The sequence below is a fragment of the Balearica regulorum genome, chromosome 5, assembly GCF_011004875.1.
Source record: "Balearica regulorum gibbericeps isolate bBalReg1 chromosome 5, bBalReg1.pri, whole genome shotgun sequence".
Classification (NCBI taxonomy): Eukaryota; Metazoa; Chordata; class Aves; order Gruiformes; family Gruidae; genus Balearica; species Balearica regulorum.
Window position 1 is genome coordinate 20,017,754 of NC_046188.1, and position 288,358 is coordinate 20,306,111.

Below are 288,358 nucleotides of genomic sequence, written 5' to 3' on the forward strand. Positions count from 1 at the left end.
GGGCCGCTGGCAGCTCTATCGGCTTTCTTTTTGGGAAGGTGCAGCTGCTCCCGTTCCCTGCTCTCTTCGCTCCCATACCTATGGGACAGCTAGTTAGTGCCGAGTACGGCGGCGAACACAGATGAACCACAGCTGAAGCCTACGTGTGGTGGGAACAAAGAAATATCCTGTAAATACAGAAACGCTACGCAGTACTGAGAGCTCAGGTAGAGGCGTTTAAGGACGTATTTTAAAATGCTACTCATCTTTCCCACATAAACCAAACATGGATTGTTTTAGTAGGCCTCTTCTGATTTATCCATATTTTACTTTCACGTGCAACTGGGCTTAAATGCGTTCTTTAAACAAAAAAATATTAAACCAAAGAAATACTGTACTTTAGAGAAATCTTCCTAACCAAGCGGCATCAGTTGCTGCCTCTTTCATTTCTTTGTTAATGAAACCTTGTTCACCAGTTCTTGGTTCTGTTCCCAGATGCCCACAACGTGTGAGATGATGGAGATAAAGCCGTTGGTTCTGGTTGACTCCAGGTGCAATGGAGACAGGTATCTGCAGGGGGCAATCTAATCAGACATGAGCTGAGTTTCCCTTTGGTGCCTCCTTGCCTTAGGCCTCCAAGTATAGCTATGGAGAGTCAGGGAAGGTGAATGTAAGGAGTATGTACGAGTAGAAATAAATCAGTAATGTTCTGGATTTTTATCCCATAATAAATTGTTACAAAATAAGGAAATAATTGACTTAAAGTAAACTTGATGTAAAAAAAATTCCAAGGTAGGAGGGGTATTTAGTTTCAGTCCTCTGCAGGATTATAAGCCCTTTTTGGGGGAGGAAAAAGAAGATTTTCATGTATTATCCTCCAATTACTCATTCATTAGCTTTGGCCGTTACACTTTCCCCCCCCCCACTCTTGCCACAGGAGCCCTTAACCCAACTCCCCCCTCTTGACCCCCAAATAAATACAAAGGACAAAGCATTACGTTACTGAAAATAAATTTTCTCTCAACTTAGTTGCAAATTCTTGAGACTGGGGGGGGGGGAACTTTCCACCCCCAGCAGGTAAAAAAATAGGGTATTTATTTATTCTTCCCAAGAATCAAAGCAGTTAAATACCTTTTTCCAGCACATCACTTAAAAAATCTGAATAGGTGATGTTGAGCTATGGGGCTGTAAATGGTACTTCCAGAACTCTGTGGTTTTTGTTTTTTGAGGTTTTTTTCAAACACCAGTCACACCAGGACATGCTCTATGCTGTATTCTTTGGGAATTTAATACATAGACTTTCTCAAGAAGCTCCACGCATGAACACAGGCACAAATTGCATGAAAAAAAAAAATGGTTTTCTGTACGTTTGTGAAATGTCAGTGCTGTTGGGTAGTACTTTTCACATTTGTGGTCTATTTTTCCTTCACTTGCTACTACTTACCATTGTGTTGTGTTTTTACATGCAAAATAGCTTCTTTTTTTTAAAAGCAGTATCTGGTAATTATAAGCTTTGTTTATGCTTTTTAGTTCAGTTACAGGTATACAGCACATTATATTAAGTAATGGAAAAGCTGCATTACTAAATTGTGAAGAAAGTTAATGCATTTTTAATGTAAAATTTCACACAAGAATACACTCAAGACCACAATGATCGCTTAAAATGATGTAACAATGTAAGTAAATGCATTAGAATTTTTCCCTTTAAAAATACGCTCACTTTTAGCTTTGTGGCTTGGTTTATTCACTTTCTTTTTTTAGCAGAGAGAAAGCAGCAGCTTGCCTTACGCTGAACGTTGTCCAGTAGGTTATACAACATCAAAGCTGTTGAAATTCAGCGATGGATGTAGCATGAGGTTTCTGCTGCCCTTAAAACTATCTCCTCATATCCCACTGAAAAGGGAAATAGCTTTGTGGTGGCAGCTATTTCTGCAATGGGCAGCTAATGAAGGCACTGGAAAACTCTACAGAAAAATAATGTAATTTGGAGTCTTTCATCGGGAAATCCATTTCTGCATTGCTCTGTACAATGCAGGAGCCCATCCTCTCCTCTGCCACTCCCCTGTCAGGTCACCTTAGGGAAATATTTTACTGTAGTTCTTTAAGCTTAAAATCCAGTTGTCTGTTCAGATTTGTTGTGTTTCATTATGGAGTGTCTCAGATAATCCCTCTTGCTTTAACAAAAAAAAAAAAAAAAAAAAAAGGTATTTTACACTAGTCCAAAGGTATGGTCATGTATTACTGTAATAAGGATCATGGGTTTAAGTGTACTCCATTTTGGTTTCCACCATGAACATCTAATCCCTGTAACAATGTTGTATGTTTATTTAAAATATATCTATATATATATAAAAATCACATGTCAGATTTTTGCATTAAGATTTTTTTAAATTTGAATATGAACTTTGAGTACTTTATTTCAGAAAAAAACCAAACTTTCCTGGAGTGTTGAGTTCTTCAAACTTAAGACTATATTTGTCAAATCTAAGTTTCAAATATGTAGCTACCATTGTTTTCTGATATTGAATGTAAATATTTGTAAAAAGAAATTCTTTTTGTATATTTTTGTGAAAATGTAGTTCCCCAAAAGATATGAACAATTTAATAAAAAAGTGCGCGTTTATGTTACTGCTTACCACTTTTCATCATTAGAATACCACTTAACCATATTTATGGCCACCTCCTGGGACTGTTTTTTGCAACATTGGTCAGAGGAACTTTCTCAAGTGAGGTAATTACAACATATGCCCAGTAGTCAGGTGTCGGGGAAGAAAAAAGGATTCTTCAGAATGTGATTCAGAGAGGTACCTTCTCGCTTCCTGGTATAAATGGAGACATCCAACCCCCTTTATCTGCAAGTGAAGTGGCATTTAATTTCACAGGCTTTTTAAACAAGAGGCAGTATCATTAATTAATTGTTCTTGGTTTCAAAGTGGTTTTATTCCCTTGCCTTTTGTTTTCCCCATTTGAGAAAGGACCAGGAGTGAAATGGCTGTTATGTGGAAAAGACACCCGAAAGACAAACCAACCATTTACCTCTCCTTCTCCCCGGGAGCGGGGGAAGAGCTCGGTCACTCTTTGTGGGGCCATCAGCTCCCTCATACGCGTTGTACCAACCCTTTCCCGAACAGAATGTAGTTCTAGTATGAGCCGAGTACGGGAATGGGCTTTGAGCCCTTCCTGATGATATACTTACTACTTCAACATGCCTCATCTTAAGCAGGAAACATTACCCAAACAGAACACAGAATGTGCTTTGAAAGTTTTTAATGGAATTCAAAGTAAAACTTCTTACACAGACATTTTCTTCTTAAAGTGTAAAAAAAATGTAAAATTCCTCAAACTTACAAACTTGGAAAATTAGAGACATTTCAAGTATGCAATCAACCTCATTTTATGAAAACAATGTATATTAAAAGTTCAAAATGCATGAATTTTTCTAACACCCTGTGCCCCAGGTGGTTAATCTCCCTTTCTGCTACTGTCCAAAGGAGGTAAAAGCTCAGTCCCAAGGTGGATCATAATCATTCACTGAGGGGAAAGAAAAAAAAAAAAAACAGTTCACATCAGTAACAATCCCGCAACAATGATTTGAGAAGTGATTTGCATCCTGACCCTGTAATGATTGAGACCTTTGCAGGTGAGAGCAGTTGGAGTAAAAGGCTCACGTGACTCGAGTATCTTTAAGACAGGCTGTGACTGCAGCTGTGGAAAGTTTGGTACTGGTTTATGAAATGAGGGACAGACAGCAGGGAGCCAGAAACTCTGAGAAACATCTGAACATTTTGGGGAAGACAAGATAGATCAAACACCAGTAAAGCAGAGCTGATGGTGGATTTTCAGCTTTATTCAAATAAAACTCAGTAAACACAACATGGCCAGGTCAGGACTCCAGTGACTCTGCCATGTCCTACCTGCAGGGCAGTTGCGTTTCAGCATTGCATCACATTAACTAATGTTTATGCTAGTCAAACCAGACAGTGTAGAGTTCTCTTTATAAGAAACAACAAGCATCTCTTCATACATTATCAATAACAGGCCTATAACATGTATCTGTTCATACAACCTTCATTGGTCATCACACATGCATTACTCCTGTGACTAAAATTACATTGGTGACATAAGTAAGTCACAACATACACTCTGAAGCTAATCAAGAAACATAAAATAAGACTAAAAAGAAAAAAAAGTCTGTCACCTGGTTTGAGTTCGAGTCCATTTCAAGGCATGGCGCGGAGGTACAGCCACAGTTGGATGGTAGAAAGTGCAGTCTGGTCGTGTACACTGGGTGTTAAATCTACAATGCTAAAACCAAAAGCGTTTCAGAAGAGGCCACTGGAAGGAGGCTGGCTGAACTCCTGAACAAGCAAATCTCAAATGTGTTACATGCAGATGTGTTTTACTGTGTGACACAGCTGACAGGTAATTGACTTGACAGCATAGACTAGTGCAATCAGTTCAACCCACTGACAGATGGAAATCCTTTTTCAAAAGTGCTAATTTTTAATTAGATGTCCCAAAACTGCCACTGTGCTGACAGGGGAAGCACCTTTGCTTTTAAGAGTTTACTGAGTTCAGTTTCAACTGACCTGCGTGTACAAGTTGGAGCAGGATGCAGCATTATCTGAGCGCTGGGAGAAATGCCAGAGAGTCACCTGGCTGATGATATCTGGGGGCAGGGTCCTGGGGACCCACGTGTTTCAGCACTGGTAGGGCTTGGAAAAAGCACTAAACCTACTGGCCTAAGAATATGCAGGGACACAATTCCATAGAATACAAGTACCTGAGTTACCCTAAAGTATATTAACGTCATTTATATAGTACAAGAGTTTGTAACTGGGCACTCTTTAAAGTTTTGTATATTGCAGCACATCTGAAGGAAGAGTCAAGAGTCTGAAATGCGTTCCCATGTAGGCTACAAGATGTCCTCTTCCGCTGCCCCTAGCTTCCTGCCTGGGCAGAGTTCTGACAAGTGCTATGGCTGCCTGCCAGTCTGAACCTCCTCGGAAGCATGTGGTAGAAAGATTAGTTAAAAATATAATTTTCCAAATTCTTTAAGTCACTGTTTTTGCATATTCTGTTTCTGAGTTACAATGTGAAAAGTGACAGCAAAAAGTGTGAAATGCTGGTGACACTTCCTGACCCAAAGTAACATAGTTCAAGTATCTTTCTAGAAAGGAAGGAAAGAAGTAGGAGATAATTCTTACTTTTGGGTGGTAAAATGGGCATTCCATTTTCTTACAAGCAGGAAAAAACTTGCACAGCGGACTACTGGAGGATATAGACGGTGTGGGAAGTGGTGCTGATAGCAGAAAAGAACAGAACAGGAAGTGAGCCTGGATCAGAATAAACTGCTTTTTTAATACAGTTCCACACAAACTTAAATAGATCAGTCCTTCCGCAAGAAATTACATTTTGTAATACACCAAAGTTCTGCAAGAAATATGGGAAGCAGATCACAATGCACTAAGTGGATCTCATCCTGGGGTAGAATGAGACTATCAGGTAATCAGTCATTAGTCTTGGTCCTTCACCATTTCAGGACATGGTGAAGGACCATGGTCACGGCAATGCTTCCAACACGTTATGCAGAGAAATTCAAACGTTACATTTAGACAGCAGCAAGCCTGTTGGAGCTTAAGCTGACTGGACTGAGAAGCGCAGGCAGTGCACTTTCTGGGAATACAGAGGAGTTGCTGGAAGTGATACAGGAGATAAGCACATTGCGCTCTGCCTTCCCACAAAGTAACAGAACTGCATCCTACTAGGACTAAGGGCTAAACCACTTCCAAAAGAGCATGGCTTCATGGAGTACAGCCCCTCCACCTTGGCACCGTTCATAGGCTCAGGAATACCAACCCGTAATCCAAATGCAGCTACTGCCTTCACTGGGTAACCTCATCCCTGAAAGTCATCTCATCATTACATAAACTCCTACAGTGGCATTAAAGAAAAAATAACGTTCATACAAAGACAGAAACCTCTGTTTTCAGTTTGTGTCACAAGCTCTTGGTAGAACACATATCCAATTTAAGAAACAAATTGAGTAAAACTGCAACGCTGGCTAATCCCTTCAGAAGAAGGGACTGCTTCTGCAAGTCACCACTTTGGCCTTGCACAGACTTCACAGGGACTCTCACATGCAGGGATTTTTCTGCTAACAGTTTTTGCGGTAACACTAGATTGTTATTCTTTATCTAGCATTAAAAGTGGAGAGAAAATTAATTCAAATCAAGCAAAAAAATTATTTTTTCACCACTGTCAGCTTCTGCTTCCAAAAATACTGTTTTCCCTTCAGCACTTTCATTTAAAGCTCAGAAAACAAGAGGTGCTCACCTGGTTTAGGAGGTGGATGGGGGGTTCGTCGGCTGGCATGAGTGTAAGGACAGTCTGGCTTAGTGCACTTTGCATCATATTTACAGTTTGGATGGATGAACAAGCATTTATCAGCAAATTTGCAGTTAGGAAAAACTCTGAGGGAAAAGAAATTGAGTCATAAGCCTGTACTTGGAGCAAAATTCCCAGCTGTTGTGCACAAAAGCCAGAATATCACAGAAAGCCACAACTACAACAGGACTTGTGCATGTGTGTTAGTTACTTCCAAAGCAGGGCACGCGGGTGTAGTGCACTACCCGTACACAAACAGATCTGCGCTCATTTTCCCTGTGGATACTCCACCAGCAGTAAATAACTGAACTACCTCACACTCAGTGGAGTTTAGTAGCAGGCTACTTGCTGTGAGCAAAGACACATTACTCTAAGTGTGCAGTGTGGAGTAGCAAAGGCACTGCCAATTCACAGAGGGGCAGAGAATTCTCTAAGTAACACGGTTCATTCACTGAAGAGAAAGTGAATTTAGTTATGTTGGATTTTAAAAGAAAATTCAATGTCTGAGTAAATGAAGCTACCCAATCTGGTAACGTTTATATGAAAACAGAAATTGTTCTTCTAGACTGTTGCTGTGTGTGGCAGAGAAGTCAAAGGCCCAGTGCACATTCAAGAGTTAGTCTTTGCTTTCAAATAAAAAAAAAAGCCCAAACAACCCACTGCGTTACTATGTAATGGTACCCTAACATGTTCAAAAGCATTCTGACAGCTAGCAGAAGAGTGCCTGTTGTTTTAAGAAGACACCAATTCCCACATCTCTAAGCAACACAAAAAACCCAGCCTGTATGCCAAACTAAGCGTTCTTCTGCGTGAGCACAGCTGTGACCCTACTTACTAAAACATCACTGTATTCTGACACTTGGTAGATGGGAAGAAAACAGAAGAAATTAGAATGGGATAATCCAGCTCCAATCCTACCCCAACAGACTTACACTGCCTTGGAACATCGACTAACACAGAAGGGAAATTTATAGCACCAAAATAAAAATAACAGGTCAAGTGGATGAGCTTTGCACTACTCACTTGCAAGGTAGCGTGGGGTGATGGTACACACACTCATCCCCGTTTTTACAGGCAGGCCAGTACTTGCAGCGCTCAAGCACCTTCTCCTGTTTTTGCAGCACATTTAACTGTTCCGTATCCACTAGGAAGGAAAGAAAAAAGAAAAAGAAAAAAAAAAAAAGCTGGGACCTTTATGATTGTATATGCAATCTGATGTACATAACAGAGCAGAATTGAAATTCGCAGTATTTCCAATTCTCCATCTCCTTTTAACCCAAGTCTTGATAAGCCTCTATTAATAAAAAAAAAGTCATGACAGTAAAAATTTATACACAATCATATCTGAAGAAAATTTCCAAAACTACAAAGTGAAAGAAGTCATATTATTGGACTGACAGCTGCTTTTTGGTGATAAAAGATCAAACTTGCACATTTACAAGCAAAATAATTTTCTTTTACAGCTCAATTTGGATTTGTGAAGTCAAACAGGCTAGATCTTGATGAGACAAAGATTCTTCAACTGAACCTTAGTTATGACTGTTCTGCTGAGCCATGTGTTAATAACAGCTATGCTTACCTTCTCCAAGGTATTTTTTGGCTCTAGAAAATTATTTCAAGAGATAAAGTAAAATACCAGTATCTGCACTAATCAGATAGGATTTATTAGTATGGGGACACACACTGAAAAAGAACCACTGTCACATAATTTTCTCGGACAGATAACCACATTCACTTCAGTTACCTGAACCCAGACTCCACTCCAAAAAGTATTTTAAGAAATTCCAAGCTGAAACATTCAATACCTTCACTACTCTTATAGGAACCTGGGACTTTGACTTTTTCCTATTCATGTGTAAAATCTCGTTCTGTAAATTCAGGCAATTAAGCCTATATCTTCATTGTTGTCTTATTTTCCCAAAACTGCCTAAACCTTTGGCTTTTCAAAACTTTCCAGGGCTGCTAGACTTACCTCTCTGATCTTACTAGTGACACACTTGCTCCAGCTTCATGCCATCCTCAGCCTCATTTATGCCTTCTCCTTGCAATGCACCGAAGGCAAACGATGCTATCCTATTGTAAAATCACGTGGCTCGTACAGATCACTTCCACACTGATCTGATTCTGTGTGAACTATAATCACACCCGCGCTCTTCTGCCTGACATAGCTAATCAAATTGGAATCCCAGAGATACAACTGTATCAGCAACACTCTCCTATAGCAAGTAACTTTAGTAAAAGCACAGATTTGCAAGGGTAGTGCTCGTACATACATTTCACTGTGCTAGTAACAACGTGCCAATGGATGTGTAACATTCCTTTCTTCTGTAAGACTGCCTGATTTGCACAGTAGTTCTGCAGCCAGCGGGACTGAAAGGACACGGACTTAAAAGATCTTTTGCTTCCCCCCACCATGGTTCTCCCATAATTGCATTACACATTTACAGTGGGATCCATGAAATTTAAGAGTTCTCTGTAGAGCATCAAATACTATGCTTTATTTAGTGACCTTAAGGCAAAAAATCCAAGCATGACCTTAAGGCAAGTATTCAACAGGTCTATGACAAAACAATATCCTCTATATTTTCCATCACCATGTCAGCATTCTAAACAATTCAAAGATATGCTTCAGCAACCAATTCCCCATGTAATTCAAAAGGTATCCTGAATATACAAACCATCACGTAAAATCATAAACTGTTTAAGTTCTACTTTCATAGACTCTAGCAAGTTGACTCTACCGGAAAAAAAAAAACCCAAACCAAAACAAAAAAAACCACAAAACCCCCCAATTTTCCCAATAGTGAGATGTGTGGAAAATTACCTACGTGCTATACTGCTCTAGTTTACCAAGATAAAGGCTTCTAAAAATATGGCCCTACTGAACTACCACTTTTCATTTGCCTAAAGAATGCTCCAATTTGAAGAATAAATGCCATTGCTTTGCTTTCTTAACAGTGATATATCCAAGAGTTCTATCCACAGTCAAACCACCACATTAATATTAGATCCTGTTGGTAAGCATAATTACCATCACAGCTCTCTAGCTGCCTCGTTACAATTTGCATCTGCTGTGCTCGAAGGCCTTTTAATCCTTTGCCGGCACCCATATTTTGGGTAACTGGCTTTAAGCCTTCAGTTAGACACATGTCTTCCTCCTCTTGATCAGAAAGGTATCCTGGTGGACTGGGCACACCATCCAGTGTCACGATGAACTTGGGACTAGCAGGTTTCTCTGGCTGTGCAAGTTGGTCTCTATCAAACAAAGACATTAGTAAAAGTAGGTTTTCTGACTTGAGAGGTTTGAGTAAAAGTGAGCGGCACTAGTAACTGAAAGTACTACAAAGCTAATCTATGGAGAGTCACACAGTAACCAACCTTCTCTTAATACTACTAATAATGCACTCCAATTAACAGTTTGCCTTCTAGTCTCCCTGAAGCACTAATAAGAAATACAGGTTTCAATGCCATACAGCTGAGAATTTGACAGGTACATTTCAGTTTGTTGCATTCTGCTCAACAGATAAGATCTGAAAACTCATTTACAGACACAGTTAAATAAAGTGATTAATCTTTTGAGGAATTTACAGTTTTGAGAGAAAAAGAGTGAGGGTAAATACCATTCTTGGAATCACAAACCTTTTAACACACAAACAGGTGTCTCCTCAAAAATACTGAACGGTGCACTATGAAACAGTGCGTGCAAAAGTTTTTAGGACTAGGAAGAGAGAACTGAGATACTGACACTAAGAACTTTGATGCTCAGCCTGATCGAAAGATCAGTCTAGCCTAGTATCCTGTACCTGACAGCAGTCAACGTGGGTAAAAGAGGGAGTTCAAAAACAGGGGATGCATACGTTTCTCCAATCTTCCATTGTCCTACCCATTTCACCCGAAGGACTTCCTGAATGGCATGTGATCCTAAATATTTGGAAATACACTATGGAGTTCTCATCTTTGACAAACAGTGATGGTATAAACTTTGCTTCTCTATGAAATTAGGCTAAATGCAACTATAGTGTAGAATGCCTTTAAAAGGCGAGAAAAACTACACATCAAAAACATCACTAGCCAGAACTTTAAAGTCCAAGCAGTCAGAAACTGACCTATTCACACGCAAAAATTTACTGCTCTCCTGTAGCACAGTCACAGTTTTTCAACTCTGACACTGCGAGGTTATCCTTTGGGTTTGTTTGTTCATTGTTGGTTTTAATTACCACAGGGTGTTTAAAAGCCACTCATGGAAAGGAAACTTTTTAAACTGTTTCTCAAACCAGGCAGCGCACAGTGATGAAGTACGTAACATTGTTTCCGAGTTCATTTTTAACTCTAACAGGTAGAGATACATAAAACTGTTTGGTAGCAGGAACTATCAAGGCCTTTAACAAGTTCGGAAAAATTACTGTGCACTGGCCATTGTTCCTGTGGAGGCAGTGACAAAAACATCCACAACCCATCATTTGAAGCTGACGTGAACTTTAAATTTCTCTTGGCCAAACTCCCAGTAAGGAGCCTTAAATGACTTGCCCCACATGCACCTGTTTGTTGGCTTATGGGTACTGAGCTACCTGCATGCAGAATGTGCTCTTTTGCCTTCAGCACTGAAAGCTCAGGATTCACCATACTCGATACTGCGTTACAAGACATTTAAGAAATGTACTCTTGGGGTGAAACAGGTATAAAGTAAAGGGAATTTAGGAAAATTACTACTTAACTAAGATTGCAGAAATCAGAACAGCTATGATAGAAAGAGCACTACTTTTCAGTTCCTTCTTCTTTCTTGCGATCAAAACCATGCTCAAGGTTACAGTTGACCCTGGGAATTATTTCCATTTAGAAGGATTTCTGGAGTTTTTTTGTCCCTGCTTTTTCCCTCTGCTATTCAACGTCAGTCCATTTTCCATGATTTCACGAGATCCTGAATGGACTGAAAAAGCACAAGTATGACTAAATGATTCTATCTAAACCCAAACAGCATTCTCACTAGTAACAGTCCTAAAAGAAATAGCTTTTACCGTGTCTGTATCAGACGTCCTGAGAGTACTCGTATTGCTTCTGTGGCCCTCTTTCCCAATTGCTGATTCTGTGGCACTATTTCCTCAGATAACTTGGGCTTCTTCAGGATAAATGACCTAGTATCTGTGTGGACCATAGATTCTGCATCACAGTAATCTGAATTGGGAGAAAAATTACATGGAAGAGAAAAATAAGGTTGTAGTTGTACTCTTTGGGCATATTTTTTAGTATCAGTTTACATGGCCAATAAGCTAATTTTATTTTGGTTTAATTTCTTACTAGTAGCCTCCGAAAACATTTTTACTTCCTTGCTAATTCCACAGAAGTGGCTCAACAGGAGCCATAGACCACATTAGGCCAGACCAGGAAACTTTGTCATTGGAATGGCTGTGCTGAAACAGCACTGAAGGGGCTCCTCACGCACCTAAAATCTCTCAGGCTTTGAACATCTACTGATGTAACGCTTTTATTCCTTAGAGATTTAGAAACCAGAAAATATTAGAAATCAGTATAATTAATTGAAAAGGAATAAAACAATAAAAGATCACAAGCCTTAACCTTGAGTCACTTCCAAGGTATCTTCAATCACAGGATCAACCTGGAGCCGAGAAGAAAGCTCCTTTTGTTCAGCTCCTAAAAAAACAGTAATTAGGAGCATATTTTACTGCACGTCAAAATGAAACTATAAAGAAGCATAGTCTAATTCCTTTGATTAAAAAAAACCCCAAAACATAACAAAACCCTCCAGACTTCTAACAAAAAAAAGCCATTCTCATTGTTGTGAACTCTTTTCTCATTGTTTCAGAAACAGTAACAAGCTTTCTCCAGCCAGATGGCACAGCAAAATCCAAATACTGAAAGACTCCAATCTTTGTCATAATCCTTGCTCAGTACAACTAGGTCTGTGGGCATGGCAACTTATAAAAGCCAAGTTCTTCCTCCACATTTGTAAATTCACTATTCAAAGAACACACACAGAGGAAAGCAGCTAACTACAAGGGACTACTTTATGGTCTTCCTAAAAGAGGTGAAACAAATCCGAGTAGCACTGTTCTACATTTGACTTATGGTTTGAAAAAAAATTATTTTGCTTTCTGTAGGTTTCCTAAGCAAGCTGTCATTTCCATTTCAATGGCAAAAGAGGAAGAATATTTAGCATAAATATTTTCTGTACGTTAATTCAAAGACTGATAAAGCTTCTTCTTACATACTTTACAGATACAATGTCAACTATTTTATGTTGGCAGAAAGAATCCAAATACATCTATATGAGAAATATAAGACTGAAAGATTTTTTTTTTAGTAACGAATGTTTACCATTCCTTAACAATGACTGTGAGCTGATGTAACAAAGATCTTACTCAAACCAAATTTCACTCAACAATCTAAGTATCTAAACACTCAGCAAGCGTAAACTAACTGCTTCTTACAGAAGTGTTTTTCCATCGCCTTACTTCTATGAGTCCTTGCAATCAACACACACACATATTTCTGTCTTCGTAACAAAATCATGCTGAAAAGATATTTTGATTGCCTTTAAATGTTATACATTTTCCTTCAGGAGTTTCTAACTGAAGTAAAAACAAAGTTTACTGTTCACACAGTTATCCTGGTATCAGCTGTCCTGTAATAGCAAATATTTACACCAAAAAGATAAAACAGAATTATTTGTGTGGTAACGATAGTCAGAAAGAGTATTTTGATACTTCATATGCTGCAAAAGTATTTCAAATGTAGAGTTTCTTAATTCTCTCACATAAGCTTTGTGACAGAATTACTCCTACAAGATATTAAGGGAAAAAATGCTAAGGATGGGGAAAAGAGAAGTTATGCCAATACAAATGGATACACTTGCTTATTGCATTTGCTTATGAAAAATTATTCTTCAGTGATATGCCAGAATGCTGTACCACCCTTTGCTTACCGATTAATTCCTCTTAGGTTATCTCTGTGTGTGTGTATGTATAGATATACGTATCTATCTTACAGCCACGCTTTAGAAAGCTTCTTGGTTTTCATGGCATTTCTATATGCAACTTTTAACACTGACTTAAAAATTAAAAGCATTTCTTTTCTCTGCTCAGCCTGTTGTAAAATGGCATTCCCTGGTAGAAATTTTTAAAGAATATTATCAGGTGACCTTGAATTCCTTCAGCTGACTGCTCCTTTGGCTCTTCTGCTTGAAGCTGAGAACTCAGAGCAGGCAGTCTGTTTTGCACATGGATTACTTCCAACTGAGATTCTTCTGGGCTAATTCGAGTTCTTGGTGCAACTGGAACAGTCTGTTTCTGTGGAACTTTAAATAAACAATGGTAAATCATTTACATACAACCCAATCACACAACAGTACTATTTTTACATATGGTGCTAACACAAGTCTAATAAATTCCTACACATACACACAAAAAAAAATCCCAAGCATCTGTCTCCACAAAAAGCCTCTTTAGCCACCTGTAAAACTCTTAGTGTGAAAGCACATTCGTGCATGTGTACAGAGCACTCGGAGTGGCATCTACTTGTAAGACAAAACAGCATGAGAACAATTAGAGTGACATCAGCAAAGTATTCACTCATCCACTTCTACACATAATTAATTTGATACTTTCTTATGTTACTGAAATCACTTTTCATTCCATCTTTCATATAAACAATCATGGATTACCAATGTGTGCTTTTCATACGGTGTCAGCTACCCTACGCTGAGGTGCTCGTAAATAGAATATAAAACTCAATGACAGTACAATCATAGAATTGTTTGGGTTGGAAAACACCCTTAAGATCATCAAGTCCAACTGCTATCCTAGCACTGCCAAGTTCACCACTGAACCATGTCCCTAAGCACCACATCCACACGTCTTTTAAGTACCTCCAGGGATGGTGAGTCAACCACTTCCCCGGGCAGCCTGTTCCAGTGCTTGACAACCCTTTCTCGGTGAAGAAATTGTTCCTAATACCCAATCTAAACCTCCCCTGACACAACTTGAGGCCATTTCCTCTTGTCCTATCACTTGTTACTCAGGAGAAGAGACCAACGGCCACCTCGCTACAACCTCCTTTCAGGTAGTTGTAGGCCTCCTTTCTGGTAGTTGTAGCATGGAATTTGGGGGTAGCAGGATGACAGGTTGACTTCTTGACTTTGCTTCTGCTAAGACCATCAGAACTGGTTTGTGAAAAGCTAAGCATATTCTTCCTTTGGCTGAATATCACATCAGCACTCAATTTCTGACACATACAACGACGACGTACCACTCAGTACACAAATGATTTATCATTTGTGATCTTACTGTTTTACCTATGTATTCCAACTTAGCTTATTTTCATATTCCATTCAAAATACTTAAAAAAACCCAAACCATGAACTATTACCTCTGACACAGAAGAACCTGCATGATACTTCAGATAGAATTCACAAATCACCTCTGTATTAAACCACAAAGCAATGCTTTTTGGTCTCTCCACTGAAATATTCTCACGTTGGTAAGTCAATCTACAAGATTACCGCTACCAAAAATCAGTAGTTTAAATTAATTTTAAGGTGTTCTGGCTATGTTCTATTTCCTGCCATATTGCTACATACGCAGGAAAGAGCTTCCTGCATCACCTCAAAGTACTGTTCCCTGTGTTGCTGCCTTTTCCACCATAAGCACTCCTTCCTTGATAACTGACACCAGAAGTTAGGAGCATCAGTGCTCCTACCTCTTTTCTTAACAAGCTGCTCATTCTGCTTACCATCTAGAACGAAGATAAGCTCTTAATGCTTGGTAGGCACTTACATTATTTGCTATTAATGAAGAAACAAAATTTTCTTTTAGAAGTTCATTTACTGTATGAAATATATTTTCTAAGTAGTCAAGCAATTCAATAGTTTACCAGAACTATTCTTAGTTAAATTTTCTTCAGTTCTAAGCTTGGCAACACTCTTTATTCATCATCCATAGAATTTAGTCTGTTTTAAAACCAGCTCACTCTATAGCCCACTTCTAACACGCAGAGACATCTCCTCCAATTCAAGAGCCTTTGAACACAGAGAACTCCATACGTATCTCACGCCTTTAGATCTACTTATTAGCACCTGTGCAACCTTGAAAATACAAGTAATGACAAGAAAACAGGGAAGAAGTCCACAGAGGCCATTTTGTAAATATGTTAATGTGGAAGGAAGATAGGTCTTTCTTACAGGTAGCTTGCAGGTTTTGAGAGAGTGAGCAAGCAAGCAAGAGATTTTGGATAGCTTTCAGTCTTGCTCCAGACGACATAAAAGTCTTGCTTTTGGTAGTTTAGTGAACACTCCCTCCCTGGCAATGTGCAATGCTTCCAGCTGACAACACTAAGTTTATTAACACCCGATGAAATGAAAGCATATGAGCTAATAGCTGGATTTACCCTTCTTCAACAGAAGTCTCTCCTAGCTAGGAGAACTGAAGGCCTACACACAGGCTCAGTTGCTGTATCAACTGCAACTCAATACTTAAAACCACTGAACTAAAATTGCAGCCTCGCTGTTTAAAGACAATATATGCTGATACACGAATCGGTATGTTGCTTGTTATTTTGCACTTCTATTACCTATATCCAGTGCATTTTGATTTTTTGCTCTTTGGCTTTTTTTCTCATCCCCTCTCAGAAGGAAGGAGGAGAGTGCAGAAAGGGAAAAAAGATCAACCAAATAGCTCAAACCACCTGCCTAATTCTGAACACCTTCCCCTTGGCAACCACCAACTTCAGAATACTTCTGGCACTTCCATTTTGTATCTATACACTTTACAGACTTACTATCTTGTTTAATACATTAACTCTTTCCTCCCTTGTTTATGGTTTCAGAATTCATCTCTGAAGATTAATGGAAAGTTCACTGACATGCTATTTAACATTCTGTTTTATCTCTCAGTGCTATCTTTAGCTTGAATTTCTAAAACAGGGCTTGGAAATATTACAGCTTAGCACAAACAAAAATAATGCTAATTACCAGTGGAATAATTGGTTGTTTTTGTAACCGATTCCTGTGCTTCAGAGATTGCTTTCAGTATTAAATTCTTATTGGCCTGTTTTGAAGGTGGCAATGAAGGTCTAAGGAAGATAAAAAAAATAATTGTACATGAATTGCAGCATCAACTGTATCTATGTTAAACACAGATATTTCAACAGATTAACACAGTTATGCACAATACTAATAGAAATCATCATCTGAAATAACTTTATCCATATTTGTTTTCAGCTTGTTAATCTATTCTGTGAATGGATGGGGATCCACAAAATGCTCTCAAAAATGGAAGCCAGAGACATGATTTCACCTCTCAGCTTAAGCTCCTGTAAAACCATGCTGCATCTGAAAGGCACAAACTCTGTCATTCATTTCCTCCCGCCTCTGCCCCTCACATGCATGTTGCTACGTTTGTGCTGGCACTAGTAATCATGGAGCTGCACCAGAGAGTAAGATCCAGCTGAAAACTGGCTATCAAAAACATATCAGCTTTTACAAAAAGTTTTCTGTTTGCTTTTGAACACCAACAATGAGGAATGTTGATGTGCTCTGGCACTGAAGATAAATTCAATAAATCTTATGCAAGCTAGCACTGTAGATCAGTAGAACCATCTCTTCCCTAGTTTAAATGTTCTTCCTCTTATTGTTGAAAATGAGATACAAAGCTTTGATGTACTTTGACTGACACCTGACATTCAGACAGGAAGCAGAAAAAAAGGAAAAACCTCTCAAGTCTTTTGAAAAGTTAAAATCATCTTAAAGAACAAGTGATAATTGGCTTGAAAATTATTCCTGAAATAAAAACAAAGTAATTGAAACTCCTGGAAAATTATTTTACCACATTAAATACTTTGCCTGAAACACGTCAAACATTAATATTCTTTTGCCAGTAAACTTTTCCCAAAATAGTGTAAAAATTCACGTTCTGTTGCAGCTTACGCACAATAATAAAAACAGGTTATAAAATCAGAGGAAAAAGGATGGTATAAACATACATCTCATCCACAGAGTTGTGAGATAGTACAAAAAAATATTAAAATGGCTTACTTAATTTTGTCTGTCAATTTTCAAAACTGTAAATGGTTTTCCCCAACTTCCACTTTCAAAGTTTTTGTTCATTAAATTCATTCTGGGAACCACACAGAATCACTGAGATCTTAAGTACCTTCTTTCTGGCTTTGCAGGTACAGACACACTGCTGGAGATGCTTCCTGTTCGCGATCCATAGTCTTCCTCCTCCTCCTCGTCTTCCCCATCATTACAGAATTTTTTCACTTTGACTACTGAGCTTACAACAGGCAACCGTCTCTTCCTGGAGCTTTCTTCCTACAACAAACAGAGAAGCCAAAACAATTCATTTAGCATAGAACATGTATTAATAAGCCAGCAAAGAAAATATTGCATTTCTACCTATAGCCAGAAGATGGAGAACTTCCATTCAAGTTGCACGGGTCTAGGACTACTGTACTGTCGGCAGAGACAAGTGACAGCACTAGAGAATATGAAAATGAGACATATTTACACTGAAACACCTCATTAAAAATGTAACTTTAAATAACATTCAGAAAAGGAGAAGAAAAAAGTCTTAAGTACAATTTATCCAACATCTACAGAAAAAGCAGGGTTTTCCAAAGAAATTAGAATCATAGAATCATTTAGGTTGGAAAAGACCTTTAAGATCACTGAGTCCAATCATTAACCTAGCACTGCCAACTCCACCACTAAACCATGTCCCTAAGCACCACATTTACGTGTTTTTTGAATACCTCCAAGGACGGTGACTCTACCACCTCTCTGGCCAGCCTGTTCCAATGCCTGACCACTCTTTCAGTGAAGAATTTTTTTCCTAATATCCAATCTAAACCTCCCCTGCCACAACTTGAGGCCACTTCCTCTCGTCCTATCACCTGTTACTTGGGAGAAGAGACTGACACCCACCTCGCTAAATTAATTCATCCTACCCTTCAAGATGCACCTGTCTGACAGAGAAAAGTGCAATCAGTATGAATGACTTTCTCTTCTGTACCAACTCTAACCTCAGATTAGTGCAAGGATTAATTTCTAGCAAACTAACATATTCCAAAGGACACCAATTAGTCCAACTCAACATAGCATGAAGACATACAAGCTAATTAACTCTGAGATGCAGCAACCTGTCATGTGATGATGTTAAACTATGCAATCTCTTTTTATCATTGGACCCAAAGAATGAAATCCCAAACCTACTGGTATCAGTGACAGAAGTCTTTTGATTTCTCCACAGTCCAGATTTTACTGGAAGTGTACATAGTAATTTAGGTTCCTAGGCAGTGTAAAATATTGCAATAGTTTGGATCGTACTAACCTCACTGCCTACTTTATCGGCACTAAGTTTGGAGGTGGGTCTGTAACTGTCTGCTAAGCTGCCAAATGCTTCTGGATTGCACAGCTGGCCTGATTCCAAAGACCTGCAGCTTTGCGTGTCTAACTGCCGGCTCCCCTGTAAGTTGCCCTGTTGTGACAATCTGTGCACATGTACACTGCCATCTGCACTCCTGCTAGCTGGTGGTCGGTAGATTTCAGCGGAAGGACGAGAACCATAAGTTACAGTTACAATAGGTTTCTTCCGTGACAAAGGATTCTCCTGCACGAAGTTCAGGTCTTCATCTATTAGATCATCTGGTTCAGGTTTAATGTCAATTACAGCTTCAGAAGGTGACAGTTCCCTCAAAGGCTTGACTGTAGATGTTAAGCGGGATGCAGAACCATCTTCACAAGACTGCCTGATAAAATAAAAAATTGCCAACTATTAACTCATCTGCAAATAAAGCTCTAGAAAAAGAGAACTGTCTTTTAAACAAAGCCAGCAGAGAAGAATCATTTAGATGTTATTGTTTATAAAAATCTAACACACTGATCACTACTTTTAGTTTGGTTAATTAATGTAAGCCCATCTGTTGCTTAAAGAAATGGAACTGAATTCCTGACTTAATGTGGTTTTTTTATGCAACAAATTGTGGCAATGCTTTACTCTTCAAAACTACTTTGATCTTTCCAAGTATCTGTGCTCTTCAGAACAGCTACTACAGTCACACAACTACTAATGTCTGAACGTGTGTTAAAAAGTAACCAGAAGCTTTACCGTGAAGCAGTGTTCCTTTGCTCCTGTGAGCTAGTTGAAACTCTTGAATCATTTCTTTCAGTCCGAGTGCTGGAAACTGTAAGAGGTGGCAAGACATCCTCACGCCTCCTCTCATCACTCACACATGAAGTGCTTTTGCTCGAAGGAAGGTTGCTCTCAAAGATAGTGGATTCTGAAGATTTTACACTAGTTGGCTCTGTGGAGACAAGTACCTTTCATTTTTCTATCAAAGCACAGCAATACAGATTTTGCAGTAAATGTGGCTAAGAAACTGCAAACAAGATGTTGCACTGATCTGAAAACACAAAAAGCTGAAAGCTTTTCAGCTGAAAACATCAGCAAGAAACACCGAGAAATAAATTCTGGACTCAGAAATACATTATTTATCTCAAAATAACAAGCAATTTTCTAAAAAGCTAGGACCCAAAAGACTTGAAATAAATTGAAAATTAACAAAACCGTCAGCTAAGATCTTTTCTGAAACTCATTAGACAAGCAACACTACACAGAAAAGATAAACCTACTTTCACTCAAAATTAATTTTCTTACTTACCAGTAGTCACAGATCGCAGCTTATCCAAAACACCATGGAGCCTGAAATAGATGGGGGACAGGGAAGGTAGCAAAAGGGAAAAAGGAGAATAGAACTTTAACTTACATTCAGAATAATCATCTTTTAGAAACCAACTGCCTTTAGCCCCCCATAACAAGCATCTCATTTATCTAAGATTCACCTTCCATCAACTGACATATGTTTAACCTCAAAAGGGAGGCTTTAAGTATCTTGCCTCCAGTGATTCTTCCTACAGGCAGGTAGGGTATTCATCACATCATCTACTTTTGGCATTTATTTGGTTTACATAATTGAAGCCAGTACATTTCCACTCATTACATTTCCACTCTTTCACTACAATCAATGGTGTGAGTTAAGTGTCTTCAACAGGAGTGATTCAAAAAACCTAAGTTAGAAGCCTAAAGTATAGTTGAAAAATTTATTTCATATATGAAACTTTAATTACACAGCAGAATTAAACATAATTCTAAATACAAACCTAAACAATATACAACTCACAGTACCTAACATACTCAGGATTCTTCCAGCATGCTTTGCATATACCAACAATATTCTCTGAGACATGTCGGTGAGCAAAAACATTTCAGCAAAGTACCAAATTTGCTATTTGCCTGTGAAAAAGGCACCAAGCTGAAGCAATATCAAAAGGCTATAAAATAATAAGGCTGTATAAAAATAAACACACATTACAGTGAGAAGAAAGAAAGAAAAGAAAAAAAAAAGGAAAATCCCAACACTTCAATGCGTATCCTACTTGGAATTCAAACCTGATCATGGCCATCTCCATAATTTTGACTGAGTACTAGAAAGGAATTAAGGAACAAAAACATACTGAAAATTGGGAAAAGTAAGACTGCATGTGAGAATAAGGGAGGCTTATACCCACCTCTTCGTGAGTTTTCACTAGAGCACTCTTAAAAGTTTCGTCAACCTAGCTCTGCTGTTGCGTATCAGTTTTCACACTGACCTCTGGATAACTGTGACCTGACACTTGGTTCAGAGTAAGAAGTGTTGGCCAACCAGCAGGACTGCCAGGTCTGCCACAGAGCTGCTGTGAAACATTTGCCAGATAACCCCAAATTACCAGCTCGAGACAAACCAAGGAAGATGGACCTTGTTGAGTATTGTATTTAGCCAAAGACCCAATGTTTAAATCTGTAAACATTCTGGGTTGCCTTTAGAAGAAATAAAAGCATATAAAACTCCCAACAACAATGCTATTTAACTTTTTTTCACCAGTCCTATTATAGCTTATTGTATAGGTTTCACCTTGTCTTCTTTTCAATCATTCTTTTAACCAATACCTACTTTGTTACCTGATAAAGCATTCTGACAATGAATTTGTATTTATAAGCAAATGTGGATACTGAATTGAGATTACGAGACTCATTACATTTGGAATTTAAGTAGGTGCCAAAACCTGCAGGAGCTATAATATCTACATATAGCTGATATCCAATTCTAAATATAGATATATAAAAAAAATAAATCTTGATTTCTCTTCCCTCCTGAAATTTGCTTTCTCTACATTATCTTTTCAATAAGGTTTTAGTTTCATTTACAAAGCCATAGAAGTTTTATGCCATGTATTATTGTGTTATTTTTACTGTATATCGGGATTCCATCAAAATCCTAGTACTGAAGTTACCCTCATCAACTTGTAAACCTCACTAATTTGTCTAACTGATTCCCAAAGCTACTATGAGAAAGACAACTGCATGACTTGCTGACACAGTGAAATCCAAAAGTTTTGCCTAGACAGGCCACGAGAGGGAACAAAGAACATAAATGCTGTGAAGTTTTAAAAAAAAGAGGTGCATGTTTATTGCACTCATTTCTTATATTTGTTACAAATGCCTGGAAAAAAAATGAAAACTTTGAAAGCAAACTCAAATTACATCCATACAAGTAACACTGTCACATGGAAATCCATTGGTTTAAAAAGCTAATTGTAATTTAAAGAGTGAATTGTAATAGCTAGAACTAATTTTCACTTTTTGTCAATGTTTATGGTTTCATAACATACCCAACTTCTAAAATGTTTCTCTCTGCTATTTAACAGCATAAAAGCTCCTAACCAAATAAAGGGGAACTTAACTAATCACATAGAAGAAATACTGGAAGTGAATGTAACCAGTCAGTATGAAAATTTCAAAGTATGCAAACTGAAAAATGTAGTATTTCTCTAATCTATACAAAACAAAATAATGTTCCTTAAAACTATATTAGGTTAGAGACTCAGGAACAAGATTAACTTGAAAAAATACACACCTCTGAAAACAAGAAAGTTCTCTGGAGTGAAATATCTGTTTGGATACTCTGAAACATGGACTTAATTAAAGGTTTATACTGTAAACCAAATTCGGTATTAGAAAATGCATGAGACATATAATGGCTATGGTTTTCATGCAGCATAGCATAAACTAATCCACACTGTCGGGAGTTTAGAAAAGGGTTCATCTGTTGCTAATTGTCCTGTTCACAATAATTCCGGGGTTTTGGTTTTGTTTTGTAGAGCTGGGTGGTGGTAATAAATAAACAGCCTGAGAGGTGGGAATACCTAAGCATTTGGTGCTAAGCCTTGTCAAAGACGATATACAGAATTAGATCCACTGCTCATCTGTCCTGATATAGTAATTCCCATGCACAACAGCAATGTGAAGCACTATTAGCATAAAAGCAAAGAAGTTCGTCTTTGAAAAACTATTTTACATCTACCTATAGTGAATAACACTCTCATGATCACAGTGGGCTTTGCAAGAATAATTTTTTTTTAAGTCAAAGTATGGCCCTCACCTGAGTATTTCAGACTTCATTCAAAAATTTGAGTGGACTTAGGAGCAAACAAAGAATATAAGCCCTCCAGTCCTTTGCCACTGAATTATCACTGCAACAGCCTAACTGTTGCCAGACTAAAAATAACTTACTTATTAGACCTGCAAAGTAAAAGTTTTGATTAATGTAAATTACACAATAGGAAGAAAAGTAACTTCTTAAATTCTCAGGTTTCACTTATAGAAAGCAGTCCTGATTACCGGCAAGAAGTGTGACAAGTAGCTTACAAACATACCAGACAGTAAACCTGACAGTATTGTTTCCAAGGAAAAGGGAAAGGTCTTCTGTCATCTGCTCCTGACTCTTCTTATTGGCCACCATAACCATAATATAATCAGGGAGCTCTTCATCTAATAGAAAGAGAAATATGTTGTTTTAAAGTATAATAAATCACAAAAGACATCACAAACATCCTTAAACATGTAACCAGAATTTTTTTTCCAGTTTTACTACAAAAACTCTGCAGGCAGAGGATCAGGTAAGCAAATTAACAAGACTTCCATTTCCTCTGAGGTTCAACACCAGTTTCATCTATGAGTGAGAAATAAAAGATTGTCAACTTCACAAGAGCATAAGCTGAAGGTAAGATTGAAGTATTTAAAAATACTTGAGTAAGCAATCAAGGGCATGCTTACTCATCAGAATGGATAGGAAAGTGCTCAGAATCTGACATTAACACATTAAGGGTTGGGGGAGTCTGGTACTCAGCTTTTTACTTCAGCCTAGCTCTGGTCTATTCTGAAGGACTGAACAGCGCATTTGTTGCTCAAGGGCACTAGCTATGCTTCTTGAGCACATATTTCAATATAGTTTAATCAAGCACCTCATGCTCTCCAATACCACTCCATGACATGAACATAATAACAGTAAGTGAAGATAGTTGGGAAATCCACTTCAAGTTGTGAATTTGAACCAAGCCACTAATATAGCTGTACTCATTTCATCAAGTCTGTACACAACATTAAAAAAACCTCAAAAATGAAGACTCTTAAATAGAAATAAAAATACAAATCAAAGGAATTGGCTTTCTTCTATGTCTCTCTATGCACCCTGTAAATAATTCACCTGTACCCTAGACTACAGAAATAACATTCATACATTGCACCTGCACTCCACTACTGCTATTCAAGTGTTCCAACATAACACATTCCCAGCCTAAACCCTACCTTTTTTTTTTTTTTTCTGGGGGTGGGGGTGTTAGGGTTTTTTTAATGTAAACTACAAGTTGCACAAGATGGATGGATACCCAGATCTAGGAACTTTGGATGGATACCCAGATCTAGGAACTTTGGATGAATTTTATTTTTTACCCAAGCTACTTTTAAAACTGATCAGTTCCTCAGGTGGTTCAACATATGATAAAGAAGATACTTTAAGTATAGGTCAAAACATAAGTTAGCACAATTACCTGTAACAGTATGATAGGAGGAGGAAGGAGAGGAGGAAGGAGAGGAGGAAGGAGAGGAGGAAGGAGAGGAGGAAGGAGAGGAGGAAGGAGAGGAGGAAGGAGAGGAGGAAGGAGAGGAGGAAGGAGAGGAGGAAGGAGAGGAGGAAGGAGAGGAGGAAGGAGAGGAGGAAGGAGAGGAGGAAGGAGAGGAGGAAGGAGAGGAGGAAGGAGAGGAGGAAGGAGAGGAGGAAGGAGAGGAGGAAGGAGAGGAGGAAGGAGAGGAGGAAGGAGAGGAGGAAGGAGAGGAGGAAGGAGAGGAGGAAGGAGAGGAGGAAGGAGAGGAGGAAGGAGAGGAAAACACTGCTCTCAGTGACTGCGTTGGCTTATGCCAACTTAAATTGTATCAAAACTACAGCCTTTTGAAAATTTTGATAGTTGATGAATATTTAACTATCTTTATTTTGCTTCACAGATAAGAATTTTTCCTTTTTAAGTTCTACACAACAAATAAGTTTCAACATGTCTTGTTGTAGACAACTTTTTGAAAGAAAAGAACTAGCAGTTACAGAAAGAAATAAAAGCATGGTTCTTGCTCACAGAGGCTAGAATGAGGGAGAACCAATTTTTACCAGATACCTAAAAGAAGAAATAGAGAGTTTTTGAAAAACATTACTTGAAAAGTTGTCCAAAATTCTCTAATTAAGAAAAGAAACCTGAAAAATTACATAAATTTGGAAGCAGTGGTTTAAAAACAAAAAAGAAGCCAAGGGAAGTCAGACTTGGTGATAAAGAATAGAAAGTTATTTAAAGAAGTTCAGAAGCTGACTAAGAAGAGAATGCAGACATTGTATGCTGATCTTGGGAACTGCCTTCTAAACACAAGGAACAGAAAGAAAAGAAAACCAGAGAAAAAATAATCAGCCATAGTTGGAATCAAAGATTACTAGTATTCTACCAGCATCTTAGTATTAGAGATAAGAAAGTTGCTTGTGGGGTTTTTTTCAGAAATGCAGGAAAAAGCAGCCAAAGAATTAAGGACTGAGAAACTGAAACCTGGAATGTCAGTAAAAAGCCAAAAGAAGTTACTGAAAAAGACAACTTTTCAGGTAGTGAAAAAAGACAACCTGACAATGAAAAAATTCTAAACACGGTTCCTTGGTACCTGCTGAGTGCAGAACATCAGCTCGTAGGTAACTCCCTTCTACAGAGTCAATACATTTTGATTTCATAAATACACTGTCCCCCTTTAAATAGGAAATAAAATGAATTCAGGATCAAACTACAAACTTTGAACTTGGTCCTGCGACTCATGGGATCTCTGAACTATGCTCTCAATTCCTTTCCTTCACCTGAAATCCAAGAAGTATCACACACAAGAACAAGGCAGTTGCAGGACTAAGGTATTCTTTTTCCCACAGAACACTGTGTTAAGTTACCAATTTTTACTGCTGTAAAAAACATCTGCTCTTAAGTGCAGTATCCATTTCATCCTGGATTCAGGAAAAAAAAAACAAAACCAAAACCACAGACGTTCACATTGCTCATATGTCCCTCCTCACAATCCAAAATAAAATCTCACAAGACCTCTAAGATTCAGTTACATATGTTTCATCAACATTAGCTTAATGTAGCTCTTGTTTCCCCCCTTACATTTTGCAGATTTGTCCTACATAATGTTTCCAACATGGCCTCTCCACCTCCTAAAACAGTCAACCTATTTCTTACAGTAATATCCTTCCTCCTAATTTTGACAAATGCCTCACCCTGAATTCAAAAGGCTGTTAAAAAGATGCCTAAAAGACTGACTCCATCTCAGAGTGGTCACAGGTAACTGCTGTTATGTTTGCACAGATCTCCCTTTATAGAATGTTTCTCCTTCTGCTTCAAAGAAACTTCCTTAAATATTCACAAACATACTGTTTGTTTGTTTTTCTTTCAAATCCCTTGTCACCATTTCTCCTTGAAAGTGGAGACTGTTATTAGTTCTTCATACATTGGTGTCCACATACTGCCTCCTCTTACGCTTAGACTATAAATTTCATGCTTAAGGCTTCTGTATGCTGTAACACAAGTAATAATAAATAAATATGCTGTTTCATTAACTAGCTGGTTGTTTCCTATCTAACAACAATGAACCTAAACAAGATTGCTAAACACATGATAAAACTTACCAACATAAGCCCCCAGCTCCTGCAACTTTCCTTTTATAGCACCCTAAAAAATAATGAAATAGCATTTAAGGGATGGAGCAACAAAGTATTTCTAACTGCAAAATGGTGGGAGGCTTAGCAAAGTTTTTCTCATTAATTGTTTGAACATGTTGGTTTAACATGTTACTTTTCCTATTCTTCACTACTCGTGATGTAAATGTTGTAACAGTGAGGGATGGACAGTAGAATAGCAAGAACTGCCAGGAATTTCACACTCTGCCATATTTCCTATATATCAGTTCCTGGTGCTGCCAGACAACCTCCAAGTCCCAGACGTCCTTTTTTAAGCAGAGACCATCCGGGCTCATAAGGTGCAAAGAAAACGAATCCCGAGTGGTTTGATAAAAAGGTTATTCCCTGCTCAGCAAGAAAAAAAACCCCCAAACCAAAAACAACCCCACAACAACAAAAAAAAACACCTGCTCGGACTTTCAAACTGTGATTGCTGTGCGGGAGCAGCTGACAAGACCTGACGGTAACGGGGCTTACACCATAACGCCCGGCTACGGCTGCTCCCTCTCCCGGGTAGCCCCCGGTTCCGGGCCTGCGTCCCAGGCGGGCTGCTGCAGGGCGAGAACTCCAGCTCCGCGGGAGAGATGGCAGCTGCTCTCCGGGTACGGTAGGACCTCGACTCCGCTTCCCAAAACAACGACTCTCCTGCTCGTGCCCCTCCCCGGGGAGCCCCGAGGCCGAAACCGCCCGCCGCCGGGAGCTCCCGGTAAGGCCGGCCTGGCTGAGGGTTCACCCCGCCGCTTCCTTCCGCCGGGGGAAGGGGGCTCGGCGGTGCAGGGCCCGCAGCGCCTCCGCGTCTGAGGGGAGGCCGGAGAGAGCTCGGCGCGACCCTGGCGCCGCAGCTATCGGCCGGGCCTGCCCCCCACACGCGGGGTCAGGCCTCTGCCGCGGATGGAGAGGGAGCGACCCGGCTGCTTCTCTCTCACCCGGATCTTGCGGCTGATCTCGGTGCCGATCTCCATGGTCGCGCCGCCCCGGTCCTGGCCCTTCCCGTCGCGCCGTGCCGTATTCTCTCCCCTCCCACCGCGGCCTCCCGGCTCCGCTCCCGCCGCAGGCCGCGCCGGCTGTGGAGCGCCGCGCCGCAGAGTGGGTGGCCTCCGCCTGCGGCGCCCCCTGCCGGGCCGCGGCGATGCCTCCACCTCGCCGCCTCGCTCCGCCGGTCTCGCGGCAGGGGTCCCCACAGCGGGGCGGTGAGAGCGCGCCGGGGGTGCGCTCGGATAGCCCGTGGCAGACGAGTAGGCACTCACGTAGAGGTAAAAGGTGCCTGGTCTCACTGGGACGCCTGTCAGCAACCCCCGTTGTCTCCCCGCGTCGCTCCTTGCCCCTTTCCCAGCAGCTGCCCCAGCCAGCTCCTTGGCGCTCGAGGTGCACACCAAGCTCTGCCTCTTTCACGCAATGCTCCATGTGCCTGTAAGCACCTGGCTCCGCGGCTGGCGTGGGCCCGAGGGCGGCCCGGTGGGTCGGCGTGCCCCTGAAGCGATGACGGCGGGCAGAAGGGGGACAGGTAGCCCCGGGTGGGAGGCCGGCGGGCAGGGAGTCCCGACTGCCCCGGGCCGTCCGTCACCACAAACCGCCGCTGAGCCCGTGGCCGCGGCCTGCCTTGCTCGGCAAGCAGCAGGCAGCCACCGCACGCTCGGGAGTCTGGCCCTAGAATAAAGAAAATAGATGTAACAGATGTCTCTTTAGCATATTTCTGAATAGTTGCATGTCAGAGGGCCTACTCTTAATTACTCGAATGTCACATTCACCTTTTTTATAAGTTGCCTCTTTCTTCATTCCTGGTTTGTATGAACCTAGTTTATAAAGTCCTGCCACATGGTTTAGGATAAATATGAATACCATAAGATTAACTACAAGGTTATTTTAATATTAATGCTCTTTCTTAAAAAGTACTCAAATTGAGGATTCAAATTTCTGTTTGTTAAAAAACCTATATTATGGTCTGGGAACACACAAAGTATCAAAGCAACTTTTAATGCCATACTACAGCTATATTATAAAAGTATTTTACTATTGAATTTTAGTTTTGTGACCCCACGTGAGGCTGATGATAAGCCTTAAAATAACGTTTGGTTTGGGGTTTTTTTGTCATCTTAGGAAGAGGTTGCGGCATCTACTAGCCTTACTGCGACAAGGAACCAGTTGCAGAGGGAGGAAGAACTATGTTGAAGTTAGGTTTGAGCCATACCATTTATCTTTTGCACCAGTGTCCCAGCTTAACTTCACTGATTTACTGAGTAGTACAATTATAGAATGCCCAGCCTACAGATAAATGGTCTTTTACAAGTAATGCCACTGGGTAAAATAAACTCCAGCCATTGTAGTTAACAGCTGTATTAATCTTTTTCTGCATCACTGCTCTTAATATAAACCAAACATCCTACAGAGATAGCCTAGACTAATTATTGCTAATGATCTGAGCTGTTTGCCTGATTATACTTACAATATACTGGTGTTACAGTGAGATACAAGTGACAGATTAGTTTAATTACAACATTCCATTTTAACCTTCAAGAGACACGTTTTGCTCTTACTTTAGTATTGGAACAAGAAAAATAATTATTGAAGGACAGAAATAGGAATTGAGTTTACTTCATAACTAATGGATTTCCATTAGAAAGAAATATTGTGTTTAAAAAGAAAAAAAAAAGATGCATCCTTTGTGAATAACAGCAGGAGCTCATTGCTTCAAGTTCAGCACTGCATTATGTGTAGGAAAACTGCCTGTTTTTTCTAATAGGAAAATTCTATAACCTTAATTAGTTACTTAGTAGAACACAATTCAACATTTTACAGTACTTTTTAAGTAAAAATGAATCTTGCAAACATGAGATTTCAGGCTTCAAGCATGTAATAGGCATATTGTATGCTCATTTTTCTAGCACCCTCCATTCTCTCTACTACCATCCAGAAATATGTAGTGAGGCATAAAGACCCAGGTATTGCTTACTTTTTCACAAATAAGAAATGGAATGATGAAAAACCAAGGAGGCTTCAGACACAGACCCCCAAAAATATAAGTGGTGAATAAAGTGAATTTGTTCAGAGAACAGCTTTAAGAGTCACATGTAGTATTCTGACTTTTCAGTTCATGAAGCCACTATTTTGCATGGCTAGTGAGTAAATAAAGATATTTTTCCACATGACTTCTTCATTGTTTCAGCATCCTGAGAATGCCCCTTTAACTAGTAGTTTCTGGATTACCCTGCCTGTGTGTTGATCACAAATGGAAAAATCTCCAGGACAATGAGGAGTGTGTACACACATACCACTTTTCTGCCTGGAGGGCGACTGATTCTGCTTCCTGTTTGTCTCACTTCCAACCTTCTGTCCCATCATTAGTCAATGCAAAGACCTGATGCCGGACAGAGTTCCCAGAATCTGAACAAGGTGAATACTTGCGTCAGCCTTCACCCTGTTGGCTGATACACTCAACTGCAATCATTTGGAGCAGGATGGGAAAAAAAAAAAAAATAAAAACTGTTCCAGAAGGGAAGATATCAATAAGAACAAAGTAGGTTTATCCCTGTTCCACTATGAGCAGGCAGTATCCAACCCAATGGCAGAAACTTTTTTCTGTACTTACAGAACAAGGGCTGCAACATTCAGCTGTGGGATATTAGTCTTTTCCTCCTTCAACAAGAGAGTAAAGAGTACAGCAAAAGACGTGAGTGTTTCTACACATGCATGTCATTAGTGTTGATCACATCCATGGAAGTGTTTAAGACCAGGCTTTGGGCAACGTGGTCTAGTGGAGGGTGTCCCTGCCCACAGCAGGGGGGTTGGAACTAGATGATCTTTAAGGTCCCTTCCAACCCAAACCATTCTATGATTCTGTGATCAGGGGTTAAAGAGGAGAAGCAGAACTGTGTAGCACCCTGAGGGAATCACTCTATGTCTTATTGATGTGTCTTTATCACTGTTCACCACATGTTCGTGGACACCTTTGTCTCTTTGTCCTATTTATTAGAGTTGATAGTGGAGCAAAGCAGGTAATGGAGAGCCGATGAGGCAAAAAATGAGATAGGGCAAAATGGAGAAAGTGCAGAAAATCACAAAGTTAGGACACAAACTGGGATTACAGGAAGCAGAAGAAAAAATTTAATTCAGGAGTAAGTTTGAGCTTCAAAAAGAGAAAACATAAGCTGCAGAGGAGCATATTGACAATGTCCTACTTGTCTCTTTCAAGATGATGAATAAAACATAAATGCATAAAAAACATAACATAAATGCAAAGAGAGAAAATCCAGTAAGGACTAACTATGGACAGTAAGAAAACTGTAATAAATGCAACTTGTAGGCAGGAAATAGATGTGATCAAGATTTAGAATAGGAAATGTGACAGATAAGAGAACTGAGAGCTTGTTTCCAGTATGAATTGTTTAGAAATAGGAAGGGTTGCCTCTATTACCCTGAATTTTCATTGCTTGGATTTGTCAGGCAGTGTATTGGTCAGTTTTCTCCGGCAAGTAACCATAGTTCTGGCCTGTAGCAGATACCCTTAGAAAAGGCTATCCGCTTAGTTTAGTTCAAAGTTAGTTTATTTTACTCAATATAAAATTCCCCTGAATGAGTTCTTTCCTTGGCTTATGGACTGCTCATCATACCTATGGCTGAAGTATGGGAGAGGGCGTGGGAGAAGACATACTCCCCTGATTAGAGGAAAACTTGTTGTGTCTAAGAGAAATAACTCACAAGAATTCATCATAGTACAAAATTACCTGCATATTTCAGCTGGGATTAGTGTCCTCCTGAGTAACGTGCTATTTGCATAGCAGATCTGCAGGTTAGACCTGCTCAGACAGTAGCGTGTTTGTGCGTTTTACATTACCAAAACACTTTCTAAGTTTTACTGTCGTGAGTCAGCGTTCACACACTCACTTTACCTTTTTCCTCATCCCTGACCTGTTTCAAGTTTGTATATACTTTTGCCTTGCTCATGCAATGTGAAGAGCCATAAAATTCCAAATTGCATACAACAATTGCTGATTTGACACATGCATACACAGAGGTCTCCATGTATTTGTGGGACTGGAGCGCAGCCCCTTATATGATGTTTGCATTGGTTAAACACTATTAATATTACTTAATTGAGATGTATTTAATGCTTGCTAGGGCAGTTGTTATTAAGGGCATAATTTCTACTGACACTTTGGGAGTTTTAAGTCCAAGGAAGGGCTGAAAGATCAGTCTTTAATCTGCATTTTCTTGCTGTGTATATAGCCAACAGCTGAAGCTTTTCAAGGACTTTTGTTTTTAGCTGCAGACATAAATGTCTGTGCATAGGTCATTTGGTATGGCAGATATGGATTAAACCTTGAAAATATTTCCAAGCTGCGTGAAAATAAGACCAACAAATTTTTTTGGCAAGAGATTTGCCTTAATCGGAAAGGCTTAAAATAAATGATCATATGATTAAAAAAAGCAAGGATTGCCTGCTATTTGTTGTAACCCCTATTTCTGTAATGCCCCTGTAGCCAGAGAAGCAGCTGTTCATTGCTGACATTCTCCCTGCCAGGCATTCCAACTCTCTGAGGTAATGGGCTACAAGCATACGGGCCTTCGCTTTAATTCTTTCAGCGTATCCTTCCGCATGGATAGAGCAAGGGGAACGCCTCCAGGAAAAGAAATTAAATGCACACACACAGAGGCACACAGGGATGGGTGATTTGAAAAATATTCCTGAGAACGCAATTTGCGCTCATACAGCGCAGCGTCACATGAAAGAGACTGTCTGAAGGGCTGGCTGGCACCGGTTTATTTTGTTGTAATATTTTCTTCCACCCCCAGCTCTTTACCAGTGGAATGATATCCAGAGCAAGTTTTTTGAGACAGGAAGTGAGGAATGTTTTCACTATGAGTGATCTGAGAAGAAGGTGGGTTAGCCGAGATAGCAGCTGTTTCGGACAAGAGGAACACAGTAAGTCAGTTCCCGAGGAATATCGATGAGATGGCTCCGGGAGAAAAAGTCTTGGAGTGCTGTGGGGTTTTTTTGGCTACACATATGTGAAAGAAGACTCGGTGTCTTTGGATCACTGCAAAAGGTAAGGGGAAAACAGCAGGCACAGTAAAAAAAATAGTGAGTGGTCTTCTCTGCTGTGTACTGTAAGACTGAGGAGTTTAAAGCATTTACTTTTGAAAAGAAAAGGCTGTAGAACTGCGCTGCCGGATGTAGGGGAGGTTTGGGATATGCACTTACTGCTGCTCTTTCTGTCCAAGAGTCATGTCAAAGATTAACTGGTAAAACAAGGGGTGGGTGGAGTATTCTGGATTTTTGTTTGCTCCCCAAATATTTCTGAAAAAAAAAAAAATCATTTGAAATAATAGGAACCCTTTTTCAATATCATGTATTGCAGTTTTATTTTGCACGCTGTCATTCATGCAGGCTGTTTAAAAAATCTTTGTAAAGTAAAATGCTAATTATCGAGGGGGGAGTGGGAGGTGTGGGTAAAGGAGAAAGATACCACAGTGTTCGATAATTGTGTGTCAGTCACGGCCATGTTGCTGAAAATCTAATATAACATTTTTGAAACTACATGTTTGTGTTGAAATATAAATGTACAAAGTTTGGCCATTAAAGACATTTTTAGCTGTTGCGTGAAAATTCCAGGCTTGCTAAATAAAGGCTTGTTATTGTAGAGGTTGTCAATTGGATTTGTAACTCCTGGTGGTATGCAGTTCCTTTTTGCTGAAGTAGCTTTATAACAATGCAGATGTGTCCAAATTTAAAGTAATGCAGAAGGCAAATAGGAGAGCACTTAGCATTGTAGAATGCACAGCTGCTGAATAAAAACAGCACGGCAGTGTTTTTTCAAGAAGTACACATGGCTAGCAGTAGAAGCTACTGAATGATACCTCAGTGTTATTCATCAAACTTGCCATTATTCTACAATGCTAATTTATTATATGACAGGAATTTTTTTTTTTTTTTAGTTGGTCTTCTGTGACATGGACTGGAAGTTAGTCACTTAAGTTTTCCTTGCTATAAATGTGTTTCAGAAGTAATGAAGATTACGTCAGACGTACCGAGTTAAAATGAAATCGTTTAGGGTAAATGCTTAGTAGAGCAATAAATGCAAACAACAGATCATAACCTGAAGAGTGCTCCTGGCATGTTCTGAAAATTCTGCTCTAAAGTTCCTTCCCATGCTTGCATTGGTACCTGTCTGCATAGTGAAATAACTGAAAGTCTGAGATTGCCTCACATTGCATTAGATGGTCTGGGAATTTCACCTGTCAGGTCAGCCTCTTATTAGTGATTTTTATTTTTTTTCTCCCATGCCCTTAGATTACTTTTCTAACCACCTGATGGGGGCGTAGAAATCTGAATGTTTTTTCATTTTGGTAGTACACAATAACTGCGATTAAAACAGCACTGCACTTCTGACTGCAGCTTTCAGAAAGATAAGTTGTTTTTTCTCATTGCTGTAACACCGAAGAAAGTGCGTAACTGTGCACAGAATGTATTGGAAAACAGGCCCTGGGGACGTGAGCTGAGGTCACTCAGCCAAAAGTTTCTCTGCCAGGAATAAACCCAGTGCAAAATTCTGCTGGCAGTGGGCAGGAAACTAAAAGCTTCTATCTGTAAGAGCATTCCCTGCATGCTGCTCTGGGGAGGCAGGATTTGGAGGATCAAAGTGCAGACCGAGTAATGAAGTGAGGAGTCCCCGCATATCCCTAAATTTTTCAGGGAAACCTGTTGCTATCAGTTGTTATTTATTCTGCAGCTGCACCCAAAACCAAATTAGTGCTTGGGTCAGATTTTATTGATTCAGTTAAGATTTTAGGTGGTTATCTGTTGAGGATGGGGATTGTGTAGGACGGTAGAATTGCTTCCAGATTATTAGAAATGTGGTCGTGAAATATGCTTATGGTCATTCTTTGGAGTAGGATTGCCAGGACGTTACTGAGGAAAAATGCCGGACTGCCTCCTCTTTCTCCCTATTTTAGGCCTTTAGTGTCTCTTCAGCTCTCTCTCTTCTTTGCCGTGCTGCTTGCAAGGGACTAGGGAGTCTGATAGGAGATTTTCAACCTAAAGAGGAGTTTGTGGTTGTGTTGAATAACATTAACTTTCAAGGTGGGTATTTAAATGTACAAATAGTATGTGCCTATCTATTTGTTGATAGCTATACATTTGACTTTAAAAACAGGTGCACTAGGAAGACTACTTCTTCTGATTCCCTCACTCCAAACAAACGGATATCTTCACGTTATTCCTGTCTGATAATGCTAAGAATCTTCAGAAATCACATTATGTCTTTTAAAATGTGCTACTAATACATACCAGCTTGGAAAAAAAAAAAAAATAGGTGGTTGTTTTCTTTTTCCTTTCAGGCGGTGCGGCGCTGCCACGGGAGGTCCCCAGGCAGAGCTGCCCACGCCAACAGCAGCTAACAATGAGAGGAAGAAGCGTAGCTTTCCCTCGGGGCGGCCCGGCCCGGAACGGCCCTCAGGCAGGGCACGGCACGGCACGGCACGGCCCTCAGGCAGCAGGCAGGGCACGGCCCGCGGGCTGCGGGCAGCGCGGGCCGGGGCGCGGCTGCCTGCTCGGCGCGGGCAGGGTAACGGCCGCCAGTCGCAGGGCGCTTGCTCCGGCCCGCTGCCCGGCCGCACGCCAGCTCGCCGGCCCCGTCCCGGCGGGGGTACCATCGCCCCCAGCCCTGCAGCGCTGTGAGGGAGGCGGTACAGCCCCCGCCAGAGGCGATGGTGGCTTTATCTCGAGGGCGCGAAGCGCTTTCGCTTCAGTGGTAGCCGCAGCACCCAGCCGCGCTGTAGCGCCTGCTCTCAATACCCGTACTTGTGTAAACACCCCCTCACCCCCGTATTTACAGAACGTTTTTATTTTGCATGTCCCACTGAAAACCAGCGCTAGTAAAAGTGACACCTTTATTAGGGCAGGGTGCATACGGTAGGAAAACAGTTGGAAGAGAAGGGCGAAGTTTGTATGTTGTGGACTTGACAGGAGAGGAGGCGTGAAGGTGTTTGCAAAAGGTGGGGAAATGGGTGGCTACCTTTAGGCTGGGAATAAGTGTGTTTTTCAAGGAAAAATTAGAAAATAAATGGTTCTCAGAATTTGCATATGGTTTTGGTGAGGCAGAGCATAACCTGAAACATACAGCAGTTTAGCATACGAAATAATGGTACAGCTAGGAAAATTAGAGGAATTGGATCTTAATTGTCTGGTAGGAAATGGCTAAGGTGTGAGCTTTAATGCCTCTCTTCCTGCCTTTGTGGGTTTTTTTCCTTAATCGTTTATGGGGCTTGGTTTTGTGTTTAATCCAACAGATAGCGGCTGCATGCCGCTCTGAAAAATAAGCCAGATGATTGCTGGATTTGCTCTTAAAGAAAATGGCTGTGTTCAGTATTCGAAATACCGTAGGCAACTCGGACTTCATAGAGATATTTCATTTAAATACTGATTAAATTTAGAAATACTTATTTTAAGAGATTGCAGCCACATTTGATTAAGACTCATTATTCGCTTGCGAGTTTTAAAAAAAAACAAAAACAACTTGCCAAAGACCAGTGTCGTCTGTGGAAAAACCAGAAACTCTGGTGCTTATTTCATTATTTGAATGCATAACAGCTCTGCATTTTGGAAAAGTAGACTGATTATTTAGATTTAGAAAAAAATATCCATGTTATTTTTCCCATGTTACCATTCCCTTTTCGGTCAAAGTACTTCTGATTCTTGTATTTATTCTCTTTCTTTTTTGCTCCTTACTAGGATTCCAGTGGATGCCCCTTCTACTTATCTGTTGGTGGAAAACTTCCTTGTCTTTAATGGATACTGCTGCTGCTGGTTGATCTCTGGAGACTTTACAGCTCCTCACCTTTTGAGAGCAGATAACTACTTGTCCCCTCTCAAGGTCCCGGTGGTAATAGCTTATTATCAGTAACCATCTGTGGGGGGAAAAAGAAGATGCCTCTACCTTTTGGGTTAAAATTGAAACGAACTCGACGTTACACAGTATCCAGCAAGAGTTGCTTGGTGGCTCGTATCCAGCTGCTCAACAATGAATTTGTGGAGTTCACGCTGTCGGTGGAAAGCACGGGCCAGGAAAGTCTGGAAGCAGTGGCCCAGAGGCTTGAATTGCGGGAGGTAAGCAAACTGTGGAGGGAAGGTGTGATTTTTGTCTCTGGTGCTAGATGATGCGGTGAATCCTTAGCATTTGGGGCAATCAGTTTATTTACTGGAGCAGCTACCCTGTGTTCCCCATGTTTCTTCACCTTCTGGTCTTGATGGGGACTTGGGTTGCTCCAAAACAGTTGCAAAACTTACCTTACAGAGCTAGGGGATGCCTGAGGGGAGGACATGTGGGAAGTGGCAGTGAATGGAAGCTTAGAGCGATAAACAAAGCGACTGTTTTGTTTGTTGTTTTTTTTAAACCTGACAATGCTGAAAATGCTGTTTAAAAAAACCCCACAAAGCAGCAAAAAAAATTTTCTGCCTAAGCGACATGGTTAAGAATTACTGCAAGACTTGAGACAACCTTTAGCTAAGGATATGAAAGAGAGCGTTGTTTGTGTGCATGTATTTTTTTCTGATGGATTAGTGCCATGGAAAGAACCTAAAGAACAAAATGTGATAAGTATACCAGTGACCAACTATTTGTATTGCTTGCTTAAATACCACAAACATTTTTGCAGACACTGTCTTGGAGCAAGCCTATAGTCATTTAGATCGAGTACTGACCTCATGAGGAAACATGGTTTGCACTAGTTGAATATGTATATATCTGTGTAACCTACCTTTTTCCCAAAAAATTCCTTACTTGATATTTTGAAGGATCCTCTTGCAACTGAAATTTATTCTTATCCCACACATTTAGTGGTTATTCACACATCTCCTATATTGAGTGATTTACTTCTGAAATGCTGTGCTGTGAAATGTTGTTTACAGAAATCTACATAGATTACCATCATACGAACCAATGTAATGGTTTTATAATTTTGTTGAACACAGGTGGATTTGACTGCAATAGTTGAATGCTCTCGATCCCGTGTAAACTGACACTTCCCACTACAGCCTCAAAAGGTTTAGTTCATTTTGTAGTCATTAAACTGTGATAGCATGTGCGCTTGTGGAGGGCAGAAGAGAGAAAACTTGTAATAAAAGTTTAGTGTTGCTACCATTGTTCTGAAAAAGATGCTTTTGCTCTGTTATGTGGTCTGCTATATAATGGTGTTTCGCATACGGGATTCAAATACAGGAGGAAAACCTTAGGCTTAGGTAACCAAAATAAGAGTAATCATGAAAATAATTATTGTCTAATAACTATAATTTTTTGAAATGTTATGTTTTCATTGTCAAGCAATGGCAACTGCTAATAACTTTGCTTAAATAATGAGCAAATAAATTTAGGACTCAATCCTGCAAACATTTATTACTGTACAGAGCATACATTAGTGTAGGATTTCTGTAAGTTTTTTTTTTTTTTCTGTTTGGATAATAATAAATAAATAGATGTAAATCCATTAATCTCTAAGTGTTTGTTTACTGTGGTTGTCCCAGTATGCATTCTTGTAGATTCTCCAAGTATTTTTTTTAGTGTGCAGGTATTTTGGAAAAGTGCAATTCTGTGCAACAGTGTGACTTTTTTTTATCTTGCTCCTTCTAGCAAAGGGAGAATCTAACTACTGTCATAGCCTTAGTGTTTACTTAAACACATCAGATATCATATATCTGTTATTGTTGTGTGAATGGAGTTTGTCAGTTTTATCTATCCGCTTTCAGATGTCACTGCCAAGTCAATAGAAGGTAAAGAATTTTAACTATATTTGGTTTGCAAAATGCAAAGGCTTTGTCTCTCTGATGATGACTGCTAGCTTTAATTGAACTAGTCACAGAGCATTGGAGATTTTTATCAGCTATTCTTCATTATCTCTTTCTTTGGAGCTACTCCTAAAAATCTGTTTATAAAAAAAAATAAATTATGGCAATTCCCTCAATTAAGAGTCATATATCAGACTAAGGGAGTTGACAGTACACTATTGAACTCTGAGCAGATTCCTTCAGTCATGCATTCTTGCATGGATTATTTTGGCAGCAAAATGTGTTACAATAAAAGGGAATGGAAAATAGGGATATAAATTACTTTCCAGAGCTTGCATTCAAAAAAATGGTTTTCTGCCTTTAAATAGTCAGATTTGCCAAGCAGATACTGGTTCATTCCTGACCACTTGCTTAGTAGAAATTTTTCAGAAAGAAAAATTTGCTCAGCACTTTGCTCAAATCTGCGAAAACACCATTAGTCCTTCATACTGTAAAATACTAAGTACTTTCTATAAGATGTTGCATATTGTTAATGTACTAAGCACCCTTAAAGCATGAATGTGAATTCAAAGTGTTAAACATGAAAGTATGACTGTTTATTTGAATACTGAGACTTAATGCAGTTATAAAACCAGAGGCATCAGTTTTGGGTTACTGTATATGGGCTACACAGTTACGACATACGGTTCCCATGCACCTTCAAAACAGTTTATTGCAGGAGGTGTGAGGGGAATCTCTACCTTTTTACACATTGAATGGTAAAATCTGTAAATATCTTTCTCTCTGGTGTAGTCTGCAGTTACTGAATTTGGACGGTGAGTTGAACGGCTTATTTTTAATGCTGTGCTATCTTTTTAAGATATTTGTTTTAACATATCTTTATGTAAATGAATAGTCTTCAAATTATGCTTTATGTGGCTAAACACTGGTTTTCTTTTGATTTTCCAGTTAGTACTTCTCAATTTCCAAGTTGTATACTAGTATGGACACATAGTTAGGGTTTAGGAAGTCTTAAGTGTGTTGACAATTTTATTTCTTTACTGAATAGTAGACTTTACAAAAAACTGAAATAAATGCATTAAACTAAGAGTATTCTGGTATTCCCAGAATGTGACTCATCAGCAACAGGTATGTAATCCAGCTCTCTCAAACTGAGGAACTGGGGAAAGAAGCCAAAGGGAATAGGGAACATAAGTTACTCTTTGTAGTGCAGTCTGTCTTTTATCCTGTGAGAGAACTAGAACCAAACTTGATTTATGCCAAAAGCTGTATTTGTTGCGGAAAACCATTCTGGAATTACGAGTTTTGAAAAACTGCTGAGAGCTCTGATTGTTAACTACCTTAAAAAGCATCTGCAACACTGCTTATCTTGCATCTGGGGCATGAGTATACAAATTAAATACTCGAAAATATAGAAATGTGTTTTTTTAATGTTAATACAGCTAGATATCTATAGGATGTTTGGCAGGAGATGTTACAACTGATTTACCTCTCTTGCTGGATCTTCTTTTATTTCTGTTTTCTAATAACGCTTCTAAACCAGATCAAAGGGGCAAATTTCGCTACTGTGTACAAGCAGAGTCGGGCTTAACTGCAGATATGTGGTAGAGATTTGAGCCCAAGTACAAGAACTAATGGCAGGGAGCTTTTGTGGAGGGTTATGTGTTGTGCATATGCAAGTTCCTGTGTTTGTTTTGGACGTGAATAGGAAAGAAGGAATCAAGGTTATCCGGATCCTGAATAACACTGAAGTTCTGAAACAGTGCTTCAGAAATGCTTGAACTGCGCTGTAAAACTTTGCTATGAATTCTAAGATACCAGCTCTTGTTTGGAGAAAACACAAAAACCCCCTTTAAATCAGTGTGGTGGTTTCTTTAATGTGTGTTTTGCATACGTAAAGACTGTTTTTAAAATAAGATCAAGTGCAACCGTAAGTATTTTTACATGTGTATGTATCAGTAAACATACTGACTGGCAAATAAAAGTTGGGCCATGTCATGACAGAGGGGCCTTACGTTTATGCCTTGTATCAAAGTCTGACAGAATTTCAGCTAATGATTGGAGAAATAAGAGGAGAAGCAGTGCTCATAGTTGAACTGCTATGGTTACCTCTCTGAACCAAATTTTCCTTAAAATTAGGAAAGGAGAAATTGTCATGGAGGAATGTCTATAAAAATGCAGACCTTCAGTGTGTAATCTAATTAATTTGAAAGCTGCTACTTTACTGAAAACCAAACTTGACTCCATCTAAGACATATATTAATTGTAAATGTGCTGTAATTGTAATTTAGGAACCAAGATAAATTGAAGGACAGAGCAGTCAGCCAAAAATCAGTAATGGCCTCAATGCAATTGTTGTAGTTCTTCCTTTTTGTGAAGGAAAAAAGCTATACGTTCAGGTATAGGATTTGCAATCAGTCTTATTACACTGGGCAGTGCAATATTAAGCTTTTTCCATGAAAGCAATAGTAGCAATTAGGAAGCCTTGCCCCTAATTTCTTTAGCTTTTTTATAAAGTTAGGTCAGAATTTGAATACACCACTCGTATGTTTTCACTGTCACAATGTCTGTGAATTACTGTACAGTTTTATAGTAACTTTGACAGAAGAGGTTTTTTTTACTTCTGAAGCAAAGACGTTAGTTTATTGTTTAGTATTTTTAGACTGTTTTGAAATTTTGCTTTTCGCTGTTGTAAAGCTATCAGAATTTAAGCCTCTTATGAATGGGAACATGATATTCCTTCTAATGGCAGTGCTGTGTAAGGTGTGAGTCAAAAGCAGATATGTGAGTCCATATTTCTTGGAGCCTTGGACAGTGGTGAGGAAAAAGTAACATGATCTAAAAAAAAAAAAAGGTATGTTTCTACATTTCTTTGTCATGTTGATAACTGACCTGTTTCTGCAAGAGGTTAAAATATATCTTTGATAGAAAATCTTCTATGCACTATGAAGATATTTATCTTTAGCTTGTAAATTAACCAGTTTACCTTTGTCTAATGTACTGATGAGTAGAATCTGCCTTGCCTGTCAGAAGACCATTTGTTCAAGATACTTGAAGGGTGTAAAACACAGTATATTGTGATTCGTGCAATGCTTTAATTTGAATAAAGTAGAATATGTCAGATTACCTTGCAAAGCATTGATTTTTGTTTGTTTATTTCTTATCGCTGCTGTTTTGCTTTAAGCTATAGTTGGCAATTGCTTTGTTTAAATAACATGTGTGAAACCCATATTGGAGTAGTTTGGAGAAAATAATTGTGTGAGTGTTGGAAAAAAAGTTTTCCATTATGAAAGAACTATGACTTAAGACTGACTTCTGTCTGTGTTCATATAGCTACCCTGCTAAATACTTCTTCCTGCAGCTATGGTTGAAGATCTTGTCAGTACTAGAACAACAAAAATAGTATAAGCAAAAGTACCCTAAAGTAGGTAGCTTCAAGATGGGGAAAAAGGAGGGATTTTTATGAGGCTAGCCAGCGGTCCTCCTTTTTCTGCGAGAAGAATTGGTCGTGCTAGTATGTAGAGGAGTGCAAGTTTCCACTCAGTGGCTGGTACGTGGCAAGACACACAGGGTTTTTTCGCCACCATTTCCAGGAAGTCTTGGATCTTGTACACTGGCCAGTCCAGGCTGTTCCAAATCCTTTCTTCCCTAGAGATTGGGGAGATTTGTGGAGGAGGTTGTCTGCTGTGATAAGAGTGGAGTTTCTGGAGAATTTTCACAGCCTCGTCTCCTTCCGTAGTTCTTAACATTGGGCGTAGGGTAAAGATTTCACTTGGTATCTGACAGTTGTGCATAGTACAAGATTATTGACCCAGTTCTCCCGCATGCAGTTTATTTAAACTGTGATATCCTGATGGCAGGAGCTGTTTTGTATCCAAGCATATAATAAAGCTAGACGCAGTGGAGCCCATGGACTAACTGGGGTTTTGTAAGTCTGACTGCGGTGCTTATCCTTCAGTAATAAGAAGGTGTTTTCAGCACTCTGTTCACGGAAGTCTTATGACTTATTTTTTTTGTATGCACCAGTGTAAAAGAGGAAAAGCCTGAAAATGTATTTTGCTTGCATTCTTCTGTAAACTCTGTTGTTGTTTTCATTTTTTTTTTTTTAATTTCTTGCCTCACATGTTAGGGTGGCAATTCCTCAGGTCACTGTACCCTTGAGGCAGGTAGCAGATTGCATTAACTAGAAGGCCCTGTATTAACAATTAGAAAACAATTCTTTTTTCAAGCCTGTTTGTAACCTGTGAGTTATTCTGTAAGACTTATAATATAGGATATGGAAATTAGTTGGGAAATATAGAATTAAATATACGAGTTCGAAGTAAACTTTGAACACCGCTATGCCTCAAGGGAATGTGTGATAAAGTCTGTCTTCCCTGCTTCCATCCACAAAAAGTGGTTGGTTTTTTTTTCCTTTAGTCTGAGGTTTTATAGAGAATGATTTTTTTTCTTTTCCCCTTTTTTTTTTTTTTTTAAAGATGGCAGTAATAGTGTTGTGTCAAAATCCTAGGGAACATAATTTTTTCTTTATATTATATTGCCAAAAAATGAAAGGCACAGTCAAGTTTGGGGATAATAAGTGCTGTTAAGCTCAAGTGAGAAGATTACACACATTTGATTTCTGGCATATACATTTGTCATTTGACTTTCTTTTCTAGATAGTTTAAACTGTGACCAAAACAGACCCTGAGATTCTATAGTAAAACATTTTTTTTATACCCTAATCAGCATAACTGATATATATATAAATGATGTTTAGATTAGAACCAAAGTGGCTATTAGTGATGAGGCTGATCTGTGTTAAGGAACGTAAAATTAAATGCAGCAGTTAGTTGTAGCTAACTAATATCAGGCAGTTGGTACAGGGAAGAAGGACTATCTCCCTGATTCCATTTCAAATTATAAAACAGATAAGGAACAGCAAAGTATGCTCAATAGATGTGGAAACTGATGAGAATTTTAAGATTTAAAGCTCAGGCTTTTTGTAAAAGATAACACTTTTTAAAAAAAAAAAAAAGTTGTTATTTAATTTAGATGCAAGAATTTCTCAGTAAGCTGTTTCTCTTTGTCAGCACCAATTCTATAATGACATAGAATCACCTAATAGTTGGAGTTGGAAGGGACCTCTGAGGGTTGCGTGATCCTACCCTCTGAAAGGCCAGCTTGGATCAGGGGGCTCAGGGATTGCCTGGGTGAGTTTGAGTGCCTCCAAGGATAGAGATTTGACACCTTTTTGGGCTACTTGTTCCAGTGTTTGGCTAGTCCTGTTGTGAAATTTTTTTCCTGATCTAATTGGAATTTCCCATGTTGCAGCTTGTGCCCAGTGCTTCTCATACTTTTCAGTGAGCACTTCCAAGAAGAATCTCTGTCTTCTCTATACCCCACTCTTAGGCAATTGAAGCCCACAATAAAATTTTAATTTAGTCTGGTAAGCCCTGCTTCTCTCACTCTCATCATACATCATGGCAGAAGATCTAATACAGTCATCTACAGTAATGGAGTTTTGTGTCGGTCATACATGACAAAGCTCCTCTGCTTAGCTTGGGAAGTCTGGTTAACTTCATAGAGGAAGTTACTCCACTCCCACCAACTTGTGAGTTGTAATACTGTGTTGGGTTTTTGGTACTTTTGCAGTTCTGATAACTCTTGAGCTTTTATGCAAAAAAATGCTTACTATTCCTGTCCGTAGTGACAGAAAGCAGCTAGGGAGAAAGTGACAATGCACAAATTATATATTCTTTTTATTTATATTTGATTTTCTTCAAAGGGGTTGGGTCATGAATAAGTCACTAAAATAAATGAACCTCAAAGTAGTGTTAATCTTAACAGCTTAATATATTTTAAGAATTATCTCATGACTTTCTTTTTAGAATTGGGTGTTGTCTTGAGCTGCTAATAATAAAATGTTTTAGCAATGAATAAAAATGGATTCTATTTTAATCAGTGCGAATATTCCAGGGTGCATAAGCTCGTCTGAAAACTCACAGGATCAAATTCTGCCCTTGAAGTCAAGTGACAGGTTTGCATACAAGTCAGAAGACAGGCTTTGATCCATAATGTTTTGCTTGGCTTTCATTTTATTTTCGATAGTCCAGGTTGGAGGAATTTGTAAGGGAAAATACTGTGGCAGAAGAATCTTGTTTAAAGATATGCTGGATTCCAGAGAATATTTTAAGATGTGGAAACATTTTTTTTAGTCTATTGTGCCACTACTTGGTTCTGTGTATAGGCAAGAAAAAGTGGTCAGTGTTTTAAAGAAACAGACAAGTGCAAGTGACCATCATGCCTTAAAAATAGGCTATACGGGGCTTGAAACAGTGGTGGTGGTAACAGAAGTTTGTGCTCTTTCTCTCCTGACTTTTCTGTTACACATCTATACCTCTTTGAGGCTTAAATGTACTAAGGCTTCAGATCAAAGCTATTCAAACAGTTACTTAGAAACTTTTGCATACATTTTTAGTTGGTTTCCAAAAATGTTTGTGTGGTATCTTTTACAGAAGTCTTTCAACTTTGTTGGTGTGCTTCTGTGGTTCTGTAGCTGTTACCCGTAGGTTTCAGGCTCTGCCTTGGCCTCTGCTCTCACCCAGATGGTTGTGGTTTGACGTTTCAGGTCACACTCAACCCAGGGCTGATGTGGTTGACCTGTTGGGCAGGTGGGCTGAGCCAGCACAGTAGGTTTGCTTTTTTGAAGTCTTTCTAGCAAGTGAGATCAAGTAGCTCATGGCATGTAGTTCAACTTTAACTGTTATTTTTATTTTTTGGTCTTTTAGTTTACTTACCATCTTGCATTATATATACATTACATTTATGACACTCGGAAGTTACCGAATGTCAGCATCACAGCCTGCCTTTGGCTCCTGTGACTGTGCACGTAGTATTGAGTCTTGTAATGAAAGAGAAATGCAACTTTTTACATGCATTCCTTTCCTCATTCAGTCTGCAGGAAGAATTGAGGAGGAGTCATTCGGTACATTTTATCCTTTGCAGTGTGTGACGTTGCAGCGGACATAGTATTTCTTTCTCAATGGAGTTTGTGTGGTACTACTGTTACAACTCCTAACATCTTATGGAATCTTAAGATACTGTCTTCTCAATATCCTTGTGGGGTGGTGGAGGTTACCACTCATTATATCTTATGGTTGGGGGATCGAAGCACAGAAATAAATACAAATGTTCTCTGAGGTATCAGCAAACTTTGCATGCCTGGACTGAGAAATTTAGAAAACAGTGTCGTTTATATTATTTGTATTCAGAGCCATATTCCTTTTGTCCTCTTGCAACTGGAAGTATCTATGACTTCTTAAATTTGACTCATGGTTTTCAGAATTCAGAAGTGAAGAGCACACAGTGTCCACCTGTGAAAAAATTGGTTTGTAGGATGTGGTTTACAAGAGAACTGTTTCTGATGTGGGAATACAGTCTGTTCCTCTATGGTGATTTTTAAACCTTCCCAACCATGAAAATATTTTGTATAGATGGGCATTCTGCCTTTTCTCCGGATATTTTCCACTATACTGAAAAACTGCTTTTTTCTTCTATGAGCAGTTCTAATTCAATTTAATTTTTGCATTATAGCCTGATTTTTTATCAAATAGGACCAGAGTTGTCTTAGAATTTGCAGAAGGGATCTTAATTAACATTAAATGGGCAGACTTCATCCTAACATTTTTTTTTATCTTCTGAATACTGATTTTACAATTACATGGTAACAGTAATGTTAATTTAGAGGATTTTTTTTTTTTTAAACATTGGGGGAAAAAACGCCGCCAAAACGTACCAATGATCACTTAAAACTGTGTTGATGCTAATTTAGAGAGGGGCAAAGTAGGATGTTTTGCCACTGTGCAATGTCAAAGGAATATTATGCCTTAGAATTGGCTCTGATTTTCCAGAGAAAATGCTTTTATTAGTTAGTGACCTGTGCTGATACGGAGCATTGACTTCAATGCTGTGCTTTAAGTTTGGGTTGTAGCATACCTGCCTATGCGATGGTTGTGACATGCATGCATTGTCAGCCTGTCAGAGCTGTCAGGGGTAGCCAGAATCCCGTGAGGGTAGACTCTTCATACTGCTTAGACTACAAGAAGATGTATGTGTATGAATTTTCAGACATGTATATAGGCAAGTTTTCATACGAAAGTACTAAAGTGGCCTTTCTCTACTACCAGCTGTTGCTCCCCAATGAATTTCAGATCTGTGCTCCAAAGTGTCAAAATGCTAGAGCTTCTGAGAAAACGTCGGTAAATACTTTGTTTGCTAGGTAGACAATTTTTCCAAGTCTAATTCACAAAAATTATTGATGTAAAAAAATCATTATGGTGAATTGTCCTTGGTTTTATAAAACTTCATCCTTAATAGCTTTATGTTGTATAAGTAAAAAAATCTGAAACTATATAAAGAAAAGTGTTGGATTAAAGATGTTGATATTTCTACCATTTCTATGTATAATAATGTATATGTGGCAAGGACTTGGAGAATTTCTGTGTAAATGCCTGCAGATGTAATTGGTAATTCATAGCATTCCTTTATCTCCCTCCCTCAATTAATAACCTTGTAATTTTGATTTCTAGTTTTGCTATGATAATGACATGAATACTTTCCAGTCCACGTCTGTTTGCTGGTCCAGAACTGAATGAAATAAGTACTGTAGGAGCAGATTTTAATCAGTTTAAACATAGTGGAGAAATTTAAATTTGAATGAGTGGCTCTGCAGTGTGGATTTAGAACTATACTGTGGCATGATAGAAAAGTATTCTGTCCAAACTCCTTCTCAGAGGAGATCTAATCAAAGTTAGATTGTGTTGCTCAAGACATTGTCCAGTGGAATTTTGCCATTCCAGGGATGGACATCCCTCAGCCTCTTGAGGCAATCTGTTCCAGTGCATACTGGATTTTGTGTTTTGGCTTGGTCAAGAGTTGCCTGCTCAGGCAAGGTAGCTTGCTGCTGTACCTGGTCATTTGCTTGCTCATGGGATGAGCCATACATGTACTTTAAGGAGCATTGACCGACCAGCTGTCCTGTGCTCGGTTGTCCTTCAGCATCCCATGTGAGCCTGCCTGCCAGTTACCCAGAGAATCCATACTGTCCTGGTTTTGGCTGGGATAGAGCTAATTTTCTTCCTAGCAGCTGATACAGTGCTGTGTTTTGGATTTAGGATGAGAATAATGGTGATAACACACTGATATTTTAGTCATTGCCAAGCAGTCAAGGACTTTTCAGCTTCTCATACCAGCCTGCCAACGAGAAGGCGAGGGGTGCCCAAGAAGCTGGGAGGGGACACAGCCAGGACAGCTGACCCCAACTGGCCAAAGGGATATTCCATACCATATGACGTCGTGCTCTATATATAACTGGTGGAGTTGGTCAGGAGACCATGTGGCTCAGGAACTAGCTGAGCATCATTTCCATCACTTGTTTCGGATATTCTATTATTATTGTTGTTGTTGTTGTTGTTATTATTGTCGTCATCATCATCTTCCTTTTCTGTCCTATTAAACTGTCTTTATCTCAACCCATGAGTTTTACCTTTTGCTTTTTGATTCTCTCCCCCATCTCACTGGGGGCAGGGATTAAGCAAGCAGCTGTGTGGTTCTTTTAGCTGCCGGCTGGGTTAAACCACAACACATACTTTGTTCTCCTGCTGTCCAGTGTAATTTTCTGTTTGTCTGCCTCACTTCTCTTAGTTTTCCTGTCACACATAAATGCTTACTACTAACATCTGTGAGTTGCCCCAACAGGGTCAGGGACTGTTTGCAAATAAAGAGTAAGTTTGGTAATGTTTTAGGTGGGGGACCTTATGTACGTGGATTGCTTATCTGGAAGTAATGTCTGCTTTTTGCTATTAAATATCTCTTCAGTTCTCTAAGTTTTCAATAACCCATAGGCTTAGTCAGTGTTCTAAAACTTTTATTTGGAAGTAACAAGACTTTCATACAGCATATTTTATCTAATATTGCAGTATTAACTTTTTTTCATCATTGAAATGCTTCTTTTTCAGATTACATATTTCAGTCTGTGGTATTATAATAAGCAGAATCAGCGCAGATGGGTAGATTTGGACAAGCCTCTGAAAAAGCAGCTGGACAAATATGCCTTGGAGCCAACTGTGTATTTTGGAGTAGTGTTCTATGTGCCTACTGTTTCTCAGCTTCAGCAGGAGATTACCAGGTAAACTTCAAACATGTGTCTATAATTTTGCTTTCAGCATTCTGAAATGTATGGTTTATTTAAAAATTGTCTGCTCTCCCTCCCCCTGCCCCAATAGAAATGGAAATTATTACTTTAGGCAGAATGTATGTTCAAACTGTGTATTTATTTCCCTTTCAAATATTTAAAACATGATAAACTAAGCAAACAACTAACTTTTTGGTGATCTTAGGAATCTGTTCAAACCTGTTTTCAGTAATAGGCATACCCACATGGTCAGACTTTTAACTGTTTTAGTCCCTTCATATTTGTCTCGTTTTGTTTTGTTTTGAAGAGACATATGTTGCTTTTGGGGACATCCATCCTGCACAAAGCACATGCAGATTTTATTGAGCTATACTTTCCTTTATTTTGCTTTCATTACTTTCTGTACTTTCAGTACAGTACATTGGCAAACTACAGGCTAAGCTTCAGCTTGGGAGGGTTTCTTTTGTGTATCACTGGGCAATGAAGATGGACATTAGCTTTGATATCATATATCCATTTCTACTGTGAATCTGGGGAACATCACATAAGTAGTGCAGACTGCAGGGGGAAAGTAACATTGAGTGTGTGTACTGGCTAGTTATTCCTATGGGCCTATACATGTAGTGTCTTAATTCTATAGTTATTCTGATTTAATGGTTATTTTTAACAGGCAAATGGTACAAAACCAGTAACTGAATTACAAACATATTTTGTTATTTCAGAAATATGTGCTTGCATTAATTAACCTGTTTAAGCTGGTAACTTCAAGTTGGCCCTGCTTTGAGTGGGGAGTTGAACCAGATGATCACTCAGAGGTCCTTTCCAGTTTGATTTGTTCTGTGGTTACATGAAACTGTCTTTATATACTCTGGTGCTAAAATACCTTGCCAGAGACCTTTCCCACTAATTTAGCCGTGAAAGCTTTTGGGGGAGATAACCCTCTTGGTTCAGACACTGGTGCTGTAATGTGTTGCTCAATGCCTGGCAGCTTTAGTTTTTGTTTTATGTGTAATTTCTGTAAAATTATTCTCTTTCTGAAAAGTTTTGGGCTTTTTCTCAGCAATTTTACTGGCTTAAATATTCATTCTAGTAGTCAGTCTTTTTTCTTCTTTTTTTTTTTTAATAAATCTTTGGTTCAGATTCTGTGCTTGTTGGTGTACTAGGATTAGAGTAAGATAAACTAAATGTCATGATAAAGATAAATGTCATGATGATGCATTGAATAGCTAAATTGCCTGAAAAAAACTTGAATATTCTTCTCTGGCATCTATTTGAAGAACATGATGTTTATGCTGGAGCTTTAACAGCAATTTTGCAGTGTGCTGCCATGTAGGAGGCAGGAATTTATGTGCCAACCTTATTCTCAAGTCCTAGAGTATGGTACTTGGTTTGATGTACAATAGTGAGAGTCTGGATTATTTTCAGAAATCTGTGGATTTTTTTTCATGCTTTTTCAATATAAATGAGATTGAGCGTGTTTAAACAAATCATATGTTTGATGTATACCAGGAAATGTAAATGTCATAGACAAAAGAGATGGTATTTGTACTATCACAAGGTAGCGTCAAGATTCTTTGTCTGCATGTTTACTTTTAATAGCAGTTCTGTGGAAAGAGCTTACGTTCTACTGCTTGAAGTTTTATTTCCCCAAATGCCTTGTCATGCAGTGGCTTTTTCCTTTTGTTTTTGTTTGGTTTTTTTTAAGGCCTGGGTTTAGTCCCAGCTATTCTTGTGTGTATTGGATAAGATGTTATCTGCTGCCATATGGCATACTGCTTTTTTTGTATTAGGATCCAGAAGAATCTAAACAATATTTATAACATGTCACTGTATTTATCAGACTGTTAAATAGTGAGGGCAGAGAGCCATCCTTTAGCCTGATGAAAATTTGTGTGGAGTTTACCTGACCTTTCTAATCACTGAATGAATTGCAGCACATGCTTCCATGTTCTCAGTATTAAAGCCTTCACAAGAATTAACATACAATATGAGGAAGTTAAGAAGCTTTTAAAGCTAGAATTATAGAAGACAAATGTCCTTTTTGGCAAAGTCTGTGTAGCTATAATGGCATTTTCAATTTTTGAGGTGTTTTGGGCTCAAGATAGGGTGTTCATGGGTGGCTGAAGGGGGCAGAAGAATTCAAGAATATAGTGGTTCAGACTGTGGACAAATGGTACAGCTGATAGTGGTTGCATGTCCAAGAGATGACCCAGGAAAAGGACAGATTAGAGGAAAAAAAATGGTGCCTTGAAAGTGAGAACAAAACGTGCTTAGAAGTTGTAATGCAGAAATGTAAGTCACTATTGTGATTGAAGGGATGTGCAATGTTACATCTATGCAGCAATACAGCAGCAATGTACTGAACATTGTAAAGAGGAGATAATAAGAATATTAAGGAAGGAAGAGGTAAAAAAAAATGAGAGTATGGGAGTAGGTAGAAATTGTGGAGATTCTTTGTTTTAAGAAGTAGCAGTCTGATTCTGCAGTGATACGTGAAAGCTAAGGGAGGAGTTGACAAAGACCATGAAATTGTGGGTCCAAATAATGAGGAAGGCTACCCTCCGCACAAACTGGGGAAGGCAGAGAGGGGTAGGAAACCCAGGCATATTCATCTGCACACTCTTTAAATTAAGAAGCCCATGTTAGCTTTTTCTTTTTTTCCCATGTAGGTATCAGTATTATTTGCAATTAAAGAAAGATATCTTGGAGGGCAACATTCCTTGCACACTGGAACAAGCAATACATCTGGCTGGTTTAGCTGTTCAGGGTAAGTAAGGCAGTTGTGCCAATTAGCTAATGTTGAATTAGAAACTTTGGTGATATATTTTCTATTTATCACTCAAAGACCCAATTCAGTAAGTTATGAAAGGCTTGATCCTTAGACCTTTGCCATATGGGTTGAGGAAGGGGAACAGTGGGATCAGGGGCCCCAAACTTACTGGTATTTCTGTGCAGTCCTCAGAGGTGTACCAGGGTGTCAGCAGCTGGGTTTGAATTAGACATCAGAGTTCCATTGGGGGCAAAGGCTTTAGGCTTCTGCTTGCATTGACAGACCTTTCATCAGTTTCTGTTAATGAAGACTCTTTATTTTGACATGCTAACAAGAGAAGGAGATGTTTTTTAATAAATAAACAACTTTGAATGTACAGTAGTACTTGTATCTCCACTTTTTCTCCCAGGTATCCTAACACCTAAGATTATTTCAAGTTAGTATGCAAGACTGTTTACAATTCCCATGTTCAAATCGCTCCTGAAGACCCATTTCTGTGATACCTACATGAAAATGGCTGCTTTATTTTTCCTAAGTGGGGTCAGATGGGATAGAGTATACACCAGAGAGCCACCAGTCCTGAGTCTGTCTGCACTGATCTTGTCTGGTGTTCCCGGCTAACATGCTTGTTCGATCTTAAATCTCTCAGAATAAAAGTTTTTAATGGCAAAAGCTTTGTTTAGTGTGGTTGTATGTCGCTTCACAGTGAATGCCACTCGAGTATATCTAACTGCAATTGTAAATCTGCCAAAATTGAAAGGAACTTAAAATCATTGGGAATACATACAACTTAAATTTTTTTTTGTCTTTTTTTTAATTGTGTATTCTGGTAGTATCACATTAAATATGTTGATTATATTTTTTGAAAATGTGGTTACCAGTGGAGTAGGGTGAATTATATTAGTGCCTTGTTTATATAACAGTGAATCTGTTTAATCCAAGCCAGGATTTAATGGTCTTCAACTGACAAAATCTTGCTTTGGTATTTTTGTATCTTTGGACAGTGTAAATGTCTCTCTGCTCAGTGAGTTGTTTATAGAAATCTTTCAATATAATCCTCTTTCCAGATGGAAAATATTTATCCTTTTAGCTTTCACATTCCTTTTTCAGTCTTGTATAAGAGAGAAACTGTATGTGTTGATAACACAGTGAAAAAAACAACTCAGAAAAAATGCAGGTTCTAAATTAATGTGCTCAGATGACTGAAGTAGCTTATACCAGGTAGGTTAGTTAATTTTAGCTGGTGAACAAACAGAAGCAGTTGTTTGCTGTTTCGAGTGAACTGGTTTCAAGAATGATCTGTATTTGAAATAATTACAATAGGCTAATTCTAAACACTGCTTTATCTCAAGTGCTGTGTTGGTGTAGCGTGTCACAGGTTCTCCCCTTTCATCATAAATAACTTGCATCTTAATTGTTAGTGCTTAATACAAATTTGGTTCCTAAATGTCTCTAAAATTATACTATTCTGGATGAGAGTCTGTGGTAATGTAAATAGGATCTGTATACTTGGGGATTGTGTTTATATTTTTGGGAGAGCCATTCCATACAGACTGCTGTTCCACAGTTTCTCCTGTAAGAGCAGTATATAACTTTTCCAATTTTAGACTGTTTTATTTCTCTTCTTTGAAATGCTGGCTAGTTTTTTCCTGGAATCAGAAAAAGAGGCAAATTCCTTGGGATGCCTTTTGGCATGATGTAAAATCAAAATGGTTGTTAAAATCAAACCTGTTATCAAGTCCTTTCTGAGCATGCCCCGGAGTCTGGGAAGGCTTCTAGGTCCCAATTCCTGCATGTTGGGTGCAGGGAGCTGTAGAAGGCCTGAGAGCAGAAGGGTGCTCCAGCTGCTCTGCGCAGTGTTTGGGTCCCGCTGCAGGTGAGAGCAGTGTACCAGCGCTGTACTGCAAGTAATTGAGTATTTGACAGGAACGAGTAAAGAAGATGGAGCCAAACTTTTCTCAGGCAATGGGCACAAACTGAAATACAGGAGATTTCGTCTCAACATAATAAAAGTTTTCTGCTGTGAGAGTGATGAGACACTGGAACACATTACCCAGAGAAGTTGTAAAGTCTCCATCCTCTGTATTCAAAACTTGACTGGAGAAGGCTCGGAGACAATCCGCTGTAGCTGACCCTGCTTAGAGCTAGATCTCTAGAAGCCCCTTCCAACCTCAACCATTCTGTGATTTAAAAACCAAACAAATAAAACCCCAAGGAACTAAGGAACTTGGAGCAACAGTCCGATTGTTTTATCATTTCTTCTCCTTTCCTGTCCACAAGGAATGTTACCAGTTTTTCTGAACAAGATAAAAAGATGGGATGTGTTTTTACTTTTCATAAACATTACTGGTTAGTTTGTTCCATTGTTTTACTTTCAGATCATAGTTCAATAGGATGGAGATTTGCTACTTGGAGATCCTGCTGCAATTAATCGGGTATTGAATCATTTTGTTACAAATGTTTGAATCCAAGAAATTTTTTATTTTTTAGCTGATTTTGGAGACTATGATCAGTATGAATCTCAGGAGTTTCTACAAAGATTTGCTTTGTTTCCAGTGGTAAGTACTTACTTTAAATTGATAAATTTAAATTCTTAAATTGATAAATTAAATTTAAATCTTTCTTTAGATTGGTAAATGCAAATAATTATTAAAGACTCCATGATCCATCTAGCTTACTGCTCCCTAGATTGTCAAGTTCAGTAAAGGTTTTCTTTGACATTGGAGTAAGATATGATACCTTATATTACATAGAAGCAAAGATGTTGCAAGATCTTTTCAATTTTATTGTATGTTACACTGAAAAGAAGGTTGAGATGGAGGTGGGAAAGAGAGTAAAACCACTTCAAAACAGTCTTTGTGCTTTTTGGTTTTGGTTGTGTGCATATTATGACATCTAAGCTCCAAAACTAGAGAGGAGGGTTGATTCACCTGAGTAAAGAAACTAACCATTTAATTTTGTAGAATTTTTTTGTATTTCATTCTATAAATGCTATCTTACCTTAAGGGTTGGCTACAAGAAGAAAAAATATTGGAAGAAGCGACACAGAAAGTTGCCTTGCTACATCAGAAGTACAGGTAACATTTCTAAAACTCTTATTGCTTAATTTTGATGTGATTGCTTCAGTAGCTCAGGAACTTGGGATTCTCAGAAGACAGTTGGACTAATTTCACATCCCATTTAAATGAATTTTTCACTTATCTGCATTGAAGTTACAAGAATTTTGCTGAATAAAAGCAAAAAGAGAACAGAATGACCGTTAAACTGAATGAGAAGATTATGCTTGAAAATTAAGAATACAGGACACAATTACATAGTGTGATTTCACCTGTATCATGTTTCTGAAACTTGTTTATATGAAATTGTGACCCAAGTAAGGATGTTTCTTGATAAACAACATTGGCAGATACTGAGGGCAGTAGAAATGTAGAGACAGTCGCTGTGGCAGAATGATTATGATCTTAAGGTAGCTAAGATGCAGTAGTCCAAGACAAAGGAAAGTTAAGTTCTCTGTTGTCATTTCATTAGTGAAAAATGTTTGTGACTATGTGAGTAATACTTATTATTTTTTCCTGTATTCTTTTAAAACAAGTTTGAAAGTTTAAAATCCATTTCTCTTTGAAATGCTTTTGTAACAAGATTGCATGGTTAGGGTTCAGCAGAAAAAACTTAATCTGCATGACATTAGGGAAAAGTGAAGAAACAGAGATTGGTGATTGAAAAAGTATTGAGACACATAAGAATGAACATGACAGGATTTTGCAGGTAGAAAATAATGTCTTTTATGAGATCAACTGTGGCAGGTAGGGAAACACAAGCTTTTAATCCCTGTGACACTACTGCAAGTCTGTGAGAAAACTTTGCCAGTTGGTGCAATTAAAAATGTTACCTACAGATCTTGTCCTTCTCATGTTTTCAAACCATTACAGGTAAAACTCTGTCAGCATTTAGAAAATGAGATTGAAATTCCTGAAATGTGAAGCATCAAACTTCATATTGGTCCTAAACATGTATACTACAATAAGAGAAAGTCAGGTCTTAAACATGCATGCCAGAGTAGTCATTCTGATAAAGTAAGAAAATATGGTGACAGTGATGGATTTGAAGAAGAATGCGAATGACAGACAGTTATCACAGAGATGATAATTTTATCTGATCTTTGTTACCATTTACCCCTAGAGATGCCTGAAAGAAAGAAGTTACTAGAATCAAAGTGTAAAGGCTGAGACAAATACATCAGCCATCGGTACGGATGAAAACAGCATGATTTGGTGGTTGCCTGGATGTCTTGGGGGGATGCTTTTCAAGCTTTGACAGTGTCAGTCAGAGTAAAACAAAGGTGATCTTTTTTCTTATTGACAGTACTAGTTGATCATTGTTTTCATTTGTAGAGGCCTTACTCCTCCTGACGCAGAAATGTTATATATGCAAGAAGTAGAGAGAATGGAAGGCTACGGTGAAGAGACCTATCCTGCAAAGGTAAACAGAGCTTTGATCTTTATCTCAGTTGCTTTTTTTCCTTATGTAAAAAGGGATACTTCCTGCCAAAAATAAATAAAAACCAAAACCTGCACCACCCCTTTTCTCCCCCAGAATTGTAAAAGTATTTGCTTCTCATGTAACTTTGCTTTCAAAGACTTTTTTCTGTATTTGCATAATTTTTTGCAACTTCTTACAGGACAGCCAAGGAAGTGACATATTCATTGGAGCATGTCTTGATGGTATCTTTGTGAAACACAAAAATGGTCGTCCTCCTGTTGTATTTAGGTTAGTATTGTTCTTTGTTAAAGTATCTTTGTGCACTTCGCATTTTACGTGTGTTCCTCACTAGCATGAATGACTCTTAGATGTGTACTTACTCATTTGATAAACTTGAACATAGTCTTGTAGTTGTCACCCTATGTGAATACTGAAGTCCATGAGAATTTTTCAACATATTGACTGCAGGACGAATCTCTTTAACCATAGAATCATAGAATGGTTTGGGTTGGAAGGGACCTTAAAGATGATCTAGTTCCAACCCCCCTGCTGCGGGCAGGGACACCCTCCACTAGACCACGTTGCCCAAAGCCTCATTTAAGCCACATTAATTCTAAGAGATGAACATTTAATATGCATTACATTGCAAAGCACATATTGAGTCAAAGGATATGTGTTCTGCACATAGAACATCTTAAGTCCCGAGATGAGCACATCAATTTACTTAGAAATATTCAATTGTAAAATTATCCAGGATTTCCTTTCATATATTAGATATAAAAGAAATAGAGGAGAGTCACATGATAACATTTGTTTAATTATTTTGGATTTATACATTGTTTTAGTTTATCATTTAATGTTCCTATGGTTAAATTGTAGACAGAGGTGTGTCTGCAACTTGCCTAACAGTTAAAATTCAGTCATCTTGTGAAATGGCCTGGATCCCACTGACTTCAAGAGGGGTTGCTTGCACATCTTTGGACAGAATTTGGAATAATTTAAAAAAATACATATCGAGATTTTTTTTTTGTAATGAATCTTAGTAATTTTTAATTATCTCTACAGCAAGAAAGGCTTGTTCAGATAGATTGATATACTTTTTATTTGTCCTCTGTTTTTTATGCATATTCTTGGTGGTGATTCTGTTCTTCAGTAACATTTTCTGTGGTTTGAAAATCAGAGCTTGCCAGTCATGTTCCATGCCTTTTGTCTGCAGGTGGCATGATATTGCCAACATGTCGCACAACAAATCCTTTTTCGCATTAGAGCTGGCAAACAAAGAAGAGACAATCCAGTTCCAAACTGTGAGTAGTTTTTTACTGTTATTTTTTCACTAAGGCATCAGTAAATAAAAACACAAATTAAGACTGCTAATTTAACTCAAAGGATTAAAACCTACTTTTTATATATTTAGCAACTTTAAACTTCATGAGTGAGTCAAAAGTAATAATACTGTCTCTGGCTAGCTTTCTACAGGAAGACATTAAAAATCTAACCTTTAATGTTGAGTACATTGACAGGTTTGGTTCAGGTGGTCATAAACATTTTCATCCATTCCAGTAAAATTTCTAACTTTTTTTTTTACTTTTAAATATAAAGATAAACATGATCTCAAGAGCTTTGCTGGAATGGCCCACGGCATTCCTTGCAGAATTAATTTTATGTAGCATCTACCAGTTGCCTTTGTCAAGAAGGCAGCTGTTGACAATCTTATGGCATGATATATATATATACTGTAAATTGTCTTAGTGTTATAGCTGATAAGAGTGTCATCGACAAAAGACTTCTACTTTCAACTTTCTAATAAAATTGTTAGGCCCGCAAAGTATAGTTTTAGGGAAAAAACCTGGTGACAATAATGAAGTTATATAAAACCAAAATTGGTCAGTGCTAATTTAATCTTAAAAATTTCAGTGGCTTGTCTGAAAGCAGGTATGCCTGTTTGGCCTAATATGCAAATTTTGGTTTTGTTTTTTTGGCAGGAAGATATGGAAACAGCAAAATATGTGTGGAGGATGTGTGTGGCTAGACACAAATTTTACAGACTAAATAAATGCAGCCTGTAAGTAGAATACATTAGCAAAACTCTTGGTGCCCTTGAAGCTTCCACTGGGAAGTGAAATCTTCTATGACCTCAGTAATATATTTACTGTACCTTTTAGATGGTAGTAATTAATGACTTGGTGTTTTTTTCTTAATCTTTTTTGAGAAAATACTTATTGCCAGTTTCTCAAACATGTTCTGCTTTATAACAGAGGACAGTATTAAACACTGAAATCTTACCAAAAGTAATAGTGTTTGGCCCCTGCTGCTGGACAGATTTTAGTGCTTTGGGGGCTACTATTGCTAGAATGTTTGTGAGCTGCTGGAATCGTTGGGATTTTGGCCTGGGTTTGGGTGAACTGCTCTGAAAGGACACTCTAGAGGCTTTTAAAAGGGCGGGAAGTGTATGTGAAGCACTCCTGAAATGTGCTGGATTGACAGCTGGGAGGTATGTGGTCCTTTGGATATCCATGGAATCCGTATAGCTCAAGTAGCACCAGTGCAAAGTAAATTTAATACAATTCATCAAATTAAATTTAAATGGGCTAGTCTCCAACTTGTAAATCAAGGGCTGGAATTTGAGTTACTCCACTGGTACAGAACTTTCCTTCAGTTAAGTTACTTCAGCCAAAGAATAGAGAACTAGACCCAGTGAATTGTGTGTCATAAAAAAAGCGTGATCCCCAAATGTTCCATTCCTCTTATTTGTACACAAGATAGCAGCTATGGAGGGTTTGGTCCAAAATTTACTGAGGCCAGTGGAAAGATAATGGAATATTTTGTACCACAGATGACTCGCTACTGTGTTTAATGCTAAATTATTTTAGAAGAGTAAAATTAATTTGGAATAGGGTAGAACTCATACCTCATACTCAAACCTGGCTGCCTTTTGAGAGAGTAAGAAATATTGGTAGAAGTAACGCATTTGTGGGACTTGTGCATTACTATCTGAATAATGTCAGTTCTATAGTTCTGTATTGAATGTCAGTCTCTAGGATTACTTATTTTAATCCTTTCACCACAACATGGTTTTATTAATAGGTAAAGTCCTCAAAGAAACCTTTCTGATTATCTCTGTTCTAAGATTCCCTGTCATCTGGTTCTGCTGCTGAAAGCTGTCTTATGCATGCCTGTATTAAGTTCATGGGTTTTTTTCTTTATCTGTACCTACCTTGTCTTTAGAGACTCCCTGGACTCTCCACCTGAGGAGGGCACTCAGAAATCTTCCCTCATTCTTTCCCTTCCACGCTTTCCAATCCTTTCTCGTCCTTCACTTCCCAAAGGGTGAGCTGAAAAATCATCTTTCTTTCTAAAATCTGACAGTTCCTGCATTTGTATTATTCTGCTGTCTTTTGACTTCTGTCTTGCTGCAAGATGCAGAGTACAGATGCAGTGTAAAGTAGGGAAAAGGGAACTTAAGGTTTCTAAACCTTACATCCTGGAGGCAATCCAACAAATCATGAAAATTTATTACCGTTGGCTTGAATGTTAGAATATACACATGTTCATGCAGTATAGTCATGCTTTCCAGTTCCTGTAACATCTGTAATGTTATATTCTGTAAACAATTTTATTTCTGGTCTTGTAGAACAGGTAACTTACAGTATGAGATTTTAGATGGGGTTCAAAGTTGGAACTAGTCCCCAGTTAATCTGATGCTTTTTCTGCCCTGCTGCAGTGCTTCAGGGACATCTTTTAATGCTTCATAGAAAAGAGGCAAAGAAATAACTGAGGTATTTTGATCCGGGGTTTGTGATTCTGCCATACTGTCTGCAATGGTGGTTTATGCACAGAGCTCTTTCCTTTTGAGACTGTTGGGGAGGACTATTTTACACAGGGCCTGGCTCCAAGAAAGTAGAGTGACTTTTAACTGAACTTGGGAGCACTTTCCAAGGTTTGAAGTAGGTCTTGGTGGTATTAAGAATCATTTCTCACCATAAAATTTCTTCTGTAGACAAACCCAGCCCGTTACAGTAAACCCTGTTAGAAGGCGGTCTTCGTCCAGGATGTCTATGGTAAGGAGAACAAATAGTTTTATATTTGCATTTTTTGTAGAATCGTAGAATGGTTTAGGTTGGAAGGGACCTTAAAGATCATCTAGTTCCAACCCCCCTGCCATGGGCAGGGACACCCTCCACTAGACCAGATTGCCCAAAGCCCCATCCAACCTGGCCTTGAACACTTCCAGGGAGGGGAAGTTTTTATAGATTTCAATTAACTTTGAATCAGATATTAGCTCCCTGCAGTGAAATAAAATGAGCAGTGAGAAAGATGAGTCTGGTATGTGAGGAACTGTTTCTCGCTTGTAGAAAAAGCTGATACGTAATATCTGAATAATGGAATTAAAATAATTGCAATGAAAAATATTTTAAACACTTCTGTTTTTAGTTTGATTGCTCTATCTCTTGGAGACTCATCTAAGAGTCTTTCCTAGATGTCAGATGGCAAGATACAGTCTTGGGTTGGTGGTGTGTGGTTTTGTTTCTTTTTTTTAAACTATTTTTTGTATGACCTCACAGGAGAAACTTATATTGCAGATTTAGAGAAATGGTTTAAGACTAAGGCTTTGTGTGTGTGTATTATATGTTATATATTATACATATACTATTCTACATTATGAATTAAAAAATCTTCAAGACTTATTTTTAAAATAAATCATGAGGTTTTAACTAACAATAAGATACTTGCTATCTTAGCCCAAGCCTCAGCCCTATATGATGCCTCCACCACCTCAACTGCATTACAATGGTCATTACACAGAACCATATGCATCCTCCCAAGGTAAGTTCATTAAATCCGAGGCCACACTACACAACTTTAGAAGTTAAAAGCTGTAATTTGCATTTATAGCTACTTTAGCTAGAGCTGAATAAATTCATAAACATGGGATAGGTTTGTACTACAACACATTGAAGTGCTTGCTGCTACTCTAGGCATATAGACTAATTGAAAAAGAATCATAGAATCGTTTAGATTGGAAAAGACCTTTAAGATCGAGTCCAACCACTAACCTAGCACTGCCAAGTCCACCACTAAACCATGTCCCTAAGCACTGCATCTACACATCTTTTAAATACCTCCAGGGATGGTGACTCAACCACTTCCCTGGGCAGCCTGTTCCAATGCCTGACAACCCTTTTGGTGAAGAAATTCCTAATATCCAATCTAAACCTCCCCCAGCACAACTTCAGGCCATTTCCTCTTGTCCTATCGCTTGTCACTTGGGAGAAGAGACCGACACCCACCTGGCTACAACCTCCTTTCAGGTAGAGAGTGATAAAGTCTCCTCTCAGCCTTCTTTTTTTCCAGGCTACACAACCCCAGTTCCCTCAGCCTCTCCTTCTCCGTATCCTCCCCTATGGGATATGAGCACAGTTAGTTATGATAGCATATACAGCAACTATCGACTGTGGTCCCTTGTGAGTTTAAGCTGACCATCATTTTTTTGGTTCATGTACCAAACTGGTACATTAGGGCACTGTGAGATCCTTGGCAATATTGATCATAATAGCTTCAAAAAGTAACTGAGTCCCCAGACAATTCGGACAATTAAAAAAATTTTAAAAATTATTAAACGCAGGATGCAGGAGGAGAGAAGTTTCCCTCAGAGTTCACTAGACTACAAGGTGGTGCGGAATTCAAAGGCTAAGGAACTCTGCAAGTTATGGAATTGGTATACATTGGATTGAAAAAAGGAAAGAAAAAACCCCCAGCAAACCCTAATTAGAATTCTCAAGAAATGCACACTCCTAATCTAAGCAGTTTAGTGTGGAGTCATGGCTACTTTCTTTCCTTTTTTTTTTTTTTGATTGTTACACATTGTGTCTTTAACAAAAATGCTGCCCTGAAGGGCTTAATCTAATCTTTTGCAACGTTGCCTCAGTTTTGATAGGGACCTTCCAGTCGTACGAGTCAGCTGGATTAAAAAAATAACAGCTCCCTGGCAAGGGAATAAGCACATTTTCTATTTAAATAGTTACAGAAGTATTCATGAAAGTACAGGTATATAAATTAAGAATGTAGCTGAATTCTTCCCAATGTAGTGTTGGAATTGTTGCTGGATACTTGCTTCTGCACATGTCCTATTTTTGATCAATTTGTTCACAAACAAAAGAATTTTAGATTGTCAGCAAATTCATTAACATAAGTGTGGCAGTTACTTTGGTGAACCTGAAAAGTTAAATGGTGAAAGGCATCTAAAGCAATGACTGAATTGCTCTCTTCTGGAGCTTGGCAAATTGTACATTCAATGAAGTAATGGTTAAATTATTAAATGTATATTGGATGTATAAACTAATAGATAATTTTCTTTACCCATCAGAGTGGGTATATGTTAATGAGCAAACAATATATGGTGGTGGTTTAAACTGTCTCCAAAATTTCTGGAGAAAAGTTAATTTATTTTTTTTAATTTTTTTTTTTTAATTGAAAAGTCTTGTGGTACTATATCTACTTATGTCTGGGGGGAGGAGAAGAGTGAGGGGTTTTTTGTTTGGTTGTTGTGCAGGTGTTTTTAGTTTTTTCGTGCATTTTTTGTTTGTTTTTCTTTCATGTGGTTTAAACTGATATCATTAGGTTAGTGCAAACCCTGGTGTAGATGTTCTCTCTTTCAATAGGTGTGGTTTAAGATTGGTATGGATGTTGTTTAACTTGGACTGAAACTTAGCAAACCTATCCTAAACAGAAGAAAGTCATTCTTAAACTGAGACAATGTTTTCCAGTAGGAATTTGCATCATCTAAGTGAATGTAATAGGTTATTCTGGTATACATACCTTAGGTAGCAACAGCAACAATCCCATTTCAATACATAGCTAAGAATAACTGAGATTTTGCAAATCTCAAACATTGGTTAGCTGCGTCTTAATAGAGGATATATTTGTTTGATATCTTGAACATAAAGATTGTTCTTAAACTTTACTTTCAGATAACCTCTTTGTGAGCAGTCAGAATGGATACTACTGTCACTCTCAGACTAGCTTGGATAGAGCCCCTCATGACTACAGTGGTCGGATCCGCAATGGTAGTGTCTATAGTGCACATAGCACAAACTCCTTGAACAATCCACAACATTACTTGCAGCCGTCCCCCATGTCCTCTAACCCAAGCATTACTGGAAGCGATGTCCTCAGAACTGATTATGTCCCATCACATAGACACAGTGCACTAATACCACCTTCTTACCGTCCCACGCCAGACTATGAAACTGTGATGAGACAGCTCAACAGGGGAATGGTGCACACAGATAGGCAGAGTCATTCAATGAGAAATCTTAACATCGGCAATTCATATGCTTACAGCAGGCCTGATGCCTTAGTTTACAGTCAACCTGAAATACGAGAACATGCTCACTTCACTTCCCCACAATCTAACCATTATCCATTTAACCTGAACTACAGTTTTCATAGCCAATCCCCCTATCCCTATCCTGCCGAAAAGCGCCCAGTGGTTGGGGCAGTCAGTGTGCCTGAGTTGACAAATGTGCAGCTCCAAGCTCAGGACTATCCAGCACCAAATATAATGAAGACCCAAGTCTATCGACCGCCTCCCCCATACCCGTACCCAAGACCTGCAAATAGTACTCCAGACCTTTCACGACATATCTACATTAGCAGCAGCAATCCAGATCTTATCACAAGGCGAGTGCACCATTCTGTCCAGACATTTCAGGAAGACAGTCTGCCCGTAGCACATTCTCTTCAGGAAGTCAGTGAACCTCTAACATCGGCACGCCGTGCTCAGCTGCAGAAAAGGAACAGTATTGAAATAGCAGGCTTGACTCCCAGCTTTGAAGGAATAAGAATTAAAGAGAGGACCATGTCAGCTTCTGCAGCAGATGTGGCTCTTCCAAGAGTTATCTCAGAAGGGTCACAGCCCAACATTCTGATGGAGAGAACAAAGCAGAAAGAAAGTGAACAAGAAGAAAGTGTGAACTGTGATCATAAGAAAACCCTTTCAGATGCCACTATGCTGATACACAGTAGTGAGGAAGAAGAAGAATTTGAAGAAGAAAACAAGGCTAGTACAAGTCTTTCTCCTCTCCCTGAAGATCAAACCCAACTTTCATCCATTATGGGTGGTTATTCTCATGATTCAGTATTGAACTACCCTTATAGCTCTGTTGCTTCATCTGCTGGCCCCTTGCATATTCTTGAGCCTAAATTACATATTACAGAGACGGAAAAGAGAATGAAAGATATGAGCCCCATTCATTTACTAGTAGAAAGCCAGGTACAGAGAAGAGGGGAAGGACTGCTTACTCCGTCTATGTCGGAATCTGATCTTACAACATCAGGGAGATACAGAGTAAGGAAAGATTCCATAAAGAAGAGACCTGTGTCCGATCTTTTGTCTGGGAAGAAGAATATTGTGGAAGGCCTTCCCCCGCTAGGTGTAAGTGGATACTATTCCTCTTGTTTCGCATTGTTCTGTAGCGGGAGTTTTGTGGGGTTTTTTTGTTTGAGGTTCGGGGGTTTTTTTAATCAACCTGAGATGCTTTTAAAACATGTGAATTAAAAGCTACCTTAAGCTTGACCTTTATTTATCTGTTTTTTCCCTGAGTAACTTTGCCTAGCTATCTTTTATCCCCTTCTCTGCCATGTCTGAGTTCTGTTTGTATAGTCCTCCCACACAAATCCAGCTGTGCAGCCTCCATCCATCTGATGATATACCTAACCTGGCTAGCAGCTGTAGAATGAGCTAATTTAAAGTCAGTTCTAGATCCCAAATTCTGCCTTACCTATCCTTATCTGGAACAGAAGCAACTCTTTCCATTCCACTACCAACTTTCTAATCTTCCTCTCACTGAAAATCAGATGTAGCTGAATGTTTACTTTTTTTGATTCATTTGCTTTCTTCTTCTGACCTAAGAGGGGGCCCTGATGCATTAGGCAATGAATTCTTTCCTTGCATTCTCTTCTTTCCTCCATCCCTTCCCCTTTTCATATCCTTTCCTTTTTGCCTTCTCTTCAAGCTGTTTTTATCCCACTAAAGGTATTTCTTGCTTGCCATGTCTCTTTCTCCTGCTCCAATCTTATGAAGCCGTAAATAGTGAACAACTACAAGTTTCACCTTCCCTGTAATTCCCACCTCATAGAAACATCAAGGTCTGTGTGGGACTGTACAATTTCACTGGTATTCCTTACCACTTGTTTTATACTTTTGTTCAGTTTTGTGTAGTCTGTGGCATGTTTCAGGTGCTAATGGAGGAAAACCATTTTTATTATTATTTTAAAATTGATTGTTGTTAATTTTGCCTTCCTGAGTTAGTGTCAGATTTCTGCACAAATTGGACTGCAGTGGAACTACCATACAACTTCTACTGCTGTAGTGACTGTTACAGATGATGCTGCAAAAGCTAACGTATGCACAAGCTATGTATTTAAATAGTTACTGCTCTCACATTTTTTTGTCTGTCAGACTTGCTGTAGATGGAGCTGAACACAATGAAGTGAACCTTCATCAGCTTCAATTCGTTTTATAGTTGTGTATGTTTTTCTAAATCTCCTTCCTACTGTTTATTTATGTGGATATAGGAAAGAAAGGTGATACTTTTCTCCTTGTGTTCACATTTAGTCACTTTGTATTTTTTGGACAACAAAATACATTTTCAGACACTGATGTGTCTACCAAAATCACGCTCTGCCTTTTCCTTCTGATAGCTATGTAAATGTTCAAGTCAACCTTTGAAATGAAATTGATATTAAAATTTTTTCACTGGGAGTGTTCAATAAAATACTTGCTAGTTCAGTAACATTTAAGAGTGCCATTGCATAACAGAGAATGATACCTTTCTGTATTTAGTATTGAGATGAATATCCTGATACGAAAGCTGACCCCTACCAGTGTTTGTACATTTTGCTTTTCAATGAACTCTTACTGTTGTGTTTGTGTTCACTTCACTTTTAAATGTGGTCTCATCCTCTTAGCTTTGTCTTCCTATTCCTTACTACCATTTAGCTTTTAAAAGCATTGATTATCATTCAGGCAGCATATACGCTCACATTTTTAGTGTATTTTTGTTAACAACCAAACTTACCAACTGCAGGAATTAGGAAGTTTTCTCTTACACTTTTTTAAAAAATAATTTGAATTCATTTTCGTAAAAATCCCCCTCTGGTATTTTTCTCAAATAATGAATAGTAACTTCAATAATTTAGATTCATGGCCTGGTTCAGAGTTCAGATCTGTCTGAAGTTCTATGTTTATGTTTTGTATGTGCGGTTTGTTGCAAACTTAGTCAAACATTTAACTATATCCAAATATCTGAAAGGTATATGCTCATTGTTATGCCCGCTTGTAGGGAAGAAAAGTGCCTGCAAGCTGAATAGTCTAGCAAGGAAAAATTTTTATGTATTTTTGGGGCTGGAAAATTATTTCAGTTCTGTCCAAGAATGTTAATTATCCAGAATTGTCACCTCACACCCTCAGTTGTGAGCTTTGTAGGGAGCCGTATTTGTCATTCTTGTGCAGTTTCATTAACCTGTCTGGAATGAAGACAGACTAGTGTTGTGTCCTTGGAGGAATGTAGTCCCACCACCCTAATCTCTCACTGCAGTGCTTAACAAAAAAAAAAAAAAAAAAAAAGGTCAGAGCTGTTTGCAGAAGGAGTAGAAGGGGTCAAAGAAGTATCCTTCGCTTAATTGAACTCAGCTGGTTTCTGCTTTATAGCTTCATCAGATATGTAAGAATATTCACAAGTTTTAGCTTTTCTTTTGCAGGGTATGAAAAAGAACAAAAATGATGCAAAAAAAATAGGGCCTCTAAAGCTAGCTGCCCTAAATGGACTAGCTTTGACTAGAATGCCCCTGCCAGATGAGGGAAAGGAAGAATCAACAAGAGCAACAAATGACGAACGGGTACGTTGCAGTTTTTTAATGCTTTTACACCAGTTCTCTTTTACACCAATGATTTTTCAAAATGAAATGCATATGAATGGTGCTTTGTGTTGACTTTAAAACGCTTCAAAGAAATTCATACTGAGAACAGAAACAAAATGAAGAGTGAGACTTCTGATTAATAAGTCATTGCTAGAAATATTGGTTGTAAGACAAAATTTTTTTAAGAATTAAGATGACAGTGCTTCAGATTATAGTTTACCCTTTGAACATATAGGATACATTTTTGTGCCAAGTCTTTCTGTTTTCTTTCTTAATTTTGGGGTTTTCCAGACTGAAAACATGAAAATTAAAATTCTGAGTGTGACATTGAACTTAGTTGTAATTATTAGTAATTCATACAATTTTTACAATAAATTTTGTAGTTAAATTGCATCCCCAGGGTACAGCTTGTGCAGATTGTACTTATCTGTTTTCCTGAGATGGATCCCTGAAAATATAGATGGGACTTGTGTGATCTACAGAAATTTTAAGTTCAGTAAAAGATCTCAGATAACTGAGAGGGCATCAGGTTCTAGAATTTGAAGATCATTCTTTGAGAAATATAAGACTCCTCATCTGCTTGTGTCAGGGGAAACAACATCAGTAAATGTACTTCAGGCTGCCTCGTATATCATTAAATAGCTGCGGGAAAGTGAAATACAGTCAATATCCAGCCTGTGAAGGGCTACATAGAACAGTGCTGTCATCACATCTGACCAGGGAGCAACTAGATACACCAAGGTCTACGGTGATTATTGTACGTTCTGCAAATGGTGGTCTCTTTAGAATCCGGTTCTGAGCATGGTTGGGCATCCTCAGCTGCAGACCCCTCTAGCTCAATTTGGTGACAGTCACTGGGCAGTGATCAGAACCTGAAGGAACAGTTGTGCTCTCACCAACTGCAGTTTTAAGGAACAGGCCAAGAGAATGAATTGCAAGTCACACAGTAGAAATTCAGTCTTTGAGTTTGAAAGCTTGGAGTGAGATCCATGGGAAGGAGATTTGTCTGTTACATTTCAACACAGTTGAAGTTCTTTTTGAACTATATATACACTCCTTAAAGGTGCTAAGGGACAAAAATTAAGATTGTGTTATTGACATACAGTTCTACATTTAGTACCTGTGTTGGTTATTTCTTCTTATTTACAGCCATCATCTCTTCCTCGATTGACCTTTATTGAATTCAGCCACATTATTATTCAGCTAGCTCTGTCCAAAGTGTTGAGGTAAAAGAAGAATCCATAAAGTCAAGTTGTGAAAAAGACATGTCACTATACTTTATCTTCAGGCAGTCATGTAGAGGCAGAATAGATACCATGAAATGGGAGTAATTCCTAAAACAGTTGAGAAGATACAGTGCAAAGCAGACATGTGACATGAAAGGAAGTCCAGACTGCAGGTATTTTGGAAGATGACTTTAAAGTTAATTCAACGCCTGTTTCATTGCTCAGCTTCGTGTTATTATCAGTTTAAATGAGGGAATTTAGCCTAAAGATAATAAAGGAGTTTGTACAGTTGATGTATTGATGTGCAAATTGCATATCATCAAGGTTTTACACTTTCCTCTGCATTACAGATATTTGATATAAGACACTTTTCTGACCCGATGTTATGGAGCAGTTGCTGTAAGAGGCTGAGGAGTGTGAAATAGATGAAATTTTCTGGCTGAAATCGTACATATTATTCCTCTAATTATTGTTGGCAAAGAGATGCTGAAATTCCAGAAGTGTCTTATGATTTAGAAAGAACTTGGTTTCGAAAGAATAATTTGGGGGGGGGTGGGGTGGGTGAGGGGGAAAGAGCAGCTTATTAAATAACACAGATTGAATTATACTAGTAGAAAAAATTGTGGGCTTATACCCCAGCTGCTGCAAGAGCTTCTAAGAAGAGTTTTCTCCTGTATGCAAAGTTTAGTATCTTCAGTCTAAGAAAATGTGAAATATTGGCAGTAAATTATTAGCTCATTGACTGAGGCAACTGTTTTGTTTTACATTTTTAGAGTTTTTCTCCATTCAAATGACAAAATTGACAATTTTTTTTTTTATTACAAAGGTAAAAGAGACCTTTTCAAATGTAACATGCTATATTGAGCAGGAGGATTAATGAGTATTTCTTGTTCAAAGGTATTTGAGGTGGTTTGTAGTATAGCATAGCTATCTGTTTTGGCCAAATATTTATTTGCCCGACTGGGTTGTCTTTATGGAAACTATGAACTAATTTTTCTTTCACCAGTGGTATCCACAGTCTTTGTGACCTAATGAGGTATATCAGGCTTCTTAGTTTCCAGCTGAACAAAACTCCTGCTGGTTAGGGTTGCTTCTAATGTATTTTGGTATGTTTGTGAAAACATTAATAGCTGGAAAAGCATTGAAAAAGTATGTAGGAGAGGAAAATACATACATTTTATCCTTCATGAATTCTTTGTTAAAATAGACTCACCTTAGAACGTGACTTTGTATGGTTATCTGTGTTCTGTCTTTCAGTGTAAAGTTCTGGAACAACGGTTAGAGCAGGGGATGGTATTTACTGAATATGAGCGCATTCAGAAAAAAAGACTTATAGATGGTGAGTGCTCAATAGCTCGGCTTCCTGAAAATGCTGAAAGAAACCGGTTCCAGGACGTCCTTCCTTATGATAATACCAGAGTAGAGCTAGTCCCAACCAAAGAAAATAACACGGGTTACATCAATGCATCTCATATCAAGGTGAGAGAAATACTGTTGGAGAAATATTTTCCTGTTCATGTGGTAACTAAAAATGGATTTGGCTATCAGTTTTGGTTTGGTCAGATGAGTGAGAATCCCTCCATGTCTCTCCCTCTCTCCTTTCTTCTGCAGAGATTTCTTTGGGGAAAGGAGGAACCTATTTTTCCTCATTACCTAGAATAATGGAGGGTTAATTATTGGGGAGGTCCTTAGCATTTCAGTTCTGTATTGATCTACTGTCTTCTCTCTCTGTCTCATCTCTCTGTGGGTTGGTGCTAACATAAGGCATGTCCATTCTTCCCAGAGTTACAAAGGCAAATAGTTTTATAACAAACTGAGATCTTTTGCAATGATTATGATATTTTTGAACTGCAGTGACAATCCTATTATTTTTTTCTCTTCTGTACTCTCTGACTAGATCCACAACAGGCAGTAAGCTAGCTCCTAGCTTAAGCTTTTTTTGGGTGGTTAGAGGAACAGATGGAGCCAGGGAGAAATCGTCTCTTTTATAAACGTCAGTCGCTCCCTTTCCCCAGCCTTAGCTCTTTAAACTCTGTTTAAAAAAGTTAAGAAGTTGCAGGGTGACTTCAGGAACCTTCAAGGCATTTCGTTCATTTTCAATGCACTTACCTACTTAAAGTGCAACTACAATTGGCTTCATGCTTTCTCTGAAAAGACTTGAGATCATTACAGCAGGAGTTGTAGCTGTGTTGCTGTCTTTTTAAAATAAATCTGTTTGTACACTGACATGGTACCATAGTTTCTATACTTCAACTCGTTCACACGTGTTGAGTAACTCTTATGACCCTTCTCAAACAAGATAATATCTTTTGAGGAACCATCAGCTAATTCTGACTTTTTAGTGCATATAATAGCATTTACAGCACCAGGGTATGAAAGCTTCTCTAAACCTGAATTGGCTAGAATACCTTAAATTCACAAAAGAGAAATACTATTTTATTTACTCACTTTTACATTATCATTATAATATAAAGTACATTTATTTAGCTACGTGCTTATACAATTTTAAACATTGTGTCTCTTCTACATCTAATGTGACAAGATGCGGCTAAAAAATGGAAGGCAGATATAACTCAATGGGCTCCTACTTTTGCAGTGCTGTTGTCTTTTTTCAGTTTGTGCATCTTCAAATGGCTGAATTAAGAATTGGGGAAAGGGAATTTTCAATAATTACTAATATAATGCCTGTCTTTTTACAGATCTCTGTTGGTGGCATAGAGTGGGATTACATTGCTACACAGGGCCCTTTGCAGAATACATGTCAGGATTTCTGGCAGATGATCTGGGAACAGGGGATTGCCATCATAGCTATGGTGACGGCAGAGGAAGTGAGTATAAACTGAGTCAGGTTTCTCCCAGAAATTCTGCAATGATTTTGTTATGATCTCTTAGAGGAAGCGGATATTTGCTCCAACAAGAAGACCAATCAAAGATAAATTTCTGTTGACCCCTTTGCAATTCTGTCTTGCTTTCCTTGGCAGAAAGACGTAAATTTCTGCCAGAAAGTTAGTTTACTCGGTGAGAAACCATCACACTGTAGTAGTACTTAACAGAGGAGAGATACAGTTGTTACAGGAGCCTTAGTTGTATGAGTGTTCTTACATTCCTTGTTAAGCAATTGTTTCACTTTTAAGGAAAGTGGGCGAGAAAAAAGCTTCAGATACTGGCCACGACTTGGTTCAAGACACAACACTGTAACATATGGAAGATTTAAGATTACCACACGATTCCGTACTGACTCAGGCTGCTATGCAACTACTGGTTTGAAGATTAAACATCTTCTCACAGGACAGGAGAGAACAGTTTGGCATCTGCAGTATACTGACTGGCCAGAGCATGGCTGTCCAGAGGATTTAAAGGGATTTCTCTGTGAGTCGTATTTAATAGCTTTGGGGTATTTAGTTTGTTTTGGGGTTGTTTTTTGTTGGGTTTTTTTCAATACCTCCTAAAATGGCTGCTATACATGAATTAGCTTTGATAAGCACGCCAAGCATTCTGCTGTAAAAGGTTTCTTCACACCAGCAAGAGGTACTGAATTATATTTTTGGCAGGAATATACCTGCCAGTTTGTTAAAGTGACTGTTTATGTCTAAAGCCAAATATGTGATTTACTAAATGTTCATATAGATTAAAACATAATTGCATCACATACTACACATTTGAGTATGTTCCAGCAGTAGCAAGACGGCCACGAGCCGCCTTTGGTGGGGAATAGGGAAACAAGGCAAGGAAGGTTTGATGATCTTTATAGTTCTGTATTGCTTTGGTTGGGATATGACTTGTGATTTACACCGTGTGTCATTTTTCTGTGGGATGTCATTTGTTTAATTACTACTTTTCTGGTGGTCATACAGTGTAATAACATGGCTTATGTGGCTTCATCTCCTAAACTGATTATTCTTATCTTGTTGAACTTAATAGCATACTTGGAAGAGATACAGTCAGTGCGGCGCCATACGAACAGCACCGCGGATCCTAAAAACACTAATCCTCCTGTACTGGTACATTGCAGTGCAGGCGTAGGACGGACAGGAGTGGTCATACTGTCAGAGATCATGATCGCTTGCTTGGAACACAACGAGGTGATCTCTTTTTCTTTCTCGTGCTTTAAATAACGTTAGGTAGTGGAAGAGTAAATAACCTGTTTAATAAATATTTTATGGCTGTTCATCTGAGCTTTCCCAAAATATGGCCTTTGGAAGAGCCCTTACAACTCTGATTGAAAGAGCTCTTGGCAATTCAACAGAAGTTAATAATCTTCTAGAGTTGCTCACTACATGCTGGGTACTGGAATGCTAATTTGGATTCTTGAGTCCGTAAGATGTTGAGTCACTGAGTGGAACAAGGTATGCCCTAGGCTACTAAGCATATTTCAGGATTCTGCCCTGACTTTACCACTTTTTACTTCATGCCTTAGTTTTAATGAATAATATTCAAGAACATGCTTTGTAGCCAGTGTCTCTGCTTGTTATTAAATATTTTGTTCCTAAGTTTAGTGCATTTGCAGTATCAGTCTCGGCGCAGGACAAAGCAGTAGTTTAATAGAACAAAACCTAGTCCTATCAGCTTTTAGCCAGAAGTGGACAGCTGTAAAGTGTTTATTAATGATATAATATTCCAGCTGAGACTCAACAAACTGTTTTGTTGTGCATCCTTGTCCTAACACTGTGCAGACTTTTAGACGCTGTGCAGCCATTAGGTTTGTGAAGACCCTTACCCCATGAGATAGGCAAATTTAATATTAAGCATATTTCACAAATGAGGAGGTAGGCATGGTTAGTGGTGTAGTGCAGTCCATACCTGGGCAATGAATTGTCAGAGTTGAAATTAGAGCAGCTGATTCAGTCCTTAGGTCACTGGTACTGCTCTGAACCTCCTGCTGAGAAAGTGCAAGCCAGTCTCCTTGCTCACCAGTCAGTTGTAATGGTTTGTTCTTTTCCTCCAGATGCTGGACATCCCAAGAGTGCTGGACATGTTGAGGCAGCAGAGAATGATGATGGTGCAGACTCTTTCGCAGTACACTTTCGTCTATGGAGTTCTCATTCAGTTTCTCAAAAGTTCTAGACTTATATAATCCCTGCCATTTCCTAAGGGACATGGCAAAAGTTTACATAAAGAAAATTGCAGTTGTCTAGGCAGACCTGCTCTCACTGGTGGTTTCTTCATATGATGAATCACACAGTTAACTTTTAGGGCTGGTATATGACTGTTAAATGCAAGTCAGTGTAACAGTCCCTGCAAAGCAGGGTCTTTGCCGGACTAATTTCTTCCCATGTTCAGCTGCGGTCATATTAGGGAATGATTTTACTTGTGCTGGGCTGTAGCACTTGCATACATTCTTTAGAATGGTGTTACTCTGGGCAAAATAAGTATCTTATGGAATGGACGTACATGGCACAATTTTACTAACATTATGTTTTAAAACATAATTGTTAACAGTGCGAAAGATAAAATCTGTAGATGCAAGTGAGGTGAGAAACCTGGTCCCTGGGAATGTCAAGGTCTTATGCAGTTTCATTCTGCTTTCAATTTTATATTTAGAACAATACATCTATATTTTTTAAAATGAACTTTTGGTTTCCTCTGGTTTACTCAGCAAAATTTGCAGCTCTTAGATATTTTAAGCTGTTGCTTTAAGGACAGTTATTTTTATAGTCATAATTTTTTAATTAAAAAACCCCCAAAACACCACAACCCAAAACTTTTTAAACAGCATAATGTTTTCTGAGGACAAGACTGACAACATTTGAACTAACTTTTCAAAAATCATGCAAAAAGTACTAGGGGAAGCAATTAGTAGTTAGTTGTAGTGCCGTGTAATAGAACTGATAAGTGAAAGTTGATGTTAAATGTTGATAACTTCCATTTGAGCAGAGGTATGTTTACCTACTGAGTTGTGGGCAACAAGCAGGGGAAAAATATTCTAATTATCTACAAGGTTATTGGAAACAAATGTATGAGAGAAAGTAGATATTCAGTATTATTCATATATTTAGAGGACAGTTTGATTTTACTGGCTGAAATCAAAGTGGATGCAAACGTTTTAAGCACTTTTTTTGCTCTGTTATTTATGTAGTTAAACATAGAAACTATAATCATGCATTGTTTCATATGGTAATATACCATTACTAACCTGTTATTTTAGGAAGAGCCTTTTAGATTGATGAAGTGAGAGAACCAAAATTGGAGGAAGAAGGTGCATAGTGGTGAAGCGGAAATGATCGTATGAAACATAATGGAGGAGGTGTGGCAGCTATGATTGCTGGTTTACACAGTGCAAAGATGACCATTAAAAATGTTTATGTTCCCAGTCAAGAGAGCCTTTAAAGCACTGGAATTTTCTGTAGAATCCTCCAGATTATTTTGTCAGTACTAGAACAGATCTTGCTTTGCTCTTGCAAAGAATATCCACAGAAGCCGTTTGAGAACACCTGCAGAACATAAGAGCTCTTAGAGGTAACACTGGAGATGTGGGTATCTTAGTAGCTGTGTAGGTGGCTGAGTCAATGGCTATGGCACGGACCTGAAGATGAGTCGTACCTTTGGTAGTTCCCATTTTGTCCCATGAGTCTGGTCTGATGGTGGTATCCCTAAATAATCCCCTGTCTGTGGTTTTCAGATGGGGACAGTGTGGTTTTACCTGCCTTTTCAAGTGTTTTGAGATGCTGAGTTGAAAATTCCTACTCAGATGTGAGCTATTAGTTTGTAGATATCTGGTTTAATTTCTAAAAAAACCAGTCTGCAGGCATGTTTAAGTGTCTGTTTCCCTTGATACCTGCTTAGTGAAATGAAATGAGACTGAAAGTCATTTTTATCACTGGTGAAATTATGTTATTTTTCTGAGCCGTAACAAGGGTTTAGAAACAATTATGAATAATTAAAACCCCTTCAAAACAGTAATTGTTTCCCAAAACATTAATTAATAATAAGAAATAGATTGCCTCAATTTCCTCTGTAATAAGCTACTTCCACAAAGAAAAACACACAGTCCAAATGACCTTGTGCTAATATGTCATTCTATACAAAATAGCTTACTTTAAAGTACACTATATTATTCTAGTGCATTTGGTCTGCTTTCAGGCAGTCTGAATTGTTCTACTTTCAGTAAAAGTAAGATTGAATATTTCACATGGAGGAAAAAATATTCTTTTTGTAACTATAAAATGTCTAGGAAGAATTAATTGCTAAATGTAAAGCTGGAAGTCCAGAGGAAACCAATTACTGAAGACTGATTCTTTATATATAAATCTTGCAAACAAACCAATTTGACATACCTGTGTCAACAGAAGTATTGAAAGACACAAACATAGTTAGCTATTTGTATCATGCTGTATTTTAAAAACATTGCTACTTTTTGCCAGAGTTCACTTATATCTTCAGAAATATTTTTGAATGGGAAAGTATACTCTAAAATGTAGCTTGTACCATTTCCATTTCTCAAGTTTGGACAGTGATCTTCATAACCTGATACATGCTGCTTTTAGTGAAATTATATACAACCACAACTTCAAGCAAAAATTTTTAGCTGTTCAGCATTTACTGGAACAGAGTATCAGCTGTGAGGCATTAAAATGGCTTTAAATTGAAGACAGGTAGATTTAGGTTGGATATAAGGAAGAAATTTTTTATGATGAAGGTGGTGAGGCACTGGCACAGGTTGCCTAGAGAAGCTGTGGATGCCCCCTCCCTGGAAGTGTTCAAGGCCAGGTTGGATGAGGCTTTGGGCAACCTGGTCTAATGGAGGGTGTCCAAGCCCATGGCAGGGGATTGGAACTAGATGATCTTTGAGGTCCCTTCCAACCCAAACCAGTCTATGATTCTGTGAAAAGGAGCAGTTAAACAAAGCAATTTATTCCAAAACTTAGCGGGTTATCTGAGGTGGGTGAGGAAATGTCTCTATTTTGCCATGCTTTTCTGTTTTGCTGAAAGAAGTTGTGTTCACTTTTAGAGGCGGTTGCTCTCTAACCTGGTAGTCACTGTCTTGATTTATTTTTTTAAGCATAACACTGCTACCTCCTCCACTTCAGCTTTCAGTTCTGTCCACCAGCAGTCTGTTTTTGCATTAATAGACTTGACCATAATAGACTTGACTTTATGTGAGTTTTCCTACTGAAGACAGCAGGATTACTTTGGTATGTAAACATACTGCTCCAAGTGAGCACTGAAAATGAGCAGTTTCTCTTCTAAGATACCAAATGAAAATAGACTTCACAACCTCCAGTAAGAAAATTAATTTTAAAACCATTGTTTAGATTTTCAGTTAACTTTTAAATTAAAATTCAGTTTTTAGCACTTTGTTCTGAGCCTTGAAAAGGGATACTTTTTTTACCTGTAGTTACGCTGGGTGCTTTGTGAAGTGTTGGACGTTATAAGAACATCTACTGTGCAAATCCAGTCACAATGTCAGAGGTGGATTTATTTGTCAAAAGCTTAAAACTTCCACTACAAGGCTGTCCATTTTGCCAAATGTGCTTCTGTTTTTATGGGGATGAAACCAGATTATTATGCAAGATCTGAGCTTACTTTTTCAGAAAGAAAAGTTGTCTGAAGACATTCTTGCAGTAAACGGCAAAGATGATGCTGATCTCTAGGGATGTCAGAGCTCTCAGGGATAAATAAAGGTGCTATATACTGTGAAGAGACAGATTTGACTGTCTTTTGTGGGCTAGGTGGAAAATGCTTTTTAGGATCAAATTGTATGAATATTGAGGAGAAGAACCCACAAATTGTAGCGAGGGCTTTCTGGATGTTCAATTTCTTTCTTGGTTGCTCTGATGAGAGGGATTTTTTTGGTTGGTGAATCTTTGCAGTCTTGGGCTAGCAGCTCTTCTCCAAGAACGTAAGTCAGAGCCCTGTTCCTTGCAAAGATGTCACTGACGTAGCAGGCTTAGCTGTAGGCTGCAAATCGCTCCTCGCCCCGTTCTGTGAGGATGAAGCTCTCTGGTACACAGGGAAGTTTTGCACAGCTCGTCTGCAGCCTGCACAGCAGTGCTCTCCTTTTTCTGCTGTCCTGTGAAGAGCAGGAAAAGTTTCATGCCTTAGTATTGCTCTCAGTGTGATACCTTTTGCACGAGTGAACGGTAAAAACTACAAGTGTAGGGTGCTATGGTTTCTGTCTAGAAATACATTTAATTCAAAGCAGGTGAGCAAGGCAGAGTTCCTATAATTTCTGTGGATGAAAAGCTGCTCTAAGTTATCATCAACATTTAGAAAACAAAGTAAAATAATGACAAGTAAAAGTAAAATGAATATGTACTAAAATGGAAAAAAATCGTGGCATTTTGAGAAATGTATTTTTGGTTCCTCTCATAATCCTGTTTATCTTTTTTTTTTTTTTTTAAATGGATGACATTTGGAGCAATTTTCTCCAAAAATAGCTTCTTAAATTTAATAACTAAGACTACCTGAGGCTGCTGCTACATTTTTCTTGTTGGAGCAGCTGTTAAAGTCAAGTGGCTCATATATTTCAATGGCCTCTGGACCAAACTTGGGAACTGCAGGGTCATTTATCATACAAGCTAGCTGCGTAATGAGACCTCAGTTTTAATATCAGTAGCATTACTAATACTCTGAACTTAAAATAGTGAACTCATTACTATGTTTCAATAGTTAGCTGAAATTATTAATTTAAAAGAAACAACCCTTCAATTGCTAAGAACTCTGTGCTTCAGATTTCAAGGTTTGGGGTGGTTTTTTTTTTCAATATTGCAAAGCCAGAGTCCAGTCCTGCAAGATGCAAAATTCCCGCAATTCTTCCTGATCTTGTAGGAATTAAAACAGGCTTATTGCCAATGAAAGCTTGAGCCCTTAAAGCATGAATACTCACGTGTCTGCTTTAAATTTAAATACAGATTACAAGAATTAACCAAAAGAATGCATCAGGAATGTGCATGCATGAAGCTACAGCATTCAAAGGAAAAGTAGCTGAGATATAGTTAGGAAGAAATTCTCTTGTGAAAAGAGAAAATGTTGGAAGTAGAGAGTGAGGATTTGAGGAATGCTGAAGGCATTTGGAGGAGGATTTGGAACATTGCGTATTCGCAGTAGAGCTGCTAGAAGGGTTTGATTCATATGGTATGTATTTCATGGCATGGTAGGGTAAGTGAATATGTAGTCATAGGTGTTATTTTTACTGGCTTTTTAAAATGTAATTTTTGAAACTCCAAATATTTTTTCAGAGGCTCTGTTATTTTTACATATCTTCCTTTCCAAATGTATTTAATCCAATCTGTCAGCTCAGTTTCTGTTTACCTATTGAAGGTCAGATTTTTCAAACCATGGTCTATGGTTTTACACATGCAAACTGCAGGGGGAATAGGCATACATGCAATTTTGCAGTGATAATTTCTGATCGGTGCAGGTTAGAAGATTTGAAAGTCTAAACACTTTATGAAGGCAGCCAGGTGTTCACAATAGGTGTGAATTGTACCAGGTTAAGGCTGGGCTGAAAATCAGGCCCTTGAAATGCGGAATTTAACATGTGCTTAGAAATTATGTTGCAGTACAATGATATTAAAACTTCAGAGAATCTCTAATATTGGGCTAAGGTATGGGGAAAAGCTTAAACTTTTAACAGCTGTTGCAAAGATGTCTGTAAAAAAAATAAAAAATTCTTAGTAAGATCCTGCTGGGGACCAGCTAACTTGGTGCGTTCTCTTGGCATCACATAGGCTACTTTAAGGTCTTCAGGGGCTGAGAAAAGAAGGAGTTGTTAACTTAAATGAGCATTTCAAAAAACAGTTGCTAAATGGCCTTTGGTTCTATTCTTTGCTGTCTTCCACATGATGCTGTGTTCAGCAGTGAAGAATAACCTCCAGTGTAGTTGTTCTTTGGAAGTCCATTCTTCACTCTAATTGGGGAACGAAGATAGAAATCAAATGCAAAGAACCTAATAAATAGAGTTTACAACAGATCCAGCCTGTGGCAAATTAGAGAGCAAGTCTGTAGATACTGTAACGTTATTTTGGTTCAGATACGTGGCAATCAAAACTACCAAATTATTAATTCTATGAGCACAGTTTCAGAAGGTGCCTAACCTTTATAAAGGGAATTTAAATGCTGTTTTTCCATTTGGAAATATTTAGGTAAAATTAGGAGAGTTTTAAAATACTCTAAAGACTTTGCAATTGCCATTAATTTTTAGAACGGTAGGAAACTCAAAGGGGAAAACCCGTGTAAAATCCTCCAGTCTGTCACCTTGCTAATCCTGGATAATTCTGACAGACAAGGTGTATATGCTTTTTACAAAGATACTTTCTTAAATTGCTTTGAAATACCCAACATACTTGTCCTCTTTATGGCTGATCTGTGGGGACTTGGAAGGAAATTTTAGAGGCTTGACCTGGCAAATCACTAAGTATGTACACTCCTGTACATTGCTGAAATCTCTTCATTCGGTTAAAGGACATGGGTGTTTGAAGTCCTTTCAGCAGTTTTGTAGGATTGAGTCCTTAACGTCAGAGGAATGCAGGATCTGGCTCCATTTTGTTCCATTTTCATTTGAGCCAGTATGCAAGGACTTAAATGGGACTTTGTTTAAACAGTAGCAAACATGAAGTATTACTTTCTAGTACGAAGCTAGTGGTTAACATGTCTATTTTTGCTGTCTTGCCACCAATATTGTAAAAATGTATAATCAAAACAGCTTTAATTCTTGTAAAACTGAAATTGGTTTGTAAAACAATGTACAAATTGTGTTTCATAGAAAAGCTTGTATTTCTGAATGTAATATATGTGAAATGAATATATTATAGTCTATTTTTGCCATGGAAATAAATATTTGAAGCAACTATGAGTTTTTGTTGTTCTATTACTGAAAGAAAAATCAGTGAACTTAGTTTGAATGTGTAGTTCTAGGTTGGTACTTGACCTTCTGTACACAAAGTTGCTATCCCTCTTCTGAAGCGCTGCAAGTACTGTCCTGCATCTCAGTACGAAGATAAAACTTGTACTGTCAAATACTAATAGTTGTTATCTTTTTGGCAGGAAAGTCTTGCGCCTGCTCCTGCTACCCTATAATTACAGTTTATAATGTTTTGCATTTTCTAAAGCTATATTTAGTATTGAACATTGAATTTCCCTGTAACCTTTAAGTGGAGGAGGGATAAAAGTGTTTTGAAAGTTGAAATACCTTTTCCCAAAGCATGTGAGAAAGTTGATTGTATACTTGGTATCATTGAAGCTGCTACCAATAATTAACACTGAATTTTTTCTTCATTTTGTAGTTGACAGTCAAAAAGGGAGGTGGTACAGAAGGCTCGCTGTATTAACTGGTGCAACACAAGACCACATAATGTCATGATAAACTAATTGCAGGCTGGACATTGCAGTTTCAGACTGGACAACTGCACTTCCCATGTCTTGGCTAAACACCTAATGCACTGCCCACTTAACTATATTAGAAACAACCAGGCTTTTAATTAAAATTTGTCTTCCAGGTATGCTCGATTTGATGGCATTAGTTGAGGTAAGATGGTAACATACCAGTTATCTACGTACTTGTCTGATCAGTTCCCAAATCCTGGGGAATGTTCTGTGAAATGGTCAATATAGGCAAAGCTCTCTTATTTGACATGAATTCAAAATCAGAAAAGTGTGACTTCTCAGGGTCCTAGACGCATGGTTAAAACACCCAGCAGTTCTGATCAGACTGACTTAGACTGGTTTTAGACCTGAGGCAAAGGTCTCTACAGAAACCTAAATTTCCCCTAAATGCAAATTGCTCTAAACTGTAGCTGTTATTTTCCAGCCGCTGTAAAATCCCCAGTAGAGCCTCTGGTGCCAGAGCTGGCTCACAGGGAAGCATCTTGACTCTTGGATTTGGCACAGCCGGCCAGCAGCTTTCTTGGGCAAGAGCGACAGGACTTGGTACAAGAGAAACTTAGTGGAGCTGATGAGAGAAGTTCCTAGCCTAGTGCCTTGACTAGGGGAGCTGAAGTAGCTCTTATTCTGCTCTTAGGGCTGTTTAAATCTGGAATGGCTGCAGACAGATTACGTGAAACTCAGCAATGCTAGGTACCCAGCTGGAAGCTTTACAGGTGACAGTTGCTCTGTTTAGGATCTGATGGGGTTTTATTACATCTGTTCCTTTTCCCTGAGGGGGTCAATGACAGCATATAAATGTGTGTTCTCTCTCCACTATTTTTATGAGCATCCCCTGGAAGGCTGGACTCTGCATGAAGACAGAAGCTGCCCTGTACCACAGAAACGTTGCCAGTTTACCTCCTGCAGCCTGGAGGAGGCTACTTGTGGAGGATCACAATTTGTGAGTATGGTGGGAATGTCGCTTATGTAAGTACTGACAGGAGTATGATGTTGCAGGAGAGTTGAGGTTGAATGAGGACTGGGTGATGAGTGAATGCTCCTCTGCTCTGAACTAGGCAAGTTATTTCGTATTGCTGTGTATCCCACTGGCTCAGTCTGGCTCTTGGGCAAGTTGCACCTTCTGCCATCAGCACTTGTGTTTGAGTGATGGCAGTTCTGTGGCTCCAGTGGAACATAATGGTTAGGGAAATGGTGGTTCTGATACTTCATAGACTCATAGAATCACAGAATGGTTTGGGTTGGAAGGGACCTCAAAGATCATCTAGTTCCACTCCCCTGCCATGGGCAGGGACACCCTCCATTAGACCATGTTGCCCAAAGCCCCATCCAACCTGGCCTTGAACACTTCCAGGGAGGGGGCATCCACAGCTTCTCTGGGCAACCTGTTCCAGTGCCTCACCACCCTCACAGTAAAGAGTTTCTTTCTAACATCTAATCTAAATCGACCCTCCTTCAGCTTAAACCCATTACCCCTTGTCCTGTCACTACACTCCCTGATAAATAGTCCTTCTCCATCTTTCCCGTAGGCCCCTTCAGGTACTGGAAGGCCACGATTAGATCTCCCCAGAGAGAGAGCTAGTTCTGTTGTTACTAAAATTGCTTTAAACTAGCCTCATTAATTTAAAGAAAAAAACAAGCGTAAGTAGGGTACGGGTGAACCTGGGACTATTTTACCACAAAACTTCTTTGTCTTTCAGAGGTGCGCAGGGTTGACGGCATGTTGTAACATTTGACTTCATGGCATTCTTTGGGAATTTTGCTGAAGCGAGGACTTCAGGGCCCATGTGTGTTCTTGGGCTCTCTGCTTGCAAAAAGGCACAACATAGATGCAGGAACTAGAAGGGGTAGAGCTTAGAAAAAATCTGTCCCATTTGTGATCAATCACCACATCTCCCAGACTGATCTGCATGACAATCTTTCAGATGGGCACCTATGTTTAAACCAAACACCTGGCATCCCCAACATACCAAACCAATATTATTTGCTGCTCTGCTTATTCTATGGATTTATAATATCTGCTGTAATAAACAAAACAACCGGAAAAGACTTGGAGGGCTTGCAGATGAGGCTCAGATTATTATTATTATTATTATTAGCCATTTCTAAAATGACAATCATGCGCCTTACTTAAATTTAGAAGGACATCAAATCCTTCCACGAACAGCCCCCGAATTATCATACCCAGAGGCGAATGAAGAATTTTCACTGGTGTTAAGTACCTCTGAAGAAAGCCTCTGTCAATCCTGGCTAATACTGATAATCAGTGATTTGAAAGAACTGCATACTTTGTGTATGCATGTGTGTATCTGATTTCTTCTGTCTACATGCTGTGCTATTCATGACTGATTGAAGCTGAAAATGTCTTTCCATTGACAAAACCTTTAGCAAAAGACTTCAGGAAATTAGCGGATAGTTTGGTTTTAGTTTGATAATGTGGAAGTTACTATTTTAGCAGATTTATCAGGGATTATTGAGTTTCCTGCACCATAGCAGTATATAAGTAAATTCATTTGTTCTGAAGTGACTGTCTCTGAGCCTCCACAAATAGCAAGTGCTCACTCGATATTTCAAAAATTTGAGTTGTCTCCTGAAGACCAGGAGCTGTAGGTCTCCATCACTTTAAATTCCATCAGTTGCCAAATGTTTACTGCTCTTCCTGGATTAGGAGAAGCAATTTAATTTGAAATTATAAATCTTAGGGAATTGTGCTGCCCCAGTTTTCCTGTTTAAGCCATCCTTTCACTGACATGCTAAAAATAGGACATTATTTTTATTTCTCGTGGTCTTGAAAGCTATCTTGCAGAAGTAGGCCAGCTATGATAACCAGTAAATATCATTAGATTTTCTTTGGGGGTGACTTCTGGCTTGAAAAAGACAAGTATATAGACAAGAATCAAGTCTATCAAAACTCGGGGTTCAGTTCCTGACAGCGGGTCGAGAAGGATTAAGAAGAAAATCACATGCAACACAGCGGCTCAACCAGACTGAGACAGCTGGCCTGCTGATCGCACTTGTTATGGTGAAATTTTCCCCTGGGACACTGGGCCCAAGGACTTGTTCCTTCCAGGGTGCTGGTAGGTGATTCTTTATTCCTCTGTCCTGCTGGATGATTCTTTCAGCCTTACGTGAAAATGATCCCTACCGCCTTCTGTCACCCACTGTGGCTCTTGCTAGAGTGCATGGGTTCCTGTAGCGATTCCCTGTCCAAACGAGGATATCTGTTTTCTCCTTCATAAGGAGAAGGGGAAACTGCATTATGTTAGTAGTCAGGATCAAAATGTAATTAGGAAAGAGGAGGAAAGTGCAGTTGTTCACCAAAAATAGAAACAAATGTATAGTATCATAGAATCATAGCATCATAGCATGGTTTGTGTTGGAAGGGACCTTAAAGACCATCTGGTTCCAACCCCCCTGCCATGGGCAGGGACACCCTCCACTAGACCAGGTTGCCCAAAGCCCCATCCAACCTGGCCTTGAACACTTCCAGGGAGGGGGCATCCACAGCTTCTCTGGGCAACCTGTTCCAGTGCCTCACCACCCTCACAGTAAAGAGTTTCTTTCTAACATCTAATCTAAATCGACCCTCCTTCAGCTTAAAACCATTACCCTTTGTCCTATCCCTACATGCCCTTGTAAACAGTCCCTGTCCAGCTTTCCAGACAGGCCCCTTCAGGTACTGGAAGGCCGCAATAAGGTCTCCCTGGAGCCTTCTCTTCTCCAGGCTGAACAACCCCAACTGTCTCAGCCTGTCTTCATAGGAGAGGTGCTCCAGTCCTCTGATCTTCTTCCATCCGTAGATGGTTGATGAAGGATTTGTCTTCTTCCCAAGTTCCTCTTAGGTTTTAGAGATCAGAAGGAGCTGTTCCACAGCCAGCTCAATCAAAAGAGTCATAGGAATCCAAATGACAGGTATTAGATGCAGTAGCTTTGATGCACTGTGAAAAAAACAATCCACCTAAAATAAGGACCATTGCTGAGTGTATGCACTCTATGCAGTCTGCAAAAAATTTACCTTTAGTGCCACAGCATTAGTTAGGAGGGCTGCCAAGGTGACTTTAGCACTTTCAGTGCATTTATGCCATTGAGCTGGAAGTGAAATGCTCCACTTGAGCCTGTTTTCAGGACAAAAGGTCAGCCTTATCCCTTTGCACAATGCTGTTGTTTAAATAATGACAAATAAGCAGAACTGAGGCTAGTTTACTTTTTCTGTTGAAAGAAACTGGAAATACTGCACTAATCCTACAGGCTGAATTGTCCTGATACCTGTGAAGCTAGGCCCATCCTGTTGCTCAGCTGCCCCGTAGCTTAGTTACTGGAGCATGCCTGAGACTGCATCGTGGGTGCTCTCACCTTTCAGTTGCTTCTTTGGGTAAAGGGATGGACAACAAGGAGCTGGTTGTGGAGATGTGCCCAAGAACTCTTTGGGGAGATTTGATTGCACCATGAAGTGAACTGAACAGAGGCTCTAAGAAGTTAAAATATTGAGGAACAGCCGTGGAGAAAACACGTGCTATGGAAAGCTACAGCGAGGGCCTTTGAAAGACCTATGTGTAAGCTGAAAGCCCCTGCATAAAGGTTGAAGTGGGAGGAGAGGACCCATCATGCAAGCTTGTTTCTGGGGAAAGGGAAACTGAGATGAGAGCTCGAGGAGCTCTTTTATCTTTCTCTTACAATCCACTGTTATCTGAGATGGTTGTGCCCAGCGTTTGGGAAGCCTCATAGCCAGCTCCCAAACCTATGCTATCTGTAAAATCTCTGGTCTTGCTTGTGTCAAACATCTGGAAAAAGCAGGGTGCCAGATGCCTCTGTGCTGAATTTCTAGTTGGAGAGCCTACATCTCTGAGGTCCTGCAAGGAATTCTCAGGCTGACAGGAGAGCTGATGGCCTTTGACACGTAGCTTCTCTTCTTATTTGGCATGTGAGCATGCTCATGAGTGAGAGAAAGAGATAGCGGGGAAGAGCTGGGGTCATCTCATAGTTCTGTTACTCATCTTCTGGAATCGGGCTCTGGCTGCTGTGAGATGTAAGGTATGCTACAGCCCTCGCACAGATACTGTAAGGGGAGTCCTACGGGCTTGCTGAATTCTTGGGATAACTGCAGAGAGCTCTGCACCTCGTGCTACAGATCACGCTGCCTGCCCTCTGTGAGAATGGGACAGCATAGCTCTGTGGCCTGCCAGGCTGAGGCTGTGTTCGAGTTTCTCTCTCAGGTTTCATATGCCTCCCTACTCCATTTATGTAGCCTTTACTTGCCCTTCTCAAGGTCTAATTTCATTCCTCCGATGTGGTCGGGCTGGAAGGATTGCAGGGGAGACTGTGTGTGCCGAAGCCTGTGATCTCCAGGAGCAGTGAGGGCACAGCAGTAGCCTGTGCCTGTGTCCAGTGGGGATGGATGTTCGGTGCCTCTGGCATTCCTCCAGCTCGAAACATGGCGCTGGGTTGAGAGCCCACACCTTTTGCAGGCCAGTCTCACAGTTTAAAAGATGAATGCAAATGCAACTTTTGTGTGTTGTCACCTGGGTGTCAGGCACACCTCCTGCCGTTCGCTGTCTGCTGGAATTAGCTTAGTGGATGAGCTAGAAGGATCAGTCCCTTTAGGAGGCCTGAAGAGAGAGCCCAGCTGCTCTGGAGGCTTTCTACAGAGAACAGAAAATCCCGTGCACACCAGACACAGCATTCTTAACTTTGGTTCCCTTCACTTGAATTAACTCTTCTTCTTACTACTCATGGACCGCCTGATATCCTGGAGTTTTCCTAGGTTTTTCTTAAGGTGGTTGAGATGGAGATGGGCTACGGGTGCTCTACAGCTCAACTGATGATTTGTTGTGCCATTGATAACTGCTGATTCTTCTTTCCCTTCCCAGCGATGCATTATCCCTGTGACATGCTCAGCTTCCGCTGGCCCACGACCCGCTACAGGCTTTGAAACTGGATCCCTTGACTGGTTGTGACCCATGCTGGTGCAATGGCTGGTGCAGGAGATCAATTTACCACTCACCTGTTTGTGTATCGCTAGCTTTGCTACTTGGCATGGAAACTGAAGATGGTTGTTTCTGAATGAAGCAGGTTTCACTATTGATAAAGGAAACAGGAAGACTGGACTGCTTGTGAGTATCTGGTTTGGTTGTTCTGGAGAGTGAGAAATTATAAAAATCACTGGTTGCTGTTCAGTTCCTTGTAATCTGTGTACATACCAGGTGTTAGCTCCTGAGAACTGCAGGGTAAGTGCCTGGGAAGTGCCAGAAAGAAAGGTTTGGTGGCTCTAGAGACATCACACAGCTGCAGTGCCCTGCACTTGCTTATCAGCCCATGCTCCTGCCTCGGGTGCCTAAAAACTAAAGTGGGATGCTGGAGTTTCCCATAGCTCCCTTAAGTACACCCTGAGTTATAATTTTGTGGTTTTTCTCTCTTTCATTAACTTTTTAGGTCTCAAATACACGTGTCCTGGTTTCAGCTGAGAGGATTGATTTTCTTCATAGTAGCTAGTGTGGGGATATGTTTTGGATTTGTGCTGGAAACAGCAGTGATAATATAGAGATGTTTTTGTTCTATGGACTTATTCTTGAGCAGTGTTTACACGGGGCCAAGGCCTTTTCTGCTTCTTGCACTGCCCTGCCAGTGGGATGGCTGGGGGTGGACAAGAAGTTGGGAGGAGACACAGACAGGACAGGTGACCCAAACTGACCAAAGGGATATTCCATACCATATGACATCGTGCTCAGTTTATAAGGAGCTTGGGGGAAGAGAGGGGATGGGCGGCGGCGTTTGGAGTGATGGCGTTTGTCTTCCGGAGTAAGCGTTACACGTGACAGAGCCCTGCTGTCCTGGAGATGGCTGAACACCTGCCTGCCCATGGGGAGTGGTGAATGAATTCCTTGCTTTGCTTTGCTTGTGCGTGCGGCTTTTGCTTTACCTATTAAACTGTCTTTATCTCAACCCACGAGTTTTCTCACTTTAACTTTTCCAATTCTCTCCCCCATCCCGATGGAGGGGAGTGAGCGAGCGGCTGCGTGGTGCTCAGCTGCTGGCTGGGGTAAAACCACGACAACATGCTACAATACAGAGGTGGAAAAATTGAGGGAGCTCTAAAATATATTTGAAGACCAATGTTAACAAAGTGGCAACTAAATTTTTACTCTGCATCTGTGTTCTACCTGGTAACAGGTCTCACCATTTTTAAAAGATAGAATAAATAACAATTTCCCTTTCCGCTTTCCTTTCTTCCTACATTCCCTTTAACATTCATTTCCCATTGCTACTTCTCCTTCCTCCAGGCTGTGGCCCAGCAATGCTACCTTTCAGTGGCGCTCAGGCACAGTGGACCAGTAGTGCACTGAAGGGTGTTACTGGGATGTCTGGTTGGTTACAAGCTGTGCCTTCACTGCAGTGAAACAGCCTGCATTACAGAAAAGTACAGAAAATGTACAGAAATGCAGAGAAACAGGATGCTGAAGGCATTCTGCAGCTAAGCCTAAATGAAAAATGTGTAGGTGTCTTAGACGTGGCGTCGATCAGGGATAAAATGATAGCTTGGGTTTTGCTTGCAGGTTCTTGTTTTCTGGTCAGTCCTAAGACATCTAAACACCTTTTTCTTTCATCACATTAATCTTTACTTCAGATGACCAAAAGCCCCACTCTGCTTTGTAGATAAACAGAATCTTACCTTTGAAAACAAAAGCAGTCATGACAAAACCGTAGGCTTAAAGATAAGAGACTGGTTTGTTACAGAGCGAAGTAATAATAGCGGGCTTTTGGCCTTTTGAAGTAAACAGTAATGTTATGCATGTGCTCATCGCCCACGTAAATCTGGGCAGAAATAAGTCTTTACATTGCAGATCACAGCTGCCGACTGCTCCTGAGTTTGTTACTTCTGAAGCATTCAGATTTGTAATGGTGTCATGACTACCTTGTTCTGCTATGGCTTGGCCCAAGACCTGAGTATATCACCAAGTAAAAGGTGGTGACACCAAGAAACCCCCCAGAAAACCAAAGCTTGCACTGCTGATTAATCTTATCGGTGATGTGGGTCAGGCTTGCTTGCATATCAAGCTGCTTAAACAACTTATGTCTGAAGCACCACTTTAAAGTAAATGTAATTAAAAGCAAGAAAGTTTTAAGCCCTGGATAGCCTGAATTGGATCTGTAGATGAACTAATTGATTTTTATAAATGTAATGTTTATCTATCTAGAATGTTTTTTCCTCACCATCTGGTGGGAGTGGCTGTACAATGACAAACCAGTTCCTTGGACTGGGCTGACTGCTCCAGCTGCTAGGATACTGGAGTGCGCAATCTTCTGTGTCTTTACCAGAAATTTCACTCTGGATCCAAGAAATGCTCACAGTTACGGTTTAGGCAGAGAGATGCCTTCCTTGTGAAAGGTCTGTTTTAGTGAATTTATTTACTCTTTTAAGTTCCATCTACCCAGAAAAAATGTCACTGATGTTCAGACAGATCATCAACAGGAAATATGGTCAAGGAACTGTTTATTTTTGTGTTACTCATACTACAGGAAATGCGTGTGTCATTATTTGTACCTTTCTGTGAGGTGATGTCATGACCACTTTCACTGCTGTGGTGTGTTTTTGTTTTTATTTGAGGAATTTAAATGTGAAATTCTTACTAATCTTTAATCAGACTCATGTTGACCACAAGCCAAAGTTTGCTGAGTGATCTTTTTTTTTATGACGTGCAAATTATACAGTGTAGTGACAGGTAGGGAAAACACCCCTGAATTCCATTATTGACCAAAATTGGAGAACTCAGAATAGAAGGCCCCAAGAGCAGGTGAAGTCCTGGCTGAGAAGCAAAGAGGCTTTATACTTGGATACGTCTAACAATGCTCTTTAGTTTTCTAACCAGTCCCTCTGTGTTACAATTGTTCACAGAATAGAAACAGTAACTCCCCAGGTGCATCCTGCCTTCGGCTCTGTGGGGTAAGGAATAGAGAAGGAGTTTCCCTGGGGATGGGAGAAGGGCTTTGATCACCTGTGATGGAAGATGAACCATCCCTGCACTGTACTGCATCAGCCCTGTGGGCATGTGTCTCTTCACCAGAGCTTGTCTTGTTGGAGGGATGCGAAATCCTCACGTTATCTCACCTACTCTTCGGCGAGCCAGAGCACTCAACCTACAGGCTGGATTTACAAGCCAGCCAGCCGAGCGCGGCAGATTACAGGCTAGCACCCGTCTGCGCAGCCGTGTGTACATGGCTAAAGCAAACCCTGGTCTGCTATCAGTGTCAACAAGCGTAATTTATTACTGTGGCCAAAGCAGCCAGGAAAGTGCCTTTTGCTTTTTTTTGGGAATTGTGTTCTGCGCTGCAATGCTGATGACTGTGCCAGAAAGGTTGCTTTTGTTCGACTGGTGTTTCTCTAGAGTTTGAGATTTCTGTTTTTCCCCCCAAAAAAAGTTTATGCTTCACAGGTGAAGCAGTGGTCTATGTCTGTTGGAGTTACTTACAGCTGCAATGAGTCATCTAGCTTACAGAATCAATAGTCTTTGTTAGACACTGCTGAGCCACAGGGGAGGGAGGTGGTAGCAGTGTGTATGAGCTGGGTTTGCCCTCACAGGAAGCAGATTAAGACCAACCCTAAGAGGTGTTTAGGGACAGGCTTCATCCCGTTCTTAAGGCTTCTTATAGTTCCCCACCTACAGCAAGACGATGTAACATCCCGACATTTCCTCAGACCCTGTTGAGCTCGTTCTGCAGTAATGTGAAGCCAGGCAATAGCTGTACTCTGATTAGACAAAGAAATTTGGGCTGAGTCTGTGCAATGCATGCGCTAACTTCAATTTAAACTTTAATCATAAAGTAGACCACCTTTTCTTCATTTGCTGCACAAGATGCCTGATGTGTCTTCTACTAGATAGTCCTAACCATCAGTCAGTACCCAACCCAATCTTTTTTCAAAACCAAAGCTTGATGCAGAATGCTATGCCAAGGTCATTAATGCAAGAAACTGAACCATGTATTTTAGTGTTGTGCAGTTTGAAAATTGTTGCAATCTTCACTTTCCAGAAATATCAGCTGAATCATGGACAGCTAGGATTAAACTGCTCAAGAGCTGCGTATAAAACAAACAAACAAACAAGAGCTGCCACAAGGCAGTAGTTAGAGATAAATGTGCTTTTCAGGCCAGAAAGCTGACAGGAGGTTAGGCAAAGACTGAGAGCAGCTACTACTGCAAAATGGCTCTTTATACCTGTTGGTACAAGGAATAAGACAATTGAGTTCATGGTCGAGGGCTGAAGAAGGAATGATCATTTATGAGCACCAAAAGAAAGCCTTGTGTTCGGAAAGTTGCTTGTCCACACTCATTCCTTACTTCACCCTAGGTAATGCAAGGAAAAGGTATGGTTTTATATTCTACAGCCACTGCAAAAGGAAAAAAGCTGATTACAAGAACTTTGTGCCTCAGTGGGATTTAACATCAAACAATGCCCTCTTCCAGGATGGACAAGACAGTTCCATCTCTGCTCTGCAGGTATGGAGGATACCATGTTTTGATTTGCATAAGCTGAATTCTTGCAGACTACAAAACTTTGGATCATTATAGTAGGACCACAACTGCACTAGCAATATTTTTTTAATTATAAATAAAAACCAATACATATTTCATAACTTACTATTACAACTTTCTGAAAATATACATCTAATTTTAATATTCTCAAAAGTTAGTTCTGTTATACAATTATAGACAAAATATACAAAATTTTTTTATAACTGACACTTATACCCTTTAGAGTCTGTATTAATAGAGCGATTCATCAATGCCCAATTAACAATATCCTGCTAGAGACACTTTAGCAGTATTTAACCAGAAATAAACTGAAAATAAAAGAAATAATTTACTACTATTTAAGAAATGGCAGTTCTCCACAGAACAAGCTCTATCTCTATTTAACAACTATTATGAATAGTCATGTGATCTGAAGGGCCTCTGCAAAGCTTTCCTCAAGATCATCAAGTTCCTTGTTGGCTTCCAAATCACTGTCACAAGTAACCAAGTTTAAAGTTGCCTCACGTGAGGGTGAAGTGTCATCTGAGTCTTCTTCAGATTTCACAGAAGAATCAGACTCTGTCCTAGCATCCATCATGTCAGCGACACCTTCTGAAAAGTCATCCTTGCTCTGTGTCTCCTTTGAACTTTCCCTGAACACTGGTGATTCATATTTGTTTGGTTCCTTTAATGGTAAGCCCACGGTCCCAAAGAATTCTTCACTTTTTGTTGCTTTTCTTTGCCTCTGACTTTTCCTGGTAAACTTGAGCTCTTCCATTGTATCAAACTCTTGCAGATCCAGCGAGTCAAAGGCTTCCCTGCCTGTGTGGATTTGTTCCGCACCGCTGCCCAGGCTGCAGCCGAGGTCTGCTTTCAGTACATCCAACAAGTGGCGCATTTTGCTCTAGGAGGTGAAGGAAGGAAGGGGTGACACTTCTCCAGCCCCACGGTGCCTGGCTGCCCAGAACTCGGGGCTTAATTCTGGCATAAGGAAAGGGAGGCTGTTTGCAATCAAGTGACTAAATTATACAGCAAGTGCCACCAAACTGAGTTGACTAGTGTCCCTTTTTTTTGACTCCTGATCCACCATGATCCATGAGGCTGCAAATCTCATTTATGGAGAGAGATGCTCCCCACTGAGCACTCTGGTTACCTTTAACTGCAAATATATGACTGCATTTCCACTGTACTTTGGAAACATTCCTGAAGTCATATGCAGAGAGGGAGAATATTACAGGGGCAGTACCCACCTCATCCAAACGGTTCTTATTTTCTTGTACATGACACTCAAACAGTTGTTCCAGAACTCTACAAATGAACAATGAAATGATTTCACAGGAAGAAAACCAACTTTTAACAGATCTACATAAATTCATGACCTTAGTTTTTTATTTTCATTTCCTAGCTGAATGAGACCATTAAGATCATTTCAATTATGCTCTGTCCATATCCCACTGGACATGGGCTCCACAGGCAGAGCCAGCTTTGGGTAGCAGATGGTAACCACGGGGTGAGTTGTTGCACAACTCTGGGTGTGTTTGGTCTGTTGGGACTATGCGGTGGGAGAAACCAACAGTCTAGTGGTGGTTTTACTGGCAGGCTGAAGTATCCGAAATCTCTTAGGTGCACCGTAGTGGGTAATATACACAAGCGTAAATATAGGGAAGGAATATAATCCATCTTCATAAAAAAAATCCAGAGAAGAGTCCTCAGTCCTGAGAGCTCTCTTCCATTGCTTAAGCAGGATTAGAAAAAGTTTCAGCACAGAGAAAGTGTCCTGTGACAACTAAGGTGCACAGTCACTGGAACAGATGTCCAGAAGACCAAATGAATTTAATCTAGCTTACATGAGAAATAGTGTAAGGAAGGGAAGACAACATTACTATTAGAAAGAACCAGAGGGAGACTTCTCTTGAAATTTCTCAAATAGTAATTTTTGGATTTAGTGTATTTAACATTCTCATTGATAGCACTGACATGAGGGAAAAAAAGAGCGCACAGAATAGAAAAACAGCTGGGAACATTATCAACCCATAGGAAGATCAGAATATTATGCTGAAATTAGACTGCCTTGAAAATGGAATTACAAAAATGGGTTAAAATTCTGTATCAGAGATAGTGCAGGGTTTTGTTTTTTTTCTATAAACTTGAGAGTTCTTTATCAGAAAGAACTGTTACCGAAAAGAATGTAGGAGTACTACTCAAGTACATGAATTGTATCATAACTTGCTAATTATTGAAAAATTTTGATTTAGCAACTGGTGAACCCTTATCTGAAACAGTACGTAATCCTGACAACCCATGTTGAAGATTGAATTCATACTGAAACAGGAACAAGGACAGAAGGGAGATGGAGGATCTATTGTGTGAAAGATTAGTAACTTGCGTTTATTTAGCAAAACAGATGTTGCAGAGTAAAATGATTTCTTCTTAGCATTACGCCACCTAGGATTCCAGGTCAGTTTCTAACAGAGGTTTTATCTCACAGTACGTAGCAGCAGATTGAAGTAGATGACCCACAGGTCTTTCCTAGTTCCCCTTTCTTACATAAAGCAAAAAAGAAAAGGAAGCAAAACAAAAGCAAGGGGTAACAGTGTATCTATATATTCTTAAAGGCAAAGAAATTATTACTAAACACTACGTCCCTTTCTTACAGACTCCATGCGTTTCTGACACAGCATTACAAATTTGAAAACGACCATAACCTACCTGTCAGAAAACAGCCCAAGGCTAAGAATTTCATTTGTTACATCTTCAATGAAAGCTAAATATAAAAGCTCCTCTTCTCTGCAGGGAAAATAGAAAACCCAGTGTTACATGTTGTAAAATAGAGACAAATATTACACAATGCAGTAGGTCCAATCACCTTTATGGGAAATGCCATTAAGATGATTGTATAGTTCTTGGCACCAGCTGCTATTTTTCAAAAAGGTAATTTGATCAGGACAAACTAAGCCTTTCATTCAATTTGAATAATAATAAAAACCCCTGTGTAACATATTAGATGGTTAGAAAGGTCACTATGGTGCTTCATGTTTGTGCTAACTTTCTGTTGTGGTACAAATTAGCACAGATTTCCTCCTGAGTGAGGAAATCAGCAAATCTTGGAAAGTGTTCAGAACCTGTTTTGCACTCAAGAAGAAAGGGGTGCTAACTGGGCAGTATGATGCTCTGAATAAAGGCTTCCAAAGGAGCTTCTACAAAATCTGACTGCAGCTGAAAATTACCAGTTTTCAATGGAAGCTCAGAAAAACAAGTGCTTATTTGACAGCCTCTATTCCTTTCAAACAAAAACTCTTTGATGTACAAAATCTCTGTTAGTATGAGATGTGGCTTTCACATCTTTGATCAGATTTGTATTTTAATACCTCTTAAAGCCTTTTTTATACCAATTGCTCTAAATGGAAGACTCTCCAAAAGTGTGGAGCATCTTTCTAAATATCCCAAAGTATCCAATCAAGCTCTATTAAATCGTCCTCCAGTCTTAATAAACAGAGAATAAAAAATGGGATACATCTTGCATGACTTTCATTATGTAAAATTAGTCATCCAGGTCATTTTGGTTCCCTCTATAGTCTAGAGCTGATCTTCGATACCTGTATTACATCCTCAAAGTTAGGCAAGAACAAGCCTGTCCTAAAGCACAAAGAGTTAAGTTACTTTCCCAAGGACACGATAAAGCATTGGCAGTGTTTCTGAATATAACTCAAACTTCTTCTAATTGTCATCAAATTTCAGAGCAGAAATGTGGTAAGAATGACCTTCAACTTGATATTTTATTTTGCCAACATTTCCTTCAGAGATTACAGACCAAAAAAAGAATTGGAAACATTTAAAGTATAGCTACAGGACAAGAAGAGAAGTCTATCTTCTGAAGTTATAATGAATTTTCTTCATTTTTAGATTCACCTTGAAATTTTTAAGTGTTATATAACAATTCATAGTCATGTCAATTCTACTGTCAATTATGAACAACACTTTAAGTCCTTATTTACTGTTTCAAGTTCATCAGTTTTGTGGAAGAGTTTCTAGTTTAATGTCACAAACTAGTAGAAAAATGGTTTAAGCATACTTACTCAGCCTCAATAGTCCTCCTTGCTGAAGACTGCTGAGAATACAATGATGTCTCTCTAATCAGAAAATCAGAGGGTAAGAGAGAGCAACATTCCAAAAACTCTTTATACTACCTTGCATCGCACTTTCTTCTGGAGCTGTGCTGTGCCATTATCCCACTTCCTCTTGGACAAAAACCCACCAGAACAACCCCAAACCCTGCTCCAGCAGCAAAATCCACTGCTTACATTGAAGCCTGAAAGACTGTGGTTCAAGAGTATTGTAACACCTCACTAGATGCACTGCTCTAATACCTCAAAAAACCTCAGTGTTACTTCAGATGCTATACAAACTGCCACTATCCATAAGGGTGCTTTTTATACTCACAGTACAATTTTTTCCTCAGGTAAAATGCCTTTGTATGAAAAGGCCAGAGAGCAAATCAGTGACTCATGCACGATACTTAGGTCAGCAATGAGGAAAATCAGCTGGGAGCCCTTGGGTTCTGGCCTGATTTCCAACACTGTTCTTGTTTTGTAGACAATATTCTAAATCTCAGTGTTACATTTTCAGAAAAAGGTACGGGAAATGCCTCTGGTCTGCAATTCTCGCAGATCATAGATGCAAAAGGTGGGATGTCTGGAGAACCTTCTTCCTGAAAGGAAATACCAATTGGAATACCAATCCAGTATTTAGTTGTAGTACTGTGTAAGAAATATATAGTCTCTAAGCTCAGATATATGCTCGGCTGTACAGAACTAACAGCTGTGTTAATGTGTCATTGCTCTCACTCCTGACAAAAATACTCATATATTTCAGAGCTCTCTTTCTTAATTGGCTTCCCAGTGCCAATTCCCAGTGGAATTTTCTCATAAGAAAATAATGAATTTTGAAGTTGGGAAAGGCCATTGATCTAAAAAGCCCAACCAAACAAAAGTCATGTGAGAAGAGACTTAGAAATGGTAGTGAAGTATTATGGCCTAAGAAGCAGCTGTATAGAAAGCAAGAAGGAATGCTTCAAATATTCCTTCCTGCTCTAAATCTAGCACCTTAGGAAGGAATACGGAAAAGCAGCTATTTCTCTCTCGGGCTCATCCACAGTATATCTTCTGTCTTCAGCCTACAACACAGAGACAAAATCTTTATTATCAGTGCAAATACACAGGAAATTTTACCATTAAAATGAACCTAATAACTATCTGTGATTAAGCAGCCCTACAAATTTCACGTCTTTTCTGAGAAATTCTGGGTAAACTGAGACATATGGCAGCAAAGGGTCATCAGCTTTGACATCCAAAATTTTAGTCAAGGGCAACAGATGTGGAACATTTTTTCCAACAAGTATGTCAAAGATGAATTCTCAAAAAAGCCAGAGGGGGTCAAAGTAGTCACCAACAGGAGTAAAATATAGTACGCAAAAACAGGAACCAGCACTCAAAATCACATCTCTTCTGCTGCTTGCACAAAACTGATGGTAGTTGGTGACTACCTGCATTTTAAATGATAATACTCTGAAAGGGCCACTGTAAAGCTACATGACTTACTGTTGCCACTTTTACAACAGCCAAAGAAAAAGTCAGATATGACAGTTTTGAAATGAAATCAGAAGTTCTTTGTGGAACTGGAGTGAAGCCTTCTGAATAATCATTTAACCTTTTCTTAATGAGGGCAGCTACAGATCAATTCAGGTGGTCTCTCTCCTATTTTCACTAAAGCTATAAATACATTATTCTCTCTCACCCCTCTCCTCCAATGAATAAAACATAATTATTTGCCTTATTAAGCTAAAGACATGAAAAGTCTGACCCTGACCCTTTATTTATTTAGAAAGTCCACAGTTATTGAAGTACTTCTCTTATGTTTGACAGGGCTGGTTTTTTAAGCATTTGTCTGTATAGTGGCTACAAGATAAAGCACAAAGAATCTAACTTCTGATCAAACTCTTCCATCCAAATATTAGTAAAAATTAAGACAAAATAACTTCAGATTTGAAGTTTTAGAGAAATATTTCAGGTCTTTTGCCTGCTTCCCCCTGCCTCCCAAAGATGCTGGTATTCCATTCCATTTGAATGGAAAAATGATGGTGAAGAGTGTGGTGAGAGTACCCAGATGACAGATAGATGTATTTACCTTCAATGTGATCTTCTGCTGTTCAGTCATAACTTTTCTCTCAGATGCCTTGTCTGCAGATGGAAAGCTACAAAATTTAGAGATCTATTAGATTGCCAAGGAGGCTACTTTCAAAATATGCAGAATGAGAGTATCAGTGCCACTGTGGAAATTTCCCATCAATCTGAACAAAACCTTGTACTAAAATGTCTCAGGCAGTTTAGAAAATTTCTGCCAGACTTCCATTCACATAATAAAACTAAGTTATAGTTCATTTTGAAGGATGACAACAGTCATATGTAGGTGATCCAAATCCATTATTTGGCTGCATATTTACTGCTAAATTATCCAAAATAATTGTTAAGAATTGAGAATGGAGATGATACTGTACATTTAAAGTGCACCAGGAAAATATATGACCCATAGCCAGAAAACCAATAGTTGGAACCAAATATGGAGCTGAAGCTATCATAATTCCAGTCTTATGAAATTCCTACTTTGTTATAGGACAAAACTAGAGTTAGACATGCAGGCACTGAGGACACAAAAGATTTTTCTTTATAAGGTACTATCAGTAAAACCAAAACTAAATCAAAACTGTTTAATTTGCTAAGAAGGAATTCAATGCAAAAGGAGGACATTAATTTTGTATAAAATATTTCACATAGCATACATCTAAAGGCATTTAAATTAAAATGATAAAAAGATAACGAAGAGCTGCATTCAAGGGCTAAAAAGGATCTTTGGATGATGTATTAGTTAACAAATTGGAAAATATGAGACTACAGGGGCAACAGTGGGGAACTATTTGCATGCCCATAGTGGTTAACTGTTTAGAAGAGAGAAAGCACAACTATACACCAGAGAGAGCAAAGAAAAGAGAGAGGGAATATGACTATTCCCAGCAGATGTGAGATCCCACAGTCTGGATTTAGCGGCACTTTGTATCCAATTTGTATAGATGAAACCAGTTGCTCCAGAGAGAAGACAACAAAATATGCCAGTGAAAAAAGGGAAATCACATTCTGTTCTTTTGCTAAGGCCTATCTACAATAATTCCAGAATAATTATTCTGGTTTTCTACAAATGTAATAGAAAAAAATGTTGCTTTTGTGATAATATCTAAATTCCATAGTTTCAAAAGAAAGTTTTAATCTCTGTACCTGATCACATCAGTCTGTGTTTGAGCTTCCACATGCTGCTTGCAATGATTCTTCCTTTTCCTTCGAGCAGGAGTGTAATACCTGTACTCTGACAGGAAAGATTTAGCATCTGATATTAAGGTGCGTGGAGTAAAAGGTTTTCGGCGATCAGTAAAGAACTCAGGGTGCCTGTCTAGAAGATCCCCACTGCATGCTCTTGAGTTGCTTCCATGACACCTCTGAGAATGACTAATGCTTACAGAACTATCAGTGGAGCAACTGCATGAAAGTCCAGAGTGTTTTCTTGGCGTACTTGATGTACTGACTCTTGAGTTTGAGTTAGATGCGTTGGATGTATTCCGAGAATCTTTTCTGGCATATTTTACTGGACTGGAGTGAACTAAGCCATGCTCGCCGTAAGGAGACAGCGTTCTTGATAGGTACTGTGCCTGCCGAGCACAGGGGAAGAGACCGTCTTTGTCTTCTGCTTCCAAGAAACTCTAGAAAAAATTAAAACCGGATTTGATTGCTTTGCAAGTTACCAGCTTTGCTCACGTTTGGTGCTCCCAGCTATTGCTGTTACCAACTTGCAGGTATTTATCTATGTAAAAACCTTCCATTTTTGTAAAATCAAACTGGTTTCAGAGCAGCCCCAGTGCTAACAGATTTTAAAACCTAGTCATTGGAAATAAAAGAATAATAAGAAAATGGTTTGTTTCAGTAGAAAAACATTGATGTTTTGTTACAGAATACTGATGGCTACATCAAACCAAAAGTTTTAATCATTTTAGTCCAAAGGCTCAATACATTTTTAAAAGTCAAGAAATCATTGTGTTGAGGCAAATTATTTTATCTGGGTATGCTCTGTTCATACCACCTGGGCAAGGTAAGATAGACATTATACATAATTATCCTACTGACTAGTTCACAAAGCGTATTCTCTTCAAGCTCATCTATGTGTCTCTTTTTCTCTTTGAGATCTGTAAGGTTATTTTTAAGTCTTTAGTAAGTTAAAAAGTTAGTGAAGTCAAGCAATGCAACAAATATTAAGAGTAGTTAATAAGGAGGAAGCCAAGTACACAAGAGTCTAGTGATGACCATGAACGTAAATCTGTCCTATGGAAGATGATGGGGGATTCAACACATTCAACACATTCAATTTTAGAGGGCTGCGTCTTATCAGAAACATAATTTTAATCCCAGGGATAAGAGAACAGTCGATAACCTAAAAAAATCAAAATTTGAAAACTACGTCTATCATTGAGAAAGGTTAAAGAATGATTTATTTGCAAGACCATGCTATTTTTTCTTTCTGAAAAAAAAAAAAAAAACTTAATGCTTAAAAATTCAACATTATTCCTGAATTGTATTATGACACTGTGGCAAAGATAAGTAAGACAGAAAGACAACTAACTCTAAGTGACTTTTTTTTTTTTTTTGTCAAATGAGAAAGAACAATTCAATAGAAATTTGATTTCTCGGATAGAGTGAATTTTGAGAAATTTGCAACTTCAAAGCTTAAATACCTGGATAGGGTACGTGCATTAGTAAACATGCTTGACAATGTGTCTGAAAAGTTAGGAAGCATCTTAGCAAGACAGCTGTCGTATATTCTTTTCCTACCTAGCCACCCACTGGATATTCTGTCAGTCAGTGAAAAGTATGTATGACATTTTACAATCTCCAAGGACAGCCATGTTGCAGAATTAGAAGATTAAAGCAGAAGCCTAACAGCAAACATTTTGTATAAACTAACTTATTTCATCCACATGTATAACTATTTCTGCAATTCAAGTTCTGCTACACACAACTGTATGACGGAGAAGAGATGACTCACGTGGCGTGTACTCAGACTACTGAGCAATACAACTCCCAGAGACAGTGCTTGCACCCAGGTCCTGCCACAGTGAGGGAGACAAGCTGAGGACAGTGTTCTGGAAAATCTCATTGCCATTCTGCGCAATCAGTATAATACAAGGCAAAATAACAGCTAAAATAAAATGACATCTGAGAAAACATAATTCAAAACCAACAGCCAACAAACCCCAATTAATTAATTTTTAACTAACTAGCCAGATTTTAAAAAATAATTATTTTATTTTCCTTACACCCAGTCAGTTTATATAGCTCCACATCAGCAACCAACAGCAACTAAGCATTTAAGAGAATGCTGCAAGATTTAAGAGAATGTATACAAGTAGAGGTGTTTCCTATTAAGAAAATTTAATTTCTAAGGCAAATTAAGGACCAGATTTTTAACAAACCTGAAGTTTAGATTCAGCTAGGCTAACACAAAGACTAACTTGTTGTGCCTCCACCATCTGAACAAAGAACAGGAAGATAAGGAGACACCTGTACAGTCCATAAAGCTCTGCAGTGAGAAAAGGGAGAAAGGGAAGTTGATTTCTGTATGTGTTCCATTCATCTCTATTATGCTTCCATCAAACAAGTAAAAACTATTAAGTGGAAGCATTACATTACTGAAGTCACTGAATGAATAGCTCCCCTATAGAAAGCCTGAGAAAGAGTGGATCCAGTATGATATGACTTAAACGTATGCTGTGATATGCATTTATTTATGACATACAACCCTAACTGCCAGTTGAGAAGATTCAGATTCGCCCAGCAGCCCATCCTGATCTTATAATTAATTGATGTGGAAATTATTTTGAGAGACCAACACTGAAGCATGAATTCAGTGGATTTCCAGTGGAGCTTTGTTGCCTGAGCACAATATGAATCTGGAGAAAATCCTCAAGAAAGCTTCACTTTTTCAAAATAATCAGATGATTAATATGTGGATTGAAGGCTGGATGTGTGATTTCTCCCCACCAGTAACTGACAATGGACTAAGTGCCAACAAAAGCAGCAAAATCAACTGTAAAAGTAAGTACCTGTGGGAATTCTGTAAGATAATCAATACTTGTTGTGAGACTTCTGAAATCTCCTATTGGGAAGATAGGGAGGGGAAAAAACAACCAACCAAACTTGGAAATCCTTATACATTTGTTGAAAATTCATGACATTTCAACCTACTAATATATAGTATAGCATAGTAATATATTACTAGTAAAATAGTAATACATAGTATAGTATATTAACCTATGTAATTCATAGTATAGCTTGTAAACATACACATTCTATCATCCAAATCCTAAAAGAGGTGTTCTTAAAAGTTCTAAGCAATATGATTCTTACTGTTTAAATACTGCTACTGTTACTGCTTTGAATCTACACTATTCCATTTCTTCCCTTCCAGAACCACCTAATCTTTTAAATTAAAACTCAACGTGATGAATATACATTTTGTGGCACATAGTAGATGCTATTTAGAGGAATATTAAAAAATGCAGATGGTTTACCATCAAAATTAAGTCGCGGATCACACTGATGTCATACCATATATTTCCTTCACAACAATTTTCTCCCACATCAGTAAGACCTATCTATGCTATTCCAGTACCCCAAAATGTCCATAGTTGCTGATGCCTAATGCAAAGAGGTATTTTTATTTTTAGTTAGCTGAGCCAAAATAAGCCCTTCTTGATGGTGTCTCATGCGAGCCAACTTTATTTTACTACTACAGCATGATTAAATGCTGAACTGATAACATGCAGTAACAATGCCAAACAAATGCCTGTGTTAGCAAGCAGTATAATAAGGCTTACCAGTGTGATTGTTTGCATATAAAGTACTGGCAGTGGTAGCTCAGCACTATAGAAAACAGATAAGACTGGAAAGTTTCAGAATCCAGCTATATAGATGTTTTGAAAAGCTAATTCCATACTCTTCAGTAGGTATTATAAACAGCTTAATTTTTCTTGGATACTTTTTACTCTCAGTGATTAAAACAGTTCATGGAGCTGCAATATAAATCAGATTGTAGAACATTTGTGAACATATGATGACTGATTCCCTGCAATATACAAACTAATAATAATAAAAAGATATGAAGTGATATTAGTCAATTACACAACTACACCTCATGAAAACCACACGTCCTATTCCTTGGAAGCAGCTGAGCTGATCCTAAAACAACACAAAGGTACAGAGAAAACGTGACAATATCCTAAATTTAAGCATTCCTTATTTATGAGGAAGCTTAGGGTAGTTCTTTTCTTCTCCTCCTCAAACGCACCATAAGCAGAACAGACTAAGTAGCTAAGGTAGTGACTAGATAGAACTGCAAACTCAAGCCACATCTGCGTCAGTCTTGAGAGGTACTCATCCAAGTACTGAGAAAGAATGTCTTTTGAAGCACTTATCCTGGGATAAAACCTTTACTGCCCAAACTTTACTGCTCAGCCTTCAGATACACAAAGAAACAATATAAGGAACAAGGATCTATGTTGGTGACTTCAAAAAGATTTTAGGGAGTGTCAGAGAATGCTGTTTGTCTGCAATTTGTCACCAAATTTTCAGAAAATTATTCGTACACCTGTGTTGGTATAGGCAAGTTAACTGTAAGCAAGTATGTTTTCTTCTCTAATCTGTATCTATAAAAACATCAGATATTTAGCTGGGAAAAAAAAGATGACAAAAACATGCCTATAAAAATGCAGTAACACACTGTTTGAAAGATGTTTAGCTCTATTCTTCAGATCAAATTAAAAAAAATTATTCCATGGAAGTATCATAGCTTTGGACATGAGCACTATCAAGAACTATAACTAAGGTAATTTGGAGTCAAGAATCTTGACACCTATCTTCCTTACCAATGTATCTTCCTACTCTATTGATTCAATCAACTGTAATGTGTTTTGAAAGATAACAAATTTACTCAATGATACATTTCAGCAATAACAACTCCCTTAAAAAGATTTCATAAATTGCATACTTATGCTTCAACTTTGTTAGTCACAAAATTGGAGTAAACAGAATATTACTTGCAGCAAGCTTGTATGGGGAGGACCCCTGACTCTTCACAGACTCTGTGGAAGAGAAAGTTCAGTAAAAACAGATCAAAGCATACCACTGTCATCTGATGGGGAAGAGAAGTAACACAGAGAAAGAATCCAGACTTCTCTCTAAGTTACTTTTACTTTCTAAAAGAAGTTTAGTTTCTCAATTCAAAAGCCACTGAGGTATCAGCTGCCTTATAAAAACAAACTTTGATGAGAAAGCTTGCTAAATCTATTTTCACATAAAAGGTCCAAAGGCACCTCTCACTGGGGTCACTGAAGTCACACCAAGATGAATTTAAGTCTTGAAATTAATTTGTTCTTGTACAAAAAGGTCTTCCAGTAGAATAGTTCATCTACCATGATAAAATGAGATCATAGAGACCCTTTATGAACTGCACTGTCAAGATAGAGAAGCTGCAGATTTATAATAAATGAGCTTCTGATTCTTTTAACTTGAGACAGCTCCATTTATAAACCATTTTAATATTGCTCTAAGTGGGCTGAGCGCCTGCTCTCTGCTGCCTGGACAGAGAAAGGTCTCCTGTAGTAAGCGACAAGCTGCCTCATAACCTCCTTGTATGTCATCTGTTCGTTTCATTACACACTTCAATAATTAGTTAAGAAGTAAGAAAGGCAACAGAGAAAATTCACACAAATATGTGAACAAATAAGACCTGTATGAATAGAATAGTTTGCTTACTGGCATCAATAATAATTTTTCTCATTCAAAACTACGTTTCTGTTATATTCTTTCCTTTTGTGTGTGTGTGGTATTTTGTTGTACAATGTGGTACGTTCCTATTTTCATCAAATACTGTGATGTTTTTAATAAAGGGTATTACTGAACGTGCATATGAAAATGCATTAATTCAAGCAACCAGCGTGAGAGGTGATTGTCACTGTGAAGCCTGAAAGGAAATCCGTACTGAACTTTTCTGATGAAAATGTCTGTCTTTGATGCTCAGAAGGTTCTTCTGCTTTCTTCAGCCACTTACATCTCTCATTCTGACAGAACTAATTCAAATACAATACATCTTCAGACTGTTAATATTATAACAGTATAATAAATCTTTAAATATGAAGCATTTCAGTAGGCAATTCACATAGCCACGCACGTGTGCTGCATACAAAATTTACAAGAGAGATCAGAAACAGTTAATGGAATTTCTTAATCTGTGTTTCATATGCACAAGCAGATGGTCATAACTGTCATTCTTAAGAAATCAATAAAGTCTCAAAAAACAGGTTGAAAGGGATCTTGAAATGTCAAGGCAATGGCAACCGTACTTCAAATGGTTAAAAGCCTTCCTCCAACTGACTTTTGGCATGGATTAATTTCTTTTAAAAATTTCGTTAGCAGCCAGAAATGCCTATTAATAGGATTATCTGAACATGGGATATGAAATACCAAGTCTTGCTCATATCAGAGATTTTTCTCATGGCCAGCTCAATTCAGGTTTTTTTGCTTCAGAGAGAAGTCATATTGAGCTTCATGCAGTTTGACCCACTGAATCACGCAGATAAATGTTTAAAAACCCAAATCAGCTTTGTACAGAAAAATAAAAATTAAACATCTAGGGATTTCACTAGGATATAGCTTTCCATCCCTGGCAGCAGTTGGACAGACTACATAGTAGTGGCATTCTATGTGTAGACATCACAGTATTTTCTAGACTGTATCAAACAGCCTTTTCTATTTTGAGAAATCTTAGAGTAATTCATTACAGGAGGAGTATATATAAGTAATTTGCTGACAGATAAATGAGTGGATACCCATAAATGTGCTGCTTATCTATCCTCAAGCTTTTCAGTCTAAATAAGTCTCTAAATACTTGCTTAAAAATTACATATTCTCAAAGACACACAAGTACAAAGTTAGCAGCCCTTTCAGCATCCATATTCTTAGTTTATCATCCTATTTTAATTAACTTTCACACATGGTGTTAACCATCATTATTATGCTACATGGAAAGAGAGGAGCAGAAGAGAAGTACAGTTGTCCCCAGGACATCTCATGCTTTCTTTGCCCCTCTACTTGACTAGGAGAGATAAACCACTGAAGTAATTCAGTTGCTAGCGATCCCATCCAAAGATTGCTCCATTGTGCCATTTGAAAATGAGCCTAGATAAAAAATCTATTTGAAAATGAGCCTAGATAAAAGTAGAGAAATGTGTGATGCACTGCAAACATTTATCACATCTTAACCCACAGCTCTGGATGGAATATTTTTATTTCTGTGATCAAAATATTTTCTTTGAGTAAAATCACTGATTATTTCAAAAAGTCAGTAATGAAATCTAGGTAACCACAACAGAAATAATTTTCTCAGTTCATTACACATCATAGCAGATTCTCATATTACAGTAACTTTACATTTATAACTAGATATAACGGATAAAGAATTCACTGCTCTTGTGCATTTCAACCCATGTACAAAACAAAGAGCAGCCCAGTCAGGTTCAAGACACATTATAGCTATTCAATTTCATAGTTGGGTCAGCGTATAATAAAATACACTGACTAAACCACAGAGGTTTTAAGAAATGTATAATGTGTAGTATATAATATAATACCATGCACAAAGCACAGTCTCACCTAAAAACAGTTTCTGGGCTCTACTGCAGCATTAAACAAGAATAATAAATGCAGCTACATTAAAAATGAAAATGATGAAATAAAGGCACCAGACTTACCAGAATACATAAAAAGGGAATGCTAATGAATGAAGCCTTTTGAAAACAGAAAGTCAGGTGCATACATCAAAGCCGGTTAGCATGTATTTAGCCTATAATCTAGTCAGACATTGACCTTGTCAGAGTCACAAGGGTTATTATATTTTTATATACGTATATATGTATGTATGTAACTCTTAAATTGATATACATTTTACAAGACCCACATTTTATTCAGCAAGAAATTATGCATTATGAAAGTAATTTCTTTAATTTTTGTATTCTTACATTTAAGTGTAACAGTGGCAAAGCCAGGAGAATTCTACATGTCTCTCTTTCTTACATTCCTCCTGTAATGTTGTACAATGCTTATTAAGCACTGGACCACATTCTAGTCTTGCCATTACCTCCTTGGAAACCTGGAGTATTTCCAAGGTTGACTGCTTCAGATTTGTGCTGAATCTCATCCCAACTCAGGAATATCCTAATTCAACAAAACAATTTTTGGAGCAGTTCCACAAATAGAGGATATATAATCGGCTTTTTCCTAGTGGCAACAGTGACAGCAATAATCTGATTACTGTGTGGCAAAAATCTTCTACATTATCATATACTTTAACAGGCTTCCTTAGAATTTGTTTTCCAACTGTCACCTATCCTGATGGCTATAAAAATACAATTAGAATGACTAACTCATCCTCACAATGCATTAGAAGACATCTAATCATTGACGTAGAAGAATCCTCCCTTGGTGTATAAACAAGCATAGGAAATCAATGCATACTTTGGCAAATGAAGTAAAGTTTAAATGGGGCTTCATTTTTTAGCACAAAAATATGACAGCCCATTATTTCCACTGCCTACCCTTCTATCAGAAGGCTTGCTTATAGATTTTCACTTCTTACTGACTCACTGGTGTTCTTGATATATACAACACAGTGAAACATATCTTTTAAGTCCAGCAATCAATGCTTTGATTAACAAAGTGCCAAACAGTATTTTAATGAAGATTACTCTTTGCATTTGTAAAGTTAAAAAAAACCCAGAAACTGGAGGTAAAAAAAGTATTATATCAAAAAATTATGTTTTATGTGTGGTTAAACATTAATTTGGCAAGTCTCCCAACATCATCTTCTAAAATATACTTTTCAGTTGATAACTTGAAATTCAGAATCAGACAGTTTGTTGAATTACACCCTGAGGCCAGCAAACATAAGGAAAGCTGCAGTTTCTGCTGACATGATGAAGACTACACTTTTAGGACAAATGGTGGGAAGGCACTTGTAAGTAATTAGAAGAATTGGGACAGATATTATTTTAGAAAGACCTTGTTTTGAAAAAGATTAAAACAAACGAAAAAAGTGGGTATATTATAATGCTATATTAAAGACCACAAGTGCATCCTTTCATTTTAAAACTGAGAATTTATCACAGAATCATAGAATGGTTTGGGTTGGAAGGGACCTCAAAGACCATCTGGTTCCAACCCCTCTGCTACGGGCAGGGACACCTTCCAGTAGACCACGTTGCCCAAAGCCCCATCCAACCTGGCCCTGAACACTTCCAGGGAGGGGGCATCCACAACTTCTCTGCACAACCTGTTCCAGTGCCTCACCACCCTCACAGTAAAGAGTTGCTTTCTAACATCTAATCTAAATTGACCCTCCTTCAGCTTGAACCCATTACCCCTTGTCCTCCACTCCCCGAAAAACAGTCCCTCTCCATCTTTCCTGTAGGCCCCCTTCAGATACTGGTAAGCCACAATTAAATGTCCCCGGAGCCTTCTCTTCTCCAGGCTGAACAATCCCAACTCTCTCAGCCTGTCCTCATAGGAGAGGTGCTCCATCCCTCTGATCAGCTCCATGGCCCTCCTCTGGACTCGCTCCAACAGCTCCATGTCTCTCCTGTACTGGGGCCCCCAGTGCTGGACGCAGTACTCCAGGGGGGGTCTCACAAGAGCGGAGTAGAGGGGCAGGATCACCTCCCTCGACCTGCTGGTCACGCCTCTTTTGATGCAGCCCAGGACACGGTTGGCTTTCTGGGCTGCAAGTGCACACTGCCGGCTCATGTTGAGCTTCTCATCAATCAATACCCCCAAGTCCTTCTCCTCAGGGCTGCTTTCAATCCATCCCTCGCCCAGCCTGTAGTCGTGCTTGGGATTGCGCCAACCCATGTGCAGGATCTTGCACTTGGCCTTGTTGAACTTCATGCAGTTCGCACAGGCCCACCTCTCCAGCCTGTCAAGGTCCCTCTGGATGGCATCCCTTCCCTCCAGCGTGTCGACCACACCACACAGCTTGGTGTTGTCGGCAAACTTGCTGAGGGTGCACTCGATCCCACTGTCCATGTCGCCAACAAAGATGTTGAACAGTGCCAGTCCCAGTACCGACCCCTGAGGAACACCACTCGTCACCACTGTCCACTTGGACATTGAGCCGTTGACCACAACTCTTTGAGTGCGACCATCCAGCCAATTCCTTATCCACTGAGTGGTCCATCCATCGAATCCATGTCTCTCCAATTTAGAGACAAGGATGTTGTGCGGGACAGTGTCAAATGCCTTGCAGTAATTTATGCAGTAATTAGAGATAGATTTTAAGCACACTTTCTTTGGTATTGCAACAAAATAATTTGAGGAACTTCTCCTGCCCTCAGTTTGCAGAAAATAACATGGAAGGACAAAAATGGTATTAATAAAAAATAAAATTTGGATTTTAAATATGACATTTCCTCCCTTTTCTTATGCATGCCTGTGCTTTCATCCATAACTAAGAGCCATGTACTAAATTTTAAAGCATTATTTCTCTGCACTGCAATAAGGTCACACTCAAGACTGCCTGCTGCAAAATCCAGTCACACAGAATGAAAGCAATGGTGAATTTTCTGTACTACTTGGAAATGTTCTCCAGCTCTATGGATATTTAAACAACATATGAAGTATTTGATGTGGAAATTAACAGAGTTAAAACATTATTCTAAGTTGCAATTGGTTCTTTACAGTGATGAACAAGAAAAGGGAATTTATTAGGCTATTTATTATTCAGAAATATATACCACATATCTAGATGAAATGCCAGCCAAAATAAGTGAACCTATGTATATAGACAAAAAAAGCACTTACTTTGATGGCTTAAGTACGATTTTCACTTTTAATAACTGCAATTTGAGCATGTAGTATACTCTTAGATATGAAATGTATTTCTAAGGTAGGACTTCCATGATACAGAGAAAAAAAAAAAAGATTCTTGATTCTTCTGCTAGGAAGGCTAGTGGTAACTAGAGTTCTGCCTCAGGAAACGGCAGGAAGCTCTGGAATGACAGAGAGGACATGGGAATTTCAGCTGAGATGAAAGTGAGACAATTCATGGGTAACTAGAGCTTGTATTTACCACAAGCACTCTTCTTCCAGATACCTGCCATCTTTGTAGGAAGGCTGAGACGTGCATTTGGTGTTGGGCACATGCCAGGAAGACCCTTGTCTATTTTCTGGTGCTTCAAATATGCCAGGCCTCCCTCTAGAGCTGCTGCACATCAGTGATCAGCTGTTATTCTGGGAGGCAAGTAGACTATGTTATCTACTGAACAAAATTAAAATATCTACCTTTCCAAAAGAGGATGACAGGAGCCTTCCACTCTCTCTTGAGTTGGATCGGGAGGCAGTTTTACCCACACTCATTTCCTCTTCACACCTGGGCTATCTTCTTTTTCAGTTCTCTCTTCTTTGCTGGTCAGCAACTTAGAAAAGAGACAAAGTGTGTCAGATCCAAACTGAAATCTTATTCTTTTTTGTGTACTAACTGATTAAAACGTCACAGGGGTTCCAATCGCTGAGCAAAGATCAGACAGCCATTATGAAAAAATTACTTCTATTCTTAGAAGAAAATATTATAATATTGCTGTAGCTAAAGCTGTATTCTCATCTCTCAAAAACTAATGCAACACCACGCAGGAATTCCAAGATCAGTATTGCTAACAGAGCACTCTGCTCAAAGACTTAGAAGTTTGCTCTCAGACTTTTATGATGAACTCCTCTGACTACTCAGTATTTCAGCAAAACCCAACACATTTACGGTCAGTAAATTTGACACGGTAAAAAAAATCCATGCTTGAACCATGGAAAATAGTCTCCCAAGTACAGAATCCACAGCAAACAGCATCTTCATGCCAAGAACACAAACAATGAAGGCAAACACTGTGAAAGGGCCGCTGCTGCAGCAAGAGGGAGAAAAGTTATCAGTCTACACTGGTCTACAGTCCAAGATCTTGTTCACAGTGTCCCTGTAGCACATAAGATAAGTGAAGTATCTCTGCCATCAGATAAAGAGAAAAGCCCAAAAGATGGGTACGTTTTCTATGTTTGAGTTTGCTATCAGTCACCTACATCTGATATCTTGCATAATACAGCCCACAGTTTTTGTATATGGTGAGCACCCAAGTGCCACAGATGAAGTTCACAAAGTTGAAAAATCCAGATGAGGCTGATGAAAAACATTAATAATTTCATTTCCAAATACGAATGAAGAGAGTTTATATAAGCAAGCATACTTTTGAGGTCTATATAGACAATGAAACCTGTTTTAACTCTTGACTAAATTTCTCATTCACTTAACACAGACCTAAGTGTATGAATGGTTTGTTTGAAACAGACACACAGACACCAAGGCCTTTGCAGATTTCTTCTTCGGTTTCATAATGTATTTATATCATACTCCGGTAGACACCAGTCTTCACGCACATTGTTATACTTAATGCATGGAAATGTAAATAACTTCGTGGATTGGTGTGGTACCCTCTTCCAGACAGCTGAGAACTACAGCAATCTGAGGACATTTAATCAACCTTTAAAACATACTCATCTGTGTACATTAACCCTACAGACACATTAATCTCTAGAAATTATTAAGTATGTGTATTCATTTTATTAAATATTTTAGTCCCTTTAAACTAGAAATTATTCTTTCAGATGCAAAATCCTTGCTCTCATTCCTCAGGGAAATCCTTCTTTCTCTCAGTTCTTACAAGTGATATGTAAAATACAAAAGTAATTTCTTTTATGGCTGCTGATTTATTCAGCATATTCCATTAGAATACTTACAATATGAAGTTGCTTTTATTACTGGAAAGACATTAGCTGAAGTTAAGGTATGCTAAATTGTACAGTTCTGAATTAAAAACATGCCTTCCAACAGAAGGAAAAATATATGGTTCCATTAAATAATTAAAACTCAATATTCTTCTTCCTACACTGAATTATTATTATGTGGCTATTCTAAATTACTGTTATTTCTAATTGTGTTTGTCAAAAAAATTAAAGATGACCATTCAAAAATTAGCTACAGGTCAGAACTTTTATATGTTTGAGATAAATAATTACTCACGCTAGGCCAACAGAGTGTGTCTGTGTGTGCACACGGAAGCTGTAAAATCTCAGGTCTTGCCCTCTGCTCAGGTAAAATGGTGATGGCTGAAGTGAGTGTTGAAAAAATATCTAGGGAAACAGTGAATGAATGAGAGCTCTACAAAGCAAAAATGCAAATCATACGGAAGTACAAGTGTCTCATTTTGTAAGTGCGAGTAGATGCCTCAAACAGAGATTTCCTTACACTGAAGTGCTTAGGTGGAAAGTGGGTTTGTCTAAGACAAGACACTTTACTACATATTCTGCCTGGATATGATGGCTTAACAGGACTGAGCAAAGTGCAAAACAGTGTGAATATTATTGCCAAACTGTTCTCGTGTTGTCCTAATTCTGCTCTTTACAGGATTAAGTCTGAGATTTAACACACATGGACAGACTCTGCCTTTACTACTGGCATTCAAAGCTATAGAAGCCAACTACTACAAACCTTCTCCAGGACTATGTGCTACGACTCTTCTCAGCCAAAGCACGGCGTATGCCCATGAGTAAAGAAAGAAAGAACAGTAAGTATGCCAGCTAAGGCTATCTTTGGATGTCAGAATGACCCATTGGGACTACTGTCAGCTGCATGGCAAACGTAAAGTCTTTGCCTCGCACCAGTCATATAGTGAGCTTAGCTCAGCTAATCCATTAAGTGCGTTCCAAAAGCTATAAAGTCATTCACGCATACTAAAAGACAGAGCAGACATATGCAAAACAGAACAGCACAAAATCCCAGCAGTTGCCAAATTAGGGAATTTTCAGGCTAGATCGGCTGTAAAAGCTAGGAACTGTGAAACAGCAAAGCAAGAGATAAAGAAATTCTTCTTGAAAAGAGTTCATGTAGCTAGATGTAAGTTAGGATAGCTCTGAGGCAGTCAGCGAGTAACACAGGCAAGGGTAGGGGTAGAGAGAAAAACATGCATGCTGTCTGCCTCGCATTACTTCACATGCCCTTTCCTCAATCAGGGACTGAAGAATCCAGTCTTTCCATTTGACTTTAGCCAGACAGAAAATGGTATCATACAAATGGCTTGAACCTTTGAGGCACTAATTGCAATATTACAACTGATCGGAGCTGAAGATACTTAAGGCTGCCATAAATAACCACTTGTCCTGCAGCTGTGAATATATTAAATGCAGAAAGAACGAGACCAGCATTCAGGAAGAACCATGCAGTTTTAAAAGGGAGATTTATCTGTTAATTGAAAAGGCTGCTCACTGTTGAAGACATCTTCTGCTTCAAATCAATCACAAATATAGCTGCTTTAATTTTCAACGAGGCTAACAAAGTAAATTTGACAAGAGTGCCCTTGGCATACTGTCATAGACCAGTGGGAAGTAAACATCAACTGCATTTGTTAACAGATACTTAATAAATTCACTGCAAGTAGCTTTTACTGTACATTGGCTCCAGAAACATATCACGCTTGTAGCATTAAATATGGGAAAAGTTTAAGACAATAAGTATCTTGTGACAAATAAAACAAAAAAAAACCCCATTGGTTGTTTTTTTTTTTTTTTAATCTCTTTAAAAAGGGAAAACTAAATGTTTAGGAATAAAAAATAGTTTCTATAGATCCAAATAACAAGTCCCTTTTAAAGCCTTAATAGAGACTTTCAGATTAATTAGATCTCATTAACTGCTGCACTCAAAACCACCACAAAGATTTATAGTATAGTAAAAAGAAGATGTATTAGAATATAAACAAAATACTGATTTTTGTAGATCAGATAAATTCGGAGTCTGTGAAACTAAATTCCATAACTTCTTGCACTCACCTCATGAACCTGTTCTCTTAATTCTGTTGTCAATGAGAAAAAGCACAAGAAAGACCATGGATTTTAAAAGTTAAACCGTAGCGTTCTCCATAAAGAGCTACCTATAAAACGCTGATCAATCTGTCATAGAAGTGACATTTTTGCCTAGACAAACACCCTTTTAGCAAAGACCACACCACACTTCCAAAGCAGAGATCACATCGTTACATTTCCCTGTTAGAATACTCCCTCTATAGGCTCAATTCTTTTTTCTTTAAGCCTAGGCTGCAGCAGTATTTCTAGACACATGCTTAGACTTTTAAAACAAATGTCATAAACCTGGAAGAAACAACATAGTCATACATACCACACTCCTAAGCAGCTTGAAAGTTCTCTGCTTATAAGGATAGTACGGTTTGGAATGCCAGTGGTTGTCCTTTGCTCTGAATTTCCAAACTCTAAATTTATCATGTGTCACATCCCAGTACAATTGGCAGTTAACCTTCAAGTTATTTAAATTTTGATGTAAATAATCCATGGCAGACAATGAAATATTACATTAGATTTAAATTGAGTTCAGCTTGCAGAACAATGTATCTCAAAAGAATTGTCCAACACTGAGTGTTTCTCCATTATGTTTTTATATCAGCTATTTTTGCAGTAACACACTTCTGGTTATTATTTCCCTTATGAATTCTCTTAAATAAACAATGCAAACATCAACCTTATTTCTGCTGAGCTTGAAGTGCCTGCAGTGACCATAATTAAAGTGTTTAGCCTATCAGCTGGTGATATTACTTCTGCAAGCAATCTCTTCCTTCTGTAAGAATTTTTACTATCAGTTTCCTAGCTCTACACAAATCCCCAATACACCATGATTTAAACACCTGGGGTAAGATTTCATCAAATGCAAATTGAATTTTGCCATTAGGTGTGAAGTTTGGGTTTCTCATCAGTATAAATTTAAATTTCTTAACACAGAAATTTTAATTTTCATAATTTAGAGATGATTCTGCAGTCCTTCTTCACATCTATTATGAGTAGCACTGTTTCATGAAATAAGGGAGGAATCACCATAAAAAAGTGACAAAGGATTTATTAAAGGCTTAATATTGCAGCCTTGCTTGTATCGAATAGAAAGTAATGTTTGTATCAGGGTATGTACGTCAGAAACGTGATACTGCTTGGCAAAGCTACTAATGGCAAAATTTGGCCATTGCTAAAGCTTGGAAATAAAGCCTAACAGCGGGACATGAATCTTTCAGAGGAAATTTCAGGAGAGGCTAGAAGCACAGGATCCTTGTATGGGGTCCTCATCCGACAGACATCTCGTAGATACTTCTGTCAGCAATACGAAGAACACAGCTGCCTGTGCACAGCCTACTACATGGAAATTGTGAAATGCTGCACCAATGCTGAAGAAAACTTCTGAGCCTGCTCAGGTAAACCTGCATCTGTGTACCCTAGAGAGGGGTCCATCTGGCTTCTAGGTGTGTTTGGACAGTGGATTTTGTCTCAGGGTACCACTGGGGCAGCCCTCAAGGACAATTTAGACATATTGTACTAGAATGCTGAGAATAAGTAGAAAGCGTAATTTTATTCCTGTTCTCTGGTATGCTATAGCTATTTTGGGATCCTCAGTAATAGTGGAAAATGGTATAAACCAAACAACATCCCCCATGGACAGATGGTAAAGCTGGGTAAATTCAATTAAAAATCAGGGACACATTTTTCAATAATAATAATCGTTAACTACTGAAACAACTACAAAAGGACATTATGTTTTCACTATTTCTTGACATTTACAGGTTACGACTGCAGGCCATTCTTGTTTATGTGCTTTATTTACCATATTCAGTATGGTTGCCGAGTTCCATTTTAGCACAACTGGATGAAATTTTTGGTCTGCTTAACTCATGATGTCAGACTAGATGATTTAATGTCTTTTCACAACCTCAAACTCTCTGAAAAATGTATTTTGATGTACTGAATGCATATCTAAAATGAATTACCTCTCATAGAAAAGAAAGAAAACCTTTCTGTAGAAGAAACTTTAAAGTAAGTAACTTCTGCAAAAAGAAAGTAAAATTACTACAGTTAAAAGTACAGGCTCATAAGGATTTTTTACACAATGGGTTTTCCTGCTATCCAAAAATTCAGACTTGATAAATATCCTAGAACATTTTCCAAAGACATACTTGAACTCTTGAAAACTTACACATTAAAATTAGCTGAGTGTTTGACTTTAAAGAACTTGTATTAGTTGCTTATAACTTTCATTTTCAGAAATGCATATGTAAGGACAAGACTCAACAGTAAAGTTGAGAATCAAAGATGGAGAGATTTTGTGAAAGCTTCCTGTAAAACAGCACCAACAACAAAATATGCAAGACAGCTTCTCATAGATACCTGCTTTTCGTAGCATATAGACAGATATAATGTAAAATATGTGATCACATGAAAAATTAAAATTTAAATATAAAATTATATGAGAATCTGTATTTCTTGATACTTCCACTTGAAGCTAACCCCCCAAAAAGTAGAAAAACAACATTACTGATCAGTGTGAATTGTTGTCTCTCCCCATCTCTCAACCTCACCCACCCTCCCAAGTATTCAAGTTCCATCAGGCTAAAATAGATTTCTGGTGGCTAACTTCTCAGAATACTTTTTTTTTCTTTTTCTTCTTCTTCTTCCCCTCCCCCTTGGTATCAGAGACACCTGCGTTCCCAAGCACACTAATCACCGGGTTCAGGCTGTACTATCAATATGCCCTGTGGAAAAACCTCTAAACATACAGGTTGAAAAGTTAGTACTGTTAGAGACCAGGCATGTGTAGCAGCAGCTGTCTTACTTGGCACAGCTTTTGTCAAAATTTCTGGCACAAATTCCACAACCACAGACTTCTAATGGCCACTGGTATCAATCAACATGCTTGGACTAATTCTGAACATAGAAGTTTCACATTTCAAGAAGTTTCACATTTTAACAACTATTTTAAGTCAATAAGGCTGATCTAATACACAAGAACATGCTCCCTGCTCGCCCAGTGGCATGGCAGCTTGCCTACTTTGCTGCCAGCTAAGGTACCAGGAAAAGAACAGTGGAAACTAAATCCACTTTAAGGACAGAACACATTCAGTTGGCCAGGGAGCATGCCAACTACAGTATCATGTTTAATTCTTAAACACTAATGACTGATTCATGGCAACAACCCCAAAGGGAAATACTCACCTGCTATTTTAGCAGTGCATGAAGCACATTTTCAGGGGATGTTTATTAACTCTATCTGCAGGAATTCTGTTTTGTAACTCTATGCTATTAATAAATCTTAGCATTTCAAACTGAAAATTTATCCCCCTTCCCAAATCTCTTTTGAAATAGAGGCTGAATGGAAACCTTATTTGGGATGCAATAAGACAAGGAATACAAAAAGAAAAACATAATGATATGCTTCAGTTGAGCCAATGACAGGCACAGAACTACTGGAAGAATAAAGCTGTAAACCCCTCAACTATAGAGATTCCCCCGATACTCAGTTATATTGATGTTGCAACTGTGCCTGCACAAACTGAGTCTCCCACCTCCAGCAAGGAAAAAGAAATTGGTCTGAAAATATTCTAAAAATCTTTTCCCTTTTCTTTTCCCTTACTTTCTTCCTCAGCACATTTTCAATACTCTTATTGCCTAAGCTATTGGCTGTCATCTCCACGTAAGCTGTTTCATAAAAGACAGAGGAAGAAAAATTATTCTCCGGTGGATTGCCAGAGACACTACAAATGATATCTTGCACTGAGCTTAACACTTGAACATGTAACATTGGTTGTGCTACTATTACAGTACTGAAATTTGTAGTTCTTGATGAACAATGCATAGAACAATAGGAAAAAAACCCAACCACTCTAATTTCAGGTATGAAATAAATTGAAATGATTTTCAATTTCATTTGAAACATCTAGAGTTTATAAGAATAGTGTGATATATGTCAAGTGACAAAACATACAAAGAAAGCAGGTCAGAAAAAAATATCAGTTACACGCACTCATTGAGTATTGATATTAATCCTCAAAAATTTTTATTTAAAAAGGATTATCTTAAGTATCTGGTACAAACGCATACATGAAAATCCTGAACCTACTGCAGTTGAGACACTTTTTCCGTTGACCGTCATGAAACGACAATTTCAACTATGGCATCTAAAACGCTTATATTCCACTATCCAAAATTTGCCTTTTAAAACTGGAATTACCAGGATAAATGCTTTCAGGTAAACTCAGTTCTAATCCTGACAGTATTTGAATTGGACATCTAGAAAAAAAATCTTTCAGCTACGCAGATATTGTGACACTGGAACAGGTTACTCAGGTGGCAGAATCTCCATCCCTGGAGGTTTCCAAGACTTGGCTCACTGATCTAGTCTTGGCAGAAGTCCTATCTTGAGCAGGAAGTTCAAGGAGCACTAAATGACCTCTGAAAGTCCCTTACAAGCAACGTTTCTGTGTTTCCATGAAAGCAGGTACATGACTGAAGTTAAGCTTCCAAAACATTAGAGGAAATGACAATGCATACAGACTGAGCTCTTGAAGAGAAATCACTAGACAGGAAATCTATGAACCAGTGTCTCTCATCTCTATTGGGTAGAAAGACCCTCTTCTGAAATGTTAAACAGAACCAGCAAGCAAGCTATATAACTTTTAGCCTTGTGTCTGGGGCAAGTGCTGAACTCCAGTGAAATCAGATGTTGAGACATTTCTCTCACTCTTGCATAAAAAAAAAGAGGAATCTCCTACTGCAAGAAAAACAATTGTTTGTAGCATTTTATGCAGACCATTTAAGATGCAAATGGGAACGTTTTTCAGCATTGCAAAGTAAAACCACTATGTTGAGGAATATTCTAATTAAAAGGTAAGTTTGCTTTATTACTTTGCTTTCTATCTTTCACTCAGCCCTCTCATTTTTATTAGAGAACATAAAGCATCTCACAAAATAAAACCTAAAAACTGGGGCAGAGGCATAATACTGTCTTGAGAAATCACTTTCAGGGAAAAAAATATAACATTATTTCTTGCTCTGTTAAACAGATTTTTAAAAATGGCAAATTCTTTGTCACTTGATAATTGCACAATTCCTCTAAGTGCAGAACATCAAGCAAACAAACTATATTTTAGAACTTAGCTAAATCTAAGGATAAAAAGCTCTAATCATAGTAGATACTCAGCTCTGGGAGACAGAGAAGTATCTCCCACATTTTTTCCAAATGAATCCTGTACTACTGACTAGGATCCCAATCCTTGAGCTACAATGCTCAGCTTCCCTTTATAAGCTAGCTCTATTTTTGGAATACAATAAAATTTCAACTAAGTAACAATTAGCACTCTGAAGTCTTAGGCTAGAATAACAGTAGGTAAATTGAGGATTTTTTTGGTAATCAAAGGGTATAGTTTTGTTTCCCTAGCTTTAAGTGTTCTTCCTTTGTGAACAGGAAACATTGTCTAGGGCTGCGTTGGTTGTATGCATGTTCTAATAAGATAAAACACAGCAGCAGCTTTTTCCAGCCCAGTTTGAAACTAGGTGAAAGAGCAATTTAGTAAGGATTTAGCGTACCAATTTTATCAAACAGATGGGTAAAAACAAAAGCAGCAACAAAGGTGGAATGTTTCCGTTACACCCTGTATAGGAGATTAACATTCTGTCTGTGGCCAGGACAGAGTTACATAGCCAGACACCGGTCTCAGTAAGATGAACTGAAAGAGGAACATATTGCACAAAGCTTTGCTATCTGAAATGGAAATTTCCTTCACTACAGAGCACACCTGTCAGTGTCATGAAAATTATCTGTTAAGGTTAAGGCACTGTCCCTGTCTCCCAAAATGAACTCATTATTCAGGGAAACTCATTGTGGTGTGAAACACACAAGCTATCAGCTCAGAAGCATTTTATCTGTAAAGACAGCAGACTCTAAAATAAACGGGCATTTGCTGATGTTGAGAAAGACTCAGATCTGAAAAGGTATGGAAGAATAATTGTTAATTAGAGAACCTAAGAAAGATTCTAGCAGATGCAGAAAGAAAAGCTGTACACCTGTATTTTCATGCTTGTTTCAAAGCAAATCTTGGCAGAGCTGGAGCATGAGAAGGAAGACTTTTTTTCAGATGACTCTGCAGAACAGGTGATCTGAAATTCCTACTGCAATCTGCAGACTCTAGATATCACTGCAATACTGTTACTACTTGTGCTGCACCTTTTGAAAGCATGAGAAGACAAGCCCACATACAGCATCTTTGATCCTGGTGCAGCTTGTTGCTTAATTCAGTCTCAACCCATTATGCAGAAGTACTGAAAAAAATTCCAATGAAAGTGAGTCTTTCTGCCAAAAGGATGACTGATTTCCTGCATCAGCTCCAGTTACTCTGATCATTTTACAAGGCAGTATCACTCTGGTTTGACTGGATTTTAGACTAACCACAAAGTATTCTGTCCTCAGAAGATTTACCTTTCAATCCTAAAAGAATATTTTAATTTTTTCCAGTACCTCAGCAGTTGTAACTAAATATTGAATTGGAGAAAAAAGAACTTTCTCTAATTACATTAGAGAAAAAGACAGATAGATAACTGGAATATACCTTTGTTATTTTAACAAACACCTGCTATTTATCCCCTTTGACTAACACACTTCATTTAGTATTCCATAAATCAATGATTTGAAAGTATTGCTCTTCAGCTAACACTATGAAGTAAGGCTACAGGACTGATATATTTAAACAGTGTTAAGAAATGAGACGACTCCCAGAAAAGTAACTGCAGTTTAATGCAGGCTGTGTGGCTGTGCGCTTGTAACTGGCTCTGTTTTCTGCAAAATGGAACAAGAGGTTTCAGTCCTGATCCCCAGGTGCTCACATTCCCAAAATTCCTCTAGACATTGCACTAGTAAGCTCTCTTTTTGAAAGTTCAAGCTCATGTCACATCACAAGAAAGGTGAGAGAGAACGTTTAAATTCTCCTTATGTACTCCATTAACTGTGTGGATGAAAAGAATCCTGAGCAAAACTAACTGTGAGCCTAAGCACAGCTAATCACTAACGGACCGGGTCCATCTCACTAGCATTACATTCACTGCAGATTGTTACAAATAGCTGGGGCAGAATACAGAAAGGTGAACAAACAAGCAGATACATGAATGCTTTACTAAGGGTTATATTCCACTGTCACTCTTCTATTTCTCTGGCTCTTCTGTTAAGTTAGTTTTACAGAAACTTTTGCAGAATTAATGTATCACGAGTACTTACATTTGATGCTGGTCAGCCTACTCTTGGGCACTGAACAGTCTACAGCTGCTGAAAACAAGAAAAAAATAAATGTGAGATTCAATATTTACTTAGTATTTCAGTCGCTAGAAAAAAGTAGCAATAAACCAATACAGAACAAAGACTAATTTAATTAGAACATAACAATTTTTTCTATATTTTAAAATATGTTAGTTACTGTGTATTTAAAGTATTAGATTGATATTAATAGTCAGAGAATTTTCTAGATAAAGATGTTAAAGTAAAATATATACTTGAAGGAAGAATCATCATTTAAATGAAGATTCCTTACAAAAGGTTTCTATACACATTTAACTGTACACCTGAGGATACTGAGTATGTTACATGATAGAGAGATGACAGTATATTTGTGAGCATGGACTCTGGCAGAATCTAAAGCCCTGAAAGTGTACCTCTCTTTAAAGCAGACATTAAGAAAAGGAGAGATGGTGAAGAGAATCGTCAGAACCACCTCCAAACCCCTATTTCTGAAAATACCTAGAAAAAGAGTGTACAATGTTTTGGGAGGCATTCAAAAATATTTCTCTCATAACTTATATCCTGTGAACTTTTATGCATTTAATTTAAATATTCAGGACATCCTGCGAAGACTTTTCTTAGCTCTGTGCATGATATTAACTTTTTAAACACAGTACTTCATAATCCTTATATGACCTTAAAAAAATAACTTTGGCTGTAATACAGTTTGTTTTCAGTTAAAGCACTGACAAGGGGGTATTGTCAGTTCATAGTGGAGTAAACACACATTTCTAAACCTGAAAAAAATTTAATCAGGATCTCACCATAATTAGGAAATGTACAAACTTGTACAAGTTCAATAGGTTTTTAAGTTCCAGATTTCATATTATTTGTCTTTTGATAAATATAAGTACCTTCTAACATCAAAATATGTGCAAAAAATTTTATACATGTTTAGTGCTCAATAATACAGATTACTAACATCATTTTCTCATTTGCAAACACACAGGACAGTTTTCAAAGTCCTTAAAGCTCCTTAGTGCCACTGATAGAAATATGAACAAAAGATAATAAACATTTTTAAACAAACAAACACACAACAAAAAAGAAAAGACACAGCGATCTGAGTTTAACTGAAAATGTTCTGCATTCAGTCCTAAATGCTTGCTATTCTAACTATCTCCATGATTTTCAGCTTAACAAAGTATTTCATAATTCATTATTTCATCAAAAGCAGAATGAAGAGAATACAGAATAAAGTCCCCTAAAAATAAAGTAGTATCTTTGGTAGCACTTAAGGAAAATGTTTTCATATAAAACTTCCCATTCCAATAACACAAAAGTATCATTAAGTAGCAGCCATATCTGCTTGCTGACATCAGTCTAAGTATGAAATAGGAAGAAAACTACAGTTCCTACCATCCAATTCATTCCTTCTTGATATGATCCTCTTCTGAGAGAATGAGCTAAACCTGGGGGAAGAAAGTTCATTCATATACACACATTTTTACCTTTGGCTGAAAGGATTTTGCTATAATGAAACACCATGTGATCTCTGATCAGGTACTGGCTAGTTAGACTTCGGGAGGAGTCAATGCAGAAAGCTGTAAGATTAAAATATATTTAAAGATTATAAAGGCAGGCACAAAAATACTAAAATTTTACACAGTTATTAACTGCAATTCAAAGCCACAAACTTTGAATTACGGTGTGCTTAACTGCTTTGCTACTATCACATGAAATCATCCTGCCTCCTTTGTTTTTTCTTCCCCACTGAGCCATTAACTCAATAAATAGCTACAGAAGTAGCTTCAGTTGAACTACGAAGATGTCAGCACAGAAACTTCCTGTTTCTCCATTCTATGCTGTTTTGAAAAAAAGTGTCTGAGGTGGCAGCATGGCACAAAAACACATGCTAGCCCATGTAAACTACTGACTGTAATGGAATATGTTTAACCTTAAGGGTTCTTTAAAGCAGTAACCATATTTCTGATTCAGCTAATATAGATGTGACATCTACATATATTTGGATATCTTGCTGTTTCTAGCTAGCAGTACAGTTAAGGCAAAACTCACTCCTCAAAAATACTTTCAGTAATGCACACTAAATCTAAGTACTATTAAACTTCACCAATTGAGCTCAATGCAAAGGTTTTAATTATAAAATCACTTTAATCATAAAATAAATTAATTCACCTAAAAGGAACAATGCCAACCTTCTGATAAAAGCACACGTGTTACTTACCATTACTCTTAGTGCTCAAGTGTCCTTTAAACGGACTTGCTGGACCATATCTGGGAATGCCGACAGCTGGGTATTCACTCACTTTAAAAAGTGTCAAAGAAAACAAAATAAGTGTTAGAAAACGAAAATGTGTATCTTGACAGACAAGATAAAGCAGAGAATCTTTCCCCAAAGAACTCACAAATGACTGTAGCGCACTTTTTTCACAGAGGAAAAAAATCCTATTTAAATGTTAACAATATTACTGAAGTACAACAGTGCAGTTAAGTAACTTAATCTAAACACCAAGATAGGATGGTAGTGCTTTCACTGGTTCAGGGAGTCAACAGTGGAAGAAACCATTAGATCACTTCAGTCTGAACTTTACATTGGTCATTAAACTGCGCAGAGATATGGCCAGAGTTTTGTACCTACGATAATCTCCCATTTGTTTTAAAGATCATTTGATCGAATTTTATCATTACATCAAATGACTAACATGAAAAATATTTTGTACATAGACAATGATTGTGGTTAGTATTGCACTAAAATGCAAGTTTAATAGATTTAATGAATTATGCTTGTGTGAAAACTATCCTATCAATAAGAACACACTATTTCAAAAATCTATTGTTAATGTAGGAGAAATTTGGTTTACCACTCAGTCTTCTGGCAGTTCAATAGACCGGGAACTCTATAAACAAGTGTAGCTGCTGACAAAACGTAAATGACCAGTTGTTCCAAAAAATGAAGGAATGTGAATTAAAAGCTTTACATCTCCTCCTTGAATATAAATGCTGTACTGTCAGACTCACAACCACTGTCTGTTATGCAAGCTATGATTTAAAAATCTGCACCTGAATTAATTAAGAATCTGAACCATTTTTAGAGCAAATTTTAACAGGAGATATCCTACTACTACAAATATTAGTGTATACAAAGCATTCCTTTAAGGTTTCCAAGACCCTGCTTAAAATGTAAAGCAAAACAAACAAGATTACTTTAACAGAGTAAATATACCACGCTTACTTAACATCAATTATAAAACCGTGCAGACAATTTCTACAAATTTATTATTACTATCAAGGCCCATATGGTCTTCCCATTCCCATCCTACTTTTCATCTGTCAGTTTGAAAGTCTGCAATTGCCACGTAAGCGTTTCCTAGCAATTGGAGGCACTACAGCACTGGGGCAGTAACTCTACTGCTCTACACTTAGTGGCCACCTCCAGCTTTCCACCCTTCATTGGATGAAGCAGCATGCTGGATCTACCCAAGATAAGCGGGAATCTCTTCTCAGTGGCCTTCAGCTGGGTCGACAAAGGCAGACATAATTACAGACTGGGAGGTGCCTTAAGCCCCTTAATTCTACCTCTCTTGGCTTCTTACCTCCTGCATGCCCAGCACTTGGTTTTCCAGGTTTGGCTTTTTTTTTTTTTAATATTTCCCACTGTTATACAATGACTGTTACAGTACTATTGCAATTACGTATGTAACTACTACATTCTGTAGCTCTACTTTAAGTGCAACAGCATGTTGCACAAGATGGTTAACACAGTGTCTGACTACTAATTAGTAGAGATTGCAGCAAAACAAATCATTCCTTTAATAATGTTTTAATATCATTTCCCCAAAGGCTTTATAAAATACTTTATAAATTTCAAGTGACTCGGATTAGTTGGGGAAGCAACAAAACACGTCTTGAGAAAATAAAAAAAAATCATTAGCATACATGGAAATTTGCAGAGTATTTTCTTGAGACCCTGTTGTGAAATTACACTAAATCTGGACCAATAAACTCAAACCCCATGCTTATGAAGCCAAACATATTTCAAGGCAATTTTGAATTAGTATGAGGATTTCATGCTTAGAAAAGCCAGCCTTTATACAGTACAGGCTTCTGTGCCTTTACAGTATTATAGGCAATGTCTGCAATAATAATGTTCCCACTACTCTTTGCTGTGAAGTTGCCAGACCAGCAGTAGGAAAGGAACAAGAAAAAAAGAAAAAAAAAGAAAATGTTACTGTAGATTTTTTCAACTGCAATTGTCCTGCAATTGTTTTACCTTTATACTGTTTTCTTTAACGCCAAAGGACAACATTCCTGCTCATCTGTACCAATTTCAAATGGCTCATCTTAAATTCCCCTCGTGGTACAATATTTCCCAATCTCTATTTGTGATTTAAACATACATAGGGACAAACAATGCTAAATTATTTTTAAAATATTAAGATTCCAAACATACAGCAAGAATTAATTAGATTTAGAATGACTGTCTCTGCAATGGTTGCAAATCTTTGTCAATAATAGCCTTCTTTCTTAAGTATTATATTTCTCTACCATACACTATTACATATGAGTAGTATTCAGTGTCTAGCTGGATACCCATCCTGAAACTCGTGATTTCCTGAAGTTATGTGTTTAAAGAATGCAAGTCTTTGGGAGGACTTGAATGTTAGATTATAATATTTTAGGAGATAAAAGTTTGTCCTAATGATAAAAATACCCAATGTATACACCATAAATCTAGATTATAGCAGACACCTGAGGATCACAAGGGTTTCATTCACAGTTGCTCAAAATAACCTAAATATTCCAGTATTTTCTGTATTTCAGAGCTAAGTTATAATTCCAGAAAGAGACACATACTCTTAGATAAATGCTTGTAAGACCACCTCTAACTCATTTTTATGTGACAGAATCATAGAGAGGTAAGCATGGGCATCTCAAAAAACACAGAGATGTTTTAACTACAGTGGATTCTCTTCAGGTAAGCTGAATGCCTTTGCCCTGAGTTAAAGATGATCAGAGAGGCTCAGAAACCTGTTGCTTTTACTATCTTCAGCTGGAGATGTGTCTGTTCACCACTACAGGAAATCCAGATGGTTTTGAAATGTTCATTTGCTTTGCATCACCAGCAGATGGCCCACGAATAAACTCTACCGAAAAAACCTACTGTCTAGTGGTTTTGTCCTTTACAATTCATCTGTATCAGGCTGGGGGGGGGGGAAGGAAAAAAGGCAGCGCCCTTCCACCCCCCCACTCCCCCCAGCATCATTACTTTATAGGCAAGAAAAACTGTCAGAAAAGGTCAGGAGGGAGAAATTAAAGTATTTCAGTCTCTTCTATTTCAATCCATGCAAAAACCCCCAATTTGCAGAAGTCCCAAAGGCACTGGAAACACACCACCATTTGTCAGGCAGTCACAGCCTTTGTGCAGGCACTCACATCCCCTGCACTATTTTCCCAGCCCTCAGTTCCTCCTGCATGCCGTAACTTTTGTGCCACTGAGGAAGAGTTTCAAGTCCCCAATTCAACTAGCTGGATTTGCTACCCAAGTCCCGGTAATTGCAGGGTAACACCTCTGCTCAGTCCGTTCACAGGTATCTCTGAACCCCCTTAGGACATACCAAGGCCATTACAAGACAGAACCATTTTCTGGGAAGTGGAGGATCTTGGATTAAAGCATTTCTGACTGTTCAGATTTTAGGATACCCTTGAAACATCAGGGTTGCAGCCCCACTAGCACCTGGACCTGTTGAAAGCTTTCATGGCATTAACAAATGACATTTTCTTGCTGTTTAGAACATTTCTTTGCTGGGCAAAAGTTCATGCTGAACAACTTTTTTTTAATATCCAGTTGGATTCTGGGGGCTCTGTCCTGGAAAACTGTACCTTTTATTATAGCTTCAATTAAAGAACAGTCTTTAACCTAAAAATATTTCCATAAACAGCAGAACTTGTGATAATGAAGGCTTCCTACGGTCCTCCCATGGCATCCCATGGTGCTTGCTCCTATACTCTCTAATTCTTGTGCCAAATAATGTGACTGAGGTATTTTTATAACCTGTTCATCAACGAGGGCATTTGAGGCTCACTCTCTCTGTGAGCCACCTGTTTTCACAAAACATGTAGAAAATTTATCACAGGAAAAGGCTCAAAGATACCAATTTTGATGAAATAATGCTTTACCATTGCAAAAAGAAGAGGCAAAGAATAACAAGTAAACCTTTGTTTTCTCAGGATCCCAGGCTGCTTCATGTAGACTTTCCATCAAATATATATAATTTCTACACTGAATTAAACTTACACTACTCTCCCTGTATCTTCAGTCTGAAACTCAAACCTGCTTTTTATAGCTCCAAATATTTAAAATTAAGACGTATGTTGCCAATGCCTGAGGAGAAACTGGAGGATTTGGTATGTGTAGGATATCTGATGTATTTTACTGTTTGTACAAAACAACTGAAGTGAGATAGAAAGTGTTAACGTTCAAAAGTTTCACAAGTATATTTTCAGGTTGTCTAGTGCTTTGAACAGGTATTTGTTTAGATTCAGTCTGTGTTTTAAAAGCAACAGGAGAAACTAAATGGAAATTGAAAGCTTAGATATGTGAAGAGAATTTTAAAGAATGTGGGATTTTCGTTAAATTACATATTAACCAAATATAAACCCAACAAAGGGATGGTAACTACAAAGCACAGTAATTAGAGCACCTAGATAGCTATGGGAGTGACAGAAGCTGTACTGGTTTAGGACTGTGAACAGAGTGAAAGTAGTATGTACTTCAATTATTTTGCCTCTTTTTTTCAAAACCCATGCATGCAAGTGAGAATTTTTTTCAGTGAAATTTTTTCTGATTTTGATGGTTCTTAAATGATAAATTATTTGGGAATAGGAGCACTTGTCTGAACTTGAGTTAGCAGAATTGATCTCAGTAGTTTTGCAATAATGAAGTTTCCTGACTAAAATGTACACTTTCAACTTCTTCACATAATAAAAAATTCCAGTCACAAATTGAAGGTCTATGTAAATATATTTCCAGAACTGGACTTGAAACTCTTCAAGATCATTTCATTTAGTTTAAGAAATTATTTCCTGAGATTTAAACCTCAGAAACTGAGACGTATAATGGACTATTATTTTTGATATACTATACATGTAACTGTGATCTAAACATACATTTCGTCATAGCTGTATGTGGACTGCCCACATTTAATGTAAAATCAGGATTCTCATGCTGTGTTTTCTCCTAAAGTACAGAGAGAGAACAAATTAAATATTTCTAAAAATTAATTAGATCTTTCAGTTCTTTATTAATGCTATTATTTGCTTGTTGTAGGCTCTCCCTGTAAGTGTGTGACACTACACAACAAAGCAGAGAAAAAAAAAAAAACCTCTTTCTTTATAATTCTTTTCAGCTGGTATCTAAGGTAAGTAGTAATTATATTATTCCAAAGAGATTTTTAAGATATTTTGTTTAATTTATATTTTCATTTTCATTTAAAATGCATCCTATCTTTATTTCTCATTTTACAGTCTTAAAAATGATGGAAATTGGTGGTTTCTATTTGTTACTTTGTTTCCTAGTTGTTACTGGAAATGCAGAATTCATGGAAATTATTTTTCTACAAAGCCACTTCAAATTTGGAATGTGAATATGTATTGGAAAGAAGCCCAGTCTTTCATTACAATGTTCTCATAGGAAGGATTTTAAATACAAGTATTAGACTTGCTATTTTTACAACAAACCTGCACTTCAGAGATTGCAAATCAAAAATACTGAAAAAGAATCATTTGGGTTACCCTTATCCACCAAGATTTGTTATTTAAAAGATAATCCATAAAAAAATTCAGAGATCTTAGGTGTGATATTGGATATAGGCACCTAAATCCAGCACAAGCCACAAAACCTCCACTTCACTGTGTACGAACCCTGTATTCTCTTAAGAGCAGCTCCTAGACCTTAGCTTGGGTTCAAACAACCTACAGCTCCAGGTGGATGCAGACCTCAGGTCTCCCCAGCTGTCCCAGAGGGATGTGCTTATTACTCCGCCAAGGCACCAACCCTTACGTGCATTGTTTTTTTGGTGGGTCCAGGACTCTTGCATTCTCGGCTGCACAGTAGCCACCTCTCAGCTGGAAATGTAGGAAGCACCTCTGCCTGTAATGGACTAGATCTCATTTGCACGAGATGTGGGGATTTGATCTCCCTGGGGCTGATAAGGACACTCAACCCAAGCTGATAAATGCTTTGCAAACACTACCTGCTGCACTAATTTATAAAGGTTTGGTGCTGTTGTCTCTTCCACCTTCCATCGCGAGCTCGTTTTCTTCTCTTCTTCCCTAAACCCTAAATGCTCTAAACCAAAAATACTTAGTGAGACACTTTTGTCCAAGTGGTAATTCAGGCAACTACATGCTAAAGAGGGTTTGTGCTGTGAATTTAACAGAAGTCAAGGATGCTCTATCACTATCACCCTTGTTCTACTTACTAGTGTAGTGATTTTTTCACTGGGCTTCCTGCTAACTCTGCACACACTAACAGTACACTACAGCACTAATGCTGTACAAATGCTGAGGAGAGAACAGAAGAGGTTTAAATAATCTCTGTGAAATCCTAAATGACTTAGGAGTAGTTACAGAAACTCCTTCAAGTATCTAATCTAACATTTCTGAAAAGGTCCTATTTAAAGGAATGAAATTAGGACCTGAAACAGAGGTTACTCCCTTTTTGGTACTATGAGGATTTTTAAATCAAAGTATCCATTAACTCTTTATGCTACAGAAATAATTGTGCATATGAATACAACACAGAAATATACACAGTAAACACTGCTATCTCAAAGTAAATTAAGAGATTAACCTGGTTACAAAAGGTCATACCGGATCTAAACTTAATTAATTTAAATAAATAATTACTGTCTTTCTTTTATATTTGCATGATGATATATTTTCATTATTATAAAAAAAGAAGAATCGGATGCTCTATTAGTAGTACTAGACTTGCTTTCCTACTGATGTCACTTACATCTTCCTACCATAGTCCTTAAACTCCTTTCAATTTACTGCCTTTTCCTTACCTGCAGTCCTCCCCCTCACTCTAACATCCCCCACTTGCTCAGCGATGGCTGATGAGGTGCTACAGGTGTTATAGTTGGCCATCTAGTTTACTCTTCTCTGGTTGCTTATTCTTGGCTGACTATTTGCTTATCCTCTAGTTGTATATGTGGGAATGGACAAAGAACAGAATGACTTTCTTTAAAAAATGTACGTGAATTTGTTGGGGTTTCTTCTACCCAGCCACTGACGTCTGTACCACTAAGACTCCTACTTCTTACTCACAGCTGGGTGAAGTTGGCTAACAGATGCAGTACTGCAAAGAAGAAAAAGCTGGCAGACAGCAGTGAACCACCCACAGACTACTTTTTTAGGAGAACAGGTCAAAACATGGCAAATATCCACTGCTTTTCTGCAGCATCTATGCAATCACAAAAGAACTTCAAACATGACTTTAGATTTAGCTGGTTACTGAATGCACAGATAGTGCTCGATTTTATTTGAAAGTTATAGTGGAGCAAAACTGAGCACTTCATAATCACACCTGTATTTTTTTCCTGTTCACGCAAGCAAAACATAAGCCTCTTGGACCCATTTTTGGTTTCGGTGATAACAAAACTCCTATCAATTCTGAGCGTACAAAGTCTTAGATGTGAAGCCGGCTTTAAGAGAATCACATTTAAGATTTATTAGGAAATGGCAGAGTCCACCACAGGACAAAATATAGTTGTTATTTTCTAAATTTTCTGAAGCAAAACTTTAGGAACAAAGCTCCAAGAAGCCACAATATCCCAATTTAGAAATAAAGTCCTAAATGTTCCATTTGAATTTTGCATGCAATCATTTGTGCCACAGGCAAAATATGATGAAAGCAATACACTGTATCACTCCCTGACATATGCACCATACATAATCTCCTAAGCCATTAATTAGCTGGGCGCTATTTATATACACTTACAATGCTGGATTACACAAAAGCTCTTCTTTACACCTACTCCTAATGCCTAAGAGTTAGGTCTCTCAATCCTATACAACTAATAATCTAATACTATTCTGCATAAATGCAAACTGTTCAACCAAAACTGTATTTCAGTTTCAAGACTCAAAAACTCCTCTGATAAATTTAAGTCTAATGAAATAGGTGTATGCAGTAGCCTTAAAATATGCTAATTGAGTCATATTTGATGAAGCAATTCTTGAAAAATGTTTGTTACAATTTTACCAGCTAGAGGCTTCACATGATCAGTAGTAAGGGAAGTTTTGGATGCAGGTTATTGCTCTATTCGTACTTCAAAAGCAGAAACAAACGGCTGTGTCTGTCAGCAGCATATTTTGTGACACAAATTGCAGGCAGAAGCAAATAAACTTAAGTCAGTCCCATTATCATTTGCTTGGGCAGCACCTCTACAGAGTTAACAGTGGCATCCGCAGTTCCTGATTTTCTAGAAGGATGTGTGAGGGATGGTGTTCCCGAAGTGTCTGTATGCTACTTTTAAGTGGTATGTGTATAACTATCAATACTCATATCACAGCTTAGAAACTTCTAGCTTAAAAAGTTACTAAACTGAGTTCACCAGATAGTTGTGCCTGTGGAAGATGGCACAGAGTAGTCCAGGAGCATACGCCACCATGTGCTGTAACAATTCTCCTGCGGGAATGGTGCTATTATTCAAGGGTGCTAGAACAGTAGCTCACAAGCACATCCTATAGACAAACGTTATGTGCTGGCTTCTACCACTACAAGAAACTCAACATTATGTCATCCCATGAACATGCATTTTGATGGTGTTTCAATATCTAGTGTCAAACCGACCAACAGATAAAATATATGCGTATGTCTAAATGTACAGATACACTGTATTTAGATTCTTCTACACGTATTGAAAACAATCTCTTCTGTTAGTATAATCTATGCCTAAAAGGAAGCTCACCATTAGCGTGATTAACTTCCACTCTCTCATATTTCTAACTGAAAAAACATTAGCAAACCTCTACTGCACAGCCGGCCTCACCCAGAATGGAGAGCAGAGAAACCTTGATCCACTGTGCTTCAGAGAAAGTTGCATGGTATAATCTGGAGCAAAATGGCTTGTAGGGTTAATGATTTGAATCCTGTTTACTTTAGCACATATTTCACTTGAAGCATGCAAGAAATCTTCAACAAAATGGGACCGATCAGGTACTTAAGTCCTACTACAAATTTAAATTATTTGCTGAATGGAGATGGGATTAGTCACATTAAGTGACAAAAACTCACTGAATAGACTATTTGAGTAATGGTCAAATTAAAGATAGGTTTAAGTGATTTGCTGAGCCAAGGTTTTAATTTGCTAAAAAGTTAAGGATGGTGATTAACATTTCCCAATTTCAGTTAAAATGTACTATTATGTTTCAAATAGAACTTCTAAACACCTTTCCTTCCTTCTCTGAAGATACAAATAGATTCTTTCTCAAGTTCCCTGCTGGTCAAAGGCAACTTCACTTTCTGAAAAATTGAGTTGGTATTACCAAACTAAAACTTGAGTTTAAAAACTCGTTTGTTCAAGTGGCAAATGAAGGAATGAACAGAGGAAAAAGAAAGAAGTTCACAAGTCACAGACATGTGTTAACATCCATCCAGCTGCAGTCAGATTAGTGCAAGGATTTCCTGCAATGCAGGAAAAATCTAAATAGGATGGTGTTCTCTGTAAATATGCAAAGCATTTTCATTTTATTTTAGAATCTTTGAAGCCTGTGCAAACTGCCTAAACCTAACAGCAGCCTCCATGCAGCAATGATGACGACTTCCCCATCATTGTAATGTAACAGTAACACAAATACGTGTCATTGATTAACAATAAGCATATGATTTCATTGCTGTTCAGATATGTGCCAATCACTGCCTGTGGGAATTAAACAGCCCAATGCAGAAGACTGTATTTAAACAACAAAGCTGGTTTAGTGTGACAGTATTCAGATTATTTGAGGTCATACTATAAATCTGTGACTGTATCAACCGACTCCTGAAACTACTACAGTAAATAACTTGGGAGACTTATACCTGGAAGTAGGCAAAACCATAAAGGATTAATTCTTCATTATCTTTATGGGGGAAAAAATCTCAGCCTTATTTGAACTTTGAAAAGACCTACATGCAAATCCTATATAGTCCAATATATATATTAAAAAAATATCAAATGGTTCTTTTTGCTCAGTATTCTTACTAGACAAAACAGAAACCGTGATACAAAACAAGTGTAAAATTTTGGTTGGTTCTTCACAATGACGAGGCCAGGTCTGAACAAGGAACTTTGCACGGAGTACACTAAGACATGAACTAGGGCATCCCACCTCTTCTGTATTAAAGTTCCGGATAGACAATGTGTGGATACAGCTGTCTTATAGAGAAATCACAAATATGATGTGTTCTGCCACTTTCATAAGCTGCCTGCAAGCAATCCAATGGCTGTTCTGCCAAGTTTGCTCAGGCACACAGATTTCTAGGTTAGCTCACCATAAGGAATTAGTATCTCTGCCTGTGTTAATCCCTGTCGTCTATAAGGATTCCTTCTGCGTGTCTGTGAAACTAGACATTGGGCTGTCCACATACTACTGACTCTATGATAACCTCCTATGCAGGCAAGCAGTAGTTTCCCATGTAAACAGACACACACTCATTCTTTCCTACTTTTGAACTAATTTTTTTTTAACATCTGTCATTAATGCAAAGCCTGCTGCAACCTGAATGACATTTAGATCTTGCATCCTATTTTTTTCTCATTTTATGGTCAACAGAAAATCAGCATGCTTTCTGATTGTCTATAAAAGTTATTTTAAGAATCAAAAATAAGAATCGTCAGAAAAAGGAAAAATTTGTAATAAAATTGCCTTCACACTACACAAGAGAGCATAAAAACTGCATGCACAAGATAGTAGTTTTTGCTTTGAATTTCATATTCCCATGTAGTATTACATTTTACGTTCAAACTCTGCTTTGATATCAGACATCTTCTGGAGTGACATCCATCACTATCGCCAAAGACTGGAACTGACACCAAAATGCAACATGAAAGCATAATGTTATCTCAGAGGATCTCACCTTATGCAGCTGTGTATGATTTTTACATTACAATGCAGCATTGAATAATTCCTACTATTGTGTGTGTGTATATATATAAAATTCCTACTATACTATGCATAGCATCCAGTTCAGATCTAAAAATATTTTAGGTATTTTCCAGGAGACCGAGTTGGCTCGAGAAAAGATTTTTGCATGTTTATGCCTGTTTTTATCATGAATGACAAATGCCCCTAAGATTATTCATAGGAACAGAGCACAAGAGCAGCCCACAGCTGGTTAAATCCAGGTAAGGAATCACTTTATAAGAGCTTCAAAGCTTTTGAGTCTTTTATTTTTCAACTACACTTGCATTAAAATCCCACCAAATCAAAAAACTTGGATCTACATCCAAACACCATGTAAGCGATGTTCTACACACTGGGTAAAATCCACTATAATCCATGAATACCAGCTTTGGAGAAGAAAAAAGTTGACTCCAAATGGTACAGAAATTTACGCCCTGAAAACGAAGCGGCTGATACCAGCAGCCTGAAACATTGACCATAGCAGCACTAAATGCCGTTAAAATATATATGCACATTTGTGATGATGGCTATAAGCTGGACAATTTAAGGCCACGTTTCTGGGAGGATTATAACCTTTCAGGGGTTTTATGTGTAACCTTTCATATCCCCAGCTGCCAAGCCTTGCTCACTGAAGGCAAGCGCCTGCACTTCACTGCCGCACGGGTGGCACAGCAGCGCTGCCCCACGGCCCGGCCCCGGGCCCAGCTCCCCACGCGTGACAAACAGGGTGGCACAGCTAAGGGCAGCCGAGTGGGAGAGGAGCAAGCCCCGAGCCTCCCTCAGCGCCGGCTGTAAGAGCCATGCAGCCCCGGGGCAGGCTCCGTGCCCGACCACCCGCGCAGCGCCGCCGCCATGCCCACCATCACGCACCGGCGGAGAGAGGGGAGGCGCCGCCCGCCCCCAGCCCCGGGCGGGAGACGGGGAGAGGGGCCGCGCCCAGCACCCTACACCCGGCAGGGAATGGAGAGGCCGGGCGGCAGCACGCCCCGCCGGTAGGCAGGCAGGCAGGCAGGCAGCCCCCGCCCCGCCGCCTCCTGCGCCCCCCGCTCGGCCGCAGAGCCACCACCGAGCCCCCCGCACCTTCGCTCCGCCTGATACCGCTCTCCATCCTCAGCCCCATGCTCCCGACCGGACCCCGAGGGGCGGCGCAGGCCTGCGCTCGGCTCGACGGCAACGGCGGCTCGTCCCCCGCTGCGGGCGGGCGGGGCGGGGCGTTGGGCCTGGCCCGCCGCGGCCTGGCTCGGCCGCCTCCGCCGTTGCCATGGCTACAGCAGCGCGGCGCCGGGCGCGGAGGCCTGAGCCCCGCTGCCCCAGTTTGCGGCCTCCGGGCCTCGCCGTGAGCGGTGCCCGCTCTCGGAGCCCTAGCCCCGCGTTGGCGGCGTGAAGGAGGCGCTGGGCGCTGCCGGTGCCCCCCCACCCCAACCCCTCGGGCTGGGCCCCAGGATGTCTCTTCAAGTGGTGCATTGCAGCCAAGTGAAAGTTTTGCCTCGTCAGTGAAAGGTGCCCTAATTATTTAAGCCTTTTTTTTTGTAACTTGACAGAAAGTTCAAGAAGAATAGATGCCAGGGAGTGATTGAAGGCAAATTGCTCATATTTCAAGGGAGTGAATGATAAATCGAGAGTCTAAAGCATTCCAAAAGTGTGTTACACTGAAGAAATTAATTCTCAATATCTTTCAGAATAAACACCTTAGAAATGAACCACAAAAGTAAACTTTTGAAAAGCAGCATTTGATCCCATCACGAATACATTCATGCTGATGTGTAGGATTTTAACTTTTTGAAGAAGCGATAGTCTTGTATTTACTTTTTGTCAGGCAGGTTGCTGTTTTCCTTAATGTGACATCTCCGAGGATTTCTGCAATAAAACCCTTTGTGTGGACATTTTGTGTGAAGCTTCTTCTCACTGATCAGCCAGGGTACTGCAGTCACCTCCATAGCCAGACACCTCAAAAAAGGCTACGTGTCATCCCACCTGGAGGGACATTCCTCTTCACTGTCTAGAAATGATTATCAATTATAGGCTAAATACAGGTGTTTATGTGATTTTCTACTCTTCCTTACATGCTAGGAAAAATAGTTTGAATGTAGTTCAAAATCATAGCAAAATCAAGGGGATGGTATTTTAAAACAATTTTTCTTCCTTATTTGTGCCTCATTCAAAGCTCCCAGTAGGTCACACAAACATTCATGCTGGATGAAACCTGTAGTTTATCTACACTTTGGTAGACTCTACCAAATACTTCAGAAAACACTTCAGTAGTCAACTGTTGAATGTTAGCTGAAATGTCTTGCTAACCCCTAGCTGTTGGTGGTCAGCCTGTGACTTCCCTTATAATTTGTGCTTTGTGGTTTTTTGATCATTTTGGCAGTCTACTTCTGTTTTCTGTAAAATCATCTATAAATGTAGTTGGTGTTAAATTTGTCTGGGAGAGGTCAGGAGAGGGAACATATGCCTTGGAAAGCCATCGGTCCTCAGTCTTCTGTCTTTCTGACTGCTTTTTTTTATAAAGCATCTATTTCCAAGGCATTTCACCTACCATCAACTGTGATGCCACAAATACCTTACTTTTTTGTCAAAACAGAGTAATTTGATAGCATTTCGTGATTTTCTCTCATGTCTCTTGGATGTGAGGGCAATGCCATGGAGAGGATCTGATCTCACTCCTCCATGCAAAACCTACAAATCCAGAAAGCCTCAAATCCAACAGGCTGGTGGTTTTTTTCTTTTTCTCTAAAGCAGATTTTTGATTGCATGTAAAATTAGATGTTTAGGGAAAGGGCTTAAGAAAATTAGTTACCATAGTTCTTGTGTTTCAGAGTCTCTGGTTTAGACTTTGATATAATCCAAATAGTTAAATCCGTAGATTGTAGAGGTAGAGATAGTCTTAAAACAGTTTCCATTTCAGATATCTGAAGATACTAGAGAGAGTGTAAATGCCTGAGATTCTCCCCTCTACATGGTATCCTAACTGTTAGCTGTAATATGCTATTGGCTGCAAAGATCATGCTACAGAAAACACTTCTCTCTGTTTTCTTTTTTTTTTTTAAATGATCTGCTCATAGCAATATTTTTGTACTTTTTAAATACTTTTTTTGTTTCGTTATCTGAATTCTGAATTTCAGGTTACCAAATTCTCAGTGTGCAGTACCCAACATGCAGTAAGGAGGCTGTTTTGTCTGACCCAAATGACGGATTTCGCATAGGCTCCTCCCTATTGTTCCTATACTTTTTTACACCATGTGGATAATTAAAACACCCAAATGTAAGTGAGCATTTTTAGAAACATATCACAACTATTCCCGTGGTTTCTAGGCAACGCTGAGGGAATGTAGTGATTTCCACTAGTTCCCTCTTAGTCAGCAGCCACAGCATCCTAGAGATGTCCTGGCTCTGAAATTTTTGACCTCCCATGGTAACACCTACCAAAGCTTTATGTATTTCTAATTGATCCGATTTATGGTCCTTTGGCTCCCTTTGGTCTGTGAGAGTATATATATTTTAAGTGTAATTAAAAAGTAACCCAGATGTATAGCGATGTGTTAACACATTAAGTCCTGTAACATGTACTAAATAAAAATAAGCCTTAACCAAAATTGCATCAGTCCTGGACTTTGATCCATCTAAACAAGTACAGAAATAAATAACACAGATCTCTGCGGACAGCCTACCATTGTCGAAGAAGCAATAACATGAAAAAACCTGTAAGATTTGTCCTTTCCCAACTTGAAAAGCAGAAGCACAGCACTGGATGTTGCTGGCTTTTTCAGCAGGGCATTTTCCCTTCTTCCTTGGAATGCATTACAACAGAACATGGTTTTAAAACACACCTGCACTGGGTGGGAATGAAAGCAGCCAGAATATATTATGAGAGTCACATTTGCAAGTGTAGATGGGCATCTGTCCCTACCCTGACACGGACTTACAGATCTATCACCTTCTTGTCTACTACCTCTGCCCTGTGTATTATCCAACGTAGACACCTAACTGCTGTGAAAGTGTACATTTAATAGTATTCAGCAACAAACAGCATTTTTAAGACTGGGGTAGTGTTTATTTTTGTGGAAGAAACAAAGTTATTAAAGAAAAAGATTTCAAAAAAAAGGAAATACCCCATATGATGCCAACTTTCTTCTGTACAGTTAGCCCAGAGACAGGCTGAGTTTCCTCTGAAAAAGCCTGTGTGTCTGGCAGGACCTAAACAGTTACCTCCTCGCTTGGGACAGAAATCTGTTCATAATGTCAGAACTCTGCATTTGCAGGATTTGGCTTTCATGGAAAAAATAGTTGTATGTACACTGGAAGATTCAAATTTGCAGGTTTTTGGAGAGTCTTTGCTTATTTCAAGCCATTGATTTTCTTTCATGCTTGCTTTTCCTTACAGCTGCCTATCAAAGTAAGCCTACATACGCAAGCAGAAAACATCTCAACAACCAGATCTGCACACCATATTCACACAGTATTCTAGAAAAGCCCTACATTCATCACATTATATACTTTATGATGAAAATAAATCTCCTGGGTTTACTTGGGTTTTTATTTGGCATCAGTGTCCTTTCTCAGTGCAGGTTTGTCACCCACCCGTGGCTCGGGTGTCAGTGTTCCAAGCCCCTCACTGCTGCTCACAGCAGTCTGCCACTGACTTGCAGCAATCCCCAGCTGGTACATTCAGACCATTAACCTTGCAATCCGTTCCTCAACAGCTATCTGGAAAGAAAAATGTTTCACTGAAATATCAGAGGAGGCAGTGCTTTCTAAATTCATTTAAACAGGCTACCTAAGCAGGTTTTTTTGCCATCAACTTAGGAAATTCTTGTGTCAAACAATTGGAGTAGCTCTCGCATAGCTGGTGTGAGTGGATAAAAGACTTAATAACTACTGGAAAAGTTGGGTTTTTTAAGCGTACTTTTCCAGGAGGAATGGTAGGTTCTTTTCTTCCTCATGTTTGCTGCATTTTCTGTTGTCATATGGTTCTTGGAGTTATTTAAAATCATGTACAGTCTTGAAGTATCATTGCAACTTTCTAGATGATAGAAAGTTATGTGTTCTGGCAGGGCTGGAGACTCTTCCTTTCTTCATGGCAACACATTTAGTTGTTTTGTTCTTGTTTGTATGGAAGCAATAGTCAGAGATTTTTGTAAAGCTAGGGCTCCAGTGGGAAAGATGATGTAGAAACAATTCAGAGGAGATAAGTCCATGCCTTAAAAACTGCATTTTTTAATACTCTGTAATTTAGAATGCAATAAGGGAGCTAACTTAAAGTAAGAGGGAATGTCATAAGGAGGATAAGGGGAATTATAAGAATATATAATGACATAAGGTTTCTATGAACACAGTGTTAAACCGCCATACTATTTATCAGCTTAAAAGAAAAAGTCTCCCCTGCATTATGAGTAACTACTACCCAAACCCCTTCAGGAAGCTCCTGTGCAGACGTACGCTATACAACTATTCTTTTTCTCAGATCTATACGGAGTTTTATAATGCATCTATTCCCATGATACAAGAATATTTTTAAATGGCAAGGAAGAAACCTCTATAAATTGTATAAGATGTTATTCTCAGCTGTAATGTAAAACCTAGTAGCTCAGGTGACTCAAGATCTTATATTTATTATTACACTGTGCCATTTTCTGTTTTTCTACGGTTCCCATGAAAGTTTTCAGACAGGAGGTTTGTACGTGAAAAACTGTCCTTTATTGGGCTGACTGCTGAGAGCTGTTCTTTTCTCATTATTTACTTGAACTGTTAGGTATTAAAGAATGCAGACTGCAGTAACTAATGGAGTAATTGGATTTTTAAAGGGAAAAAAAAATTTGTAAATGTCATAACTCATTGTCTAGACCATAAGAAATGCTTTATTAACAAAGCTGGTGAAAGGAGGCTGAGGGGAGACCTTATCGCTCTCTACAGCTGCCTGAAAGGAGGTTGTAGCCACGTGGGTGTTGGTCTCTTCTGCCAAGTCACAAGTGATAGGATGAGAGGAGATGGCCTCAGGTTGTGCCAGGGAAGGTTTCAATTGGATATTAGGAAAAATTTCTTCACTGAAACGGTTTTCAGGCATTGGAACAGGCTGCCCAGGGAAGTGGTTGAGTCACCATCCCTGGAGATATTTGAAAGAGGTGCAGATGTGGCACTTACTTAGGGGCATGGGTTAGTGGTGGACTTGGCAGTGCTAGGTTAACAGTTGGACTCTCTGATCAAAGGTCTTTTCCAACCTAAATGATTCTAAGATTCTATGGTTCTATGATTCTGTTGTGCCACATGAAAATGCTTACTCACAGTAATTAATGAGAAACAGGATGAAAACATATTTTTAATATTTCAGTCAATCAGAATATTAGGACTCAGATTAGACATATATAAATGATACAACTCCATTAAATCCAGTGAAGCTATTCCTCCTTAGGCTGAGATGGATTGTCTATGTCTACCCAGCCTGTGGCAGGCAGACAGAAGAATGTCAGTGTGGCACTTTGTGTGGCCCATCCACCCTCTACACAGCTATTGCAGCATGCTCATACTTACCTAGCAGTGTATTAATCCATGCACATGCTTGAACAAGTGGGATCCTATGTGCTGAAGAGAGTTCCTTCAGCTTTGCTAAGGTCAAGAGGAGGAATTTTTGAAGGCAGCTTTAGAATTGCCTACAAAAGACAATACAGGTGTATTCTGATTTTCCACTTTGATACATTTTCAGTATCTACATGAATGTGAAATACGGTTTTACTAGAAATAGTCTGAAATTCTCAACTGGAAGAGTTTGAGGGTTTTATTTCGCTTTAAAAAGGTACTGTAATGACATTGCCTCTGTGTTTATGCATACTGGAAGATGAAGAAAACAGACGGAAGAAAATCTCCTGCATATTTCATAAGAAATAGCAATTTTGGTCATGTTAACCACTTGTAAGTATGTGTGAAAGAAAGCAATGGGCAAGAAAATGACAAGAATCAAAATGGAGGGTGTGAAGTTTAACTGTTGCAATGGAATCCTCCGAGACAAATTTTTCTATGGAATCATAAACAGTAAAAAAAAATCTTTACCATAAGGACTTTCTGTTACATGGTCTAGAACTTCCCTTCAGCTAAAAGTTATATTCCAAAGAAAACATCTGCTACTTACTAAATTTGTATGTTGATACTGACATCATAAAACTTCAGGAATATCCATGTTAAGATTTACACAGAACCTGAATTTTACTGTTTTAAAATTTGGTATAAAACCTCTTTTTTTTTTCTTTTTTCTTTTTTTCCCTTGCCATAAACACATTACATGTATCAGAAAAGAAGGGGACTTCAGTTTGATGGATGTTTCACAGGCCCAAGAGTCAGGATGCTCAGGATCTGTTTATAGCTTTATCAGTGACTTGTGTGACCTTGCGTACACCAATTCCTGAGCAGGCTGCAGTCTGAATCACCTTAATGTGATTCATTGTTGGTAGTAAAAATGGAGACATTTTAAGTTAGTGCACTTGTCTGCATTTTTGGGATAAGTCTTTTTGCACCGTGGTTATCATCAGTAGAAACAGAAATGACATCTATCTTTTGAATAATGAAAATCAAACCTACAGATTACGTGATACAGATGAGACCTAAACACAGAATAATATTTATCCCTAATCTAATGTCATAGAAGCCAGTAGGATCAGTGATTTTTAATATTAAACACGACTATCTGCAGTTGTTCAGAGGGTAGTGTAATGGAGTATAGCCATTCCACACAAGACTAGAAGGGTTTGAATTTAGTCCGAGTAAGCAAATCAATTATACAATGTAGAAATAAAGGAAAATAGGACTAGGATAGGGAGGAGTCTTACGTATTATAATGGTTTCTTTAATGACAGACAACATAATCATATACATATTTTCCATAAGCTGTTCAATTTCTGTCTTAAAAGTGTTATGCTTTTATTTTTGCAGCCCTCTTTAAAAGTCTGCTTAAAAATTTAATTCCTTAGGTGGCTAGAAACCTTTAAATTCATGATCAGTGTATACTCAATTAATGTTGCACCAGTATTAGTGTTGTGCTCTTCTATTAACTTTTCAGAAGTTAGGATTCCCATTCCCCCAATTCCCACCCTCCATGTGTTTATTCATCTGTTCTAGTAAGATCTGTGCTAGCAACATTTACCTGATTCCTATGAATTTTATTTTCCAAGACTTCCCATGTTCAGTTAATATTCCCATGTCTCTTTCCTCCTGTGTCATCTACTGTTCATAATAAAGATTCATCTTTGTTCCTAATGCATGCCTTTGCACTTTGTGCTGCTAATACTAGTTGTATTCTAATCTATACCACACATATTTACAATATTAGTGAATACTTTCCAAATTATAATCTATTCCTTCTCAATATTGGCAATACCTTCCAATTTCTGTGATTCCCACATCCCATACATTGTAAATATGCCTAATTAGCTATTTTACAAAATGTACTGTGAAAGTATCAAAAGGCTTCCCAGGTTGGTCTTCCAGGATCATCACCAGCAACCTCTCTCCAATCTTTGTAGTTTACCTAGCAAGAAGACCTGTTTTGTCTCCCTTTTAGCTAAGTGCTTCTCAAGAATCTCTCAGGTCCTACTTGGTAATAAAACCTATTAGGTTTTGCTGCATTTACTAATTACTTCCACATGCCCTTGTTTTCTGCTTTCTTTAAAATACATCCTTGAAGAGTGTTGAGATCAAACTAGCAGGCCTGTTACTACCAGGATCATTTTTCTCCTTTCTAGATTACAGATACTATGTCACAAATTTCCAGTTACTTGGTATCACCTTGAGCTTGATAGTTTGATTATGGCTAGTCATGTTCCTCTCCCTCATACAATTCTCTTTTCCTTTTTTTCAGTTTTCTCAGAACTATGGAAGGATTTCTGGAGAAACTTCATTGTGTTGTGAAACTTCAGAAGCTCATGCTGTCTGATAGATAAGGACCAGTGTCCTCACCTTCATCCATAAAAGGCTGAGACACCTGACAACCATAAGGCAACATGCTCTTCAGTAAGTATCCAGTAAACTATATATTAATACCATGAGTGAGAAAATATTAGCAGGTTCTTTCCACCTCAGCAGAAGTTATGGGAAGGAATTTCTATTCACTTTACTGGAGATGTAGTAATTTGATTCTTAGTGGTGTTTGTTAATCGTATCTCTAAGTATAGGGATTAACGAGATAGATAGCAATTTAAGACACAAGTTGCTTGATTGATTAAAGCTTAATACAAGTTTTAAATAGCATCAGCTGTTCTTGGCCTTAACAACATTAGCAAATTTTTAGGTGGAATAAAATATCTGAGAATGAGATGACACATATGAAACAAAGCAGTCATGATCAAAACAAAATGGAGGTGGACGCAAGGGTCTCCCGAAGACCGTTATCTTTAGACTTGCAGATATGGAGAGGTATTTTCCTTGGTGGTTTGGAAATGACTGAAGAAAAATTGGTTCTTTTGGTAGAAGTTGAGACAGCAGCAAAAAAAACTTCGATAACTAGCTCATGTTTGCTGTGTTGTGGCTGCTGTGGTGTTACTGATCTGAAAACTTGATTCTCCAAAACAATGAAATGCATAGCTATATTGGTTTACTTTTGTTAGTTCCCATGGCAGCCTCTTCAGCTCTAAAGATGCTATGGGCTGTCAGACTGTTGTGTATCCAATGTTTGCAACAGCTGGATTTCCTCCTACCACTATGTGTGAATCAGAAACAACCACAAACAAAAGGAAGTTGACTGCCTGTTATTACTAACCCCTGATTAATGAATAATGAATGTCACAGTAGAGCATAAAGTAGGCCAAAAATAGATGTTTGCTTTAATGGCATCATTCCTAAAGCCAAAACTGAAATATTATTCATTTTGGAAAATTTCATAACAGCCACAATCTTAGAGAATTTTCATGCTCAAAGTATCTATTCACTGTATCTCAAAATTGTTGGTTTGTTTGCTGCATAAACAAAGAAAAACCTCAGTTGTTTAAATATCCATCCAAATCAGAATGAAGCAGAACCAAGTTCTATCTGCCATGAAGATGCCACACCCTGAAGCAGAAAAAACATGTTGAAGCGTCAAATACCAGATATCACCTCATTTGTTTTACAGGTTGTCACAGCTTAAGCAAGTACTGATTTCAGTGCTTCAGTGAGTTTCCTACATGAAATGAGGAAACAATAGGATCCCAGCATTTCGGTAGTTTGCCTTGACTATATGTCTTTACTCGGTTATGAGAGAAACAAAATGCATTACAATGTTGAAAAACATGGAAAACACCATAAAAAAAGTTTCCTTTGTAATTAGAGTTGCAATAGATCTTTAATGAACATAGCTGTGTTTAATTCAGTTTTGGTAACTGCTTTTTTAAGACAGCAGAATAAAGGTTGAAAAGACAAAGAGAATTATGGGAGTGAGAGAAAGGAAGTTGACATGCAAGGATAAATTGACATATATATATTTCTGTGATTCCACAAAATGAAAAATTAAAAAGCCTTTATGATATGCTCTTTTTTGGACTGTTACAATATCAAGAATTAGATATTTATTATAATTAAAGGATGATGCTGTCTTGCCAGAAAGTAATATGAAATGCTGATTTATAACCCAAATAGCCAACATGTATAATTTATAGATGTTTGCGGTAATTGAGAGGGAGGGTGGGTTTATGCAAAGATTTTGTGTAGAATAAACTGCTGGCATAAGAGGTATATTTTTACCAAGCAAAATGATGGTAACAGATATGTATATGTCTTGCTTCTTATATTATTTCTTTAACAACAATATTTTTCAGTATACCAGTCCAGGTTCTTACGTCATAGAATTACCTTTTTTTCCTGATTAAATGGTTGGACTTCGGAAAATCTCATTTTCATTTTTCACTGTATTCAGGATTCTCACGAAATTAGATGAGATGCTAGACCATTCTATACACCAATTACCTCATCTGTAAATGGCCATAATAATATTTATTCTAAAAAGTTTCCATGATTCACTTTTGCTAGTAGAGTGTTTTCAGATACTCATCTGGAAGATGCTAAAGAGAATAGAATTAGCTGTATTATGTTTCTCCTTGAAATACCAAGTACAGGCATTGGCAAAGGCAAGTTATTGATCTATCTAGCAAGAACCTGTAATAGCAAACTTCCACAACTGTTTATGTATTATTTAGTGGCATCTAATGTTAATAGAGTCAAATTTCTGTCAACATTTTTATACCCATAGCTGCTCTGAATTCGAACTTGACATTCAGAAAACTTGCACCATAAATGTACACTTTTTCACTACTTCTGAACTCTACAATGGAGTCCATTTTTATCACTATCTGTGTGGATAGCTATTTTATGATGGTGACAGCCTTCCTTCATTCCATCTTCCTCCTTTACACAAAATGTTCACCAACATAGTTCTGTGCTAAGTTTTTTCCTTCTTTAATTCCATTAGCATCATTACAGTACTGGTGGATTGGGTGGTGTGTGCTTAAAATGAGATCCACAAGATATTTTGGTGCCTAACTGCCATTAACTTGGAGTTGCTTGCCTAAATACCTTTGGGAACCTGTGCTATAGTCATTGATAACTATGATCAGGTCTAATTGTTTTGGATCCCTGAGTTCTTGAGTGGTCAACTGGAGATGATTTAAAGGGACATCTTTTTCTCAGAATGAATACTCAGCAATGTCTGAAAACTGGTTTTTTTTCAAAGTGTCTTCAGTTGGGGATGGAAAATCACTTGTCACTTTTGAAACCTTTGATTGACAGCTGCTGTAATAAAACAGTCACCAATCCCCAATACTCATTAGTATTTCAAAGAAGTGTTCTAAATGAGGAGGAGGTATTTCCCTTAATAGACAGCCTCATGAAACTATTTCTTTGTGACAATAAAAGAAATAAAAAAGAAAAAAAACCCAGACTGCTTATCTGAGTTGTACATGCATTTTGTAGTACAAGTAATTTTGATCTGACTGCTCAACAACCATGTTAAGTCATCAGGAACTAGAGATTACCTGCATCTCATTATTTTGTATAGTAAGGAAGCAGATTAGAACTACTAAATGGGATCTTTATAGGCAGATACAATGTAAAGATGTAAAAAATATATAGTGGTTCATATTGTTCCTTTTAAACAGAAGATCCCAAGACTTTTCTATGTATTACATACAGAAGTAACTGCAGCTGTTTTAGGATGTAAGGATGCATTCCTGAATTACTCCTGAAAAGGCTTAAAAGAATATGTGCATTCAAAATGTAAATGGATAAAGAAGGCTGCATGTAGACAACCTGCAACTGTTAGCTGAGGAAGCTTATGCACATTTTTCTATTCTTCAGCATAAAGGTATGTCATGTCAGTACAATTCCCAACTCATATCACCTCTCCATTGCCTTTATATTCCCAGACTACATATAGTCCAGAAGCTTACTATAATTATATATGATGACACATTTCTTTTCTTGGGTAGCAGAACGAAATGCATGTCACCTGTTGGTCTGTAGGCTGTAGCAGATCTGCTAACTGTGAGAAGCCACTGCCTATGGGTTGATTCACAGTGAGCTTCTCACTTTGCTGAGAGTATGCCATGTGTGAATAACACTGCAGTCTCTTGCCATGTTGCATCTAAACTGTTGTAATTCCACTATATCTTCTCCCACAAAATACTATGAAACAGTTAATGAAATGGAGAATGGTAGTTGTTGTAGAAAGTGACATTATATACTAGGATAAATCTAGTCTTTTCATTGCTTTCTTTTTTACCAAGTCCACTAGATTCCACTCATGGGTTTGTATTTTTATTTCTTATTCATGACTATATATGTGTGTGCATGTACAATTTGTGTAGAAACTCAAATTGAGATGCACTTACTGTTAGGCTACGCATCTTCAGAAATGCAGGAATAGCTTTTTCCTTGCTAGTATATTAAGACATTCAGTCATGAGCTGTTTCCTGATTGCTATTGTAGTGCCTGGCACACTGTTCCTATAATTAATATTAATAATTTCTAATTTACACTCAGAACATAGCCCCCACTCTTCCTGCAACAGAATAATAATTTATTGATTTGATTTTATTTCAAAGTCATTTTCCCTTGAGACATCCAGCACTGAAGGTGCTAGCAGTGTGCAGATACAGAGACCTGGGCAATTCAGAGGCCTAATCTACTGGTTGCAGAAGTTCTACATATGTGTGGCTGAAAAGATGCATGTCCTGGGCTATGAAGTTGAGGGAAGGTGCAGGAGAGTGCTGAGTGTGCAACTGAATAGGAACCCTCATCTCATTCCTTATTCCACAGCTCCATACTAAATACCATTGCTTTCATATTTTGGGAACAGCTTCTTACTACATAAGCCATGTGAGAAATATGTTACCTAATTTAGAAAGTAGTAAAGCTCTTCTAAGTACTGTAAAAGTGATGATGATTAATGCAAGAGTTGTAGTCAGCCTTTTAAATGCTCAGTATTTTCTTTCTTCCCCTGCTGTTCAGAGCAGAAAAGAAATAGGCACAACTGAAAGCTACAGGAGGACTGGTCACAGAGAATGGTGTCTGTGCAGACTGTTCCTCCCTACTTTGACTATTCTATAGCTGCATTAATCCCCGCATTTAATAGGTTGCTGAGACGATACACTGTATTGAAAAACACTGAAAGGAACAGCTGCTTGATTCTGAGAAATGATGAAAGTTTTCAGTAAAATGGGCGGTAAGACAATGCTTCTGAAGCCAGCATTAACATCTTTGGCGTGTCTGGTCCCCGACTGTGCCCTACTGGCTGATAAGGCTGGTGTAATGTCTGCTGGAAGTAAGGTCAGAGTACAGGATAAGCATTCTTCCATGTAGCTGAATTAGTTCTACTAGTCCCGCAGATTAAGAAGGAAATGGTCAGGCTATGCAGCAACACAGAAAATAATCTGAAATCTTGCCCAAGATCCCTGCGTGTTCTAAGTACAAAGCTTTGTATTCCTTACACCTGGAGGCATTAAACAAAAAAGCATTAGGGCAACAAGCATATACATAAACAAAACCAAAGAGTTATTTGACTCTATTTTCCTTGATCTACTCAAGTAGTGCAATTTTATACTACTCCTTGAATGACTCCTATATGTACAAGTGTGATTTAATAAATTTCTGTAGTGCATTAAACACTTCCACTCATTTATCCCCCATGCTGCTTTCAAGCTAAAGAGTCTGTGTCCCATCCATTTATCCTTACCCTTTTCACATCAAGGCCATCTATTCTCCAGTCCTTCATTCGTATGACAGGCTTTGGGGTTTTCTCATTCCCTTTGTACCTTGCTGCTAGCACGGTAGCCCGTACTTCTGTCAACACGTTCCTGATGTTGACTCTCCTTCATTCGCCGCCCCTCATTTTCCCTCTCCAGATATTCTGTGTGCTACTCTTCCCCTGTGCCTGCTGCTACGTTTTACAAAGTCTGCATTGTCACTGCATTGTCACTGCATTGCCTTGGCAGGCCAAACTCTCACATGGGGCCAGGAAGCTCCTGCACCAGGGAGGCTCATATCCACGTTTCCTTGCATCGCTTGTTTCTCCCGTACAAGGAGCCCCGGGGTCCGCCCAGCCCCTGGCGCCAGGGAGAGCGGCGGGTCAATGGGCAGCCGGGAAGCGGGGGGCTGCCCGCCAGCCTGCAGCTGTCCAGGGTCCTGAGAGATGGCAGCGGGCAGGGCTGACTTCTGCGTGTACCCTGCCGTTCTTTAGCGGTGTCAGTGTCAAAGAAACATAGCTATCTGCGAGACCTAACCCCCAAATTTCCTGTTTAATATAGAGGAAAGTTATCAGCTGCTAAGGTAAAGCATCATGTTTCTATCTAGTAAGAAATCTTTAAAAAATGATGTGAGGGAAGAGAATAGTACTGCTATAAAATGAATTTGGTGGCTTGTTTTTATTAATCAGGCTTGCTATTTTTGTCAGATAGCAGCCTTTGATCTTATGAGGATTCTTCAGGGACATCATGGAAAAACTAAGAGCCAGATTGTAATTCTCCCATGACTATGATTCAGGAGTAATTGTACTGAAGTCAAATTAAACTAATGTGAAACAGATGTAAGTGGGTTCAGAGTCTCGATACTACGCAGCTTGAGTTAATACTTTTTTACATGATGGATCTTTTACTGAAAAAAATGCTACATTATGCTATTACACTAATAATGTGCACGTACTGTACTTTTTCAGATAGAATAAAATGCGAGGGAACTACTCCACTGTAGTCGTGGCTGGCCATACAAAGGGATTGATATAACAGGTGCCTGGAAGCTGGAGTCTGCCTAATGAGGAATGGTTACCAGAAAAGAATTGAGGATGAAGAAGATGATTACAAACTGTGAACCAGGTACCCCTTCTCCCGTTCTGCCACTTAGAGGGTGAATGCTTAAAGTGGGTGTGAGGATATGAATGATGTGTTAGGAGATGGGAGGCAGGATCCATAGTGTATTCTGTTTAGTGTCACTGGCCAAAGGAACTTGCAGACAGGCTGTGGTAACTCAAACAGGTCAGATCTGAGAAGATACTGTCCTGGCAAAGGTTATTACTGAGGTGTAGTTGCCTCAGGTAGACTCATTGATTTCACTGAAACCATTTCCGCCAATAAATAAATTTTATGTTCTGTGGATTCATCCCTGAATGAATGAAGACACAGCACCGCATGCTATGACTTAAAAAGTGCTAAGAAACTGCATGCAGTAGAAGACAATAAAAATAGTAAGTTGCTTTTCCTTGCACAGTACATAGTAGTACTCAATCTTAGTTAACTTTTTGATTTCTAACTACACTAAAACTTCCAAAAAACACCTGAAAAAAAAGATCTTCAGGTTATCCTAGAGAGAAGGCTTTAAATATCCTCCTAGACAGAAGGCTTCCTAGAGAATAAAGAAGTTATAACAGGATTCTGCACTGGATCCTGTCCAAATTCATACTACTGAAGGATGGGTCAATAGTATATAAAGAACAGGGTGCACTTCAGTTGAGTTATTCTCTGGCTCTCTTGATCTGAGTGTAACTAACAGCAATCCTGTGGCAATAAACTGAATGAAGAATGATCTTCACAATCAGAAGTACCAGATTTCAAACAAGCATATAGTTAACCATAAACTGAATCTATACAGAAAAGAGCATATTGCAAAGTGATGACACAAAGACTGTCTAGACTTCTATCTAACCATGTGTCATCTCTTCAGTGCATCCAAGAAATGGAACATGCAGGTTACGAATTATTTCTGTCTGCTTTTGCTGCTTTTTCCTGTTCCTGCTCATTGGATTTAAGTAGGTACAAGAACTATTCATTCATCTGTTCTGCTGTGGCTTTCTTTGAGTTACATCAGAACAGCTTCTAAATCACTCATGCCATATTACTAATGAACAGTAAAAGGGCACTTAGCATTTTATTTTTCTTCAAATGAGATTGCTTGTAATAGAAATCCTCTTGTCTATTGTGTTGTGGCTGTCACAGGCCCGGTCCTGTAAGGCGCTGATTCTCAACTAACACCAACTCGGAGGACATTAAGTCTGAACAATGAGCCCTAAATGAAAAGGCAAAGCAGTTTGATAAACTACTGATATAAAGTTGAGTCCAAAAAATTCTTATGCAGGTACTAAAGTAGATGATTGATCATGCTATATTTAATTTTTTGTCTTGGTGGTCTTTCATTTAAATATTAAACATTACTGAATCCACTTAGCTTATAAAAGTTGACAGAGTAACAGCTTGAAACGCTATAGCTTCAAGGCACCAGTTCTCCCTATCATGAGAATTCGACATCACTGAGGGGTGAAAGGCCTTTTATTTGCATAAGATAATAGTTATGTTTTTATGCAACAGCTGTGCTGTCAATGAAAGATGCGCTCATTGTGCCAAATCCATCTCTGGAGTAACCCCATTGATTTTAAATGAGTTACTTTGGGAATAAATTGGCCCACCAGATAAAACTGCAGGTCTGAGGCATTGAAATAATTGAGCAAGATTTCCACGATCATAACATGGGAAAAAACTGCAAAACAATTACATGATGTCATGCATTTATGTACCTGACAGATCACAATTGATTTGCCACAAGTTTTTTAAACCATATAGCAAGAACAAACGGGTTTTTTTAGAGCTTACAGACACTTTTTTGTAATACAGGACCATTAAGAGGATACAAGAAACAGGAATATGGTATTGTGTCATTATTATCTACTTAGTGTTACTGTGAGTCAAACAAATATGAGATGTCTCTCTAAGGTCAGTTTAATATTAAAAGATTCATGTGGCCATGTGAAAATTCCTCTTCTATAGACAGTAACAATCAGGATCTGTATTTCTGGTAATGAACTACCTGAAGATTTTACTTCTAGACTATAGACTTACTGCATATGTTAGCAGGAATTTAATACTGTTGGCCTTTCAGTAGCCTATTTGAGTTTGGTGATCTTCAGTGAGTTCTCAGTGGACAGATGTCTGTGGCATAATACCCACCTCATCAGTTAACTGCTGACAGTTATGGCACAAAGACAAAGTAGTGCTTGGGTTAGTGGTGACTGAGCTCCAAATCACAATTGAGTAATATATGTCTATATGTTAGTTTTTCCCAGGACTGTACAAGGAAGATGCCAGTAAACTGGAAACTGTTTTGAATGCTGAGGAAAAGTTATATACATGCATATATAGAAAATATATTTATGTGTATAAATACAGAAGTAGTTCTTTATTGATACATATTTGATAAGTGATCTTTTGTGGGGTTCAGAAGCCTTCTTTGAAGCCTTTGTGGTTATTAGACTACGAAAGAATTTCCCCATCTTGATTTAAGTGATTGCACAGCAGAATTAGGAAAGCCTACTCTCACTATTGTTTCCATTCAGTTTGCAGAAGTAACATCAACAGGAATCCCAAAGCCTGTTCAGAATGCATCGTGGTTTGCTTGCAAAGGAAATACCTTGTGCTCCTGATGTCATCATTGCAATCATCTCAAATTCAAGTCTGACTGAGCAGGCTCATTATCATTCTCACCATGTCCTTCCTTTGAGCAGCCTCTCCCGCCTCTCCTGTACAGCACAAAACAAGAGCCACAGGGGTGCTTGGATAAGGGAAAGGAGAGACACCAAGCACCTCCCCCCAAGAAAACTTGCTGCACTACTTCCATCTAGTTCCTTCAAACTACATACTGCTTTACTCGACCTTGCACACCACCACTAAATGAAGGTGTGGATTCACAAATATTGATTTCCCCTTCCTGTTTAGGGTTGAACAAAGACTGGGGACAAGCTATTTATTTAGTTTCTGAATGCAGATATGAAAAGAGTGTGCCAGCCTCCACAGTAGGAGTTTCCTGAGGAGAGCCACACATTTCAGACTGCTTTTTTTTTTTTTTTTTTTCTCCTCACTAGGGCAAATTTCTCACTTTTGTCTTACAAGGTTAACTAACAGCTGAGCAACAGATAGGAAGGCAAGACAGAGAGGCCAGCTGAGCAAAAAGAAGTATCGGGCAAAAAACAGGGGACAAATTGTCTCAGGCACCAAGTTTAGATGATAACCATGTTTCCTGAAAATTCAGAAGGTGCTGGCTATGGACCTTAGGACTGATTCTGTCTCTGACCCATGGCCCACATAAATTGTGGATCTCTCCCCCAAACCATCCCCAGCCAACAATCCCCTTCACGCAATGAGTTGATTTCCACTGTGGAGAAGAGGAGGCAGGACAGGGTTAACCTTGCACAGTCTTCCTTCAGGCCCCCAGAGGGGCTGGGGTTTTGTTTTCCTGGCTAAGGGAGGGGAGCTGGGGCATGTATTGTAACTGGAACTGGAGACCTTTCTGGTGTTACCAGCCTGTTTTGGGTTTGAGGGAAAGCCTGGAGCAGGAGGGAGAGGAGGGAGAATACAGACTTGGAAAGCAGCAAGTGACTGGTAATTGCACAAGGCAAAGTCAAGTGTCCTCAATTTTCCCGAAGCCCCCTGAGAGCTTAGGGGGGCTCCGAGGCCTCCAACCCCCCTCCCAGCCCTGCTGCTCCCTCCCTGCATCCTGGCCACATCTTTCAGCTCTGCCGTGCCAGCCTTTCCCTTGACGCCAGGTGTCTATCCCTGTCCGCAGCGCGGAGAGGAGCGGGGACAGAAAGGGGAGCAGGAGTCCCCTGGCTTTCGGGGTACCCGGTCCTGATCCCCCAGAGCCTGCGGGTGCTCGGACGATCCCCTGCCCTTCCCCTCCCCCTGCGCTGCAGAGGCTCTGGATGCTGCCGTACTCCTGCCATGTGCTGCCGCCGCCGCTACCGCTGCTCGTAGCTTAGTCGAGCGTGTCTCCGGCTGCAAACTCCGCCAAACAAGCCTGCATCCTCCTCCAGGGAAGGATACCCAGTAAGTACCAGCCGGAGCCTGCCCCCTCCCTAGGGCACCCCGCCACCGCCTCTTACAAAGGGACTCGCAGCCTCTTCCCCTCGCTTCCTCTCCCCACCCCCTTTTTAAGCCAGTGCAGAGAGGGGCTCCGTGAATTCCCTCCAAAGCTATAGGGTGGCTCCCTCCTCCTCCTCCTCCTCCTCCTTCTTCTTTTCCTCCTCCGGCTCTCCTCGGCGAGCCAGGCTGCTGCTGCATTCAGCCGGGGTGGTCCCCAGCCTCGCCCCAGCTATGCCGCTGCGGCTCACCCCCCACGGCTGACTTTTGTTACCCCTCTAGTGCCCGGGGCTGAACTGAGGTGGGCTCCTTTTTTTGGGGGTGGCTGAGGTTAGAGACTGTGTGTGCGTGTGGGAGGTGTCCCTGAGGGCGTGGGGGGGCTGGCTGACTCCTCGGGCTCGCCAGCCCGGGTGCCCCTCAGGTGGGCGCAGCAGAGGGGCCGGGCTGCAGCGGGGACCCCGCCACCCTGACATCTGCAGGTGGACTGGGCGAGCCAGCTGCGGGAGACTCCCCGGGAGCCAGCAGCACCCTGGACCCGCTGCCCATCTCAGCCTGCTCCGGCCTGCTCCCCCACCCCTAGACCCTCCCCAGTCGTCACTCCATCCCTTCTTCCCCTCTCTCTGCTGGGGTGCCTGCACCCCCTCCTCACCTCGCTGTACAAACCCCTCCACTCCACTCCGTGCCCCTCCCCACCTTCTTTGATTTATTTGTGTATTTCTTTCCTTGGCAACCACCAGTTCCCCTCAGACAAACAGCGCAGGCTCCCTATAATTTGAAATTAATTTGTTTGACTGCAGCATTGAGACAGGAAGGTTGGGAATTTATTTAATTCTTTTTCCTCCCTGTGCAAAAAGGAAGCGATGAAATTTCCAATCGAGACTCCAAGAAAACAGGTGAACTGGGATCCTCAAGGTTGGTGATTCTCTATTACTATCATTGCTATAATAATAACAATTATTATTATTCCCTGTGTCTAGTTACTCGTAGGAGACTATTTGACTCCAAATGGGAGGAGACATTGGATGCTTGTCTGCTTCCCATGTGCACTGCTCAGTCTTTCTTGCTCAATCCTAGCAGTGTGTTAGAAAATGCTCTTCAGGTTTGGGGTTGGGTGGGTATGTGAGTAAAACCTCTTCTAGGTGTAAGTTTTATAGTTCTATATTTGATATCTCTCTTCCCTCCCCTCCCCTCCTGTCCCTTTTTGTTGAGTATTTCCATGGCAAACTTGCCTGGGATGGCAGTGATCTCTGGCTCACAGCATTGTTTGTTTTATCTGTAGCTCCTTTGTTGTTTCTAGTGATCATTGTCTCTGCTAAATGGGTGGTACAGGAGTGGACACAGATGTGACTGCTTGCTCAGGGTTCCTGGATGGCAAATGTTTTTTGGCAAGCATCTGGAGCAAAATGTTGCTGCAATATAACCCATAGTGTGGATGGTATAAAAGGCACATTAAATAATGGACCCCAAAGGGACTCTTTACTCTGTCCTGTTAACAATTGATCAGCCCAAGTGGATAGTTTGTTTATAGTTCGGTTTGGAGTCTGTCTTGGGGAGCGTATGTGATGGTGGAAGGAGATTTACGCCAGTGCAGTGGTTTTCAATAAAACGATCCAAGTGGTGTTTTAAAATAAACCATAATGAAATGCTCTCCTTTCCTGGCATGGGGAGGAGGTTCATATGCATCCTACAGAAGTGACTGAAAAAAACCCTATTGGTAATGTGTATACTGGTGTGTCATATTTCTGTGCATCGGTACAGGAGCAGAGCAACTTGAAGCCATATGCTCAGGTTTGCAGCAGAACTGCTGGCAGCCAGTGACTGTACAGCAGTGCTTGCAGGAAGTATGAAGTGATAGCACGGGCTTTGATTATTCATATTTATTCCACAGGTTTGGTTTTAGTGGTCAATTTGTCTGTCATCCTGCGTGCCCTCATGTCTACAAAATGAAATGTTAGAAACAGTTTCTCTGGGTGTAGAAGGAATACAGCAGAACAGACATCGTTCTGCTGAGCAGATCTGATGTGCTGTTGGAATAATATACACAATTAAGCTTTAGTTTAAGCTTTACTACATCTTTAATTAGGTGAAGGCTGAAATCGACACATCAGCCTCCTCCGCCCTCAGCTACACAACAAACACATGGATAGTAGCGCTAACAAAGATTAGATTGTTTTAATAACAGTATGTTCCTTATCCTGGGGTCAAAATTCTGTCTGGTGAAAACTTGCTCTTACCTGGTGCTTTTCTGAATGTGTGTTCGCTGTTGCTTCATTTTAATTCATTTTATGTATTGCAAAATGCCTTTTAATGCAAAAAGCCCTTTCCTCCCTTCCCCTGACAAGGCACGCAGGAGACTGTACTGATGGCATTCTATATGTAGCTCCTTTGCTGAGCAATCAGCTTTAAAGCATATGGATCCAACAGGTGGTTGGTGTCAATTTACTAATGTGTCCAAAACCATAGAGTACCGTAACAGGTAAAAGACCTCAAACCCAGCAGGTTTCCTCTCTGACAAACTGAATCCCTGCTAAGGACTGCAGAACCCTACCTGTTATTTCCCCTCAGTGGATTGACTTCATTAGCTGGGCAGCAAGGGTGATAATGTATAGCCAGGAAGGAAGCAAAAAATGGTAATTTCTAATTCTCCAAAGGACTCAGGAAATAGATAAAAATTGATGGAATGGGAAAAGGTAAATTGGTAAGGAAAAGTTGTCTAAGGCCCAATCCTTTAACCAACAGAGGAACAGTGCAATGACATTGTACTCACGTAGTCCCACTGAAGAATTAGTGATGTGGGTAGAAGACAAGATAGATCAGAGTTCCATTCTTTTTGAAACGAAAATATATTTATGTAGATATAAATGTTAGCAAAGATCTACACAAAATCACTTAGAGCCCTGAACTGAATTTGATTTGCAGTCACATATGTAATCTGTTCTCTGCATGTACATGTGAAGAATGATATGTTTTTCATTCTATGTGATATCCTTAGAGTTATGAACTGAAGTAGCTTTTCTCAGACACAAAGATCAACATGCAGAAAGCTGGTGGTGCAAGGATACAGAGTCGTAAGTATTAAAAGCAGAGCTCATGTCCAGTTAATGTTCACATGCAAATACCAGGCTCATTTCAGTGCATATTGTGTGATCATGCCCTGTTCTGATCGTCAGACAGAGAACGTGCAGTTTCCACAGTTTTGTCTAGTAGGAATTGTGCTAACTTGTGCTGACAGTACTTGAAATATATCAATTATGTTCCTGGCAAGCAAGCTAGCAGTCCAACAATGTAAGTGAGACCTATGGTATCTCAAAGATTGTTTAGGTCTGATTATTCCAGGCAATATTTTCTAGAAACCATGTACACTTCTAAAGGCCAGGGCCCTCATTGTGGGGATATGGCTGGCTTGGGACTGATGATGTTGCTGGTTTGAACCCGGGTCAGAAGTCATTGAAATGAATTAATGCTCAAACTCCATAATGCTGACTGAACTATAAATATTTACATAGATAAATAGATTAGAGTCTGCTGGTAGCTTTCATCAGGCATAAAACTGGTGCTCTCAGTTCACACCAGCAAAGATGTGATATACCATAGAAAGACTTTGTGGAGAGAAAAGGTTTAAAAGAATAGAATTGACATGAGGGATGGTGTCTGACAGACAGCTAATGGGAGGTTGATTACTCAGTCATTAAACTGGAACAAACAGGCCATGGAGACTGAACTGTGCTTTTATCCTCTTGTGTAGTATCTTCACCTGTCTTGGGTACAGGGTATATCTGTGTGCTCCCTGTAAATCCTGTGTGTTTTCTAGATAAACCAAGTATTTCATAAACCTGGAAGTTTTATATAGGGTCCAGATTTCTCCAGCAAAGTCCCCTACTATCCCAGGCAATCCCATTAACAAACAAATCAAACTCCATCCCAAAAGTCATTGGGACTTGTCCCTAACAATCCAATGTGAAATATGCCCTAGAATCTCATATATATTGATTAAGAACCATACCATTCATATACAGTGAATGAACGGGGTAAGAAATGAGTAGAAGACCCAAGCAGGCACCTCAAAAATGTTTTAGAGAGAGTTGGACACATTGCGTAGGGGTACAAGATCTCACACTGCCTGACCTTACATTTTAAAACACAAGCCTGCCATTTCTCTTACTGGTGGTGTCAGCCTGGATATACACAATCATAAAACATTTGATGTGCCTATCACTGATTTTTGCTTCTCCCATTTGGTGCAATTCAGGTAAAGCAATAATAATTGAAATTAGTGAAAGACCAGATTTTTAGTTTCATACCTCATACAACTCTATCTATACTTTTCAGAATATAAGATTGGGTTTAGAGCAGCATATGAAGACATTATCTTGTAATTGTTGTTCTCATCTCTCCTCTTTCCTGCATTTCTCCTGCTGTTTGTTACACCCACCTGTTGTCTGTGCTTAAATTGGCTTAGAATATCTTTGCACATATATTTTTATACAGTGCCCAAACCACAGTGGGTCCCTCATCCTGACTGAGACATCTGGATGTTACAGCAATATCATTTTTTTCCCCTACAAATTATCTACTTTAAATTGCTGTTTCTTTGTAGAAAAGAAGGATAGATGAGACTGTCTCGAATATGCTCAGAAATTATCCCCAAGCAAGACTATCTTGCAGGGTGATGGTGAGATGTCTTTTCCAAGGGAAGGACGTCTATCTTGGTGATGTTCTTAATAGGCAGAAAATGGAGTTCAGTCTTGTTCCTTCCTTTGTGCCTGCAATCTTTTGCTGTCATTGCAGTGACATGGATTGTCAAAGCCTTTTGAATTTCCAGGTAGATGTTTATCTCTACACTGACCTTTTGGAACTCTGAAGTTTGATACAAGTTCCTGTGTCCTTTCACAAAGACATTGTTTGTGTAGGATGGCTTTCTGCAGTTTGGAACCCTAAAATCATGCATTTATTATCATACTTACATTTAGTGTAGGAGTTAGTGATCTGTGGGGAATTCAAGCTGTGGTTGAGAGTCTGGTGTTCCTGTTTAGCTTTTGCCACTGACTTACTGTTTAACCATCAGTAAACTACTTACCCTTTCTTTTCCTCCCTTTTTCCATGACTGAAAAATGGGAATATTAATACTCCCCTAATGCACAAGGGTGTTATGAAATATAATTAACTTATTTAGAGCAATCTAAGATCTGCTATTGAAAGAAGAGCATATGTATTGCAATCAAATGCTAAAACAATTAGGAGGAAGCAAAACAGCCTGTCATCATACACAGATCACATCAATTAAGAAATAAGGTTATCTCTGCACTTTACAACTAGAGGAAAACTAGTATTACTTGCGCTTCTTTACAGACACTGAAGACTCAATTGAGTTTCCCATTAGAGGTATCTAGAGACCTTTGATATTCCCCATCTGCTGCTCCAGAGGGGCTCAAGTCTTCCATAGGTCCTGTGTCACCTGCCATGGGATTTCTCACTTCACCTGAGACACCTCAAGCAGCACTGGACACCTATATGTGGGACAACCGAGCTGAATCTTAAATGCCTTGATGCAGGTATCAGGATTGGATCATCCCTTGATGACTGTTGAAAAAATCTTCAGCTTCAGCTACTCTGTATAAATTAAAATGATGCTGCCTGCAGAGTGTAACCGACTGCTGCAGTTCCTGTTTTTCTGTCCTTTCATTCAAGGAGACCAATGTAGAAGGCAAACTTGATTATAAAGGCATTGATGAGTAGAATAAGTGTTAATTTCTGTCCTCTGTTTTCAAGAAGATATATGAAAAGTAGTAGAGTGCAACTGTAAGCTAGACAATATCTTTCTGCAGTAGTAAGTTAGTTCTTAGTAGCTCAGTGTAAGAAGAATGTTAGGAAAAGTTATAACGTGTAAAAAAGCAGCTCTTACCCCAACAAATGACCCGTGGTCAGCAAGGTACTGACCATGTGCTACTTGTATCACAAAATCATATTGGCTATTGACCCGTCGGATAGACCAAGACTCTACTGTGCCTAATAAGCGTGGGTTACAGAACAGCTGTAAGGAGTTTATTGTAAAGAGAGATTTGAAGGAGAATAGGAATTGGATAAACAGGATGACACCCCTGGCAGTGCATGATGTAGGCACGATAGTGCCAAATACAGTAAGGTGGAAAATTTGAAGAGTTTGGAAAACACATAAAAGAGAATGAAGAAGTGAGATCTTTAATAAAGAATATGTGGAGCCTGCAGGGGCAGCAGATGAATACTGTGGACCCTGATGTGGTAAGAAATGGGAAGATAGGACTGAATTAGCAGGAGAGGAAGAAAGACAGCAGAGAGCTATTAGTTTCATCATTGTTGTCTTTAGGATGCCCTGTGTGGTGGGTCGACCCTGGCTGGGGGCCAGGTGCCCACCAGAGCCGCTCTATCACTCCCCTCCTTCTCTAGACAGGGGAGAAAAGGTATAACTAAAAAAAAACTTATGGGTCGAGATAAGGACAGGGAGAGATCATTCTCTAATTATCATCACGAGCAAAACAGACTGAACTTAGAGAGGGAATTCATCTAATTTATTACTAAGCAAAACAGAGTAGAGCAATGAGAAATAAAACCAAATCTTAAAACACCTCCCCTCACCCCTCCCATCTTCCTGGGCTCAACTTCACTCCCAGCTTCAACCTCCGCCCCCCTCAGCGGCACAGGGGGACGGGGAGTGGGGGTTATGGTCAGTTCATCACGTGGTGTTTCTGCTGCTTCTTCATCCTCAGGGGGAGGACTCCTCTCATCGTTCCCCCGCTCCAGCGTGGGGTCCCTCTCATGGGAGACAGTCCTTCACGAACTGCTCCAACGTGGGTCTCTCCCACAGGGTGCAGACCTTCAGGAGCAAACTGCTCCAGCGTGGGGTCCCCCATGGGGTCACAAGTCCTGTCAGCAAACCTGCTCTGGCGTGGGCTCCTCTCTCCACGGATCCACAGGTCCTGCCAGGAGCTTGCTCCAGCGTGGGCTTCCCACGGGGTCACAGCCTCCTTCAGGTGTCTCCACCTGCTCCAGCGTGGGGTCCTCCACGGGCTGCAGGTGGAATCTCTACACCCCCTCATCCTCCCTCCATGGGCTGCAGGGGGACAGCCTGCTTCACCATGGTCTTCACCACGGGCTGCAGGGGGATCTCTGCTCCGGCGCCTGGAGCACCTCCTGCCCCTCCTTCTGCACTGACCTTGGTGTCTGCAGAGGTTCTTACATCTTCTCACTCCTCTCTCTGGCTGCAAAAGCGCTCTCTAACTGTTTTTTTTCTCTTTCTTAAATATGTTGTCACAGAGGTGCTGATGGGCTTGGCCTTGGCCAGCGGCGGGTCCGTCTTGGAGCCGGCTGGCATTGGCTCTGTCAGACACAGGGGAAGCTTCTGGCAGCTTCTCACAGAAGCCACCCCTGTAGCCCCCCGCGCTACCAAAACCTTGCCATGCAAAACCAACACACCCTGGAAATGGAAAAACTAAGGATGCAAAAAAGTAAAATTAGCAATAAGAAAGTGGCAGAGTGAAAGACTGGACAGCAGCTTTCTTACTAATAGTGAGGAAAGGCTGAACTCTAGGCAAGGTAAGAATGATGAAGGGTAGGGTATCATTAAGATGTCATCTGTGAGACTGTGAGAAAAAAGGAATGAAAAGAATCAAAGGCAATATGAAGCTGTAAGTCTAAGAAGGGAGTGCAGTAGAATTGTCAGCAGTGGGAGAGGTTAAGACAGAATTATTATTTCAGTGAAGAATACCAATGCTATTTTTTGCCACATGTACAAGAGTAATCCATTAATAGGCTTTTGGACTGAAAAGTCCCTTGGGCAACTCTTGAAAACTGATGCTACCTGAAGTGATGGAGTTTGCTTTTGGGAGAAAGATATATGATATCAATTGTAATTGGATAGGTTTTAGTTCAGCTTTTGGCATTTATGTGGATTTATATAGCTAGCGCATGGACTATATCAGCTTCAGACAGAAGAGTGCATATATATGGTGGTACAGTCTAATTCTTACTCACTTAATCCAGAGCTAGGAATTTTACCGTTCACTTCAGTGTGAGCAACATGAGATTCTTAATTTTAAAAGTATCAGAACTCTGTTGTCCCCACAGGCTTTACTGAGTTAAAAGTAAAGGAGTGCCTTGAATCACTGAGAGAAGAGGGGCTCTAGATGTTGTGTTGTAAATAGGGTAAGTGCCTGGAGTGAAATGGGGAGAGAACAATGAGGAGGTCAAGATAAGAAAGGGGTAACAAACACACTAGTATTAAACAGGTAGTGTATTACAGAATTCAGTGTGATAGGAATGCCTAACTTTTATTTTGTAATAAGCTCAGTGTAATAGCAAAAGCCAAAGCAGAGAATATAAATACTGAACAGTTGTCTGTTTTTTAATAGAATTTTTATGTAAAAGAAGTGACATTCAACAAAAGGCTAAATAATACCTTTTAAAATACCTTTTTTTATAGCATTGCCTCTGGTTTTTGTTTTCTGTAAGAAATTGAAAACATCCTGGGACCTGGCCTTTGCCAGATAGAGGCTGTGTGTATTCTAATTCCTGAGACATTAGTTACACTTCTATTGTTTGTCTATAAAGCATTTATATGAAAAACATTTTAACCATAATGGAAAATGTGTCCTAAGATGCAGTTCTCACGGGTTACCCCAATGAGATAAAACAAGTGAGAACAGCACATATCATATACCCTTGTACTTCAGGGTGGTAGTATCAATCCTTTTTAGTCCATGGACCATTGTTATTCTCCCAACATACCTTCTGGGCTGCTTTTCACAGTTACAATCAAACATTAACTCAGATTATTTAAACAAAATGATGTTTCAAAAGTGAACTATGAATCTCTTACCATGTTAATGAATTACAGAATTTAGGGGATATTTCCTTTGTCTGGGAATGCTGGGACCAAGAATGCAGGTTTCATCCTTGACTTTAACTGCTAATACAATTCTTATGCTATTACAAATCTTATTATTGGCAAAGTGTCCCAAATGTATGTATTATTATGTGTTATTCAGATGTCCTAAAATACAAGCATAGGACATCACTGCTAAGATTTTGAGGTTAGAGTGGCAATTTCAGTGTGGGTGTATCTCAGTGTTGGAAGTGGAAATGAAAGCCAGTAAGGTGGTAGAATCTGTTATCAAAACCTGTATAGAGGGAAAAAAAAGGTGGAACAGAATACACAAGCCTGTCTTAATTTTATTTTTCTGTTTTTTAAAATGGAAGGGGAACATCCTGCTGAAAGCTGGAGTGGTGACAAGGGGCATGACATATAAAATATATGAAAAGGATTGAAACTTGTTGCACTTAGGATCTAGAGACCTGAAGAGGGGTCGTGATCAGCTGCAAAGTCTGGGTGTGAGTTCAATTTTTTTTTTTAAGTCCAGACATGGTTAGGTCTAGCATTTTGTTTGAGTTTGCTATTTGAAATTTTAGAGGACATTTGAAAAGAAATAAAGGCCTAACAAGGAGGGACAAAGGAAAGCTGCTTCAGGTAATGTAGATTACAAAAGAATGGATCCAAAGTGTGACATGGTCAGATCTGCTGCCAGAGGTGCAGAAAATGCAGAATGAAGAGAGTGTACCTGTGGTAGGGCTGAAAATGCTCTGGGAAAAAAAAAAAAAAGGTGGATATGAAGACAAATTTATCTGCCTCCAACTAGAATCCACTGTTTTCAAGCACATGTTGTTCTTTCCACCTTTTAGAAATAAGCACATAACCTAGGGCATATTTAGAAAAAAAAAAAAAGAAGTATCTTTTTGTTGTCTGTTGGTTCCTCAGGCATGTATCAGGGTCATCCTCTGTGAGCAAAACTAAAGCACACTATAAATGATCTTATAGTCATAATACAAAATATCTTCATCCCATGAATTAAGTGTCTTCAATAGATGATGATCTGTTTATTTGGCTAGTCCTTCACTGGAGAAACATGCTTACGTTTCTTCTGTTTGTTCCTCAATTCTGCCCCAAAGAGATGCATTCCATAGATCTTTACATTGCTTCAGTTCTCTCTCTTTCTGATAACCCATAGATTATGCATGACTGTGTGACTGTTGTTTGCTGAAGACAATAGACTGTTTAGCTAGTAGGGGATAACAAAAATTAGTACCCTAAAAACATCTTCTTACAAAGCGGTACAAGTTATTTTGGTATCACTATCCTACAGAATCATCACAGCGCTTAAAGCATCAGGCTTTGAGTACCTAGATTTGTTAGAGCCATATGTTGATATCTCAGCAGGACTGACTCATCTTTTCTTCCCTAGGAAGAAAAAACAACGTGCTACTGACTTTACTGGATGAGGATTTTGGATTTTGGCATCTTAAACTTGTGCCACTGAGATTCTTAAGATTCAGTGATAGGCTGTTTAGGGTGCTTGGATTATTCCTCTCTTACTCGATACTGTAATATAATAGTACTGGCATGATCTGAAAACAGCAAATACATACTGACAGCTTGTCCAGGGCTTTTATTCTCTCAAATTTCAGCTTTTCATTTTAAAGAAACAAAAGGCAGTCACTAGCTACTACTATGTGTGAAAAACCTCAGTGATGAGAGAATTAGAAAAGAAATGGTACTGCAGAAACTCCCAGCTGAAATGAAGCAAGCAGCTCATACATCTCAAAGACATTCCTCTAGGTTAACTCAGATCCATCACTGATTACTTAAATGTTAAGACAGCTAAGTAGTCTGGATTGCACAAGAAATGGTCGTGCAGAGAGGCCTTGGGTAGCAGCAATCTGACAGCTGCAGAAACAACACCAGGGCCATCTCTTCATAATGCTACAGCCACTGTACTTATTTGCCTTCATGAGAAACAGAGTTCACTACTGGGTTACAATGATATACTGACATGTATTTTTGCAACCTGAATTCCTCATTGCTACAGACATTATTTGTTGATTCCATTTTCTAAAAATAGGCATCTGCTGCCATTTAAGGGACTGTAAGGGACCTTAGACATTTGCATAGGCCTGGTATATGATAATAGACCTAAGGGAGACCGCTGCCCTTCTGGAGCAACAGCTTAAGACCAATTAGGATGTCCTAGGACCTCTCATTTGGTACTATATACTATGGCTGGGCAACTGAATTATGCCATTTGAGTGCGACTTAGTTGGAGAATAAAACACCTAAATATAGGTAGGTATCTGAAATGCAGAGGTATTCTAAGTTTCTAAGGACCTGCTGTGGTTAGGGGAGATATAGTCAAATATGGTTCATGGAGCCTGGAAAACTTTCAGTATATGTCTAGTTTAGGGCCAGCAGAATCACCCTGGAGGCTGCACTGACCAATTTGACCACATCTGTATTGACTCTAATGGGATGAATTCCAAGTTACGGAAAAGGAAAGAAATGAGACAAGGGTTACTCCTGTTCATATTTTCAACTTCAGCTCAAATGGCTTTGGCTAGCTTCTCACTAGGAGGATTTAGGGCAGGTATACACCACTTTTTCCTGGTGGATTAATTCTCAATTTGCACATGCTTTGGGATTACAAGAAGTTACACCATCATGGTTAATGCAGCTGTGCTGAAAGTTATAAAATACTCTTTTGAGCTTGGCTTTATTAGCAGTGATTTCATTTGTTTTCACCAGCTCTGAGTGCAGGAGAATGAGTTCATGTCCACCTGCTATGCACTATGCAGGCATACTTTTGCTTGCATGAAGCTTAATTGTGGGCAAAACTGATTAGAGAGCCACAGTTGTCTCTTTCTTAAGTCTGATTTGTGAATGCATGTGGCTACGTGTCAGTGATGCAATATGGCAACACTGTGAATTACTGCGAGATGTTAGAAGCCATACCATATCAGCAGATGCCATCTTGTGTAGCTATGAAGTTTTATCATAGGTCAAATTACTACTGTATTTCTACAGTATTATCTGAATAGAAGCTGAGCATGAGATAAAAGAAGTCTTGTGTAATTCAGCTGTTGTACCAGACTCCTTGTCATCTAAGATGATACTCTAAATTATATACTATATAGCAAACTCCAAGCGAGCTTTGTGCAGCCAGAGTCAGCCTGGCATTGACCTGGAGCTCTGTGTGCCCAACCAGCCTCCCAGTGACACCGTTCATCTGTTCTGTTTATTATATACTGCCGTGAGTAGCATAATGGGTCTGATGTCTCTTTAACTTACTTCCTTTTGCTTACCTGAGCTCTCTTTGACTCACAGTCACTTTCTAATAATTGTCTTATATGTAGACTGGACAGGTAAATAATTCTGACCGTGGCAGCTTTACTGGTGCAACTTACACACCAAAAGTGTAAAAGAAAAATGTGTATGTTATAAAGAATTTAGAATAAGAGAAAAGAAAAATGACCCTGCTGAGCAAGTGCATTTCAAACAGAAAATTTCTCTTCCTTGTGAAAGATCTTTTCTGCACAGAGTAATTTTGTAATAGCTATCTTATATTGTATGTATTCTTTGTCCTGTTCCAGAATAGGTTTTCAAAATATTGAAAAGATTTCATTCAGTGAACTAAAAAATAGCCAAATTGATGTGCTTCTTACAAAATTTCTGACCATTACCACATGATTAAAGATCCACTTTTATTGCTATTGCCCAGAAAATTTGAGAAATTATCACTTAATTGAAGTGGTGGATCATTAATGAGATTTTTTTGAATTCAAAGTATTTTTCTGTAGATTCCAATCATTAGCCAGATTGGGGAAGACACCTCTGGACTGATGCAGAAATTCTTACTTCTTGTTTTTACAGAGAAGCATCAGTATGAGCTCTTTAGGTACAGTCAGTAATGTGCAGATAAATCCGTAAGGATCCCCCAAGAAATCTTTGAAGGGGAACAATTAGTGCTGACACTATTCTTTTTCTGGGGTTAGAGGTTATATTGCATATGTTTTTCTGGCCTTACTCATATGTGAAAGATCTATTCCTTGGCTATTAACCTAAGAGAGTCCTGCAGGAGATACTGTACTGCCCCAGCTGAGTGATGTATTGGTGTCTCTCAGTTCCAGTTGGTGGTGATGCTGAAGTCTCCTTCGCATGACTGAAGTGATCAAGAGATTCCTTCACTCCACTGTTAGGCTGTACCCCTGGCAGACAGCCAACATCAATCACATTTCAAATGTGGATTAGATAGCTTCCTGCTAGGAAGGCCAGCATGAATCTTTGCTTTGTTGTTTGTCTGCTCCACTTGCTTGTCTTACCACTAGGTTTCTGTCAATAAGAATGTTCTTCCCTTTGTACACAGGCCTTCTTATCCTAAGTTGCAAGACTTAGGTTTCCTTCACTGGTTGATCTGGCCATGAGACCATTGGCTGAATTTCTTTTGTGAATCCTTGCGGTAGGATATTTGGAAGATCCCAGTCCAGCTGCTCTAGCAGAAGGACGCTAGCTAAAACCCTGACCATGCATCATCCTCTGAGCACTTTGAAGCAGAACACAAACTCCTGTAGTGGGAGATTCAGACTCTTCCTGAATGTTACTGGAATCCTGGGACACTTCCTGGTGAGGAAAAGTAATCAATTCTTTTCATCCAATGGCATGTCATGGTGCAATGGATTTTTTTTTAGTAGTCTTTAAAAAGATTATGGATAAGCAGCAGCATCACTGCTTCAACTTGTCTGTTGTTTATCGAAGGGTGAAGTCAGCAGAAAACCAGAGAGCAGCTATTTATTCCTTAGTGCTTGTACTTGAGACTTGTGACATACTGACAAGAAAGCAGTTTTTCTATCTATTACCTAAAAAGGAAAAACAATGATATGTTCATCTCTTCTGACAGGAACTCTTTTTCACAAAGTCATCTCTATACCCCAAGATCTTGAGCCAAAAGCACTTGCTTCGTATTTGGCTCTTGACAGAGCAGAGACCTGCATGAACTAGAACTCCCAATTTTAGCAAGAGCAAGAAATACTGATCTAATGCTAGGGAAACAAGTTTTAGCAGTGATCTATTGGTTTTAGTCTTATTTCAGAAAGGGAAAGGTGAGAATTTTTCTTGGGTTTCCCTGTATTCAGTTTCTCTATAAATAGCCTCATAAACCTGATGATAGCATTGCTGCCAGTGAGCATGTTGGAACAAACACAGTCACCAATCTTGAAACAGGAGGGCTCCTTATTTGGGACTTGCCTCTGTCAATCACTTCTAATCTCCCCTCAACTCTTCCTGCTCCTCACTGTAATGCTCTTCTACTCTATTTTCCACTTTCCAATACCTGAAGTTCATTGATGAGTCCCATCACATGTGAGCATGTGCTTGGCTCCTTGCTCTGGGCTCAGGTGTCAGAGGCAGCGGGGAGGGTAGCTGGGTGCCGAGTGCCGAGAAGAGGAACTAAGCAGGGAGTTACGGGTATGCTGCCTCCCACGCTGCCAGCACGGTTGGAGAGAAGTGAGGGACAAGAGCAGATGGATGGATTTGGAGGAGGGCAGGGTGGAAGAGAGGTCAGGAGAGAGAGAAAGCAAAGCAAGGGAAACAAAATTCGAACTGCCTTCCAGCAGTGTACAATCTCACTCCAGCACAAGACAAATCTGCCTCAAGTATTCGTCTGGACGTGGCAGCTCTGTAAGTAGTGCTACAAATGGTGTCAGTAGCAGTGCATCTTCATGTTAATGCCAGTAAGTGTTAGCTAGGAGGCCCCTGGGGACTGCTGTCCTGAAGCCAAACCAGAAAGAAAAAAAAGGAAGATGCTTTCAGCTGTTCCTGGAGTTCACTTCCTGCCTTAGCACATCCATTTTTTTGACCAGTGAGCTGTCACGTATGCCTTAGAAAAGTGCAGTGCCTGGGAAAGGGAGGAGGGAGGGGAAAGCATCCCAGCATCCCATGACCGTGACTTTTGCAGAGATTTTTTTTATGTCAGTGGATAAGTTCTGGCTGATACCCGGGCAAGCCAGCCTTGGGCTTCCTGTTGTTTCCCTGCCATTTGCACAGCCTCAGTAGGCAGGAGCTCTAAGGCTGCGTTTGCAAGAGAGTAACTCTTGGGCAGTCCGTTTTAGGTTTGTGGGCAGGCTCTGACTGCGGCTTTGGCAGCAGAGAGGCTGGGTCAGAATCTGGAAGCTCTTGTAAATAATCAGCAAGAGCAGCTTACACATAGGTATCTTATTTTTTATAACCAACAAAAGAAATTAGTCTGATTTATGGCTGTCTGTTAATCTTGTAAAAGATAGATCAGCGTTTTGTCATGTATAGTGGAAAAGAGCGTGTCCCCTAAAAGAACTTAAAGATTTGCTAATACATTGATGACAAATCATTGTACCCGCTTGATGCACATATGACAAAGACCTTGTTTTAATCAACTTTTGAAATTGCTCTTGAATTTAATTAATTTTCTAACATCTCTGTGGCAGTATTTACATGAGACAAACTGTGAACACATACAGTATTGTTTTTCCTCAGTGTCACGGGGGTGTTTATCTATTATTTATGAAATGCTTTGAGATATTTAGATAATCATGAAAGATTATTACAGACTTGGCACAACTGATGCAAAGAGGAATGTTGAGATGTGTTTGACTATCTTACACAGAAGGGGAGGGAAAGGATTTCAAGAGCATTTCCTTGCTGTGGATCAGGACTAGAATATCAAGATGAATGATTTTGAATTTTTTTTTTTTTTTATGCCCTTAACATTTCACCAGTTTGTTTACAGATTCTGGATGATGAATACAAGCCTACCACGTTAGGCTGTTTTTCTTTGTTACCCTTCACTGATAGCTTTTCTTCTTGGGTCCATAGGGGTATGCAGGCACAGATCGAAAACACTGACCTAAATGATTTCTGGCAGATGATTTTATGCCCTGTTCTTAGATACTTCCAATGAAGGAGATTTCAATATCTCGATGACTGTTCCCGTGATGAGCTAGCCTTGTAGCTAGACTTTTTCCTAATATATAATTCCCTACTTCCTTAGTACAGATTAATCAGTTATTTCTTGCCCTGTTCTTAAGGGATCTAGGGAAGAATTCATCACTGCCTTCAGTTAGTCAGTGTCTTATTTTAATTTGTGAGGCTACAGTTCACATTTTTACACTTAGTCCAAACAGCATTTTCATTTATATTAAGATAATACTTTGGAAGGTTGCAATGAAAATCGAAGTGGGATGTTGAAAAGATGACTGTGTTGATAATCAATTTATGTTGTGGACAAATGAATGACATTTGAATATGTGGTGGAGTTTGATTTACTGCAGTTCAAAGCATGATAAGAGATCAGTCAAAACTGATTGAAGGAAGAGACTAATATTTCCAATATTTGTAAAATACAGATCCGGTATTTGCCTTCTGTAGTTTACTAACTTATTCTCTCCATCCGTATTCCTGTACTCTTAATACTCAGTGTGACGTGACAGCGAAGCATGTCAGTATTTAGTCACCATTCATTAATTTGGTGGTAAGTGAAGCGGAGTAAGATGTTGAATAGAGCAGCCTTTTCTGTACCATTCAGAGTTTGCTTCCCTTTTCTATTAGCCTGAAGAAAGAAAAACATATCTTCATCTTCACTGGTTGCTAACTATATGCAGTCATATGAAAGGTGGTGCAGAAGCCAAAAATGGGCATAAAGTTAAAGAAAAAAAGTACAAATCTCCAAAATAGGAGTGGTTCTTTTTGGATAGATCTTAAAACACAAAAGTCTGGCTAGGAGGAGAGTAGATTTCTACTCCAGTGTTGTTTGTTGTGTGACTGTGTAGGCTATACCTACACAGTTGTAGTCAGCGAGAGTTGAACATTGTTGTCTGAGCTAGGCCAGCCCAAAGAAACTGTGAACTTGAACCTATCTGGTACAGCACTGTTTTGAACCAAATATGTCCTGCTAAGTGGCTAGGCCTATAAACAGAAGCTCAGCACTATGCTAACAAAGCTACCCAGCTTTTCTTAGCTTGCATCTTGTTTCTGAGCAAGTCTTAATGAAAGTTGGATCAGTCTGCAAGAAGGAGCCTAAAAATACTTTTGACTTCCTCGCATGAAAGATTAAGGAAAATTATTGTTGTCCAGCATCAGATTTTTCCAGAATGATTAGAAAGACCATGATATATGGTAAATACTGCTATTTGTAATATATTCAAGGCAGTGACACTGTTTCTAAACACTGCTGATGTTAGGGCCCCTGTTCTGAAGAGTGTATTCTCTATGAAATAAATAATTATAATATGTAACTATTAATAGCAACATATAAAAAAACTGATTTAGGGTTGGATTTGTTGGCATAGTGAGATTTTTCTGGTTTTTATATAGTTAAGGACACTGAGATTTTGGTTCTGCAGACTTTATTTTCCTAAGCAGCCATTGTGAGTTTTTCCTTTCCCTGCTTTGAAAGCTCCTTGTGAGATGGATGCTTAACTGCCATTCTTCTGTGCTTTAAAGAATTTGCAATTAGAAATTTCAGTGCCTTTCAGAAATACAGTGAGTATAAAAATGGTATTCAGACCCTCCTCTCTTTCTCACTATACTTTCTTGACTAAAATTAATTAAATTCTACTCCGCTCTCGTGAGACCCTGCCTGGACTACTGAGTCCAGCTCTGGGCTCCCCAGTACAAGGACACAGAGCTGTTGGAGTGAGTCCAGAGTAAGGCCATGAAGATCATCAGAGGGCTGGAGCACCTCCCCTGTGAAGACAGTCTGAGAGAGTTGGGGTTGTTCAGCCTGGAGAAGAGAAGGCTTCAGGGAGACCTTATTGCAGCCTAGAAAAAAGCTGGAGTGGGACTGTTTACAAAGGCATGTAGTGATACAAAAAGAGGTAATGGCCTTAAGTTGAAGGAGGGTAGATTTAAATTAGATATTAGGAAGAAATTCTTCACTATGAGGGTGGCAAGGCACTGGAACAGGTTGTCCAGAGAGATTGTGGAGGCCCCCTCCCTAGAAGTCTTCAAGGCCAGGTTGGATGGGGCTTTGGGCAGCCTGGTCTAGTGGAGGGTGTCCCTGCCCATGGCAGGGGGGTTGGAACTAGATGATCTTTAAGGTCCCTTCCAACTCAAACCATTCTACAATTCTATGAAAATTAAATTACCTTGTATATACTGCTTTTCTATCTCTTTAGGGAGACTAGGTTCAGAATTGCTAAAGTGAAATGACAGAATACCAGAGTCTTTTAACAGCCTCACAAAATCCATTGAAAACAAAGAAAAGGGACATGGCATAGCTCCGGGGAATGGTAATTGCATGTTTTTTTAAATCTTTTACACACTTGTTAAACTAATCACAACAGGGTTAATAAGTAATCCAACCAGTCAAGTTTACCCACCACCCAGTTTCAAGGCATTTAACATCTGCAAGCAAATTGTGATTTTCTTATATTTTTAAAAATTGTCAATCAAAAATATCACATTGTGTTGCTACTTTTCCTTTATTGGTTAAGAGTGTATGCACTTCCTGCCAGCATGAAATATTTAATGAATTTGACATTTAGCTTTATGTGAAAATGTATGCTGCAACATCCTTTTTCTTAAATGTGTGTAGAAAATGAGTGAGATAAAATGCTTATGTGCAGGAAGGAAAAATGAGAATGAAAGATGATAAAAAGTGAAAAAAATAAAATCCACTCAACAAGACAAATGAATGTTTTTGTTCCATATTGACCCAACTCCAGTAGAGAGTGACAAAAAGGCATTATTGTTGGAAGGCTGCTTGCTGTCTCTGTAGCTAACTCATGTTCATCACTGTAGTTTAAGTCCTGAACTATACATTGATATTCTTAGAGCATGATTGTAGTGGACTGATGACTTTTTCACCAGAATCCATGTGCACTCTGTGATTAGTGAGACTCAGAGGAAAAACAGTGCTGGACAACACATTCTGAGTTGTGTCCTCATCTTTATTGCCCATGTGCAAACTGTCTGTGGCTGGTTGACCTTGGCTGGCTGCTAGATGCCCACCCAGCCACTCTCTCACTCCTCAACAGGAGAGGGGGAGAAAATAAGATGGAAAACTTTGTGGCTTGAGATAAAAACAGGGAGATCACTTAGTAATTACCATCACGGGCAGACCGGACTTGACTTGGGGAAGATTAATTTAATTTATTGCCAATTAAAATAGATTTGGATGGTGAGAAACAAAAACAAGGACTAAAATACCTTCCCCCTCCTTTATTTTTTTCTTAGGCCCAACTTCACTCCTTCATTCCTGACTCCTCTTCCTCCTCCCCACTCCACATGATGCAGGGGGGATGGGGAATTGGGGGTCGTGGTGAGTTCATAACAGTTCCTCTAGGCTGCACCTTCCTCCTCATGCTTTTCCCTTGCTCCAGCATGGGTCCTTCCTATGGGCTGCAGTCCTTTAGGATAAACCTGTCCAGCATGGTCTCTCCATGGGCGGCAGCAGTCCTTCAGGAAATATCAATCTATCTGCTCTGCTCTGAGGTCCTCCATGTGCTGCAGTGTGGATATCCGCTCTGGTGTGGTCCTCTCCATGGGCTGCAGGGAAATACCTACTCCACCATGATCTCTTCCAAAACTCACGCAGGCTGCAGGAGAATATCTCCTACAGGTCCTGGAGCACCTCCTTCTCTTTCAGTGACCTTGGTGTCTTCAGGATTGTTTCTCATACTTTTTTTCCTCATTCCTCACTGCCTGCACAATAGTTTTCCTTGTCTTAACTATGCTTTCATAGACCTGCTGCCAGCTTCACTGGTGGGCTCAGCTGTGTCCTGCAGTGGGTCCACTGGAGCCAGCAGGAACTGGCTGTATCCAAGCACGGGGCAGCCCCTGGCCTTCTCCCACTTCAGACCACCACTATAGCCACCCCGCTACCAACACCTCGCCACCTAAACCAAATACACTGTCATGGAGACCAGTTAGCCAGGTACTTGGTTTCAGTCAGGTACTTGCTGCACAACTACATGGAAGCAGCAATACTCTGGAAGTATGGACAGCAGAAATTGGAGAAGATTCCCACAAGATTTGTCCTTTGGAAGAAACTTCTATCAAATAGGAGTGATAGTGTCCTTCAGTGGAAGGCTAGATCACTCTGGTGACTTACTGCATAGCTAAGTTTCTTGTCTGCCACTAAAGAAGCTCTCCAGGAACAGAGAAGAGGCTTAAGTTCCCCTTAGTTCTTCTGATTTCCAGTGCAGCAGCATCACCACGCTGTGAAGACTCTCATAGCTGGGAAGCTCTTTCTACAGAAAGAGAGACCTTAACTCAGATCACACTGATTTCTTAATTTCTACCATGTTCCAATATAGGTTGTTGAAGATTTATTTTTTTTTTGCCTATAGTTTTCTAATGAAGAAGAATGAAAGCCACATTATAAAATAGTGGTGGGTTGGGTTTTTTTTGTTTTCTTATAACAACTGTGTTTCAAATCAATTAAGCAGTTGGGGTATTCCAAGAGCTATTAATTAGTATGTTTCAATTATAACTGATGAAGCAGAATTATGTAGATTTTTTTTGAAACTTACTGAGAATCATAATTTCGAGCACTAGCTGGGAATATATGAGAAATGATACAAAAATTGCAGAAGCCTTTTTATATGACATTTTCCCCAAAGCTACTGCCAGGGATGGCAAAGCAATGGTTAGACATAATTCCCTCTGGTACGCATTACTGACATTTCTTTCACCAGCAGAGAGAACTCAATATATATGAACTTTTACTTGCATTATCCTATAATAGGAAGCAAACAGTGACTTTATTCTTTATGCAGTTTTGTAACCTAACATACTCCTCCCTTCTTCCCACCCCACTTTGGGAAAGGAGCAATTGGGAGCAATCAGTGCTACTTACTTTTTAACAGCACGTTCAATCTTTTCAGTTTAATGTATGTTGTCCTTTCTGCCTTTACCTGTCTCTCTTTCCATACTTCGTTGAATGCCTTGCCACTGATGACTGCATCTGCAGCAAACTGCTGAGATGTTGCTGAAGTCAGCAGCGCTAATACTGCATTAGAGAATCCACTTCAGGGAAAACAATGTTAGATTTAACCAGTGGGGTACTGCTGCAGTAAAAAGCTGTATGCTCGAAGGCACTCCGTGCATTTTCCAAACAAACAATACGTCAAGCTTTGCTTTCACAAACAGTAAATGTAATAGTAATGCTTCTCACTTCAATGGCAATTTGCAGCAAAATGCTGTACAAACAGCAGGGTGAAATTCCGCTTGTGTGGCAGGCTCGCGATGACTTTCACTGCTCAAGTCGTGTGGTTGGACACCTTGGGGATATGCAGAGGGACCAAGGCCAAACTGGTGTAAAACATGTCAGCGCTGAGAGCAGTTTTCTTGATCCATGGCTGTATGGATCCCATGGTCCCCAGACAGCAGTGCTTGTTATTATGCCTCAACCCAGAACAACAGCCACAGGGATACTAGTGTTCTGCCCCATATGTAATAGTAGCCTGCAGGCAGGATTTTGTCTCCCATTTCTTGATCACAGCTGAAATGTCACCTGTTAATTAGCCCACATCATGCAAAGATGCTGCACAAACACAAAGGCAGACACAAAGTCATTGTCCACTGGGATTTTTGCTCTAAAAGCCAGACTTTCTAAAACAGCATCAGATTTTTGAGTGCCCAGTGTGTAAAAATCCAACATTCATTGTGTTGGTTAAATGGATTCTCTCTACTTTACAAAACCTGTAAAAACCCACAACAGACAGAAAAGAAGAATGGGGGTGGGGAGGGGGCTGGAATAGCAAGCAAAGCAGGTAGTGGAAATTATTAGTCATGTCCTCATAATGCAAAATCTTAATGGCTTAATGATTTTTTGGTTACACATGGACACAAACTTCCATGTTTAATTACTTCTGTCATGCATATAGCAATCACCTGCTTCCTGTTGGACATACAAATTTCATTCATGCATAAACCCATATGCTTTTTCTGTTTGTGACATATTCCTGAGAAGTTCATATAGGTGATAGCTTAAAACACTGATTGTCTCAGCTCTTCCTCTAACATATATCTTATTCTTGCTCTGACTTCCAGGCACAGCCCTCCTATCTTGACCCAAGCAGGCAGCAGATGAAATCACTTTGGGGAGTCTGTGGGAAGGTTGTGAGATGGAAGCAAATGCTAGATACACATATTCCCCAGGAACTTCTGTTTGGAGATGAGCCAGAGCCTTGGAGTGCAAGATCATATGTTATCCACTGGTGGGCTGTTCATTTTCCTGCCGTTCCACACTGTTCCATAAGGAAGCCTTTTGATGTTAACTTCAGTGTGTGACTATTTCAGGAGAGGGGTGGGTGAAACCCAAACAACTTGAAATCTCTGTCCAGTGAAAATGAAATAAATGAGGCACCTCCTAGGATACTAAACCAGTTATGGCCAGTGGAGTCTCTTCATCCCCCAGTCCTTTATGATCCATTTTAGAGAGGGTAGATCCACCTACTTTTAGTGGCCAGTTCAGGGAAGCTGTAGTGGACTTGGCTAGCACCTCACAGACATTTCTGAGCCTTGGTGCTCCAGGTCTCTGTTCTACAACTTCATACACTTGATAAAATATCATATTTCTAAATTACTTCAGGAGGTAATGCTGACTTATTAAGTAGTGCTACAGGAAGGATGTACAAGTGATGATAACCCAGTGTAGGATCTTGTGAAAGCTGTAGGGAGGATGATTTGCTCATGAATTTTCTCAGTGGAACAGGACTTCATTATAAGATTACTTTATAATTCAAACTAAACTTCTAGTTTTAAGACAAAGATAAGGCAGACTCCATGGGAAATTTTGAGTGTTAGACTGTGTAAATGTTTGAAGAAAGCATAATTTCCTTTCTTTTAAAAAAACTCTCATCATGAGGATTTTGGGGAAACATACTGGTACTTACCTTCAGGTGCACATAAAAGAACCTTTTTACTTGATCTGAAAGTATTTTATTGTCTTCCTTGGATGAACCCACTAAAATGGGATTTTTGATCAACTCATGTATCAAGCTTAAAGCCAGCTGCTGGGTTTATGAATGCATGTGTATATGACCTCAGTCTAATTCTGTGCTGAATCCTGTGAAAGCAACACTTGCATCAGATGTGTCAAGAATACTCTATTATCCTCGTTAAAATGTACATACATTCCTGTGTGCTCATGTAACACAGGAACATGGAAGATAACAAAGTACTAAATAAGATACTACATTAAATCTGAATTATGTTTTTTCACAGATACAAATTGTGACAGCAATACCACAGAGGAGGGTATGTTAATTTAAAAAAAATTGTATTTCGTTTAAACCAGTTGAGAAACTGTCCTCTAAACCCAGGTTTCTTCGGTATCTCCTATGTTCTTGGCATATTGGGTAAGATAGTTGCCAGGATATATATAGGTCAGTGTGGCAAAGCCATGCTTAATGTTTTCATAGTCAAAAGCCAGCTGAACATCCTCTCAGCATTTTGGCTTTTGTTTGAAGCTGTCCTTCTGAGGTGGCTGTACTTTGAACCTCTCTGTCTGGAGATTTTCCCTTTAAATTAGAACTATTTTCACAGAGTCGTAACAGGTTATCTAGTTCATGCTGCTGCTGTAAATCAGTGCCAACTATACCTAAATATTTCTGGCAGAAATTAGTCTAACCTGTTCTTAGACACATCAATCCTCTAAAGCAAAGCATACCTGCAGTAATAAAGGACAATTTTTAACCTGAAGCAATGTCTTATGGTGCATCATTTCAATAGCTCCAATGTTTCACATTACAGCCTTTTGCTTTAGAATAGAATATTTCAGTTGGAAGGAACCTGTAACAGTCATCTAGTCCAACTGCCAACTGCTTAAGGTGGGTCAAGCTTTGCCCCAGTCTTCCTGACGGTTGGTGAGTGAGAGTTTTGGTTCCTTAATCCTCATCAATATTAGCAGAAATCTCAGGTACTTAATCTCCTCACATATCAATGGGAGGTCTGGCTGTACTGTTTGTCAGTACATCAAGTGCAGGTAGTGCAGTACTCTTGGAGGTGAATAACTGTACAGATCCTAACTTTTAATTTGACTTGTAACATCAGTATCTTCAGTTGCTTTATTTTGAAGCTTATGCAGACAAACAGGAACTCACCTTTGTTTCCCCACTGGCATCCTCTTACTGGGGTAAGGCCTGTGTCAAAACATTGGTGTGTTCGTTTGAGGTTACCTGTCTACTAATTTAGTGCATGCATGTGAATGGGGATTCATCATTGCTTTCAGTGAGGCAGATTAAGTCTTCTTCGAATGATTTAACAAACATACATGGATGAGACTCTGTTCTGGGAAAAGCCTGTTCTGACAGCAGCTTGTTTTAAAAAAACATGGATAAATAAAGAAGGGGTTGTTTTGCATTTATTGTAAACATATCCTCTTCTCTTTTGCTCTACGTTTGTCCTAAACTATAGTCTAAACCATCTCTACAAATCCAAGAATTTATGTAGTCCTTCATTTTCTTAAACTGTTTGTATACCTCTGCACATTGTTGAATTGCCACTGTAGTCCATCTTTTCTTTTTAGTAAAAGTACTGGTTAAACTTCTGGAAGTTTATATAGCTTTTATGTTCATATGTTTGTTCAAAAATTGTACAGACATGGATTCTTACAGGACACTCGTGTTAGAAAAGTAAGCACTATTTTATCTTTTTCTAGTTGGTGAAACTGTGGTTTAAAGGTGGATGGTAGCACTTTTCTGAGAGCACAGGTTCATGGAGGCAGAGTTCCAATTAGAAATTGGGACTCCTGACTTCTTACCATGTGCTCAAGTCACTAACCCTGCTCTATTGTCATAAAGAGTGAGATAGATAGCTGCTAGATGGAGTATCTACACTGGTTTTCCAATACCTAACTTCTGCTTAAAATCTACCCTGAAATGTCTCCAGGGTATTGACTGCAGTTGTGCCTTCTGCATCAGTGTTGTAAGATGACTGTCTCTGTTATACATCAATTGCTCAACTAGCTGCTTTAGTAGAGTCTTCCTGTGTATTGATTTATATCATATAAAATACTTTAGGATCAACATTTCTACATACACCTAGGGTAGCTATTACTAATAGCAGAAGATGAAAGACTAACACAGTTGTTCTTAGTTAAAGAGTTATCTTTTATTTCAGAGATAAGCAAGCCAAGCACAGTAATCCATTGAGCTGTTTAAGTGACACAATATTTATAAGAACATTTTACGTTCCCTACTCTGAACTTCCCATCTTGTTCTTAAGTCAGTACAACACATTTTCCTTTGAAGACAGAATCAAACAGGCCATGATTTTACTGTAAAGCTGTTATTAACACTTTGCCAGAAATTCAATTTGAATAAGAAACAACATTCATACTAGCAGTGAGGAAAAGAAAACTCACAAAAGCTGTTTTAACTCTACCAGCTCTTGACTTCCTTCCTCCTGACTTATCATTTGTGGGATATCAAAGTCAGGCATTTCTCTCCACTGAAAGGCTCACCCAGCCTACACTGTACTATGCTAGTCATGGTAAGGTGGATAGCCATTTCAAAAAATTGTAGCATGCTGTTTCTGTCATATGAGTTCTGTCCTCTTCTTACCACGTGAGCCTCAGATCCTGAGACTATTTTGCTGAGCAATGTCAAGTGTGCAAAATCAGCCCTGAGGGTTGCAGATTTTGTGTTGATTCACAATAAACACAGTAGTTATGGGCTCTAACTAATGTAAACTGATTGAATTCCATGGAATCCATGAAAGTTATGTTACACTGATTTACGTCAGCTCGGCCACTTCTGGGAATACTCAAATTTATTTAGTTCAGTCAGGAGACATTGTGACTCACATTTAAGGTACTTACCTATAGAGGAAGGGAGGTTCTAACTGCTTCAAGTTTTACATTTTTTCTGAATAATTTTCTGATATTTCCTGCTGAAACTCACTTTATTTATTACAATAATCCTTTCCTTTCAGGAGATTTAGAGAATGAAATAATTGATCTCTGTTACAAAAAAGTTACTTTTTTCTAATACTGTCACTCTTCTCCCTATTGTCACTTCAAGTTCTTAAAACTTACATGAAATATATGTGGAGGTAAGAGAAAGTATCCTTTTAAGTTTGATGTCACTGTATCCTGGCTGATAAGTGTTGGGAACCATAATGACATTTTGATGGTCAAACTGAGCAACTGTGCCACAAGGTGTTGCAAAACTGAGATACACACAAAGGGGATCAACCACAGAGGCTTCTTCTGATCCTGGATCCTTTCTAATCTATTTAGAAATGTGTCTGGAGCCTCCAAGACACATATGAAAAAAAATATTAAGTGTAAGTAAGTGTAAAGTAACTATAGATTTCTGTAGTTTATTGGTTAGCAAGTAAGCTGGAAGCTCTGTCCTCAATGGGAAGTTTCAGAGATGCATCACTTCTACGAAAACGTGACTGTAGTAAACAGCTGAGTTCTTAAATTATTCAGTATCATAAAATGGTTTCTATTGGGAAAGAGTTCTAGCCCACTTCAAACTCAAGGCGTAATCACATATGTTCAAATTGTATAGAATAAGTTTATGGTGCCACTCTGATCAGATGTTGTAAATCCTTCTGCTTTAATTTCTGAGCAAAACAGCAAAGCCACTTTGGGAATAAGTTTAGAGAATGCAGCTCAAGTGACTGTATTTTAACTGTAATCTGATTTAGGTCTGATATTGATATATGAAATGAATCAATCTGGTTTCAAAGAAATTACAGGCCAGTGACAGCTGCACCGTGGTAAGATTACAGCAGGGATTTGGTTTAAAATGAACCGAGCATCCTTAAAGCCTGCATATGGTACCATTATACGAGTGGAAGCTGAGGAGTCCGGCCTCATCCTGCCATTGCTAACACTGGCAACAGAGAGTGGAGTAGCGTGATGCTGAGATACCTGAATTATTTGGAGGCGAGCCAGCTTTGATTCAGATGCCTTGGTAGCTTGACGCAGTGGTAGGGCTAATAAGTCCGGCTGGAAGTCAGGGCTTATTAGCTCTGATGTACTGCTAAGGTTGCATGGGCTATAGAGTGTTTCAGTCCCAAGCTGGGAGGTCCATTGTTGTGCTTGGCGTATGAGTGGCTTTGACCTCAGCTATCTAGTATGCTTGGGCTGAAGAACGATTCATGCTGAAATTTGTGAAGCTTCCAGGCTTTAAGAACATTTTCAGAAGTGATAGTTTTGTGAATCCTTGTAAATAATATGGGTCTGCTTATGGTGGTGAGCCAAAGAGCATAGTGGTTTGCAAAGCATTTTCTGTTTCTGTCAATACCAGGCAGGCCAGGTAGTGATCACTGATCATTAACAGTTCAATTTCCTAGCACTATTAATACTCTTACTGTTATGATTTAAGGACATAAATCACTGCCAGGGTCTCTCACCAAACACCACCTTGTGTAATTTATATTCTAACTAGTCAATATTTTCATGTTCTTATTGCATAAATGGTTTTCTGTATCCTTCTGAAATTTTTGCATATGCAACTGGCCTGTCCAGTTCTAGAGATAACAAGTGAAGCAAACTCTTGAGGTGGCTTGTGTATGGATGGACTAAACGCACACTTCCAGACAAGAACAATCACATCTGTGTGAATAACGTGGTTTATGCAGGAGTCTTGAAAATGGTATTTAGGAAAGTTGTATATGAATATCAAGGTCATACCCTTAGGAATTTGATTTTGAATAAGATTTTTTGTACTTTGTATTTCAGTGGCTGTTCCCTCACCGGTGCCAGCTTGTGAACCTGAGCCCAAAACTAACGGGCATTACCCAGCTCCACGACTCTCTGTTTCCTCCCGAGCCACTGTTGTTGCTACCATGGAAGCCCCTTCTCAAGGTCTGCAAACGGTCATGAAGTGGAAAACAGTTGTGGCCATCTTTGTCGTGGTGGTGGTTTACCTGGTGACGGGAGGACTCGTCTTCCGTGCCCTGGAGCAGCCCTTCGAAAGCAGGCAGAAGAACACAATCGCGCTAGAGAAGGCTGACTTTCTTCGGGAGCACGTTTGTGTAACCCAGCTAGAGCTGGAGACGCTGATTCAGGTAGGCCATACGAAGAAGACAGTACTTCTTGGAAGTTGGGATAAACAGTTTGGTCGTTCCTTGATCAGCTGAGTTGGTGAGGAACAAAATTGTTCACAGAGCCCTTGCACTTGGCAGTGTGAAGAGCAGGCTCTTTCCCAGTCATTTTAAAGTCCAGGAAACAGAAACTATGTCTCCAAAATGTTGAAAACAGAGGTTGAATGTATTCACTAGAATAATGAAAAATGTTTGCAAAGAAAATCAGAACTCAGTATCTGGAAGAAATTTTTGTGAGAGTTGACAGATTTGCAAGACATTTACCCATCATCTCTGTAAATTTTCAAATGATACTAAGTTCTTAATTCTTCCTCCAAAATTAAACACAGCAACAAGGAGTAGGCAAACAGAAAATGATAGGTGGGAATTTGGAAATAAATATTCAGCCAGCAATTCTGAAATTGCTGGTATATTAATTTATAGGTTTACTATTTCTATATTTAGGTAAACGACTGATGATGAAGTATACAATTAAAACCAGAAAATAACTGGCATTTAGGAACTACAGAATTTTTACTCTGGTCTAGTATGCAAAGGTTTAGAATCATTTTTGAAGGAAATAAATATCAAGTATGTAGGGATAAGTGGCAAATGGAATAACATGCAAGAAAGGTCTATCAAGGATAGAGTTAGCTTTTGTTCATTAAAACTCTAGACAAGGGAAGTATTATAGATCTTACAAGACTTCAGTAGAGTATCTTCTAGGATCTCATGTAGAATCCTATCAGCCTGGAGAAAAAAGAGATTAGATAAGAAATGTGAGATACCTAAGGAATATATTCCAAAGTTGAAATTCAACCTCATATTTCAGACCTGAATTTGTGTCGGAGCCTTCCAAGAGCACAATGTGTTTTCCTCTGGCGTGTCACACCAGGGCTCCATTGTGATTTCAGCCTGTTTGAACGAACACAGAGCTATCCTCTGGATTCTTGTGTCCATCCACCCAACTATGTTATAAAACCCTTTATACAAGTGAATAAAATTTATAAGCTTAGTATTTCTTTTAAGCAGCTGTTCAACTATCTAATTGCTGTGATGGAAAAAGCATTCTCCTACATTTCAGCCTAAACTTGCTCAATTTCCTCGTACTTGGTCTTCCACAGACATCATCCCATGCTTAATTGATTCCTCTCCCTTGCTCACATGTGTAGACAGGAATGCTCTTCTGTGTCTCCTAAGCAAAACTATTTCTGTTTCTTTGCAGACAGATGTGGGCTCTCCCTGCTTGTGCTCTGTGTTCACCGAAGCCAGGCCAGTTCTGAGTCAGAAGCTGTGTACCTGTGCCTTTGGACAGCCTGGTACTGTAGCTAAGAAGCCAAACCTGCTTCAGCAGGAAGCAGTATTGTGCTGATGTGACTGTACAGCTTTTGGATCAGGGCTGGCTTGGATCACATCCTTCATCTGTCAGCAAAAGACAGGTGAACGTTTGGTTGGCAGGGTGAATTCTGTTCAGGGATATTGGTTTAGATGTTATTCTCTTGGCAGTGTTGCAGAGATCTGTATTTCCCTCAGCTCCTTAGGTATAATGTGTGGTGGCTGATTAAAGGATTTTTAAAAAACACTAAAAGCAAGAAGCTTGTATTCCCTTGATGGGAATGTCACTATTAAAAGATATGCAAAATGCTTTCTTTTTTAGCAGAAAGCAGAAAACATAATAGGTACACAAGCAAAGTACCTCAACAGGTTGGTAGACTCCTACATACCGACTGCAGTACAAAGATTTCTAAATAGCCCCTATTTTCTAGCCTAAGCTGTATACCAGTTTTAATTCTTTATTTTACACAATATTTTTCCTTCTTTCTCCTCAAAAGTGGTGACACTAAAGTAAAAACCAGGCATACTGTGTCATTAGAAGGCAGATACTCTGAACAAATCTTATCATCTCCTGAGATTTCAGTATGTCCTCAGGCATTACACTGGGTAACTGGAAATCATTTTGCAAAGGTAAATTAAATGGGTTTAGCAGCTTTGCATGTGAATATCTTAAGGCCACGTGATGTCAGATATTGAAATAGATTTGTCAATAAAGAACAAGTTCCTTTGGATTCTTCTGTATGTCTGGGGGTGAAACTGGCTCCAGGGAGATAGTTGGGTATGCTGATATAGAAAACTCTGATTGTAACTGACTTGCACAGAAGAACAGTGACCTACTGCTTGAAGATAATGTCAGAGGGTTAACGTAGTGTTTTCATGCCTTCATGTTGATGATCTCAAAAGTGACATCTCCCTGGCTGGCACAATGCATTTCTGCATTGCACCAAATGCTGCACCTGCCTTTACAGCTGTGATTTCAGACTGATGTGGCAACCTCCATGAGTCTTGGCTGCTGTGCTCTGTGCAGCCAGCACCTGGCTACTGCTAAGGGAGCTATTTATAATTAATGTTATTTGACTACCTGAAAGCCTTTAGGTGAACACAGATCATACTCTCCATAATGACTGCATTGATTCAGCTCTGTGCTTTGGAGAGTATGGAAAAAATACAAAAAGAGAGACCTTAGAACTGGCTCGTTTCCTTTTAGTGTGGGAGTGGCTCTGGCACAATATTTTAAGGAGAATAGGAAAGGAGTGTCATGGTCTTTACAGGACTAATGATTGAAAAATTTATCCCTTTGCCTAAATTTCAGTCTTTCAAAGGATTCTCCTTTGGAAAACCTATAAGGAAGATGCACAGCACTGTATGAAGAAACTGTTAAAATTTAGTGTGGATGAGACATCCTTTCCAACTTGATCTCCAATAACCCATTGCAAATATTAGCACTGGTAGCATAAATGTGAATTGCTGAATCCAGACTGTGAAGTTCATTCGTAGACTTCAGAAGTAATATAGTGATGAAAGCAGTGCAAATCCCTAGGAATATTCAAAGTATTTTAAATTTGTATTTATCATCTGTTGGGTTTTGGTTCAGGTCTGTCTAATACTAACGCAATGTCAGATATTTTTTGCTTAGCAATAGCAAGTATTTCACAATGCAGTCTATATTGTCCAAAGTCACCTGAAGTGGAAGTTCTTAACCGTACATTTTTAAAGCCCATTTCTGCTTCTGAAGACATTTGTTGCAGTGAAGCATGTTCATTATTTAATGCCTTATGTGATCTACAGCTTGGTGAATGGTGAATACCAGAATAAGAAAATGATAAGATCATGTGTTCTATCTTGACACTTTTGAGTTTTCAAAGTTAGAGAGAAGTGAAATCTAGAATATGCTAAAAGGCAATGAGACTTCTGGTGCTTCAAGTACATTTAGCTGTATTGTACCCATTTGAACAAATAGCAGAAGGCAGTAGGACTCAAGTGACTGGGCATACGCTTGAAAAGAAAAATAACATTGGTAGTTATGCCTGCTAACATTACAAAACCTTTTTTTTGTTCATATATGTCATAGCATAAGTTTATTAGTAGCTGGGGTCAAAAAGAAGTCATCTTGCCTTTGTAGTAATGCACACTTAGAGTGTATAATGGGAAGGTTATGCCTCTCAGGAAGATCAGACGTTATCTATCATTAGGAGAGGCAGGCAGGAAGACCATCAATGTGTTTTGGCAAAGTAATTCTTATGGACCTGATAAGGGGATTCATATTCTGTTTCTGTGTAGCCTGTGCACTGTGTATGAGTAAAAACTTTTCTAATGAGCCCTGCTTTCATAATAAGCCCTGTGCAATGACGTAAGATAGAGTGGCTTGCTACTGTAAGAAGTTACTTAGGTTATTGGCGGGCTGCTTTCTTTTTCCTTTTCCTTTAGGGTTTAATTTAGGAGTGTGAGTGATTATAATATTAAAAAAAAAATCACCCTCCAGGGAACTAAGTCATATTATCAATGTCCACTAATGACTACAGCAACTCATTAGAGTTAGACTGTAATCTGGAAATAAGCTAGTCAGGCTTTCCTGGCTAATTATGATAGTAAGAGTTCATATTTTGCATAGGCACTTTTCATTAGTGTTCTGAACTACTTTTGCCCTGAAGGTAAGCAAGAAAGGGAACATCCTGTATGTTTCAGTTTTCAGCTACTTGACAGGTTCGCTAGTGCCATAAGTCAGCTTGTCTTTTCAGGAAGTTTCCTTGTAAAATGAGGAGAACCTGGATGGCTTTCATGTGCTAGAAGAAAGCTCTAGGTGGAGAAGAAAAAAAAAAAGTTTTTGAGTTAACTATGGGGAAGACTTGCCTGTTGCTGAAGACAGGAAAAGACTGTGAAGAAAAACAAAGGCACATATCTGATTATTGAACCTGCCTGTGCCTCTGGAGGTTGTCTTCTATATGTCCCAACTTCCCTTCTGCCCCTGATCTTTATTTGACCTTATTCCCCCTAAAAGGATATGAAAAAAGAATTCAGATCTCTTGGGTCCTCTCTAAGTTGATGCAGGCACCCTAGTTTGTGACTTCAGTCCAGAGATACTCCAGGGAGACAGACTGAGCCTAGGATGCTGCAGAAGTCTGCAGCTGTCCTGTAGCTATGTTGCTTCCAGAACTTAACTAAGAAGTTTGCAGGGACCTATGCCCTTTGGACTTAGATCTCTGTGCGTGTCCCTTGTTGCATGCTGTAGATCTACCTTCAGACACAGTGTATGCATGACAATCAAATCGCTATAAGTGTAGGTAGATCACTGTCTGGCTGATTGTCACCTTAAGGCCTTTATGGGACAAGCAGAAATATTTAAGGGATGGGCGTTCCTACTTATTACTTTTGATTATACCTGAACAAAAATTTCTGGCCTTGGTCCTTTGAAAATGCTGTTGTGGAAAAGTGAATAAATGGGAATTTATAATGAGGATCCCTTAATCACTGTATGAGGGGTAGTAAGAATAAGTAGAGAGGTAGGGAGTATAGAGAAAAGTTATTAAGGAATTAGTCTTTAAAAGCTGCTTGCTAATGAGAAGCATCCTAATAATCCTAATAGAGAAACATCAGAGCATGAAAGGCAATTGAAACAACTTTTTGTATGCTTGATAGGAATCTGCTTGGAAAAGAATTGTAGAGGGAGATAATCATTATTGGATTAGCATGATCTGTGGAATGGAACTAGAAAAAAGATGACAAGAATTTTCTTTTCTTATCAAATTCCTATCCTTGGTTACACACAGGGTACAGCCTTTGAGTAGCTCAGCACTCAAGAACGGTATTATGCTTGTCCTTGGAAAAGATTTGTCTTCTTCATGCTTGGGATCTTACTGGAGAAATTAAAGAAACATGAACAAGTGAACCGGATAAAAGCCTTTCTTCCCAGAGAAACCAGAAACAGTCTGTTTGGTTCCTGTCTCATCAGCTGCACTAGCTCCCAGCTATCTTGTTGCCTGTGGGCATAACTCTAGAATTTTCTTGATATAATTGTCTTAATTAGTGTTCAAGGTACGCAATACATTAATGAAGGCTGGCATGTACTCATTCACACACCAAGGAGGATCAGATGTGTGAGTATCCAGGCAGTGAGGGCCACCTGCACCCCGGGGGACAGGGAGTTGGCAGCTGTGGACCTCACCACTGCCAGCCAGGGAGCATGGCTGGCCAGGGGCAGCCAGGGGCATCTCCCAGCCCAGAATATCAGGCACCTCCCTGGGGACGGGCTGAGGCTGGGCCAGGATATCAATCAGCCCACGGGTCAGGCCCCAGCTTGGTGGAGCCTGTGGCTGGGCAGGGCAGGGCTGTGGGGAGCTGGAGCTCGAGCTCACCACTTGTATGGCATCACTGGGGCAGGGACTGAGGCGGTGAAACCCCAGTAGTTTCTATTTGGTATAAGGAGAATATAATTGATTTTATTCCTAGAGAAGAGATATGATCTCAATCTTATGTTGTGGAGGGGAACTCTTGACACCTGGTGAGACAAGTTAGTGTTCACTATACTTCTCTTCGGACTTTGAGTCCTATATATTAACAACTGGACAGGCCAGGGTTGGCCCATGTCTCAGCTTTTAAATATTGCTGCCTGAATATCAACAGGTGGAACTGATAAAGCCTGTTCCAGACTGAGATAGAGTCTGGATTGCACTCTCTTTGGGAATACAGGATTCAGTTGTCCCAGTATCACCACATATGCTGGGCTTTTGCTGTGGAGTTTGCCTTCAGTCCCATATGCAGATTCACCAGGCATTCATGTCTTTTTGGTTACAGAGGGACTGTAGTGTGCTGATACCAAAGGGGCCAATAGAAAAATACACATCTATACAATGATAGGGAACCAAACTGAAAATTGTGATCAGAAATATATGTTTTTAAAAAAATAATATTGAGTACTTGGATTTACTTTGGTAGTTCTGTCATTTCCTTTACTCCTATCTGCCTATTGGCTTTAGAACACATCCATTACTTGAACCGCAAGAAAGATAATTTCAGCCCTTTGAGGTATTCTAAGTTATTGTCTTCCCTGAATGGGTGGCATTTCAAAAGATAAATTACCATAGATTAATAATTATTCATTAAAGAAGAATGTTTTCTGAATTCTTAAAAATATTGAAAAATTATTATGCACTGTGCATGTAACTCCTCTTGAGAAGGAAGAAGGGATCAGGAAAGGATTAAGTGTGAAACACCTATGGGTACTTTGATGATCTGTTATTTCTGATGATATTTCAACTATAAAAATACCTGAAACTACTAGTTTAAAATATCATAAATGTGGAAGGTCTGGTTCTTTCCCTACTCCGAGATAACCTGAGGATGCAGCTCTTTGGGTCGTGCTGCAAAGCCTATCTGAAGTTTCACAGATGGGAAACTGTTGTAAAATTTCATAGTCTGTGTGAACTGGGAGAGTCTTGCCAGTGATAGTGTCCTTGTTTGAATTTTCTGTCAGTCTTCATCTAGCAGGATACTTCTGTGTAGGTGGACTTGTGGTGGTCATAGTAAGGCATCCTTTACTCATTGCATGACCTGAAATTGCATGTATAAGTCCTGCTAACTGCAGGGCTGCTCTGCTCTTACTGCTCCCTTTCTGTTGTCCATCGCTATATGCAAAATAATATGTATTAAGAGATAGCACTGGGATAGTTGGATATTTATAAATGAATGATGTCAGTCAAGCTTTAAAGAAAAAATGAATTTGCTCTGGATAAGAAGAGAGCCTGAGAAGCTCACAGCTGCCTAAGGCAATGGGATGCTCCTTCACTTCAGGGGTTAGTGCTTAGCCTTAATAGACTTGCTAAACTGTGTAAACTCAAATGTGATTAAAGTGTTGTAATTAGCTTGCTGACATTCACACACTCAAGGGGAAGGCAAGCAGCATTCCTTGGCAGAAGTAACATGCCAGGGTAGCTGACAGTGTGTCATGGCCTATTTAAACAGGCAACCTGTCTGTTATGCTGATTTACGTTCTTCTGGGTAAACAAACAAATGATCTGTGCTTTCACACCACCTGCAATATGCCAGCAACTGGTACAGAAGCCCTTTCAAAGGGTTTGGTCCTAAACACTTCCTTTCTCTATATCCCTGTTTCTTGAGGTATGGACAGGTGCTGAGGAACCCTGGATTTCTGCCCACATGAAATGCAACCAGTCCAGTCTGGAGCTTGGTCATGCTGTAATTTCACAAGCAGCTTAGCCTGGCATGTAGCAGCTCTACTGTTAAAAAAGGCTGTCCCGTACTGATCTCTTTAGATATACCTGGCCTCTGTTCTTGCCCTTGTGCCTCTTCTCCCACCCATTTCCCTTTTTGTAGGGCAATGTGGTGAATAACTAAAAACTGGGGAGGAGATTAGCTGAAACTCGCCCAAGGAAAAAAAATGTGGTAGAGGAACATTTGTGATGATGAAGTGATCTTGAAATACAGGCAAAAAATTTGTGAGGAAAAGTGCAAAATGGAAGGAGAAGAAAAGAAAAAAATGTGATAAATGAGCCATCAGAGGGAAGAGGTGAATGGGCAGAAAAGTGTATCATGAAAGCTAGGGATAGAACAGGTGTTAAATGCATGTATTTAAAAGTCAATCCTAAAAGCAGAAGAAAATATGAGGTTATAGAGAAGATCAGGAGAGAAATCATAGACATGAACAGCTGAGAAGTGGGGCAATGGTAAAATAGAATGGTTAACCTTGCTTTGCACATGGACTGTATACAAAAAGGTGAAATAATAAAATCACAGTGACAATTCATAGATCATAAGTCAGAGGGAAAAGAGTGGTGGTTAAAGAAATGGAATAAGAAAAGTCAAAACAAATTTGTATCGGTAGGTGGGAATTCTATGTTGAACAAAGTCAAAGAAAGAGACGATGTAAGAGGCAGCACTTTGCCTGTCCTGTTGAGCCTGGCAATAAGTTCACTGAAATAATCAGGGCTAAAGGCTGGTGACAATATTTGGGAGGAGGAGCAAATATCAGAGAGAGAGAAGGGGAAGACCTGGCAGTAGCGTGAGTAGCATGGTAACAGCAGCATGAAGTGAGATTGGAACAGAATGGGAGAAAGGCAAAGAGTTGGAAATGGTAAGAGGGAGAAAGAGAGAAGCTTGGTTCTTTTTCATTGGTTTTATGGAAATTAATCTCAGTTGGGAACATTTGGGAAGGGGAGGCTTACTTTGAAAGGCAGTCATTTTAGCTGCTGTTCCAGAGTGAGATCTGAATTTCTCTATGATGGGCAATAGATTGCATGAGATCTACAAGCAACTAGAGAATATGTACCAAAGGGCATCTCAAAAGTGAACTTAGAGCAATTCAGCTGAATGTGCCAGATGCTGATGAGAGACTTCTTTCTGTACTTTGGAGGCTGATGTATTTAGCTCTATCTTCTTCTGGACTGTTAACTGCAATGAAAGGCAAATGTATATGTCCCCATGACATATGGTGCATTTTTAGAAATTCCCAAGCGAACGTTCAGCAGGCTGATAAGTCTGCCTGGTTTGATTCAGTACTGTGTGAGGCATAGGACAGTGACCTGGAAGCAGTAGAGCTACCTCAGCTTCTGTTCTGGATTTAGTTCATTCAAGCACTAGCTGGGAGTCTCTGTACCATGCCATATTTGTGGACAACTGGGAAGTCCTAGCTGATCACAAAGTTGTTTCATGATGTTTCCATAGCTATCCTATTTGTTAATTTCAAATGGGATATATATATATCTCCTATTTTTTCTTTAGTTAGCATAAAATATAAATAACTTAATCAATTATTAATTGTCTGGGAATTAAAATCCTTGGCTGACTTCACGACAATTATTTGTATTTACCACCCTTCTTGCTGCTTCTAACATCAGCTGTTCCCATTGGGGAATTTTTCCTTTGGCAGTTATCGCTACAAGAACGATATTTATGGATCTCTTTGTGGTGTCGGTCCTCTGCTTCTCAATTGCTTTGTATCTTCTGTCATTTCTCTCTTTCTTCCACCTCAATAGCTATTTAGTTCAGTCATATATTCAGCTCTTGTGCACACTATACTCTGAACAGGTATTAAAAAGTTTAAATTTAAGCTGTTCCCATGGTCCTAGAAATTTCCCTTTGGACCCTATACCGACTTGCATAGGATATAATAAGGCATGCATAAGGCTGATTTGTTGTCTCTTTCTTTGCAGCATGCTATTGATGCTGATAATGCAGGAGTCAGTCCCATAGGAAATTCCTCTAACAACAGTAGTCATTGGGACCTTGGAAGTGCCTTTTTCTTTGCTGGAACAGTCATCACAACAATAGGTATGTTTACCATTTATCTTTTAAAATACATAGTCACACTGAGACCTGGATAATGAAATAAATTAGAGGAAGTAGATCACAAAGAAATAAAGTGGCTGAACTGTATTTCACTTCTCAGAAGGCATGCCTCTGGTATGTGTCAAGGGCATTGAGCCTCTGGGCAAATATCAGAAGCTGTTGACACAATTAGGGTAGGATAGCAATGCCGAACTGAAAACAAGTAGCACTGATGTAGCTAAGGTTTTATAACCGTGTTCTTGATGTAGCTGCAATTGGTCTTAATTTTCACTAAAAAGATCAAGAACCAGTACCCAATGAAATAACTATTCTATAGTTGTTGGGAATTTGGATTTTAATATTATAGATGAATTTACCGATAAATGTAACTTTCTTCCTAAGTATATCAATTAATTTTGGCTTATGCTCTGAAATTTGATATAAGTAATTCTTCTCATTCCTTGTAACTGGAAATGTATTCACAGAAGTATCACATCCTTTTTAAAATCCTTACTTGCTTTCATATTAATAATTGGAAGGAATTCCATGAATTGTACATTGTGTAAAAATTTTTTTTTTCCATTATAGAATTTGTGGCCTTGAAATATTGACACATTTCTCTGTTTTAGATGAAGGGTATACTGAACTGCTCCATTTACTTTTCTTAAATCACTAATTTTAGTAAGTTCATTATTCAGGCCCTTATTATCTGTCCCCCCTATACATTGTGTCCAATGTATTTAGTCTCTTGATCTCTGAATGCTGGCCTTAGATATGCTAAGGTTTTTATCCTCTCCTCTGTGAGCCAGTTCCTCTCTTGAAGGTTGTTCAAGCAGCTGGAATTTCAGAAGATGATCTGAAGGAAAAAAAATGATAAACTGATAACATTGATGATAAAGTTAATCTGCTGATAATTATACAGGGGTTTTATAATTCTAAGCTTGATTTCAGTGCTGTCATGGTTAGAGGTCAAGAGATCTGATCATTTGGAAATCACTGGCAAATTGTTGCTTAATATTTGCATTGTCTTTGAGTATTCTTCCGATTTAAATATTGGATAAAGTGCTTCTCCGTATTACAATTGTGATGCACACACTGGTGACTGTATAGACAAAGAATCTGACAATCATGTAACCCTTCATTAAAGTGTGAGAATCTGACTGAATTCTGCAAGCTCTTTATGCACGTAACACAACAAAAAAAAAATCCTGTGGCACTTACAAGACTTGCTTTGGTGATCATCTCAGACAGTGGAGTCTGTGCCTTTGGCTCTGCCTTTTCTTTGTTGTCAGAGTGAGGGCGAAAGAGTGATTGTAGAGAGCACACTCCTCCCTGTGTTCCTCTATATACTAAGCTACGTTACCATGTATTTTTGACGGTAGCATAAAACCAGTGGGTGGCAAGAAAGAAAACATTTCTGAATCAAATGTAAGAAAACCCTCCCTTAATATTTGTTTACTCAATAGACCCAAGTGACAAGCTTTTAAATTACTCATTAAAATAAATGCCACTATGTAGGCATAGTTTATGTAGGCATATTCATTGGCATCTGCTATTTAAATAACTTATTGAAAAGAACTTGGATTTTTGCCCATATTTGCTTTAAATTCTCCATGAATGAGATTTTTATAGGCTGCATAAAGTCTACGTATTATGTCTGGGCATGAAAATGATTTTATTTTATCCACCAGGGCCCTGTTAGGGCTCCTCTTAGGCAGACACTCCGCAGACTACCTGGTCAACCTCAGTCCACTGGCCTGTGGAGTCTGAATTTTCTTGGACTTTTAGGAGAAGCCTGGGATCACGGATGCAGCCATGAAAAGGACTTTGGGTTGCGGAGAGGCAGTGTTGTGTGTCAGCATAGTCCTTTCACCATCCCATGACAGAGAGATATACCCAGTGCCAGCATCACAATCCTAACAGGATTAGGACCTGGGACTCCAGCCTTAATTCCCAAGGACCAGGAGGAATTGCTGTAGATGAAGCAGACACTCTCTTAGATCTCCATCTCTCTCAATGCTCTGTGTTTCCACTTTATTTCATCAGTGATTTGTGATTGTGTGATTATTTTCAATATTCAGATAATTATGTATAGTCAGAATACAAATCTCTATAACATTTCAATTAATATACGTGATCTTAAATAAAAAGGTGCAAATATTACTGCCACAATTCTTGTTTCTTCTCTTTATCATTAACATTTTAACAGAAATACCATGGCTACTGGAGTCATAATGCTCTGTGTAGATTCCTAAGGTTAAATTCACGAGTGGTGCAGGGAAGGGAAGAAGTGCCTGAACAAACTGTGGTGACTGCATGTAATTTACTGCATAGGACAGGGGGAGAGCTGCCTTTCTGCCACTATCAGATATTCCCAATATTTTATCTGCAGTTACAAGGCTGGGAATCAAAACCAAACATGGCCAAACATGCTTGGACTACAATGAGAGTTTTCAGGATATGCAGCTGGATAATTATGTCTTAGTCAGAATCTGTCATCTTTTCAACAGTCCCAGGTTACCTTAACAGAGGATGGAAGGAAGTCATGTATGCACCTTTATTACAGCATCAGTAATGATTTTTAAATATAAATGGAGTAGGATCTTCAGAGGGAAGGCTTAAAAACTATATAAAAGCTATTAAAAAACTTTTGGAATGCAAATGTTAGGCTCTTTATTTTCAAATTGAAAGGGGAACTGAAGAAAGAGTTCAAGGGCAGATTCATGCAGTGTGGGTACAGTTTGGAGGCCACAGTGTAACTAGTCAGTGTGATGAGGAGCTGACAAAATGATGAGCTAACCACTGAAAATGATTCTTGTCAGGTGGATCACACTCCCATCAAGAGCATGCAGCACGCAGGCACCAGGCCAGCACAGGGGGATTTTTGTACCATGATAAGTCAAGCTAGATTAATTAATTAAACAACAACTTTAGGTAGGACCTGAGTCTATAGAAAATATGAGTAAATGAGGCTACAGGGGGGTAGCTCATTTGGGAAATGACATCATACCGTGGAAAGTCTGTAAAGAGGAATTACATGTGGAGTAAAGGTATACGTGCAGAAACAGCAATTTTCCTAAAACCATTAGTTTTTCTAAAAAGCCATGTATAAGTTCTGACAGTCTGACAATTGTTTTTCTCCTCAGGGTATGGGAACATTGCCCCAAGCACTGTTGGAGGCAAAGTTTTCTGCATCTTGTATGCCATCTTTGGGATTCCACTGTTTGGCTTCTTGCTGGCTGGGATTGGAGACCAACTTGGAACCATCTTTGGGAAGGGTATTGCAAGGGTGGAAAAGGTTTTCAGAGTAAGTTCACTGTCAGTTTTTTGCTTATATTGTATAACTTTCTTTTAATTCTGTTGCTATTATCTGCAGTCCTTTTTACATGTTAGGCATCATGAAATATTTACATGTCTATTTGAGATGATGTTTAATGTCTTTAGTGGCCTCTGTAGTCAGTGGAGAGAAATGGACTTCTCTAGATAGTGATGCAGGGGTTATAGATCATAGAATCATAGAATGGTTTGGGTTGGAAGGGACCTCAAAGATCGTCTAGTTCCAACCCCCCTGCCATGGGCAGGGACGCCCTCCACTAGACCACGTTGCCCAAAGCCTCATCCAACCTGGCCTTGAAGACTTCCAGGGAGGGGGCATCCACAGCTTCTCTGGGCAACCTGTTCCAGTGCCTTACCACCCTCATAGTGAAGAATTTCTTCCTGACATCTAATTTAAATCTATCTTCCTTCAGCTTAAGGCCATTACCCCTTGTCCTGTCCCTACATGCCCTTGTAAACAGTCCCTCTCTAGCTTTTCTGTAGGCCCCCTTCAGGTACTGGAAGGTTGCTCTAAGGTCTCCCTGGAGCCTTCTGTTCTCCAGGCTGAACAACCCCACCTCTCTCAGCCTGTCTTCACAGGAGAGGTGCTCCAGCCCTCTGATCATCTTCGTGGCCCTCCTCTGGACTCGCTCCAACAGCTCAATGTCTCTCCTGTACTGGGGCCCCCAGAGCTGGAGGCAGTACTCCAGGTGGGGTCTCACCAGAGCAGAGTAGAGGGGCAGGATCACCTCCCTCGACCTGCTGGTCTTTTGATGCAGCCCAGGACACGGTTGGCTTCCTGGGCTGCAAGCGCACACTGCCGGCTCATGTTGAGCTTCTCATCAATCAACACTCCCAAGTCCTTCTCCTCAGGGCTGCTCTCAATCCATTCTCCACCCAGCCTGTAGTTGTGCTTGAGATTGCCCTGACCCATATGCAGGACCTTGCACTTGGCCTTGTTGAACTTCATGGTATTCACATGGGCTGAGCTCTCAAGTCTGTCAAGGTGTCTCTGGATGGCATCCCTTCCCTCCAGCGTGTCGACCACACCACACAGCTTGGTGTCGTCGGCAGATTTGCTGAGGGCGCACTCAATCCCACTGTCCATGTCACCATCAAAGATTTTAAATGGCACTGGTCCCAGTACTGACCCCTGAGGAATGTCACTTGTCACTAGTCTCCACTTGGACATTGAGCTGTTGACCGCAACTCTTTGAGTGCAACCATCCAGCCAATTCCTTATCCACCAAGTGGTCCATATGTCGAATCCATGTGTCTGCAATTTAAACACAAGAATGTCATGCAGGGGGACAGTGTCAAATACTTTGCACAAGTCCAGGTAGATAACGTCAGTTGTTCTTCCCTTATCCACCAATGCTGTAACCTCATCTGTACAAGGCCACCAAATTTATGAGGCAAAATTTGCCCTTAGTGAAACCATGCTGGCTGTCACCAATCACCTCCTTATTTTCCATGCCTGAGCATAGTTTCCACAAGGATCTGCTCCATGGTCTTGCCAGGCACAGAGGTGAGACTGACTGGCCTGTAGTTCCCCAGGTCTTCCTTTTTTCCCTTTTTAAAAATGGGGGTTATGTTTCTCCTTTTCCAGTCAGTGCAATCTTCTCTGGACTGCCACAGCTTCTCAAATATGATGGATAGTGGCTTAGCAACTTCATCCACCAGTTCCCTCAGGACCTGCAGATGCATCTCATGAGGTCCCATGGACTTGTGCATCTTCAGATTCCTTAGATGGTCTCAAATCTGATCTTCTTAGGAGGTTGTTCTTCATTCTCCCAGTCCCTGCCTTTGCCTTGTGCGACTTGGGCAGTGTGGCTAGAGCACTTGCTGGTGAAGACTGACATGAAAAAGTCAGGCTCTGAATTTCCTTCTTGATGCTGTCTCTGGGGAATGTATCATCTCCTAAGCTAGGTTCCTTACAAGGACTGGTTGTAAAACAGCCTTCAAAACAGCACAGGTTGCTTTGGGCATGTATGTCCATTCACTGAAAACAGAGAGAAGGTAGTATAACTTCTGGAGGATGCAGAGTAGCTCCTGACTGTATTACTAATAAAGCCTAGAAGACCTGGAAAGCAGGGTTGATAGAGTGAATGTGAACTTGAGAAGAGAGATGGCTGAGTGATGTGCTTTCATTGCAAGAGGATAGATGTGTTGGAGTAGATCTGCAGCTGCATAATGCTACTGACTGGAATTGTCTTCATGGTATTTATCTGCCCTGCCTACCACGGATACATCCTACACTAGATTTCTATATAGACTTTGTCATATGTAATTTCTCTTCATGTTGCTAGTACCCTCTATTTTTGAGTCTGTATCACCGTAAGCAAATCTTTTGCAAGCAGTGCTGCAGACCTGGCAAATGCTGTTTTGCTAATTTGCCGATGGTTCACTTCAGGGATTCTCTCTTTGAAGCAGAACTTCTAGAAGTGACCTGTGTGATGCTTCCCTTGGAAGCCGCGTAACTGGAGGTATGGAGTGGATGAGAAGCTGTCCAAGCTGATTATTTTAGTAGGCATCTATTTCTAAAACATTCCCACAGATGAGAGCAAATTACTTGTAACTGTTTTTGAAAGGAAGTAATTGAGTATTAGACTGGAGTATGAGCAATTTCCCTTTTGATTAAACTACTGTGAAGTGTCCCAGACCAGCCATAAGGAGTATCTCTCAGGCTAAATGTGGAAAAAGGTGTCTAGTGATTATGGGTGAGTAAGCATGTACACATGCCTGACTGAAGAGCACAAAATGGCCTACATTTTCATGAAATGAAAATAAGGTTATTGGAAGGTGGCTCAGGTTGGATCTGCAAAACCAGAAGTAGCCAAGATGCCTAGTTTCTTTTTTACCTAGCTTCTTATTATTCCTGCTTCACTTCAAAGGAATCTCTGAACCTTCCAGCCTGCTGCTTCCCAAGAACAACTACAATCTTGAAGTCATGATAAGAATCAAGAGTCAGAAAATCTTTGATTAATTGTCAGCTGTAGTATTGGCTTTCTGGGTGACATGGACAAGACCGTTAAAGTGTCAGCATGATAGTTTATGAATAAAATAATACATGCTCTACTTGAAGTATTTTAAGATTCACAGATGAATGCTGATACTAATGTTTCATACAGAATATAGCCCTTTGGCACAGAATGGGAATTCTTTTGGTATTCAAAGTACTCCTTCTTTTTCTTGAGTTAATGCAGTTTCTTGTCGTTTATAACTAGCTAAACTATTTCTTTTCCTCCTTGGTATTTTGTCAGCTTCCAAAGGAATTTAGAAATCTGTGGTCCCCTTGTTTAGCCAAGATATGTATTTATTCCTTTTATTTTGATTCTCATAAATCCATTATATCTGGTCTTTTGTGATGACGTTATACATAATTTCCTTCAATATTCCTAGTAATGATGTTCAGCTATTTGAAATATTCCTGATATAGTTTACAATTTACATGCATCTTAGTAACTCGTCTTAATATCAGTGGTTTCACTTTATTTGATTATTTACATAACATGTGACATATTATATATGATCATTAAAATTTTATACATAATATATATTTTATATTGTTAGCTAATGCCGAATATAATAACCATTATAATTTTAGTAATTATGTAATTTATTATCACATTGTGTTTACATTGTTTGGCTCCATACATGTTCAGACCTAATCAGATGAATCCACACGTGGAATTAACACTTTTTGATTTAATCCTGAGCAGTGAACAAAATTTAGTTCAATGTGTAACTCTTGGTTCTTACTTTGTAACTGACTCCATAATGAACTCAAATTCAGCCTGTTTGTGACTGTAAAGCAACCTGCTACAACCTTTAAAGAGAGGACATAAAAATTAGGAGAATAGTTAGGGGGAAACTGAAAGGAACAAACATAGGCTAAAAAGACACAGAAAAGCATAATAAAACGTTGGGTGGTGTGCCTCAGAAATCTTTTGGAGCTAGCTGAGGCATCACTGAGTGTGTATCAATGATCTAGTGATATAACAAACTGCATTTCCAGAAAGCTTTTGACAAGTTTTCTCATCAAAGGCTATAAGGAAATGAAGCTCTGATGAGGTAAGAGAGAAGGTCTCACACATCGATATATTTTTAAAGGGTAAATGGAGATTAGGAATAGACGGTAGCATTATCAGTGTGATTCTACTGGAGTCCTTGCTGGAATCTTACTGTTTTAACAGAGATGGCCTGGAATGTTCAGACAAGAAGATGAATATGCAGGTGACTGTCTGCAAATAATGTCTCTATATATTTCAGGATAGCTAAAATGGAAGCTGCGAAAGCATAAGATGATAAATGGAATCCAGTGTTGGTGATACAAAATAATGCGTATTTCTTAACTTTGAGGAAAGAAATCCTAATATAGTCAGTCATACAGGGATAGCATCAAATTTCACTAGTCCAAAAGGGACCTGGGATTACTATGGATGGTTGTCTGAAAATAAGACTGTGAAATTTAGCAGCAGTTAAAAAGGGAAAAGGGTGTCAGCAAAGGAGTTGAAAACCAAAAGACCATTTTACCACTGGACAAATCCATGGTGCAGCTGCACCATGAATATCACATGCAGTTCTAATAATCCCATTTGAAAAACTAATTAACAGAATTGAAAATCAGTGCTAGGCCTGCCCCCACAGGCCTTGTAGCTGAGTCCCTAAGATGGCATTCACTAGCTACCTGTATTATTTGCCTTCTAGTTGGTCCTCAAGGGCAATTTGGGACAGTCCAGCTTGTACCCTTGGGGAAGGGAATGGGAAGAAATTTTGCATGTGTTCTGGACATTATAGTATCTTAAGTTTCCATGCGCATATGCCTCAACACTCTGATTCTGTCTCCAGTCGCCTCTGTTTATCCCAGTCCCCCTTAGAGATGTTATGCAGCTGGTGTCAGGGCAGCCAAGAGTTCCCGAAACCCTTGCAACTTTGTCATCATCTGTACAGGTGGATGGGATTTCAAGGCAACTTGATCTGGCATTGTGGTTAGGATCATTTTTGAGGTAGTCAGAGGTAGTATGCATACACTGGCAGGTGGGAAGGAGAGGAAGGTTTCTCTGTTGGCACAGCAGTCTTTTCACCCAATGCATTTCCTTAACAGGTCTCTTGGTCCATCCGACAGTGTAACTGTGAGCATGGAGCCCATGTCACGCAAGGGACAACTTGCCCCTGGCATCCCCCAGCGTAGCTGGAAAGATGAAAGGAGGATTCCTCCCAGGGGACTTGTGCTAGTGCATTTCTGCTGCCTCTGACATGACCTGTGTGGAGCCCCACCAAACCTACATTAATTAGCAGCATAAATTAGAGCCTAAGAATGCCACATTTAGCTGTTGCAGTGATCAGCCCACGCACTCTGTAGGAATTTTAAGAACAATTTGAACTCCATAAAAGGGGAAAGAGATCTGCTCTCATCAAATACACACTACCCCCACAGTATTGACAGAATATTTCAGCAGAGGAGCTGGACACATGCCACTGCTCATCTTGTAATCCAAAATGTTGCCACTATTTCAGTGTGTAGATAACCAGGAAAACAATAATTCATTTGTGATTAGGTAGGGCTGGAAGTATTTTGTTGCAAAATAATGCTTTGTGAAAATAGGAACTTTTCATGTACCATTTTCGGGAAGGGAAGCACTGGCAGAGTGATGCTGCCTGGGATACGAGGAGGTATCCCAAATGCACACATTGACTAGTCTATGCCATCTGTCCTACTGGAGTAATTGTGTTTGGTACGAGTAAGTAAACATCAACGAGGTCAGAGATGTAAAACAAAGTGTCCCCCACACAAGCCTACCTACTGAGCTAGTAATTACTCCTATATGTCCTGTCTTCAATAACCTGGGGCAGAACCTGCCTATTAGTCTGTTCTCACATGCATACAAGTGTGATTTCCCAGAAAATGGATATGTAAAGGGTCACCAGATTCACTATATGCAGTGGTCACAAGCATTCAATGTCTGGGTTCAGTGATGAATGAGTTCTCCCAGCCCATCTCAGAAAACCATATAACACTCAAAATCTAGTTAAAAAGTGGATAATTCTTATAAATAATTTCCACCTGGCAAAGTTTTCCAGACACTGCAGAACTGAATTTTGCATTCCAAGGTGACATAAAACCATAGAAGTAGTATTGTTGTCTTACATAGGTGAGAGATCTTACGAACAACCTGAGACTGTTTCTATAATAAACAGCAGAACAAACCCCATTCTTTTGGCTTGCTCTGTACACACAGAGGCTGCAAGCATCTAAAGATAGAAAGGAAAGCGCTCCATAGGCAGAGTGCACAGTTACAGAACGCAGCAGCTGTCATTATCATGAGTTAAATATAGGCTAAATTCAGATAGTCTTTATTCAAACCTTGTAATGAGTGTTTAGATTCTCACTGGAAGTAGATGGGATAAGAATAACCTGACAGATCTTCCCTCATCTTGCAATTCAGTACAGATGCAGGCGTTCAGCCTGGGCACAACGTGCTTCTGAGAGCACTCCGGGATTTTCTGGCTTCTAAGGTGAAGCCGCTGTGAGCAGTTCCTGGAGTGGTTACTGCTTTCACTCCTCTGGCTTAGAGCATGACGCTGAGGACAGTTCTGGCAACACGACTGGTAGGGTGTGAATTGCAATACAGGGATGTGAGCGAGCGGCTGGAGACATGGATGGTGACAAGGCTGCACCTCTGAAGTTCACGTCTCAAGAAAATACACTACTTTGTGCAGAAACACAATGCCCTTGTAAACAACTCACACTTCACTGAACCAGGGACTTGTCAGAACAGACACATCTGCTACCTGTCTTTCGGATTTTCAGCTTAGAGAACCTGTTTGCCCATTGATCTCTTGAGAAATGGCTTGCTCTAGATTTAAGAGACATGTAATTGTTATGAAAATGATATACACCTTTTTTTCTTGTTCTGAAAGAGCAGTAGGCATTACTTTAATCTTGAAACAGACCTAGGAAAAGTAGTTCTTAGTTGAAAGATGGGGCTGAGGCTGGGGCAGGAGTAAAAGTCACACTGAGCTGGTGAAAAGCTTTCTTTTAGCAACTGCCAAATCTCTACCTTTGCTAAACTTTGTTGTTTGGCTTTCTGAATACATCAGATCTACCCTCGCTACTCTTTCTCTTGGAGATTCAACTTCTATTTAGAGATTTTTGGCTTCTCTGATGTCTTTTGTTACTGTACAAGTGCAGGAATTGTCTTTACAAATTCCTTATCTGAAAATGAATGGAAAGCAGATCCTGGGAAAGAAACTTTGTACAAGAGAGTAACTGTGCAGAGGAGGAACACTTAAAAATACAGTTTTTTTCTTTGTCTCCCCTCTGTCCATCCATTTGCTCTGTTATTCTCCCCTTGCTCTCTCTCCTCCTCTTCTTTCCCTTGGCTCACATCAAACCTGTAGCATTACACCTCACACAGTGTGGGAGTGATGAGTGAGTTCTCAGCAAAGTCTGCTGTTCAAAGAAGTTTTTTGAGGTTTCCTTGGCATACCACCTTTACCTCTTCTTCCCTAGGGTAATGCCATAGCCCAGGGACCCCATCTGCCTCCTGCCAGGCAGCCCTCACCCTGCACTTTCTCTTCCAGCCCCATATCAGCATCAATTCTTCTCATTTTTGGCAGCTGAATCAAACTCTCAGATGAGATCATTCCCAAAGCCAGAAATTCAAATCCAGATCACTGCTTAGGCAAACCAGTGAAATCATTCTGGATTTTCATTCTTGTTACTGAATTCAAAATTCGGGACATGGTTAAAAGATAAATGTGTAACCTAAGTGATACATTAGCTAGTAAGATCCTATTTGCAGTTCTGAATATATCGCCTGGCACCTGCATTTCCGAGTAGATTAAGTTAATGGAAGACTGATGGAAAAGTTTGCTCTCCACTTCCTGACATCTAATCAAAATATACCAAAAATCAACACAATCTCTTTTATTTTGTTTTATTGCATTTCATTACTAGCCAGCATCAGTGTGTTATTATATGAGCTGCTAAAAAACCCACTGAGGATATTAACAGCCTATCTTTTCTTTTTTAATATAGTGTTATTCATAGTGATTGTCTGTAAGAAAAAAGCTACATTTTTGTTAATTTAAACTCACTCAAGAACTTCCACAGGGGAACAGTCCAGCACAATGATCAATCTGCCATCTGCTGGCATCCTGTCTCTGGACAGAGCTGTCAGGATGGGGTGTAAAATTCAACCTACCAGTGCACATACACAGTGTTATTCCAAAAATGATACAAAATTTATGAGCTGAAATTTCTGTGTCCAAAGCTTAGCTTAACAATTTCCTGGGTCATTTCCACCAAAACAAAATGGCTGAGGAATATAAAAAAATCAGTCACCAGAAAGGAATCCTACATTTCCATAATCTAGTAAGAATTTCTTGTTGTTACAGTAAAGACAATAGATCTAATCACATTCTCTTATTAGTTATTAGCACTTTGATACCATAGAAGCCAGCCAGGAACAGGGCCTTGGTGTACTAAGACTCTGTGGAAACACTGATTTGTAAACAGTGGTTTTAAATGGACTGGAAAATACAGAGGCAGAGAACAGGATGCAATAGTAGCAAATGGCAGGTTGGTTGTGAAGCAGAAAGTTTTGGAGGGAAAAAGCCAGATGGAAATTAAAGACAAAGTGGGGCTGAGAGGTTGGAAGAAGTGGTTAAGGATGATAGAAATTAAGTGAAGCTGATGTGAAGATACTGCTAGAAGACTGTGAAAGTAGGAGCAAATAGCCATTCACTCAGGAGGACTACAAAGATGTTACGAGGTTATGCAGGGAGAAAATTAGAAAGGCCAAAGCCCAACTGGAACTTAATCTGGCTAGTGCCATAAAAGACAATTAAAAATGTTTCTATAAATACGTTAGCAACAAAAGGAGGGCTAAGGATAATCTCCATCCTTTACTGGATGCAGGGGGGGAAATATAGTCACAAAGGATGAGGAAAAGGCCGAGGTACTTAATGCCTTCTTTGCCTCAGTCTTTAATAGTAAGTCCAGTTGTTCTCTGGGTACCCAGCCCCTTCAGCTGGAAGACAAGGATGGGGAGCAGAATGAAATCCCCATATCCAAGGGGAAATGGTTAGTGACTCGCTACACCACTTAGACACACACAAGTGTATGGGGCCGGATGGGATCCACCCAAAGGTACGGAGGGAGCTGATGGAAGTGCTCACCAGGTCACTTTCCGTACTTATCAGCAGTCCTGGCTAACCAGGGAGGCCCCAGTTGACTGGAGGTTAGCCAATGTGATGCCCATCTACAAGAAGGGTTGGAAGGAGGATCCGGGGAGCTACAGACCTGTCAGACCTCGGTGCCAGAGAAGGTTATGGAGCACATCATTTTGAGTGCCATCACACAGCACGTGCAGGACTACCAGGCAATCAGGCCCAGTCAACATGGGTTCATGAAAGGCAGGTCCTGCTTGACTAACCTGATCTCCTTCTATGACAAGATGACCTGCTTAGTGGATGTGGGAAGGGCTGTGGATGTTGACTACCTGGACTTTAGTAAAACCTTTGACACTGTTTCCCACAGCATTCTCCTGGAGAAACTGGCTGCCTGTGGCTTGGACAGGCATACTCTTCGCTGGGTAAGATCTGCCTTGGATGTCCAGGCCCAAAGTGTTGTGGTGAATGGAGTTAAATGCAGCTGGCAACTGGTCACAAGTGGTGTTCCCCAGGGCTCGGTATTGGGGCCAGTTCTCTTTAATATCTTTATCAATGATCTGGACAAGGGGATCGAGTGCACCCTCAGTAAGTTTGCAGATAACACCAAGTTGGGCAGGAGTGTTCATCTGCTTGAGGCTAGGAAGGCTCTACAGAGGGATCTGGACAGGCTGGATCCATGGGCTGATGCCAAATGTATGAGGTTCAATAAGGCTCAGTGCTGAGCCCTGTCCTTTGGTCACAACAACCCCATGCAACGCTACAGGCTTGGGGAAGAGTGGCTGGAAAGCTGCCTGGTAGAGAAGGACCTGGGGGTATTGGTTGACGGCTGGCTGAATATGAGCCAGCAGTGTGCCCAGGTGGCCGAGAAAGCCAACAGCATCCTGGCTTATATTAGAAACAGTGTGGCCAGCAGGACTGGGGAAGTGATTGGCCCCCAGTACTCGGTACTGGTGGTGGGTTTGCACCTTGAATACTGTGTTTGGGTTTGGGCCCCTCGCTGCAAGAAAGACATTGATGTGTTGGAGCATGTCCAAAGAAGGGCAATGAAGCTAATGAAAGGTCTAGAGCACAAGTCTTTTGAGGAGTGGCTGAGGGAACTTGGATTGTTTAGCCTGGAAAAAAAGAAGGCTGAGGGGAGACCTTATCACTCTCTATGACTACCTGAAAGGAGGTTGTAGCCAGGTGGGTGTCAGTCTCTTCTCCCAAGTAACAAGTGATAGGACAAGAGGAAACGGCCTCAAGTTGCACCAGGGGAGGTTTAGACTGGGTATTAGGAAAAATTTCTTCACTGAAAGGGTTATTAAGCATTGGAACAGGCTGCCCAGGGAAGTGGTTGAGTCACCATCCCTGGACATACTTAAAAGATGTGGCACTTAGGGACATGGTTTAGTGGTGGACTTGGCAGTGCTAGGTTTATGGTTGGACTTGATGATCTTAAGGGTCTTTTCCAACCTAAATGATTCTATGGCAGATGAAATTTTCCCTTATAATTCACAGAATTCCCTTTCACCAGCAAAAGTAATGTTTCATATGAACTTGATAAGTTACCTGCAGGAAAACTTTGAGGAAGAAATGGTGCAAATGCTTTCCTCATACACAAAATCACCTTGTTGTGGAAAGACCAAAGGTGATGTAGCCTTGGAGAGAAACATTATGCAGAGCACAGAGTATGCTGACTTGAAACATTTTTAATTTGATTCCTGTGATTCTGTGCCTCTCTCACTAGTTGGGAATTTGGTTCTTTGAAGTTGCGTCTGTTTTGCACCCCATGCAGCAGAATAACTTGCTCAGGAAAAAAATAAGCTGTGTGGTGAGAGCTTTTACAGATAAAAAGAAGTGTTTCAGAGCACTGATTTACAAACCCAGAACAAATGGATGTAAACAATCTCAGCTTACTATCTGTTCTTTTTCCTGAAGCACCTTAAAGGTTAAAAAAGGGGTGCTTGTAGGTCAACAAAAGGTTGGCCTACATATTTCAAGTTTATTGCAAGTAGGTATGTACCTGAATGTACATTTCAAATCTGAGCATCCTGAAATTTAGGGGTGATTTAAAACAAAACCTAGACCCAGGTCTGAATTTTGCAGTTAGTTAACGCTAAGTTTATGAATACATGCATAGCCAAATAATACTAACAGAAGAGATCTGCAGGCAATGTGTTATCTTATATATGTTATAATCCTTATAAAGCACATTTGTCTAAAAATGGACCTCACAACATAAGAATAATAAAAAATCTAGATATACTCTAGCGCTTGTCAGCAATAGTGCCCTATGAATCTGGTGAGTATTTTAATTACATTTTCAATTCCCGCATTTTAAATCTGAAGATATGCTTTTTGTAAATTAGCTGATGATAAAAGTGAAATTAAGGAATGGAGGTACTGTAAAAAATTGCAGCAACTGTGTAGGGTCTATACAAAGAGTGTGGCAGAAAGAGCAACTCAGAAGAGCAATATACAGCAGCTAACATACAGCAGCTAACACACCCGAGTCAGAAATGCTCTGCCTCTGTTTATTTCAGTGTGTCTTCCTCATCAAACTTTATTTAGACCAAAAGTAACTGTCTTTAAAAACATGATCAGTGCTAAGATGTTAGACTTTTGGGAATTGTGGTGGGTTGACCCTGGCTGGGGGCCAGGTGCCCACCAGAGCTGCTCCATCACTCCCCTCCTTCTCTAGACAGGGGAGAAAAAGTACAACAAAAAGCTTATGGGTTGAGATAAGGACAGGGAGAAGATCACTCACTAATTATCGTCACGAGCAAAACAGACTGAACTTAGAGAGGGAATTAATCTAATTTATTACTAAGCAAAACAGAGTAGAGGAATGAGAAATAAAATCAAATCTTAAAACACCTCCCCCCACCCCTCCCATCTTCCCGGGCTCAACTTCACTCCCGGCTTCAACCTCCGCCCCCCTGAGCGGCACAGGGGGACGGGGAATGGGGGTTACGGTCAGTTCATCACGTGGTGTTTCTGCTGCTTCTTCATCCTCAGGGGGAGGACTCCTCTCATCGTTCCCCTGCTCCAACATGGAGTCTCTCCCACGGGAGACAGTCCTTCACGACCTTCTCCAAAGTGAGTCTCTCCCATGGGAGACAGTCCTTCACGAACTGCTCCAACGTGAGTCTCCTCCACGGGGTGCAGACCTTCAGGAGCAAACTGCTCCAGCGTGGGGTCCCCCATGGGGTCACAAGTGCTGCCAGCAAACCTGCTCTGGCGTGGGCTCCTCTCTCCATGGGTCCACAGGTCCTGCCAGGAGCTTGCTCCAGCATGGGCTTCCCATGGGCCACAGCCTCCTTCAGGTGTCTCCACCTGCTCCGGCGTGGGGTCCTCCATGGGCTGCAGGTGGAATCGCTACACCCCCTCATCCTTCCTCCATGGGCTGCAGGGGGACAGCCTGCCTCACCATGGTCTTCACCATGGTCTTCACCACGGGCTGCAGGGGAATCTTGCTCCGGCGCCTGGAGCACCTCCTCCCCCTCCTTCTTCACTGACCTTGGTGTCTGCAGATGTTCTCACATCTTCTCACTCCTCTCTCTGGCTGCAAAAGCGCTCTCTAACTGTTTTTCTCTTTCTTAAATATGTTATCACAGAGGCGCTGATTGGCTTGGCCTTGGCCAGTGGCGGGTCCGTCTTGGAGCCGGCTGGCATTGGCTCTGTCAGACACAGGGGAAGCTTCTAGCAGCTTCTCACAGAAGCCACCCCTGTAGCTCCCCCCCCCCCCCCCCCCCCCCCGCTACCAAAACCTTGCCACGCAAACCCAACACAGAATCATTTGTCTCCAGCAATTTAAAGCTGATGTGCTCTCCTCAGGGAAATAAGACTTCAGCACAATGACTTTTTAAGCATATGAAATTTCAAACAGTGTATCTCCCACCACACTGGACTGGGATGTGAACCACTTCTGGTGGGTGCACTCCTCCCTCCATCCTCTTGAAAAGGAGTTTCACTATGCAGAAAACAGTAGGGCGTGGTGAGGAAGCATGTTTCAATCCTTTCAAAAAATATCGTCTGACAACTGTTTAAGCCAAAATGCATGAGCACTCCTGAAATCCAGGACTTCATTGTCAAGATGCATGCTCCACATTGGAAAACTCTGGGTGTATTCTCCTGTAGCTCATCAGTAACATATCTGTTACAAAGAGGACTGTTAGTGTCTCTGTACTCTACAAATGTATTCCTCTGTCTGCTCCTTTCTGCCTGGACTGCTTCAATGTCCTTCTTAACAAGAGTTGTTCTAATTGCTTTTATTGGATGTAACGCAGTGCAGACCCAGGGCCATCTGGACACTTCACTCTAGTATGACTAGCAATGGCAGAAGTGTGACTGTATACTCTTACGAAGTTGAACTGGAGGATGAAAGGCAGGCAGAGGCGGTAAATTTACAATGCTTGTCTGTGAAATACTGTTCTCCTTGAGATACTGCAGGCCACATCTTTTTTTTATGTTTCTAATTGGTGCTTTAATTATGGTGATAGCATAAAAGAAAGCAGGAAAGATAGCAGGAAGTTTTATTTTTGTTTTTGATCATCACCTGCTTTAGTAGTCCTTGTGCTCCAGTGCCAATAGAAGATCAGGCAAATGATAATCCTATGGGTGAACTAAACAACTAATGGTGCAGGCTATGACTTTATTACATGGAGTGACTCTTCATCCACCAGAGCTAAATTTGTCTCTGAAGTCTATTTTAGGTTCAGCCACTGGCTTGTGGTATGGTCTTTACTGTTGGTTTTATTCTTTGGATCACTTTCCCCCCTCTACTATATTTGAGCCGCAGGAAAGAATCTTTTTCTGCACAGTGCTGAGATAGTATGCTAATACTAAAAACTCATGACCAAATCTATGGATCTCAGCTTTTGGCATTTTATTTCCTCTAACTGGGTATTTAATTCAGTTAGTGATGCTTACAGCTAACCTACTTCAGGGAAAGTAACTTAAGTGCAGCAAACCTTTTGCTGATTTGGTCTTATCCAGTGGTCTTTGTTGCTGAGTATAAGTTTAGAGTCTGAAGCTTATGTGGGCTGGCTGTGGAGCACATCTTTCATTAATCCTGCAAGTCAATAATCTCTTGCAAATTGGCATATAATTTAAGGATTAATATTAAACCTGAACAGTTAAATTCAGATCTTGACATCTCTGAAAGATCTTTTAAACATTTTGGTTTTGTCAAAAATGTCTGTTAGGCCTGTAAGGACTTGCGAGAAGTACAGCATCAGCCTAAGGCAACTTCAAAGAGAGGACCATGAAGGTCTTGAAGTAAGTCTACCTCTAAAGAGAGCCCCAGGAGGTGTTGAGCCTGGTGGTAGTTTAAAGAGCATTCCTGGGGTTGCTAGAAAAAAAAGGCAGCAGCTCTAAGGAAGGAGAACATGTCAACATCGGGAAGAGATAATAATTGTTCCAATTTTAGAATCAAATCAGTCTCGCTAAAAACAAGATAGTATAAACAGAGGAGGAAAGACTATTCTAAAACCAGGCTTACAACTAGCTTAAATCCAGAGTATAGTGTTATCTGGAAATCTCAAGTCAGGTCCAGTGCACCAAAACTGAAACCAATATGCATTGAAGTCCTTCCCCCAAAGTAATTATCACTGGTATTACTTTAACACCTCTTACTGTGAGTGTTATGCACTGCAAAATGTAGCTGTTGACTACAGGGTGCCTCAGAGGAAATCTTATACTGTTTTGCTTGCATATGTGAGGCCTTTTAATAGCTTTTCATTATTTTTTTCTTCATTATTTAAAATTATTAGAGTTTAAAATCTTCAGTAATTCTTCTCACTGGAGTCATATTCTTGTGACTGAACTGCAGTGCTCATTATATTTTACAGCTTTTAAAAACAGAATATTGTACAAAAGCTAGTCAGGCACCCATGATTAATACAGAGGCTTTATTGATCACTGTTCAGGTACCTATCTGTATTACAGTAAATTGTAACAGTTCATTTTTTCATTTAGGAACAAATTTTCATTACATTGCTTTCTGATTGTGGATAGACTGCAGCAATTGTAGTATATGAACACAAGATCTTCTGTTATCTTCAAGGTTTTTCTTCATCTACTGTAGCTTTTTTTTGTAGGGTGCCTAATACTTTAGCACCTGTTTGAATGTTTACACAGAATTAATTAACAAGCCAAAGACAGGTGTAGTAGGAAATTAGTTGCTAAAAAACTGATTTAAGTGCAAGGTAAGAGATTATTTGGCAATTGACACTGAGTAGAGGAGTTTCTAAATTCTTCTATGGATGATGGACTGATCTACAGATCTTTAAGGATTATCATCCTCAAGGAAGAACATAAAAACAATAGAGTAATGATGAAGTAAATTTTCAGGAAGGAGTTTTCTTCCACTGTTAATTTGAATGTACTCAGGCTATTTTTTTTATGTACATCAGGGATTATCTCTGTAATGAGATCTCTGTCCTTTTGTCAGCTATTATTCCCTCTATCTGTTTCTTTTCTGGGGTTTCTGATTAAAAAAAAAAAAGGCAAGTGCACTATTTCTTTCTCTTTATCAAAGACCCATCTTTGCCACCTCTCATTTGGCTTGAAACCAGGTTAGTATTCAGAATGATCTCAGTATAAGTAGTGGCAAGGAGTTGCATTTCCATGCAGAGCCTGAATTCCAGTTTTGTTATTAAGGAAATGAGTTAAACAGTCCTTCTTCATTGTTATACCTGCTTGCCTCCTGCTAAAATTAGTATTAGTCACATATCTTTTAATTGCAGAGAAGTGCACTGGAAATAAACCCCATGAGTCTCAAGCAATTATCTCTCATGAAACACAAGACAAACAGGAGCTGAAAGTATGATTAAGAGTTTACTGAGCAGCTACGTTTTCTTAGATAATCTATATGAAGTTTAAAAAATAAGATACTTCAGTGGAAGCTGCTGATTAATGCCAAAGAACATGTGAACTTTTCAACCATCAGTCTGGAAGTTAAAGTCTTTCCTAAGCACCAACTGTGAATATCTTACTTTTGTTATTGCCTTAAGTTTTAGTCATATTGCTGTGGAAACTTCTCTGTGTTCCTGACAGTGCACTGCCGAAATAACAAATCTTATGTGCCAGGGTTTTGATGCAGGTGTTGCCATCTATGAAAACCTGATTTATATCCTAAAGAAAATCCTAACCTCAAGATTAACCTTGCAATATAGGGAGTAAAAGAAAAGCAAGACAGGAATGCAACTGCAACACAAAATCAGTCATAATACAGTGATTGTTGATCCCTTCTCTCCCCCAACAAATACACAGAGCCATTCCAGTTGGTGTTCTTCACAATATCCTCCAAAACTCCTGTGGGCTACGTTGGGGACAGCATCAGAGACTGAGTGCGAGGGGGGGTGATGGATCTTGAAAGGCAATAGATAGAAGTTACTTCATGAGGGTACCTGTACATGGTGCCTCATCCCAGGCATGAGGACTGTGCTACTTTTTCACTTAAGCGATGCTACTGCAAGGTTCTGAACAGGCTGGATAGAGGTGGTGAATTTAGTGTTATGTTGCTTTATGTATTCAACCTTTACCTTTCAGGACTCTCAAGATATCGTATTAATCACTCTAATGTAATTTACATGTTCATATTTTCCCTTGGCACATACATGTGTCATTGTGGCAATAAGAACCATTTTGAGCCATTGGACAAAGCATTTGATGTACCCTTCACCCTGTTCCAGACCTTTCCTTCTGAAGGTGCTCCCTGCCCTCCTTTTACCTTTGCAGGTAAGCAGTGGCAGGTCCTGCAAAATGTTGGAGAAGGCAGGGAGGAGCTGGGGGAGAGTTGTGGCATGGAGGGACACTTCTAGGGGTGAGACATTTTCCACTCTTTCCATGATTTTACCCAGAGGGCGCTGATCTGTCTTCCTCCTTTCACTTTCCTGCCACTCTTCTGGGATCTGTATCCCGCTTAAAGTAAAATTCACTCCCTGTGGGCTAGTTACCTGAAAGAATGCTCTTTGGTTACTTGGCTAGTCACAAATAGAGGTTTTCTCTAGAAAGTCTGCAATATTGCACTCTTTATAGTGTTAATATCTATAAGAAATCTCATGGTAAATACAAAATATGCTTTGGAGGCTTCTGCAAGAATTTCTTGCAGAGAATGATGTATGCTGTTGTACCTGAGAAGCGGAAAGGGAACGCTGCTCAGCCAGTTACTCCAAACTAAGCAGAAATCGAAAACTGCAGGCTGGAAACAGATACAAAAAGTCTAGCCTGCAGATCTGCTCCCTGTTTCAAAAGGTCACTGTTTAACCTTTCCATATCTACTCCAACAAAATATCCACTCTAGTCTTATGAATGCTGATATTGTTACATTCCCGATCACTAGGGAAATGTTCTGAAAACTCAACAGTGTGAAGGAATCTGGATGTTTTATTCCACTGTAGAGGAAGAAAACAAAGAAAATAACAGAACAAAAAAGGAAAGCCCAAATTGAGCTAAAAAAAAAGGAATATTGAATTTCTCTACCCTGCTAAGAGGAGACAATTCTAACATGAAGTTCAATTTTCTTTTTCTTGCTAAGTCTTTGAAAGCGGCCATGTCATGCAATAGATAACTGTATATCTCATTGATCTAGCTACACTAATTGTCTTTGTCTCGGTGCATTTCTTAATTAGATGCTGAGCGTATACTCATAAATCTAGCCTTGCTGCAATGTGGCACTTTTCTTTGCAGCATCATAACTGCATTTTGTTTTTTCCCCTGAATTGCACTGATGAACAAGCTGAAAGCATTGACTCAACACTGATCAAAGTCAGGGTTACCAGGAATGGCAAGGTGAAATCTGCTCAAGTACAGGGAAGTGATGTGGAACAACCATTATTAAACCATTCTTACACTCCCTGGGAGAGAGGAATTTAGGTGTAACTCAGAAGTGAGTGGAAGGAAGGAAGGAAGGAGCAATACGTTCCAAATTCAGCCTCTGCAAGCATCCTTTGAAATTGCTTAAGTCTGTGCTATAAGCCTCTGTTGTCCTTTGTCTGCTCCAATGTCTGAGAAAAGCATGTATATGTACATGGATCCCTCTTATTCAATATTTATTTTTCCTTGGGCTGAACACAGCTCAGCCAGAACAGAGGTTTGGGCCCATTATTGTTATTTTTATTTCTTCAGTAGCATAATAAGCAACATGGAGAAATTAGTGGGTGCATATCAGAAGCCCTATATGTACTTTCTAGAGATAGGAAGGCTGAAAAGGAGTATATCAAGCCTAGAAAATTTCCAAGCCAGTGCTTCTGTATTTTCATAACACAGTATCAGTACTCACATTATGACTGCAGCAAGATCCATGCCTAGAGGTTTACAAAAATAACATTAGAAAAAGCTGCTGCTCTGTGAGAAGCTTGCTGCATATTCCATCTGGGTCTAGACAAACACCTCGCAGAAGTGTGGTTTTATGGGGGAAGAAAAATCCTTCTTTGCTCTGACCCATGCCTTGCATGTATTCAGGACTGCCTCTCCCAAGCTTAGTAACAAATGTGAGTGCTTCCAGCTTTTTATATCTGTCTCCTCTACGGTACTTACTACAGTTAAGAAATAGGGGGATGGATTTTGCATCTTCTTCTGCAGCAATAGCAGCATTCTTTATAAAACATGACAATTAAAATAGCAGTGAGGTACCAAAAGATCTGATTAGACAGAGTGGGGGAAGCCTGTCTCTGGTGGAATGGTTCAAACCACTGTTCTTAACCCATGGTGGTGTCTGAAATGTTGTACATATTTTAAAATATGTTGTTTAAAATTCTGTTGCTATGCTTTCAAGGGATGTTGCCTTCTTCATTAATGTTGTGAGTAGGTCCTGGGTGGCAGCAAGCACCCACGCAGCCATTTGCTCACTCCCCTCCCTGCAGCGGGATGGGGAGAAAATAGGAAGAACAAGAGGGAGAAAACTCGTGGGTCAAAATAAAGACACAGAAATCAGTTACCAAATACTATCACGGGCAAAACAGACTTGATTTGGGGAATTTAATTAATTGCCAATTAGTATAAATTTTTAATTATTGAGTTGGGTATTTGGAAATTAAAAAAAAAAAAAAAAAGACAAACATTCAAATTGCCTTTCCTCTTCCTTTCCCAGGCTCAGCTTCACTCACAGGCTCACTTCACTCCAGACACCTCTCTTCCACTCATGTTATCGCCGCAGGTTACACTCAGTCCCTCCAGTGCGGCAGCGAACAGCCCAGGGATTGGGGCCAGGACACAGTGGTTTCTCTCTGTCAATCCTTCCTTCTCAACTCTTGTGTTCTGCTCCAGCACTGATCCCCCATGGGCTGCAGTCCCTCCAGGGAACTACCCGCTCTGCCATTGAGCACCTCCCACTTCCCTTGTTATTCCCTTATTCGCTCCTCTATTCACTCCTCCTCTGCCAGTCTAGTGACTGTCTTGGCTGAGGGGCTCAGTGGTGTCCTGTGGTGGGTCTGTTGGAGCTGGCTGGTACCAGCTGTGTTCAGAGAATACAAAAGAATTGTGTATTGTTCTTAGATGCTATCTCAAAGCCAGTGATATTTAAAATACATTTTGGGTTTTTGAATGTGAAGGAGCTAGGACAAGTTCGAAAGAAATCCACAGTGACGGGTATAGACAGCAGTGAGGTTGATGCAACCATACGGCTGATCACTGAGGAGTTCTGTGAGCCCAGCACTGTGCCAGTCTTTCCGTACAGCCTGTTAAGATGGGCATCACGCTCTACTGAGGTATGTGCCAGGCTCTGGACCAGGGCTGGCTTGCATTTGACTGATACAAAAGGCAAGCAGTGTGAACCTATATCTATCATCTGCACCGTCTGCACTAGCCTAGCAACAATATTTTGACTAAGGACACAGCTAATGTTTGTGGCAGAGAAAAAAATAGAACCAATATATCTCATATTCTGTTTTATGCTTTGAGTACAAAGACTGGCTTTCCTCCTGTTAAAATATTTTGATCTGGAGAAAGTGATTTAGAACACAAGCTCTTTAATGAGTGCATGGACCGAGACAATCTGTTCGAAGAATAGTTGGCAGCATGGGAGAGGGCATAAAGTAAGAGCAGGTGAAGTGGACAAAAGAAATGTTAAAGAAATGTGTTTTCTTTGGAGGAGTGCTCCAAAATGCAGAGCCTTGTAGAGAGATGAGGACAGCATGCTCCATGAAGGCACAGCATACTGGCACTAAAAACATGCCGTTGGTCATCTAGCCAAAGAGGTAAACAACTTGCTTGGAGTCTTGGGGTTATTTGTCAGAAATTCAGAAAAGAAAATGTTTGGAAGACAGAGGAACCATCTGAGCTCACTGTGAAGCAGCAAATGTTCCAGTGCTATTTTTGATTGAGTAGTACTGTATATTGGGGGAGTTTCTGTGAAATGGGAGGTGACACTACAAAATCTTGGAATGTGCATATTTGAAATATGCTGTTCATGGAAATAATATGTGTTTCATATATTTAGCATTTAGTCTAGTCTGAAAAGTGGCTGTAGCATCTTTTTATCCAATGCTTAACGTCTTCTACTTGGAAAAAACAAGCTACTCCTTTTTGGAAGGAATATATATCATTCCCGTGGCCTTAGCTTAGGAACTTAAGAACCTTGTTTGATCCTTTTGTTGTCAATAGTTAGGTCAGAAGAATTGTGCCTGAGTTAATGACCAGAGAGAGAACAAAAGGAAAAAGTAAAAGGGATTTCTTTTAACTCCTGAGATTATTGGATAAGACCAAAACTGATAAGACCCCAGTGTATGTAATAGAAAGCAAGGAAAAAGCATGGTCACACGAATTGATGGAAAATATGCGTAAGAACTACATTCCACTGATAAGGGTGTCTCCATGAGAATGTCTGTTCTCACCTCTTTTCGCACTGGAGCCGATTGACATTAGGTTGTTTGAATTAATATGTGCAAGATAATGTCATAAGTAGTGATGTTGCCTGTTTAGCACTTAACTACCTTAAGAGTAAAATAAGCACTTTCATCAGTAAATGGAAATGACCCCTCATAAGTTGATATATGATCGAAAACTCTCCATCTTTTCTTCTTAGATTCCTCCTTCAATCTTTTCCAGTTTATCTCTAGGTGGATTTAAATTGAAGCCTCTCTCATTAGCAGGCACTAATTTATTTATATTTGATGAATGTCTCACAAATTATCTGCTTCATCAATGTGGAGAGAACTTGTTGGTAAAACAAAACTACAAAAAAAAAAAAAGTACAAAAACCATCTGTTTCAAAAGTGTTTTCATTTTACCTAAACCACTATGAGATGAACTACTGTTCCTGGAGAAAGGCCTTTCTTACTGTTTCATTTTGACACCTATAGAAAATTCTGTATTTGTGCTGCAGAATGGGCTCAGAGGATGCGTTAGCCTGGATGGAGTTGCTCAGCTATTTCCCAGTGTTTGGCTTCAGATTGCAAATGCTAGTTAAAACAAGAAGTTCCTTCAGTGTTAGAATCCTAAATGCAATTCTTGTTTGTTAGTAAAGCCAATGTACAGCTGGAGAGCATTTTCCACAAGGCTGTTAGAAGTTCATACACTGTGGGAACACTGGATATTCCTAAGTTTCTTTGACAGACAGACCTGTTACACTGCAATGACCTGCAGTACTTGATGAGTTTATTTGGAGTCCTATTACAGAGTCCTGGGTGGTAAGACAAGGCCAGGTGGGAGAAGGGAGAGGTGGTAAGAAGAACAAGCAAGTGGGAAACCAATTCTATACCATGGTAATCATGGCATTAGGCTGGAAAAGTATCAAAAAGGCATAACATGGTTGTTTCCTATGAAATAGATTGTCCTGAGGAAAAAACCTTCTGTTGTAGAACTTATGGGGTTTGCAGAACCTTCTTCTCTTCCTGTGAAAATACCAGCCTAATTTTTCAGACTCTGTGACTCAAAGGCCTGAGGTATGAACCTTTTCAGATTTCTCAGCCATTAGTATATTTTTTTATATATATATATTTTTCTTTCAACAATGACTTGGTCAGTGTAATACTGCAGTGGCTTAGGCTAATCGAGTCTCATCCTAATACAACTGTGCCAAGACTAGAATGTAAAGACTGTGTTTCCTAATTGCTGAGAACCGGGGCAGCACAAAATTATGTTCTTTGTAGGAAAATGGCATGGCCAACTCTATCCACAAGGAAAACCTGCAAGCCAACCTTTTTGTAACATGTGATTGCTACAACGTACATCTTCCATGAATAATGACATCTATGCCTTTGCGTTTTTTGAGCTATAGCAGTTATACTCTACTGTGAATGTCCCCAGAATGCATATCTAACTGCAAAAAGACCCCCTTTTCATCTGTATCCTGAATTTCATGAGTCATTGTCCATTAGGTAATTCTGCTTCTGAGTATTGCTTTTGTGCTCTTTTCAGTAGCTCTAAAAATGCTGTGCCTGATTCACTATCGCTTTCTGACTTCATTTGTACCAGAGCAAGAGTAAGGAAAAAATAGACCCTCAGCTGCTCCGCTTTTGTGGGAGTGACTGAGGTGCACAATAACCATGAGTCAGGCCTTTCTGCAGAGCCTCTCATTAACATCATTACCATTTTTTAAAAAAAACAACCACCTTCGGCTGAATTTATCACTCATAAACAAGTGGATGTCCTGAACATTTGGTACTGATTTGTAGGTCATTCTTTTCACTCCTGTTTCTACCATGAGACAAGACAATCCTGACACATATTGAAATGCATTTTAATGTTGCTATATGGGGACTGGAGGAAGGTTTAATATGCATAACTTTGCTTTACTAGTAGTGCTTGGCAGCTCCAAAGTACTTTCTGTCCAAGGATTCCCGGTACTGTAAAGCACTGCATGTGCCTCGTAACTTCCACTGTAGTGAGGTGTCTGCCATTTCATTTTTATCTACCAGGAAACTGAAGCATTTCATAGAAGTGAATAAGTCACCTTGGCCAAACCAGTAAATAAACAAGAACCTGGTTAAATCCTGGTCCTCCATGACAAAACGCAAGTGTGCCAATCTAAGACATCATGTAGCATTCATGTGATCAGTTGCTTTCCCTTTACATAAGTAAGTCTGAAATCCTGCCATTGTGAATATGTGTCTATAACTCTCAAGAAGCTAGATCATCCTTTAGTATTTTAGCAAACTGCTCAAAATGGCTCCCCAGGAGAAGAGGAGATAAGAAGTCAAGTCAGGTTTTATATTCTTATGTTGTTTTTCTCCTTGGTACTTCAGTGGCAGTTTTTTCCATGTCTTATATTTGATTAATCTTATTTATGGCAATATATTACTAATCCTATTTAACTATTTTTGTTCAGCCAGACACAGAAAACAATGTACACACAAAAAAGAAAAAATATTTAAGTATAGGGATCATCTCAAACAGTTTCAGAACTAAAATTATTTCTGAAATACAGTATATTTATTCTGCTACCTGGTCCTAAATGCAGAGCATCCCAGATCAGATGAATGCCTAATGAGGGTCTGACAGTGGACCTCTAAAATAAACGCTCGTGCTTTAGTGGAAGCAGTAGTACTGCTCACAAACTGGTTAGATATTAACCAGTTCAGGCAATATCCCTTCTGTATATTATAAAGATAACTTCTGAGATCTTATTTCCTGTCTAGGCAATGTCCTAATCTAAAATGAGATCTCATTTCTGGGTTAAGGGAGATGCTTGATTTGGAAAACTAATTTGGAAATATATGACTTACAGTGACCTCCACATTCCTTTTCCAGGATAAATACAGAATTTACACTGGCAATGTAATTAATCCACAGTAAGATTTCTAGTAATTTCCAGGTTTCTCATGAAACTCTATTGAACTTTGAGTTTGCTTACAGTACAGAAAATCTGAAATAAATCCATCAGTTGTATTAATCCAGGCTTGCATCAGCATTACTGGAAACAAAATCTAAATTTATATTAAATAAAGTGAGAGTTTATATGATCTAGGAGTGTAAAATGTTCCAATTACACTGCTCATATTTATATTCAGTTTATAGCAGCCAGTAACACATACTCTTCGTTCAAGACCTTTCCAGTGCAGATTTGCATAGGTAATTTTGTCTCAGATTGTTTGGTATTTGACGGCAACCCTTTATTTCTGGAGTGAACTGATAATGTAACTATCTGTTTTTGAAAAGGAGATTCAACTTTCATATTTGTGAATGAAAGCTGGAAATCCTGAGCCAAGGAAAGTCTAGAAAACCTGAAGCATTGATTATTTCTACATAAAATCTCGGGGGTTTAGAAGAAAAAAAGGGTTTATTTTCATGTCAGTCTTGGTCTCGCTTGTTGAATTCTTGGGGCTGGTGAGACAATGTGGGTGTACATATATATGTATGGAGGCATGAATGTGCACTTTTTCTTACACATTGAACTCGAGATGGAGTGTACTGGAGCCTTTCTGAAGCTCAGGACTGTTTTTCCAGGCCGTGTTTCTTGTAGGTTAGTAACTGCCTAGTGCATGGAAAATGGAAATCACCATTTTTCTGGGGCCGGACATAGAGGTTCACTGCTACCCAGGGAGGGCTCTCACTAACAGGGAGCAAGGGTTGTTTTCTACCTGATAAGCTCACAAAAGGCAGAAAGAGAAATACGAGGTGACACCAGCACCACAGATCAGTCTGTCATTCACAAGGCATACAGTCCCAGAAATCCACTCAAAAATATTTTTTTTCTTTTGTTATTTCCTTTTTCTAGAAAAAACAAGTGAGTCAAACAAAGATCCGGGTGATCTCTACAATCCTCTTCATCCTGGCAGGCTGCATTGTCTTTGTGACCATTCCTGCAGTTATCTTCAAACACATCGAGGGATGGACAGCCTTGGAGTCCATCTACTTTGTGGTTGTTACTCTGACTACCGTTGGCTTCGGTGACTTTGTAGCAGGTGAGCAGCTTTGAGCCTAGGTGCTGTGCATGAGGGCCTTGGCTCTTAGAATTTGTTTTCTCATGTAGAGAGGAGGCTTTTCACTATGTATTTTATCCAGTGAAACGATGCCAGGTGTTTCTGTTGGGGTTACTGTGCAATAGGACACCAGGCTGATTTAAGATCCAGGTGCCTTGCCATGTGCAGATTGCAAGCTTTCAGCAGTGTAGCTAACGTGAGCCTGGGAAGTCCCAATTATCCTTTATTGTACAATGAATTATGCACAAGTCAAATGACTTTCCCATTGAATTCAGGATTTGTATTAGTCCATTAGGTCTCAATCTGAGGCTCATTGCTGAAGCAAGTAGCCAAAATGATGAATGGGTGAAGCTTTTGCAAAGCAGGGCTGAGCCATAGGGCTGGAGAAATCTCTGGTCGGATGCAGTAGTGGGCTGCTACTACAGGAGCTGCAGCATTTCAGAAGCTGCGTTTTGTTCTCTAACCTTGGCAGAAATTTTGACATTGCAGTTGCCCTGTTAAGGAAAACTGATATACGAAGAGAAGGACTAATGGGGTATGCATCTCAGTGCTAGGAGGATACTCTCCAAGATTAATACATTACTAGCAGGAACTATAAATATCCATCCTTATCAATTTCCAAAGAGGGAGTCAAGGCTATTGACTAGAGAGATGAGAGATTTTTTTTTTTTTCCACTCTACTGCTTTGCTGACAAAAATGTGGTTAAAATAAGTGGAGTTTTTTTCCCATTAGTGCATGACCCCTGCACCTCATTCCTGTTAGTAGTCCTAATTAAAGGCATTAAGATGCCTGTGTTACAAACAGCCATATTATGCTACTGTTTTGTTACTTTCTATAAATCAGTGAAATATGAATGAGTTAAAACATCAAATGAACTACAGGGATATATAACATTTTCTTTGCTGAAGAGCTGTAGACAAGTCTTTTTGTAGACAAGACTGTGATCTTGCTTTTTTATAACATAGTGGTATAGAAGACATGAATTACTGAGGGAAAAAAGGCACTGAACAAAGAGAGCCCCAGATATGAAAAAGAAGTATTTTACGAGCATTCAGATACAGAAGTGATTGTATGAGCTTGGTTAATTTTAACCACTTAAATGTGAAGAGAAGCTCACTGGTATTTTGTCTTTGTGGTATCACAGTGTGAAATAAAAATAATTCACAATATTTTTCTTAAGCATATCACACTTCAGTATTGTTTTCTCTGATAATATAATAGTAAAAAAGCCCAAATATTAAATAAAACTGTTCTAAATCCAACATGATTAGGAAAATATAATCCACAGCTGGGTGACCACTAACAACCAGGATTTTTCAAAAATCAAATGGAGAACCTTGAATGAGAAAACTTCAGAGGTGATCTCATAATAAGAGTTTAAGGCAGGTGATCACCAGGAGATTTGGGTTTCATTGCTGGTTTTGGGATTGATTTTCTGTCACTTTTATTTTCTGTCACTTTAAAGACTCTCTATCTCTGTCCCTTCAACATCACAGGGAAAATACTACATTGCATTGGGAATCAATTGCATCAATGGAGCTATGCTGATTTATTTCACCTAGAACATGTCCTAACTCTTGCCAAATTGGGAAAGTTTTTGTACTACTGTTGGAAATGCAATTGTGGATGGCGCCTGAAAAAACAGAATATCTGATAGGCTGAAAAAAGTGGTCTCATACTTTCTCAGTCGCCTGATTACACCATAAGACAGAGCTGAACAGTCTGCTTCACAGCAAGCTTCCTCAGGGACACGTATGATCAGAAGAGCCTCGTTGTACCATAGCAACAGCAGCCCCCACCTCCCATTGTTTCCCACTCTTAAAGACTGGAAAAAAGAGAGTGATTCATGCAGTGTATGGGGAGAGATTAATATCAAAACCAATATTTGGGTCCCTGCCAATTCTCAAATGTCTGAGTTTCCACAGGGACGTTCAATCACTATACGTACACTCATACTGAGTCTGGATAAAATTAAAGAGTGATAGAAATGTCTCAGATATTGGAAAAAGCTCAGGGGAAAATGCTGAACCGTGTTGTCCTGTGATTTTAATGGGGGAAAATCCTAAAAACTCTCTGTAGTCATACAGAAGTACAGATGGGTGTCTAGCTCTTGTCTAACCAAGACTGGAATCCAGGAAATATGCAATCGTCTGCCCGAGTCTGCTGGTAGGCTTGCTCTTTAGGCCGAGATTTACACAGGTACCACCAAGGGTAGTGTTTCTTCACCTGTATTGAGGGATGTGGCTGTGCAGCCTCTTTGCCACTCTCTCTTCAGCTCAGGGCTGTGCCTGCCTCTCACTGTTTCTCCTTATTGCAGTGCACATGGGAGTCTCAACAGTGAGGCTGTGCTTGCTTTCTTTTGGAAAAGTTTATTGTATTCTGTGGCAGGTAGCAGCCTGGCTGCTACTGCATTTATTTTAGGCTCTTCGTAGTCCACCTGAGTTGCCAAGTGTCTCACATACTTGTTTTACCAGCAAGTTCTAAAACTTGCATGAAAACAATATAGGATATTTGTTGCTTTATTTGATCCTTACCTCCTCTCAAGTCATTGGCCAGAGAATGCATCCCTATAACTGATACCCAAGCAGACAGTATATCCTTATTATCAGGGCTGATGGCAGGGTTGGCTTCCTGTCAGACATCCTAATCTGGAGGGGAAGACAAAGCTACTTTTCTTTCTCCTTCACATAGGTCTCTGAATCCTGTAGTTAAACCCAAAAGAATCTGGAAACTATAACCTAAGGGAGTTGAACTGTAAAGTTTCTCGACTACCAGGCTGCAGGCAGTTCAGAATAAGGAAGACTAGTGGTATTAAACTTTTTTCTCGGAAATGTGTTCATGCTGTTGCAAGTACTATTGAAGCAGGTATTTCAGACCTGCTTCAGACTATGAGCAATATAAAGAAAAGTGCTTACTAGGTGTTCTGGCAGGTCACATAGCAGCAGAACAATAGGTAATTTTAAAGAGTCTTGTATTAAGAACAGACTGTGTTCCTCCCATCTGACAGGCCTCTCATCTATTGTTAGAACTACAGTGGTGTTGGCAAAAGTCAAGAAAGAATTTCAGAAATTTATCAGAATTGCAGATATTTTGTCATAATTTTGGCATCTCATGATTCCTAAGCATAAGTATATGCTTATTTCAGGAGGAAATGCTGACATCCATTACCGGGAGTGGTATAAACCCTTAGTGTGGTTCTGGATCCTTGTTGGCCTTGCCTATTTTGCTGCTGTCCTGAGTATGATTGGAGACTGGTTAAGAGTCCTGTCCAAGAAGACAAAAGAAGAGGTATGACTAGTAATTTCTCAGTGGTTTGTCATTTTATGAGAGAGCTTTAAGTGCCCGATTCTTGCTTGTCTAAAGAAGGATGCTCCTCTGCATGACCAGTGTTCAATATTCCTTGTGGTTTATTCCACTGGCTGCCTTTGGTATCCACTTAGCTCTGATCTTTAACTCCTTCACAAAGGGAGGAAAAAAACCACAATTGAAGCAGCCTGGGTTGTTATACCTCTATCAGTGCTACCAAATACACAGAACACATCAGTAGGATTGCAATTATGGACTAAGAGAAGCCACCCTTCACTCTGAAACTAGCTACAAAATTATGATAAAAATTTCAGTGTTCTCTCTTTAAAAATTGGAGATGCATAGGTTTTGAAGACATTAGTTGGCACTCTTCATTATGAAACAAGAATCTGCCTTTAAACTAGGATTTTATATTGAATTTCCCCACCTTTCCCTATGTCAGGAAATATGGTTCTCAATAAGAGTTTAGATTCAGGCCCCTTACTGAGTACCATATTATTAAAAAATTGAAGGAACCGCGTGGTCACCATCAGGGAGAACATGATTAAATTCACTCAGAACATGCCCTCTGTGATTCAAAGACAGTATTGCTAATACTTCACTCAATTAAGAGTGGAAAATAGAAGGCAATTGCCATGCCTCTAGAGCTGAAGCCTATTGTGGAGGACATTAATAATATAATTTTGATTTTTAAGGCAATCTCCTCCTGCATTAACTAGCAAAGCTAACCTGGCAGGGTTAGCTAAAGATCAGACATAGACAAAGTTTGGCAGAGGGATACTGCTGTTCATTTATCATTTATGAAGGCATCTGCGCTACCTGCTGCGCTACCTGAGTCCCAGTGCATACCCTGTGCATCTCCATGAATAAAGGGGGCTTCACAGAGCGTTTGGCTGTCAGGTTGATCATCAGCAGGCACCTATAGGTGGCAATCTGATCTCTCATGGTGAATGTGAGATGCCTGCTGCCACAAGTAAACAGTTCTAAATGGACACCTGCTCATCTGGCCTGAGGAACCACAATGACTTCCTTGTGGATCACTGAATGCAGAAACAGTTCTGGCTACAGCAGCCCAAGCAAACCTTTGACCTTGGTGGGCTTCTGCAAACGTTGTACTCCTGAATCTGTTCTCCTTTAGCTGAACTTTGGAAAAGGCCTCTGTTGACTGAGATATTGCTTGGTAATTTATCTTCTTTTTCTCATTCTGGAAGAAATATTTATTCAATACAGCAGCCATGTAGGTGGTTTATTCTTAACCATTATTCTGCTCTCATGTGCAAAGGAATAAAACAGAGCAAAGCAGTGAGACATTTAAGGACATGCTCGTGGTGCCCACACAGAATATGTGTTGACAACTCCTCCAGCTGGCTTGAGAGGGTGGTATTTGGATACTTACGCAATGGAAGCCTCCATTAAAGACAGCTACCTTTGTCCCTGAGAATGAACCTTAGACTGGATCAGTCAGAGGTCCATTTGAAATCATCTAATAGGTATTTCCAACGTTAATTGCTCTGTGGCTCTGAACAGAACATTGAGTGCGACTGAACAGCTCCATCCATGAACAATATGGGAAAATACATTACTGTTTTGCTACACTAGTGGTTGTGCTGTTCTGAAGCATATTGGTATAACTATATGTGATTAATTTTGCTCACTCCTGGCCATCCAGTGCTGACATTATAAGTCAGGAATTTTGTTCTTAACCAAGGAGGGATTAGCATGAACACCTCCCTTCATGTAATACAGCTATAAAGTATGTGGGGTGACAAAATGTGAAACAGGCAGACAAGTTATATGCCACACAAGCCATTAGCTAGTCACCAGTTGGTGTGTTTAGAGCTTGCCCAGTATAGACACTTTGCTGCTGGGCTTGCCTAGTATAGCCACTGGGTCCAGATGGATGCACTGGAGCTGGGACTGGTCTCTGATTCCACGCCAGACAAGAAAGTGCTTGTGCTATTCTTCTATAGGAAAGACTGTTGCTTCATTTTACTTTTTCTTTTTTAAATTCATTTTTCTTTCTTGTTGTTGTAAAGGTTGGAGAAATAAAAGCCCATGCAGCTGAGTGGAAAGCGAACGTGACGGCTGAGTTTAGAGAGACACGGAGGCGGCTCAGCGTGGAGATCCACGACAAACTTCAGCGAGCAGCAACCATCCGGAGCATGGAGCGCAGGCGCCTGGGCCTGGACCAGCGAGCCCACTCCTTAGACATGCTGTCTCCAGAGAAGCGCTCTGTCTTTACTGCCTTGGAAACAGGACGCTTCAAGGCCTCATCTCAGGAAAGCATCAACAACAGGCCTAACAACCTGCGCCTTAAAGGGTCAGATCAGCTCAACAAGCATGGGCAGGGGGCATCCGAGGACAACATCATTAACAAGTTTGGATCGTCTGCTAAGATGACCAAGAGGAAAAACAAAGACCTCAAAAAGACCATCCCCGAGGATGTGCGTAAAATTTATGAGACCTTCCGAAACTACTCCTTGGATGAAGAAAAAAAGGAAGAGGAGATGGAGAAGATGTGTAATTCTGAGAACTCTTCTAGCACTGCAGTCCTGACCAACTGCATCCAGCAGCACTCAGACCTGGAGAATGGAGTGATCCCCAATGAAACCAAAGAAAGGGAACATGAAAACAAAGCATTACTTGAAGATAGAAATTAAATGTAAAAGATGCTTGACTTAACAATGTTAGTGTTTTTATATACATATATATATTGAGACACGTGCCTTATACAGACTCCTTATTCAGTCTGAATTATATAGCATTGAAGAATATTTCACTGTGCCATAAAGACTCAAGCTTGCTCTGCCAAAACAAATCAGGAACACAGCACTGCAGAATGGCAACAGAAAGCTACGAACATGGAAATTTCAGCCTGTATAAGATTACCAGGGCAAGACACAGAGGAAGAGATTGAACCATGGCAATATCACCAGAGTGCTCCTACTATGGCATAATATTAGACAAAGGGCAGCTATGTAAGAAGAGCCTTTGAAAGGGATGAAAGAAAGTGTATCTTTGTAATGGAGTATGCATCCATAAAGCCTTCCCTTGGTGATTAAAAATAGGAGAAACGATTGGAGTGAACTAGAAACTTTCAGTAAGGCTTAGTTTACGTTTTGGCACGTGATCCAAGCTAGATTTTTTTTTTCCATTTTTGAATCAGATGCATTTTCTTTCTAAACTCCAAAAGAATGTCCATGGACACAGCCACCAGCTGGGTGCTGGTTTGAAAAATCAACACAGACATATTTAAGGGTTGGATTGCTCTTTTCATTAAAAAAAAAAAAAAAAAAAAGAATAAAACTCTGTGGGTATTTATCTTAACCAGTGACAAAAAAACCCGAAAAAAAAAAAATGGATTTTTTTTCTGGTATGGGAAATATTCAATGTAATCTCATAGCAAGAAAGTGCATATGAAGAAAATGCAACATCTTGTGCTATGTTGTTTAAAAGAAGAGAAACATTAATTTAATGATATTTGGCTAGGTGTATAAAACAGTGGGCCGACTGTTTTTTTTAAAAAGAATTTCTCATTCACACTTTCTACCACTGAAAAAAACCCCTTCAATTTTAATGCTGTACAACTATGAAGACAGAAGGAAAGCTATAGCTTTTGCATGTCAGCAAACTGCTGTTCTCTGTAGCTGAATCTGAATTTTTAAAAATAGATGTAAGAGCATATATGCTATTCAAATGAGGGCCAGGGCAACCATAGAATCTCAGGTGTGTCTGCCCCTTTTGCTGGGTTTGGGTTTAGCTGCAGTCATAATCTCAGAAGAAAAGAAAAAAAGAAAAAAGAAATTTAGGAAAAGATGTTGAGGAAAATATGGTGGTAACCTTTTAAGTGCTTATAGCTTTAAGTGCCATTAATGCTGTCATATTTTGTAACTTTTTAAACAAGTATTTTGAATTATTTGTTTTATTTCCTTTCAGGTACTATCTTTGTTTGACATTTGCTATCTCTTTTCTTGATAAAATCTAAACACGAGCTCTCTGCATTTCTAGACTTCAGTGAAATGTAAAACATATCCAAACTGTGGGCATTTTAAAAAAATCTTTTGTGGTGTCTGGACATACGGATATAGTGCCTAGACTTCACAGTAAATATTCAAAGAAAAGGCTGCAAAATAATTAATGGGAATTGCAAGAAACACTAAATTTTCGTGGCCTCAGCCTGTGGGCTACTGTGTTTGCCATTGCAGATAGAAGATTTTGCATGCTGGAAAATGATTGCACCAGCGATGCTTTCCCTGCGCCTTCACAAAATCATAAATATTCCTGCAATTCAAACTGTAGGTGTGTAGGTACAGTAAGCATGGATGTAGATAGCAGAGACATACAGAGTCTTACAAGGTAGTCAAACATACAGACACTCGCAGGTCATACAGACACAGACTTTTGGAAGTGCATGCCCGTGTCTACATACACAAAAATGCACACTTCATTTTCTGTGATAGTTTCTCAGATTTTATGCACAACAAGCCAACTCAAAATCTAACTGGTCACCGGAATTCATCATTGCCATAGCTATGACTAGAAGCATGGCAATGCAAATGCAAATTTTGAGTGTACATGTTTGCATATCTAGTTGTCTCTGCACAATTTGCAAGAGTGAGCCAAATTCCACTGGTGCAGAGGAGGAAAGAAGTTTTTAGTATGTTCTGTCTGCTGGTTTTCTTCACTTGAAATATTGTATCATCTTTCTAATTTTGTTATCTGTCTGAAAATTAAGGATGAAAAAACAATGTTTGAAAAATTTCAGGTCATTTGGGATTGCTTTAACTCAATAAGATCCAACAGTAATTGGATTCTGCTTAGTTCACTGATGAATCTCTTAAGCTGCAGGACTGCACTCTGGCTTCAGCTTACTGGAGGCAGGGCAGTGAGCCCAGTCCCCAGGGAAGGTTTAGTCTGACTCAAGAGCTGCTGTGGCTCCTGGAGGCTTTATGCCATGCAGCCCTGTGCTCTGCTCAATGACACAGACGGCAGCTTGTGGCCATCCTCAGATCCCCTCCTCCTCAAGCCACAGGCAGAACCAGCAAGGAAGCAGGTCTGTTCAGGAGAGTCCTTTAGCCCTCCTGTTGCCCCTGGTTTTGGGCAGGCCTGGGATGAAGTCCAGCCTCTCGTGCCACATGCAAGCAAATCTTCTGAAGTCTCACTCAGAAATACAGTGAATCGTGTTGTGCTGATTCTGTAGTGCCAGGACAGATGAAGTATATGTGGATGTTCTAAGGTTTTATGTTGTTCAGATCTGGGGTTTTACTGTGGCCTGGTGGGAATTTAGGAGCAAAAGCTACAATTTAGATTTGCTTTTGAATTCCAGACAAGGTTCAGAAGAGCTCAGACATGTGTCTGGGTCCTGGGAATTAAAGTACTGCCTGGTTACACCGTCCTGTGCTTTGCTTGTATGAAGGATCAGGCACACGAAAGCATCTCTGAAAGCATGCGATGCATACAGACTGTGCTAACAATTCTCCTTGGTTACCAAATGCCAAAACCAACATCACGCGTGCACATCATGTTATTTGTTCCTCAACTGAGTTGTTCTCGCAATAATTGCTTGCCTGTAATGGAAAAGTCCTGCATGCACAGGCAGCTGTAAGGATATGGGAGATGCATTTCCTGTATGTGAAAATAAGGTTTACTCATAGCCAGAGCATTTCTGCTGATTAGGGTCAGGGAAAGCAAAAGTCTGTCTTGTAGGACTTGTCTGTGTGAGCAAGGAGTTGGACAGTGGGCAAGTCATGGAAAACAAGTCAACATGAACAAAATGACTGAGGAGACAAAGTTTGGTGGCCAAATTCAGAACCGGTTGCTCTGATGAGACAGAAGGACAATGCAATCTTGGCATATTCTTCATCTCTCAACTTTCTGAGGTCTCAGTCTCTCACCTGTCCAGATTCTAGCTGATGGGGTGTGTGTCTCACTCCAGTTTCTGCCTGGCCATGGCATGCAGGAGTCCCTGCCTGACATTTTATCAGCTGTGTCTTCAGCAACTGCTGATTTGGGATACGATAGTTTCAGGGACAAAGGGTGATGCTGAATAAACTCCCAGTGAGATACTGAACAGAGCATTTGATGACCTTTTACATGAAAGCAAAATGCTCTCTTTCATTCCCACCCATTTCTGTGTCTGTGAAACTTGCTGAGAAAGCTGCCAGTCTGCTGCTGGAGTAAATATTTTCTCCTATATGATTACCTATTAAATACCTCAGTATACATAATTTATTATAGTATGGAAAGTGCAAATGGTGTATTGCATAGGGGGCCAGACAGAAATGTCTGACAGCTAAAGTGACATTTTAATGTCCTAAATTGCTTCTCCCCTTGTAAAGACCATCCCTTGGTTTAGTTGTATGCAACAGCTTGAGAGAGAATCTCAGTTCAAACATCAAGTGGTTTTGTGGCTAAAATTCTCATCCTTTGGCATTTAATAACACTTACTAAAAACTTGTGATGTTATTTCTAGTGAGGCTGTTCCACCACTACTGAAAGTTTTAACAAAAGGTAGTCTGAACCATATCCCAAACTCCTTGCTCTAAATTACACACTTTCACAGCAGCCTGAAAATAAAAAGTCAAACGAAAGGGTGACTTACTGACTTTAATTCTCAGATCCTGCCCTGAGCACAACATGACTTGACATGGGAATTGGGACCTGCAAGAGCAAAGGAAACATGGGTTTTCTGTAGCCGCAGCCCTCATACATAGAGGACGACTCAGCTTCTGTTTTCCTACAGCTTTCAGCTGTGCAGTCCCACTTTCTACTGTCTTGTGCAGGAGAATTCTGGCATGCTCCTTTGGGGATCCTCCTGAACCATTAACTGTCACTGAACTTGTGCAGATTTTGCATGAGAGGTTTTGAAAAGGTTTGTAACTTCATCCATGTGGCAGTCTGTGAATTACATTATTCTTTAAACTGGAACATTATTTCTAATAAATGTTATTAGAAATAATAGTAAATAAACCCCCCAGTGATTTATATTAATGAAATCTGATTTTGGTTGTTGCTGTGAAATGATAAATCATCATTCTGCTGTCTGGCTTTATGATGTCTCTAGTATAAATCTGCTTCTTCCAAAGCAATTAACAGGCTATGCCAGAGACTTTCTGCAAAATTCTCTAACCCACAATAAATGAAAGTAAGTCTGTGAGTTCAAGGTGTTAAAACCCCTGTCCTTAAAAAACCCTGCATTTTCTTGAAGAATTTGTGTTTATGCTGTACGTGGGCTCTTTCTTTGCCAACTTTCATTTTCTCAGGGGCTTATTTGTGTTGTCAGGTTGCATGATGTCTGCTAGTCTCACTTTTCCTATCATCCACTAAAAATAAATAACAGGCAAAGACCAAGCTTTATGTTATGTCGTGTACTAACCTAGAACAAGAAGTTTTCTACTAAACAGATATGAATTTAAAAGGTGACTGGGAACTGCTTCAGTCCTTCCTGTACATCTATCTGTTCTGAACTATGTTTTGTCTAATCTAAGGCCAAAATCTGCCCCCATCAAGTCAGGGCAGTAAAGTGGAGCTAGCTTGCTGTTTTTAAGCTTTTGAGATAAAAGACCTGTTGTTTTAACTTATCTCTACAGTGTCATTTACACCTACTGGGATGGCATCATATCAATACTAAATACAAATAAGCCCAGCTTCAGAAACAGTTCCCTAGGCAATTAAATATCAATGAAAACACAAATACAAATCAACACAAATCTATGAAACTCAAATAAAGGCTTGTAGATTAATGTATGAAACTAGTTGCCTGGAATATATAATCAAAAAAATGCAGATCAGAAAATTCCTTTAGATTGCCTAATTCTTCCCAAGGTCCCCATCTCCTTTGCTGCCAGTAGCAGTTACCCTCCTTAATACTATGCTGAGCTGGACCATATTTTTTCCTCCCACCAGTGCAACTGAAGTACATAATGATGTTAGACTCCATTGACTCATGCTGTTGAAATCAAACACTGAGGAAGCAGTTGCAAAAGCTCATTTGGGGGTGTCCTGATGCAGCCAGCACGTGCTCAGTGAGCTAGATGGTGCTGGGTTGAGCAGGTCACTAAAGGCAGGCCTTATCCACAGCTCCGGTGAGTTCTCAGGAACCGGCTGAAAAAAGGCCCCACGCAAACACGTGCACATGCCCACCCTTCACACGGCGTGTGCGGTCGGTTCTTGCACACAGATGTAGTGGTGATGCCCCCCTGCCTCCATGCAGGTAGATGTGAGCTGCTGCGTTCCCTCAGCTCTGGTTGCTGAGTCTTATCACCAGGAAATAGCAGTGCTGCTGCTTTCGGGGGGAAAGCGGACATTCCTCTAGCAGGTGGCCTTCTGAGGCAAATAGGATTTGTTTTCCTTGGCTGAACTCCTTGAGAGCAAATCACAGGCAGGTGATACTTGGCAAGTGAGAGAGAATATTTTAGTGTCCCAAATATATTCCACCCACATGCTCTTTTTTCCTCGTGAGAGCTGGGTGCTTAAAGGGGAAAGCTTACGGTGCCTAATGTGAGACGTAAGCCAAACATACCAGCTTTCAGCCTCCCATTTAGCAATTTCTCAGATCCTGGAGTCATGTAGTAGCTATAAGTAGGAAAAGGCAGGATTTGTGTCTGGATCACAGCTTCCCAAAAGTTTGAATTTATTCAGGCCAGTGTTCCTATGTAGTTTTAGACTGAATTTTTTTGAGTTCTAATAGAATTTGATCTGGACCTTGTAGACAGGGCCGAGAAACTATGATCGGTGATTTTCAGCCTTGCATTTGAAAAAAACCTCTTAAAATTTGGGGAAACATTTCAGTGGGATGCTGATCTATTTTTCCTGATTAACTTCAAATTACAGTATAAGTAATCAGTAAATCCATTGTAAGGATGTTCTATCTACTCTCTTGTCTCTGTCCCTGTCTCTCTCTCTCTCTCTGTAAGATTTTATGGTGCTTTAGAAAGGCATTTTCAGAAAAGGGACAATTTCATAAATGTCATTACCACAGTACAGAGCAGAATGTGCTTGTACCATCTTGATAAATTTTGCTGCTATTGTCTTTATTTTATGATTTAATGTTTTACAAAGATGGAAAAAAAAAATTGCAACAAAGACCTTCTGGATTATGAAAACGCTTTTCCTGTTGTGTTTTTTCTCTCTCTGTTGTCCTATCATCCAGCAAGGGCAGAGGAGCTGTGATTTATCTTCCCTTTTGCGTATCCGTGTGGAAAACAAAGCATTGCTGGTAATCTCACCGTTGCCAGATCTTTGTGTTTGCCCTCCTACCTTTTCTCTGTGGTTGACAGTCCAGATTGCAGTGTTTTCTGGGTCTCTACTTTGGGAATTGGTGCTGCTGGGCTGGTTGCAAAAGAGGGGCACAAACTTCCAGCCATACTTCTACTCATACTGAGCTGTGTTTCTACATCTGGCGACCAGTCAGTAGGGAAGCAAGGAGCAGAGCTTTGAGGAGGCTCTCTCTCTCTTTCCTCGTCTCTCTCCATAGAAATATTTGCCAGGATGTCTGGAAAAATTTACTAATGGAGACCGGAGGGAGGAGGTGAAGCATTTTGTCCTTGGAGATCACAGACAAGGTTGGGGTTGTCTTTTACTGTGAATTCTTTTGTCTTTTTGCAGCTTTTTTGGTGTCTTCATGTTGACTACCGTCTATGTGAGGCCTCGGTTTCCCCTGCTGCCTTCTTGGTACTGCAACACAGGCCAGTCCTAGTACACTCACAGAGGGTGCAAACTCTTGGACTACGGTTCCTTTGTCTGCAAATGGGGGTGACAAAAAATTTCTGCAGGCACAGTTGATACTTTTCTATAGTCTATATAGAGACCTCTCATGGCTGAGCCTTCCCTTCATTCTGAGAAAAAAAAAAAAAAAGAAAAAAAATGAAAAAAGAAAAAACACCTTCTCTGGACTGAGTGAAAAACTCCCGATTTTGTCCTACACTTTACATGCTGTTTACACTACACAGTCCATTCTGGTTCTTGCTAGTTGTGGTGTATTAATTACGTAAGTCAAGCCATATTTCTGCAAAGCCCTCTCACTATTTCCCAATTATCTCTCTTCCCCTATGCGCATGTGTCTCTTAATCAGATCTACTTTAGCTACTCTGTATCACTCTTGTTTTTTCTTGCAAAAAATGCTTATTTGCATTTTCTAGTTTATGCACATTTTCATTCTGCTTGTCCACTTGATTTCCATTTCCAGGGCATGACCTTATCTAGCTACAGCTGTTTGCTCTGACTTTGTGACTTATTGCTTGGGCTACTTTGTTTTAGAGTCCTCTAGGAAGCTGGTTTATCTAGCCAGCCGACCCAAATAAGTGTTCCTAGAGGTGATTGAGAAAGACAATGAAAAAAAGCCAAGAAGGTGGACATGTGACAAGTTGTGAAATACCTTTTTTCCACTCCAAAATCTGTATGCAGGATGCTAAGGGTTGCACTAAGATTCTTGCTGAAACATGATTTTCTCACTACAGTCTGCTGTTTTGCATATGTCAACTATTTTTGAAACAAATTGTTACATGGTGGCAAAACCATTAAAGTTGCATTAAAAAATAATAAATTTAGAACTAACATACTACAACTGAATAGCGCAGGAAGGAGGATCTCACACAAATTTCACAGCACATTGCTTGGGCTAGCAGGTGTCACGCTGCTTTCCGATAAAGCTTTAGATTATTTCCACGGAGGACGCTGGAGATTTCCCACACTGTAGGAGATTGCCTCTGGATCATCTCTTCCCTCCCTTCCGGCACAAGGTGCTGATGTTTTTCTTGATGGTGCTGTCTTGACAGTACCATTTCTTGGGCAGTCTCCTCTGCTCTCCTTGGGAAAATGTCATTATTGAACCAAATTTAAACAGGGTGGATGGACACCATAGGTTTGACTTGAAGCAGTTAGCTAAATGGACCTGTGCCACTATTTCGTCCTAAATATTATTATATGACTAGGAAGAATAAAGCAGTAAAATAAGGTTGCATTATGTTCCAGAGGATGTTGGGATTGTGAGTCTTGGTTGTACACATGAAGAACTTGTTTATGATATCTGCTCTATTAAACTGCACTGCAATGTGCTGAATAGGTTGATTGGTGGGGGTCCAAAACTACAGACCCTCTCTCATTTAGAACCATGACAATCAATTTTTAAAAAAGAAGAGTGTAATATAAGCAAAATACTTATACTTTTTAGCAGAAATCTGAATATTTCTTGAGGTGGACAATGGATTTCCACGTTCAACCAAAAGCAGGAAAAAACATGAACATTGTCAAAAAAAAAAAAAAAGAAAACAACAAAATCCCCTCTTCCCTAAGTCACTATCTCATGGAACGTATCTGGTCTGCTGTGCATTCCTGCTTTTGCAGAGGGCATCAATGAAAATAAAGACATGCACACTGCATTTTGCTCCTGTTAACCTTTCAGAGCTAATCCAGCAAGGAGAAAGTCAGCTGGCTATTAATCCCTTGTGTGCACTACATACAGATCTAACAGTTGCAAATTAATTGCTTCCCTTTGCATGAATATCTGGGCAGAAAAAGAGACACAAAGGACAGAGTTTGGCCTGCAAATTTCTTCCTGCGAGGGTTTGTGGGAAAGAAAGCACCCAGCACGTTCCAGAGCACAAGCTGGGCATAGAAGGATTGAAAAAGAAATAAACCAGCACATCCTGTAAACTGTTTTGCAAAGGGTCATTAAAGACAGAGAGGAACCTCACGAGAACATTTTTATGATGTCACATTACAGACCTGGGGAATGACTTAAGATGTTCAGGAGGAAAAACAACAGCTCCGGCAATCATTGTCACATCTGTTAAAGTATTGGGAGGACCAGGCTAAGCGATACTCCTCCATGGTGTGAATACAGCGGCAGGCTTTTGAGGGATTAAGCACAGACGAACGATGACTGTGTGTTTTGTTACAAGGGAAATAAGCACTATCTGAGTAACAAGAAGATTTCCAGTGAGCCTTAGGTGCAGAAAGATACAAGTTGTGCTGTCAGGTTTACACTGAAGTGTTTAATCCTCCAGCTGGGGAGGTGGTCTCAAAGACAACAGCCTACTCAACTGTTCAGCCGAGGCTCTTTCCTGGAGTAGGTCCATCTTGAGGGCAATGTGTGCTGTGAAGCCAATTATATTGTTTGATTTCCATTTCTCATCCTGATGTAGCGCAATTTGATAAACTAAACATAGTTTGTCAGGTTTAAAAAAAAAAAAAGGGTAACGAAACCCCCCTTATAGTCTGCAATTGTCACCTTTTTCCCTTGAATCCCTTCTGCACAGCTGCCTGCTGAGACTGATTTATAACAAACAGCACAGTCTTGCTGTTTGAGGAAAGGTGTGTGATGGGATTTTTCATGGGAAGGAAAAGAGCAGAAATGCCCCTGAAGCCTAGGCTTGTCTTAAAATAAACTAGAAAACAAAATGTTTACTATCTCACTCTGCAAATATAAATTCCTTTTTAGCATGAAGTTATTTTATCTTTCACAGCTTAACAAGAACTTTGTTTCACTTGTACTTGTCATCACTTAAGTTTCCTGCCTTGCCATGTCTGCTCTGACCCACAAAAATAGGTAGTTTTCTCTCTGCAGACTGGCCCTCCCTCACTCAGGCTGAGCACTAATAAATTAGCCATGCCCACTTGCAGTTCTGCACAAGGCAACGTGATCTCATTAGCTCTTATTTGGCAGTTCCCAAACAGGCCAATTCAATGCAACAGCAAAACAAGTTCAGGCTGTCCTTGGCGACTTCTCTTGCCCATCATCAGTCACACATCCCTCCCTGGGTTACCTCTTCCTGCTCGTCTGCTCCTCATTAACACCCCTAGGGAGAGGCACACCTACAGTAAGTTTAATCCAAGTTCTCTGCGAGGTAGTTACTGATGTATGGGGTTTGGGGTGTGAGGGGAAGCTGTGAAGGCCAAGAAAACTGAGGTACTTTCTATAAATACCATGGTGACCATCATATTCATGGTCCTGAGGCTGTTTTAAGCAATGACCATCTCAGCCACTGCGTGGATCTCTACGCATTGCTCTAGACAGACTTATCTGTTATTAACATGTATTGTAAATTCCCATCAAGCACCCAGATTATGGGACAATGAGTACACTGGGGTTGCCCTCAGGTGCTGAAAAAAGTTTCAAAGAAACCTAGTGGTATATATGCAAAGATGTAGCTCAGTAAGAGGAAATAGTTAAATCTTTTCCTCTCTGTATGTGCTAGTGTTGCTTAGTTATTTAGTCAGTTTACTGGTCAGTTTGTACTAAAAATTAAAAGGAGATCTACAGTTGCTTATGGACCCAGAAAAAAGAGGTTTGTTTAACAGCCCTGTGAGCTTTGGAAAGGGAAACAGGCTTGGAAAGAGAACCTGCAGACTCTTTGGAGGAGGTTTTCATGTCCATTAATGCGATCATTAATAGCTTGTGTCGCAATCAATATGTATCCGGAGTGCAGAAGGTCAGAAAACATTGGTTGAAATGTCAACCTGTTAAGCAGTAAACTCGGATACGTCAGTGTCCCTTGGCTAGGCAAAGATTCGAATGTGTTCCCAGCCATGCAACAGGCAGATGTTAGGCCATCGCAGTGCCAACATTAAATGAGAAATAGTGCAGAGCAGACAGATGTGGCGTTCCTTCTTCTACTGTGTTGGGGGCCCTTCTTTGGCATCTCTGGTCCATGTAGAGGGCAGAAATACTCACCTTGTTTCTGAGCATTTTAATGACCAAAGTCTTACTGGTGGATTTTTTTTGTTTTGTTTTTATGGGTTTTTTTTTTGTTTTTTTTGTTTGTTTGTTTTTGTTTTTTTCTGTTTGTTTGTTTGGAGTTTTTTGGGGTTTTTTTTGTTTTTTTTTCCATTGTAACAAAAATTCTATTATATCTTGACAGGTACTAGGAATAGTTTTCCTGGAGGCAAACTCTGCTAAAGAATAAGTTGATTTTCTTTTTGTTAGGAAAGTAAAATGAGAGTGAATTGGATTAAGGGATACTATTTTTGGATCAGACTTTAAATAGAGGTTTGATCAAGCATTAGGTGCAAAATCAGACAAGACTAGCAAAATACTATGGAAAAACCTCAGTCCCTGGGCTAAGGACAGACTGGAAAAGAGATGAAATCTTAGTAATACTGGAGATCAGATTTACTGATCTTTCAGTTCAAAGGTAAACTTTGGAAGACAAAAAAGTAATCTGGGGGTCAAACTAAAATGAAATATTATCCTTTCAGTGAAATACAAAAGCAGTAAAAAACTCCAATCAAATTCAATTTTCATTGAATATCTTTTCAACCTAAACGAAAATGTCACATTTCCATTTCAAACGAACTTTTCCCTGAAAGTTAAAGGAACCATCTATTACTTCAGATGAAAAAAAATTTGGCTTACAAAATGAAAACACACTTTGTTTTTTTTCCTTTTTTTTCTTTCTTGTTTTTTTTTTTTTTTTTTTTTTTTCCAGATGAAATAAATCAACATATTATTCAACTGAATTTGGTTTGTCAACCCAAATGAGAAGTAAGAGTCAAACGGTTTAGCCAGCAGGAGGCATATATGGTTCAAGTAGGAGAAGGTTGCCTCTTTCCTGTTGTACACCAAACCTCTGAGCAGCGCTGAAGCCTGCTCTCACCAGTATGAATTTAACAAAATCACTAGAAAAGACAAACTAGTGTTTGGGAAATGTCGTCTTTTCCCAATAGGAATTTCATGTAATGATCCAATCTTCATGTGAGCAGCCAATGCTAAGGTAAGGGCACATGTGAAATCTTAATAATTTAAATTATTTTGGTAGCATAGTAAATTCTACCTGATTATTAACTTCAGCTGGGGGGCAGAGGACATTTTCTTCCTTGAGGTACTTGTTTCACCTTCATATTTAATATACTGCACTGTATTTCAATAGTCACAGAATTACCATGAAGCACGAAGAAGACGGGGAAAATGGGAAGTGTAGGACAAATTCTAGTTGTTATTAGTAACATCATGATTAATCATGAGTAATATTTACTTAAATTTTGGGATTTTTATTTTTTTTTCAGTGGAACACTTCCTTGCCACATCTCATGTGCCAGGAAATAAAAATTAATTCTTGTCACAAATACCTAGGAAATATAATTATTCCTCCTTCATAGCATAGGAAATGAACTATCTGAGGTTACACAGAAACCTGTGTCTGAGCCAGGGTTTTAATTCTGACTCACTACTATGTGGTCTAGTAGCAGGCCAGCCTTCCTTTCTTGATTATACCATGACTTTCTCACAGGCACAACTTTTCCTGTAAATAAACTGCTAGATTAAACTTTGATAATATTCCATGTACTATTCTTGTTTTTTTAAATTCGTTGTTAAGTCTGTAGTCAGGCACTCACAGAACTAGGAAATGCCAGAATTAAGATTGTCCGTGCACCCTAATTCCTCTTATGTCTGCTTTATGAGACGATCTTTGATTTATTTCATCACATGTTTGCCATGGGGTTTCTGCCTGATGCCATGTGTTCTGCACTGTGCTCAGTTATCAAGTTACCTTTTCCTTCTTGTTCACTGTATAAACCTTGGCCGTATTTACTAAAAACTCTTTCACCCGTGCTCTGTAAATTGATATTTTCTCGTGACCTTCTTGGTAGCATTAACCACTAGTGTATCTGGAATGATTCACAAGTATTAACTGCTCTTTTGTGGTGCTACAGGCAGTGATGTTCCTGCACTCTAAAGGAGGGGAGGATGAAGCACACAGTTTTTCCATTAATGCTGTGGGGGTCAGTCTGAGGAGTTGGGAAGCTGAGATTTTCCTCTACTATTATGTAGCACTTCAGACTTTGGGATATAGGGATCTAGCTGTTTAGCAAATCATTCTTGGAGGTAAGTGTCCAGAAAATGAGGATGAAACAGGTTCTGAAACCCTAGAAAATCCTGGTTATGTGACTTTTTCAGCATTTCCAAGCAGAGATAAATGAAAGAATCCAGTTTTCTACCATGGCATTTAATTTCCTAAACTAAGAGACCTCTTGTATCTTCTGCATCAGAGATTTTGAAGACAGTAGTTCTCTTTACTGCATGGTGCTGATTCATCCCTAGGACTATTGTGTGGCCCAAATAAGATGCACCTCTCTTGAAACTTTGGAGGAGATTATGCCATGTTCCTTTCTCTTCCATTCTAATTTTCTGAAGTCCTCTATCTCCTTATAGTGGCTCCTTTTCCTCCTTAACAGTAAGGAGCAATACTTCCAATACAATCTTTTCCTGCTTTTAAGAGTAAGCTTTCTTCTGTTCTTTAAATCAGTCTACTTTTCATATGGACGGAAGGAGAAAGGTCTCCATATCACATCCTGAAAGGACACAAGTGTTTTCATGAAATTCTGAGCAAAATGCTTGAGGAATGAGATATGAGACTCACCCTTTCCTTCATACTACATGGAAGCTAGTTTTAGGTTAGGCATTAAAAATGTTAGATACTATAGCACCAACTTTTTAGATGCCAAAGAAAGTTACTGGATTTGTCCTGAAGTTCCTTCCAAGTTCCAAGAAGAACTTCAGATAAAAAGGCCTGAGCATCTTGACCCATGTCAGAGCAACAGGAGAAGAGGAATATCAGTGCCTAAAGATACTAATCCATCTTTAAATACAGAATAAGGAGTTTACAAAAAATTGCTTTGCTCTCTCACTTGAAAAACAGTAGCACAATGCAAATATTTCCCTGGAATGAGACTGAACTTTTGTTGATGTATTATGAATATCCAGCCTTTTTGTGCCCTGGCTGTACTGCATACTGCTGCTTTGTTTTCAAGCTGGAAGGAAAGGTGACACATATATAGGTAAGACCATGGATATCTCAGAAAATGCTTTGTGCCTGTAGTTCAGTTTAAATCTTTGTATAATATCTTCAATTTGCAGGAGATAGTGCATTATTAATGGAATGCAAAAAGATCCACAAACTCATCATGTTTGCTAGTTAATCAAAAGCTCAGTTAAAAAAGGCCAGCTTTCCAGTTGAAGTATTCAGGAAGTCACGGGATTTCAGATTTCTAAAAGGACATGAAAGTGAGCATCTACTTGCAGCCATGAAGATCAGCTTCAGGAAGGGCACGGTTTGTGTTCCTCTCTTCAAGCAGAACTTTCTTTTTGGCTTTGCAACTAGAAAGCAGCATGGTTTGGTTTTTTTTTCCAAACATGTTTCACAAGTTGCTCATGGATGTTGAGTTACTCCTTGATCAAAGGTGGAAACAACGGCTCAGTTTTGGAACTGCCTGTTGAACTCCCTTCCATATGGTGAATGCACTGAACCCTCATATTTCTTAACATTCTGTCTCCACTTCTGTTACCACTTCCATCTTTTCATGACTTCCGCTTTCTGTCCTGCAAAGGCTAGTAGAACGGATGAAGTAACTGAGAAGCAAGTGAATAGTTAGCAAGAGAGGTCCTGAAATATGACCCTTCTTCAGAAAGTCCTACTACACAAGTGTCCAGTCTCTCTTTTGCCAACACTTTTTCTCTTTTGTCCTGCCAAGTGCAATACTTTTTATAGTATTCTTTTTTCCCCTGAAGTCTTTGCAAATATCAGATGTTACCAATGCAAAGTAAAAGTGCTCCTTTCAACTTGTGCCATCCAGTGAACCTGACACTTAGAAGCTAAGGGATCTATTGTTTTTGATACAAGACCTCGATTTTTCATGGTGAGTTGCCCTGATTAAGTGGGAAAGAATGTGAGCTTCTGGCAGAAGAAAGGATTACAGGAGGGTATAAGAAGTGTCCTCCCAAGTCAATCTGGCTAGTCACTCTGCAGTTAAGGAGTGGGCTCTTCAGTGCACTCCAGTATCTCTTCTGCTGCTGCTCTTCTGCCCTGAGCAAATGCTGACGGAACAATCCTTCAGGAAGTGGGGACCCTCATGTTTGTCTCCCATACTGTCCTTTTATACAGAGTTAAGAGCTTTCTAGGTAGTACACCTCCCTCTAAGCTTAATATTCAAAGCTCTCCTGAAAGCCTCTCCTGTCAACTAGACCTAGCCATCTTCATCCTTCCCAGAGAAGTCATAGATCATAGAATCACAGAATGGTTTGGGTTGGAAGGGACCTCAAAGATCATCTGGTTCCAACCCCCTGCCATGGGCAGGGACACCCTCCACTAGACCATGTTGCCCAAAGCCCCATCCAACCTGTCCTTGAACACTTCCAGGGAGGGGGCATCCACAGCTTCTCTGGGCAACCTGTTCCAGTGCCTCACCACCCTCATAGTGAAGAATTTCTTCCCAATATCTGATCTAAATCGACCCTGCTTCAGCTTAAACCCATTACCCTTTGTCCTATCCCTACGTGCCCTTGTAAACAGTCCCTGTCCAGCTTTACAGACAGGCCCCTTCAGGTACTGGAGGGCTGCAACAAGGTCTCCCTGGAGCTTTCTCTTCTCCAGGGTGAACAACTCCAACGCTTTCAGCCTGTCTTCATAGGAGAGGTGCTCCAGCCCTCTAATCACCTTTGTGGTCCTCCTCTGGACTCACTCCAACAGGTCCAGTCCTTTATGACCTTATACCTTTATGGCAACAACTTTACTTTAAGCAACAATCTCCTTTTCTTTTTCTTCCTTTATTGTAGTTATTTGATAAGCTCAGGTGGACTTAACCCAATCGCTTTTCTGCTGTTCAATTCTACAAAGGAAGAAAAAATTGCATTGAGGTCCTGTGGAAGGTATCTTTCTCTTTCAAATCAATTCCAATCACAGATCTCAGTGAGAATTGGATTTGGTTGGTGCTTCTGTAATCTGCAGTAAAAAAGTAGTGCAGCAACATGTTGCTTTGAAACTGGAAATCTACTTCTTGGCCACACTTGTTTATACTTTATTGTGTTCCTTCTATTCATACATAATGCTTTCAAAATACAGTGATGATCTGTGTTTTTTCTGTAGTGCATCTCTTCTATTATGGGCTGTGATTCTGCTTTTGTTGTGTGTGGGTTGTTTCCACCCCCCCACCCCCCCCTTTTTTTTTTATTACTATAAAAATGCCCCAATTCATCCTCTGGTGACCCTGCAGAAAATATTGCTTTTTACATGTCCGTTGCAGACTGGGATCTTGAAGTCTTTGATCTGGAGCATCATGCAGAGTCATTTCTTTACTTCAATAGCCATAACGAAGGTCTGTTTTTCAAAGGTCTATCAGCCTTAAGAGGCTGTTACCTCTTCCAGCCAAAACTCCGTGATGGCTGAGCCACTCCATTGATCTCAGTAAGGGTCAAGTAAAATACAGGAAAAACCCGAGTCCATTTCCCTCTCTCGGCTGCATTAATTGTGCTGGGCTAGCAGGAATAAGAAGCAGAAGGTATTTCGTTTTGGCACTGCTTTGCTATGGCTTTTAATACACACCACAAAGTGGTCAAGTTAAATTATCAGTTTTGTATAGCAACTTGTCAGAGTAGAACCACACTACCAGCCTAATGTTTATCAGCAGCTTTTGAGACTGAGTCTGTTATGCATCGATTTAGTCCTTTCTAGGTGAAAAAATCTTGTTCTTTAAAATGAAGAGGGTAGAACATCGTCACACATCACCTGTAAAATTGCAAGGAGAAAAATTTAAGGCTCATACTGTAACTTTTCAAGGTCTGTTACAGGTATTGCAACATAAGGGATTTGAAATGAAAAAGGAATTACATTTTTGCCTAGCTCCAACAGACTGTGTTTTGAAAACCTTTATTTCTAATCCAGTAGAATATTAATCATGGAACAGAAGGCTTTGCCAAAGAGTTCTGATTTATGTTCCAGTTAAAAAATTCTATACAGTAAATGTTGGGTTCAATTTTAAACTGAGGAAATAGCTTGGGCATAGTATTATCAAAGGTCATTTCAGTCATTTATGAACAACACAGAAGAAGCAGGGGAGTAAATCTCTCTGGAATTTTACTTCTTATGTAAGTCACTTAAGTTTAATGTAGGATTTGTGGACTTCTGTGAGCAAAAAGGAACAGAGAAATGGAAATTCACCCTTCAGTCCCATCAGGAAATATTCTGATTTACAACCATAAATTGCAGACATTGAAGCAGTGTTTTCAAAGACCTCTTTATGCACTGCATTTTCATGTTTAGCTGACAACTGAGCATGGCAGAGCCAGTGTGATGCTTGTCAGGAACAAGGACTGGTCAGGAATGGGGACCTGTACCTCCTTGCTGCCTCATATGGGTCTTCTTCTTAGGTCAAAGAGTTATGCTTCCATCTGCTGACCCAGACAATATTTAATTTATACTATACAAAAGCAGCAATAGAAAGTGGCCCATTCTAGAAAACTGAGTGGCCAGGATATTTCTTTTCTGGAAAATGGGGGAACTGAGGGATGAAATTCCTTCCAGGTATATTCCATAGCCGAGATTAGCTCTGTAAGCAGTGAAGCCCTGAATACACATCCATCCTCCTTGTGTTTTGTGGGGAAAAAAATTGGCAGAGACATCTCCTTCCAGATGAATCTTCATCTCTACTTTTCCCCCTAGAGCAGTGAGGTCTCTCCAAGAGCCAAAGCAGGATATCTAAAAAACAAGAACCACAGCAGCTTTGCTTGCCTGCAGGGCTATGTCAGGAGTCAGATTAATTAAAATTGGGAAGAGGGAATGTTCTTGTATAGCATGGGCTAGAACAGGTCCTGCAGTCACTGAGGAAAAATCCTACCAACCGCGTAGCTCTCTCCAAGACCAAGCCTTCACAGGTCTTTCTTGTTCCTTCTGCTGAGAGCAGACTCATTTCACTGAAGAGTTTAGAAGTAGGAATGGTGATAGAAAAACACATATTTCAAAATGAGAAATTTAAATATGGATTTTTAATTAAGTATCAGAAAATATTCCTATGGGGTTAATGGGTAAGGACTGTGGGAAAAGCAAAACAGCTGATAGCCTTTGCTACGTATAGAATGAAACATTTGAAACAAATGTTCTTCTTTTTAAGAAGTGAGGTCCTGGAGTACTGTGTAAAGGCTAGCTCCTGTACTCTTAGGTGTGTAAATCCAAAATGACACTGCTGGATTTACATACCAGTATTAAGTATACAATGTTGTGTCTTGGATAAGGATGGGGACTTCATTTCAATATCGCAATACGTCTCTGAGGACCCTTGCTAATGGTAATAGATAACTAAAATTGGGCTCCACATGTCCAGTATCATCAATACATGTTATCATGTCATGCCACTTCAGTGAGATTATCTGTTTATATATACATCAAAGGGGAGCAAAAAATGTTTAGCTTGCTTCAGTGAGCTGTAAGCAGAAAGAAAATAGGTGATAGCTGAGGGTCTGGAGGACACTGCATCATATAATATCTCATTCAGGAAATCTTCTGAATTATTGATTACATTTTTCTTATCTTTTTTCATTTTGTGAGTCAATCACCTCATTTGTGTTAGCCAGACATAGTCTTCTGAGGTTATCTGCATTAATTTATAAGTGGCTTCTAACTGTCACACTAGTTCAAAGTGGGATGCACCCTTTTCCTCTGAGATCAGCAGCAGCCAGTACGGAGTGATCAATGTGGATTCCTGCCTGCTGCAGAATGGCTTGACAATGATACCTCCTTTCTGTTGTCTCCTAAGCAGGTATAAAGGCAACAAAGGCATTTGGTTAATGAAAGGAGCCAAATTCAAATATGTCCTTTAGAGGTGTTCATGTCTTTCTCTTTCAGCCAAACCCATGAGGCTGCTTGTCTCCCTCCCCCTCTTGGGACTTCATACATTTTTACTGAAGATTAATTTCAAAAAGAGCTCATGCTGTTTCCTCTGGAGGGATGTACTGTCACTGTGCCTGGCAGGTGCTGTCTGTCATGGGGACCAAAGTATCCAGAAAGTGAGGTCTGAAGGTAGCAAGAAGCCAGGAGACAGGGGATGAGCTCTGATTTGAATGTGGTCTCCAGCATACCACCTGGGACCAGTTGTCCTTTGTGGCAATATTACTGTGCATGCCAGATGCTTTGTGATAAAGTGGTTTTAGGCAAACAAGAGCTCTGCCCTCCACTCCTTAGTGGTGTACGTGGCTTCCTGGTACTCCCTCTGCTCTGCAGCGGTTATTAGCTGTGGCTCTGATGCGTGAGATTCCCCAGTGCTGAAGAAATAAATGCTGGCTTCCTTCTAAGCTCAAGGGACCCAGAGGAAAGTGAGAGAGAGACAAAATTGTCTCTATGGAAGTGTCACTGGCTCCTGGAGGCCTTGGTGTTCAGCTAGATGGTTGAGTGATTCCTGATGAGCCTGCAGATAATTCAAAGGACAACTGGAAACCATATGGCTTGGTCTTTTGCTTACTTATTCTAATATATTTCAGTCTTCACTGTACAGTAAATACACAACTAGCAGATGGTATGAAAGCAGAATCTACTCACAGAGATGATAATTTTTGCATGAATATGCCCTTGCATGTGCTGGGGTGGTTCTGGGCTTTTTTACCAACCCTTGGCGAGAGTGGTCCTGGGCGTCTGCTGTGCCATGCCATGCAGTGCCTGCTAGGTGTTCCTCCTCTGTCTCTTCTTGGGGTGGCAGCTCCTCCCCACCGCTGGCTGTCCCCACCTGCCCTTTCCATGTTATGGCCATGACTCTCATGATGAGGAGGGAGAGGATATCGGATGCTCTTCTAGTCACTGAAAACCAACTCTTTTTTTCAGTGTGGGGAAAACTGCCGCCATTGTCTGGACTCCTCAGAAGCACAGCAACTACACCATTATTTCGTGGGTCTTACCTTTTAGAGTACTTATGTCTTTTAAATACAGCTGGTCCATTATCCTTTTATTGGAGGAAAGTCTCCAGTCAACATGTGTCAGACTGCGTGGATTTTTATACACAAGCTTTTGATGTTATTTCATGTTGTATTTCATGATACACTTCTTTTAAAAGAAGCCACTGGGAACTTCTTATTACCTTTTATTGTTTGTTTTCTCAGATGAGGCAGAGATGAAATTCCTTCTGTGATCATCTGAAGCCTTGCTAGAGCTCAGCATCACTTCTTTAAGGATTTCTAAATTACTTAGCCTACCAGCTGATGGACAAAAGCCTTTTGCCTCAGGCTCCCAAACCGTCTCTGCAAAGTATGTTCTGCTCCTCACTCCTAATTACGTCACAGCTAATTGCAGTGCCTGGTGCTGCATAAAGTGCAACTGAGGAGAGCTGCCACCTGCTCCCAGGGAAGGTCACTGTGGATAGAGACCCTGTTGGGGTAGGAAGGGGAGGGAGTGCTGCCAGGACACGCTTGTGAGCATCCTTGTGCTGCTGACAGTTGTCACCCCTTTAATTCACAAGCCCATGGGAGAGGCAGAGCCTAAGTATCACAAGGCAATATTGACAAAGTTTTCTATTCCAGGAGAGAGGAGGAGTGAAAGTCTTTCTCAGGCATTTAGTGGAGTCCTTCAGAGAGCAGACTGACTTGCCAGTGATGAGCACCTATCCAGTATTTGCCCCACGGTCAAAGGGACTGGTGCAGTTTAAGCTGTCACATCAAAGAAGGTAACTAATACCGGGGGAGCAGGCTTAGCACTTCAAGTTACATGCTTTGCCTGCTAAAAACTATGAAGACAGAATTAATAAAAACTCATCTGGGAAATCCAACCCACAATGTTCAGCTGAAGAGATTCAGCCAGTACCAAGTGTCTCAGACCCACTGCACAGCACAGAGCATCCACTCCAGTTGTGGGTGTGCTGTTGTATTTGCTGTCCCCAAAGTCACTGTGCCTGGGTCAGCTTGGATGGTCAATCTGATACACTCCAGTCTAGCTGGGGTTCTCCTCATTCAGTTTGGAGAGTAAGGTGAGAGTGGCCATGAAGCGGCTCACCCCATCCTCTGGGTTAGGAAGAGGTATACACTAGGGAAGCAAATGCGCCAGGGCAAGGAACTGAGCATGTGAGATGGCTCTAGCTGTGGGTGGTAAGAGGCTCAAGTGCCCTGGACTAAACTGTTTCCAGTACAGCTATTTCCAGCAGCGATGTCACTGGTAGCAAGAAACCCAATGCATCTCAACAGGAGAAAAGACATTTTCACACTTCAGTAAAAAAACCTAATTAACCTCTTTACTGTATTGCACCCAGTACGCTGCTAGTTTGGCACCTAAATTCTGTTCCAGAAGTCTTTGGAGATAGGCTGAAAATCCCAGTGGTCTCACATTGCTCTGTGTTTGAGCTACCAGGCCCCCAGGGCTCCGTGCTGTATTGGGTTTGTGTGGCAAGGTTTTGGTAGCGGGGGGGGGGGGGGGGGGGGGGGGGGGGGCGGTGTGTGCTACAGGGGTGGCTTCTGTGAGCAGCTGCCAGAAGCTTCCCCTGTGTCTGACAGAGCCAATGCCAGCTGGCTCCAAGATGGACCCGCCGCTGGCCAAGGCCAAGCCAATCAGCACCTCTGTGATAACATATTTAAGAAGGGAAAAAAACAAGTTAGGGAGAGCTTTTGCAGCCAGAGAGAGAGGAGTGAGAAGATGTAAGAACATCTGCAGACACCAAGGTCAGTGCAGAAGGAGGGGGAGGAGGTGCTCCAGGTGCTGGAGCAGAGATCCCCCTGCAGCCTGTGGTGAAGACCATGGTGAAGCAGGCTGTCCCCCTGCAGCCCGTGGAGGAAGGATGAGGGGGTGTAGAGATTCCACCTGCAGCCCGTGGAGGACCCCACGCCGGAGCAGGTGGAGGCACGTGAAGGAGGCTGTGGCCCCGTGGGAAGCCCACGCTGGAGCAAGCTCCTGGCAGTGTTTTTTAATGCAAGTGAGGTGGGGCATTCGTTTTGAATTTGGGACATCTGTGATTAGAAGCCTTCATCAGGTAAGAGTTTAGACGCCCTGCTCATGTTCCACACTATGGGGAGTACTGAGGTGGGAAGTCAGTAGGTGTCTAATTAGGTCTTGGTGATATGAATCGCTCTGTTGCTTGTGCTTGCTGGGTATTCAACAGTCCTTGTGTGTTTCATGCTCCAGTAGACACCTAAAGGTAGGTGTCCTGATCAGGACCCACTCACTGCCTGAGACATCGTGTCCCACCAAGGCTGGCTCAGCAGGCTGCCCCTCGCCAGCTCTGGTGAAGTTTCACACCAGGCAGCTGCCCTGCTCCTCCAAAACCAGGGTGTGCAGCCAGGCCCTTGCTTACCAAGGGATGGCTGTGGTAGGCCTGAGCACAGGCTCACACGTGCAAATGGAGGAGGGAGGGCACGGCTGCCTGACCTCGGGGAGCCGGGCTCGCTGCACTTACGCAGGGCTGGACCATACTTCCTCCACAGCCCACGTACTGCCTGGCTCGGCTGCAAGCACATCGCGCTGGCACTTCCTCTGGGTTACACAGGAGGACACCTTTTGTTGCTTACACAGTATTTAGCTCTGACAGCACTAGCTGCCCTCCTTTCCTCCCCTGCAAAGGTGCACGGGGCTGCCTGCCAGTCCTGGGGACAGAAAGAGTCAAGGGCAGGATCAGCGTGTTGCTTCTTTGCTCCCCTCGTGTGAATCAAATGTATTTAGGGGCTCTTTTATCACAGTCTCAAGTCTTTTAGATGTATGGGTGGTGCGGCATAGAAAGGGCATATGGGTGTGGGAAAATCAGATAGACGTATGGGCTGGCAGCGATGGCAGGAAGAAGGGAAGGACACCTGTATGTGTGTTAGTGTGCTACATGAGATAAGTGGGGAGGGACAAAGCTGGTAAGACTGCAAGACAGTTATACTTTGATTGAAAAGGTGACATCTGAGAAGAAGTTACAAAGAACTTGTACTGTAGGATGTGGGTGGTTTTGGCTGAGTGGTTTTTTCCAGAGGAGAAGGTGATTTCATAACTTTCTTCTGCAATGACCCATGCAGAAGAGATTAGAAGTTATAATAGATTCGATTTCTAGTGCCGTGGGCAGAGATAAAAGGCTGGTCTCTTTGAAATGGTAAATATTGTCATGTTCATCCTCCCTGGACGGGGAAGTGATGGAGGAAAGTCATGAGCACCAGTTTTGAAAATGGAGATAATACTGCAACTGGAGTCTAGACAGGTCTGATGGCTGAAATGCAAAAAATCCCAATATATAATAAATGGACTTTTCAAAACATGATGAATATTTGGATCTGGGAGAGAAAGATCCCATCATACTTTTTATGTTTCAAAATACAATTAGCAATGTAGATGCTTTTAAGGAAAACAGTTAAACCTGTGATTGCTAAACACTGTTTATCCCCATTTTTTTCATGCAAGTGAGATTTTTTTTTTTTCAAGTATAGAAACTCATTGTAAAGGGTAATTGCTTTGGATAGACCTATTTGAGACCTCTCCCAGGGGAGGCAATGACGCAATTTGGGGAAACTCATGTGACTCCAGTGTAGTTAGAGTTTAGCTGTTTTGCAAGTTATTAGAAGTAGGTACAGCTGCATTACAAAAGAAAAAAACCCTCCGAACTCCTCCCAGGAGAATTGTGGAAATGTAATAAACTCTTGCTTTATTGGCAGAGGGAACTATTATGGAGGAAATCTGTGTTCTAAAACAATCTTTCTTAAAAATTCAATCAAGGGCAGATGAATTCTGCTTGAATATGATAATTACAAACAAGAAAATGCTATTTGTATTTGTTTTTAGTTTAAACCAATTAAGAAAAACACTTTTATTTTTAAGTTACCTACATATCACCTGTTTTCTTCAGATAATCTGCCCAAAGGAATTTATGGACTTACAGTTTCAGATTCATGCTTGTAGCTGTGACATTCAAGGTTTTTCTTGTCTCATGACTGCTAAACAGCTTCTTTAAAGATCTTGAGTTCTTCTTCCTAGTCCCTAGGCAGTTGTTAACCCGCTTCCAAGCATCTTCTGTTTGTCAAAGTTGAAATACTGTACTGATCCCAGATATGAGTTGGGGACCAAAACAAAAGGAATCAATATGTCCCTTTTCTTCCCAAGTATTCCATAGAACTGATTTTATGAGAAACTTATGGAAAATGTTAATCATTGAAAATGGTGAATTGAAATACTGTAAAGCCAATATTACATTAAAGAAATGCTCAAGGTAGTATCACGTACACACTTAACACATGAAGATAAGCATCTTCATGCTGCAATCCCTACAAGCTTTACAATATTGAGAAATGCAAATATGTGTCTAGGCCACTAGTGCTGAACCTCACCCAAGCTGTTGGGCTTCCTAAGTTGACAGGTAGCAAGTGCAGGAGCCTCAGCATGACCAACCGTGAGTCCAGGGCCACAGGAATGCTGTGCCTGGGCACTGCCCATCTGTATTACCTGACCACTAATGGAGAGCTTCATCATTACAGGTATAAGTGGGTGTAACTAAATTATCAAAGTGTTGATAAGCAAACTTATTCTAACCTTCAGGCTTATTTTTGTGTCTGTGGTTACCTAAGCTAGTCAGATCTCATTCTGGGATCCTCTCTAATGTGTAGGTCAAAAGTTCACTTCTAGTGCTTCCTCTTGCTTGTGCACATTTCCCTTCCTCTCAGGTCAAAAGGAGAAGATAAAGCTTAAGATAAGAGTCTTATTAAGACTTAGTTTATAAAGCAGCCTAAAACAAAGAGACTTTAAATAGTTTGTCAGTGCTACATACCCTGTAGCATTTCTTACTTATTATCTGTATTAGGATCAGCACTCTGCTAGGTAAGTGCTGCACAAAGCACTAGCCTGTTACCTGGGCTCCTAATTTCTGCCAAAAGTGTAGAGCAGGTAGAGAATAAGTGCAGACCCCTGAGCTTTTTTTTTCTGCTAAAACTATTCAGGCTGTCTCTTCACGTTACAGGCATAGTCAGTTCAGACAAGAAGGTATCTGATCTATACCAAGCTGGGTCTATACTGGGAAACATAAATTTCATAGGTTTTAAGACAGGTAAATCTATGTCATGATGCAGGAAAATCAAACAAACCAACAAAAGTCTTCCCATAACAATTTGTTCATAATAGGCTTGAAGTCTTCTGCAAGTACTAGAAGACAGAGAGGACAATTTGGCTGTTTTTTCTTCATAGAATCATAGAATGGTTTGGGTTGAAAGGGACCTCAAAGATCATCTAGTTCCACTCCCCTGCCATGGGCAGGGACACCCTCCACTAGACCATGTTGCCCAAAGCCCCATCCAACCTGGTCTTGAACACTTCCAGGGATGGGGCCTCCACAACCTCTCTGGGCAACCTGTTCCAGTGCCTCACCATCCTCATAGTGAAGAATTTCTTCCCAATATCTAATCTAAATCGACCCTTCTTCAGCTTAAACCCATTACCCCTTGTCCTGTCACTACACTCCACTCCCTGACAAACAGTCCCTCATCATCTTTCCTGTAAGCCCCTTCAGGTACTGGTAAGCCACAATTAGATGTCCTCGGAGCCACCTTTTCTCCAGGCTGAACAACCCCAACTCTCTCAGCCTGTCCTAATAGGAGAGGTGCTCCAGCCCTCCAATCAGCTTTGTGGCCCTCCTCTGGACTCTCTCCAACAGCTCAAAGTCTCTCCTGTACTGAGGCCCCCAGAGCTGGACACAGTACTCCAGGTGGGGTCTCACAAGAGCGGAGTAGATGGGCAGGATCACCTCCCTCGACCTGCTGGTCACGCCTCTTTTGATGCAGCCCAGGACACAGTTGGCTTTCTGGGCTGCAAGCGCACACTGCTGGCTCATGTTGGGCTTCTCATCAATCAATACCCCCAAGTCCTTCTCCTCGGGGCTGCTCTTAATCCATTCTCCACCCAGCCTGTAGTTGTGCTTGGGATTGCACCGACCCACGTGCAGGATCTTGCACTTGGCCTTGTCGAACTTCATGCAGTTCGCACAGGCCCACCTCTCCAGCCTGTCAAGGTCCCTCTGGATGGCATCCCTTCCCTCCAGCGTGTTGACCACACCACACAGCTTGGTGTTGTCGGCAAACTTGCTGAGGGTGCACTCGATCCCACTGTCCATGTCACTGACAAAGATGTTGAACAGTGCCGGTCCCAGTACCAACCCCTGAAGAACACCACTCGTCACCATTCTCCACTTGGACATTGAGCCGTTGACCACAACTCTTTGAGTGCGACCATCCAGCCAATTCCTTATCCACTGAGTGGTCCATCCATCAAATCCATCATGCGGGACAGTGTCAAATGCCTTGCATAAGTCCAGGTAGATGACATCAGTTCCCCTTCCCTTATCCGCCAACGCTGTAACCCCATCATAGAAGGCCATCATGTTTTGATGTTGAGTCCTTCCAATGTAAGGATATCTTCTTTTTGCCTCTGTCACCTAAAAATTACCAAACTGAGATTTGGTAATTAATTAAATAATTTACTGAGATCTACCAAATAACTTTTGGGTTTCCCAAGTCTGAATGTTACCTTAGAGAGTTTGCAGAATGAGAGGTCATTCTATGTTTTATTAATCTGCAAAGTCTAGCTGTATTTGCTTATTCCTTGCTTTTCATTTCTTCTCACACCATCAAGGTTCCTTCAGTTGGAGGGTGGAGGCAAAGCAAATAACACGCCTTCCACACTATTCTCAAACCTTAACGGGTTAAAAAAGCAAGAACCAGGAAGCTAAGGACCCTCCCAGGCTCACTGCTATAGAATAACTACAATTTGCCCTGTTGTTTGTTGCATTCACCTCAGACCCTTTCTGTGGCAAGTTCAGCCTCATTATTCTTTGGATTGGAGAACTAATGGAGTAGGAGTGCAGATGGAATTTATCCAGCTTCAGTCTCAACTACGGAGGATCAAATACTATTTCAAAATAATGCATGCAAACTGCCAGCTTACTGAAACCAAAGCATGTGAGAAATTGCACTAAAAACATGTGACTACAGTGGTTAGCCAAAGGGGTAGGAAGAGGAAGGACTGACTCATTCTAGGCTTTTTGTAATGCTTCTTGAGGGCAAGGACAGAGCTAAGGCAAGATACCCCCCAATGCTTCCCCTTTGGAGGGAATACTGATCTTTCTGAAACCCATTATCCATCGCTTTTCCCTGGGAAGCCCTAAACTTCAGTCTGTCTCTCCAGAATGAAAGACTACATCTCAGTAGTCTTTGGCTTTCTAGAGCCAAAAGGAAAAATTTCTTATCAAAGAGATTCTTAGACTTACAGAATGATTTTTTTTAAAAAAACAAAACCAACAACCCAACCTCCCCCCCCCCCCCCCCCCAAAAAAAAAAATAATCCTAAAACAAAGGATGGACTGAGAACAATAAATTTTGATAGGTATATGACTTGTCTAGAGCCATGCTGGTCAACATAAGAAAGAAACAAAGTAGGGAGGTTTTGGCCTTAAAAGAAGGATCAAGTTCCTGTATAAGCAGAATTAGATGGAGTTCTAACTGCAGCTCACCTGCATAAAATATCAGATCATGAACTTAGTACACTAAGAAGAGTTTTTGCTCTAAACGGTGGACTTGCCAATTTGAAGAACAGGAGAAAAGTCTGGGTGGATGGGTTGACTGGACGATGATTAAGAAATGTTCAGCTGGTTCATCTCTGAAAAGGAATTTTAGCTGGTGTGAACCTGCTTTTACCAGTCACTAAGCTTGGATTTGGAATACTGCATATTGCTGTCAAAAAAGGGATTTGAAGAAAAGTCTGGTTTGTTTAGCTAATTAGCCAGAGAGAGAGCTAGAACAAGTTGTTGTAAGTATATTTCAGGGACATGATGAAGTGATGGATGGAGAATAATGTTTAAAGAAGGAAAAGCATTTAAGTCATGCCATAGATGATGAATCTGACTGATGGGAAAAAAGAAATGTGATGGAAGTTATTGCCATTTTCTAGAGTCAGTTCCTTTGTGTGAACTTCTCCTAGAGCACTAATTTTTCTGACCTGAGAACCATATGCGTGCTTTGTGGCTCTTGGTACTTGGGGACTTCAACGTACAACTTGATTTATAATAGCAACATCTTAATTAGAGACCTGTGGCATCAGCTGTGGCATTGATGGCTCCTCCTCATTTCCTGTGGCATATCATAGCTGTGATTTTTTTTTTTTTTGTCTTTACTACAGATCTTAATTTTGTTGAAGGTGTTGGGAAGTGGCTTGTGATGTTTGGTGGAATACGTTGTAGGCTTCCCCTTGATGCTTGTCTTGGTTTCAGCTGAGAGGGTTAATTTTCTTCATAGTAGCTAGTATGGGGATATGTTTTGGATTTGTGCTGGAAACAGCAGTGATAATATAGAGATGTTTTTGTTCTATGGACCTATTGTTGAGCAGTGTTTGCACGGGGCCAAGGCCTTTTCTGCTTCTTGCACTGCCCTGCCAGCGGGATGGCTGGGGGTGCACAAGAAGTTGGGAGGAGACACAGACAGGTGACCTAAACTGATCAAAGGGATATTCCATACTATACGACATCATGCTCAGTTTATAAGGAGCTTGGGGGAAGAGGAAGAGGTGGGGCAGTGGCATTGGGAGTGATGGCATTTGTCTTCCCAAGGTAACTGTTACATGTGACAGAGCCCTGCTTTTCCTGGAGATGGCTGAACACCTGCCTGCCCATGGGGAGTGGGGAATGAATTCCTTGCTTTGCTTTGCTTGCACGTGCAGCTTTTGCTTTACCTATTAAACTGTCTTTATCTCAACCCACGAGTTTTCTCACTTTCACTCTTCCAATTCTCTCCCCCATCCCCATGGGGGGGAGTGAATGAGCGGCTGCGTGGTGCTCAGCTGCCGGCTGGGGTAAAACCACGACAATGGTCCTCAAGTAGATTTGTATGTAGCACATGGTAGGTAGCCTAAGAGGACATGAGTCATGTGCTCTTGGTAAAACTTCTGATGTAGAAACCAGATCTGAGGGGCCCTTGGGGAAGTGGGCAGAAGTAGATTTCCTTGATGGAAGCAGCCTACTCCTGTCCATCCTTCTTCTAAGCTATTCCTCACACCCAAATAGAGATTGGGCTGCCAGTAGGAAAACATATATGCAGAATATATTTTTGTGGATTAATGTGTATATAGAAGTGTCCAAAGTCAGGCCTTTCCCCTAATTTCATCAAGTGGTTGCACAGATGACCATTACATTGCACAACTAACAACAATTTTGGCCAAATGCTTATGAAACAAGTGCTTGAAAGACCACCATGAAAAAAAAACCAAACAAAAAACCCCACTCCCAAGGCTTTTCTGAATGGTGATTCATTTCTATATTTACTTTGATGAACATGTATTCTGCCTTTAATAATGACCAGGAAAAGGAGATTTGGGGGTGGAGGGGCAAATTAATTATTTTGTAGAGATAATGATTCATCCATTCAACTAAGCTAGTAATTAATTCCCAGGAAGTGGATCTATAGTACTTAAATAGTAGTCATATAAAATTTAAATTAAAATGACTTTGGGAAACTTAATCCAACATGAGTGACTACGGGAATATGTTACCCTTAGCTCAAGTCCAGCTGAACTGCACTCTAAAGATTAATTTGAAAAATCCTGTTATGAGCACGTATTCCTGGCATACCCGAAAGCCATAGATTTGTTATGGTGGCTGACATTTTCATAAATTTACAAGCTTAGGTCAAACAGGTACAGCCAGTTTTGGTATGATGTAAGAGCTCAAATACAGGTTATGCTTATAACCAACAACCTCAACCAACAGGAACTGCATTATATAGACACTCCTGCAATGACCTTGCTAATACTCCTCTGTGTCATGTACGGCTTTTTAGCTAAAAAAAAATTATTATCACCATATTAAAAAATTAAATCACCATATTAAATTTATGTTTTGAGGTGATATGGTAAAGTAGTCTCTGTCTTAAGTGGTGGATGTTACATAGCAGTTCTTGAAAACTGCCTCTGACGTTTGTGTAGTTTTTATGGATATATCTCTTATTTTTCCATGAAGCCTATTTTTCTCACCTTTGAAAGGAAAGTTTCTAGAAGTAGGATGTTTATTCTTTCTCTCTTCTTCAAATGTTCTTTGTTGCTTGTACAGTTTCTTTTTTTCCCTCAAAAAAGAAGTGGAGATCATACCCTGTTGCTCTTTACATAAATTCCTCTCTTCTCCACTTCTCATTATATGATGTTATGTTGTTCACAAAAGTGGCTTGTGCCTCCCTTCCACTGGAACAGAGGGATTTTGTTGCAGAATGGAGAAGAAAGATTAATCCCAGCTAAACTCTGGACTACCAGTGGGCTGACACAAGGTTGATTTAGAAGGGCACTCCAGGAACTATAGATATTTCTGTCTGAACAGGAAGCAGAGGAGACATCTGAAAAACTACCATAGAGACTAGTGAAATCCCCTCTAGTATTGAGTTGCTTAGGTCACAAATTGCTTTTTTTCTGAGAACAGGGTCTATTGCTTCCTTTCCTAAGAATTTCTGCATTTAGTTGCAGGGAAGGATAGGCTGTCCAGTGCAACCACTTCACTGGGTAAAGGAGCAGGTTACTTATCTTCTTTTTCCACACACCATTATGTGCTGGCTTTCTGTCATCAAGGTCCCAAATTGACCCTAAGTGTAGCAGGCAAGGCTGTTCAAACAGGTCTGAGTGATCAGAGGCAGTTTAACGAGCCCTGCTAATTTTTATCCTTTAGAAACTATTTCAGATGCATCTAAGTCAACATCTAAAGAGTCTAAAAAAATCCCCCTTAAGATCAATAAGGAATGCTACCATCTTATGGCAAATATTTTAAACTCCCATGAAATTAAAAGGTAAATACGGGGCAAATATGCTGCATTTTACCAAAGCTCAGGTTTTCTGCCAAACAATTCAGATGATGGTCACATTTTAAGTAGCCTTCTATGAGCTGCCTTTTTCATCTGTATATTCAGAAACTAAGAACTCTCAGTCTCCGTAAGACTGGAAAGAAAGGATCTTCCAGTATCTGAAGTGCAGTGCTCGCTGGGTTCTCTGCTTATTTGTGCTCATATACATCAGTCCTGTAGTGGGCATGCATCTTCCAATTTGTATGCACACAATGCAATATGAATTTATTTAGAACTATGTTCCCATCCGATATAGTCAGGAGTTTTCAACTCCGAATTCTAGCTGAGAAGGAGCATCTGAGTACAACTAAAAAAATACAGCACTGGAACTGACTGGAATATCAGAAATGTAGAAAGCATTCAAGATAAATGTCAGTGTAATAGTCTTCAATATCTGCTGGCAAGTAACAGTGACTTTAATGGAAGTTTGATATAACGGAAGGTTATGATGTTTCTCGCCTGATTTTTTTTTTTCTCCTAGCCAGAAGCCACAGATGAAAAATGAAGTTTCTCAGCCCTATTAACCATTGATCTTTGTGGATTGTGGAAACATATTTTACCAGGCTGTTTCAGTTGCAATCCTAAACCAATAGTTTCTTCTGTTGATGAAAACAATTCTAGAATTAGATAAAAATAACAGTTTTTTAAAAATGCACAATTTGTATTTCAAGGCTCCTGTTTGCCCTAATTTCTTTTTGAAAAATAATTCATCTGCCAGGTAAAGATGCATGTAGTTGCCTATGGCAATAGTTAGCTCTTTGACAGCTTCTTGAGCTGCATTCCCCATCCATCACTGAACAGTGACGATCTGGCCACTGTTGTTCCCTCAGTAACCCCATTTCTCTGCAATACTTTATAATAGAGCTTCATGTTTCAGATAGATGGTTTGATAATAAATACTGCAGTGATGCTTAGATTGTTCCTAAATTTTCTCTTTCTCTGAACAAAGGATTCTAGATTTGCAGCCAACAGCCTTTTCTGAAAACAGATACTGCTGGCTCTTTCTTGTCATGGTTGTGACTTTAGCTGAGACTGTACAGGAAAGGAGAAAAGAAAATGTCTTAAAATCTTTTTTTTTTTTTTTTTTATGTCTGCTTCCATGTGACAGTTTTCTTTTGCTATGACCACTTATTCTAAAATGGTTTCTGGTTTCTTCACATCAACACAATCTGCTGCGTGAGCAATAAAATTTGCAGCAAAGGCAGGAAACACAAGAGAAGCTGTGTTTCAAGGTGACATGAACCTGAGCCATGTGTTTTGTAGCACAACAGTGATTGCAAATTTCCTCTGAAGCTGAACATATTTGAATCTTGTTTTTTATTAGTGCCATTTTTACATGCAGTCTTCTCTGCGTTTAGCTTTTCAATGAAGGCTTCTGACATTTTCTCCTATGTTTCACCTTTTCTGGCTTGTTCTAACCCAGTCAAAAGACAGCTATTTCAGCAGACCACAGTACTGACGTGGCAGTCATATACAGCAGGGTTATTCACTACCTCACCCTTCAGAGCTCTGCCTGGAGAGCACTGGGCAAGCCTGATTTGATAGGTTTGCTGTTGGTTTGAACGTCTAAAAATACTTCTGCAAGGGCCAAGTTGCAGAGGATTTGGATACACGGACAACAAGTTTAGAGATACTTAGGTTCCTGTTTTTCTATGGTGATGTTCAAACCTCAAAAGCTCCCCATTTACACATCAAAAAATGGAAACATACCGTGTGAGGGGACAGTACTGTTGTGAATAATAATCATTGTTTTACAAGTCATGCTGCTTTTGTTTGAAGGATTTAATTCTGTGACAACCAGAAGGAAATGAAGGAAAGACTGGAGAATGTTCCTAAATATCTATAGCTAGCAGAAAAAGAGAAAAGATCAAGGAGATTTCAGTGATGTTTCATATCAAGATAGCTTATGATATCCAATACATTGCTTATTGTTGTTTATAATTCTTTCTAAATACCTGTCTCTAACCAGTTACTCTATGCTCATGCCTGTAACATGCTGGTAAGATACTTTGCAGTTAATCTTTCTGGCTGTGAATTACAGCAATACTCAGCCATTATTTTAATGAGTATTCTGCATTTGTAGCAGGAAATGTTTAATTTTGGTTTTCCGTTGAGGACTTTCCTCTTCAGTACCAAAGCTGGTTTGTATTGACAGGGTGTATTTGCTCTTTCAGTAAGGTGGAGCCTGGCTTACTGCTGGAGAAGACATGTAGTGTCCAAACTAGGAGAGCAACTATGTGTATGAAAGTCTTTCAACAGTACTTGAGGATCAGTACATTGCTGAACAGAGGGTTTTTGCATGTTTGCCAATCTTAGATGTAAGCATACATTCTTAATATTTTGCAGAATACTACAGCAACTTTTCCCAGCTATTCAGAATATAAAAATATGCTAACTTTTATCATACACTCCTCTGCTCCTACAGTATCTGACAGCAGCTCCTAAAGGTGTAGTGAAATATGTGAGGGTGAATGCTGACTTTCTAATGGAAAACACTGCAAATGAAATAGCCATTTCCATGAAGTTATTCCTCAGAGTAAAAAAATTAATGAATGATCCTTGCTTCTCTACTCAAAATAAATTGGTGGATTTCATTATAGCATCAATTCCCAAGCCTCCCCCCAATCCCTAATAATCACATTAAAAGTCTCCCAGCAGAAACCATATGAGAGGGAATATTGTTTTGTCTTGGCAGCTTGTAATGCTGGGGCACTGCAGACACAACTTTAATAAATGTGTGGTTAAGTTCATGATTTAAACATAATTTAATTTGTCAGGAATTTATATTCTGAAGTCCTCCTTAATGCCATTTGATGGTAGTAGTGTGTCAGGTAAATTAAAGCAAACAAAAAACCCCAAAGGTATCTCATTATGGCAAATCATGGTTCCCTCTGGATCACATAAATGAGTTAATATACTAATCTATGCTTCCAAATGTATTTATTAGCAGTTTACTTTCAATATGTTCTTCAGTGAGCTGTTTCTTTTACTAGGCAGCTGTTTAATTATACATTCTCTGTATGTCAGCAAATGATATCTTCTGTCACTTAAAATGTTAATGGGTAGCACAGGACTGATACATCTGTTTGAATTGGCATGAATGTAGGAAAAATCCCATACTGTGCTGGTAGGTTCCTTCACACGACTGTTCCCACTTCTTTAGTGCAAACAAACTGTACTAATTTAAAAGATTTGCTATTGTAACATTCAATCTAGATGAATCATAAAATTGCAGCTTTGAAAAACTGTAATGCCAATGTAGAATGAAATTGTTGTAGAATAAAAATAACTTGGGTTGGGTACTCTGTGAACTCTAGATGGTGTTGGAAGCTGAATCTATATTGCCTTAGCAAATGCTGCCTGTACCTGGACTTGAGTTTGCAAGCCATGCACAAGCATTGTATCCACCTTTCATTCTAGTGTGGCCTCTTCTGCTCAACCTTGCATTTCTAATCGTGTGCTGTTCTTGGGACTTGGTCATGCCTCATTTGCCTGCTTTGAATGAACCTGGTTGCTGTCTGTCTCTCTCCAACCGACCTGATAAAACAGGCTATCAACCCTGCTGTGGTGGGTTGACCCTGGCTGGGGGCCAGGTGCCCACCAGAGCCGCTCTATCACTCGCCTCCTCAGCAAGGCAGGGAGGGGAGAAAGGAAGATGGAGAAAAAACAATCCCAAACTCGTGGGTCGAGATAAAGGCAGTTTAATGTAGCTAAAGCAAAAAGCCGCGCGCGGAAGCAAAGCAAAAAGCAAAGATTATTCTCTACTTCCCATCAGCAGGCGATGTCCGGCCACTTCCTGGGAAGTAGGGCTTCAGTAAGCGTGCCCCTTACTCCGGAAGACAAACATTGTAAAAAAAAAACAACGAATGCCCCCACCCTGTTCCTCCCCCTATTCTCAGTTTCTTACTGCTGAGCATGACATCATATGGTATGGAATATCCCTTTGGTCAGTTTGGGTCAGCTGTCCTAGCTGTGTCCCCTCCCAAGATCTTGCCCACCCCCAGCCTGCTGCTGGGGAAAAAGAAATGTTGGAAAGCCTTGATGTGTGCTGGCACTGCTCAGTAGTAGCCAAAACACTGGTGTGTTATCAACAGTTTGCTGGCTACCAATACACAGCACAGCACTATGAGGGCTGCTGTGGGGAGAATTAACTCCATCTCAGCCAGACCCAATACAATCTCCACCCCTTATTCCATACCATTTGTGTCGTGCTCACGCTCCACACACTTTAATACATATATATATATATTTTACAACCGTTTCATTGTATTTACTTCTTATTAACTACTATTTCCAGCCCTTTAACAGATAGATGTTATTCTCCCATTCCATGAGCTTCCTCTGCTCCTCCAGATGTTCATGAACCGGCTATGACTTGGGCCCAATCTGTCAGGATGGGTTTTCAGGTTCAGTTGTTGGGCACCAACACCGGCTTGCTTTGGGCTGTTGTTGCATTCATCTGGCTCCTTGCGAAACTTGCTCTTCATTGGTTTGGGTCATTCCTTCTACATTACTTCCTAGAAGGTACAACTCACATTACAGATTATTTTACCCCAAGGTTAAATCTCCTTGAGGCACACACCGGGTCTCCCCATCTTTTCGCATTACCCACCAAGTACACGCAGGTCCTTGAGCAAAGACAATCCCAGGAATGGGTTTGCTTTTTCCCATGGGAGGAGCAATCCACACCGCCTTCCCCAGCCACTTTCCCATGTGTACTACAGGGACCTTGTCTCCTCCCACAGTATGCAGGGGTTTTGTTTGGGCAGGACCAGGACGGTTAGCAGATCCTCTGGTATTAATCAGCCAAGTGGCTTCTGCTAAATTTGTATCCCAGTGCTTCCATCCCCCATTACCTAATGCCCTCAACATAGTCTTTAACAGTCCATTATATCTCTCAATCTTTCCAGAGGCTTGTGGGTGATAGGGGATGTGATACACCCACTCAATGCCGTGTTTCTTTGCCCAAGAGCTTATAACGTTATTTCGAAAATGAGTCCCATTGTCTGATTCAATCCTTTCTGGGGTACCATGTCGCCATAAAATTTGCCTTTCAAGGCCTAGGATGGTGTTTCGGGCAGTGGCATGGTTTACAGGAAATGTCTCTAGCCAGCCAGTAGTTGCTTCCACCATGGTGAGTATGTAGCGCTTGCCTTGGCGTGTTCGTGGCAGTGGCCCAATATAGTCAATCTGCCAGGCCTCGCCATATCGAAAACCCAGCCACCGCCCTCTATTCCAGGGAGATTTTACTCGTGTCGCTCGCTTGATTGCAGCACATATTTCACATTCATGAGTAACTTGTGTGATGGCCTCCATGGTCAGGTCCACCCCTCGATCACGAGCCCACCTGTATGTTGCATCTCTCCCTAGATGTCCTGATGTTTCATGGGCCCATCGAGCTACAAATAGCTCACCCTTACGCTCCCAGTCCAGGTCCACTTGAGCTACTTCAATTTTGGCAGCCTTGTCTACCTGTTCATTGTTTTGATGTTCTTCAGTGGCACGGCTTTTGGGTATGTGAGCATCCACATGACGTACCTTCACAGCCATGTTTTCTACGCGGGCAGCGATGTCCTGCCACAATGCAGCAGCCCAGATGGGTTTACCCCTGCGCTGCCAATTGGTCTTCTTCCACTGCTGTAGCCACCCCCATAGGGCATTTGCCACCATCCAGGAGTCAGTATAGAGGTAGAGTACTGGCCACTTTTCTCGTTCAGCAATCTTTAGGGCTAACTGAATGGCTTTCACTTCTGCGAACTGACTTGACTCACCTTCTCCTTCAGTGGCCTCAACGACTTGTCATGTGGGACTCCATACAGCAGCTTTCCACTTCCGATGATTTCCTACAACACGACAGGATCCATCAGTAAACAGAGCATAACGCCTTTCATCTTCTGGTAACTCATTATATTGTGGTGCCTCTTGGGCACGAGCTACCTCCTCAGGCAGTGCTCCAAAATCTCTACCTTCTGGCCAGTCCATAATCTCTTCCAGAATTCCTGGGTGGTTGGGTTTCCCCAGTCGAGCTCGCTGTGTGATCAGTGCTACCCACTTACTCCATGTAGTGCTAGTTGCGTGATGTGTAGAGGGAATGTTTCCTTTGAACATCCAGTGTAGCACAGGCAATCGCGGTGCCAAGAGAAGAGACGCTTCTGTACCAACAACTTCTGAAGCAGCTCGAATCCCTTCATATGCTGCTAGGATCTCTTTTTCAGTTGGGGTGTAGTGGGCTTCTGATCCTCGATACCCCCGGCTCCAAAACCCTAATGGTCGACCTCGGGTTTCTCCTGCTGTTTTCTGCCAGAGGCTCCAGGTGAGGCCATGCTCCCCAGCTGCAGTGTAGAGTACATTTTGTACAGCCGGTCCTGTCCGAACAGGTCCAAGAGCTACTGCACGAGCTATTTCCTGTTTGATATGCTCAAAGGCTTGTTGTTGCTCAAGGCCCCATTCAAAATAGTTCTTTTTCCGGGTTACTCGATAGAGAGGGCTCACAAGCTGACTATAACCTGGAATATGCATTCTCCAGAACCCTACAAGGCCCAGGAAGGCTTGTGTCTCCTTCTTGTTAGCTGGTGGAGACATAGCTGCTATCTTGTTAACCACATCCATAGGCACATGACGACGTCCATCCTGCCATTTTACTCCCAAAAACTGGATCTCTTGTGCAGGTCCCTTGACCTTGCTTTTCTTTATGGCGAAACCAGCTTTCAGAAGAATCTGAATTACTCTTTTTCCCTTCTCGAATACTTCTTCTGCCTTATTGCCCCACACAATGATGTCATCGATGTATTGTAGATGTTCAGGGGCACCACCCTCTTCCAGTGCAGTTTGGATTAGTCCATGACAAATAGTAGGACTATGCTTCCACCCCTGGGGCAGTCGATTCCAGGTGTATTGAACACCTCTCCAAGTGAAAGCAAACTGTGGCCTGCATTCGGCTGCCAAAGGAATTGAAAAGAATGCATTAGCGATGTCAGTTGTAGCATACCACTTGGCTGCTTTTGACTCCAATTCATATTGGAGCTCTAACATGTCTGGTACAGCAGCACTCAGTGGTGGTGTCACTTCATTTAGCCCACGATAGTCCACCGTCAACCTCCACCCTCCATCAGACTTTTGCACTGGCCATATGGGACTATTAAAAGGTGAATGAGTCTTGCTGATGACTCCCTGGTTCTCCAGTTGATGAATCAGCTCATGGATGGGAGCCAGGGAGTCTCGATTTGTGCGATATTGCCGCCGGTGCACTGTCCTGGTAGCAATTGGCACCTGTTGTTCTTCAACTTGCAGCAATCCCACAACAAAGGGATCTTCTGAGAGACCAGACAGGGTAGATAACTGTTTGATCTTCTCTGTGTTCACAGTGGCTACACCGAAAGCCCATCGGTACCCCTTTGGGTCCTTGAAGTACCCTCTCCTGAGGTAATCTATGCCAAGGATACAAGGGGCCTCCGGGCCAGTCACAATGGGGTGCTTCTCCCACTTGTCCCCTGTTAAGCTCACCTCAGCCTCCAATACGGACAGTTCTTGGCATCCCCCTGTCACTCCAGAGATCCGGATGGGTTCTGTGCCCCTATACCCTGATGGTATCAGTGTACACTGTGCACCAGTGTCTACCAAAGCCTTATACTTCTGTGGGTCTGATGTGCCAGGCCATCGAATCCACACAGTCCAGTATACCCGGTCATCCCTTTCCTCCTCCTGGCCGAAGGCAGGGACCCTCTATTCCTGTTCCTGGTCAGAGTATTCACTGTCTGACCCTCGCGGTGACAGACCAGATGTCCCCTCACCAGGATCAAGGGAGGTGATTTTAGTTTTACATCTGGGAGATCGCTGTTTGCCTTCTCGTGTCTCTGTAGCAACTACGCTGACGGCCTTCTTGGGTGTCCCCTTCTTAACAGCTGTCTTCCCTCTTAGTTCACGAACACGGGCTTCCAACTTAAAGGTGGGTTCACCGTCCCACTTCCTCATGTCCTCCCCTTGGTCATGCAGGAAAAACCAGAGTGTACCACGTGGCATATGCCTGGGGCTCCCTTTCCCTCTGATCGGAGCAGGAGATGACTGATTTCTTGGGGTACCTCTGACAGCCGATGTACTGGCCCGTAGGGAGGAGGAGGTGGTACAGAGGTTTTCTTCAAAGTTCTGAAGCCAAGCAGACACCTTCTCCACAGTTGGTGTGTCCATATCTGGGAAATACATTGCTGCCAAGCTGTTAGAATACGATGCTGGGGCACTTTGAATCACCTTCCTCCACATGGCCCATGTGCACAGGACATCCTCTGGATCTTTGGAGACCTCCTCATCATCTAGATCACTATAGATGACTTCCAACACCGCTAGTTCTCTCAGGTACTGGATGCCTTCATCTGCGGTGGTCCACTTTCCTGGGGAGTTAACAAGATCTTCCTTGAATGGGTATCTTGCCCTCACACTTGAAAGCAGCCGTCTCCAGAGACTGCAAATTGCTGTCTCTTTTCCAATTCCCCTCTCAATTCCTCGGTTTCTAGCTAGGGATCCCAGCTGTTGGGCTTCCCTGCCTTCCAATTGCTGACTGTCGGCCCCATTATCCCAGCATCGAAGCAGCCAGGCAGCAATCCGCTCACCAGGCTGGCGGCTGTAATCTTTCCGCATATCTCGAAGTTCGGATGAGGTCAGAGACCGGGTAGTTTCTGCTTCTTGTCTTATTTCTCTCACTCCTTCCTCCCACTTCTTTGCTGAAGGACCAGCTTCCTGCTCAAACCTCTCCTCCTCTTCTTCCTCTTCCCTTACTAATCGATGATAGGGACCTGTTGACCTCCTGGTCCACTGTTTCTTTTTTACTACTGGGGCAATTACTGTAGCTGTTACTGTTTGTGTCCCTATCTCAGCCACGGTGTCCTCAGCTGCAGTTTGGGTGCCTTCCTCAACCACAGTCCTCTGAGAGTTCTGCACTGTGGCTCGATAGGCCCAGGCCAGGCCCCAGTACAGTGCTAGAAGCTGTTGGTTTTCATTGGGGTAGGCAAGACACCCTTCTATCAGGTGGCGTGTCGGTTTGCTGGGATTGCTTGCCTGTTCAGGTGTGAAGTCCCAGGCTATAGGAGGTGATAATCGCCCTAGGAACCTGCCCAAATCCTTCCACACACCCTGCCACCCGGGGACTGGCTGCCTCAGGGCACGTTTCAGTATTGCCTCACTTAAAAGTTGTCTCCCCTTAAACCAGGACAAAACCAAACTCCACAACACCCGTAATATGCCAGCAGTATGAATTAGTAATATTAATGAGCTTACATAAGGGTGAACAAGGACCTTAGGAGCCTGCATAATGAAACCATCCACGTCAAAAGCAGGTAGAGAGAGAGAGATGTATTCCCCCATCATCCCCACAAGATAGCTCCCCCAGCACAGCAATAACATCGATGCCAGGGCCATGCACATAACCATTGTTTGTACTAGCATGCTCCCAAGTTCCTTCATCCTCCCCACGAAATAGCTACCCCAGCACAGTAAGATCATGAACACTAGGCCAAAGCACAGAGCAGCCATTGTTTGTATCAGCATGTTCCTAAGTTTAGCAAAATAGAGATAAGCAGCACAGCTAACAAACCCCGTGACCTGCACAGGAGCTTGCAACTTAATAACTACTATAGCTGTAGCACTCTTAATACTAAACTGCCGTTGTCAAGCCCCACGTTGGGCGCCAAAAAAGACTGTGGTGGGTTGACCCTGGCTGGGGGCCAGGTGCCCACCAGAGCCGCTCTATCACTCGCCTCCTCAGCAAGGCAGGGAGGGGAGAAAGGAAGATGGAGAAAAAACAATCCCAAACTCGTGGGTCGAGATAAAGGCAGTTTAATGTAGCTAAAGCAAAAAGCCGCGCGCGGAAGCAAAGCAAAAAGCAAAGATTATTCTCTACTTCCCATCAGCAGGCGATGTCCGGCCACTTCCTGGGAAGTAGGGCTTCAGTAAGCGTGCCCCTTACTCCGGAAGACAAACATTGTAAAAAAAAAAACAACGAATGCCCCCGCCCTGTTCCTCCCCCTATTCTCAGTTTCTTACTGCTGAGCATGACATCATATGGTATGGAATATCCCTTTGGTCAGTTTGGGTCAGCTGTCCTAGCTGTGTCCCCTCCCAAGATCTTGCCCACCCCCAGCCTGCTGCTGGGGAAAAAGAAATGTTGGAAAGCCTTGATGTGTGCTGGCACTGCTCAGTAGTAGCCAAAACACTGGTGTGTTATCAACAGTTTGCTGGCTACCAATACACAGCACAGCACTATGAGGGCTGCTGTGGGGAGAATTAACTCCATCTCAGCCAGACCCAATACACCTGCCTACTGTGAAGTCGTGTCCCTGCTGCACTGCAGCCTCTGCTGGACATGGGGACAGCCTCTCACAGGGATGGAGGGCCACATCTCAGGGGCCTGTCTGAACCAGGAGGCCCCATGGTGAGCAAATCCTCAACTTCTACCCCACCTTTCCTTCTAGGAGATATGACATATATCTTCCTAGGAAGCAGTTTCTTTCATCCACCAGTAGCTGCCTGAACTTTGACTGAGTCCAGTCTCTCTAGAAAGTTTTGGTTTTGGAGACGGTCTGTCAGCATCCACTGAAAGGTCCCTCTTTTCCACTCTAGCATGCAGTGACACAGACAGGAAAGTTCTGGATGAGGTAAGTCATGCTCAACGCCAGGTACCTGCACTGCAGATAGAGCATTTTGCACATCTGTCACAATTGCCTCAATTGTAGGTTTTCCACAGAAAGAATAAATCCAGAACAATTCATAGGAGGGGCGACCAAATTCCAAAACCCCCATTTCCCACAGCTGGATTCAGTCTGAAAATGGTGGTGGGGCTGGGGGGCAGGGGGGTCCACAGTCCAGAGTTTGTTGACATTTGCTGACTGGCTTGAGTTTGGATGGTCATCTTTTCTCAAAATCAACTGATTGTATATCTTGTCCGCAGACTTCACTGTCAATTATGCATTGTATTGATATTTCGCTATTAAATGAAGCTACCTCTTAATTTACTAGGTGACTATTTTACTACTTTATTCTGGTCTGAAGGCTGTGTGATGCCTGAAGTCATTATCATTAATGCCTTTTAAATAAAATTAAATACCTCTTCCATGAACTGTTCCCATGAAGTGCTTGTTTTTTGTTTTGCGTAATTTAGTCTTGCAATATCCAGCCTTATACTGTGAGATATCTATTCACCTGTTTTCAATGAAAAATATAAGACCAAAGCTTTTCTCTTATTTTTCTTTTTTCTTCCCTTCTCTAAAATACAAACATAAAAGTAAGCTTTGTCCTGAAATTCTTCTTCAGATTAGGGCAAATACGATCATAGTTAAGCTGTTTCTGCTTTTCAACATCATGCAGTGGTGGCATCTGTGATTTAGTGGAATGCTTGTCCAGCTTCCATTGCCGATCCAAACTGGTTTCTTGCTTGTGCTCTCAGAGAGACAATTGGAATCATGTTGAGGACTTCCTAAGGTACAAAAATATATGGCAGAGAATGAACAGTTATTTACCTTGTACAGAGGAAAAGAACTACTAGTGGTAATGATGCTGGTCAGTAGGGATTTTAGCAATGAGGATTTCTGTAATGTAAGAGGAACTATAACCAATAGCCAACCTTGTACCGCCTAATTTCCTGTCCAGTGTAAATGTAACAATGATTTGAAGGGCACACACACACACAAAATACTCTACACCTGATGAATCACGTCAGTTCTTGAGCTTTGCTGACTGGAAACTGTAGAGGCAGTGAGAGAGAAAGGATGTCTTTGGGGCTGTATGCCTTCTTTACATTGCTGTCAAAGGAAAACAAAATGAGCAACAGAAGTCATGAATCTAAACTTGTTGCATGACAAAAGCAGTTGGGTCATGACTAAAGCTGTTATGAGACTCCACATACCAAACTGCCAACATTTAGTAGAAGGCTGAACTATGTTCCTAATAAATATTAAAAGCACAAATGGACAGTTGCCAAATATGTCTGGCTTGCAAAGTTCATTCTGTTTTATTCTAGCTGTTTTGTCCCCATCCTGCCCACTCACATCCCCTGTCATCAGTAATCCGTCTGGTGTCTAGAATGATGACAATTCTGTATGACTTCTGAGATAATGAGATCTTGATTAATAAAAGCCTATTGTGAGAATTTATTTTACAGAAGACAGTGTGGAAACAGCCTGTACTTGCCTGCTTCTGCCAGCTTGAAGGTAGTCACTTGAGAACCTCCTAGGTGCTGGGTAAATGGAGAACTGGAGAGTCTATCCAAGGGAAACTGAGAGTCTTTATGATCTACAAATGGGTATACTGAAAAAGCAGTTTTTCCCTTGCTCACTTCATCAAACCTGAGTTCTGGCTTCCATAATTTCATTTTTTACTCAGTGACAGAGATGCTTTTGCCTTTCTCTGTTTTTGTATAATACTTTGCAGATTTGGTGCTCTCCTGGTGTTCAGAGACTGAACTGTGGACAGAATGGTTGAGATGAACAGTCCTAATTGCATGGTCTATGAAGCTGGGCAGTATTCTGATGGAAATTAATTTTAATAGAATGAAAGGTCATTAAAGAACAGTAAGCATGCAGAAAATCCCTTTACTGGCTGCTACTGCACAACTGGATATAGACAGGCATTCTGTGGAGACCAAAACCAAGACTCCAATATCTTGGAATCATGAAGAAGACTTGCCTGAAGTCAGAAGGCAGTGAACTGAAAGCTATGTTTATTTTAAGGCAGAAATGCAAGGTGAGTTTGGTGCAGCAAGCAGCAGTTTCTCCTTCAGTTCTAAATGGAAGTGTCACACAACATTTGTGTTTAGACAAGATGTACCGGATTCAGATAATGAAAGACCCAGAAGAAAGTCCACATGAATGTGTTGACTTTATGAATGAATCGTGCAGTATGTTTCAAAGGTACATTAAACACAAATAGTCTGTGACAGGCACATTAAACTGTTCATGCGTGTTCTCACTGCAGAAAACAAAGCACAGACAGTGGTTAGGTGATCCTGTAAAAGCTTTGCTTTTGGTTATAGGTATTTTTATTAAATCTCTTTTCTTGATGGAAGAGACCGATAGAAAAAGATTTACTTTGGATAATTTCTATTTACAAAGATTAGGCACTTACATATGTTTTTTCTGTGTTGCTTTTTCTGTTTTAGCTCTGATCTACCCCTCCCATTGTCATCTCCAAATAATTTTTGCACAGTCTTACAGCAAAAAAAATTGATATTGAAGAAATATTTTCCCTGTGGCCATTTGCAGACTGACTTACAGAGGTACCTCATGAATGAGTACATGAGAAAAGTCTGTGTAAGGGGACCAGGAGTAAAAACGGCTACTGCTCCATACAAGCTGTGTGACACTAAAAAAATCCTGTATGCAATGGAGGAAACAGGATTTTCACTGAACAATAATTCAGATTTCAGAAGATTTCCACTTTTCCTGAATTATTGGCTGACAGATTGAAAAGTCTTGGATCTGTTAATTCTTAGATTTGTGAGTTTCCTTACCAAATAATTCTCAGGCTGCAATTTATGTGTAATGCAATAAATAAGCAGCTGAGTGTGTGAGGTCAGTTATGGGAGTCATGTTCTGTCCTTACATATGTAACATGAGATTTATAGTGTAGCTTGTCACAGAGTGCAAGCAAAAGCAGCAATATATGAAATATTTCCTTGGAGAATACTTGAGCTAATAGTGATCTTTTCACATGTTACAAACGCTACTAGAGGTCAAGACTGCAGTCTGTCTAAAGGAATGTTCATCAGCAAAAAGTCTCTAGCTAATAGTAGGTATATGTAAACCAGCACATTAAAACACAGCTGATTATTTGATGTAAACACTTAAATGTGATCTTTTCTGTTCCTTTCTCTCATCCTACCTACAGTACAGTGGGGAAATGTTCTGCCTCAGTGATCACAAGAAAATCATTACAGTAAACGTGGCTGCAGTGTGCATGCTATGTGAGCAGAAATGTATGAAGGATGGGGCCCAGATCCTCCTAGACCTCTTTGTCAAAGCCCCTTGAAATTCAAGCCTCCATTTCTCTCAGATGGATCAATATTATTTCTTGCCACCCTCACTTTTGGAGTCTATGAAGATCCTGACAGAAATCAAGCTGGCTGGTTCTTCCACGTCTGTAATGGCAGAGGATACTGTGAAATACGGTGTCTCAAAACCTTGCAACTGAATTTCATGCTGGACCCATTTTTAGATGGTGTGGAGTTAGAATGAACAGCCACATAGCCCAACACCAGGCAGGCCGTGAGCAAAATGACAGCTGTTTGAGACTTCAAGGGAGGAATCCGAGGAATATTAGAGTGTGGGCTTGCTCCAAGGCATTGAGTTTTTTCTTCCTGCTTATGTGGGGACAGACATGTCCGTGTGCACCAGTGTTTGTGTGAAAAAACGCAACCGATATGAAGTGAGACAATCTTCGGTCATAACCAAGGCCCTCATACCTCAGTATCACCTTATAGCTTGGGAATGATGGGGCCCACCACCACCAGAGCTTCATAAACCTCAGGTTTTAAATCCTCAAGACTTGTTTCCCTCCTGTTCTATGTGGTGGTGGCACACAGGCAGCACCTAACCACATCACACCAAGACACCCAAAGCACACCGTGTCCGCACAATAGCCCCCACTGGGGATCCCCAACAGCCAAAAGGCTTCAGAGTCATCACTCGCTGGAAGTAACCTCTTACCGAGCCCAATGCTACAAAGCAGCTTACAGTACAGGCAGATTATATCCTTAGGCTGTGATGGTTCTAACAGCTATGAGATCTGAAATGATCTAGCTCAAGCTTTAACTTAATTATTAATCCATCACCCTTGCACCATACGAAGGCATATTTTTGGTGGTGTTTCAGCAGGGAAGCTGCTGACATCTGACTCACCGTTTCCTGCAGTGTGTAGGTGTTTCTTGGAGCTCCCTCAAAGAGCGACCCATCCTGATGCTGCTCACCATGCAAGCCGCCTCTGAATCACAGCCACGGTACGGGAGTACTGCTTAAAGCTGGAGCGTCAAGGCTATTCATGTAGAATAATAAAAGAGGTAACTAGTAGCTAAATGCACCTACTGTATATATCTCCTACTTTGTAATATTTTTGCTTTGCGTTTGCACATTGAAAACAAAGGATGGAATTTAATTTCTGGTAGAACTTGAGTCATTGCAGTGGAGTTGGATTAAAATGTAAATGGCCCCAAAGATTTGATTCATTGGCTGCAAAACTGAATAGCAGAAGGATTAAATAAATTGTAGAAGGCAAATGAAGCTTTCCCTGCCCATCACTAAAAGTTAAAAGCATTACAATAAGTAACATGGTTGTCATGGTGACTGTTTGTTTATGGCAAAATACATCAGGGAAAGCTGAAATGTTTTTAATTTAAAGCTCAGATGACAGGGAACTGAGTAGTGTAAGCAAGAGCTGAAATATATTTTTGGTAGATACATACAAGTAATTATTTTTCCTATGAAAATTCCTGTCATTGCTCAGTGTTTTTCCTGCCCCCTTCTCATCTTCATTCAAGTTCAGAATCTGCTTGTCTTCTGCCGGCGATAGGAGCCAGCAAGACAGGTTTAAAGGAAGAAGGAAATGGGCTCTACTTATAGGCAGACTCCTGGCAGTAAAAAGACCATAGGCCCTCTTATAGCAACGTTTTAAACAGAAGAATAATGCTTAAATTTGAATGCTGCACTATACATTCTGTGGTCCTAGCATCTGCAAATACATAAGAAGTGCTTCGCTGAATAATCTGCAGCATAGCGTTAGTTCAGCATTTTTTTCTCTTGAAATTGTCAGATGACTCAATTGTCTGGGCCCCATAGACTAAAATTCAGTTTTCTTTGCCTAAAAATAGCAGTCATTAAAAAAAAAAAAAGTTAATGAAATATTCAGTTTGATGCTATTTAAATCAAGGGGAAAATCCTGTTAAGGGAAGAAGTGTCTGATAGACTAGAAGATAGTTTGCCACAAGATTACAAATTAGTTGCATGTAAATTACTCTTGTTAAGCTGTAGTAGGCCCTACTTTTGCAAGGAGCTCTATGAAATCATTGGGGTGAAGCTGTCCATTTGACTTTGACAGCAAATTTCCCAGTGACTTCAGTGCCTCTGGCGTCAGTTGAAGACTGATGAAAACCAGCATCCTCACCCACAGTGGTGTAGTTCCAGATAGTATTTCACATCCATGGTAAAATATCCAATGGAATTTCATAGGAGATTTTTACGAGGTCTGGGGGGGACAGCTCAATTATTTAAGTGTTGGAAGCAAGGAATTTGCAGAAAGCCTAAAGATCAGAGACATCACCTTGTCTCTCCCCTCTGTGTCTGTTTAGAGGGTAATGAATGTGATAAACGGAGATGAGTATCATCTGAATGATTTGTGTGTAATGACTGCTAGTATACAGAGGGCTTTTTGGTGGTAGTAGTAGGGAAATCAAGTTTATTTTGCATTTAATGATATTTTTAGCAACACACCATTTTATTCTTTATGATTTTAACTGAACTGGTAAAAGATTAGCTACTAACAATCATTATAGATTAATAGTCAGAAGTAAATCTCGTTGAAATCAGTAGTAAGACATGTATTAACTTTAACAGGCATGAGATCAAGACTTTAATGGTACATGACACAATCCAGTTACTTATTGAAGATGTCAGTTCAGAACAAAAGAGGAAAAATGTTCTCTTCCTGTAAAAGAGGAAAAGGTGTGGTTCTAGGTTAAAGTTAGAAAACCTATCAGAATAATTGCTACCTAATTTCATTTATTAGATGATAATCAGATTTTCATATTCCTATATAGATTACCAAACTAGTAGTTGTTTTCATGGCATTATTAGCCAGCATAGCATTGTTATTTACAAATTGCATAAGATGAAAATAAATACAAGGGATATGGGAAGTCAATCCACTGGGCTAAGAAGCAGTAAGAATAATTCTATCAAAAATGATTGAATGCAAAAGTATCAAGGATTTATAGAAGCTTTTTTCCCCCATATTTTTAAGAGGAATAAAATCCATCACTTTCCTGGGTCCCCTTAGACACTTTTTTAGCAACGCATTGGTTTTCTGAAAGGAGAACTGAGTGAAACATTGGCCATGAAAGAAGTTTTTGGATAAAATTTCCATCTCCTCACTTCATAATGCTTCTGCAAAATAGTACCAGTTCCATGTTTATTGAATTTTCATGAAAACGATCCTTAGGCATGGGTGAAGCTGAAGAGGGAATTTTATTGTTTGGCCTAAGCAGATATGTTAAATCAAAGTAGCTCAAATTATTTCAATAGGTCCATATTTTTTACAACCCAAAGTATGTGCCTTTTAAAACAGTTGAAAGTTCCTCAAGGTCTCCATTTTGCAAAGTGCAACATCTTTGAGATGCAAAATTAGGAAGTGATATGCCATTAGATTAAGACTAAAATTCATCCAAATAAATAGGAATACTTCACTGGTGGAGGCTTGGTTTCAGTGGGAGCTGCAAGCGTTCAGCCCTTGGGAAGTGAGCAAGGAGACCTGTGTGAGTATTTATATCTGGAAAGCTTTTGAGATGGCTTTCTTGGGAGGTGACGCAGAAGTCAACAGACCTAATACTAGTTCTGCTACTGTCTACCTGTAATACAGGCAGCACAGATACAGGAAAACATGGTAAACAGCACAGACATATGCTTTCTTCCACTGGCCTTACTCTTGAAGCAGAAGAAATACTTGCAGTAATGAAAAGTTCATTCTTTCATCTCAGTCCTAATTGTTCTGAAAGATGCCATAGGCTCTGTCATGAGGATATTTGGTCTCCTAGAAGGTGGACAGAGATCCCTTCACCCGTCTCTCATAAAACCTTCTATTGCACTGGCAGGAGTTGCATGCACATTTTTGGGACCACTATGGTTCATTTTTTCCATCCTTTATAAGTTTCCCCTCATGTTCAACACTGTCATATTTGAGCATAGTATCCACCTCCCAGTCAAGCACCAGTGGTAGCATGCTGGAGAAAAGAACTGGTCACATGAACATAATTTTCTTTGTGTTTTAAGCTGCTATTTTGTTCTTACTGTTTAATTTCATTATATAATTCAGATCTGAAACACTAGCCTGTGAGTTTCCACTGGAGTGTGTTAAAAGGGTATCTGATTTCCCGCCTGCTTTATAACTGTTCAACAGAAACAGAAAATTAAGGATACAGATTTTCAGCACAATGGCAGGGAGAAAGCTAAAACACTAAACGTGCCGAGGCTTCTTGGCTTATGTGAAATCAGTCATGTCCCTGCCCGTCGGCACAGGCTGGGGTCCGGAGCAGCTGTGAGTCACCTGCTCAGCCTCCCGCCCTGCACAACTACTTACCCTGCACAGCCGGCGCTAACACGTTGTGACGGAAGGGTCACAGGTGAAATAGGAGACCTTTTTTTTTCCCCTAATCCAGGGTAAATTACCTTTCCAATAACATCTGGGTGCAACCTTCAGGGCATCAGGGTTTAACCGCAAAGGTTAGGTTATTCAGAATGCAGAAATTACAGAAGTGATGACACACAAGTTATTCAAACAAGCGCTTGTTTTCTAAGAAGGATCAATACTGCACCTCTGTTGGAGCCCAGCTGGAGTTCTGGGAGCTCGTGAAAATTAGGCTTTTTATGTCTAAAGATCAACCAAAAACCAAACCCAGGCATATTAAACACAAATGCTGCTTTGTAGAAAAATGAAAAAATAGGCTGGAATTTCAACAACTCATGAATGAGATTTTTCTTTTGATGGAATCCTGGTCTTTGATAATTTTGCTTGGTGTTTTTTTGCGTCAGACCTAAATTAAGGACAATTGTAGTTAAGCTTGACTAGATGTCTCCTGGCTACTCTCTAGAAAGGCAAATAAGACCCTAAAAAGTGTTAGCATGTGTCCAAACCACAATTCTAACTACTAAAAAATCCTACTAGCACCAGATAGCCTTTGTTCAAACACTATTCTTTTCTTGACAAGTTTTTGCTGTGTTAAGAAATGATCCCTTAGCCTTTCTATTCTGAAGAATACGGGTCCAGAAAGGCATAGCATTTCTCAGTATTTTCAGAATGTTTGAGCTCTTCAATATCTCGAAAATATTCTTTTTGCAGCAGTTAAGGCTTAGGTGAGTCCCATTTTCTTATTTATTGGAGTATAATACAGTTTTGAATAATACTAAAGGTTACAGCACAGGGAGTTTCATAATCTTGTGTGGTGTTTATCTTTATCTAGATAGTCCCAGACCATCTGCCAGGATTGCATTTCCTTGATTATGGATCAGAACAATTATAGTGACAATGAATAATTATTTTCCGTGATAAACCAGGAGGTGGATGACTCAAAAGACTAGTAATGCCTAGAAAACAAGCCTTTGACTTCCAGTTCACTGGTTCAAATGCAGCTTGAGCCATGATGGACCAGAAATCAGGGCCAACTAATTCCTGGGGTACCATATGGAATAAGCTTGGTCATATTATTTTGGGTGTTGTGGCACTTTATGAGAAAGTGTGGATGAATTAGAAAAGAGCCGACAACCTCAGGACAGATTCAAAATCAAGTTAAGGTAGATAAAACAATCTGAGGAAGGATTATGCGTTCCTATCTGTCCATCATTTGCTCTCTCCTGTTCTTTAACGGAATGTATTAACATGCTGGGGCACGGGGTGATATGCAAGTCACGATCAGAGAAATATATACTAAGATCTCCCCCCATGCTGTAAATCATGACATTTTACTGAGTAAGAATAGGTGTTTTTGTTAGCTATCTTAGCAGAAAGGTTGTGAAAATAGTAGGACATGGAGAATGGACTCTCCGTTATACTGAGGTAATGCTGCCCTAAGCCTGCACTTGTCCTAATGTTGGCACTCAAAAATGTCTTTACCCTGAGCTCTCCACACATGAGAGCTGCAGAAAGAAAAGAGCTGTGACTACAGCCAGGTGGAGTTGCAGCATTGCTGCAGGGGGAAAGCACTGCCTTGGTGGGAAGGGTTGCCTGATATTGTTGTACATCAGGAATTAGATGTCATGCATTGTTCTCTTTATCTCCTTTATTATTATTTTTTTTTCTTTCTTTCCTCCGTTTAGGATAATATCGTTAAGCCAATTGATACGCTTGCGTAAGAGAAAGCCAGGGCAGAAAATATGAGGGTTTTTTTTCCCTGGGTTTCTGAGCAGGTGCTCCAGCTGCCATTTTATTAGTGACCCCTTCAAATTTGAACCCAACCCTTGTTACTGTCAATCAGTGGTTGGCAGAAAGATTACAATAACATTAAACATCTACCTCCATGGCAGTAATACAATGCATCAAGAGGACTGCTCCTAGTGGGCATGGAAAAGTGTCTCTCCTGGTACACATGGGAACCAGGCAGAGACTGCATCTGCTGAGGATGATTAGCAAAGCAGCTAAAATGCAAGTGTAATAGAAGAGGCAGTGGAAAAACAGTCCTTGCAAATGGTTATGAAAATAATAACTACTTATACACTTAATGTATAAGCTTTCATCTGCATGTCTCGAATGGTTTTCTAAACACCGATGAATTAAGTTTCAATGCACCCTTGTGAGATATTTTACTCCCATTTTGCTCCCATAATTAATGTATAAATAAATGCACAGGGAGTTAAAGTGATCTGGCAATAGGAATGCTGTAGGTTTATGTAATATAGTATAAAAATAAGGCCTAATGGTCCCAGCTCTCCGCACCACAGCCATTAGATACTTGGGCTTCCGAGGACATCAGTTAATACACTCAGGGCTTGTCAGGCTGCTCAGCTGCCCTTCTCATAAAGGATGGAAAGAAACAAGGGAAATTATTAGAATTTCTGTGCAACAGTTAGGGATTATATTATCAATTAACTGATGGCTAGCTAGGTGCATTTGTTTTCCTGGTTACTTAAAGAGGTGTTTCCCCATGAATGATGATCTCTCTCCCCTGTTAAAAATACAGACAGAGATACCCCTCTGAAATTGTTTAAAAGCTATGCAAAGGTTAGAGAGAATTATTATATATAATGGCCAGCAATATTAACAGGGAGTATGGGAAGACTCAGAGATTTATACTGAACTCCTTTCTTCTTGAATTCTCACTGGCTCCAATGGATTTCAGGTTTTGAATATCTACAGAAAAGATGTATTTTAGGACGTCTCTTTTATGATCTAGCAAACAGGACAAGTTCTTATTGTTTGAAAAAATTAACTGTGAGTAAAACCAAAATCAGCTGTCTTCCTGTAATCAAACTCTCTTTCCCCTTTAATGGCTGCTGTATATGTAAGGAAACTGTTATATCTGCTGGTTTTGATTTTTGGTTCAAAGCTCTGGTTCACTTACAAGTGTCTTCCCCATCCTTTTGAATGATTTTGTAGAGGAGACTTTGAAAGAAGCTAAAATCCAGTTGGAGCAAATAACTAGCTTTGGTAAAAGCAAAAAATGCTGCTATCTTTTGCACTTTTTTTTTTTAAATTCAAACTTCAAAAGATCTTTTTCATATAGGAGCAAGTTTAAAAAATTGGTAATTTTACAGAGAAAGAAATGTGCTTTGTCTGTGGTTTCCTTTGTTCCCTCTACTGCTGTTGAAGGTTTTGTACTTTATCACCTTACCTGCTGCAGCTCAGGGTTGCTGTATCTCCAGAACAGCTCTTTGAAAGACAGATCTGATTCTCCATGCCCTTACTCTAGCCTTAACTCTCCTGCTGTTTCCCTGATTTCAGGAGAGCATTCTTGATTTACATCACGGGGGAAGGAGGAGTGGCTGGAAATGACAGCAGGGGATTAGGGCAGCCCAGGAGCCCTTAATAACAGCTCTGCACCTCACTGACAGCCTTCGCTTTCTGCTTGATTCTGGACTTCAGTCCTAATCATTTAAAGAGACTCTCTTTAGTGGTCAGATAATTAACAACAATAAGCACTGACTTCTGTATGACAGGGACGAGCCCAGCCTTCTGCACAAGTAGCTTTGGTTACAGTACATGGAGAGAGAGAAATTCTGATATGAACAGTTTGCATTGCCCTGGCTTTCTCTCTTCCTCCTTCTAGAAAGGCAGGGATGATGCTAATAATTTTATTTTAAATTTTATTTTTCTTCAAGTCCACTTTCAAAATATTAGCTGCTCCTACACCCTTAAAAGCTTTATCAAACCTATAGACATACATAAAACTGCTTCTAGAAATGTGAAATGTCTTTTGGGAGAGATTGTCAAAAGCATATAAAGGATTTATTGGGCTTTTGAAATGTTCATCTCCTGCTTTAACCCTTTTTACCTACACATCTGATGGTTTTATACAAGGCAGTACTTTTGTCTCAGTTTCTTCATAGCTTGGTAGACTGGCCACTGACAGAGCTGTCAGTCAGCTCAGATGATGGCACATATGGCAGACTTGTGAGTGTGTTTGAAACTGAGAACCACCCTAGATCTTTCATGTATTAATCTTTTTCCACTCCTTTACTCACCCATGCCACTGAATACTTTCCTTGACTCTCTCTTCTTCAGCTGTGAGAGCCGCTGTCATGGGTACAAGGCCTAAAAACTAGGCTTTTAGCTTGCTGTGTTAAGTGATGTATTAGTAAGCAGGATTTACTTCATAGAATCATAGAATGGTTTGGGTTGGAAGGGACCTTAACCATCATCTAGTTCCAACCCCCCGCTATGAGTAGGGACACCCTCCACTAGATATACCCTCATTACATGCTTAACTGGAGAGAAAGATTGGACTGGCCTCACGGCACTCTTCTTTGAACCCCCCAGTACAGACACCTCAGTTACCACGGCACTGTATTTCTATCTGCTTCTCTGTGCTGAAATATTCTCTCATACCCACTTGCGTCACTTGGCGGAAAAGCTGTCTTTAAAGGAGAAACTCGGGGATGGATGGTGAAGGACTTCAACCATTCCAAGTCAGCTTACCTTCATCATTTCTGCAAACTGCACCAGTTCTGAATGAAAGTAGCCTTGTGAATTGTTTGCATTGTAGGTAAGTAGCACCATGGTGTTGCTTAAACATACTCCTTCAGTCAAGGAAATTAGCCTGAATACAGAGCACCTCCCAACACAGGTCACAGGTTTTCCAGATACATGCCAAGGGATTAAAGTTTATTCCAGAGGAGAGTCCTATTTAACTGTATATTAATAAAATACATCTTCAGGGCTGACAGGCATAAATAATGCCCAGCACTGTCTGCAGGGTAATTAGGCTTTATATGATACTGTGCATAAGGTGATGAAGTTTTCTAATTAGTATCTTTCATATACACAATTAAAAATATAATGTGAACCTGAAAAAGAAACTGATTGAAAAATCCTTCTTGTGGCTGGAGCTTGATGGGAAGTTTTCTGCAGCTCAGAGTAGTAGGAGCTGGCTGGTCTGTGCTTCATGTCTTCATGGTTTCCTCCATGGCTGGGTAGGATGTGACCACAGCCTTGGATCTCTTCTGTCTTACAGTTTCCCTGCTAGGGAAAGGACCCGGAGCAGTAACAATGTCCTTGAGTTCACCTGCTTTCTCCATCTTTTTTTTTTTTTTTTTGGACTTGTGCCTGTGGGTATTTTATTAGAGGTTTAAGGTTGTTAGAGGGGTTTGGGGAGATGTTTTATGGTGTGTGGGACTAAGGGACAATAGGTACTCCATGGATGTTTCTGCATCTCCTGCTTCACAGTCAAATTTTTGGAGGTCATATGTTCTCTTCTGGTCTTATATTTCTACTGTCCCACTCTCTTTTTAATTGACATGGAAAGGTTTTCACGTGCTTATGTGTCCCAGAAAGCTGCTTTTGAAAGCAGAGTTTCTAAAGAGATTTCAGGAGTGTGAAAGGGAGAAAACAAACAGAAAAGGGAATGTGAATGCTGAAATGTACAGCTAAGGCAATTTTAGATAGCAGGCACAAGCCTTTCTGAGATGTCATGATGCAGGGGATGCTTGTGTTAAAATAAAGTGCCTGGGGTAATAAAGAAAACGGCAAATTCTCAATTCATAGTAGGAACTGGACTTCCAAGGAAAGGAAGTAATTGAAATCAGACACTATTAGCCAGAAGGGAAAGCATAAATCACTAGCTGCAGGAAAATTAAATGACAAATAGATGGGAGTGCTGGGCAATAGGCATTAGTACAGCTAAAATGATAAGAACAACAACAACAACAAGAAGAGATAAAAATCTATAGCTGTTCTACAGAGCCAAGTTTTGTGGGTGGAGAGCAATAAGATATCCTGGTTTACTTATTTTTAATAATTTGGACAGTTGATTTCTGACTACACGCTTGCTACTTTTTGTAACTCACAATTGTGGACAAATCATGGAGAACATATTTGGAAAGGCTCTTCTGATGTCACTGGAGTTTCTTGGATTTGATAGGCAATGTCTATACCTGCATAACCACCAATATTTTCCATACATGAAGTAATTTCATTCTGTTGAAGACAGTGGCCATTTTATAGTGGATTCAATTGTTGTGTGCTCCAGACTTACATCTATACTTCAAGCTGGGACTCTTTTTCATGGAAACTGGATGCCAGGTTTTTGACTGCTTTTAATCTGAAATTATTTCAGTTTAGATTGCAAAATGCCTTTTATGATAAGGAAACATGAAGTGACAGAAGGCAAACTTCTCCCTGAAGGTAATTATTACCTATATACTGCAGTATTTGAACATAAATCTGTAACTTTGACATGCCGTAGTTTTTTCACCAAAAAACCCCAAATCCCAAACCAACAGTATCCATACATTGAAAGGGCATTATTTAGATATGGAAAGGCTGACCTGACACAGCACAGCACTTTCCACTACAAGTTTTTTTTCTCTGTTTTACATACAATGTCACATAAACATAAATACTTAACCTTTTGTCTCCTTCCCAGGAACCTGCATAAAGCATTTAGCGCATACTTCAAAATCCTTTGCTGTGCAGATTCTCCTGAATCTCAGGTGAATATCCCATTTAATTCACAGCCAGCAATCTTACTGGGGAAACCAGCTCATCTACACTTTGGACCTCTGACTTCTGCTGTAACTATTCAATCTGTCGTTCTGTTTCTGTATGTGACATTTTCTGCCCTTTCATTCATTCCAAATAGGTGTTCTCTTTAACCTTGTGATACCAAAACATTTCATTGTATTTGAACGTAATGGCATTTGGTAATTGGCGATGCACCAAGTGGTAAAGGGCACCTCCAGTAATTTACTTGAATGCTGTCTCTATGAAAGCTGAAATAATTTGATCCTTCAGCGAAGAGATATGAGCATACCAGCTGTATCTTCCAAGCCATTAGTGTAAAGAGACTGAAAGCAGGCTGCCTTGGCTCTGCACTTTCCCTTTCACTGCTTTAGTTAAAATTAATAATCAACACCTATCGATAAGGAGGATAAGTAGTAAAGGTTTAAAAGGGTTTGGAAGGATTTTTCACAGTTGTTTTTGTTGGCTAGGTTATATAGGAACATTATTGTAACTCTACATTTCTATATTGAACTGAAAACAGTCAGGAGGTTTTAGGGTTATGAATAATGTTCTATCTATATATTTGAAAGTTCAAAATGTTTCACATGATGAAATTGTAGTTTTCTGGCCAATCCTAAGTATTATCTGTACGCACATATGGCAGGGGAAGAAAATGAATTATAAATATACATTTGTGTGTGGATATGAGTGGATACAAAAGGGAGTGTGTACGAGCATCATTGTGGGTTAAAAGGCAATGTAAGCCATGGGGCTGAGAGAAATTAAAATCGTGCTTGAACAAAATTATTGAAATATATGATTGACTGTATGACTTTACATGAATTGTTTAGTACATATTAAGTTTCTCCTTCTTCAAAATGGAAATGATGAATTCTGTGGAGTGTTTTGAGGTGTTTAAATATTTGTCCAGGCAAGGAAGGACAGGCAGAACATGGACTCTTGCTAGCTGCTATAATTTTCTTCTGTTGATATAAAAATGTAAAGATTAGTTTTGACCAAGTCTATCATATTTTAGTCTTGTTCACCTTAGTAACATTATGTATTTTGTTAAGTTACAGATGAGAATTATTTGCCTAAACAGAAAAAGAAGGAAGTAAGGAGAGAAGCACAGGTACATGAGTGACTTGCATAATCATCTGGCTGAGAACCCCCGCCAGAAATAGAAGAGCTTTCTAGACATATATTTTGATATGTAGTGCTTTTTTCTTTTTGTGTCTACTGTTTCTCATTCAGAACAATTCTTGCTCATTTGCATGTCATTATACAATGCTGATGGGATTCTTAGTGACAAGAATTGCATAAGTCTGCAGGTTCAACAATAGTTCAGCTACACAGATAGCTGTTCGCTCATTCTTAATGGCATTAGTTTGGGTGACATTTGGCTTTCAGTGCACATTATTCATGCTCAGTTATGGTGGAATAGATAAAGAATTGGGAGACACAGTCACATTCATGTTCCTGAATGAAGAATCATTGTGTCGTGCTTATAGAGACTGAAGTGTCATCCAAGTGAATTAATTATAGCAATCTGTTTTCCAGTTCAATCTGGTAATTATTCCCTTTTCAGAATAGTCGACTTTGATTTTGTTTACAGATTTTGTACAAACTTTGCAACAGACCCATAACTATGTCACCAATTCGCTGCCTCTTTGAGGGTATAAGGAGACAGCTGTGCAGCTGTGGAGGCTACAGCAGCATTGAACCTGGAGGGGGGTCTCCATTCTCCGCCATTGCCTGAGAGCATCAGGGCAAGTCTGTCTATCTGTGTCACGGATCAAATTTCTGAATATGGATAAGGAATGAGATACCCCAAATGACTCTGGCTTTCAGTCTGCCCAGCTCTGAAATCTTAATCTGTTTGTCTCTAGTGCATAAAATCTACTTTGTGACTTTGTGGAAGTGATAGTTTAATTGTTTTTCATAAAGCATTTTGATCCATTCGTGTTGGAGACTCTAGGGCAAAAAAAGCTGAACATGGCTCATGTCTGCCAATGTGGATGTATGGGAATAGTAACATTATTTCTTGTTAGACTGAAGTTCCTTTTAACATTCCTAACAGTGTCTTGTAATGTTTGTTGCTATGAGAGTTGCCTTCAAACTGCAGCTGAATTTCACACATGCTGCTGGGTGCCTTTATCCTCAGCTCCCGTAGAGTTAGATGCTAATACTTTTTGGCCTCCATACCACAACTTTAAAACAAGTCTGTCCCTTTGGATATTTTAAGGTTAATATAAACTATATTTTTGCTTCTATAAACCTAAATATAGTAAGAGACAATGATCATTAAAACACTTTTCTGTTAGTGGGATATCTCCAAATTAATCCTACAAATAACTAGCACTAAACCTTGAAGTACTCAAAACAAATTCAGAGCACGAATAAACAGGATTTGGATTTATATCTCATTACAGCAAGTCTGAAACTGGCTCTTATACTTCTTTAATGTCCAGCATAGTTTACCTAATGGTGGTCTTGAACCAAACGTTGGATGAATGTGTGCATACTGGTGTACGTGTATGGAACTACATTACTTCTATCAAAAGATATTTCATTCGATTTTTCAACAGGATTGAAGAACTGCAGGTTGAGGGAGGATTTTTTTTTAATTGAAACATGTTAGGTGTCTCATGGTTGTTCAATGAATGAATCCATCATGATAGTGCCGTCTCCAGGGAAACTTTGAAAGCTATTATCTAGAAACTCAATGAAGATCAATTATCTCCTGCCACCTGCACATATGCAATACGTTTAAAGAATGGCAACTGCATGTAATGGGAATAGTGGGAAAGATTTTTCTTTTTTCTCCTTCAATATATCAGTCATAGTAATCAGCTGCTTCTTTCTGTGTCCTAATAGATGAATTATGAAGAGAAAGTGCTTTGAGTACAAGGAGAGATGTTGTCTTGCCAGCATATGTCCCTTTGCTATATGATGTCAAAGTATCTTTACTTTCTCTGTGCCAGTGTGCCATCAAGAGCAATCTCAAAGCAAAGAAAGTCCCTGATGAGCTAGGTTCCCACCACAGACCAGACTTTCTCTCTGACGGCTCAGTCGAAAGCTGTGACTGGGGTTTGCTTAATCGGTGAGTGCTGCTAATTGCCAGCAATGGGCAAGCACGGGGAGATTCAGAGCCCTTCCTTCAGCACTGTCAGAGAAGAAAAGACTTTTACAGGTGAAGGAACAGCAGGAACTGCTGTAGAAGTGATTCCTTTAATAATTCATAGATCTAATTATCATTGTTATTAATGATGATACAGTGCCTAAAGCCATTAGTACAAATATTACATAAATGCAGGGCAAGCACTTTTTTTTATAGCCTGAAATTACAGTTATTCATAACCAGAAAGCTGCATTATAAAAATATGCATTATGATTGTTATATCAGTTAATTCTGCTCAATTTGACTCATTTTTGGATTTGCTTATAAATCTTAATTAGCCACTGTGGAACTGAAAGCAAATAAGAGATTACAGAAAACAAAATAAAAGGTTTAGATAAAATCTGTTAAATTATGAGAATGAATTCTGTCACTTATCAAGAATAATAAATTAAGTGACTTTAGCTCTTATCACAACCATAGTAAAAAAAGCACATCTTAATCCAAGTTTTCAATATTCAAAGCAAGTTGGCTTCACATTTGCATGGAAGCAAGGACTTAAGAATGTAGATTCTTATGGAGAAGCCATCAATATATAAAAGGGAAGGAAGCTGTGGGTTTGGCAATGTCCTCCGTCCTCTGCAGTTAGATGGGCAAGTGTCTTTAAAAACCATTTACTTATGTAAAATGCAGACTGGCTTTGCCACTTTCAGGACTAAACATGCATGGTTATATACACCACCACATACATATGCAGTAACCGGTTCCTTTGAAAGTTTTGGGGTGCTGATGGGAAAAATCCCACCAACAATGAAGAGATCAGCAAAGTAACTGAAGAAATGTTCATCCTCAGCAGAACTGGAAACCATTCGGTATATTCAGGCCACCTATCTGGGTACCAGCACACATCCCACTCCTCACATCCAGTGGCAACAACCAGTCTAAGAGAAAACCTGATAGCCCCAGGGGAACCAGCAGCTGCCAGTACTGCTGGAGAGATGGAAACTCTCCGAGAATGAGAATGAGTGAGAGGCCTGGAGACCCTCTGTGCTCTTGGATCCTGAAATGCCTCAGCCCCTCCCGGATTTCAGCCTATAATGTATTACAAAAAACACCCCATAGCTCTATACCAATCTGTTTCTCTTGCTATCTCTCATTATAAACAGTCATAGTTATATATTGCTCATTGCACATACCAAGCCTCATTTTCTTTTTTTTTTTTTTCCCTGTCCTTGGTATCGAGTTACTGAATTTCAGCAGTAGTGGTTGTAGCTGCGATACTGAGGAAGCAGCAGGAATGAAAATTCTCGAAGGCACAGCCCGCTCTCCCCTTCACGTTGCACCGAGCAGATAAAGCACACTCCTGTGCTATGCGTGCAGGAGAAGGGACAGCTTTAGCTCCTACAGCCACCCCAGAAAATCTCTGCTTGCAGTCAGGAGAAGTGGCAAGGATTCACTGATTCAAGGGCCAGCACAGCCTATCCTGCTTATCTAGTTTGCAGCCTTGTATGCACAATATTTACTAGAAAAAATGGATTATAGATTTTTTGAAACCGTCTTGCGTCATTTTCGAGACTCCAAGTGACAGTGGTGCTGCCTAGGGAACTTACCAATGGTTAATCACCTCTGTCACAAGGAAACTTGGCCTTTTTGTGTGTGACTGTCAAACTGCACCTTCTAAGCCACTTGGTCCTGCGATGCCTTTCTGGCTAGCCAGGCAGAGAAGCTGCCTCCTGTCACGCCCACATTTTCAATGTGTAAACATGTAAGGAAGTGATTAAATTATTTCTCAGCTTTCTTTTTTGGGTAATCAAATATATTGAATCCTTGTGACATGTAATACGGTTTTCTAGCCCCTGGATAATTTTTGTGAAATTTAGACTGTGCAGCAGAAAGCAACTCACATCTTTTAAAACTTGACACACAGTTAAGATTTTATCATACAAAATAAGCAGCAGAGAGATGCTTGTCTCCTATTGTGGCCTCATCTGTGCATTCCTACTAATAAATTAAAATCTCTCTGTTCACCGGTGTCTTGCCAAAATGCCATAGCTGTTGAATATCCCATTTATTTAGCCTTACTGTTGCTCATCAGACTTGCTCTCTTTAGGAATTACTCTGCCATAGTTAGTGGTACTAACAAAGATTTGGATTATACCTCACGTATCAATTTCCAGTCTAACCAAGAGGAAATGCATTATTTCACACGTATGCCATCTCTTGTGTTACTAATGCAGACTTAGACTTCAGCCTTTTTTACCTGAAAGGTCAGTAATTTAGTAATGTCAGCTAGGTGGCTCTTTTCTTATTAACTTATTAATACAACAAAGGGCAGCTACATTCAGAATGGTTATTATGGAATACGTTACACCCATCTGTTACAGGAGGCTATCGAGAGCCTAGAGAGGATGAGTCACGATTCTGAGGCAATATCCTACGGATAGGATAGAGCATGGTGGCAGATGGAAAAAGATGGATGCGAGCAGATGGATTGGGGTGTGGTTTGTGTTGCACATACTGGTTTACACCGGGGCAGAGCACCGGGGCTAATTTCGCGCCAGCAGGAAGAGCCTGCAACGTGGCACTCGGAGCAATCACCAGCGATTACCAAAATAATTCAGCTGAGAAGGCAGGCATGCTCACAGCACTTCGTATCCCGGCCCGAGCACTGGCAGCGCACAGGAATAGCCGAGGGCAGCATTTTACTTCCAGAATAGTATGCCGGAGTGGTACACTATGTAACGTGTTCAGGTATGACTGTGGATGGTGTCTAGGTTTATTTTGGATTGACTGATAGGGCTTCCCAGACCCCCACAGTTATTAGTCAAAAAAGTCATTGTGCAGTGACAGTGAGGTGACAAGCACATTGACGGCAGAAGGTACTGTACCGTATCATCTACTGAAATGGTGATTAGTACAGGAATGCCAGAATTTGCATGAAGAAGGCAGCTCTTGGTAATGCTAAAGATTACCATTAGATTTGCAATAGAATCTTTTCAAAACAATGTAGTAATACTTGAGATATACTCCAAAAAAGCAGCCTAACCAAATGAAACCTTTAGCAATGCACTGTTTTGGAAAAGTGAATCATACTGATTAAATACTATTTTCTATTTAAAATTTGAACTTGCTGTTACTAATATCAGAAGTGTTACTCATTCCTTGAACTAGGGTGTAGCCCAGATCTCATCAAAGTCACTAGGAATCTTTCCTTGCGGTCTGATGGGAGTTAGTTTATGCCTTTTGTACACTGATGCTGATTTTGGGAAGGAAGTTGCTCCATGAAAAAAACATTTACAAGCTGAGACAAGATGATGAGAAAGAGAAATACATAATATACCTTACTACAGGTATCATTAATCACTTCTCTAACCTGATTGCTGTTCGATTCACAAATTGCACTAAGTCAGGGTTTGATAAGGCAATATTCCCGATGTACCCTCTCCAGGGCGTTTCAGGGAAAATGCAGGTTTTGGTAATGGTGTAAGTTTCCAGGAAGCCCACTTAATTGAGTCTTTCCACTTAGAACTACATTTTCTTGCTTTCCTTTGATCTGCAGGTGGGAAGTATCAGAATTCATCAAGAATATTTTAATCAATAGTGGGGTTTGGCAGTACAAATAGGAGAACAGTCATTTCGACAGCCTTCTGGAGCCCTGTGAGGTTATTTCTTCACCACCATGTCTACCTGCATATCTATCTTCTTCAGGGAAGAGAGAAATATATTTTAAATATGCCAAAAAGATACCTGCACCTGTAGGATGTCTGCAGAAGCCTGTGCTGGGGCCCAGGGGTACACTATGATTTAAGAGGCGTAAGTTTGGCACGGGGCTTGTGCACGTTTGACAGCTCTCCCTAACGTGCACGGAAAGAGCTCACATGTTGCGTTTTCCTCAGTGCAGGTAGGAAGAGCCCGCTTCTGCCAGGTCTCGAATGTCTGTCGGGAGCTCAGCAGCCTCCGTTCCTGTTAGCACCATGTTGTCTTGGATCCTGCTCTTCAAAGCTTCTGGATAAGTGATAATTAATGACTTTTAACTGGATTTTGAGGACCTCTCAGGATCTTGGCAAACAGACTTTGGCTGGAGTCTCAGATGCTCAGAACCACTCAGAATCGGCTTGCGATGAAAAACAACATTGTAAAATAGGTTACGTTTAATAACTTTGCACACTTCCAACAGTCGTATAAGGTTCAAGAGAAGCTCTGAAAGCAGGAGGCAGACGCATGTTGGTTGTATAGCCACGTTTTGTACCTCCCTCCCTCTCCTTTCCCTTCAAGAGGATTTTTATAGCTACATTTCCAATTCTGTACCTTCTTCCTTTATGCCTATATTATAATCCACATTGCCCCAAGCTGAAGAAATCAGCTGTCTAGCAGCCTTGTCTATTTTAGGAAATCTAATGATTTACCTATAAACAGAAAGGCACATGTCTGCAAGGTTCATCATAGTAAGCCTTGTGCTTCTAATAAAATATTGATTTCCTCTCATCCAATAATTTATGTCTTCAATTGGCTTGATCGGGCACCCTGCTATTTTTTTCACAAGATACAGCCATCGCTAAGGGAATTAGTCTTTTTAGAATAAGAATATGCTGCTGGTTTTTTTTGTTTGTTTGTTTGTTTTTTTTAAATAGTATATTCATACACAGCTTTGAATAGTGTTATTATAGATAGATGAATCCCTGCAAGGCAAGCACTGTTACCATACCCAAGGGAAACCCAATTTTATTTTTACACTTAGCTGAATTAATTTATTGAATTGGTGCACACTATAGTTAAAGGTCACAATGTACACGTAATTTGTAATAGCTGCAACTTTTTATGTGAATTGTCAAGTGCTGTAGACAGAAAAAATGAAAACCAGGTTGAAGACAACAGGGTTTTCTCATTCTGTGCTGAGATGTTCTTCAATATCCTCTTTATAAGAATCTTCGTGGTTTAGCACCTTGTACTAAACTTAATACTTTTCCAGAAATGATTGATAGCAAGGAAAAAATACAATTATCTTCTTAGGACAAAGAGGTTATTTTTAGAGCTCTGTATTGTTTGCTTGGCACCAGTTTTCTATAATACTTGATATTAGCATGACATACATAACATATATAATTAGACTACTCACTGCACTG

The 288,358-nt window shown here is 39.9% G+C and overlaps 4 protein-coding genes and 1 long non-coding RNA gene across 14 annotated transcripts; 3 read left to right on the top strand and 2 right to left on the bottom strand.

The window, feature by feature from the left end:
• Positions 1 to 3,229: 3,229 nt before the first annotated feature.
• On the bottom strand, positions 3,230 to 27,583 carry ZC3H14 (zinc finger CCCH-type containing 14). 6 transcript variants are annotated; one of them, XM_075753739.1, is made up of 17 exons: positions 27,429 to 27,583; positions 26,452 to 26,494; positions 23,129 to 23,243; positions 20,038 to 20,078; positions 19,485 to 19,680; positions 18,957 to 19,125; positions 17,529 to 17,689; positions 16,349 to 16,449; positions 13,523 to 13,678; positions 11,941 to 12,015; positions 11,382 to 11,538; positions 9,398 to 9,621; positions 7,390 to 7,510; positions 6,316 to 6,452; positions 5,187 to 5,281; positions 4,178 to 4,284; positions 3,230 to 3,510 (listed from the first exon to the last, which is right to left on the bottom strand). In XM_075753739.1, exons 1-17 carry the CDS (start codon positions 27,462 to 27,464, stop codon positions 3,504 to 3,506), a joined length of 1,941 nt encoding a protein of 646 aa, XP_075609854.1. In that variant the 5' UTR covers positions 27,465 to 27,583; the 3' UTR covers positions 3,230 to 3,503. The 6 variants fall into 6 exon arrangements, with proteins under 6 accessions (XP_075609854.1, XP_075609853.1, XP_075609850.1 ...); XM_075753738.1 differs by having other exon boundaries at positions 18,951 to 19,125; XM_075753735.1 differs by having other exon boundaries at positions 18,708 to 19,125.
• Positions 27,584 to 32,071: 4,488 nt separating this feature from the next.
• Positions 32,072 to 79,636, top strand: PTPN21 (protein tyrosine phosphatase non-receptor type 21). Of its 3 annotated transcripts, XM_075753747.1 has the most exons (21): positions 32,114 to 32,546; positions 33,502 to 33,742; positions 36,230 to 36,604; positions 48,277 to 48,446; positions 51,122 to 51,219; positions 53,713 to 53,780; positions 54,229 to 54,299; positions 55,614 to 55,701; positions 55,901 to 55,989; positions 56,918 to 57,005; positions 57,684 to 57,763; positions 58,927 to 59,028; positions 59,699 to 59,759; positions 60,441 to 60,525; positions 62,670 to 64,135; positions 66,463 to 66,600; positions 69,105 to 69,326; positions 70,547 to 70,675; positions 70,982 to 71,216; positions 71,769 to 71,929; positions 72,793 to 79,636. In XM_075753747.1, exons 3-21 carry the CDS (start codon positions 36,425 to 36,427, stop codon positions 72,919 to 72,921), a joined length of 3,660 nt encoding a protein of 1,219 aa, XP_075609862.1. In that variant the 5' UTR covers positions 32,114 to 32,546; positions 33,502 to 33,742; positions 36,230 to 36,424; the 3' UTR covers positions 72,922 to 79,636. The 3 variants fall into 3 exon arrangements, with proteins under 3 accessions (XP_075609861.1, XP_075609863.1, XP_075609862.1); XM_075753746.1 differs by lacking the exon at positions 33,502 to 33,742 and having other exon boundaries at positions 32,072 to 32,546; XM_075753748.1 differs by lacking the exons at positions 33,502 to 33,742; positions 58,927 to 59,028 and having other exon boundaries at positions 32,107 to 32,546.
• An 11,107-nt stretch (positions 79,637 to 90,743) lies between these two features.
• SPATA7 (spermatogenesis associated 7) lies at positions 90,744 to 134,429 on the bottom strand. The gene is given in 12 exon segments (XM_075753742.1): positions 90,744 to 91,576; positions 91,923 to 91,980; positions 93,382 to 93,459; positions 94,749 to 94,802; positions 95,775 to 95,845; positions 96,856 to 96,922; positions 97,998 to 98,476; positions 109,155 to 109,288; positions 119,998 to 120,045; positions 121,506 to 121,598; positions 122,240 to 122,320; positions 134,266 to 134,429. Coding segments are annotated over 12 exon segments (1,686 nt in total). The 5' UTR covers positions 134,306 to 134,429; the 3' UTR covers positions 90,744 to 91,093.
• On the top strand, positions 114,007 to 129,904 carry LOC142602001 (uncharacterized). Its single transcript, XR_012835602.1, has 3 exons — positions 114,007 to 114,154; positions 127,343 to 127,433; positions 129,304 to 129,904. It is a non-coding gene; the product is annotated as an uncharacterized LOC142602001 (long non-coding RNA).
• Positions 134,430 to 152,463: 18,034 nt separating the features above from the next.
• KCNK10 (potassium two pore domain channel subfamily K member 10) lies at positions 152,464 to 230,748 on the top strand. Of its 3 annotated transcripts, none has more exons than XM_075753745.1 (8): positions 152,464 to 152,498; positions 153,386 to 153,443; positions 180,062 to 180,390; positions 189,906 to 190,023; positions 193,167 to 193,327; positions 218,156 to 218,342; positions 221,507 to 221,649; positions 223,704 to 230,748. In XM_075753745.1, the coding sequence occupies exons 2-8, from the start codon at positions 153,392 to 153,394 to the stop codon at positions 224,325 to 224,327; spliced, it is 1,614 nt and encodes a 537-aa protein (XP_075609860.1). In that variant the 5' UTR covers positions 152,464 to 152,498; positions 153,386 to 153,391; the 3' UTR covers positions 224,328 to 230,748. The 3 variants fall into 3 exon arrangements, with proteins under 3 accessions (XP_075609860.1, XP_075609859.1, XP_075609858.1); XM_075753744.1 differs by lacking the exon at positions 152,464 to 152,498 and adding an exon at positions 152,675 to 152,832; XM_075753743.1 differs by lacking the exons at positions 152,464 to 152,498; positions 153,386 to 153,443 and adding an exon at positions 166,819 to 167,064.
• Positions 230,749 to 288,358: the final 57,610 nt, after the last annotated feature.

What these genes read in the sequence shown, in the direction of transcription:
- KCNK10 (XM_075753743.1), top strand. Translation starts at nt 166,854, where the DNA reads ATGCTGCCTCCCACGCTGCCAGCACGGTTGGAGAGAAGTGAGGGACAA. An exon ending in CGTCTGGACGTGGCAGCTCT is followed by an intron (nt 167,065 to 180,061) that starts GTAAGTAGTGCT and finishes TTTGTATTTCAG; the next exon opens with TGGCTGTTCCCTCACCGGTG. An exon ending in AACAGTCATCACAACAATAG is followed by an intron (nt 190,024 to 193,166) that starts GTATGTTTACCA and finishes TTTTCTCCTCAG; the next exon opens with GGTATGGGAACATTGCCCCA.
- ZC3H14 (XM_075753735.1), bottom strand. Translation starts at nt 27,464, where the DNA reads ATGGAGATCGGCACCGAGATCAGCCGCAAGATCCGG. An exon ending in AACAACCAATTATTCCACTG is followed by an intron (nt 13,679 to 16,348) that starts GTAATTAGCATT and finishes GTTTATTTAAAG; the next exon opens with TTCCACAGAAACAGACTGTT. An exon ending in TACCTTGGAAGTGACTCAAG is followed by an intron (nt 11,539 to 11,940) that starts GTTAAGGCTTGT and finishes CTCCCAATTCAG; the next exon opens with ATTACTGTGATGCAGAATCT.
- PTPN21 (XM_075753746.1), top strand. Translation starts at nt 36,425, where the DNA reads ATGCCTCTACCTTTTGGGTTAAAATTGAAACGAACTCGACGTTACACA. An exon ending in AGAGGCTTGAATTGCGGGAG is followed by an intron (nt 36,605 to 48,276) that starts GTAAGCAAACTG and finishes CTTCTTTTTCAG; the next exon opens with ATTACATATTTCAGTCTGTG. An exon ending in GGATTTAAAGGGATTTCTCT is followed by an intron (nt 71,217 to 71,768) that starts GTGAGTCGTATT and finishes TGAACTTAATAG; the next exon opens with CATACTTGGAAGAGATACAG.